This window comes from Platichthys flesus, chromosome 13 (assembly GCF_949316205.1).
Source record: "Platichthys flesus chromosome 13, fPlaFle2.1, whole genome shotgun sequence".
Lineage (NCBI taxonomy): Eukaryota > Metazoa > Chordata > Actinopteri > Pleuronectiformes > Pleuronectidae > Platichthys > Platichthys flesus.
In genome coordinates this window covers 17,276,918-17,565,275 of record NC_084957.1, presented here as the reverse complement: position 1 = coordinate 17,565,275, position 288,358 = coordinate 17,276,918, and the positions used below count along the sequence as shown (strand labels likewise).

The window sequence follows — 288,358 nt, the reverse complement described above, 5'->3', positions numbered from 1 at the left end:
AGAGGCAGGGAAGGAGGGAAGGCCGGGGATGAGGCGGGTGGGGGTCTCGAACAGTGGGTGGGTGTGCGAGTGGAGGAGAGAGAGGGAGCGAGGGAGAGGCAGAGGGTGAGGATAACTGATCTCAATAAGGCAGGTCACTTTTGTGCAGCAAGTTCAGAGATTCGGCGGGTCCTTGTCAGGAAGAGGTGGAGGGAGGCAAAGGGGAGGGGAGGCTATTTGGGAGAGTTGGGGGAGAGGTAACAGGATAGAGAGGGGGAGTCTTGTGCAGGCTGAGGCCCAAAGCTGAATTCAGTGGGGGTAGGCTGCTCCAGCTCCAACACTACTACAAAGCTGGACTCCTAGGGTTCATGAATAAGGCGAGGAAATGATCAGAAAAAAAAGGGAAAAGAACCCTGAGAGATGTTTAGACAGATGGCCCACTTAAAACGACGCAAGGACACAGAGAGAGAAAAGTGGTTTTAATGAAACTTCAGATTCGGCAAATAATTGATCTTTATCCCCCCCCCCCACCCTCCCCTCAAAATCCCAGCAGAAAGGTGCGAATAAATTTGATGTGTTACAAGTGCCTTTCCAGCAGACATTAAAAGATACTGGTTGCTTTAGATTGAATTAAATTGACATCACGAGAAGGGGCTGGAAGAGCGGGAGTGGGAAGGGGAAAAAAAGAGAGGCAGGGAATCAAATGGAAGACGCTCAGAAAAGAGCTGTGGCGCCAAAGAAAATAGATAGCAGGGGACTTCTCTCCTCCTCCAGTCGTTCTTAAAGGGCCACTGAGAGCCTTTGAGGAAGAACATGCTAGTCAGTATTTTTAGAAATTTCATTTGATGGGATTCTGGCAAACATTTCTGCTCTGGGCCTCAGATGTAATATCAAATGTTACTTGCTAGGGACAAGATGATGTTTTATGAATTTAGCGGCCATGAATTATTAATGTCCAAACTGCTATGAAATATCTCAAACGTGCAACTAATTATTTTAGGTGGGGAGATGGAAATCAAAGGTATTGCTTTTGTGATTCCTTCAAATTAATGCAGATTATTTGACCATATCAAACCTTCACACTTGAGTTCCCTCATAAGGGGGAAAGAAGCCAGAGGAGATTTCTGAGGTTCTCTGTGGCATCACACAGGCTTATTGAAGGTTGTTGAATAGAGGGGGCAAGTAAGGTATGAGGTGTAGCGCACGGCTAGAGTATGTATGTAAAAGAAAATTACCAGTGCTACAGTTTGGGCAGAAGGGACAGAAGGCCTCCTGGGGGGAGCTTCACCATATTAATGCTGCAGTGTAGGTACGCTGCCAACCCACTACCTATCCTTTATAATCATAATCCATTTCCACTGCTATTGTCCTCCATGGAAAAGGCTCTCTCCATGAGATCACCAAATGAGAGAGAGGGAGAAGAAGAAGAAGAAAGGGCAATAACAATGTGGAAATACTGTGTGTGTGTGTGTGTGTGTGTGTGTGTGCGTGTGTGTGTGTGTGTGTGTGTGTGTGTGTGCGTGTGGAGCTCTCACCAACTGAATGCCTATTAGAAAATCCCCCTGAAACCAACCCGCCTATCCCACCCACAGTCTCCCCTCGGCCTCACCCAAACCTGCCGAGGCCTAATCATACGCTTGGATTTCTCTGAGATGACATGACCATAGCATTGTGGCAGTATCAGTTAACCACTCCACTTCTGGAACACAGAATTAGATTTAGGGTTTGCGGTGAAAGCCAAAATAGCTCGATTCTGGGGCCGTGTTCCAGTCTCATCGCAATATTTTGCAGCGGTGTTTTATTAACCCCACTGACGCAACTCCCTGCGGTCTGTTTGCATTCATGTGTGTGTGTGTTTGCCCAAAGGCCCGTCTGCCCTGCTCCGGGTCTCATTACTGAGTGAGTGAGCAGTAGCTGTTCTGCTTGGTCGACGACGGGAGCAAAGAGGTGCACGCCTCAGAAAATGGGTTTTCTTGGTTATGATTAATCAGATTTTGTGTTTCTCGGTCAGAAAACTCAAATCCAAAGGTTGAGGACGGACTCTCGACATTCAGAATATCTGGAATCGCTCACACACCTTTAAAACCAACTGTAAATACACTTTGCTGGATTTTCTTTTCCATTCAACCTCGTCATAAAAAGGAGGAAGATGGAAATAAAATAGAAGAAGGAAGAGAGAAAATAAGAAGCAACATCTCGTGAATTCTACCAACCTGCATTTTGTGTTGGTGTGTGTATTTTCTATAGGAGGGGACAGTGCTCACTTATAACCGAGCACGCTGACCTTTCTAAGTGTCCTGTGATTATGATAGCCTGCCATTACTCCAAACACTCCAAGTGAACACACTGGACCGCTGTCACACACACTCATGCACCACTGTGGCATCAACTGCTCACCAGCATTGATTTTCACTTAAGTCTTACAGGTCCAGCATACACCTCTCACCCCCTACCATCCACAATATTTACCTAGTTGTCAACAGGGAATACCCCTTTGTGCGGCCGGTGTGGCGACAGAGAGGTGCACAATGTGCCTGAGAGGCCTCTCCTTTGACATCTGTGCTGGTTCTATTCAGCCGGGCACCGTGGGGGAGCCGCATATGAGATGCCCTCTTCATTTATGTGTTCCTGCGCCGTCTCCATCCACCTGCTTGTGCCTAACTGCTCTATTTCACCTGTTCTCGCGTGTGTCCACCTATTGTCACCTCCTCTCTGTGTGCTGGGTTTGCCGGCAGTAATAGCTGCCTTTCAAAATAAACTCCGGTCTCTTTAGGTGCAGCTTGGTTGTTAGTAAGTGTAACCTCAACCGCCTCAAGTCAACTAAATCCTCAGCAAACAGAGAAAATACTTTACGCATAGAAAGGCCAAACTAAGTGTGCGATTCTTGCAGAAGATACTTAGCATGTGGAAAAATAAAGATATCTGTATAGGCTGTGTCTCATTGCAGGGGCCACATCCTCCTGAGGCTGCATTTTAAAGACTGATTGAGTCACAGCGGTGCAACTAGACTATGGTTGTGTCCAAAATCATTCACTAATCACTCTATAGTCCACTTTAGAGGGATTAGTACTGTCTGGATGTTTGGTGACATTTTTACACCCTATACAGTGCACTCATTGTTTCCCACAATGCATTGTGAAAAGTAGTGTACAAGCGATGGTCACTAGTCAAGCAATATAAACCATCAAGCATCGCGCCTGCAGTGGAGAGATGAGAGGAGCCAACCAGCAGGAACAGCTTGACCTGTCGTACAAGTGTAAATACGAGCAGAGCAGCGTATCACAGCGTAAACTGCGGCAAATAGTTTATTTCTACTTTTAAAGATGATCATTCAACATTTTTTTACCGAAAAGTATAAATACATGTGTAAAATACGTGTAAAATGTATTATAGGACTTTCTACTGGTCGCCATTGGCTGTTGTTGTACGTCATAAAACTGTGACAATGATGTGATCACCGGCGCAGAGAAAATGTGCCAAGTAGTGTCTGAAAGCCTTTTTTCCGTTTGCTGATGGGCTCACCTTATAGTGCCCTTCAGATGACCCTATATAGGACAGTAGGGGTCAGTGATTGAGTTAGTGATTTCGGCCACAGCAACTATAATGTCAGAGGCTCCTCCAAATGCTGCCAATAAATGCATCTTTCCATCCCCGAGAAAACGAAAGCTCTAATGAGTGGATTCTTCAATGTGCTTCGATGCTGAACTCTTTTTCAATCCTGTAATGGGGCCTGTAAGCCACGACCCATCTGACGCTTGAGTATCACGCTTCAACTCAACCGAATGGGAAAGTCAAACTTTTGCTTTGTGTCCCACTGCAGCTCTGTTGCTGGGGGACAGCAGTGAGAGCAGGACAAGCTGTATAACTGAAATCCTCTGTAGAGGTCTATATGGCCCACATAACCGTCTCCTTCCTGGGCGTCCTCTGATGGAGGCAGCCCCTCAATTAAGATTTAGCTACAGATATAGATATAAATATAGATATAGCAGGCTCAAGTCATACCATTGGGCAAATAAATGGAGGTCTGGGGCCAGTCACTCTCCATAGGTATAAAGTGAAGGGCCCAAACCGTGTGCAAGAATCCAGGGGATCAAAGGTCAACCTGCAGGAGACGGGTAAGGGGACACACCAAATTGTGCAAATGTTATAATGCAACCACCACAGTACATGGCAACTGCATAAAAATCCCAGGAACAACTTTTGAGCAGAATGCTGGTGTCATCCAGTCGGAGTCAATCCATGGGGGGAAAAAGGGAAGCCAGAAAGATTTGATTTCCCTCCCTTCCATACTCTCCTTCACCTGTTTGAGCTCTCAGCATTGCGGGGCAGGTAATATTCAATATTATAGCAGCCGTCCTATCTGAATATTCATGGATGGCTCTTTTCCAAGTCCATTGGTGAAGGAGAAACACGGGTTACAGAGCAGATTAAAAGCAGGAGTCAAAGTCCTGTGGAGAGAGGATGGAGGTAGGTGTGTGTGTGTCTGTGTCTGTGTGTGTGTGTAGTAGGGGGGTATGGTGGGCAGATTTTAATGCACGGTCAGAAGCAAATCATTGATTTCAACACTAAGTGAAGGACAAGGAGTGCAGCGCTCGATTCCAAATCAATGACACAGTCCAAAATGTCTGCCTTGCTGAGTGCAAGGTTCCCAGATTAGTGTGCAAAATGCCGAGTGGCACAAATTTTGTCAGACACACACGTGATGAAACTGCAAGGTGCATGCCGGCAGGAAGACAGTCGGTCAGACCGAAGCTCTGACTGAACCAGACAGTCCTCTCCCCCGTGACGCACCGTATACCACGTTTGTTTTTCTCCCCATCGTTCTAAATGGAAAAAAGAGAAACGCTTGCATATGAAATCGCAGGGCATATGCAAAGGAGTACCACTTACGGGGATCCTATAGAGACAAAAGCAGTGGGTGTGATGGACTAATTAAGTAAGGCCTGTGTACTCAGACATCAATAGGTTCCATTAGACTGCACATGGCTTCTATAATGGCACATCCATGCCCAATCACAGAGGGAATACTTCTGATTCCACACCTGCACATATGCACACATTGAATCACATGCAATGGTGAAATTATCTAGAAATCTGCTTTTCTAGAACGAAGAAGATGAGATAAGATAAGATAAGATAAGATAAGATACAATAAGGTCCAATTATGTAAGATAAGGTACTATTCGATTAATTATGATAATGTACTAGAAGATACTAAAGGTAGAATAAGGTAAAGATAAGAAGGTATGAGATAAGATCAAATATTTGTGCCATCAACATTCTCAATTCAAGTCAATGTGACGACAATAAGAAAACATGTCCTCATATATTCTTACATTTTTCTTTTGTGCTCCACATTAAAGTAACTTTCGCTGCTTGATAACGTATTTAAATCAATAAAATTGACTGGTTAAAGAGATGATAAAAAAATGGGAGAGATGTTGCACAAAAAGAGGAAGAAAAGGGAAACCTCTGAGTGCTGTCGAGCTGGAGGTGCGAGCAGGAATTAAAATGTTTCATATTGAGCAATCCGAAATGAACTGGGCGAGGCTGGAGGAGAGAAAAGAAGAAGAAAATAATCAATGCATCTCTGGCTGTGGTGAAAGGGACGGCATCACGAATGGGATTTGCCAGTGGGGCACAGCAGCTGCCAAATAACCTAGAGCTAAAGAATTACAATAATACTGATGAAGTGTGTGAGGGCTTTTAGAGGCATTGCTGGAAAATTGCTCCGATGGAGGCATAACAATGGCGTCTGATTCGACTGCCCGCTCTGAAAAGCCACGACGACAGATGTAACCCTACATTTTGCAACCACTGAAACCAGTTGATACCTGGGTAAAAGTGAGTTCTACTTTTTCTCCTGTGTGATACTGCTAAATATTTTTTTTAACATCATTATCTGTAAACAGGGAACAGCGAGCCGATGATGATCACCTGTCAAGACCTGCTGTCCACCCTGCAAATGTTTTTATCATGCCAGAAAGCAGGAAGGTGGAAAAAAACAGAAAGCGACACTTCCTCCATTACAGTTTGAGCATGTAGCCGTAAGAAAAAAACAGTGGAGGAAGGAGGGAGTGATAAGATGGGGTGAATATAAAAAAAAGGATGCGAGGAACAAGCTCCCATCATCTATTTTTATGCTGCGTTTAATTTACATTTTCCTTTTTGCTGCCGATAAAAGCGGACAGGGAACACAAGGACGATGACACCCAGAGAGCTCCCTGGGTCAGAGGGCGGCAGTTAACCTGTCAGAAGCGGAGTACTGATTAGAATAAATCTACACACTCACCAGAGGTCAGCTCCGGCCTCGGCTTCAGAACGGAGCCACCAGTCTCGCTCAGCCTGCGCACGTGTGTGTGTGTGTGTGTGTGTGTGCGTGTCCACCGGCTATTCATGGTGCGTCTCCGTGTGTGTTACAGTGTGCACATGTGCTTGTCTGTGTCTGGGGGGAGAGATCTGAATGAAAGCATGAATGTCTGTTAGCGTGATGATGCATGTGAGGTTTTGCTTTATTTGTGCAGGTTCATGCATTGTTATATTTCAACCACGATATAAACAGGTGGAGACACTTTTCCTCTTTTAAAGCTGCAAAGTTAACATAGAAAGAATATCTCTGATTTTCCAGTCAAATCAATAATTCAAATGATCTTGATGATTTTAACAAAGTTTGGATGAATTTGTCAACTTTGGTATCGGATTTAATGACCATGTCTGACGCCTGATTTCTAAGAGAAGGTCCAGTTTAATGATTCAACGTTACGGCAGTATCTACTTTTTTAAATGTTCCAAAACACTATTTTTCTTTTTCTTTCAAATTGTTTGTGTTGTGTGGCTTGCTTGCCGAGGGGTGATAAAGTCATGCTCTATGCCATTTCCTTCAATTTCCTTCAAAACATATCCACAAAAATTAGGAATATCACTCCATCATAGCAGAAGTCACAATATTAGTCTACCAGCTATTTATCCTAAGTCCTTGCCGCCTCTAGAAACTGACATCTACAAAAATGTAAACCACTCGGCTGTTGTTCACATCTCCTCTTTAATGTGAGTGGAAGGGGCGGGCCTGCTCTGTGGGATGGGAATCTAACGCACATAAACACCAGACTTCATCTGTGGGGCTCAGAGGGCAGGACCCTGCGGCCCTCTTACAGAGGATGAAAGAGCCATCCCTGAATAAAAGAGTGAGGCTGCCAGTGTACACATACGCGCACGCTGCCAGATGCGTGCACAGACACAGAGTATCTCATATGAAGAGCTGGAGGCTATCACAGTGTGAGCTACCACGTGGGATGTTCCTGGGCCCACACCTATAGAGGGTGTAAAGCCTCTGCTGAACGTGCAGGGTGAAGTGAGGTTACCCGCTGCAGAACGGAGGGGCAGCGGGTCTGCACGTTCACAATTAAGCCGCAGCGCATCAAGCCCATTGTTGTTATCAAGGCATTTGCTTCAATTTCACTTTGTGAAAGCAGCGAGTAGAGGTTTTTCCATTTTGGGATTAAGAAAGCAACAGTCCAATGAGCCTCCTTTCTCTAATTGCCACGATTGCAAGCAACAAATGCTAATGAGTACACGGGTCATCCGCTGCATACAGACAAAACGTGAAACAAACATTCCTGTGTGCCTGGAATTTTCATTCATCACAGACTGCTAATAAGGGACTTTCACAAATTTGCATGTCATCTGTTTGCCGACCGCTGACAGTTCTGCTGTCAGTAGAGAAACTGTTATTGCCTCCAGTCTCCATATTTCAGATTGTCACAACCTGCTTTATTCATTTGTAAAGGTTGTAAATACTTCAGCTCTAGACACAGATTTATAGTTGTGTCTATTGGGCTCATTAAACGGTAAATGGAGCTGTTCTAGTCCTATCGACTGCTCTGAGCACTTTGCACTACAAGCCCCATTCTCCCATTCACACAGTGCTATGCTATGCTGCGCTTTTTCCATCACAAACCATTCACACGATGCCAGCAATGCCATCAGGTTCAGTATCTTGCTCAAGGGCACTTCGGAGGAGGCTGGGATGAAACCAGCAACCTTGTTGATTTTGGACGACCCTCTCTACTTATAAGCCACAACTTAGGCATATAAATCAAATGCTTGAAATAAATCATCCAGGGTGAAAACGACCTCTTGCACTGCTGCTATTCTATGAAGCCAGTCATTTGAAATGTTGAAATTACAACTTGGGGGGCAGAGAACTGAACAATGGAGCCATGAATAATCATCTCCACTGGTTTCCTCAAGGAAGCGACATGTGGTGGTGGAGTTGTAGACGAGGAGAACCCGAGCTCTCGTGCACGTGGCTGTCACAAACACCCTCTGCACAGACCTTAGCTTGATACCGTTGAACATGTTACTATTTATTGTGTTTACCACACTTTGCTCCCTGGAAGAAAATCAATGCTGCATTTAACTTGAATTCATGCAGTTTCAATAAATTCTGGTTATGACCACAACTTCACTGCCAATGAAACTCCTCAGGTCATGTAGTGTAATACACCTCGATGTGGTCAACGAGTATCTTCAACACAAACAATGTTTTTTTCCGTGACAACTGGAGTCGGAGGAGGAAAATAGATGTCGGCCGACCGTCTCTGTCTGCGCCCCATATATTGGAATATTCTTATTTTTAAATCCAGCCTGGAAAAACTTCCCTCGTCTCTCTCCAAACTTATTTTAGACGGCTCGGCTTCATAATCTTAGATCACAAGACAAATATCTACTGTCTGTCCCCAGCGTACAGGCAGAGATGGGAAAGAAAAGCTTTCATGTTTTCTGTTCCAGACACTTGGAATATTTTGCATATTAAAAGAACTATTAAATAACTCGGTATCCCGGACTGAATTCGATTGTGGTATAAACTCTGTGATGAATGGTTTTCTTCGCTAATTGTATTTTTGTTTTTCCCTTATTTTAGCTGCTCTCAATATTGACAACTGTTTTGTAATGTGCTTTGTTCCGGGCTTATTCGAGCCATTGTTAAATTTGAATAAAGAATAAATAAAACATGGTTTAATTAAATATAAAAAGTGCTTTTATATTATGCTATTGTCCTCTTTGAAGCTGGGGGCAATCCAATATCACTTTAAATTTAGATTTGAAAATAACTTTAGACATTGAAGAAAATACTCCTGATATGGTTATAGTATGTTTTAGAAAGTATTGGAAGAAACTTCAAAATAAAGGCATCCTATTTTAAATACTGAGCCCCTTAAATGCCCAGATCCCTTTTTTTCTTTAATTGCAAACTTGTTTTTGGAGCAGCAAACAAAAAAAACAAACATTGAGAAGTGTGGGCTTGAAAACAATGATGGCAATTTTAATAAAAGTAGGAGTAATATAAATCCTTATCATCATAAATCAGAATGAAAGGAAAGAGTCAGGATGACACACAATGTACCACATTTCTGTGATCTGTTTCTAGAATTTGTGATAGGCTAAAATGGTAATGAAATTCCTGAATGAGGCAGGTGCCTGTGCAGCCGCAGCAGCAGCCGCAGCAGCAGCACATAATGCCCACAGGTATCTCCCCTGTCTCTGTCTTTGTGTGAGTCAGTTAGAGAGATCAGTGGTGTCAGAACTATCAGGCCCCAGCCTCCACAGAAGAGGGGGAGTCAGGTCAGGGGAACTCTTTCTTCCTCTGACCTATTGTTCTTCCTCGGTTTGAAAACACACCGCAGCTCTTTCATCTGCGGCCCTGCACCCAGAGAAACAGGAAGTGTCTGCATCACAGACTCCATCCATCATCCGCAGCCAAAAGACCAGTCACATTTACAGGCTTTTGACTCTCATTGTTATCCCTCCAACATGACTGACTCACGCCATTACTCATGGCAGTATGAACACCGCCGGGATAACCTTCTTCTCCTACGCTGATTTCTTCACAACTCTGCCCTCTCCTTTGGTATTTCTGCATTTCTCTCCTTTTTTCCCCGCTGCTGTTAATTGGCTACCGTGGTTTGAGAGTAACATGTCATCTGATATGACTTACATCCTCCTTCTCGAGCCTGACTGGAGCAGCCCTGCTCAGACAGGCTTAATTCTCCTCATCACTCCTCCACCCAGCTCCAGGCCAACTCTAATAGCAATCAATGAAGTCCCAGACACAATACTTAATTCAATTTCCCTGGACCAGTTTTCTCATCAGGGCTCAGGGTCCTGTCCCCAGCTGATATGGGCCCCAGAACACGTCTGGAAGAGTGAGGATTTATCCCGGCCGTCAGCCACCCTTCTGTAATAGACACAGATAACCGGATTGTTGGAGGAGGAGGGAGGGCGGGGTGAGGTGAGGACCAGCTCACCTGCCTGCGTGCCCAAAGTGAGGCCCTGACTCCCAGCCGCGAGATACATCCCTCTCCCCTGTCCGCCACCCCTTCCCTCTCCCCCTCTATTAAAAAAGAAACCTAATCAAGAGACTTCTACCCCCACTTTGCTGTCTTCAATGAGATTTCAAAGACTTAAGGGAAAGGGGGAAAAAAAGGGAAGAAAGAGAGCTGGAAGTAGGTGGATGAGTGTGGTGCACGGCTGAGGGGGGCCGAGGGGAGATTAACATCTGTGTGGCTTCGGTTCACTTACCTGGGGTTCCCAGATGATTCCCCGGGTGCAAAACGGTGCGTATCCCAAACGGCAGAAAGTGAGAGGAGAGAGGATAAGAAGAGAGGCGGCACCCTCCTCTGGCTGTCTGACAGCTGGTGACCCATGGGGGCAGAGGTTTGAGGAGACGGGATCAAAGACAAACCGGGGAGGAGAGAGAAGCAGTATGTGAACAAATATAGGGGCAAAAGATATGGTCGATGATCTCTTTCTGTCTCCTTCGATCTCTGCCTCCTTTCCCTCCCCCCCTCTATTTCAGCTCTCCTGGACGGTAACCTGCTGTCCGCCCCAGTCATAGTAAATAATACAAGGTCGGAGTGAGGCCTAAGTGTGCAACAATCTCCTACATGCACTGGGACAACAGAGTAAACAATACAAACATCAGAGACACAACAGCCCTCAGGCTCTGCATTCTGGCTCTCACACAGGCCCTGTGAGGTGTGTGTGCGATTGTGTAGGTGCGTGCACTCAATAGTTTTTTCCTCCTTTTTTTTGCGTGTACATGCACGTTCAAATGTCATGTTCAGCAGTGTGAGAGGAGACAGACTCACATCTCCGGCACCATTCGGGATCCCCGGTGAGAAGACACCTGATGGCAGATGCTGCAGAGTCTGATGGCAACTGAGTTTTCCAAACACACCGAACCAGCACCTCTAACTAACTGGTCTCACAGAAATGAACGCACACATGCACACGCACACATCCAGGTGTCCATGCAAGCACATATGCTCACTGTGACACACTGAAACACGCACTCACAATCCTGCTCAGCATCATCACTCTGCAGCTTTTACGCAAAATGTGACACATTTTAGCCTCACTCCAGCGTGTGCGGAGACAAGCAAAACCAAATCCATCCCTTCACAACAAAGGAGACGGGCAGTAAAAACCGACAGAAACGCTGCTTTCCATTCCTAATGCATCGGACATGGTGGGGGAGATGTTATTTCGGAGGTCTTGAATGGCGTGCCGGCAGTTGTCATCTGTCGGCCGTACAGCGAGCTAAAGCCTCCATGGCAGCCAAGTCCAGACTGGTGTACAATGAGCTGGACGCCGGCCAAAATGTCTCTTCTCGAACATCACACATTTCAGATGGCCCTTTCAACTCGCACAGGGTGGCGGGAAGGCCGAGTCCACGGAAAGAAAGAAAGAAAGAAAGAAAGAGAGAAAGAAAGAAAGAGAGAAAGAAAGAAAGAAAGAAAGAAACGAGAGAGTTGATTTTCTTATGGGTATGAAATAAAAGTCAAGATTAAGGAAATTTGCAGAAACAATTTTTTTTTAAACTGTCCAGAACTGTCCCGAAAATGAAAACATCCGATAATTGTTTCTCGCGCCGCCTTTTTCATCATCCCCTCTCGAAACCCCCGAACTACAGCGAGAATTCATAAAATATGTAATGTAGCGCTGACCTTTGGCAGAGTTCAGCAGGTCCCCATCTGTGTGTGAGGAGCGGAGAGGAGCGCGGAGAGAGAGAAGAATGATGACCCCTTTAACAGCTTGCCTGCGACTACCTGCTGATCCAAAAACACTGGCCAGACATGAAGCCCCTGCATAGTCAAAGGATCAAACACGGCCGGAGAATACTGCTTATTTCAGAGAAACAGAAAGAGGGGGGCTCTGTGTGTCTGTGTGTGTGTGGGTGTGTGTGGGGGGGGGGGGGGGGGGGGGGTTAGCGGGTTCCAGTGGTACATCTTGTGCTACTTTGGCCGCTAGGGAGAGTAGGGGAGATAAAAAAACGAAGGGATGTGAGAGCGATGTAGACAGTGAGGAGGACAGGAAGAGGCACCACAGAAAGAAAAAAAGAAAAAAGAAAGACAGAACACAAGAGAATGATAATGGGCTAATGCCGCCATTAGGGGGTAACCCGTACCTCAACTGCTGGGGGAAGAAGGAAACTACAAAAACTGTGCTGTTTGAAGCCTAATCCCCCTTTTACATTCTTAATTAGGAAACAACAAGCCATAAGCCTCTTTGTTGTGCTGACCCACACGTACTAAATGCCTATTGTGTGTGGGTGTGTTAAGATCTGAGGAGGAAAAAATTCTCTGTGGTGTGCCTCGCCGTCGGAAGAACACAGCCGCCCCGAAACGTATCGCCGTATGAGGTCATTTAGTCGTTCAGGAAATGTGCTCTTCGAGTGGCTGAGAGGAATTCATGCACTTTGCAATCCTCTGCATTTGTGGGGAAATTATCCGACCGGCGTCGATATGACTGGAAGGAAAACGTGGACACACGATGGTCTCACACGTATTTCACCACCTCGCCCCGGAGATTTGCAGCAATTGTGCTTAAGCATGTAGCGGGAGAGTAAATCAATACATCCAAACTGGAGCTAATAGCAGATGTATACAGCTGTCTTTGTCGTTCACTGTGTCTGCTGAGAGACAGAATGTATAGTCTTACATCTTGGGAAAAATGCAATATGTAAAACATTCATAGATTTTCCTTCTATTGATACAGTTTGTGAATTTTGCATTCACTCTGCCTCATCTTCTCTCATTATGGGCCTTGTCTCACATGCTATAACCACTGCTAACACACACACACCTATAAATGTATGTGCTCTCACAAACATACACACACACACACACACACACACATGCACATAGAAGCAGCTGGGGAGCACAGTGGCGGGTGACGTGAAATGCCCACAATGGCTCCAGAGGGATTAATCCCCCCCAAAACACACACACACACACACACACACACACCCTCACCCCATTTTTTTTGTGTGTTGAAAGCAACCAGATAGAAACATGGCACAACAACAAAGTGGGTCCTTGCGGCCCCTGAAGAAATCTGTAAAACAGGACACTCCATTCATTGCTGTGGTTCGTATATATTAATAAAATGTTATTCTCACAGAATTTGCAGCTCCTGCAAATCCACACACATCCTTGATGTGACAGCTTTTCTTTGAATATATCGACCATCATGCAGAAAATTTGAAATGCCACTTACAGAGTTTTCGTTGAATTGGAGCATTTAACTCTGAACAGGCACCATTTGTACCATAAAGTGTGTAAGTAGGTGCTGCTGATCTACAATTTGATAAGAACTATGCGTCACAATGTCTTTTATGTAACTTTTTACCTCTGATGAATGTTGATTTTTACTTCAGAGCCTAAGACGTATCTATGCAGGTGAAAGTATTTTTTTATTCAGTATCGCACGAGAAGCATTATCAGCCAAATAAATGAAATACTTTCATTTCTTAAATGACTATATGTAAACAATACATTCCCTAAATTGAGTTTTAGAAACAGCCCCAGTATTAGTAACAGCTGCAATACCATACAAAAAAATCTGTATTAACCTTCCAATATTATATTGCATGTGATAAGAAAATACTCGTAGCATGTGCTGGGCAGAATGTTGATTTGTAGATAAATACGACCAAATCAGTGGAAGTTAATCTGGGTCCCAGTATCACCCAGGATGAGCTTGACCTCCTTTTCAATCCCATCTAGAGATATTTCTGTACTTTCTTAAGCCATATTTCTCCTTCCTCACAGCGAGAGGCTCGCTCTGCCTGACTCATATGGGACTAATGAAAGTCATACTTACATATACAGTACAGCACACACACACACTTGGAATCTGAATCACTTGTGAGGCCGTGGGGATGTCAAAAGAAGGATCCAGAAGTGTGAGTGAAGGCAGGTGAAGAACATGATGAACAGTGATTCCTCCTATCGCACAGAGCAATGAAAAACATGAATTATGCACAACGGAATAAAATCCACCCTCATCACCAGAGACTTAGCTTTTGCAGGGAAAGAGGCAATCGCACAAATTAATTTCATAATGTCCATTCAGTGTCGGCATTGTCCACGTTTTAATTTCCGGCTAATTTCCAGCTAACTGGCAAAATGATTTTCAATTAGTTAATTAAGTATGATCCAGCTGTGTGCCATATCTCCACACCGGGGGCTGTCTCCCTGTGGGTCGCTGGTATAAGCCTCTCTGCACTAATTATCACACTGACATTATCAGCCCGTACCTGGCGTTCTCCGTTACCTTAAGCACTGCACCAGTATGAGCTGCTACGATTGCATCCCATTAAAAGACAATGAGCTAAGTGTGTTCCGATGGAGGAGGCACGACGGGCCGCGGCAGGCGGCATGAGTGGATTTCAAACTTCTTCTTTGCCTCAACACTTTGGTAGAACTTGTAAAGGATTACGCTAACTTCAAGCATGTTGATGAAACTTAAATAAAACATCATATATGATATTCTTGATGTTTATTTATGGCCCTGGTTTTGGGTAAATTACGCAATAAATGTAAAGTATAAATAATCGAAAAACAAACATGGTCGCACTGAGACAATGATTATGTTTGCTATGATATTGTGATCCAAAGAGAAGCTATAAATAACCACAAAGAGATATCCTGTGTGCTGCAATAATAACGTCCTATAAATACAAACACCTATGCAACTCCAGCTCTGTAAACACAGACGAGTGGACAGGAATCTCAGAGGCTCCTCTTCTTCGTGGATCTGCGGGGCGCCCGCTGTATTTTTAGACTCATAGTGACGCCACTGTTTGAATGAAAATACCTAATTAAAAACACTTAGGGACCCGAGACAGTGTGCATACAGAGTGTCCAGCCCACCCGTGTCTACCTGACAACTGACAGCCCAATCTGATTAAAGGCGGACGATAGGAGGGGCCTCCGCCGGCCATCCGCGGCAGGCCAAAAGTGATCACCATGGCGATGGGTAATTACAGTTGTCAACGCATCCTCCATCCTGCTGGCACCGGTTTGATTGTGCCCGGCAACAATGATGGACAAGCTTAGCATGCACTATACCCGGCCGCCAATCACGTCCCCTCGCTGCCCCATTCAGCTGACATGCACAGGCCCCGTCACGGTATCCCAGACCACTTTTTATTGTTTCTCTCTCCCTCCTCTCTCTTTCTTCTCCTCCCAGCCTCCTCCCTCCGTCGCCTCCTCCGTTCTCCCGTCTCCCCTCTGCTCTCCCTCTCTCACGCGGACAGCTCAGAAGTGCAAGTGTTATTACATGAAACTCCTGCTGTAGCATTAATTGAAGGGAGATATGGTGGGACAGGAGCGGCGGGGGGTAGAGCATGTCCATTATCACTCCTGCTTTCAACAGGTCTCACATTTTGAAACTGCAAATTGCAAAAACTCGCAAGGGCAAAATGTTTGACATTATTTGATCTGCAACCATATGGTGTAAACAGGGAGGGGGGGGCACGGAAATAGATAAATAAGTAAACAAAAGGAGGCTGCAATGCGAGCGCCGCAATAGGAAACGCAGAGAGCAAACAAATCAAGAAAATAATTATCTTTAGGGTGTTATTAATGAGGGGTCTTGCTTGCGAGAGGGTATGTCAAGAGCCCCCCATCCCCCCTCCCTCCCTCTGACAAACTTCTCTTCCTGGTAGCCTCTCCTCTGCCATGCCCTTGCCTCCCACCCTATGGCCGACAGTGACAATAGCCATACTGTGGATGCTAAACAGCCTATTGTGACGTCTGGGAGGCAGAACTACAAGTTCACGTTGAGAAAAACATAGCCTTCCTGCTAGCACTGTGACGGTTGATTTAAGTTAGCCGTATTAATGAAGTCAAGTGTAACTGGACAGGGCCGACTCCAGCGGCCATATTCTCTCTTAATTACCTGGCTTTGTCTCGGCATGCTTGTCCTTAATCTGACCTAATGTGGCTAATAACTGAGCTTGAAAACAATCACAAACAGCAATTAGCGAGAGCAGCCAGCAAAATGATGAATACTCAGGATAATGCAGCAAAATTGTTTGGTGGCTTTCACGATGGAAAGGAAGAAAGAAAGAAAGAAATGCAATGTATTCATAGACACCAGTCAGTAAAGACTTATAGCAAAGGACCTTAATAATTTGCATTAAAATAAGAATGAAACAAAACAATAAAGGAAAAATCGCATCATGTTCGAAAAAGGATTCTTATCTTCCCACATTGTTACCAACCATTTCAGAGGACACAAACAGTTTCTAGCTTTATGTGAGCTTTATTTTAGCTTCTTTCCCTCCATCCTAACATAAATATGTCTTCAAGGAGGTCTTGTTTAAGCCTGTAAATTCCTTGAAAGTGGATGAAATTAGGATCTGCCTATTCCGGTTACAGTCCCGGCATGGTACTGACAAAAACAGATGAGTGTTTCTCCTGAGGGAGGGAATTGTGGGTATGGAACCAGTTAGCACTGGCTGTTATTGCAGCTGATCATAAAAGCCTACGTGCATGGGAATTCCATTATAAAAACTTGGAAATGTTTGTACCTATAAAAACATGTTAATGCAAAACAGTTAGGCGAGAGACTAAACTTAACCACAGTTAATAAGGTCATAAAGTAGGAACATTTAATGTCAGGCATTACTAAACGTGTGCTGCCGGGAAAAATAGGATTTTATTCAGACATAGTTAAAAAAGTATTTAGTCCGAAATTTACCTGTGAGGATTAGAGAAAATCTGAAATACATTTATATCATACAAACAGTTTGATAAAAAAATATGTAGTTTGTACATGTTGAATCTGTGATCTCATCCTTTTCTAAATTATATTTGCTCAAAGAAAACTACACCCTGACTGTGGGCCCACTGGACAGGAACCTCCTCTCCCTGGCCCCCGACGCTGCCTCCATCCACCAATGGGGCGCGGGCGAGCGGATTAGCAGGATTCCTGAGAGGAAGTTTAAACAAGAGGAAACATTAAGTTTGAAATAAAACACAGGAAGCAGGGTTAACTGCAACTCCTCCCAGTCAGTGCCAGTGGCAGGGCTACTTTTTGCCCAATTATCCTTGGTTAACGGGATTAATTACTCTAACTTCTCTTTCTTTTCTTACCCTCCGAGCAAACGGGCAATAAATCCTTCTCGGTGCTCCACAGTCTGAGAGGGCCGTTCTAATTAGCATAACAAGTTACCAAATCATTACGGCCTTAAAGTGCTTACAGAGAAAACAACATCAGAAGAGCACAGGATGCAGGGTGGGATTTAGGAGGGCTATTTAATTGAATAAAAATGTTTGGTGAGGTGGGAAGAGGGGGTAAACACAACAGTGGTGATGTGAGGGGAGGGCAGGGACTGACCCTGGTGTGTCTGATATACAAACACACACGCATTGAAAAACACACAAGGGACTCAGCTGTAATCGCACACAGACCATCAAACGTTGCAAGATTAACAAAACGATTTGGGTAACTATTGCAAAGCCCGCTCTAAACCGGCCTGTTTAGAGTTGCTGTAGTGTAAAGGGAATGTAAAGTAAATGTAGAGTGAATGTAAAGTGAATGTAAAGTGAATGTAAAGTGAATGTAAAGCGCTTTTGTCGACATGATGACAAACCAAATGGCTTTTTGAGCAATTTGGGATTCAGTATGTTTCCCAAGGACAGTTCGGCAGGCGGAATGGGGAAGACGGGTATCAAACCGCCGACCCAGTTAGTGGACAACCCGCTCAAAGACATGTTCAGCTCCGTTCGCAGACTGAAGGCACACTGCTCCGCGCCCACAGACTGCTAAAGAGCGATGGATCACCTTTTTATTCAAAATTGAATTAAAATTGAACGTATTGTGTGTCCGGATAACACCAAATTCTGCGCTGCACTTCCTCAAGCCACTTACAATACAGATTCCAAGTGTGAAGCCATTGAGATGAGCAATTCGCAAGATATGCACTCCACCTATAGACAAACGGAAAGAAAGACGGATATTTGTGAAAAGTTTTTCCTCCAATAGACTTCCCTTTATCAACTTGGAGAGGTCAGGTTGTACAGACTCATCAGTGGCCGGAGACTATGGCCACGTCTGTGAATCTGCAGCAGAAAAACAAAAACAAATCCACTCCAGTTCCGGGACTGTTTGCTCACCAGCCGCCACCTCGTGCCAGAACCCACACCGCAGAGTCTGAGGGCAAAGCAGCCGTTTTCAAGCCAACCTGTTTAGCATGAGTCCCACCCAGTCGTCTGCTTTCACTAACCTGTCTTGACAAGTACCCAGATTAACGTAATCTTATATCAGTGCAGAGGAGCAGAAGAGAGCAGATGGACCCCCTGTGCCCCCCTCCCCCCCCTCCGACACCACCTCCACCCAACACTAGCACACTCACACACACACACTCTGACACACACAGACACGAGCGAGCAAATGCAAACTCTCTCACTCACAAACACACACACACACACACATGCTCACACACACACATGTTACAGACTTATAGCTGCAGAGTGCTTAGCATGCAAAAGCTGGGCTCCAGCCACAGCAATTAATGTTCTCGCAGCAAATTGCCACAGCTTTGGATGATGCTGTTCGGGGAATGTTAGTGTATCTTCGTGCGCTGTGCCTCGGCGAACGCTGCTGGTGTGCCAGTGTGCCAGTGCCTTCATTATAACTTAAGAAAAATTCCCTCATTTGCAAATAAATAAATAAATAAACACACTAATGGGCCATAATTGAATAAGAGACTGAGAAAGAGATCGCAGGCTGGGGAATTGACTTTGGTATTTCTATCACTTGTCAGCTGCCATGTTGAAGTGAGCTTATCTTTTTACAGTTTCCATGGTAAATCTCAACAACTTTGCTCAGCCGAACAGATGGGCTTGCTAATTAGCAGCGCTCAGGCTGCAAGTTTGTTTATAAAGAGAGAAAGGGTTCCAGACATCCTGACACATTTTATTAACATATCATACCTTAAAGCTATGCTTCTTGATACCCACCAGGCTCTTTAGCTAAATGCACACACACGTGCGGAGACGTGCACTCTCACACATGCACACACACACACACACACACACACTCTTTCTTATATAAACATGCCCATGTGCATCGGTGCGCACACATACACTGAACACACCAGGGAAACAATAAAAGTCAGCCTTGCGAAACGGAACACCCTGTATGTGCGCTCATGAATATGCTAAATTAACCGTGTGTGTGTGCCTGTGTGCATGTCTTTACAGAAGTGCGACGGAGAGTGTGTGTGCGCCAAATAAATATGTGCGTATGGGAGAGATAGTGTGAGTTTACGAGGGTGTCATTGTGTGTATCATGCGTCCACGTCCTTGCGAGGGCGGCGGCATGCGTCTCTCTCCATCAGGCCCTCTCCTAAATCGACCCCCTGCCGTTTTGTCAGCTTTCACTACTGTGTGTCAGGACACCGGCACTCGATGATGTCCCGAGCAGACAGGGCCGCCGAGCTCCCGGTGGAGTGACGAGCATTCAGCGGCAGGATGGGATGGACCGCGGCTCCGTCGGCGCCAAATAGGCCTCCTGCCGGGTCCCACTTAGGACAGGGCCACATCTCGGCACCCTACCGCTACGCTGACGCAGTGAAATGTGAAAAACTGTGTCAGAGAACGACAATGACACAGGAAGAGTGGGTGATAGAGAGCGATGGAGTGGGAGGTAGAAAAGAATCCATCACCGAAGTCTGATGATACAGCTCATCTCACAGTTATAAATTTGTTCCCCCTTTTTTTTTTCGACACACACACGCCCACGGACGTACCGTGGCCCAGTGTTTTCGGCAGGCACACATTGCCATGGTGATCCTGGTTAAGAGGCTTACATTCGGCCCATGCTGATGGTTGCTGGGGGACACTCCCATTGCCATGGTGATGGCTACTGGGAGGACACTCGCATTGCCATGGTGATGATGGCAGGAGCCAGGCATGCCAACCAATGATATGATGGATAGATGCCATGCAGGAGGTGAAGAGGAGACGTGACTAGAATGCCCAGTTGTCATGTCCCCTGTCAAGGAGACTTTCCAAAAATTGTATTTTCACGTCACTGCAACAAACAGCAAAGAGACAATTTTATACTTTAACAATGGCTAACGATCATACTTTAATTTCTTAGGAAGCAGGAACAATAATACTATGATCTGTAAACACACATTGGGGGTAATCTAAAGAAAACAGTGCAGATTACAGATTTAAAGTAACAGATAATGAATTATGGATTGGAAACATGTGAAGAAGGAGCTTCAAAGTCAAAGCATGTGGAAAAGCAAAATGCATCAGAGAAAAAAAAAGATTCCGTCATTGATGTTACAAGGTTGGAGCCTATTTGTGTCAGCCTTTTCTTGTGAAATATGCATATGGCACCTAATTCTACATTCCATCAGTAACAATTACAACACATAGGCAAAGGCGATGGCAAATCTGGTGATTCAGCTCCAGCTAACAACTCAAGCCATTTTGCCTGCCTCCCAGTAGAGGGAGGCCAGGGCTGGGTTGAGGGCCAGTGAGGCAGGACTGGGAATCAGGGGACTGAGGCTGCCCGAAGGTATGGCCCGCCTCCAAATCTGAGTAAATGACCAAAGGTTGTTGTTTGTGAGAGAATAAAGATACACCGGTAGACTGAATAAATCCTGCACATTTTTAGACCTAATACACTCATCTCCTCTTCAAGATGGAAAGTGGCCATCCCTCCCCTAAAGACACCGACCGGCACCTGAGAGGTTGAACCGCGACAGCCCATATAAAAATTATCTCATCCAGCTTTGCCTCTAATACTCTAAACCCGATCAAACACATACACACACAAAAAGGCAGATCACCACATGTTGCTTGTGTTTTCTGTGTCAGGAGAGACTGCGAGTCTCTCAGCCAATAAGATACAGCACTGAGTGTTATCACTGACCCTCAGGCAATGGGACTTTAAAAACCCACACTGACTGGACAAACAGTGTGTGTTTGTGGCCTCTTGCGGGCTCCTGCAGCGTAGAGGGGGGGCCCCTGTACCTTTGGCCGCCTTCACTTCGCTTAAGTTGACAGTTCAGCTAAGATAAAAGATTTATTTTTCTCCCTGAGAAAGTAATACAATGCTCCAAAGAAAGAAGGTGTTTAAAACACGTTGGGGAGAGCGTCATGTCCACAAATCTGTCTCTGCGTGGGCAAGAGCACCCGCGGTCCCCAGGTGCTATCTCACCGGCCAGAGAAACACCTTTGTCCCTCTCGTACAGGAACAACTCAGTCGCACACACGCACATTAATAGAATTGAAAAATATGTTTGTTTTTTTTAGCATTATGTTATGCAATTTATCCACGTGCTGTAAACATGTAGCTGCAGCTTATCATGAAACTCAATAACCTGCTGAAACTATTTGCCTATTGCATTCTCTGGATGTAAGCAAACACCCTATAAACACACCATTGGATAAACAGCATATAAGCTTGGGTGTGTTAGACCTATTCAGCACAAATGCAGTAGTGATGATTTAAAATAAGTCCCTTGGAAATTCAGTCAAACACAAGATCCAGCTAGAAGAATCATTAAGAAGCAGACGATGATTAAAGGCATATATGACGGCTTAAAATAAAAATCATAGAATCTATTTCCAGTTTAGTTTATATCTCCTAATGATATCTTTAAGATGGCAGTGAAAACTGTGTATTTCTTCTATTAGATCTTCAATGTTTTGAATGCTTTGTGCTCAATGTTATGTTTTCGTTTGTTTTATCTCTCTGTTATGGAAAGTGTGGTTTTCACAGACTCTGAGTTTTAAGAGTTTTAGAGCCTCTATAACGGAGAAGTTTGAAAACTTTTGGAAGGGTAGAAGCAGAGACTTTTGGAAACCATGACAGAGTCCCTCACAACAGCTTGCTGATTGGGTCGTTTCAGTCTTGACGTATGGCCGTTGCGTGGATACTCAATGACAAGCGTTGCTGCCCCTGTGGTGAAATGTTTACACTGGCAGTGGCAGGCCTAGTGTAGGTGAGAGTTTACATTAAAAACCTTAGACTCTCCTTCCATATAACCTTATATTACCGTTATGATCACAGTAAATATTACATTTGTATCCACTGTTATTGACATTATCACAAGATTCTTAAGGACAAGTTGTACAAGTAGAAAAGTCTTTGTGAGGCTGCAGCGACGTGAAAGTTAGCTCCTCAACAACTTGTCCGACAATGACTACCTGAAAAGATAGAAAATGAGAAAACATGAGGGTCCGCCTTGCCGGGCAAATGTTTTATCTGACGAGGGCCGTGTGAGGCTAGGGAAATAAATGGAGGAGGCATAATGCTGTATTTGTAATTCTTTTGTGATTTTGTTTTTCGCCTTTCCACGCACAGAGCCTCGGGGAACCTTATGTGTGGTTTACACCTTGAAAGACAGCCCCGAACTGGCCCAGCCCCTGAGGAGACCAATAGAGAGCCGTGTTACCAAAGTCCCCGCAGAGACAACAAGCCATGTGAAGTGTGAAACCCCTCGCCAACACGCATTTAAGATTTCAGAGACGCACATCAGTAAGAATGGAAATATTCACGGCGAAAGAAGAGAACGGAGAGAGAGAGAGAAAGAATGGACAGACTGCTGTTTGACAAATATTGTGAGACGTGGTGAAGGGGTGGTGGTGTTTTCATTGCTGACATCAACATAAATTTTCCTGGCGCGGCTCTCCTTGCCCAGCGTGAGCCCAGCACTGGGAAACTGGAGAGGAAATTCTCTGAGCCGCTAGGGAGTGGAATCAAAGAGCCGTGGCTCCGAGACCTCTAACACACTGAACTCCTCGCTGACCCCACGACTCTCCTTTACTCTCCGGCTCACACACACAGTTACATGCAGAGGCACAAATCAAATACACACTCGCACACGCGGATCCACAAGGACAAGCAGTCAGATGGGCACTACCACATTCAAGATCATTTGGGATCAATGCTCATCACTTAAGCTCCTTTCAGACAAGCGCTGATTCCCCGCACTGTCTCCAGAGGAGGTGCATGTTTGAACGCAAATGTCCGAGTGAGAGCGCCGGGATTATCTGCAGGCTAGTAGGAAGTCCGCAGAAAGTCAGCAGAATCCGATGGGAGGGCACTGCAGGGGACTCCCGGCCGGGATCCGAAGCTTGTAACAGGCGACAGACACAAAAATGTGAACAACTATACTCAGTGAACTAAAAGGAAACAAATATCCCAACAGTCTCATACATGTAGAAGACACAGACAAAGATGTGTAGAGAGTTTGTGGTGAAAAGAGCCGACTCCAGTTTCGCAAAGAAATCACGTGATCACCGCAGCGGAATTATCAGGTTCCTTCCTGCGTCTGTGTGCTGCACCCTAACCCTGAATAATGGAGAGGATCTGCTGCTGTTGGGGAAGCGTCTGTGCAGAGAACCTCCCGCTGCGTTGTGCCTGTGTGAAAGGCAAACTGCGGGTAGAGTCCGTACCCAAGTCTTCGGACAGTACCCGCAGGTAATGTCTGAAAACGGCTTTTGTGTCTTCAGTGTTTGGGAAACAGTAGATGTAACTCTGTGCCTTTTGTCGTGACGGTTGAATGAGGTCAGGTAGAATTTGTGTGTAATTGTGTGCATGTGTGTGTGTCATACTGAGCGCGTCTGCACACACGCAAACACGTGCACCACAAGTTAACGATGATGTAATTAGCCCCGATATCCTTGAAATGTCGGGTCCCAGGAAGCGAGGGCTATGCTTCGTGTCTTGTGCGGCATTCGAGTGTGAATATGCGCATGTGTGAGCACACTATGCCCTCGGATTCGCTGGAGGCTGCACAATGAACTCGACGGCCGTTCAATTCTATGCCACAGCGAGTAGGATTTCCAGCCCAGCTCCTCCGAAAAGAAGCACCCACACAATGACGACCGCCGTAATTAGGAACTCTTCCACGCCGGCACACAAAAAAACGCACAATCTGACAATTTCAGCAGGTGTGGCAGGCAACTGGTGCAAACACCGAAGGCATCTATGGGTGTGTGTGTGTGTGTGTGTGTGAGCATGTGTGTGAATCTCATCCTTGGTCGCTGCATAGGTTCTACGCCCAGATGCAGTGACCATTCATAATTGGGCACCAGGTGAAAGAGGGTGCAGCTGGCCAGACTTGCATGAATGGTCTTCCTCCTGACCCCTGCATGTGTGTGTGTGTGTGTGGGGGGGGGGGGGGGGGGGGGGGAGCATGATGTGCGGACAAAGCGACTTTCAGATGCCACCACAAAAACACATCATCAATTTGAGAGGGAAGGGGAGAGAGGTGACGGGAAAGGGGTTTACAACGCTACTCAAGCATGGCAGCCCGTTCAGACGCTCCTTGTCTGTGTGTGTGTGGAACAGTCTCGCCCCACCACCCACTCAATGGGACACAGACGAGACTCCCAGGAGGTGAAGGGTGAACAGGGTTTCAGTCCCACTGTTCTACCCTGTAATAGAAGGGAAGGCAGTTAACATTTATCATTCTAGACACAGTGATTTTCATAGATTTTGAATTGTCGCTAATCTTGTCTGATAAACCAATGAAGTTCAAACGCTGGTGCTCGGGTTTCGTGTGTGTCCCCAATCAGAGAAGCCACGAGGTCCCCAATCGGAGCTCGGAACAGACGCTGGGGCCCACTGAGGTCTGTCGAAGTGTGCAGGCCGTTTTAATCCACTCTGCTGGAAGTCTCCTCTGTAGGCGTGCGCATGTGTGTGCATGCATGAACCTCTGGAGCGGTGGGCACGATAAGCCACAACAAGATAAAAGCCGGCTCGAACAATGATGTCATAGAGTTCCACGGATTTTTCCGGGAGGTCGGCAGAGTCAGACCTGAACGAAGGGACGGCCCTAAGCCTTCCCTCCGCTGTAACCACACGACTCCGGTGCGGCTGCGGGATTAGCCGGCACAATAGGTTTGACGCTCTCTCACTTATCCATCAACATCATATTTAGAGTTCCCCGAGCGTTGGCCCGCTCTCCCTGCCTCAGCGTATCTTTTTGATCCTCACTTCTCTGTATCTGTAAACACTTGTTCTCCCCTTCCATCAAGGAGGAAAGAGGAGAGTGACTAGAGGACTCCAAATAATGCAATTAAACACTGACCGCAGGGTTCAGCGCTGCTTATCAATACACCCAGCAGGGGAGCAAAGACCAGCTCAAACCAGGGCTTCAGCTGTCTGCTCTATGGAGACAGGCATTTTATTAGACCCCGGCTACAGCCTCAGCCTCTTCCAAAGCCTTCCTTTATCTGCACACGCAAAATCAGACTGCATGCAACGACAGGTCTTAAAACAAGTCAGGGATAAGGAAGAAAGGAAGGAAGGAAAGGAAAGACGGACACAGATTGAAAGAAAGAAAGGGGGGGAGGGAAGGAAGGAAGGAATATGCTGTATTGTGTTTTTATATTTTCTAATAAAATCATGTGCACCATAGCTTTATTAGAGTAAATAAGAAAGAAAGAAAGAAAGAAAGAAAGAAAGAAAGAAAGAAAGAAAGAAAGACAGAAAGACAGAAAGAAGGAAAGAAGGAAAGAGAAACAAAGCAAGTGTGCTAATTGAGGATGCTGGATTGGCTACATTATCCCAGTGTGCTGTGGGGGCCTGTCTGTGCTCAGTGGTGAGAACAGGTTGCTGTTCTCCCCTCTCTGCTCTGTCTTACCGTCGGCACAGTTGTCCTCCACGGGAGGCTTGTCTGAGGCAGAGCCAGATTGAGAGCCGGCACACCAGCACCGGAGCCCACAGAGCGCATGAACCAGGCCTCTGCCACGCCGCCCGCCTACCTCTGCCACCCCGCGGCCAGCCACTGACAAACGCTGGGCCTCTCCCTGGTTCCGTGGTTTTCCCCCAACCTGGACACAGGGCACCTAGTGGATAAACCCACTCATGCATAATACACGCTGGCCCCAGGGCCTGGTGTGCGATCTCTTCTTGCATGTGTCCTCTGCAGAACGAAATGTGACAGACTGCAGTGAGGAAGCGCGTGTGTGTGTCTGCCGGGGAAGGTGGCGCGAGCAGAGAGCGGCAAGGGTGCCAAACAGAGCGGTGCCGGGTAGCATGGGGCCTCTTGTGTGCAGTGCGCGTCCCTCAAGTTCCCCCTCATCTGCATAATGAATATTTGCACCAAGGAGGATGGTTAAACTGACACAAGGCCGGATCAGGAGGAGTGACTGTCGGATCCACTTGTGTGAGGAGCTGTGGGAAGACAGAGACAGAGGAGCAGCGGAGCCAAAATGGCAAACGTCGGCAAACGTTGGCAAGAAGCTGGACTTTCACACTCAAATATGCAAAGATAAAAAAAGAGCGGTTTTGAGCGATAGATTAAAAGGGGGGGATCAAAGTGCGACTGGATTGATGGCTGAGTCTAAACAAACAGAAGTGGAGAGTTTAGTGAATAGAGCCAAGCACTTAGGGAACATAAAAAGCAGCAAAGCCCTGGCGAGGTGGTCCGGCTGTTTCATTGCTCTGCAGGCTGAGGAATCAATGGGAGCAGGGAGAGAGGGCATTCCTGGATGACTGACTGACTGAGTGACACACACACAAGCGGTTTAATGGTGAAACCGCTTCTGCAGCACACCAACTTCAGCATCTTCATCATCGCCCTCATCACCATCATCCCTCCCCTGCGTCCTCGGACCATCATCTCCATCTTTTCCATGACGCATTGCCCATTTTCCCGTGGAGCCGTGGTGCGACCTGTATCACAGACCACTGTGGTTTACTCCAGGCCATCCCGTCCAGACCAGGGTGGGCCTCTGAGAGGGAAAACAAGCAGTGGTTTGACAGCAGTCCTCTTCTGTCTGCAGCTGGACAAATGGACTATTGAGACAGGTGGACGGCATACGCACCAGAGATACACACACTAATGGACTGGCAGTGTTATCCAAATACACAACTGCAAGGCAGTCTCATGACATCTTTTCACATGTGGCTAGAAAGACTCTAAAGTTACTTAAAACTCTGAAGAACACACAAAAACTATAGTTATGATCAGCTGAACACAAATCGCAGTTCCTATTAAGAGACGGTGAATTGAGTGGGACGTGCACACCTGGTTCACTGGAGAGGACACACAACGCGCAGAATCCACTGTATATCAGCCAAAGCAATTAGCCAAACAGGGGCTCACAGAGGTGGGCTTTGATCACAGGACTGTGAAATATTTATGAATAGATGTGATACATGAAATGAGCTCCGAGAATGAGTGTCCGTGGGGGTCCAAAGGAACCCCCCCCCCCCCCCCCCCCCCCTCAGAGGGACCTTCAGGGGAGGTTTGCTCAAACACACAAGAGGGTCAAAAGGGAACCATTCAAAATGAAGGGCAGGGGAGACTGAGCAGGCCTAAAATGGCGGCCTACATTTTTGGGCGGATTGTGGGATATGGGGGGATAATCCGCGGTTTGGAGCAGGAGCCGAGTCTGCCACGGTGCAGTACATCCGAGGGGACATTTTGCGGCTGATGCGCTCAGCTCCACTCGGTTCCACTCAGACATAGCGCAGGCGTTTTAACACACTCAAGCATGCGCTAATTAAAAATCCACACTCTGCATCATAGCTGCAGTGATCAATATTCCTGATTAACTCATCTATACATCACCGCAGCACACAGTGGACTCGCGGGGAAATGAACCACTTTCATTCGTAAGTGTTTCCTTTACGTACCATTTTTAACAAACAGGGGTTTATTTCTAATTCAAAGTCGTCATCAGTTTCTCCAGCTGTCGGTATCATTATCAAAGTCCTTACCATTCATGTCAAACTGATCTTGCGGAAGGTGTGGTGTAAATGATACATTCCACCTGTGATTAATGTTAAACCGGTTTCTAGATCGCTTCTCCTCGTCCTAATTAATTCACCCTGAGAGACTCGAACAAGGGAATGGTTTGATCCTCGAGCCCTGGTAATATTCAAACTGCCCCCTGGAATATTTTCACACTTGGCAGCATGGTGGGGACCTTGGGATTGTTAATGCAGCCAGGGAGTGAAAATTTGATAACATTCAGAAATCAAATGGGAACTGAGCTTGTTAATACTCCATGTCACATTTCATATAAGTAGAAAAAAATACAAATTCCAGCATGTTTATTCACACGTAGCTTGCTTGGAATTGTTAAACAAAGAATGTATTGTCTGCTAAATAAAACGTTTTGGCAGACTTTATTTAAAATTCTTCCTGCCAACTAAACCAAACTAATATTTTCCTGTTGTTTGACTTTTGATTGTAGAAATGCACACAGAGCGCAAATCCTCAAAAGCGCACATGCACATCTCTCTCACATACAAAAACGATAACATGTTTGTTTACGCCAAGACTTTGCAAGATCAAAAATAACTCATTTGAATGGAGGTTAAAACGCCAGATGCTAACGGGCTGCTGTCCGACAATCAGGGCCCAAGACAAAATAACTCAGCAGCAAATTAATCAACTTTATTGTGTGTTCCTTGGGCAGACACACAATAAGCAATCATGTAGCAGTCGAGGCCACATACAAGAGGTTTTTACCTGCTGAGAGCGAAACAAACACACCTTAAAATTACATCTACATCTACAGCGGATATTTTTAAAAGCTTGTTTGTCCTTCGTTTAAAACAGACGAAAAACAAAAGATGGTAAATCTAACATCCCTAAACGGAAAGCTTCACTTTGGTTTAGTGACTTAAGACATTGTTTGCATGTAAACAAGATGTTTGTTTTACAAGCTATCGGCATTAGATTGCAGGACAGGGTCTACAGACCAAATGAAGATATTCACTTTGTATTTGCCACTATTTTGACGTTTCAATATGGACTGTTTCTTTCTGGATATAACATGAAACAGTGTGTGGATGCTGTAAACTGTGTGGCCTATAGGCCCTCTCTCCTACTCCTTCTCCTGTTGTTAGTTCAGCCTGAGCTGGGGGCCCCAGCCCAGGCTTCCAGTGCCCCTGGCCAGACCAGCTGTCCTCTAAGCGAGCCCGGAGCGCTTCTTTGCTGTTTGTTGAGAGAGAGCAGAAAGAAGAACCTTGAACGTGACCCTCCGAAAGGCTTTTATTCTCCGCTCACCCAACACAGTTCACGCGAACTCCCCTCCTTTGTGTCCCCCTCTTTATTTAACCCTGAGTATTTGCTGAGTTTCTGCTAAAAATCCAATTAGGTTAATTTGAAACAGTCCTGGTGAGGGAACTTTATCCTTTTGGTGCAGAGATAACTAACCTAATTAAGACAAGACCTCTACCTCTCGCCTCTTTGAGCCTGGAAAATAAGGAAAGATAAAGAAAACTTGTCAGAGATTAGGGTTGTGATTAGATTGCTAAAGCAAACACTGGAGAGGGGGACTTCATCCTTAATCGCCCTTAAATTGTTCAGGGCTCTTTCAACACTAGATTTCCCCTTGTCGTCAGTAACACCGAGCAGAGCCCAGGTAAAGGTGACGTAATAACGCAGAATTATAAAGGTAATGTGAAACATTTTGGGGAGAGAAAGAGAAGTGTGTGGGGGTGGGGGGGGGTGTGATAAGACCACCTGTGAAAGTATAGACCATGATTGATAGTGTTTTTATAGAGACCCTTTAAAGGTGCTGGGACATGTGACGCAACATAGGGGCTGTCCTGTTCAGATGACACACACAAACACACACACACACACACACACACACACACACACACACACACTCACACACAGTAAACACAAACAACAGGCCTGCTGAGTTTAGTTTGCCTCTATCAGCTGGCTCTGGCCAACCACGCAGACCACCCCGACTCCTCAACTTCTCGCTCTCATATTGGGACAGGAAGGGGGAGGGCGGTGGCCAGGGAGGGGGGTAGTGTGTGTGTGGATGGATGGAGCATGGGTGGGGGTGGGTGGAGCTCGGCGCAGGGTTTTCAAGGGGGCCCTCCACCAAATTAAAACCCAATCAATGAGAATCTCCCTTGGCCACGGTCAAAGCCCCTTTGCAACTAAAGCCTGTTTTTTTTTTTTTAAACCCCCCCCCCCCCCCCCCCCCAGTCACCCGTTTATAGTCCAGCCTCGATTTCACCCCCCACCACCCCCCCACCCCACATAGCCGATGCAGTGCCCCCAGCACCCTCCCCCCCTGACCCACACTCATCCAGCACTGTCACGGTAGCACACTGACTTTAGGCGATGGCCTCTATATCTCTCTGCTCCACAGCAGCTCAGGATGACAACACACACAGTGGCAACTAATCCCAGAACAGAGTCCTGCACAAAAAACACCTGATTGAAATAATTTAAACTTTTTTAATAATATTTCTCAGACAGTATTGGGATGAGAAACGCCGCTGTGCAGACAGACAGCTCTTACTTTTTCTTTTCTTTGCAACCTGGATAATAATTCCCCGTGCAGTGAGACAGCAACAGGACAGTGGTGTCTTTTCACGGTTAAGATTTTACACTTTCATCTTCTAATTTCTCTCTTCTTCTTTTTTTTGCCTTCGGGGAAATGCATCTAAAAAAGAAGTCTACATTTCCTGCTCTGTTGATTTGAAGTGGATGTAAACAGCCTAAAATAAAACACAAAAGGAAAAATCTCAAAGCTCATTGTCTCTATTAAGATTCAAACCACACTGTCCTAATATTTACTGGCTGCACTGTACAATTCTGCACTGACAAGCGTGCTTTCAAACACACACACAAACACACACACACAAACACACACACATGCCACCTGCTGAAGTGGAGATGGAGTAAGTCCTTTCTGGCTGAAGCCGAACAGTGGGGAACAATTAAACCAGAGACATGCTTTTGATCACTTGGTCATGTGAACATGACAGGTGACCATATGGCTGATAGAATATAGTAGAGTGATCGACTATCAGGGCTTTAGACTCGCTGGACACCGCAACTACAAACGGAAAATGAACATAACTTAGAGATCCATTTTAATGACTTTTACTGAAAGCGTTCTTTACACCGCTGGATTTTTACATGTGCATCTGAGGTTATTTCTCACGCAGGGAAAACGTCCCTAATCTGTTTTCATACCCGTCTTGTTTCGCCGAACTGCCCCTTGTGTGAATTGTAGAAACCATCCGGACTAGTGTGTGCATGTGTGTGTAGACAAATACCTCCCCCCAAAAAATCCTCACACTGATGCAGACTGAAAACTCACCAGATCGTTAGACTTTTATGGCGGGATGGGCAGACAAGAGAGAGAGGAGACTGAGTAACAGTGTGCCACCGCAAACAATCGCTAACAGATGCAGGAGCTGTTGTTACCCGAGCGGCGAAGGGGGTGAGAGAATGGAAGGTGAGGTCACATACATATTTGTGGCAGGATGCAGCCGAATAGACCTACTGTGTAATGTGATGGGATTGGAGACCTTGGTACCGTGCATGCACATGCAAACAAGCACGCAACCCCCCCCCCCTTCACACTCACGGAGAGCTGGGAGAACAGTATAAGGCCCAGAGGCAGTTTCCATCTAGTAGCAGCAGGGGGAGCAGCTCCACTATTGTTCTGACTGGATCCAGGCCCAAGGCTCTGGGCTCAGGGAGTGTGTGTGTGTGCCCGAATAAAAGTGTTTGTGTTTGTGAAGGGGTGTGTGTGTGTGTGTGTGTGTACTTGTACGGATGGGCGTGCATGTTCAAGGGGATGAGACGAGATTGGCACAGGAATGAAATAGCACCACACCACACAGAGGCCGGTTGATATTGTTTCCTCGACCGCCCCTTCCTGTCTCTCTCTGTCACCTGGACATTTGTGTAAAAGGAGGCACAAGAGAAAAGTCAAAGTCAGAGGCTGCTTTTCTTAGAATGCAGTTTCCAGAACGGTAAAACATGTTATTGTTGAACACGGCAGACATTCTGAAAGTGGCCAAGAGAGGAACCGTAGATTGTAGGTAAATGAAGCAGGAAAAGACTTCTATCTTTTTTATCCTCACAACAAATCACATGAAAAGGCCAAAGCCAACAAAGATGATTTTCTGAGACTTAGCATTGTCTGTGCAGCAAACGCTTTCCTGCTACACAGAACTCCACCGTCATTTCAAATGGCTGGAAACACTTTATTTCTCCATTATGGTGCACTTGGCCAGTGTATTTCATTCTGAATGATTACTTTTTTTTATCCCAGGAGTAGCTCCTTGTAGGGCAGGTGCCAGCGAGCGTGCTCACAGATGCAATTACGGTATTGAGAGGAATAAACTACTCTGGCTTTCGTCAGTGTAGGGAAGGAATATGTCACCCAGTGCAAATGCATGTTTCTTTTCTGTGTGGATATAAATAGTCTTACGCAAGATTCACGCATGTGTGTGTGTCACAAGCATTATTACTCATGAAAATAGTTAATTGTATTCTATTCATTTCAATGCTTTAAGTGGACAAACATGGTAGCCATTTTTAATTTGGAGAGGGGCGCTTCTCACAAAGCCACAACACAAACTGGTGCAGCTTTATGCTGGATAGTTTGGTTCAATGTAAACAAGTGTGTGTCTATATTAAAGTGATGAGTGTAAAAATTCCCATTAAGCCGTACTGAATTTTGTAATCTAGTGAGTTAAGTTCCTGTAGATAGACACGTACTGTTATATAGATGTTTGTTACTGAGTAATGCTTTGAGCTCTATTGATAAAAGTCTGTTCATTCAACTGGAGGCATAAAAGTCAAATACATTTTAAAATCAAGTCAAATGACCTCAGAAGTAAATTTGTGTAGAGGCCGGCTGTGGTTTAGTAATTGGGATCAAATGATCTTTGAATACTTTTTGTATTGTTTTTTTACACAATATCAAACATTGGAGACAGAATTGGATTTGTAAAAACAATTAAAAATGGGACATGTTTACAGACCGAACACAATGTTGCAACTAGACAACTTCGTCCATCGTGTGTGTGTGTGTGTCTTTGTGATGTTAACAGAAGACCTGTGAAAGATACTATATCTACTGTGTTTGATTACGCTAATTCCTGTTTGCTTGTGTGTGTGTGTGTGTCTCTCGCACGGCCATCACCGGCCTGCGTGCTTGTGGTCTTTGTCCCCCCTTCACAGTTGTGTGAGGACACTCGTGGTTAGTGGCTGTTAACAGCACAAGTGTTAAAGTATCCAAATGTGGACAATTAAAGAGCCGCTCTGCCAGAAAAGACGGACGACTGCTGTTGGTGCAGAGAAGAGGGAGCTTTATTCAACAGCTCACACTTTCTTTTCTTATGCAATGTCTCGGGCTGAATGTGGAGTTTAACAGGCCACTTCACCTCAAGAGCTGCTGAACTGAAGACACGCACACACACACACACACACACTCATACATGTGTGCACACAGACACACATAAAAGCAGCACGTGCCTTACACATTTTTTCTCTTTATTTGAAAAGGAATATAACTTTTTTTTTAACTCAAATATGGTTCTTTAATAAATTATTCCCCTTTCACTCTCCATTCACTTGTTGAAGGAGAAAAGTTTGATCAAACGGCTTGAGTGAAGAATATATGGCAGATGACATCACGTGGCGTCGGACCGAAACACATACGGTCCCATCAATCTCCTCTTTCTTTTTCCAACCATCGCCTTCTCCTCCCTGCTGAACAACAGACCTGAGTCATTTGCCATTGGCCCGGTGCATGTGTGTCTGCGTGCGTGTCTCGTTACCTCCGACAGGACCCGTTCACCTTGTCCACCACGGCAGAGCCAAGCCAGGCTGACCTTGGCTTTTCCCATCAACGATTCATTCTGTCGCTCTGTCTATCTTCTCCTCAAAGCCTTCATCTCTCAACGTTGTCTCCCACTGCTCGGGTTTGTGCGCGCTCGTGTGAGTGTGTGTGCGTGCGGGAGCGTGTGTACTCTCCCATGGTTAGGGGGGAGTGTGCATGTGTCGGGTCCAGTGAAGGTGACACCTTATGCCTCGTGCCGAGATAATGAAGGCTTTAACTTTACAACTCAAGCATATCAGATTGCAGCACCGCAGTCCCTCAGACACGCGCCCACAACATGAGTGATCTGAATGGGTCGCCACCCTCCATTTCATGTGCACTGAGCGGTGTGCACTGTAAAATCTGCCAAGAGGCCTCATCATCATAACCATCGCTTGTTTCGACCTCAGGACCGGGTGTAGTGAGACATGTCGCGGTGCACACGCTTGCACGGGGACACACACACCCTGCGAGTCGGGCAGACGAGGCTTTGCATACTGTTTACCAACTGTTACGGCAGCCGGAGGCGGGAGGGGGGGGGGGGCACTGTGTGTGCATAACCTCAGAACATGTGAGAGTGAAGATGTCAAAAATCATTCAGCTACCTCACAACTGGGCTAATGTGGGGAGGGAGAAAAAAAAAACATCCCTCCTAAATTCCCTCACTGCCTCTCTCTTCTATTGCTTTCTCCTCAACTCACCTTTCCTCCCCCTTTCATTCAGGAAGGGTTCTTTCCATAATAAAAGGAACCTGTGGAACTAATCCTTGCAAATCTCCTGTGCTTTCTGTCCTATACCTCCAGGCAACACAGCACACTGAAATCCTCCATTTGCATGCCTAAACTGCACTAACTGTGAATAAACCCTTTTAGCTGCTAATGTAATAACATCTCCATTTCAGGAAAGGAGCAGGGGGTTAGCCAGCCCTCAGAGATTCAAGCAAACGCACCCCTCTCCCCTCCTCTCACCTACCCTCTCTCTTTTCCCCCTTCTCATCCTCCGCAGCACAATGGCCCCGGCATACAGATGCATCCAGCAGGCCCGCCTTATCAGCCACATCTAGTTAGGGTCAGCTTCGGAAATGGAAGTGGAGTCCGGATTACAAGCAGATAAGCAAGAACACACACACACACACACACACACAGTCGCAGAAGCAGACCACCAGCCTCACTCGGCTGAATCATTAGAAGCGACGCTGAACGGGATTTTAATTTTCATGTGTCTCTTTCTTCTGAATAACAGCCGCCGGAAGATAAGAGAACCAGTGATAGCTCCACTAATTATATCTGAATCATAATTAATCAAAAAGTGAGGTCTCGGCTCTTGTGATCTTTACCAGTCAGTAACTGTGTCCTTGTGTCAAAATTAAACACTGAATTTTGGGGATGGAGAAAATCCCCTTGTAGTGTTTGATGCCATTTTGCAGAATCAGATCGGCCAGTGCCACTCTGCATTTCTTTGAGACAGTCCCCCACAGATCCAAGTTCCTGTGTTTCATCTCCAAGTTAGGAGCATTAGCACTGATGGGCGGGACAGAGGCCACAAGATGGGCCCGATGCCCCACACGCTCTCAGAGTTACGTAGCATTATTTTTCCACAGTCATATCAAGATGAGGGTCAGAATACGTAACAAGCCCAGCGTTCCTCTGCCTCAGAGCAGGCAGCGAGAGATGCCAAGATATCACTTTAATTGTCCAATTACACGGAATATAGTTGTTCCAGCCCACCCTGAACTAGGCACTCCTCCCCAAATTCTGTTTTTCTTTCGGCTGTTGCAGTGATTCCTCGTTTTTTTTTCCTCCTCCCGTGAATTAGGGCTTGAACGGGAAACACTGCTCACGTTTCCCCCTCGGAGAGCTGGCGTTTACTACCTCACAGAGTTCACATGAATAATATTAACTTCAAAGAGAATTTCTTGGAAGCCATCTGATCAAGCTGTATCATACATCGCTGTGACATGCCTATAACGCATCCCTCCTCTCTCTATCTCGCTCTCCCCCCTCTCTCTCTCTCTTTCCTCTCATCCCTTTCTCCCACTCACACACGCACACTGTACACACTGACACGCCTAACTTACATTGGTATTCTCCTTGTGTAAGCGGGACGATCCAGTTACTTCAAAAGGAGCCGTTCCCATTACTACCACTACTACTACTACTTACTATACAGCACTGATAAGACCAAGGAGGCTGAATGCTGCCGCCGTGCACTCTGACTCAAATACACAAAGCAATATAAGCTATACGTTGAAACATCTATCACACAAATTGTTTGTAGCAAATGTATTCGGCTGACCCATTTTCTCTCCATTCATCCAGCTGAGCATTTTTACCTTTCTCATTCAAATTCGCTCGCAGGAGCCGCACAACAGCAGCCACTCTCCATCCACCTGTTCCTAAATATTGCAGTGCAACAATTACGTGCACGGCCCTACATATGCATACGTACTGTACACAAATCTGCACCAGGCTGAAACGCACATTGGCGGTGCATACGAGTGGAGTGATGGTGGAGAAAAATGATTATTCTTGATGTTTGATGACTAAATAAATAAACAGGCGCTACATGCAGAAGCGGGATGAGAAAGCACGGTGGGGGGAAAACAGCTTGCAGCTCTGCCACTCATCCCAACCGATCCACCAACCAACCAAATGCCAGGCGAGCCCCCCGAAAAAAGCACACATGAAAAAGATGAACTTATTGAGGTCTCTATTTCCATGGCAACACAGAATAGTTTTGATGATGTTCCTTCCCAGTCGGCAGGCAGGGCTTGGCCGAATCACGGCACAGATTGGTGCTCCGTGGCTTGTTACTAAGGGCGGGTTTAAAAAACGTGCAGAGAGGGAGAGAGAGAGAGAGAGAGAGAGAGAGAGAGAGAGAGAGAGAGAGAGAGAGAGAGGGAGGCGCAGATGGTTGGAAGAATTGCCACTTTGAAGAAAACCCCAACCCACACTCACAACTGGGTTCTGCAATATTGATTTGAATGGATGGAAGGGAAGAAAAACCTAGTGGCCTATGAATAAGTAAGTAATGGATAATGTGGGCTAAATCAAAAGGCATTCAAACTGAATAGGATATGTGTTCTCAATGATGCAGAGGTCCAGTGCGTCTCTCTCTCTACATGAGGGCACAGCAAACTATGGTTCTGAACAGTGCTGTCAAGCCTCCTCATGTCATGTCGCTAATATCCCGCAAGTAAAAAAAAACAGGGAATAGAGATGGAAGAGCAAAAGAGTAAAGATCAGTAATCTCCTCCAAATGACTCAATCTTATTTAAATGAAATAAGAGCCTCTTTGCCCCAAACCAGTAACCAATGTGGGTATCACAGAGCACGTGCCATTACTACCAGTTATTAGATCGCCGTAACGACTGCTGGCTATTTGGTTGGCCTTTTAAAAATCGTAATTAAAAATTTCTTCACAGCACTTGAGAGGCCCCGGTTCTCTTTTGGATAAACAACACACAATCATCGGGGGTTTTAATTTACCCAGCAGGAGGACTTGTGCTAAATACCGTCTATTTGAGAGAAACTTCTACATCTCTCCCACTCTCCTCCTCTATTTGTAATAATCTCGCTCCTCTCCTCCTTTCCCTGGGCGGAGAACGGCCTGTATATATGAGCTGCAGGAAGTGGCACGAGCAACGCAGGGCCCCGCCAGGCCGCGGCGGGCTGGGACTCATGTACAACATGACGACACTGCTGTTTAGACAGAGGCCGCCGAAGACGCCGGGGTTGATAGCACGGCATCGTTTACACGAGCACGCCGTCCCTCTGTTATCTCCCCTTCCCTCACCTTTTACCGATGCCCCCCCCCCCCCACACTCCCTCCTCCTCCCCCTTTTCACTTTGACCCCCACAACCCCGAATCCCCCTAGCACGCGGCGACATGGCAGACGGGCCGCCGCGCAGACAGGTGACCGTAAACAATTAATCAACATGGTGACACCTCTACATCTGCCCGGGCCCCGACATGGGGAGGGGAGCTGTCAGCTAGCAAAACAAAGCAGCCCCTCAACACACATATTAGCCTAACACACACACACACAAACACACACACACACACTCACTCACACACACACACAAAATCATGTTGGTGAGTGGCCCAGTAGCTCATATAAAATGTCACTTGCAAAACGTAGAGGCTTGTAGATATAAAATATTTACCTAACACACTGGAAACGCTGTGATATTACACCGAGCTTCTAACAACTGATTTCTGCCTCCACCACTTTTCCATGACAATGTCCTGATAGACGTGGAGTTGGAAAAATGTCTGTGATCCACTGGGTTTTCAGATCATCGTTTTCAACACCCTTTTTCATTCTAAAACCAGACACCAGTTATTGTCTTTTATTTTGAATTTCTACGATAGTCCATTAAAAGGTCTGCCCACCTATGTTACACTCTTTGTCTACACATAACAATGAAGGGGAGTGAAATTTGATTCAAGGAGTTTAATCTATTCAAACCAAATATGAATAAAATCTAAATTCCCTTCTAAAATATGGTTTACCCTTGTAATCTACAAAGGAAATACATATATGGTAGAAATTTATTTGGTTTAAATATCCAACACCGTCTCCTCAAAACGTTTGAAAAATAAAGATATTACAATAAATGCATGGACTCAGCAATTTGAGTTTATCCAGCAAGGATGCACTTGACTGATCTGCGACAATAAACCACCGTTATTTTTGTTCACTTCTGTTTTTCCATCTACTCAACAAATCAGCCTCTGTAATGTTCAGGTGGCACATACCAAAATGCTTTCATTTTTAACTGATCCAACATGTGGATGTGCTCTCGCTCTGAGGATGTTTTTCCTGACACACCACCATTGTCTTAATCCAGGCACCCTGCCCCCCATGCCCTGAAATCACCCTGCAGGCCCTAGAGCAGGGAGCTGAGTGGCATATTCATATGAATGAGTTGAGCAAACAGGTGATGAATGTCAGAGCCGCTGGTGGCCTATTGTCACCAGGGACAAGGACAATATGAGAGGGGAGATGGAGAGGTCAGCGCTGGGATGTCTGCTGCTAAAGTTTAAGCCATATGACTTGTGCCATCCATCAGCATTAGCACAATAAAATAGGGCAGCAGCTGCCCGGGCTGTGATGAATTTGCTTATGTGCACATGTGTAAGACTTCTCCTCACATTGACTTTACACACATCTGCATGTTTCCTGTCATGGCATTTAACGAGAGTCTTAAAAAGCACTTTGATGTTGTTTCTGACTCATATTTTGCCGGCAGTATAATTTGAGTCGGATCTTGTTGACACTAAGATGCAGAAGGGTAGAGTGTGCCTGTGCACAAACACTCCTGGGGATTCTAATAACAATGCTGGGGTCCCGGGGAGCCACAGAGCTGCTAGAGCTGTCAGGCCTTTTGTTTCAGGGGACCACTCATTACATTACAATCCCAAAGATAAGGATTCCTTCAGGGGGTACAGGAGGCCACGGAGGAAGAGGAATTGTTCCTCACTCCATGGGCACCTTTCTGCCTTTGCAAACCCACAACGCCGTGCTCCGAGGAGTGCGGAGTGAAGGCAAATGGCATGGCTCACCTGGTGAGGGGAGGAAAGGAGGAGAAAAGAAAAGGAGGAGATTGAGGAGGAGAGGAGAAAGGGCAAAAAAAGAAGTAGGGTTTAGATTAACCTGCCATTTCCATGAAGGTAATCATTAAGCTGCCAGTGGGAAGCGTGTGGGATGAGAGCCAAAAGAAAAACCCAAAGCTCCCATTTGATTTGGTTTGCTCTTGAGAGAAGGGCCATCGGTTGGAGGGGGAGGCGAAATGTACTGTGGGGGAGATGTTTATGATTGTTTGGGTGTGTGTGTGTGGGGGGGGGGGGTTGTTTGGTGCACAAGTTTGACTGCATCTCACACATCAAATTGGAGTAAAGTGTAACATGTGAATGTTGTGACAAACGAGACACACATGAAAGACAGCGGAAGCAGGTGAGAATTGGGAAGCGTGATGAAAGCTTCCCTGGGGAGTGTGTGTGTTTAAATATACTGTGTCTGTGCCTGTGTGCGGAATATTTTACGGAAAATATAAAGTAATAATTAAATAATAATTAAAGCACTGCTCATGTGATCGTTTTTAATAAGAAACCTCTGATATAACCCCTGTAACGCTTTCAGGCATACATACTCTCACATTTCCCATGGAGTCAAGGAATGAAAGGTTATCAGAATACGAAGAGCTAATCACCCGACCACACTCTGCTAATATCAACCAGGACTCAAAAAGAGACTCATCTATTCTGCTTATTCCCTTTGCCAGATACAATTTGATAGGAACATAATTTCTGCTTTTCGGTGTTCGGTGTTCAGCAGCACTTCCTTTGCCACTGAAGTGAGTCTTACAGCTTTGTACAGAGCTCATGTCATAAAGACGTAGATGAGATCATCTAAAGAGATGGACTTAGATAACAGAGGCCCGGATTAAGCGGCTTCAGGCTACATACTCATGCGTTTTCGTTCTGATATGGGGTTTTAAAACACAAAGGAGTGTTTAAGCTCTGTATCAGTAACAATCCAGGTCCATACTAACGCACCAGAAAAGGTGCTTTACACGACCAGTCGCATAAACCGGGCATGTGCACACTGGTGTCAACAGGAAACAGATTGTGGACTCTGCAGTTAGTTGCTTACTTACAGAAAATGCCTCAGATGGGAAACAACAATGGTGAAAAGTGGGAGCAGAAATTTATTGTCTTGGACCAATGACAAAGTGGAATCTTACATTTCAACAACGTTTTGCATCCACCGCTGGCAGCAGGGAGAAGTGTGGACGGCACATTGCAGAAGTGAGACACTGCTGTACTGCAATTGAAAATACTTTCTTTCTTTAGTCTTTTTGCCACATTTGCCTTTTACTAATTTCACTGTTAATAAATATATATTCAAGGTGGAATAAAGACACAACATTCCCGCCTTAAACAGGTTGTGTGACAAAAGCATTGGTTTGGAATAATAAAGGAGTTCTGATTTGGTTAGAAGTGAATGAAGTAAAAATGGGTTTTTGTCACACGCTTCAACTTTCAACTTTTTCCATATTTCGTATTCAGATGGAACTCAAACATATTAGCTGTTTTCCAATAATCAGCAACATATGAAATTAATTTGCTTAGAGCAAGTAAGCTTTGTGGAATGGGGGCCGAATATGAAAGAGTTGTTCCTCAGGTCGTGAGATTTTGTATGAATGTAAAACAAACGTGTGGTTGTGCATGTGTAAACTGGACAGGGGGCTACGTGTACCTTTGATAAGTGTGTGTTAATGAAACGGAAAGGTTGTATATTAAGGCATTTTCAGACATGACCTGTGGGTAGGGTCCAGCAAATTGGGTCTGTGCCGCAGAGAGAGGGAGGAAGTAACATATTTATTTTCCGCTGCAGAGATCACATTGTTTTCTTTACGACACACAGATACCCTCGTCCGCTCTTATCCACATATTCTCTTGACATCTCCGTCGGTGTCTTCCACATGCATAGCACTGCTCTTTTATCGAAAGTTATTTGTTTTCTTTTTGTCTGTTGTTTTTTAATTTTTACGTCTGTATCATATAAGAAGTTCATCATCCAATTCTCCAGATCTTCTACAGACATTGTACTCGGAGTCGGAGAAGAGACAGACTGCTGAAACTGTGAAAGGCTCCCACTTAGACTCTTGGAGTTCACACAAGTAACCCTTTCGTAGAAAACACTGTTTCTGCAGGGTGATGAGTATGAAAGCAGCTTTAGTCTTTGTTGTTCCCCCACATAGCACCATGCAGTTAATATGTTATATGTCTGCTTTGTGGTAAAACCTAGGCACTTTGGAGTAATCCTGGGCTCAGATGTAAAAATTAAGCAGAAGTTTGCCCTTGAACTTCCACGTTACTTCACTTTCAACCTCCGGGTCATATTTTAAATGGGATCATTTCAGAGTGAATTCAGAGCAGGTGCAGCAAAATGTGTTTGTTTATTTGAACTAAGTCAAAGCGCAAGGAAATGTGGTGAAACGACAACAGACCTGTGTTTTAAACACCGTCGCCATTAAGGTCTCAAAGACCGGACTATAATCAAAGAGGGTGAAGAAACCAGCTTAGTGATCCCACTCGCTCAGACAGGCCGACAAAACACTTTCATCCCCTCGCTGCCTCTTTCTCTCTTCGCTCTTTTAATGTTCCACAAATGCCACCAATACCGTGTTTTAAGCAAAGATTAAAAGATGACCATGGATTTATAGAAATCTTTGATACTTTGCATCTGTTTATAAGGTTCAGTGTGTGAGCTCTCTCTTGGCTGGGATAAAACAGACTACAAATGTGCTAGTTTTACGACTTGTAATACTTCCGTATCCACTCTCCCTAGAACGTTGATCCACCGAGGCACTGGATGGGAAATATTCTGACTCTAGATGCAAACATACAAAGGTTAAATTTTGCATCTGGTCATTTTGAATTTCCGAAGGTCCTTACTTGGGAACAAGGGCTGGGGAAAGGTGGGGGAGGGGGGGACGGTAGATAATGTCTCAAGCCTTATTCAGACCCAAGACTATACAAAGATCGACAACGTACTCTTCCCCCTGTTGTACAGATATGAAGCCAAACATTCCCAGATAAAGGTGTCTCCATCTTGTGCCTTTCATGTTATTCGGAGAAAGAGTGTGTGAAGCAGGTGTCCTGGTGTGGAGCCAGGATATCGAGGTCACACCAATACATGAGATGGACCAATCAGGAGCCAGTCTCAGTTTTCAATCATGTTGTTTCAACCTCTTGTCATACCGTCATACAACTGGGATTTTAACTTACCAACTTTTTTTTTGGAACAACAGAAAATACCTTACATAACATTTTTCTTTGGTCCATGACCTTTCTGCCCACATTAAGGAGTCAGACTTGATGAGATATACTGGAGGAAGGTACCAGGGGGTGATCCAGAGCATCTGGCTTCACTTTCAAGGAGCTGTCATGTTGTTCCTCTTTATATAAATTCAATGGGACATACCTGATATCACCATCCGTGATCAGTCCACAGCTGGACAGAAATTATGATTGGATCTCACTTTTAACGGTTCAGAAGAAGAAATGTACTTTCCTGTGTCAATTCTGCAGAAATTGAAAGAGGGACAAAGGAGGCGGGGTCTAATCAAATCACCCAAGATGTTTTAAGGACTCATACCATATGTCCAAACTAAAAACACACCTCTTCCGACTATACCTTGAATAAAAATAAAAATAAATATATAGACTAACAACTTTTTGAAACTAACAATTTAGTTGCACTAAAATGGCACTTACTTATAGAACTTGGTAGTTTTGCTTTATTTTGAAGAAATTGTTCTTTCTTGATTCTTGATGTCCTGGGCCTGTTTTGTGGCCAAAACCAGCTCTGGCAACTTGAGAACCAACTGAATGAGTGAGTATGAATGAGTATGTTCCTGTCGGATAGGCTCAGATTTAGCCTAAGAAAACATTTGCCTTCACATTGCTAAGAGAATGTATCCATTTGCATCCTAAGCCACCTCTGAATGGGTGATAATACCTCATGCATCTCAAGTGCATTCACACCTGTACTTAAAGCTGTGTACTTGGGACCATGACCCACGACGCATGTTAATACCCTGCATGAAAAGGAACCACGATCCGCTTGCAGCAGTGCCGGCCAGCCACGATTCTCTCTCCATGTTTGCTCCTCCTGTGTTATCATTTAAATTGTCCAATTATCCATAGAGAAATAATTGCTCCTCCTCCGTGCACAGTGACCGCCGTGTCTTGTGAGCAGGGCACCCGCGTGAGCAGGGCACCCGCGTGAATCCATGTTTGTGTGCAAATCGAAGTTTTCACCCTGACAAGCACAGCTTTAATTAAATTAAAACAAAGGTGTTAAAGCTGTTGATTGTCAGTCTGAACCGGTGACGGGCCCATAATACGATGCATATCAATGCAGTCATGAGTGACTGCAGGCCCCCAGGTGTCAGCCAAATGAGTGTGAATATTCAGCTTTTTCCCCTCCACTTAACTCTCATTTCACTCTGATGACATTTTATTAGCCCTCCCTTGGCAGTGCTGGCAGGTAAGCTGTATCCAAAGAAAACAGATTATTTGCACGGTTCATTGTATCAAACACACAAAAAAAAAACTGTGAACACAAAACAAAAACCGCCTGTGCTTGTTTGGACGCTTGCTTTTTTTTAGGTTTTTCACTCCCTACATATAAAGAAAATACACAGATCCCAATGTGATGGGTCTATAAAACATCCTTTTTATCATTGATAGCGGCGATGTTTTTTTTTGTGTTGTTTTTCGGCCTAAATGAGGACGCTTTTCCTCCCTCCGTCCCTCATGCAGCCGGCCGGGCTCGGCGCACGCTCTTCGTGTCAGGCCAGATCGGAACTCGCTTATGGCCGCTCCCTTCCTCGGGCCGACCTATTCTTTCCTCTGAGCTGCATGTATCGATTCAAACGAAAACAAGTTGCCAATCCAAATAAACACCATGTCAAGGAGTCATCCAAGCAGACAGAAATATCTGCCCAGCATGATACCATAGGGCAGAAAACCGCAGGGACACTGGTGCTCCTGACCTCACAGGGGGTCCGCAGGGGCTGGAGAGGTGTGTGTATGTGTGTGTGTGGACGTATGCGTACGCTCACATGTGCATGGGTGCACATATGAGCATCTAATCATGTGTGGGCTTGTGACTCTATTCGAGACATTTATCTGGTCAATAAGTGCTATCACTGTTATTCCAGCCTCGGCACTGTACTCTAAGCAATTGTGAAAAGGCTCTAATATAGATTCACTCCGGTAGAACGACCACTTATCAACTTCTCCCTGTAGCATAATATGAGGAGACTGATGGTCGATGGTCATGACTGCAGCGTGCTACAGGCATCTCTATTTGTGTAGTTGTTTGTGTTTTTATCCGGGGTTTGTACGTTTAGTTGTTAGCAGGTTTGCCCACAGCATTACTATTAAAAACTATTGCCATCACGCAGATGCAGATTACAGTATTTTCCCCTTTTTTCTTCAACAATAATTTATGACAAATAAATTATCTAGGTTGTCTTCCTTTTGTCTTTTATATTTCTAGAACTAGACAATCATAAGTAGGATTGTCAGGCCTTGGTGAAGGAAAATGCACGCCACTGAGTACCATTCTAATTTCTTAAATGAAATGTGAATCAGGGGTGTTCTGAGACCATGGACGTCTTCCGAGAGATAAAGCTTGACTAGGATGCAAACTCACCTAAATGTTCTTGCTTAGCTTCTAGGATAGGATTATATGATTTAATCCTATAGACGCTTTAACTTTACTATATTTTGTGAGTGGGTTAGTAAACAACTTTTCTTCATAATGCAAAAATACCAGGAAGGACAGACGGCTATACGTTTCCTACTAGGCTCATATGGAGTCATGACCTTTTGAAACAGTGTGTAACAAGATAATCCAAACCCAAAGGTCTACTTAGCTTTTTCAGAGCTTTGACTTTACATCATTCTGCTACATGAGATTACAGTTATTATTGGTCAGGGCAGACTGTTAGGGAAGATTCAAGCATCCATTGTTACAAGTAATTTCAGAGAACAGGATGTAGGAACCCCCTTTGGTGCGGCATAAAATAAAATTCTGAATGTCTATGCAGGCCTCAAAGTGGACCCTCCTCGAGGGCGACAATTTGACGCCAACAGCAGTCACTTCCTGTGCTTCCCATTTGAGTAATGATGATTTGGGGGTTAGGACACAGGGAAGCTCCCTAAAGGAACGTTAGGAACCTGTGACCTCTACTTGTGTCCCAACGTGGTCCCTCAGGGCCCCATGGAGCAGGAGGTCCACAATAATCGGTTGGACCCCACTGAGCGGGAGCATAGCCACAGCGCACCAGGGTCAGAAAGAAGGACAGGCAGAGCCAGCGGTCCACAGGGCAAAGGGGAATGTGCGGGGGGTGAGTGCCGAGGCTCTCGTGGTGTTTTTAAGGTCATGCTAATTGCGGAGATGTACAGCATGCCTTCGGTTAGCCCCGGCTCAGCCGAGGAGGAGGAGGTGAAGGATGGGGGTTGAGAAGGTGGTGCTACAGGTGTGGACCTTTAATTAAATACCACCGCAAAGGTTAATGCGCAGAACCAGGAACTGCAGACGCTGTTAAGTGGAGGACATTTAAACATAGCCGAGAATAAGCCCCACACTGGGAAAGTGTCTGTGTGAGCGTGTGCAGGTGTACGAGTATGTATGAGTGACGCCGGGGATGGAAGAGAAAGTGAAGACTTCAAAAAGAAGACGATTCAATTAATTTCTTGTTCCAGGTGCAAGAAATAGAGTTACAGGTATCGCCAGAGCGCTGCAAGCACAGAAATAGAACCAGGCTCATTCTGCGAGGAGCAACTAGTTGAAGAAGATATGGAGAGCAGTAAAATTAAAAAGCACGTAACTCCTCATCAGTGGTACGTGTGAGCTCTGGCATCTGCAAGGGTGTCACAATATATATACAAGGCTATATTAAGAGTCATCGTCACACCATGAATACCCTTAAAGACTTTGTGTGTGTGTGTGTGTGTGTGTGTGTGTGAGTCTGTGTGACCCTTGATAATTAGCACCATCTGCCACATTAGAACACCTCTGGAGAGACAGGTTATCATCACAGAGGCAAGACGGACAACTTGACGTGAATGTCCCCGCCAGCAGCTCAACATAGATGGATTGAGAACTGGAATAAATGAGAGAGGAAGCAAGAGGGAGCCGACCACTAATTCGCTTCATTATCTTCAATTATTTCCCTTTATTTATACAATTAAAATGTGTCTCACATGTGTAGCAGAGACACACAGACAGGCACATGCTGTAAGGGGTTCGCAGCTGTATGCGGAGCGCTCCGAAATTAAAATTACTCCGAAAAAGAAGATGTCTGACCCCTATTATAATTTTGGCTGTGAATCAGCTGCAGAATTAACCACACAAACATAGCCACACACATAATTCGTTCCTCAGAGTCATCCACAGGAAACGGCAGCCTGGAAAGAAGAGCTTAGGGACCATCTCAGCAGAATAAAAGATATTCACAAAGCCAACGAATACACACAGCACAAATCCACCAATTCAAAACGCGTCCTCCTCAGAGAGACCGGCCGCTCTTTTTGATCTCGCTCCTCAATTTAGAAAAAAAAACACACAACTTGTTGTCCCGATGCAGCAGCTTGGATGAAAAATTCCACGCACGTGAACAGATCTCTATGCGGCACGCCAGCCCCGCGGTGCATGATGGGCCGGGACGAGGCCGCGGACGGTGGCCAAACCAGTGGTTTTGGTTTCTCCAACTACCCAGACACGCTATTAGGCTTTCACTCAAAGCTCTAATTGGGTATTCATGTGGCGTTTTGTTTGTTTATCACCGTGTTACCACTGCACGTCGTGGTTCAGCACATCTCATTTTCATCCTCGACATGAAAGCGAGAGACAGTGGAATTTGTGCACTGTATTTCAGCCACAGACATAATCTCAGTTAACACAAGCCGGTCTCAGTTGTCCTTTCGCTTTGAATTACCACCCGCAGTGGTTTTGTTGTGCCAAACCCCCCCCCCTCCCCGACATCCCTCCCTCCATATTTTGTTCAATAATATATTCTGCCTTTAAAAAATTCCCTCATAATATATACCTTTCTGCATGCAGAGGAGTGAGAGGGAGGATGGCTCACCGGTCTTTTGGAATGAGTGGGTGGCAGCGGTTGGCTTGGTGTGTGGTGACGTGGTCAGAGTTTGAGCAGGATTTTTTAGACACTATGATCAACAAGGGACGTCTAGAGTCGTCAATATTCAATCGCTCCATTAAAACCCGCACTGGACATAACTACATCCATCTGTGTTCACATCAAATTTCTCCGTTGCTGAAGAAAACCTTGCCCACTGTTCTCCCTACAGGCGAGTGCACCAATGTGTCCCTGAAAACTAAACGCTGATTCAGGGACCCCTCGTTAAAAAATTTTACTCTCACAATATCTGTGTTGACATTCCATATCCCATGTCGCACAACCCCGTCCCCTTTACTTCTGTCAGTCTATTGCTGCTTCTTCAGCCCCACTGTTCCCCTTTTTGCCTCGGCCATGTTCTTCGGCTGTTTCCAGGGTTTTGAGTTCGGGGTATGTCTAAGCCGCTGTCCGGCTGAGCGCTGAATCTGGCCTCTTTCAGACTCACAGCTTGCCCTCGCCTCTATCCTCCTCCTCCTCCTCCTCCTCCTCCTCTTCCCGCCACCTCCTACTTCTCCTTAGCTTCCATGTTGTGGCAGCCACAAGAGGCTTTTGGGAGTGGGCCAATCCCTGCGACCACTGCCGCCATTTTCCCAGCCGCAGAACACAATGTCCATCGAACATTGTGTACGTTTCCAATCGTGACTTCCGCTGCACTCTACAAATGGATTCTTCTGGTTTGGGGTTTAGATCATCAATTCTGCAGCTGCAGCAGACAACATAATGGTGGAAATAAAAATGTTACTATGACAAATTTGTTACTATCCTCAGAATCTTTTTATATTACTTCCACCTAGAGGGTTGTGTTTCCACTGGAGTCCATTCGTTTGTCTGTTGGTTGGATTTTGCAAAATCTACTTAACAGATCACTACAAAACTTGTGTGCAAGGACAGGAGATGGGCCGAAAAGGGAACCTATTAAATTTTGGTGCTGATCCTGAAGGGATATATCCAGAAGTATATTCTTACTTTAACAAATTGGAAGAGGATTCTTATATTTTCCCAATTTCCCCCAAATAATGAATGGATCTTGATGAAAAAAGTGAGCAGCTGTCTGTGAGTGTGTGCATTTTGGTAGCAGATTTATACGTGGTTTCTTGAGGTGTACCTGCTCTACTGGGTGTCATTCTAGTTTAGATCTCAATTAAAGTAACTTTGAACAGGAAGGAGCCCACAGTTATATTCTGTCCTCAATCTTATAATGAATAAATGACCACACAACCCATTTCACACTGACAGTTAAACAATACAAAATACAATATGTTCTGTGTAATCTTCAAAGGAGTTATTGTATCGACTTGTTCTCTGATCTCAGCTGATTCAGGTGATAGACTTTTTACATGAGGAGGACGCTCCTGCTCGGTTTTCTATTGATCCCTGCCAAAAAAAATTACATCAGCACTGTTGACGATACACAGCTAAGTCACCCTCAGACACGCAGCTCTTTATGTTAATCTGATCACTATTTAGCAAGTATGAGATGAGTGCTGTCACATTAGCATAACATCCTGTCGCTCAATGCCTGCGCCGCTCTGTCAGCAAGCCTGCGCCGGGGAAATGAGGTTTCTATACAAATAAACTGGAAAAAGCCAATATGTTGTCTTGGGTAATGGAAGTGAAGTCACCAGGACGTGATTGGGGCTGATGGTGGCTGTACAAGGTGAACAAGTTCTATCAGAGACGGGGTTTCACACCTAAATTCCCATTTGTGATAAAAAAAAAAGAAAGAAAATGATTTAATGTAAATAAACACGTTGCCTCTGAATCCCTGTGAAGTTTTCTCTTCATTAAATGAAGGTGTGAGTAGCTTCACTGTGAGAAGAGGGGGCATCCGTCAAGATACCCTACAATAGCCCTAAATGAAGTGCTCGACAGCGAATGAAGTTTTAAAACTCATCACTGATGCAGCTTGTAAAAGCCGAGACCGGGATTCTTCCTCGCTATCATAACATTTTCAATTCCCTGCTGTTCGTTCTCACCGCTCCCCGCTTCCTCCCGTGCTCAAGGTGCCAAAACCTGTTCAAGCCCACGTCTCTCTCTGCGTAAACGTGCTGTCACGTCTGTAGAAAGCCTGAGGAACGGTAAGTCACCTATGTCTGAATGTCAGGAAGCCGGCGCGTTAGAAAGAGGGGTGGTGCCAGCAGTGTTCATATGGGCCCACTACATGTCTGAGCAGGGCTACGCTGACATTGACGAGCGCCTTGGAAAGAACCTTGTGTCACCGCGGTTTTTGAGATCTGAACTTCTGAGCAGAAACTGAACAGCTTTTAAGTGAAAAGCAGAAGCTATCCTGAACTCATTTTCATTCACTTAGCCAACCCGCTACACGTCGAGCTTTGCGGCGGCTGCTGCCTGTTTTGAAAGTCGCTGCGGTGACTTATTACCTGTTTGATTATCTTTATTTTTCTGTTATTGAATTTGCTGAAAGCACCCACACACACACACACACACACACACACGTGTGAACTGAACTGAACAGCGGGAGCAGGCAGATGCGCAACACAGCGTTGGGAGGAGGAGGAGGGATGCTCGATCTCACATATATCACAAAAGATGCTAGCACGACAAAAAAAAAAAAAATTGTCAACGATAAGTGTGAAAGCAATGTGTTTTACTACATCTAGAAAGAACTAGGGGAGCCTTTTAATGGTTACACACTCATCTCTTTTCCACACTGATCACAACTGCTGTTTCCTCCCAATTAACAGAGTTTTTATGGTGCAGAGGAGGCCTCTTGCCGTTTACTCCACACATGGATCGACTTAGTTCTCCAAGAAACTCGGCTGCCTTTCCACAGAGTCACACAAACATCCCACTGCAAGAATATCTGATGGGCCAGAGAGGGTCTGCTGGTCATCGTATAGCCCCTCCTGGCTGCTGTCATTGTTTATACATGCAGATTGGAGATGCAGCATTCAGCTGCTCTGTGCTGGCACCCTGGGCAGAATGGTATAATTAAGTGAATTGACTAAAAGGGATGCAATGAATATCCCAACACAGTGTCAGGTCAGGCCTGCTCACAAATTAAAGCCAGGGGCCAAAGAGGGTAAACATGAATTTATCTGAGGAGGGGAAGCAGAGGAATGTAATCAGCTCTATGTTTCACTAATTATATTTATTCTTGGAAGGTATGGAATAGTTTGATTGAAAAACAAAAATCGTGCCTCGGAAACCTTGTTCTCAAAATACACGTGTTGTGTTTCATGATGTTTCTAACAGAAAAATATAAATTACAGGGTAATTTACACCTTAATGTTTGCATTCAGATGCAATTCATTAGGAGAAACGTGTACGAGCATTGTGTAATCTCTCGCTTTCTTCTCACACTCTGCAATCTGTGCAGCAACATACATAAACACGACGATCATAATTTAGAAAACAAATAGCACTTACAGCCTCTCAGTTGCGCACACAAACACAAACACACGTATACCTGAGGAGCATGTGGTGGTGAAACTGGAAGCTAATTAAATGACATACAACAGCACACAGGGGAGGCATATTCAGGGAATCCTATCACCAACTTCATCAGAACAGCAGAGGGAGAAAGTACACACGCTTTATACGCCCCTTGTTATCAACTAGTTTGTTTTTCCACTAAGTGCTGCAACGGTAAAAAAGAGCTTCTTCTTCAAATCTATGTTTCCTCTGAAGAATTGATTCTTCATCGTATACGGCTATGACACATTAAGGAAGAAGAAAACATGGACAGGCAGGTTTGGGTAACATAAGTTATCTAATTAAATATCTATTTAAAATCACAGTTAAACACCCAATTGTAGTTGCGATATTTTAGTGGTAGAAAGACCCACAAGGCCATGACTAGAGTCCTGTTGCAAGTATAGATCAAATTTTAATTTCTAATAATTGAAGTAAAGTTAATATATATCTAGTTAATATTAACACGAAGACCTAATTATGAGAAATACACTCCTCATGGAACTTTATTCACACTAAAGAAAGATAAGAATGATCTTCGATGGCTTTTGAATTGAGCATAAAAAGCCCCAAACTGTGGTGTTTGGACCAAAAAGAAACAAAACCTCATACAAAGCATGAAAAACTGGTTTTAATGATCTTGCATTCCTAATAATTCTCAAATTAAATTCAGTGCATCCACTATATCAAATCAAACGTGGTTAAATCAATACACCAGGGCTGGCATGAAAAATGTGATTAGCCTGTAGATGTAGAGCGCATGCTAACCACACACAACCTCGCAGTCACTAACTGGATAGAATGGGCCAACGCTGCAGCACGTTGTGGAGTGGGACTGGTAATGACCCCTTTTGTGGACCTGAAGTGCCGCTCCATCTGTGGCTGCATGGAGACAATAGAGGAGCAACCCCAACCTGCTCTGAAAATCCTCACCCTGCAAGAAAACACATTTGCATTGCGCTCTCGCTGATGCCTTTGTGTTGTGATGTAAATACTCTTTTGCCATGACATGAATTGAAATCCAACAACAGGCAAATTGTCCAATTCCAGTGCTCCGACACTTTAGCATTAAAAACACGACATCTGCATTAGAAATGCTTCGGCATCCTCAAGAACCACTTGAAGCACTTGGAGGTTGCAGTCTATTGTCGAAGCCGATGCGATTCCCTATATTCAGCCTGGCCCTATAGTTCAGTGGGGAGGTGTTGAAATGTGACTTGATATATTGCGCATCTCCATCCCAGACTTGTGAGCCCCCATACTGTAAGTGTCCCATTAACAGTTCCTCCAGGAGATGGGTGCGATTGACTCTCAAAAGCGTTCCTTTGTGTTTCCAATGCACGGCACTATTGATAGCCTAGCCAGAGAGCGAGGCAATTAAAACAATCAGGCACTCGTATGAAATAAGGAAGTGGAAGAAATGGCGTGATAAAGAAAGCAAATGCAATATCGTCATCACAATCCCCCCCCCCCCCCCCCCCCCCCCAAAAAAAAAACACACAGAAATGCAATCAGACAGGATATGAAAAAAGAATGGATCTGTTTTTGAGCACGCACGCTCGGGTCTGACCAGAAGGCTGTTGTTTATAACGTTAGTCTGAGGAGGCTGGGAGCAGGTCTATTGTGCGTCAGGCGTGCCTCTTATTGGTGAACAGAGCCCCTGCATGTCAAGCAGAGGTGGGGCACTGTCCCTGGAGTCCACTATCACAGCAGGTTAACCTGGCACTGCTTTTCTAAGGACTGATTGCCAGGCCCCCCGCAGCTCGAGGTAAACCGACAATTTTCCATCAGCAGGGAATGTGGCTTTATTAGTAAAAGTAGGGAGGAGGAGGAGAGGGCGGTGTATTTTCCTTTTAGATAAGAAAATAGAATACCACTTATAAGAAGGCATCCAAAACTTGAACACAGGTTTCATGTTTCGAAGATATTACTTTACAAATAAGCTCCGGGAAATCTGTCCGAGTATAAAACTGTAAAAGACGCGTCTGCATCTTAATTTAATGGGACGCCGCGTGGATCTCACCATGCGCAGGCTTTCTGACAGGACGGAACAGATTTACCTGAATATAAAAAAAGAAGAAACCGCAGCCCTTCTATCAAATGAGACAGACGCTGCGAAACAGCAAATCGATATCATCCCAGTGTGAATTCGAAAAAGGCCAACTCCTCCAAAGAAATAATATTTCTAAACAAAACACGAGTAAATCTACAAACAAGCACAGACTAGCGGAAAGGAAAGCTGGAAAAAAAAACACAAGTTGGAGGGCAGGCATGCGGTGCCGTATGGTTTTCAAGGTCTCCATTTGTTTTTCCGTGTTCCACTGTCAGGTGCAGGGAGAGGGGCGAGCGGCGGAGAGAGAGCGGCGAGCCATAGAGGGTTAAAAGGCCATGGCTGGGATTATAGCACAAGTAAGGACCCCATACTGTGGCTTGACATGCCTACCAGCTTACAGTGCATTTTTCTCTGACAATGCAGGGTCACACACGGTCAGAAGGCATGAAATGTTTTCACACACATGTTGAAAGACAAGCGAAACGCTCACTGTTAAAGAGCCCAAAGGTTATTTGATAACATTATGTGTTTTAATTAGAAATTCGTGTTATAAGGTCAAAATCGAATTTCAAGGCCGTTTAAGTCACTCTGAGCTTGTGGCGTCTGACCTTTGAGGTCACGCTCCGCCATTGGCTGGAAAGTTTGTACCCTGAACGTGCACGACGCTCTGCGCTTTGATTCAGATAAATTTAAATCCCAGTCGTCCACTAGGTCATAAATAACCATGAATCATGGAACCATTGGCTGTTCGGGGCCTTTAAAATGTATTCTGAAAAAAACATATATGTACATAGCCCATTACTCTCCCTCCACCATTAATGAGAGGCCACTGTGCGTGAGGACATAGCGAGGGCCGGGTGGTAGTTACCGATCAGCATGGGAGCGAGCTAATCCCGCCGCTGATGAACTCATCTGTCTGTCCGTCCACTCCGCCCCAAACATGTGCTAACACGCCATAATCGTCATAATTCTGCTCGTGCCCCGGGCTCTGCCACCTCAGCCGCCTGATTAGGGCCAGAGTCCCAACGGTATCAGTGCTAAAGCTTTGGTAATTCCACCCTTAGCTTCACACCAGCCTGTCTATTGCTTTTCCATTAAATATGTTATATCTTAGGCGGCGCGGGAGGCATGTGTTGAGGCACAAGGAGCGGAGCGGGGCCAGTACTGTCGGTGGAACTCTTTGTGACAGGAACGAGGACGCGTCCCTGCGTGTCATCTACCGCGCTCCCCGATGCAGCGTTGGATTTTCTTTTATCAACAGCCAGCCACGACACTTTCCAAACATTTAACACTTGGGGGAATTTCTCATTCAATCTGAGTGCGTCGAAAACTGCAAACTGTTTACCCTCCTCCCGATCGTGCGTGTTTTCTTTCCCCCAGCCGTGAAAACCGTCTGTCATGAATACCACTCTTTTCATGTGATTCCCCGTCCTCCTGCTTCACCGTAAGCTGCTGTCAGCGGTGTGTCTGATTTATTTCTCAAGTGTTGGTGGGACAGAGGCTCCCGCATGGCACTCCTGGACCAGGAAGAGGGGGGGAGATCCAGAGGGGCAAGGCAAAGCCCCCCCCCCCCACCTCGACTCAGGAGACGCTAGGTGGGAAATAAACTTAGCCAACACTCCTGAAACGGGGCACCGCACACCCATCAACGCCTCCTTTGCAGGCGAGCGGAGGGAAGAAAGGGCGGGGGGGGTGTCAGTCTGCAGGAGAGCTGCACGTGAGGCGGTTTTTGGAGTCATGTTTATATTCATGTTCCGCGAGACAAATATGGATTCCTTCCCCCAGAAAAACATAGACAGAGCTGACATGGAGAAGAGTGAAAGCACGCTGACAAACGTGCGGCAACCTGACACTCCTTAGACGCCTTATCACGGTGTGCACGCATTGCAGACAGACACACACACCCACACCCACACACACCACTATCCATCTCTTGTTTTGACCTCCAGTCTCTGACCTTTCTCAGCTTCTGAAGTCAATCACAACTTCTGCTGTTACTGGAGTGACTTGTTTACACTTACACAACACCTAAAGAAACAGGATTCCTGTGAAAATATCACTTTTGAGAAAAGATGTGAGACTATGGCAACTTGTATCATCATGACCTTGATTTTCCAGAGGGCCCCTATTGACCTAGGTGGATTTGAAATGTGAATGGCAGGGATTAAATGGGAGGCGGCTGCAGGGAAAGCTCAAAACTATTGATATATATATATATATATGAATCAAAGCACTGGGCAGCTCAGCCAGTGACAGATTGATTCAATTCACTCAAAGAGAGAGAGAGAGAGAGCGCAGGTTCTTGCTTCCTGCTGCTGTGATCTGCTCCCGGGAGACCACATGTACCTTATATATAATATCTCTCTCTCAGGTTTTCCTGAGGTGCAATAATCATTTTCTATCTGTGCAATTTAAATATCATACATTTTGTTCACATTTTAGATATTCCTATCTTTTATAGTTCCTTGTGTTTCTATGGTTTCTACTTACTATTGCCTTTTCTGAGTGTTTATTCCACTGTTCCCTTTTTGCCGCCGTAACACGGTACATTTCCCCGTAGAGGGACTAATAAAGGACTATCTCAGGGATTCAATAAATTCCTTTTGAATGCTGGTGTTCATTTTACAGGGATACAAATTCGGACAGTGTTACACAGTGGTGAACACTGCCACAATCCGTTACTGACAAATAAATCAATCCCGTCAATGAGGAATATACAAAAACACCCAGAATGTAACAGGACCGGAGTGGACAGGGCATTGACATGTCAAGTGCTAAATGACTGCCTGTCAATACATTCACTGACCAGAAAGGTCTCTCACTGTCAAGGGACCGCGAGGTATAAGGGGAAGAGGAGACGAAGAAGCAAAAAAGAGAAAACTGAAGGTGAAAGTCAATCAAATTAGCTCCTTCCGGACCACTACACTCGAGAAGTGGAGGTAAGCAGGCAGAGGCTCTTCTGAGACAACTGACTATGTCTGTGGGGTGCAATCCCAGCGGCACCCCGCGGAGAGAGGCTGGCACTGGTAAGCCTCGAGGAAAACGCCCGACTCCTTCACGTTCACGATGAAATTAAACAATGTTCACTGTATGTTTAAGAAAAAAATGCAACCAATAGCCTATATCGGTGCTGGGACCAAATGCTGCTTCTGAGTGAAATGCTTTTAAAAAAAAAAGAAAAGAAAAGATAAGAAGTGAGCTGCTGATTTGCATGTGACAAAAGCAGCACCAGTGTGTTATTTGCTTGTCTCCTCCGGTGAATGGAACCCTCTGGAGGGAAGCAGACAGTGGAAATGCTGTTAAGATCAGAGTGATAATGACTTACTGAATAAGAGTCGGCATCGCGGGGACCGCAACTGGTTTGATCCCTGTCCTCTTTCATTTCTGTCTCATTAGATAAACCTGTGGAAGTCAGACAGCCTTTTGCCACCGATGTGATTTAAGACATTAAACATTCAACACAGTCGTGTCACAACACATCACAAATTAAATCATCTCAAATAAAAGGGGGGGGGGGGGGAGGGATTTACAAAAAAAAAATGAAAACTCCTGTCGCTGTTGCCTTTAAATTAAGCTCATGTCAAGATTTGAGAGAAACAGAAAGATACCTGAAGAGAACAGAAGCCCAGCAGACGACAGATGGGGGGCTTGTGTGTGTGTGTGTGTGTTTGTGTGTGTGTGTGTGTGTGTTTGTGGGGGAGTAGCAGGGGGCATATTCAACTCATTCCTGTGTCATGTCGTATAAATCTGTTTGAGTACGAGTTGTGACTTTTGTTTTCTGATCACTCATGAATTGAACGTGAGTGACAGCAAGTGGGGGGGGGGGGGGGGGGGCATGAACACTGGGCTCACCACTTCCTTCACTGGCATGAAAGTTGTAGTTTTTTTTTCTTCTTCTTAACGGTCCTTAGAAAACTTTTCTGATGTGTCACAATGAATGTTCAGACAAAGAGATCAACCTGATTTACAGAAGAAAAAAAAGGAATCACAGATTACATCTTCACATCTTTATACTGTTTTAGCGATGACCTTTTAGTTTGTTGTCACTGTCAGAGAAATTAAATCAAACGCTGTTCAGCGTGTGTTACTCGGATAACAAAAGAAATCCAACATTTGCTCATTTAATGGACTATTTTCTTTTAAAATCAAGATATCTCTTGAATGATCATGTTAGGCGGGTTGCCATGATCAATTTTTCACACAACGCCGACTGAGCCAAGCTGGTGTCAAAACGAAGCATGTGCACACGTCTTTTCCTACTTTAAACGTGTCTTTCTTACTTTGCACCATCTGATAATTCTCTTTTTTACTTTGTACTCATATTTTCTTGCTTTGAATTCATCTTTTCTTACTTTGCACTCAACTTTTCTTGCTTTCAAAGATTTATTTTACAACTTTAAGAAACATTTATGCAAAAGATTGGAAATTCCTTATAGTTTGTTCCATAGTGATATTTGAAATTATCCCTCAAGGGAGAAGTAATGGATTTGGAGCTTTATAATTTAGTTTTCAGTGACCTTCATGTTAAACTATATCAGTTTACTTTACAACATGTTGTTGAAGTTGACTTTGGGCCAGAAATGCATCTTTTTTATTCTCTTTATTCTCAGCAAAGTGACCAAGAGGTATGTTCCATTACTAGCCAGCATTCCCATAAAACAAGAAAACCAACACAACACCCACACACACACACTCCACCCGGTCACCTTTCCACACAGTGTCCCTCAGGGCAGCGCTCTGGTGTGTTTGAAGATCAAAGCGGCCGAGGTAAAACCGCATGTTTACAGGTGTTGGGAAATTGAAAATTTCCTTGGCTGAGTGTGGTTTTGAATGGAAAAGGAAGTCTGCGATCATGTGTGTGTGTGTGTGTGTGTGTGTGTGAGAGGGGGGAGCCATGACAGTCTGCTTTCCTACATGTATTCAAAATTGGACTCTCATCTCAACTTGTTCCAGTTTGCATGAACCACAGGTTTCCGAGCCATTTATACTTACAAAACTACTGATCACAAAAGGCCCGTATCAGCAGTGTGCGCCTGGTTTGTGTTGCATTGTGTTTGCAGATAATTGGCCTTTGGTTGTACAGCCGCTCCCGTCTCCCCGAGCCTTGGCGGCAGCAGAAAAGTTCCCTGAAAACACTTCACATTATTCATTGTGGTGAATAAACAGATATGGCAAGGTGTTGTTGTTTGGGAGCCACATTGAGAACCTTGCAGCAAAGGCAACACCAGGGTAGGATGCCGAGTTTGGGAGGGATTAGTTGAATTCTAACAATTTTGGGAGAGAGAGAGAGGGGGGGGGGGGACCACAACAATAAGCACGACCTCAGTTGAGCTCAAGTATGTCATTTACTCTGCACCTCTCCACTTTGTGTTTCTCTGTGTGCAGGAGAGGAACAGTCATGCCAGGCTTTCTGCATGAAAGGGAGAGTGTTTAGCTTTTGAGGCTATTTGTGCTTCTGACTCCGTGGTGTTTGTGTCCAATGGGAGGTGCCTGCGCCAGCTTCCTTAAAGGAGTAGGGGGTTTTGTTTGTTTCTGCGCCGTGCCAGGAGAAGTGACAGCCATTCCGGCTCTTTCACAGAAACACATTCATCTGTGTGAGAAAAGGCGGCCGCTGAACTGCAGATGAAAGGCCACGGGGGCTGCGTGGCACAGGAAGGCAGACTGTACATCGACTTCAGCACAAACACAACACACAAGCCATGTCACAGGGAGACAGGGCGAGGGAGGGAGGGAGGGGGGGGAGGAGAGAGAGAGAGAGAGAGAGAGAGACAGAACGACAGACAGACAGACAGACAGACAGACAGAAAGAAAGAAAGAAAGAAAGAAAGAAAGAAAGAAAGAAAGAAAGAAATAGTTGATATTACAAGGGACTTAGTGTTATAGTAGATTAGATTGGTTTCTAAGGATGTATTTAATGCAGCACTCATTATATGGACCACAATGGTCTGCATAAGGAGAAGGAAGGGGAAGAGGAACACCAAGAAGGGCCTCATGTCATAAACTGCCTGCTCCTTCCATTCACATCATAGAGGAGGCACATTAAACATTGTTATTACATAAAAGGTCAAAGTCACAAACTTAAATTCATATCAGAACATAAAAATGCTCAGATGTGATGTTACGTGAATACATAAAGCTTGAATCATTGTTTTTATTTTTCATTTGTTTGTTTTTGCTTTTGGTCATGATAGTTGTATATATTTTGTGTGTGTGTGTGTGTGTGTGTGTGTGTGTGTGTGCGTGTGTGTGTCTGTGTGTGCGTGCGTGTGTGTGACTATAATAACACACGGGCCGGCGGTCGGACGCGTTCATTTCATTAGAGCAGCTGAAATTCAATTAGAGGATCGAGCGTTTGTATAAAACAAAAAAATGTTTTCTTTCCAAACACGTCGGCTGATAAAACTCATGTTGTTTCTGTGGACGAGGCCCATTGAGGAAGTTTCACGTCGAGAAACGAATTTATTGCTAAATACGAAATTACAATGAAGTGAGTGGTTCAGCCCTGACACGTTTTCACTCAAGGGAAATGTGGGAATTCAGACGTTTGTATAAAGGCACAAACAGGAAGTTTGGCAAATAGAAAGTCGAATTGAAATAATAAGTACACATTCGTTCATGATTCACATACAAGTCATTTAAATTAGAACAAATAAACACTTTGAGGTGAACAAGGCAAAAGTTGACATGGTACTTTCTTTGCGACCATGTATTACATTATTATTATTACTATACAAGTTAGTATTGTTACTTCTATTAGTAGAATAAATAATAATACATAATTGTTGGAGTATCTTAGCTGATTTGGAAAGAATTTATTTTTGGCTTTTATAAACTTGTGTGTTTGTAAACAATTAATTGCAAATAGTCACAGCTCCTTGTTGGTATGAAGTATTTATCTGATAATTGATTTGTTTTCAATTAGAATAATGCTGGTTTGTTTTGGCCAACACCAGACATGTATTAGATTTGTGTTCTAATGTTAGTTTTTTTACTCTACAACTTTTTGATTATTGAAGCGCAATTCAAAGCCCAGTGTATATTTAATACAAGTTATATCTTGTGTGTGCGTGATGACGGTTCATACCTTAGAGTCAATTCTATTTGAGTTGAGGGGGATGTGTCACCGCAGGAAAAGCTGAAATAGGTGTAGCTCTCTCAGCAGGTTGTACATAAGGTAATAAGAAATATATAAATTAAAAAATAACAATATGTTCTCCTTTAAATAACACTTAGAAAAATAAAAAATTGACGCCGCTGTAATTGATTAATAATAAATGCAATAGAAACAATAAAGGCTTCTCAGCAGCTGCTGCTCTCGTTTTATTCTTCCAACGCTCCCACCTTAAGAAGATGGATGTTTTTACAATTTATTTCGAAATAACATCCTCAAAGATTTTTATTTTCGTTACGAGCCAAATTAAACAGTGCACATTTAGTGTATATTCTGGGCGTGTGTGTGTGGCGGAGACAGAGAGGGAAAGAAAGCTAGAGCTAAATAAATGCACCTGAAATGACGGGTCTGATGTGTGCGTGTTGCGGTTGCGCACCAACAAGTGCAGCCTGCAAGACGCGCGCACACAGACACACACACACACACACACACACGCACACACACACACACACACACACACACACACACTCGTGCGCCCGCTGTAGGGCATCGCTTGTGAAGGCACCAGAGCAGATTTTATTCCCTGGAGGCCCAGCAATCATCACCACCGCTGCCTGATTGTTTCACCCTCTCACTCCCAAACTCCAGCCATGAGCGCACAGAGAGGGATTTCAGCTCATTGCAGCGGAGCTTCATTTCAACAATGTTGTCCCAAATATCGACAGGCTGCCCCTGTCAACTGGTGTTGATCATAAAAGTGGCCTGTGGCAGCCCCCACCCCACTCCACTCTATCTCTCTCTCTCACACACACACATACAGACTGATGTAGGTTTACCCTAAATAACGCTGTATCTGCTGACACCTCCAGAAAGTGATTAAATTAGTAAATATTTGTCATTCAGTCAGTCTGCGCGTGCTAAACCCTCCGAACACACTATGATTATTGTTATAAGGTGATTTAGAAGACGTTTCAAACGGGAATCCATCACGAATCGATGTATGAAATAAAACTCGTGCTTCCCAGTGGATTCAGTCGCTGAGACAGAGTTAAATCCACCTGCTGAAAGGATGACAACGATCTGGACAATCAAATGTAGACTGTGCCAAATGAAGATTTAACTCCATAGTCTGAATAATATAGCTACAGTTCATTGTCTATAACGTGGTCTCTATGTCTTAAATCTAACAGCAACCTCACATCGGCCTCCAGTAGGTTTTCCCGCAATTAAAGATGTGGATACGCGCGGGTTTTACGCAGGACATAAGTTACGCACTGAACTTATCACTGCACCTCGGAGATTTCCTCCTGAACTTTGACATGATCTCAAATATAAAACTTAAAAAAAAACACCAAAACAAGGAGCTGCAGGCCGCAGAGCTCTGTGTCTTTACAGTACAGTCAACAATGTACAAGGGGCCGTGAGAGGTAAGGAGAAGGAGGAGAAAAAGTGCTTCCTTCTCCGCGGATCAATATCAGCGCAGCAGGAGCCGAACAGGAACCGGCATCGACGCACTGTGTGGAGCTGACCTTTCCCACTCCCCACAGGTCATACCTTCCTCCGCCGGAGAGGTCAGCGGGCCAGCTACTGAAGGGGCCATTAGGAGGCGATTTCCACAGCTGAATAAGCTGCATGTATAAACCAGCATTTTTCTCATCGACGTCTGAGGTGCATTCCCTTTTTATTTTTACCCGCTTTTGAATCGCTGATAATGTAAATATGCAAGATGCACCACGGGGGATGTTAGCCTACCAAATAATGAACGTGGATTTTGAAGGAAGAAAAAAATACATCATTTTTTAGTAAGATTCTAACTGGTTTTAATTGATCTCGTTTCTGGTTGTAATCAGCATCGTCTCCACCTTTTTTATTTACTACATAGTTCTGCGAGCCAAGTACTGTGAGCAGCTTGTATAACAGGAGGCAGCAGCTCCATAAGAACAGACTGAGTGAGTGCCACTTGCTGCTGCTGCTGGGGAGACTGGGCCTGCAGCGATATCCACCATCACTAACAAGTCCCACTACGTGTTTGCTGCAGGTTTCTGAACATCCATGGTGCTCACAAGACTATTAACAGCAACCTATTCACACACAGGCATGTTTGCAGTTAGCAGCCTCGCAGAACAACAAATAAACAGCTGCAAATATTATTTTTATATTTATTTATACATCTAGAGGTTATATTTTTCTTTTCGGTCGGCTCGGACCATTGTGAAGCTACGTTTGTGCTAGAAAATTTCAGTGAAATGAACGTGTTCCATTATCTTCACTCACAGCAACGTCAAATTCACACATATGTAGTGTCTGTGCTTAAAAAAAACCCTCTAAATGGATAGCAAGGCCATGGGAACATATGGCCAGGAGGTTTCATCCATATAGGTCTAAGCCAAGTCAAGTTCAAGTTCACGGCTGTCTCAGCCCAGCACTCTGCAGTAAAGTGTCCAGACCGAGGGGGGAGGGGGTTTACATTTACAGGCTGTGTTTTCAAATAAACTCAGTAACTGACCTGGGAAAATATAAAGTGCGAAGCTCTGATTTGTGGAGGAGGGACAAAAGGGTGTGTTTCCCTCTACGTGAACACCCCTGTATGCACCCAAGCCCCAAGTGTGAAAAATTAAAAGAAATTGCTTCAAGTTTGCCTTTTTCTTCTCATTTAAATTAAAACAAATAAAAAAATAAAATTCAAAAGCATGATTGTGACTATAGTTACAAATTAATTCCCTATTGTAATTTATTTTAATACACTTCTGACTGTGTTCACACCGTTCAAATGAATTCCCAAATCTCTGGTTTATTTACAGCGCCTCAGCAGCCACATTGTGCAGGGCCTGGGAGCAATGGAGGTAAAGCATCACAATGCTCTTAAACCTGACGAGAAGAATTAAGAGCATAGAGATTTTAATCAAGATTTGATGTCTAAATCAGAACTGAGATGTTATTTTTTGCATCTTGAGAAAATAGATTAAAGCCTCAAAAAACAAAGACACAACTCACTAAGAGCTGCAACCGGCCACACAAAGCAGGAAAAATCAAAGCAAATATTTAGCACTTGCAACAGCTTTTATTATATTTGTATGCAGTAAAATTCTTATCACAATAAGGAAGAAAACACCTCTTAAAACTTTCAACAAAAGCACATAACGAAACAACTGCCCATGTTTAGCTCATAATTGTACATATTTATAGTAAAGAAACATTCTTTATAAATACTGTTTCATCTGTAGCAAGTAAATACCATAATTTAATTACAAATGGATAAATATGGCAGCTGATATTTACAAAGGGAGGGATGTTTAGTTACAGAAAACCGAACGGCACAACGTTTATTTTCCTCACAATCTTCCAGATAGTATTTCACAATTCAAACTTGCAAAGCACGAAACATCACAAGTTAAGCCCAGCAAACTAAAACATACATTCACAAGCATAATATTGTGGTCTGTTTGAGTTAAATGTTAACTTTGGCACTCTTTCCAGTTTATAGGTGTTAAGTATAGTACAATCAATTTGCCTTAAGATCACAATATTCAACACTATAGTACAATTTAATCGTAATATGTGCACTAAAAGTCCAGTTAGAGAAATAGCTACCATTGAAGGAACATCTATACACCAAAGACTGACAAACTATCACAACCAATGGGAAAAGTGGGCTTTTAGTAATTATTTACAATATGAAATACACCTCGAATATTATACATATTTTTCCTCTGTTGGATATCATCGTCTCCCCTGGTGGATCAGAAGTAACAAAATAAAAAATAAACAAATGTTTGTGTGCCTCTCGTGTGCACAGGTCCCCCAAAATCTCCTGCTGGAGGTTCCAGTGCTGTGAAAAGCGAGTGTGTGTGTGTCGCCTGATTTCGCCCTTAGTCCTAAACATACCATTCACTGAAATTGGAGGATAGGCCACTGTGACTGGTGGAGTTGTGGACGGCGGAGGCTGGGGACATGGTGGTGTTGCTCTGGGTCTCGGTGGTGGGGGACACCAGGCCTGGAGGCGTGGAGGATTCATACCCAGAGCTGGCTGCTGGTGATGAGTCTGATGGAGGTGGGGACGCTTCGTGGACCTGAGGAAAATTAAAAGAACACAAATGAGCATTTCAAATCTGACATATGCATGGGAAAGATACAAATTATGTTAAGTTAGATGTGAGCTAATTATTCACACTCCACAAAAGTACCACTAACATTGGCACTTGGGTGTAAATAACAAATAAACACAGGGAATTCAACACACATTTCCTGAGAGTGGTCTTTACCTTCATGTGTTTTCTGAGGGAGCTGGGGTGTGTGTAGGACTTGTCACACATCTTGCAGAGATAAGGCTTGTCCGACGTGTGAACGTGCATGTGTTTCTTTCGGTCGCTGCTGTTTGCAAACCTTCTGTCACAGCCCTCAAACTCACACTGGAACGGCTTCTCTCCTGAAAAGGGGGGGGGGGGGCAAAAAAGAAAAAGACAGTGAGATATATTGCAGAGAAATGCCTCGGGCAGAGTGTGTAACAGTAAGGATCTGTGCGCATCATTCAGTGCGTAAAAATGAAATCCTAAAGTTTTGAGTGTGTAGAAATATGAATGTGTTCCTTAAAAAATATACAGTTTCAAAACACCTCGTACTTTAGTCACAATTGATTCGACCTATGCTAAGTTTGAAGCGTATTTAGTGAATGGGTTGGGGGTAGCTTCTACGTCTTATTTAGCCTAAATAATGCGCATAGTGATTTGGAGGGGGTGGGAAAGAGGGGGATCAGGCCGTCCTCAGTAGGCCTACAGAAGGCGTACCATTTGCTGGGAGACAATAAAAATCTAATTAGCACCTGAGCAACTCTGTGGCACGGCACCACAATGTATTCCCCAAGAAAATAAGTCCAAATGTGAAGGGCTGGTAATGGCCCCCGTCTAGCACCTCTATCTAAAGGGACGCATCGCAAAACAAAAGGCAATTCCTCCGACATGAGGGGCACCAGGGCTCGGCTAAAAATCGACAGTCACAACTACTCCACAAATATCAAGAACAAATCGATCATGAAATACGCGTGCATATGTGCCAGTGTGACACAATGCGTGTGCGTAAAACTGGAGATGCGATTTGAGCTCTTTGATAAAACGCGTACTATCGTGAACACGCTACCGTGAAGAAACTGATATGATTTACTACGAGCCCTGCAGCTCTACGGTGCACGCTACGCGTTGGCACACTCCCCTTTGACCCATTTTAAAGTTTACCCCCAAACACCAAACCCTCCACACATCGAGTTTATTTTATTCAGCTCCGTGCGTAAACGTTCCAATAAACAACATTTGCTAGAATGTGACTGTGCGTAAACTGAAGAAATAAATGGCACCACTTTAAACCAACTAACTCTCCAGACGTGCTCCCAAATCTACTCTGTTTCTACTTTCTTACTATCTACTTAAACAGCCTGAAATAGCCGCTGATAATCAGATCTTAATGTGTGTTTGTCTTGGCAATGCGCGTTTGTAGTCCTAATACCAACAGCACAATAATTACACACACACCCGCTTAAGTAACAGCAACAACAGAAGCCTTATCCATCCAAATAAAATTAGGAAAATATTCTAGTGCGTAATAATAATTACCTGTGTGTGTTCTCTTGTGGATCTTCAAGTTTTCCGAGCGTGCGAAGACCTTCCCACAGCCGGGGAAGGGGCATGGGAAAGGCTTCTCCCCGGTGTGCACCCGAATGTGGTTAACCAGTTTGTATTTCGCCTTGAACGGTTTGCTCTCCCGCGGGCAATCCTCCCAGAAGCAGACGTGGTTCGTCTGCTCCGGTCCGCCGACATGCTCCACGGAGACGTGCGTGACCAACTCGTGCATGGTGCTAAAAGTTTTGTTGCAGCACTTCTTCGGGTTGCTGAGCTGCTCGGGGTCGATCCACTTGCAGATGAGCTCCTGCTTGATGCATTGCTGCCTCATGTAGCGGAAAAAGGCACCGGGGTGGTGGTGGGCTGCCATGTTCATCCCCATGTTCATATTCATGGAGCCGTACTGGTTGTGGAGCTGCGCGGCCGAGTACGGGTCGGTCCTCGGGCTGGAGACCTGGTGGTACTGCTCGGAGCGTCCGAAAACTTCTCCGGGTAGTCCAAGCCTCATCTGCCCGTTCAGGACATTCGGGGAGCCGTGGGAGCCATGCTGCTCGTGGATCCCGGGGAACAGAATGTGGCCTTGAGAGTCTGTGTGGGAGTGATGGAGGGATCCTGCCGTGGGGCCAAAAATAGTGTGTTGGCTGCTCGCCGGAGAGGATTCTCCGAAGCCACGGCTGCGAAAGAGAAAGTCCCGGGTGGAGTTGAAAGGGGAGCTTGCATACGATGTGACATGGGCGGCGTGAGCCCCCAGAGCCGCAGCGGGGTAGCCTGGCGCCTGGGTGGTGAAGGCAGAGCTCTGTCCCGGGGAGAGATCATGGTTCAGCTTAAACGCGCCCATGTGTGCCGAGTCTACGAAGCTATTCTGTGCCAAACTCAAGTCTCTCTCCTGCATCTCGCTGGCTGAGTGATGCCTGGCAAATGAGCCCACTCCCAGTCCGGGGAACTGGTGACCAGCATCCAACAACATTATCTCAGAGAACGAATTGCTTTTTTTGTTTTTTAAATGTTAAAATCAGCTAGAGCGAATAAGTTACAGCGAATAACACAATCAAATTTGGATGCTGGTGCGCATCGATTCAACTTCCAACCTTGGAAACACCATATCAGGTGTGATTCAAATCGTCGCTCCGGTCATGAGGGAAGAAGAAAAATCTGCTGGTCTGTGTGGAACACTGGATTTAAATCTGGTGAAGTTGTGAGTGAAAAAATCCAAATGAGACGAAGTGAAGAGTTTCCGTGTCCCCTCCTCTGTACTGCGACAGTTGGCTGCGTTAGAAAAAAACGCACTGGAAGAAATAAATAATTATCTTACTAGGTGTCCTTTGCGCACACAGAGCGAAAGTAGCTGGAGCATCTCAGTGAAAATCGCTGCTTCGATTGGGTATGTGTTTATTTCTCTGGCTTGCCTGCCTTTAACGCGGAGGGTCCCTGTTTCTCCGTGGACTGGCTCTACCTCCTCTTCCGCCCCCTTTAACTGGAGCCCGTTCATCCAGTCCTCGCCGTCTCATTGGCCGCCGCGCCTCATCAATCCCAGGTGCCCGTCCAATAGCAGGTAGCGCCCAGGCGACTTAATAGCGCATCGCCATTTTCCACTAATAATTACCGCCTACTTTTAGAGAGAACATTTGGGGGGCATGGAGGCGAAAAAGGAACACGACTTGGCGAAGAGGAGCGAACGTGTTCTTGTTGTGTATGCTTCATAGGTATCATGTTGTTGAGTGTTAAATATAAAAAAAATGACATTACCGAGGGGCAAACATTAAGATCGAGGGGAAAAAATATGTGGCGTGTTACAAAACGTGTTGTTTATAAATCTGTTTACATTTGCAAACAACAATACGGAAATTTCACCTTTACGCTATACCCTGCTATTAGAAACAGACTATTTATACCATAACAATGATTACTGGACCATAAGGACACTATTAGGTTCAGTACGCATGTCAATACAACTGCAGAAAATAGTTTGATTTATGCGCAGGCACCTTCACCTAAAGCATCACACACTGTTTGGATATTAAATGATTTCATTAACCTAAAAGTCTTAATCATTGGAAAACTGAATGGAAACCGGAACTGTCTTAATATATGAATGCAAAAGGAAATCTCACTTTTACTATTTTATTGTTATGATTTTTAAATAAACTCTATGTGCATGTTGCCTTAACATCTGTTGTACATATTAGAACAAATACCATTCATTTTATGGTTTTAAATATCTTAATAATCTACAAATTTATTGCAAGATTTGAATCTAACTAAACTTAAACTAAACACAGCTGAAAAAAGCATGTGTGGCTCCAGATGGTGTTTTTTCTTTTTCTTTTTTTACTGGTTGTAAGAACCACAACTGAGCCTGTCGTGGTGCTCCACCAGTGGTTGCTGGTTCCTTTAATGGTTCCATATGTTGCTGGTTCTGCCTCCTCGGTGGTTCTCACATTCACCACACCAATTAAGTGACATGTCACGGTGGCGAGCTGCGCTTTAGATCCGAGTAAACCATTAGTGGTGGTGTGTTTTCCTGAACTCACGATGGTAAAGTGTTCAGCAATAAAATTCACGTCTTTATAGCTGATAAGGAGTGAGGGTGTAACGGAGCTTCTATATGAGAGTGGGCCCTCATAGGAAACAATGAATGCACAGCCACACTGTTAACTAACGTTTCCCTTGTGGGATTTCCTTTTTTTGGATCTAGATCTAGGATACAGACACACACACACATTACAAAAATTGAAGGAAAAATGTACTGGCAACTTTCCACTGCATGCACTCAATCTGCTATATCCAGGCGATAGACTGCACCACAGCTGCTGGTTCATAGCACTCGTCAAAGGAAGGAGGATATACTCACATTTTCACCAAAAATCCCCCACATCCCACAAGCTCTCCTGGTTCCAACACACAACCGTAACTCCCTGAGCTCTCCGGTGTTCTGTCAACCGCAGGAATAACGTTGAAGGCTTGAAGGACACGTTTGAAAAAAAAAAAAAAAACTTATTTTTGGGGGAAAATGTGTCTCTTAGCTCAGAGTGGGACAGGCTGCGCGTTGTGTGCCATTCTTCCAAGTCTGTTTCGACCCGCACCACAGGAAACACAGGAGCTGATCCAAGTTCAAAGTCACGTCTGCCGACCCCTATAAGAACTTCTTTATTTCACTGGAAGAACCACAGAACCTTCCCCGGGAAAAAGAAAAAAAAGCGAGAGAGAATTAAAGAGAGGGAGAGGGGAGGGAGAAAATCTATCGGGTATAGCGGCACATGGCTGAGGGTTCTCCCTTCTGCTTGCAGGGAAGAAAGGGGGTCTATTGAAAATCCCCCAAAGAGCAGTATTTCAACAGGTCTTAGAAGCAGCAGCTCGCAGACATGAAATATTAGCCAGGGCTTGATCCGGAGTTAGAGAAAAGTTTTTACGCAGCAAATTACATCAATAAAATCAATAATGCTGATCACACCAGGAAGCGTTGCTTGTGTTCTAATTTGGGGAAAGGGGACATAAAACATATTTCTTCCTCTGTTATCTGACAATATCAATATGTTGACACGCTGGAAAGTTACTTGTGTGCCTCCCGTGACCTTGTGTTTCATGGATGTTTGACCTCTGACCCGTTAAGACCACATATGTTGCCCTCTTGACTCCTTTTGGTAAAATAACCCTGTTTATGACAAAGCGCCTTTGTTTTAGAGTGAGGGAGAGAGAGGAAGAGAGGGAACAGAGAGAGAGAGAGAGAGAGAGAGAGCGAGATTTAAGACGTCCCCCTCTTCTTCTGAGGCAACGACAGCTTCAGGTCATTCGGGAAACCACAAGTCAATAGTTTAGTTCCATAGTTTTAAATACTGGAGCAGTTTCCCTCTATTACTTCATACATTTTAATAAATTAATGATGGAAATTGTATGTAATTGTAATATATATATACATATATATATATATATATGGGAAAAAATTCCCATGCATGTGGCGTTTAATTTATTCTGTGTGTATCAGGGGTCCTTAAACACATCACGAGGGATGCACCCGCGGCCCCTCTGTGTTTCTCGAACATTTATATTATTAATTCATAAAATACAACGGGACACACGTGGTTATACATGGAGAAGTTACCAAAAAAATGAAAAATGAAAAAAGAAATACAGATATGACATGGTAGCGTCTTTGGGGGAAGTAAAATGAGAAAAAAAGATGCTGTTAAGTAAAGTGACGAGATGTGAAAAAAGTTATGATTGAGTCAAATAATATATATTCAGCCCTTTCGCTTCAGTTGCTGCTGATCAAGTTGATCACATTCAGTTACAGCAGAGGAGCACGTGCAAGTTGGACATAACATGCCCCCCCCCCTCCCCCCCACACACTCTCTTACGACAGAAATCCATTATTTCTCTGATTGTTGATTGATAAATATATATTTTTTTTAAATACCAGCTGCTGTTCAAGTTGCAGAATCCTTGCACCAAAAACTGACAGGACTCGTAGTTCGAGGCCAGACGATCCCGAATCGATAGGAAAGGTGTGTGAATGAAGACATATCGATGACACATACGCGTCCTGCTGTCAACAGGCACCATTCAAATGGTTTGATCCGGCACAGGAGGGGAAGTTATGAGGAATCGGTGGCAAGGCAACATCACCAATATTCAAAATAAATAATGTTAAGTAATGTTTAGTTTATTGGCTTAAAAAACACAAAACAAAAAAACACAAAAACATCATGTGAGCCATTTACAGGATCTGCCAATAAATGTACTACAAATAGGAATACAATAAGAATCATGGATTAGGCTGTAACGAGCTTGTCTGAGTTCACTGTGGAGCGTTTATAACTCTCATAAAGGTCAACCTTAAATCTTTATATATGTAGGCCGGGCCTTAAATAGTTTTAATGGGAGTTTTTTATTGAGGCATTATGATTTTTTTCATTCCTGAATAACATTTTAAGACATTTTACTGGTTTTCCTACTTTTAGTAATATATAATGATTGGAATGACAGCATCCAAATCCCATTGAGAGCTGTGGTCAAATTATTGAAATGAAAATGCACAGAGAGTGAATCGTATACTGGTGACGATGATGAAGATTAATAACCTCTACAGGGGAAATTATCATATTAAATCTGTTTATCTGTTTTATTTCATTTATTATTAATTTTTTGCAGTTTTTTCTAATAAACATATTTGCAGCCTATAATTAAACTGCAATGCATTTCCACAGGTGCGTTCTCGTCAATGTTTATTTCCCTGATAAATCCCGTTGTCCTGTGTCTGGGGTGCATGTTTGTCCAAATGCGTTTTTACCCAAATAAATTGCAATTCATCAATGCAGCATTTCCGCGCGTAATCCATCCCCCCCCTCCCCGCCCCCCTTTTATTCCCATATGGCGACGTGGAATCACGCCGCAGACACTTGGACACAGCGAAGCAGAGGCGAACTGGGCTGTGCTCGTCACACAAACTGACATTTCGGCTCATCCACATGCGGCGGCAGCAGTAAACAGAAAGCCGCGCAAACACAACTGCTGGTAACTCTGTGAGTACAACTTTTTGGAGTCAACAGCGATAAAGGGAGTGAGGGGGCGGAACCCTGCTGAGCCCCTGCGCTGAACGACAGCCAATCGCTTCGTTCCCCTAACTGCCAGTCACCGAAATCCGTCCAATACCCGCAGTGCCATTTCTAAACTGTATTCCCCACTGTGTCCTCCAACTGTTGTATGTTCTGCCAATCGCTTGAGGACAGAGTGGGAAAAGGAGCAAGCAGAGTTAGAAGCCGGACAAAAGAACTTATAGAGCCCTTATATACATATTTTCCTAATGTTTTAGAGCGCGTGGTGAGGTGAAACACATTTGCGGAGAGCGCGGATGGACTTGTCAGTGTAGTTATGGAGCCCCCTTTAAGCAAGAGGAATCCAGCGATAAGATTAGCGGATTTGGCAGCGACTCAACCCCTTCCTCATCAGAATATGACAGGCTTCCCGGGGCTAGGGGGGCATCACCCTCTCTCCCACCATGCCCACCTCCACCCTGGGGAGCTGGGCAACGACCCCGGAGTGGCACTCACTCCATTTGGACCAGAGCACATGGCACAGACAAATGCTCTCAAACTTAGCCCATCTCAGCACATTCAGAGCCATCCCGAAGCCCAGACCGCGGCATCTTTCACTTCTGCTCAGACCACAGTTGGTTTCCCCGTGGCTCACCCCCACTCAGGCTACTCAAGCAGCAGGGACTTCATCCTCAGGAGAGAACTCTCAGCCTCTGCTATGCATGCACTTGGCGACCAGCATAGTTCCGCCTCCTCCCCTCATCACCATGGCATGTTCATCTCCCCAACAGGTGCTTATGGGCACGCGGAAAGTGGGGCCCATTCACTTTTTACTGGACTTCACGACCAAGCGTCCCAAGGTGTCCACCACCATGCCCTCAACGGGCAGATGCGCCTTGGTATACCGGGGGACATCTACGGCAGGCCAGAGCACTTCGGGCACAGGCCAGAGCACTATGGACCCTCTTCTCTCCACAGCTACAACTCCATGAACCTCAATGTGAACATCGCTTCTGCTCCTCACGGAGCGGCGGGGGCGTTTTTAAGATACATGCGGCAGCCCATCAAGCAAGAGTTGATCTGCAAATGGATTGACCAGGAGGTGAGTCAGAAGAAGCCCTGCTCCAAAACTTACAGCACCATGCACGAGCTGGTCAACCACGTCACGGTGGAGCATGTCGGGGGACCGGAGCAGAGCAGCCACGTCTGTTTTTGGGAAGAGTGTCCACGCGAGGGAAAGGCGTTCAAAGCGAAGTACAAACTGATCAACCACATCCGAGTTCACACGGGAGAGAAGCCGTTCCCGTGTCCTTTCCCGGGATGTGGAAAAGTGTTCGCCCGCTCGGAGAATTTAAAGATTCACAAGAGGACTCATACAGGTCAGTGCTTCAAATTGTGTCCATCGTGCTCACGGCAATCTGAAAATGTATCCCACTCGACTGCGTGGCATTGTAGCCTGTAAGAGGCGACCTTGTTTTACTATTCACATCCTAAACGGATGGACGGTGCGACCGTGCGTAACAGAGCGCACAAGCGAGCGGAAAAGTGTTTTTATTCAGTGACGCACACGCACAGTGAGTAAACGTGTTTTATTTCCTTTCTTTAACATACATCTTTTTTTTTTTACTCACAGAGACGCCTGCAGTAGGCGTGAGGGGATAAGGGCATATGATTTGCAAAACGTGCTTACGTACATACGGGGCAGCGCTCGAGCACGCGTAAAAGTAATTATCTTCAGGCGTAGGACGTTTACGCAGAAGCTCAGATTGTGCATCGTTCAGTCTATGGCTCGTGGTTCACGTTATTTTAACATAAAGTGGTTTGATTTAACCATGAGGGTCTGAACTACAGGCCATCTCCTCCTTTAGAGAAATATAGTATGGCGTGGCAATGTCCAATACAAATAATTGCATCTTGGTGAAAATCTGGTCAGGGAGCTTAAAGTTCAACACAATGTTTCCTAAACATTAAAGTGATCCTTTAGAATGATGTCTTAGTTGGTGTAGACACCTTGTGGGCCAAGTTAACTTAATGTTGGCGTCCTGTCACCAACATGGTTCAGGCCTCTACACTGCAGTGAATTACGGTAAATACCGAGGGAAATAAAATATTAATCTAACAAATTGTATAAACCACCAGAGAGTTCAGGTGACACCTTGGAGCTGATTGGGATTTAAAAAAGTCACACTGCTCATAAATCCAAAATGTTGCATGCATGCCCTATAGCGTGGGGACAAATCTAAAAAAAACATGTTTTTCATTTGTGTGTGTGTGTGTGTGTATGTGTGTGTGTGATGAGTTATAGCAAAGTCTGCCACACTACATAAATGACTCCTGGTGGTCTCCCCCTCACTCCCCCACATATGTAGCCAGAGGGCCCAAAGGCATGTTACACACATTTACACAAGTGGGTGTGCAGTGGTGGCTCCAACGTACATGTGTAGTGAATACGTTCTGCTGCTGAGGAGGAGGAGGCCCCAGTGGAGAAGTGCAGTTAATGGGGGAAGTGCCCACATGTCGTACTTATTTAAGGAGAACATGTTCAGAAGCCGTGCTCCATTGTGTTACAGGAGATGGAAAATTAATTCTAATCTTGTGGTGTGCGTAAAAATGTGAAATCGCTGCACGGAGACGTGTGGCGTTATTCCACATGGCACTGACTCTAATTGTTTCTCCATCTCTTCTTCTTCTTTCAAGGAGAGAAACCGTTCAAGTGCGAGTTCGAAGGCTGCGACCGAAAATTCGCCAACAGCAGCGACCGGAAGAAGCACTCCCACGTCCACACCAGCGACAAGCCCTACTACTGCAAAGTGCGCGGCTGCGACAAGTCCTACACGCACCCGAGCTCGCTGCGGAAGCACATGAAGGTGCACTGCAAGTCGCCGCCGCCCCCGTCCACCGGCGTCACCTACATCTCCTCCACGAACCCCCTCGGCGACCCCCTCTCGCCCCACTCCGACGCGCACAGGAACCGCTCCGCGAACCTCTCCCCTCAGGTCACCAACCTCAACGAGTGGTACGTGTGCCAGGGGAGCGGCGGGCACAACAACCTCCACACCCCCTCCAGCGACGTGCCAACGTCCGACTCGGACGACGAGGACTCTTTCAGACACACAGACCCGAGGACGATGCTCTGATGCCCCCGACCACGTGACTGTCAAACGCCATCCATAGAGTAAAGTGTGTTGATCCATGGTGACCGCGCGCAACGTTGGGATATTGATCTGTTATTCTTCCACTGTTGTATGATTTAAACGCAGCTAACACACACATGTGCTCGTTGGATGCAACGCAGGCCTGATCACAGGAGGAGGAAATGCCTCTGCTGTGACCCCTGACCTTTCAGAAAATTTAGATCGCAAGTGTCAAAATAACACATTTAAGTGATATTAGAAATGAAATCGAAAAGGTTTAAAATCACTGCCTCTTATTCGAAAGGACCAATTTTTCCAATTTCACAAAATATCTTTCAAAACATTTTTTTTTTTTGCAACAACCCCAGGATGCAGGGTTTAATTAACTGCATGTCTTAGGACTCAACTGGTGTGATGAAGTGTCAATTTCCATGTGACCTCCCATCATCACCTTGCAGTTTAATAACTGGGCTGCTATCAATCACTGTCACATCCCAGACATTTAAGGGAAATAAATGGTACCGCTCCTGTATCATCACAACTGGCAACTAAACCATTTAATGGACAGGATCTAGAGGGAAGAGTTGAGGCTTTTTATTTTGTATTTTCAAAATTTCATTTCATGTGATTTCTCTGAGATGTTGTACAAACTTTGATAAAGTGATAAGGAAAAAAAAAAGAAAGAAGAAGGAGGCAAATCTGTGTGTCTTAAGGGTTCTCATTTTATCTTTTCAGATTTATACAATTCATGTGTTTGGATGGAATTTTTGTAATATTTAAGAACTATTTAAGACTATATTTTATGCACAATACACAAGTGTAATGCTCGTTAAAGAGTACGAGTAAGTCCCTGGAGACCCTAAATGTCTACACTGACAGGCTTTGACCCTGTAGGATTTGTATATATGTAACTGTGCTGATGCTTGTGAATGTTGTGTAGTTTTAATTACAAAAAAAAATTGTTGTTTTGTACATTGTAATTTATTTGCTGGTATCAATGTTGTACTGGAATTACAGGAACACCAAAGAATAATAATATCAGTTTTGGTGATGCGTAGTACCCTGCTGATGCTGTTTTTTTTTATATATATCTTTTTTTTCAACATGTTTTTTTAATTTTTAATTGTGTTCTGTAAAAGACAAAAAAACATTTACTTGAATAGGCTGTGTAATGTGAAAAAGTCCTTTTCTCGCATGCCTTTTGTAGTGACCTGTCTTTCCCTCTGAGGTGCATGGTCCCGTTGGACATGATGGATAAAAAAAAGAGATGAATCAGCTATGACTGTGCAGACCCTTGATGTTCACATTTTAATTCACAATATACATTACTGCTTAAGAAATAATTAAAAATAACAGGAGGTATACAGTAAAATTAACAAGTGTCAAACTGTTATGGTTTTTATGAGTGAATTTGAAGGGATTTTGACATTTGCAACATATAAATGGAAAATTAATCCAGATAGACTGGTGTGATTGTGACTGTGAGAGTACCTTCTTCTTTTAATGTGAGCTGTAAATAAGGTTTAACAAAACATTAATGTCAGAGCCACCTCCGATGAAAACCGTAGAGGCGGCTCTGTTCACTTCTCCCTATAAAATCCCTCAGAATTGGGCCTAACGGGCCAAAGAGGCTGGTATAAACTAATCACTGAGCTAATGGGAAAACTTATAGCCCCCTGATGGCGCTGCCTCTGAAAGGCGCGACCGCACAAAGCAGCCGAGGCATGAATCATTCATGGGAAAAATAAAAGATAAAAAGATACGCGACAATACGCAGGGCCTTGTATGGAGTGTATAAAACAAGTTCCCCCTCTTATTTCCTCCATTAAAACGCGCAGGCTCACTTTCAAAGAGTTGCCTGTCCTGTCCATAGAATTAAAATTGACCAACGCGAGTCCTGCGCCACTTCAAAGGCTGCAGCTTTCTGCGGGGAGAGGCTCGGCCGCGTCACGGCGCGTTAGGATTTCTATGGCGATCGGGCAGTGAGACGCTCACATCCCAGTGTGTCCGCAGGAAAAAACACTAACTGCCACTAAATGAAGGAGACGCGCAGGATGCTGCCTCTCCGGAAGATGTGAGCAAACCCACCGGTGGCAGGTAGACGACGCACAAGCTCCTTGGAAGCCTCTGTGGTTGTATTCAAATTGAGAGAACAACAACAACAAAAATAAAGAAAAATGAAAATCCCAATTATGAGCTTGCATGCTGCTTCAATTAGGACACTTGACTTTGGTCAACCTGGAGGATGCTGAGACTATGTGGCCGTCAACAAACACACACTCTTAATCAGCTCTTGGAGCGAGAACAATCACAAATATTAACCTCATTTTACAACCAGGAGAAGGAACCACTCCAGCAGCATGAGCACGAGCTTTAATACGAAAAGAAATACAAGTGCAGGTTTGTCTGGCCGGGCTGTAAATATAAGGCCTTTATCACTTTTATAGCGGTCCTCTGAAAAGCACTTCATCTGCTTCTCCATTCAAGGAGTACGAGGAGCTGCGGGCCTCCTCTCCACCTTTGAACAGGACCTAAAGAGGAGCCTGCTCTTGTTCGCTCCTGTTTGGAAACAAGTGCTCAATGAATGTTGCAAAATAAACACGATGAAGAATAACCACAGACAGTTCCTTCGGCATTAAAGAGGAGGGGGACTTAATAAAAGGAGTGAAGCCGTCACCCTTCAGTGAGAAACGCTTTGAAGTAGAACTTATTATCTGAGAAATACTTTTTGGTTGTCCTAACGACGCTGCTGAATGGGAAAGGCGCTCCTTTGTCAGCGATTTGTTCTCCTTTAGTGGGATGCCCGTGGAAATCACTTACATGGGCCACCTTAACACACTGCCTGCAAATCAGTAACCGGCAGAGTCAGACATGCAGACGCCACTTTGGAGAGGACAAAGCCGAGAAGTCGCAGTGAAAACGCCGCAGCCTCTCAATTGCGCCCTTTAAAGGGGGTGAATGATAATTTCTCAGACGAGCGTAGGACCAAAACAAATGCTGTCTTGTCAGACTTTACAAGCATTATCCATCTCCTGAATGCAGATGGCACAATGCGCACGAAAAGTGGCCAGTGGAGTGATCACGTCGGTCACCTAAAGTTTGGAGTTCCTGTCAAAAGCTGTGTGCGTCACTGGATGCGAGCACCTGCGCCCGGAGCTGCACTGGAGCACCTCAGCAGCGGTGGAGTTGCTCTCACTTATTGTGGGGAGGTTCGAAAGAAGAGGGGGTGAAGAGTGCGTATTTTGGGATGGGTTACTCCATTTAATTTTAATTCGGATTCTCTTTAACAATTTAAACCAAACAGGGGTGGAGAAAAAACACTCCTCATATCAAGTACAGCAGAGCGGAAGCACCTTGTGATAGCTGCCACAAAACTCAAATTAAAGAACGAAATTAACCAACAAATTCAGAAGAATATTGCTCCTTAGCTTTATAAATAAAAAGTAAGAATTAACTGACTCCTAGATACATTTTTTGTAGATGGAGTTTTTAGTTCAGCTTGTGTTTTTACAGTAGAGCGAAATGCCTTTTATATATTGTTTCTTGATTAATAAAACTACAGCTCAATATGGAGAACCCTGCTTTCAAGCAGGGGACTGATTACAAATATTAAATATAGTCTTCGTTTTTTATTGTTTCCACTATTTATATATATTTTTTTAATCCGCGTATTATTTTGCTGCTGCTTTACACTTCACCCCCGAATCCACCGTGTAATGTTAAGTTAAGGAAAAACTGTATATAGCACTATATTATTGCGCACTGTCAAACTTTGCTCTGAAGACAAATTTCTAAATAACCACTGTACATTCAAATGAATTTGCCACACACACACACACTCACACACAGACACACACACACCTGTTTGTGTGGCTGAGTCTAAACTTAGTCACAGTTTGAAGCCTCCGTTGTTCTGGCTTCTTTTCTCACAAACACACCGGTTTTTACAGCCACGAAGCCCCTGTGCCATCCAGGCACTTTGCCCACTTTCCTCAGAGCCCCATGTACCTGCATCTACAAACTCAAGTTTCACGATCAAGTCAGAAAACACACGCGGTTCAGCTGCTACTGCTGCAGCAGCTTTCCCGAGACTCTCCAAGACTGCCTCCACTCGGAACTGCTGTTTTTTCTTCCAGTGGCAGCAGAGCGCTTGGACTCAGCTTTATTTCGACTCTGCACACAGGCAGTGCAGTGCAGCCTGCAGGGGACAAGTAAGTTAAAGGAGCGACTCTAAACTCTTGTATTTTTGGAGAACAACCATCAATCCCCTCCTGATTCGTGGACTGTGGAGGCTACTGAGGGGGACTGTGGAAAATCTCAGTCCGCTTTTACGCACGAGCAGTGGGGACGTGCGCGGTGGGAATGTCGCTCCTCTGCAGCCCAACTTCAGCAGCTGTGGTTTCACCTATTAGCCCCTATGTCTTTCCCAGAGGAGTGAGAGAGTTAAACATCTGACAATGCGCACGCCGGGGGGGTCACTCGACTGACCTATACTTGGTTTTAGTTTCATAGGAGTCTTCATTAAATCAATTACCCAGCGAGCACATGATTATTTTTATTTTTCTTCATAACTCAAACATGCTTTCCCTCTCGTCCCTGCGACACTTAGACCCGATGGTGTCTTGCAGGTTGTGGCGCTTCAGCAATTAAATGCAATTATAGCCTGCAGAGCACCGTGCGTCGTGGAGTAAAACGGTTCAACTTTGAGACTGGGTCGTCTCTAACATTCCAGGTGAGGTGGCTGAATAGGAAATGAGTTCCATTAGTCACAACAGCTCACCACTGTGCTCATGGAGGAAGTGTTTACATGTTTTGCTTTAATTTATTAACTTTACTACGTTTAATCAAAAATGAGTCAAGGCATGACTCAAATATTTATCTTTATCCTTTAAATTTGTGTTTATGTAAAATATAAAATAAAAAGTGGAATAAAATCCAAACGAAATATGGGAAATAAAAGGTTACACAGGACAAACAGGTGCCAACAGGTAGGCCTCTGTTAAACACAACAGAGGTCCCAACCTAAAATATATATTATACATTTTCACAAATGCAATCTGTTATTAAGCCTAGAATTTTTTTTTCTGCAAGATTATTTTTTATTGGTCTTTATGTTAAAAAGCCTTTTATTCTACTTTGCCCGCAACAACATTATGATCCCTGACAGAATAATAATTGTAAAATCCAAACTAACTTGTTAAGGGATCTGGTTATTTAACAGATTTTATGTTGTCATGTGTGTCCCTGCTACTTTATAGTCATGCACTGCTTCTCAGAGAAGCATGATACATCACTCAGAAGCTGACATAATATCTGGTGGCTCGGTAACATCTGTGGGGGTAGAGACTTGGTGCCGGTCCAAAAGCCCCATCCCAGGACTGGGAGCCACTCCAAGGCTGTAGGTGAGGAGAGCAAGGTCGTCCACGGACAACCGCATGAGCCAGGCCCTGCTATACCTGGTCCTTATATCGCCCACCGGCCAGAAAGTAGGAACTAAAGTGCAGATAAGCGAGAGCATGCTGCCCCAGTAGTCTCTTACTGAATGACAGGGCTTTTCCTAAAAGCCTCTAAATGCAGGATGTAGGCTTCAGCGTACTTGGAAAGTGGAGCTGAGCAGGTGGAGGGAGATGGGGAAGTATATGCTCTATCAGAGAGAAGCAGATGGACTTTGTAGTGTAGGAGATTTTGATGTGTGCCCAGGGATGATACTGCTTACAGGATACTTTAGACTGAACTAGAAGAAACAGCTTCACCTCTGGCACATGAAGAGCATCCTGGTTGAGACAGAATCTGTTTCAGTTAAGTTTCACATAAGTACTTTAATGTCAAGGGCTGTTTTAGAGATCCCAAAACGACTAGCTCCACAATGTAGTATATATTGAATTAGACGTATACTGGTCATAAAACTAACCAAGGACAAAATACCAAAGGAAGGCCTTTGTTGGTTTATTTATATATAACAGATTACTATCACCAACATAATCCAGGATTAAATACATATCAATGTATCTGCTTCCCTATAAACCTTTTTACTATATATGATTGATCAAAAATGATTTCAACAGCATAGTGCCAGTCCACCATTTTAATCTACCCAAACTCTGCTTCTTCTCTCTTGCCATAACTCCCTCCATTGTGGCCAACAGATTGGCATCAGTGCCAGATTGGTGCAGAACTATCACATCTGCAACATCAGAGGGTTTGACCCTGAATGCATCTGGTTTTATTGTGGAAAAGGTCAGCATTAAGTGTGAGGGCTAAATCGTCTATCACAGCCAGGGACTGCAAGAAGAGGAATAGGGTTGTGACCATAAGGAGAGAGGAGGCACGAGTGGAGTGAACTGGAGCGCCCCTCTAAAAGAAAGACAAGATTCCATTTGTGCCAAAAGCAGATAAGGGATCTACTCCTGCTCGGCCTCCTGCCTCCGGCCTCCTGACTGTCCTCACGTAGCTGAGCCACTGTATGTTCATCACGGACAAACTGGTGAAGTTGGTTACCAATCATCTTCAGCTTCCAGTCTCCCAGTAGGAGCTCTAATCCAATGTGATAAACCAGTGCACTATAGCAGTAAAGTATCCAGTGTGGAGGCAACGCTGCCTCCTCAACCATGTGGAGCACAGACCTCCCTCTGGTTTCATGGAGGTGCCTGCCGTGAAACCCAAACATCATAAGCCTCACGCCCATTCTCTTAAACAGATGTGGGGTTTGGCCGTGACAGATATGGCTCTGGACGAGCCGAAGAAAATGTGGTGTCTTGATGTTTCCAACTGACCAGGGATAAGCCCGAAAGGAAATATGGCTGGATAGGCAATAAGACAGAAGATATGGGGTCTCCATCTGACCGATGGCTTCAAAGAGCTCTGGTTTAGGTCTGCTTGGGCCCAGGATGAGGTTTAAGACATAAATGATTGAATACCAAGATGACCTATGCTATTAATAGCGACCAGGATGCACCTCTACATCCACTTCTCCATTCCTTACGTTCTATACCACAGAAGAGAGGTTTGGCATCAATTAGCATTGATTAAGAAACTGAAATGTTGATGTTGAATGAAAGAAATCTCCACCCGGCACTGTCCAGCAGCACACCTATTAGGCCGAGCTCTCTCACTTGCAGCGAAGATGCTGATGACAGCCATAATGTGTCTGCTTGTCCCACAGGACACTTAGCTCTGGACTTTCCCAATCACAAGACTAATTGTATAATTAGGCCAGCTCCGTCGGGGACGGGCACCTTTTGGCCCTTCGCAGACACTTGCCATGGTAAATGACAGTAGATCTCACAAACTATCAAAGCTTATCCATCTCAGTGACACTGAACCTTGAGAGATGGCAGCATTTTATTAACATGACTGATAGTTCACCACAAGATTGAAAACATAAGCGGTAACTCTCAGGAGACGCGTATGGTGATTACAAAGATCCCCTCCACTCCAATGATAGCATTACTTATTTTTGAGTGTATGATTTTAGATTTTATAGCAGGCGTTTGCAGTTTCCACTTGGGTTTTGAGAAGAGGAGCCAGAAGATGAGTATTCATGGCTGCACAGTGGTGAGTCTCTATCAGGAGGGAATTGGTCCTGAGGAGGAATACAAGGGGCCCCACCTCCGGATCAGAAACTCCTTATTTCCCTACCGCAGCCCCTCCTTCAGACTTCCAGCATCACCATGCACATCATTATCGTTGTCAAAAGTTGTGGCGCGGGGTTTATGAACTCTCGGTGATGGGGGGCTGTGGCGGTGGCAGGCGCTGCCCAAGGGGGAGCCGGGGAAGAGGGGTGACGCCTGGTGCCGGTGCTTCAATTCTGACCGGCCATGGCGAGGTTAGGCCACTTCAACATCCAGGAGGGCCCCATAGGTGCCCTCATTACGCGGGCCCCTGTAGCACCGAGCGGCGAGTGCATGGAGCGGAGAGGTGCGACTCCTTGCGCGCAAAGTCTGCCTCTCCCTCCTGGCCTCTGTCTGTCTGTCACAGCTCCTATAGGGAAGATTCCCAATATGAATTATAATACGCATAATAAGAAGAGCGCGGCTGCTGAAGAACAGAGAGGGTTTGGGGTAATGGCGCATTATTAGAGAATCAATTTCACAACGCGTCTGAGATGTCAAATAAACCGAGAGCAATGAACTGAGTCATCACTTTAATAGGACTTTTCTTTTATTTTCTTATTCCAACAAAACCGCGCCCGACAAGTTTAAAAACCACAAGTTTTACGCATGAAATCCTTTATAAGTCCGGCCCGCGCCATCACGTCCCATTGCATGTTTCATGATGCATTTCCTGGGAACTAACGAAGGAAGTTTCGGGACAGTTCCAAGCTGCACACTGTGACAGAGATTCAAAGGGCAAGTGGTGCTTCATTAACCGTATCCCCATTTACTTCAGATCCCCCCTGAGTCTCAGAGAGAGCGGATTAATGTCAATTACCTGTCATTTTGCAACACCTACAATATGTTGCGTGCGCTCTGGGTTCAATGAGTTTATCGGGAATATTTTCGTAATTATTCTAATTAGTTAATTGAAATTTGTCAATTTGTCGTTAGTTGTTGAAATGTATACCCGAAATGTGGTTTGTTCTAAGATGCTGGTTGTTGTGTGTATCTGTGTGTGTATTATCGGTCATTGTATATAAAAAAGCACAGATCTGATCTGCCTCAACCCTTTAAACTAAAGAGTATTTAAGTACGTTCAAAATCGAGTATAATTGTTTCTTGAATCCCGTTTAACTTTAACTTTTAACCAACAAAAATGTCACCACACGTCATTTATATATTTTGTCTCCATAAGGCACTCATCTCTGATACGAGCCAATATCTGTCACCAGCCAAGTGAAGGTGCTCCCTCTCATGAAAAGGCCTAAATTAATGGAGTGCTATATTTACGCACGATGGGCGCAACCAAAAAAAACAGCACAAGTGCACCGGACAAAGAAAAAACACTATAGCTCGAGGACCAATGAGGGGGTTTCTTTCACTTTTCAATCACTTTTAGTCGTGCCCGGGATTAGGAGAGGGCTCTTGACTCTCTCTTTCACACAAAACCAAGAGTGCTTGTCAGCAACTCGAAGGAGAAAAGGAAGAGAATAATACGTGAGTCCAGGGTTATCGTGTTTAATTGGATTAGATGGTGTCGTGTTGAAGTCCAGAGCATGACAAACAAGAGATAGAGAAGGCGAGACGACGGAGGATAAATAGGCTGCAGCCTTATCCAAATCTGACACCTCATCAAAGAAGCGCCATTATTCAAAACTGTTACATTTCATTTTGAATTTAGATTAAAGATCCATGTGTGTGTATGATTGTGATCAGAAAATAGTTCCTGTCTGGTTGCCCCTCCATAAAAAGGAATTGTAGCAGTGTGAGGGGGGGAGAGCTGTGGTACTTCAGAGGTTTGTATTGTCGGGATTGTGTTGTTGGCTGTGTGCTGCGCTCATCTGTGCGTCACGCAGCGGCAGCAATAACAAGGTGCGCGCAGCTGTGTGTGCAGGTGCGCGGCCTCCACCTGCTCGACGGCACAGAGAGGGGGGAGAGGGAAAGGGGGGAGGCAAGAGAGGGATGGAGGGAGGGAGAGAGGGAGGCTGGCGCAGATCAAAAGCTGCAGCTTTCGATTGTGCAGTCAAATAGGAAATTATCAGCATCGGTGTGTCGCTCAGGTTTGAACCCATGCGCAAAAGAAGACGAAGCATTTTAAGAACAATTCCACGTCAAACACTGATAGAAGTTTCAACTCCGAGAGCGTTATATTTAAGGTTTGGGAATATTTGAACTTTGAACTTAAGCTGTCAAACCTAAAGATGTTATTCATTAGAAAAAGGGCTCCAGCTAAAAAAAATATGAACGCCCCAAAGAGTTAAAGTTGGATTTTGCGTAATTTTGCTCGAAAACATTGTGGATCAATACACAAATAAAATGTTATAGGCACACTGGGACTTTGTCCAGGTAAACGTTAAGGAAAAAAACGAGAGAACAGGGATAACAGAGGCGCGGACGCGCGCGCACACAAATATATCTGAATGTATTTGCTCGTGCAATCTTCCACAGTGGATTGCATGAGAATTCCCCTTCGATAGAGACGCACGCCCGGTCATTGTCAGGGGAGTTCTGATCTCATCCATCGCCTGTTTGGCCGCTGACCTGCTCGTTTTATGGGCTGCTGTTCCCCTTTCTCTCCCCGCCCTCACACCGTCTGTTTCAGTCCCGTAAACTTCCCACCGGTCGGTCCTGTCTGCTGCGTCCAAGGACAACACACAGAGACCCGGCTCCAGCCTCCCAGCCTCGCCTATGCATTTAATCGAAGTGGGACGTTAACGAATATGTGACAGATATTTACACCTGAAGATGGGGACAATTAAACAAACACACTCTCTGCACCACATGATTGTGCTTTGCGCAGTAATCTGAAGATGCAAATAAAACATTCATGAGTGTGAGTCTGTGAGAAATAAAAAGTGCCAGATCTGAAGACAGATGGACGTAAAAAAAAAAAAGAGAAGTTGCAGATACTTTTTGGTCGCTGCGTAACGAGTCTCATTACCACGTCACCCTCCTCCTCCTCCTCCCCACCGACACCCTTCCGTCCCTCAGTCCTGCCAACGCGCAGACAAAGCGGCCGGGTTTTTTAGTGGTCTCTGCCGGGGCCGGTGGGTCTTTTGATCTGGGCCCGTTAAGGAGAGGGCAGTCTGGGGAGGGGAGGTGGGAGTCAGGAGGGAAGGTAGTTTGCTAACGTAAACTCATCCTGTTTTTTTTTTAGACATAACACTCAGCACATCTGAAGGAGACGCGCGTCAAGTCTTGAGTTCTTTTCATTTATGCGTAATTGTTGTTTTCTCATATTTACCCTCCAGGTGAAAACCACCCAGATAATCGAGGGATAAAAACGAACCTCGCAGAGCTCAACTCTGCAAGAAGAAGGAGAGCCCTCATATGGAGGCCTGCGTAACTTTGGTGCATGGGCTCAAATAAATGATACATTCACAAAGACGCCTCCTTCTCCATCACCTGCAGGACAGGCCCGTGTGCCAGGTGGGCTGCGGCTGTAAAACACACAAAGTATATCTGTATATATCAAACAACATAAAGTATATCTGTGTATGGTGTTGTGGAGGAAATGTACACATTTGTGATGCAGTGGTAAACAAAAACAAAAAAAAGCATTTAAACCAGCTTTAAACCAACAAATGTTTTAACATGCACAGTATATGTGGAAGAAAAAAAAAGATCCTGATTCATGCCACTCAACTCTGTCCCCCTCAGTCTGCCTTTTTTTTTTTTTTTGCAGACGGAGACACTGCAGACAAAAGGTCTCCCCAAATGAAGTTAGTAATGGTCCACATGTGCCAGATCACTCATGCAGCACAGACAGGCCGCGCTGAATTTCATATCATGCAAACGACCAGAGAGAGAGAGAGAGAGAGAGAGAGAGAGAGAGAAGAATAAAGGAGAAGAGGAGGTTGGACATGCGTCTGTCAGCGGAGAGGGAATAAAAAGGATATGGGTTGAAAACGAGTCGCTGGAATTTCAGAGGAATCAAATTGGAGGAATAATGGGCTGCAATTTTTGAAAGTAAATTCAGTCCCAGTTTTGTGCAGATTTTGATTTTAAATTGAATCCAAATTTGTTGCTTGTCTTTCATCAAACGTTCTAAAATTGCTTTCCGGATAATTCCAATATTTATTGTTAAATTATAAATTACAGCATGCCTATATCACAATTAAACAAGTATTATTAGTTTCACTTTAATTTGAATTATTTATATATTTAATTTAAGAGAAATAATTTAAAAGGAATGACGCATTTTGTTGTGAGCAGGATATATTCGATGTTTGTTATTCTAAATAAAAGAATTACAGTTTTCTTTACACTCTCTCAGGGGTATCGCCATATTGTGGCCTCCCTGAAAACGTCCTCGTTTATTTCAACTGCATTCCTAAATATTGAAACAGAGTTAATTAGCTACAACTAAATGTTTTATGTTGATCAGCTTCTGCAGCACTTTTAGCTAATAGCTCTACACTCCTCAAACTGTGCCGAAGCTCCAATAACGACGTGCATTATTGCTCCGGAATAATCTTTTTTTTTCTTCCTCCTTTGCTGCAATTAGTTTGTCATATATTGTCATTAGAAGTCTATTAAAACATCAAGTCATTATTTGGGGGGGGAATCCCCGGGCGGGTGGAATTAGAATAAAACCATCTCTGCCACGCGGGTCCCATTTAGATTAATGGAAAAATATGTAAAACATTTCGTTTTAATTTTCCTCTGACGGTGTTTTGCATACATGCATTTTCTCCGCCTGCGCGTGTCCCTCATAATTTATGAAAGCAATCTCGACCAGCACATTAGCGGGCTATGAAGTAACTGCTCGCAGCCTAATTGATTCCCGTCACAATTTTCGTGAGGTTATAATCGTGTTAATTGTAATTTACTCTCTCAGGGAATAAAACCGGAGAGATGTGTTTAAATAAAGGCGCCGGGCGGACTGGGGTGATTGTATCAGTTCCACACATAATAGAAATGTCATGTAGAATTACACAGCGGCGGCAGACAGGGATGCATTCCTCTAATCTACAGAGATGTCATCGAAATCTTCCTCTCGTTTCTCTCTCTCTCACTCTCTCTCTCTCTCTCTCTCTCTTTAAAAATGTTTCTGAAGTGCAAAGTGGTCGAGCTGCAAAGAAAGAGGAGAAAGAAACCAGCTCCGTGAAGACCAGAGTTTGTTTCACCTTTATCCAGAGAGGAGGAGGAGGGAAGTAGGGAGAGAGAGAGAGAGAGAGAGAGAGAGAGAGAGAGAGGCGTGGATGTGAGTGGAAATATCAAACAGCAGCAAGATTATTGGTTTTAACTTTAAACAAGAAAAATAATGCACGTGGCTCATTTGAACACCTGTACAGGATTGTTGTGTTCTGTTAAAAATCCAAACGGGCCAACTGATTTCCCTAATCATCCTGATTTCTCTCTCTCTGCCTCTGCAGGACGCCCCGAGCTGCTTCCTCGGCTTTGAGGTCTTCCTTCCTGTCTGTGGGGGGACACCTGTTGGTGCAGAGCAGCTTGGAAAAGCCAAGTTGTTCCCATCAGACTCGTCTCTGTCCCCGGTGCAGTCACCCGGTGAGCCTGTGTTCAGCCCTGAGCTGGGTTCGGAGGGAACATGGGGTCTTGGACTGATTTCCTGCAGCCTTACATGTGCTCTGACTCATTGGAGGGGATTTGATAAACATGTGAGGAGGTCAAATGTTTTGTAACTACAATCATCTCAGTGCCTCAGAAACCAATGCTGCCGTCACAAACAAAAAATACGATAGCTTTAATTGTAAAATATATTCCATTCAGAATCGTACTCATGTTTATTTGTTTGTGCAAAAACAATACAAACCAGCCAGTACTTTAAATTACTCATACAGGCATTGAAGTATTTGAAACCTGTCCGTTCATTACAGATTGCACCATGATGAAGCTACAACAAATGATAAATGAATTAAACAAAACACCCACATTAAAGTTCAATCAAAATCCACTCTTTCATTTAATGGGAAAACAACCAAAAACAGCAGATATGAGGATTTACACGTTACGATTTAAACATCCAGCACAGGCTACTCAGTCTGTGTATGTGACAAGTCAAAGAAACAATATTTTTACCATTCAAGTCCGACAAATTCAGGAGTATAACCCGATGACCGACGTCTGTGCTGCAGTGGCTCACAAAGTGGCTCCACCCAAAATAACGTCACACACGTCTGACAGGGTTTTTTCTCCACCGACCCCAGTGTGTAGATTTGGTGAAAATCAAACAAAAGGCGAAATCGTGACAGAAAAAAAAGAAAAAGTGAGCTGCCCGTGAGAGACATATGTGGCCTATTGCCAAAGAGACAGCTTACTGGTCTGGGGTTTGGACGGTTGCAGGAGTGGTTTCTGTCTTCTTTTTTTTTTGTGTGTGTCTGGCCTGGCCTGGCACAGATCACAGTCCTGCCCCAGACACAATAGATGATACAGTAGGGGAGAGAGAGAGAGAGAGAGAGAGAGAGAGGGAGAGAGAGAGAGATGAGTGGATGAGGTGGGTAGGGGAGGTATGGTGCCTTTCATTACCATGGTCACCAATGGCACTATTAACCATTCAACACCCCCCCAATTATCCTCCCATCCACAGTCAAGAGAGACAAAGCCCCGGTCCTGGTCTGCTGGAGCAACATGGCCACTAATCTGTCTCACTCCAACATCACACCCACCTCTCTGTCTCTGGAAGGTCACTTGTGCCCGACCGCACAGGGCCACGTCGCACTTTCATTCGATGACAGAGCAACAAACCGGTTCGGCTCATTTAATTGTTATGATCAACACCGATTAAACCGAAGCAAATGCCGATAAACAGGGGAATTCGCCGAGAAGCAATACCTGCAAATGCGAGTTCAACTTTTTTTTTGTGTTGGTGTGTGTTAAATGAGAGGCCGGGTGAAGAACACCGCCGCAGCGTGGGTATGTATGCAGTGTTTATTTTCCGTGCAGGTCATGGTGTGTCTGACACCGCACGCCTTCTCCATCAAGACCACAGGCTCGCTGCTTCCACAGAGCGAGCTGCATGTCTTTACTAAGGAGACTGACAGAAAAAAGCTAAATCGTGAGTTAACACACTTGCATCTGCGGCTCTTTTTTAGGGTTTTTTTTTTCCAGCGGGCAGGACTTTGATGTTTGTGAGTTAGGCCCTGGGCGGGGGGGCTGAGGCCTGACTGGAAGACTGGGGCCCGATGAATAGATCAACAACAGTGGCTTGTTGTGTTTGTTTACCCTTTCGCCCAGCTGCCCGGACCATGGAGATGCAAGAGCATTCATCATGACTTAGAAGAGATGGGAGGCCATGGGCGCGCATGCACACACACACACACACACAAAAACACACACACACACACACACACAAAGACACAGGCGAGCATCTTGATGGTGCACACACTGCCAAGAAAGTGCCCCGCACATGGGCAATAATCTTCAATGGTTGGTTTCCAAAGGTTTTCCGGTTGGTGCTCCCTACATGCAGAGTTTATATTCAGCAATACATTTCAGTATATAGTCATAAAGTAAATGGACCTCGGCAGTAAAAGTGAAACTTCACTGCAACTGCCAAAGCACACCAATGAATTGAATGGGACATATGTGGACAATTATTAAAAATCAACACCAAACATCCCCACTGTCCTTTTCTGTCAGGCGTCAAAGTCAAGTTGTTTGTGAAGCGCTACAATTTGTCGTAACATTTTTTTTTCAGTCCGCCTTGACCTCTGCGGCCCATGGTTTAGTGGTGTGTGGTTCCTCCCGCTTTTGGTCCCATCCCAATTTGGTGTTATTGCTCCGGCACCGCGCTGGAGAGGGTTATGATGTTCTGCGCCTGCTTCAGCGAGGGCATGTCAATCATGCTGCCGCGGAAGGTGAACGCACCCTGAACAGGTCGGCAACAGGGCCGAGAGCAGAGGGAGACATGTTAGAGACACTCACGGTTAATGCACCTGTAAATATTCTCTGATTAAGGATAATGGAAATTACAATTCATATTTCGAGTGAATATGAGAATTTATCATGTTTTTGAAATTGAGACTTTAATGGTTTCAAGATGTAACTAAGAAACGAGGATTACAAAAAAAGGATGCAGGAGAAATGTTAGAACGTGTTAGAACAAATTATAACATCTTTTGGAATAAAATACTATACTAACTCGAAAATACAGTCTATGGCTGGAGGTGGGAATTATGAAAAGCAAGCACCTGTCATGTTGTTAGACAAAGAGACTGACCCTGCTCACTGCTCAAACCATTACACACACACGCACACGCTCACACACGCACACGCTCACACACACACACGCTCACACACACACACACACACACACGCACACGCACACGCACACACACACACACACACACACACACACACACACACACACCATGGGATGGGTAGGATATGAATCCCTCGGGCGATGCTTAGTAGGAGCAGCCCTGGCAGGGAGAGGTGTGGGCAGATTGTGTATTACCTCAGCAGATAGCCCACAGAGCTCAACACATAGGATCCAACCATGCACTAAATTAGGAACAATAATATTGTACACTTAATTTGCTCAAACCCCCCCCCCCCCCCCCCTCATCCCCTGTGATGTGTCTGAGAGTCACCCAGGGGTGTACAGTATGTATTCTCTGGAACTACAGAGGTGTGTGAGGACACACAAAGGATCAGGCTGAGTCCCAGAACGGAGACAGAGAGACAGGGAGGACCCCCGGAATCAGAACACACAACCAGCACAAATACAGTATAATGCTGGAGATGCACATTTAAGAAAGTGTTGTTTACCAAAATAAAATCCCCTGGATATTCTTTATATGTGAATGGACTGTTTATCTTTTAACAGATTTCTGAGAAATGCACTGTTTTAATTACAGAAACATATAAATGAGGTTGAAGTATAATGACTTTTGGACTTGTCTGTACATTCTACAGTGGCAAAATGACGTTTAAGGCAAATAATAAAACCCCCTTTCAAGTCCCGTATGACATTTTCCTTCTCCTGGCTACTTAGGATCAAAATATGAATATAAAAGAGAATAAATGCATTTTTTATTTCCAAAATTCGATGATTTTCACTCTTTTGGCAAATATGTTAATTTTACCTTGCCCTCCTTTTGATGTTGGTCAAAAGCAGCAATGAGCTCTTTGGCCCATTGGACCCTCTCCTGACTGGGGGAGAACTCTTCCTGTACAGCCTGGATCTGCCCTGGGTGGATCACCTGCTTACCTGCACACAGAAACACAGAAAGGGGAATTTCGATTCCATTAAATACAGGAGACACTTGAACTTTTACTTGCTGCCAGGGATGAATTAATAACACAGTTTGCACCTTTGTAAACTGCTGCAACAAAGAGTGGTTTGGAAGTGAATGGAAAATATAAAACGTCTGAGATTGGGAATGGATTTCTGCCAAGAGGGCGGTGACCATACATAGAGGAGGAAGACAGAGGAATGGGGAAATTCAAGAAGACCAAACTGTATATTTGTGAATATGTGTGAGTCTGTTCAGTGAAGTGAATCAGAGACATGATGAAGGATATCAAGTGTCTCCTCTCTGGTCTCAGCCCTGCTGACGAGGAGAGATTCTGCTGAATGCCTAGTTAGACTTTAATATGTGACCGAGCAGCACACTGATGGAGAAGAGACCAGCCTAATTGTGACTGGACGCACTAAAGACACACACAAATAAACAAGACGCACACAATGAAACACAGGTCAGGTAAATCCTAGAGACAAGGACAAGGAGGTAAAACAAAACATTCATATCATGCTCATGTAAATAATAAAGATAATTTAAAGTAAAGTCAATATGAAGATCATTTGTTGTCTTCTCTATAAATCAAGTTTTATACTGCATATAATTGCCATGTATTGACAACATAGATATGTTTCAGCAGTTGCACACATTTCTTAACAGAAATTACATCTAGTCTGAAACTGAAGGCCAACACGGAGTTAAGGCTCTGACACAATCTTCAACCCCCTCCCACCCCTCTGCTCCCGTTCCCTCTCAGTTAAATGTGGGCGAACGCCACAGTCATAATCCCGTGTACATTTGCAGATCAAACTTGTAGTGATAAGTTAAGGTTATGAAATGTCTGGTGAGAACGACGGCTCAGCGGCAGCCAGCAGGAACTCAACACTTTAGGGCTTAGCACTGTCGCCGACAACAAATCCTTCAAGGTGGCTAAGCAGGCGGGCAGCACGGGCAAAAAGAAAAAAAGAATGTTGCCAGGGAGAGGGGAGGAGAAGAGGAGAGGTGAGGAGGGGAGAAGAGGAGGGGAAGATGAGGGGAGGCAAGACAGGAGAGGAAAGGGGAGGAGAGAATCCACTCCCTTCAACCAGCTCCGTTCACCCCAGTTAACCTCAGAAAAACACACACCACAGTTACACAATCAACACGCTGCAGGTGAATGCTCGAACAATAGCTGGGGAGAGAGTTTATTGAATTAAATGCACTTCATAACAAATAGATACCTTTGAGGGATGTTTGCATCAGACAAAATGGGTTCTAAAGCCACTTTGTGTTTGTGTTGGTGCACCATTGACGATGTGTGTTTGTGATTTTTTCCCCAAAAACGATCTATCCCTGTCAGGTCACAGTCAAGGTGAATGAAGGTGACGTAGCCGTGACATGTCATCGCTGAGCATCATTAAAAGGAGAAGCACGAGCAATTCTTTGTTGCTGAAGTAAAAATAGTCTGTTTGGATAATTTCACAGTAATGAAAAAACTATTATGAGGGTCATTTCAGCTATGGACCTGAATCTAAAGTGGATGGACGAATGCACTTGCACAAAGTTAACCTTCAGTGAAGTAAGGAGCTGTCAGAAGATTATATTCTGACAAAGACAATCTTATAGAGCCACGTTCTGTAGTGAGCAAGCTAATAGGTTTGTGAATGTTGGATCCAGACAAAGTGAAATTAATCCACTGTCTCAAAACAACATCCCAGAGTGGGTTACTGATGCAGCACAAGATATGGAAAGACACTGAAGGAGACGGCAATCGGCCTGTGATTAAACAACATAACAAACGCCGCACAGCTAGTCATTTCGGTGCGTGCGATTACTGCCAAGTTTGATTCCAGGGAGGAATTCTTTGCTAGCCACATGAGGCACTAACCAAAGGTGAGGATTTGTTTGAGCAAGATATTTTGGCTAAAACCAGCAGTGAACAGCATCATCATCACCTGACACCAGTCGCCTTGTCGAACAGAGAAGCAGCTCCAGCCGTGGCAGCAGGGAGGTTAGTGTGATATACTTGTTCAATAATTGAGTATGGCCCACGAAGGATGTTACTTGACCTGAAACAGCCCTTGATAGGGAAAAAGGTTGCCCCCCTGCTGTTACTGCACATTTTCTGTTGAACAAACAGCATGAGGACTCCCTAGGGCCACAGTGTGCGTGTGTGTCTGTTTGTTTTTGTGTGTGTGCATTCTCTTGTTTGCAGCATTGAAATTATATCAATATTGGAGTATTTCTCAAACTTTTTCTATGTGAATGTTGTGAATCTGTTTCACTGCGGTGTGTTTGTTGCATCCTGAGATGAATGAAGCAACGAGAGATTTTTCTCTGCCACCTGCTTTACCCAGTCTTTGTTTGTGTGTGTGTGTGTGTGTGTGTGTGAGGACAGGAAAATGACTGAGTGAAGAGACACAGACAGGGTGATTCAGGTGCCCTCAGTCACAACCCATTGGTTCTCTTAAAATGCATCACTCCTGCCCTCCAGCCAATCCTGGCCTGCCATGTGGTGCTGGCATCTCATTGGAGGATTGCTATTTAGCAAAGTGCTCTCAGGCGAATGATAGGCAGGGTCCCGGGGATGGTAAGTGAAATGCACTCCCTGAAAGCAGAGGATATTGTCAAACTATCTTAAATTTTGAGGGAGGCAAAATATATTTACTAGGATCCTTAAGTGCATAGTGCAAGGTAATTATAAAGGTTGCAGCACTATAAAATATCCAAAAATTACAATCCTCAGAGACAGATTAGATTTCAAGGATATCTCTGGGCGCCTTCACACTATCCTGTGAACCAGTAGGAAACCCCAGGTTTTTGTGTGCTCTGTACTCTGTGCTAATGGGTCCTGTATGCAGCTTAGGCAGTGACAAGGTCAATTACTGCACAGGTAGAAGCTTTGGGCAGCACCTTATTATTGCTTAAGCACACTCAGGCCAGTAATAGCTACCAAGATTATACTGTACAGAGTGCCCATAGCTTGTAAGCCACTAATCCAGAGCTTTGAATGGCACTTTCCATATCAAATCTGACCACTCATTTCATCGAGCGTCCGTCAGCGTCCATCCGCTTTTATACCCGTTACCACTTCTGAACATCACCTTGGGCTTTCTTCACTGAATACAAATCATTCTGATTCACACTAGTTTAAACAGATGTGAAGAATATATGTAAAGCATTTGCATAGATTTTGGGTTGAGGTGGACGCATTGCTTAGATGGTGAAGAATCTTGAATTTCATTGACTAATTATTTCATTAAAGAACTGCAGAAAAGACAGATGTTAAATTGCAATGACAAGTGCTGAGTCATTCTGATGTAAACACACAGTCAAGCAAGCCTGCAGCACCAGAGTGTAAAATGGCATATGAGGTCATGTGGAAAATCCGCTTGTGTGTGAGACGACAAGAAGCTGAGATGATGTGATGATATCAAGTGCAGGTTCGTACACGTGTGTTTCTAGAGCAGTGCAGCATATAGAGTTTCGACTTGACTTTAAGCCAACAACCTCTTTTACTTCATCTCAGTTTGAAACCTGACTAATGCTTAACGAAAGACAATTTTTTTGTAATGTTTCAGCACAATAAACAGAAAAATATTTAGTGAAGTGTAGTTATTTTTCTGGTTTGACATCCCCTGGATATTCTGAATTAATCAGTTTTCAAGGGATGAAAATATCAGAACAAATACATCTCATTTACTGAATGGATTTTTTGGGATATCCACCTGGAACAGCTGTCCTGCCCTCTGTGGTCTGTTCCATGCAGTCTGCAGGGCACGCATACACACATTCTTAAAGCGTTGCATGGCAACAGAGACACAGAGCGCTACCACATTCTGCTAATAACTCCCTGTAATTATACTTGTATGCACGTAGACAAAAGAAGGTAAGCACCTGAGTTCACAAAACAGACACAAAACCACTCACAACAAGAAACTAGGGAAATGTCAGACAAGCAAATTACTTCAGCACCAACAAAAGCACAGAAAAGATAAAGACAGGCAACCGCTTTTAAAACCACAAACACTAATACACTAATAATCATTTCAAGGTCAGATTTTCATTACGATGTGAAAAGCCAAACAATTTTCTACCATCCTCGCACATTTTAGGAAACATAAAAACTACTTTCTTATTCCCGAGAAAGAGCAGTAAGACACAGTATCCAGGGGAAGGGGAAGTAAAAACTTTCCTGTATGTTGATTGCAACAGAAAGTTGTCATTGTGCCAAAGGAGAGAGTGAAGAAGATGCAGCACAGAAATAAAGAACAAATGAGAACGATGTGAAGCAACTTCAGATTTCCCTTTGATTAGATTAGATAGTGGAAACTTCACCTGTGAAGCCCATGAGAGCGCCCTCTCTGGCCTGCTGCCTCAGCCCCTCCACATCTTTGTAGTCGATGTAGACCAGATCGATGGCCTGTAGCCCAAACGCTTTGGTGGTCACCACCACCTTCTGTCGGGCGTAAAGGAGCTCCCTGGCATCCTTAGTCCGTGTGGCACCTCAAGGAAAAGTATGGGGTTATTATGGGTCTAATACCGAAAAATGTCAACGTTTATTGCAAAAGTCTTAGGTGAAAAGTTTAATTGCGAATAGTGTCACTAAATAAAGACTTGACTCAAACATCCAAAATGAGACCCTAAATGCACAAGGTATTTTGTGGAATTTCAGAAGCTAAAAAATCGTTTAATCGTTTGTTTTACTGTCAATTGTGTAAAAATCTCAATATTAAAAATAACTAAAGTCCTCAAGTTAATGTTAAGGAGTAGAAAGCATAAGCTGGGGGCTGGAAGTACAATTGGAAGCACGTCAGTACCTCAACATTTTACTTAGCAAACAGTACTTGAGCAAATGTACTTAGTTACCTGATGTCCAGTAACTCCCAATGACAAGATGCATCCAAAGAAGCGTGGATCCTCTTTTTCACTTACACCACTTTTTTTTGTTTCATTTTAAAAACAGACCTAATGGGTTAATCTGACAAATTAATTTAAGAGATAGATAATGATATAAATACAACCAACAGCTTTACTTCTGCTAAACAGCAACAGGCTACATGTGATCAAAACCTCTAAAGTGTGCGGATTTATTAAATAATGGAGTTGGTAAAGGAAATTTCGCACTTTCGTCTCATTTATCATATTTATCTGTCAAAACTCTCAGATATTCTACATCCACAAATCCTCCCATATCTAAATACCATAATTTTATCCACTTTACCTGCAGTCGTGTAATCCTTTACCACTAAACATTTGGATTTTACACTTTGGACTGTTTTATTATATAATCCTGCATGCGGGAGAATAGCACAACTGAGTTCTAACAGAGGAAATGTTAATCTGGAGGTGTAACAGCTACCTATGCTGGCACAGAAGTCATCAGAGCCAAACACCACGCCGTCATGGTGGAGACCAGCCCTGGGAGCAAGTCGACGGATTTCCTCACACACCGCCTGGAGAGAGCATACGAATATTAGCATAATACAGGCCGACTAAAGTGACACAGATGCAAAGGGGGGGAGAAATGTTGGACATCTTGGCATAAATACTGTGGAGGGAATCTAATTATGCTCCAATATTCCGACCGTGGTTCAAACAGCCTGGTTTCCGTGTTTCCTTTGCAGGCACAGAAGCTTCCAACATGCACATCATCACACTCAATTCTCTCTAACAAATACGCCAATAAGTACATATCTGTCAAATCCATAACCTTCACCAGCTTCCTCTCCATGGAGACTGATTACTAATGTACTAGTCTACTAAATATACCACCTGCAGGCACATACATTATACATACATCAAAGCAAACGTACACAATGAGGAGCCGGAGATGCCTCTAACCCCTTAGCTGGCCCAAGACACTGCTATGAAAGGTTGGAAATGAAAACTCTGTACTTTTTAGTTGCTTTAGCAGTCATGTACTGAAAGCATGTCAGTTTGATCAGACCGTCCACATTCTACTAACATGTATTTACTGATGTAAATGTTATTTGGGCTTATTACTACCTCCGCGAGGGAGGTCATGTTTTCACCCCTGTCCGTCGGTTGGCTGGTTTGATTGTCAACAGACGCATTTCCACGGAACTTGGTGGAAGGATATGATATGGACCAAGAAAAGAGACATTCAGACTAGCAAATCGATGAATTTCTTTGAGAAGGGGGCGTTTTTCCAAGATTTCCCAGACACTAATTTACTGATCTTGCTGTTAAAAACGAATATTTAGAAGACTGATATCTATGAGTGTTTGCCATTAAGAGCAAATCCCAAATAAAAGTTCAGGTTAAGTGGGTTTAAATGTGGTTTCTTGAGGAGGTATGTTTTACTATACATATTGTTACATATCTGTATCTGTAATTGTTTTAGAACTATGTCCAAATAAGTCCACAAATTGGTGCAGATTGTAAAGGGACCATTTGGCCTGGGAGGACGTATTTGCTCAGCACAGTACCATTCAAGTCAGAGACTGTATTAGAGATCATTTTTATCATTTCATAACATTTTGTGTAAAAACATGAATATAAATGACGGCTTTTTTTTCTAAATGGAAAAAAACAAGACCATGCTAGGTTGTTTTTTATGTTTTTCAAAAGGGAGACGCTGAAATAAATCTGTGGTGAAAAAAACAAGCTCCATTGCAAAGATAAACTAATGACCACGATTACTAATAAATAATGAGCGTTACCTCAATAAATATATAAAATTTGGAATGCAACCGTCTGTGGTGAAGAGTGTGAAACAATAAGAACACGTCTCCTGCTTTCGCTGGCCTCCAAATTAATTTTGCCACTAGCTGTGCCACGGCGTTTTTTTTTCTGCTTCATGCTTGTAACCTGGGGTTCAGTCTGGGCAAAGATACAGGGTGTTCTCAAGAAAGCACACAGAGGCACCCCCTGTCATCACAACACACAGGCACACACTCACGAGCACAAACACAGCCACCGAATTAGAGTGGGGAGCTAAAAGACAAATCAAAAGAAGGACAGACAGCTTGTTTCTCCCCAAATGCCCAAAACCATGCCCTTTTTCCCCATGTAGCTGAAGGTCGTGCTGCACTATAACAGGAGCTGCTTTGATGCTTGCCAAAATATCATTAAGAACTTTTCCACTATGATGATATTAAAACAGCTCTAATTAAAAAATGTCAGCATGTCTGGAAAGGGATGGAGACAGACACACACACACAGACACACACACACAGACACACACACACACACACACACACACACGCAGACAGAGAGGAAACAAAAAAGGCTCATTTTGAGGGACTGTCCGAAAGCTTTGAATGCCTTTCATATTGGACACGTGGAGGGCTCCGCTCACCGGCGCCGTCTTTAATCTAAAGTGAACAATGGAGGAACATGCAAAACATCTTATGCAGGCAGTTTTTCGGGGGAGAGTTGTTTGTAATTTACCTTAAAATTGAGCAGGCCCACAGCGGTTTCCACAAAGGTGACCAGGCGAATGGGTTCTGTCAGTGCGTGTCCTTTCAAGTTGTGCTGAAACCTGTCAACAAACTTAACACACAAGGAGAGTCTCACGCACAGCTCATTAACAACACCCACTGTTTCTGCGAATGGAAAACAATAAAGCCCCCCAAATAATCACAATGAATTAATTTGCTCTCTGGACTTTTTTAAATTATAGTCATCACGTTCATCAGATGTTTTGTTGGAGCACATTATCTGTGGCACTGGGAAAAATATGTGACCAGCTTGGATCCATTTGTGAGGATGTTGACATTGTTCTTCAGGACAGCATGGTGTATCGCACTAGAAACTGAGAGACTGTGTCAAGGTGAATTCAAAACTAAAAGAAAATATATTCAGCCATAACGATTGTAAATGATGTGACAGAGTCTTCAAAATCCACCGTGGGGTAAGACAGACGGAGGGAGTAAAAAAAGGAAATCTTATCGTTTCAAAAACTTCCTTTTGATACAAATCTTGACACCTTTATTACCTACACTGTTCCCATCGCAGTCCTTATTCAGAGACATATCCACGAGGGTTCAAATGGCAGAAAAAGCAAGCAGAGGAGAGCGGCAACAAAAGCCAGTGAAATGAAATATTTTACATTATCACCAGGGTTTCCCCTGTCGTCTGAAGTCTTCTGCTCTACCTTCTTTCAGAGGCTTCGCTCGACTACAGCGCGTGTTCCCCCGAGAGAGTGTGCACACATGTAAATGTGCACATGCACAAACGGGCGCATGCATACACACAGCAAAGTGAAGAAGAAACAAAAAAAGGGGGGGGGGGGAAGAAACAAGATTTGGGATGTCTGTGAGTGTGTTGTACTCCCACATTATTCTGTTTTACGTCCCCCCTCCATAGCAGGGAAGAGCGAGACTGGAGCAACAATCAGAGTGTGATGTGACACTTTGCTGAGGCCTTTATTCTGCACGACTCCTGCTAATATGCAAGCTCACCTAAGTAGGCCTTTAAAACCAAGTTCGATTCTTTGAAGACCAAAGCATTCCAAATTTTTCCAACAGACCAGTTCACAGCTAGCCCTGGACTGCCAGTGGGGTAGCCCAAATTCCTAAATCTATCATCTGGAAACACACAAAAGCCCCCTCCGTCAGATATTTCCTTTCAAAGCCAGTCAAAAAAAGAAAAAAAAAGAAAAGAGGACTTAGTTAGAGGACTAACTCCATGTGCCCGCTTCCTCTCCTTTCTCTCGCTCCCTCTTTGACAGTCAAGGAAAAAGACAGATATAAATAACCTCAGGTACAGCTCGGCTATTTTCCTAAACGAGGAGCAAAATAACCCCTGTGCTCGCACTCACCACTCTTGTTCTCGAAACTGAAAGAGTGGGCCTCCATTGAAGGATTTCAAAAAATAGGGGCAATTTTAATCATCTCTCCATTCAATCTCAGTTGGATAAATCATATCTGGGAGATTTGCATAAATACAAACCATCAAAGACTTTTCATCTTCAAAGAGGTTTTCAAGACCCAATAGGCTTTGTACTGTAATCATCTGAGGTCACAACCCTGTGGGAGCAAGGCTGCTATGGCAACATAAAAACTAACGCTGGGGGCTTAGCATAATACCCCCCCCCCCCCTTCTCTTCTTCGCAAACACGGGAAAAGGGTGGGAGCAGGGGTCCGAGATGGAGTGTGAAAAGAGAGTGTAGATAAACCTATTTCTGCGACAGAGGAAACTAGGTAGATATGGCCCATTGTGGGGGAGACCTAGCTGCTATTACACACAGAGATTACCAGCGCTAGAGGCCGCGCCGCCCAAAGTCACAAGCCCCAACCAGGCTGCAGCGAGCCGAGTGGGCTGTTTGGACTGGGCTGAAGGAAAACAAATGACAGCTCAATGCGGCACCACCGACGAGAGAGCCTCCGAGCCCCTTTGATTACATGTTTCTGTCCCTCTGCTGTATTCTCCTATTCAGCTATTATACACTTTGAGGGCCTGATTTACGCTGCATAAGAGCTACTACAGTCCTCCATCATTGTTGTTCCGGAGCATACAGCAACCATTAGCTGCCAATGGCTCTCACATCTAGGACCCTTTAATTTGTTATTCACTGGTGAATTGGAAAAAGAAAAGAGAAAAAAAAGGAGAAATAACACCTCTTCTTGCCATTCAAAGCCACGCTACAAACAAGCCCTCTGACAATTTTCGACACCCAATCATGAAAAGAGAAGGAGGGAGAGATGGAGCCGGAGAAAGGAGGCTATAGTGGGACAAGTTTCAATTAATTTTCTTCAAAAGGGGGCCAGATTAAATGTTTCCGGCCTGCTGAAGTGTTCATTTCACAGAGGGGAAGCGGAGAAAGGGATGAGGGGAGGGGACAGGAGGAGGAGTAGAGGAGGAGGAGCAGGACAGGGTGCGATTCTTTTTGGTCCCAGTGCACACCAAATAGTGTGGTGGGTGAAGAATGCACATGGCTCCGAATCTGTGTGAGAATTGTCCCCAGACAAAGGAGGGAGTTACGCCTGTTATAGCCCAATAAGGCCTGTCAGTCACACAAGGGCTGGGGGAGAGGCGGAAGGCAGAGCTAAAGATTTCCACACAAAGGGAAACAAGCAAGTCCATCTTTCAGCGACAAATCAGTCTGGAGGTTCCTGTGCTAATATCAATAAAAAGAGAGAAAAATAAACAAGTGAGGGATTTACTGCACTGCCTTACAAGAGTGAGGGGAAAAAAATCAGACACATGTTTACAACGCTGACACAAATAGACACACGGAAAAGCATATGCAAAGCAGAAACAGCAAAAGCCTGGTAGTAGAGGGGGGGGGGGGCAAATGAGCGACATGAAAGAATCGAGGTCCAGACCAGAGCTGCAAACTTGACTTTGTTTCAGGGGAACACATGCACCTGCTAATACCAATGCTTTGTACTGTTTCTCACTACAAAGAATTGGTATTAATTTTCACAATAGTAAGTTACTTTTTTTTTAAATATGCTATGCAGAACAAAATGTGGCTTTTTTTCAAGTGAGGAAGAGGAGAAACGACTGAGGTCAGGGGAAGAATTAGCGAACACCTGTCAGCAATTACAAGTGGAAGAAAGAAAGGGCAGCAGGAAATAGACGTGTTCTAATTAAAACCGTAGTTAAAAACTTCCTGCTTCTCCAGCCAATACCATGTTTGACTAAATACAATTCAAATATAGAGTGGGGACCAAAAGTCTGAGACCATATCTCATGCAGATTCTATATTTATACTGTTATTTTCTGTCTTTGTCGCAATATATATAATTCTGTAATCCTTTTTGAATCAGAAAAATATATAATATAATGTTTTCAGACAGAAACCGTAAAAGAAGGCAGACAACAACCTGGTTCCTCCTGGTGAGTGACCCATATGGAGCTGATCAGAAAGGCCTGTATTAATGATGTCACTGTCTCCTGACCTTTCGGGACCTGACATCCGTACAGCGCCCCTTTATAGGAAGCCAGAGGGATGGCCGAGCCCAGACAAATACCTCTTAACTAGGGCACAGGCCCAGTTAAGTATGGACAAATTGCAAATATTAATTAACAAGAACAAGAAAATGAGAAGAGTATCAGAGTGAACTCATAATAACCATTGCAAAGTTGCAAAAACTTCTGACATGAATGTGTTTGTGATAGCTGATCATTCTCATACACTAGATCCTCAGTAACAGGGAAGATAGACTTAATTTTTCACACTTTGCAAAATGTGTTAGGAGTTGGAATACATTTGATGTAATCCAAGCTTGGAGCATATTTATATTGATTGACCCTACCTTGACTTTTTTTTTCAAACAATTCTTAGGCAAAAATGCAACACTGTACACGCCGGTCTCCAGTAGGTTCAGCAGTGGCAGAGGGCACCTTTGTGTTGTTACAGAAAGCTATCGGGCTTCTGAGGCTAATCTGAAGAAATGTCATCCGTTTTCTTGAGCTGCAGCCAAGAAAAACACTCTGTCCGTCCCCGAGTCCTGCCACAGGGATCGATTCCCACTTTTACTGGGAAATGGAAAAGCTTGTTATGATTGCTTTGAAGATTCCTGTGGTGTCCTCTTACTCCACGAGTTTGTGTAAGAGCACCACTGTGTTGCTTTAAAAGACATCCAGAGGCCAAAGAGACTTGGGTATTTTTTTTAGTTTAGTTTTCTGTTCTCATGTATATTGTTTGTTTTTTGTTGTTGTTGGTTTGTGTGGTGCATTGAAATGACTCCAGGAAATGGTCAAAATGTGTAACTTACCCACTGCACCTCCTGTGTGTCCTCCACTTTTGGTAACATGATGGCAGGAGGGAGAACCTCACCCTGCAGAATGACACGCAGGTCATCTTCAGCTAAGCCACTGGACACCGAGTTCACCCTCACACATTTCTCCGTCCGCCCCAGATCCAGTTCCACCAACATCCTGGGGATGGTCTCTCTGGCCTCTGTCTGCAATAAAACACAAACAAAAATTGTGATGATTGAATGAGATGCATTTCGTCAGATTGCAGTTTGGAGTAACTAATACAGATGATCATTCATTTAAATTGTGTGACGTCGTAAGATTTAAAATACACTTTGAAAGCAAGTGTAGGTTTCGTCCAGGGGGTGACGACTAAAATCAGCAAAATATAATATAAAAATGCTTGATAAGGAGAAAATATTATCATGAGGGGGTGAAAACTGCTTATTAGGCCTAGCTGAAGGCCAACTGTCATCACAATGTTGAGCTTCGCATTGAGGTGAACACATGTAAGTCTGTTCAGCCAGGGATTTGCTTTTTGAAAGGGAATTTCAACATAACTCAGGCTTTAAAGATGGATGCTTTTGACCAGATTGGAAAGAAGAGGAAAGCTGACATAACATAACGGAAATAGCATGTTATAGTGGTCAAGGAAAAGTTCCCTAAAAAAACAACTGAAAAAAGGAATCAGTAATCATATACAGAGGAGTTAACCAAGATAAACCTAGGGCTTTATTTCACAACTGATTAAGTAAAACAGGATATCACTCTGTTGTCTTACATGGATATCGTCCCAGTTAAATGCCAAAGACCTAAAGTGGATGATCCGACAAAACACAACACAAGGGATCTGACACCTAATTCTGACTGAGACTATAAAACAGAAAAACATTCATGTATCAGCTTTTAAATTCTGTGATTAAGTTGTGGATGATAAGCTTTTACCTTCACCTTCACTTCTTTCCTTTGGTTTGCCAACAGGATTAAGCTAAGAAAACTGAACTAATTTACATAAAATGATCTGCAGGGGTTAGGCATGACCTAGAAGAATCAATAAAATGTTGAAGTCTATCAGGATGAACGGAGGGGTGGGACCAGGAACCAGGCGAGATAGGGTGCTTCCTGAGCACCTTTCTAGTTAAATTTAATTTCACATGATTTTCTTTTTATTTCTTTTTTTACACATTGCTTTGGGCCTTTACTCTTTAAGAGCGTGTCACTTTCTGTTAAAACATCACATCATAAAAATAAACACTGCACAAAAACGATATGATTAAAGTGGATACTGAGAATCAGTCCATCCACACATAATATGGCCCAAATCAACAAAACAGAGGCTGCACACTCTCAACACAGGCCTCGTATGAGATGAACAGGCAAAGTGATGGGAAAAAAAATATCAAAGAGAAGCCTATAGTCCCAATTTCTGTCAGTAACACAGTAGCACACGCCTCTATATTCAAACCAGATGCTGAGCAACAGGAATGGAGAGAAAGACGGATGAAATGGGTGGAGAGGTTTAGCTGGTGAGAAGAGAGAGGTGCTCAGGAAAAAATGTGGTCTGAGTTAAGCAGCATGAGGAAATGGTAGCTTATGAGTTGTCAGGTCTGATCAGAGGCTGGAGCCTTTGAGTTCATGTGTGTTTAGAGATGCTCAGATTTTATTTCTCCTTCATGCTACAGAAAGAAAAGAAAATATCTTGAAAGAAAAATAGTCTCAAAGTGACTAGGTTACTGTATGCACCATAAAATGAAACGTGGATAGCAGTGTGCATACCACCACCAATAGTCCCCTTATAGACTCATAGACTTCAGTCCCCTAAATATGCCTGATGAATTACTCTTTTGGAAAACAGTGAAAGATTTTAAGAAACCGACTTTATTACAATGTTAAAGAAAATGAAAAAAAGAAATCCAGGAAAACACCCCTGCTCTGGATCAGGGGTGGATGTTTGAGCAAATGGAGCATCATGCAACCTGGTGAAACAGCATCTGAGAGGAAAGTCTCTACTGACTTATCATTAGTAGACCGATCAGTGGAGTACCGTGTGTGTGTGTGTGTGTGCATGAGAGGGAAACTGTAGACAGATATTACATGGACAGCCCATACATCACAATATCTTGTAAAAACCGAAACCGACCCGGGTTCAGTTGTATTAGATCTTATGAGGACCCGTGCGAGGGTCACAGAACAGCTTCTGAGACAAACCAGCCCTTGCGCTGATCTCCTGGTATGCAGAACTGTACTTCGTATTACGAACACCCCTTCAGTATCAATAAAATATGGTATCAGAGTACATATCAAAGATTTGCTGGGATTTAATAGGGGTCACGAGCGGGCTGGGCTGCCGCGTGTCATCTGCGTCTCCCTCTTCCCTCCTCGACTCAGACAAGAGGGATTGTCACAGCATATGATGAGTGCACTGTGATCTTTGACTCGTACTCAAGTTTTTCCTGAAACCTCTCTGTTGCTCTCTATTACTGTCACTCTCATAAGCCGAGACAGACCCGTGACTGTATCTCGGTAACTTAAAACGGAGGGAGCGATTTACGCGGCCATAATTCACTATTCATAAGCCTGCTACTTGGCGGATAATATTCTGTCTGTCCCTCTGCAGTTCATGGTGAGCGGAGAAAATTGATATGAGGCTCCTTCGTGTAGCAGGAACTAAATAAACTGTGAGCCAAATTATCAAAAAGTACAGGTTTATCAAATTCACAGATCACATAGTCTGGAGATCCTGGAGTCTCTGGCTCCAACCTCAGCCTGATAGCAACGTGATAGGCAACGTGCATTTATAAAATATATTATTGTAACCAGACACCGTGATAGCAGGGATCGTCTCCAGCGCTTCTCTCCTTCTACAACTGTATTTCTGAAACCAAGACACCAGGAATGGCTGTGGAGATGGCTAGGTCACTGTGCACTATTCCTTCTTTTATCTCTCCATCCATCTAAAGTGAGAGACATTATTCAAGACACCTTGACCCCTATGGGCTCCGCCACTCCGAGCTTGAATAAAGCCCTTTGAAAAAACGATATTTTACATTAATGGACAGCCATCCAACAAGTTGCTTCAAAGCTCCCTCCCCAATCACACGGTGTCCCACGGAGAGCTCGCCCCGACGTCAGCTCCATCTCCTCTTTGATTTCCTCCATCATCCTCATCATTAGAAGCTGACACACAGGCAGGCAGGTGGGCGAGCAGTGGGCCAGGCACGCACGGCTGTTGAACGCATAGATGCACACATGAAGCTTTTCAAGTGTAGAGAGGCTGACCTTCCAGGAGAGCGAGGGCAGCTCCTTAACACACAGCCTGAGTCTGGACGCTCAGGATCCTACAGATTGCTGTGTATGCGTGACCCAGCATGGCTGCTGGCTTGTAGACACCACATCAGACTGGAGCTTCCAAATGTGTGTACAGGCTACAGAGGTATCACCTTCCTCTGCAGCATCGGATCACGAAAGCCCCGCCGACGTGCTGCTTGAAACAAGCCACGTCAAACATCGCCTCTGGACCGACTGAGTGGAGACTCACACTCTGTCCCTTTATCCAATTTAGAATTAGACCTCAGTCCAGCAGCAGTTATACCTCATTTTATACAGAAAACCCCAGTATATTGCCAATAAGAAGACCCCTCGTCAGGCTGCCTTTGCTTGTTACCTCTGCCAAGAGTTCACCCCTGTCCCTTGGTTTGTTTGTTGGTTGGTTGGTTTGACAGCAGGATACAGCAAAAAAACTATAACGGACTTCCACAAAAGTTTTTGGAAAGACAGAACATGGGCCAAGAAATAACACATTCAATTTTGGTGATCCAGGAATTTTTATCATTTTGTTTAACATTGCAAAAGTTAGGGCGTTTCATTAAGTTTCCACTGGTTTTGCTAGGGAATTATTCATGCATCTTAATGAAGAAATATCTTGCATTTCAAGGGGACTGATATCTCTGAGTGTGTACAATTTGGAGCAGTGTAATGGATTTTGAGTTGACTGTTGTGTCAGAGGTTTACAGTATGCACTTCTTCTAGCTTACACTGTACTGAATAAGCTGGCATTTTGTCACCCCATGTGTGATTTTAGACAGCATGCCTGTGTGATGGAATCAGAGTGAGGTGTGTCACGCCAGCAGCTGGGTCTTTCCCATTGTTCTGACCCTCTCTTTAGATAGAAATTAATTTGGATGTGTCGACCATCACTGCCAGGATAAAAGCATAATGAGAATATCCTCTATTTAGTATCCACAGTTCTATACTAATGAGGGCAAAAAGACTTGTTATATGTTTTAGAAAAGGCACAAGAGGGCATAGATTATTTTTTTCTAGTTTAATTTATAAGAATAACAACTCAGTAGGGTAATGCTGTGTGTTTCATTCTCATGGTATTATATATATATATAGTAGAGCAAAGTGTGGAAAAATCATACGTGACAATGAGCATAGTTTTTTTTCCAATTTTATCTTTAACCTTTTGAGAGCTGGCGTTTTGCACCCTGCTGTGCAACTTGCCGTGCCAATGAGCCAATGACTGTTGCAGGCGAAGGCTGCCTGTCTGAAGTGTGACTGTGTATTTGTTCATTTGTCTTTGTCAGTATGTGTGTCAGGGTGGGTGTACAACGTGCGTGAGTGTGTGTGCGTTTGCAACATTCAAGTCTTCGTGGATGGGTTTTTGACAAGTGACATGCTGCACTCCAGAAAGCTGGAGTGAGATGACTGACTAATTCAGGCTATGTTGATAACTGAGATGTAACAGAAGGAGATTCAGGCGTTTCCCTCCGTCATTTGGGAGCAATCTGTGTTATCTACTATCCTGTCAAGCCAGACAACAAGACATAACTAGCAGGATGGAGGAGGAGGAATTTGTCAAAACTTTCAGAACCAATTGCTGAGCTAGAAGACAGCTAGCTATTACACTTAATTAGCCATGAATGAATCTCATTAGAGCTCTTTAGTTTCAATTCATCACAAGCTGTATTGCCACGTCCTCTCCCATTTCATAGGGAAAATGGAGGAGATAATGCTTATCGTTCAGCATTTTTAAGATGCGATAAAACTATATTAATCCACATACCGAAGAAATTCAGTTGTTACAGCAGCAGGCAGGTCAGAATGAACTAGACAGAAGAATAAAAAGATTGTAAAAAGGCAACAGAATAAAAATGTAATAAAAAATACTGAGTATGCATATCATAGACACCTTAACTGGTTTGTAAAGAAATGTTTAGTGTGTACATAAAACACAAATGTGCATAAAGTATTTATTTTGTTAGAAAAAGCTCAAATACTATAAGCAGAGTGACAAGACTAGTGCAGTATTGTTGAAGTAGTGCCAATGAAACCGAAGATGAGAAATGCCTTGACAGTGCATTGGAAAGATCCAAAACTTGACACTGTGAGTGGAGGCCTGAGCATGCTGTCTTAATCACTGCTTGAAAAACAACAACACAATGGGTGTTTTTTATCATCAGTTAAATTTGAAATGAATTAATATCCTGCTGAACAAAAGATAAGGCTTTGCTGCTTTTTCCCCCTCATGCGCCAACATCTGCTCCTTTCCTCTCTTCCTCCTCCCATTCTTTCATGTTTTCCTCTCCTCGTCAGCTTCTCCATCATCACTCCTCTTCCTAGGGTTCGTATCCAAGTGTCGGGTGTGTTGCACAGCCCACGTAGCACAGAGCAGTGCGGGCTGCTGCTATGCCAGTAAAAACACAAGAGTGTAACTGGATAATGAGAGCAGGAGAGAGGACCTCTCTGTTCTCTATGTCTCAGCATTTTCGGATTCTCTCGCTTGGCCACAGCCCTCACCCTTAACCTACGGTATCTGGAGCTGCTGCGAGAATGTGTGTTTCAAAAGGAAATCAGAAGACCAGAGAAGGCAGAAAATATAGTCTGTGAAATCTGAGATTTATATTCAATCTAAAAAGACACACAGGATACATAATTCTTAAACTTTCACTCCTTTGAATCCCTGCACTCTCCATGTGCTCTAACACAAGACCTCTCCATTCGGTAGCAGTGAATGATAACCGCAGGCCTGTCATCATTCTCCTGTGCGCCGCGATCTCTTAATTGCCTTTGGTCTCCTCCCAAAGAGCTCCATTCCATACCGGACACTTAAAGCAAAAGTATGCCACGATGTTACCTCCAAATAACATTTTTAAATTCATCATGCTCTTACACCGATTTGTCCTATTCGGCGAATAGCGCCTTTTTCATTCCCACATTGAGGCATCTTCTGGCAATCTAGGTTTAGCGGATGCGATCTCCGAGAGCTGTTTACAGGAATATGTCGCACACCACCAACCAAGGGTCTAGCCATACGAAGATGCTAGATTTGTAATCTCAGTACAGACATCTGCTGTGGATTTAGATGTTTTCGTTCAACCAGATTAATGGAACGCTGACATGAATGGACAGCATGAATGCTGGTTTGTTCTGAGATGCTTATTTCGACTTTGTTGCCTAATTGATTGGCTTCGTTAACTGTACATGTGCTATTTGTTTCTGTTGGTACACTGCTTCCATGACCCTTAACTATTTAACAAATTTACGACGCCAGCCCCCAGTAATAACGTGTGGCTGCAAAGGCCACTGCTGCTGAACGACAAAAGTTACACAGAGTAGTGCTCTAAACACACCCACACACATCCACTGTGACAGACAGCTGAGTTTGGAATGGAAGGTCTTTCTGATCTGCCTGGAACAGGGTCTATTTTCTGGCTGAGCAGCTCACATCCCATTTGTGAGTCTTGGCAGCCCAACTGGGAGTTTCTCTCAAGTCTCCGGGGTCCTCTGAGGTGTTGAGCACAAGTCCACACGCACGCACACACACACACTAACATATATAGGGCTCTAAATACATGCACACACTGACACACACTAAATACAAATGTTCAGTATTCATAATTCAACTGGCTATCATTATTTCCCAAGAGTTCATTCTGTCAAGAGTTTAGTCATTTGAATCCTGTTAAATGGAGAGCAGATCTTTCAGTGTCCTCTGAAATAACACAGTGAATACTGAACTGAGGTCATGTATCAGTTGACAGTTGGCTGCATAATTTATGTTAAGTTGAAAATCTTCGGTGTCAGACATAGTTCATGCATGGACCACAGCTCATACATTGACTACGCTACATCCTAAAGTTAATAGAGCGTAATAATGTAATCCACTCTACAATAGGTTCTCTATTCTTCCCTCAGTTGCTCTGGCTGCAACCAGACAGGTGTATCTGGGGACCTTTGGTAAAAAAAGTGCCACCAAGGAAGGGGAGGGGGGGGGTTGAAAGTTTAGGGTGAAATAATGAATTAACCAAAACGACTTATACAAGTCACAATACATTTTTAGATGAAACAACAAACTAATATATTAATGTGAAATGCAGCTAAATTGACCAGATGATAGTGAGGAATCACCTTTCACAAGAAGTTAAAGTTTATTGCATGAGATATGTGGTACCTGTACCTTATAATCCACTTCAATAACCCTTTAATGATTACCACCTTTGTGACGTTTTGAAGGTTTATTTTGTGTTGATGTAGGTACCAGCTACCCAACTGTCTTGTTTATGTATAAATGGAGGAATCTGTGTCTGGCTGAATTTCCGTTTTCTCAACAACCACTCACCCGATTGACTTCAAACTTGGCAGGTGTATTGCTGTGCACTGTCTACAAATCAATCTCTAATCTCTCCTCATATTTCTGTAATATTTCCTAAGACAAACTATCCTAGAAAGTAATTTCCCACAAATTGCATCAACAAAAACATTGTCAAATCAAGTATTTCAATGGCTGTAATCGCACCAATGTGCTCATAAACCTGTAATAAATACAGAGTGACTGGTTTCTGGATTCCACATGAACTATAAGAGCTACTGGGGGTGTTGATCAGTTAAAGACAGGCTATCTTAGATGTATAAACTTCTCTGGATCTGTAATGTACGGACAGTGAACCCAGGAAACTGGTGTGTCATACTTGAGTGATGCACAGTGGGCTGTCAACTGAAACAAGTTGTGTATGGGCACGCCGTCTTACGTGCGTACGTTTGTGTGTGAATGCCTACATGTGTCTACATGTGCAGGTTTGAGTGTGTGTGCATGTTGTGTTCTACATGTCTTGTGTGCTTGTGTGCATTTGCAGGCTCGTGCTGGTGTGCGAAAGGTGCTCCCCGTCGTGTAGGCCGCTCCACCATGCCATCTGGAGAGGAAATCGAGTGTGAAGTACAGTATAGTTTGGGACCAAGCTCCGTGGCAGTGGCTCAGCATTTAGTTCATTAGTTCCAAACTTCCAGGGATTAGAAGAGAATCTCTATGGCAGGGAGGCAGGGGGGAGTCAGGGAGGGTGGAGGGACCCATGTGGGGAAAAGAGAGAGCAAGAGAGACAGAGACACCAGGAGGAATACTGGACCATAGGGCACTAAGAGACAGAGAGAGTACATGAGAGAGAGAGATAAACAATCTTAACCCTGAAGACCCTGGAGAGGGGAGACGAGTGAGAGAGAGAGACAATGAAAGAACAAGGCGGCAAGAGAGAGAGTAGGAGAGAGAGGACAGGTGTAGCCGTCAGTTCCGCTCTGGGGTTTCAACCTGCCCTCCCTCCTCCTCCACCCCACTGATCATACAGATATGATGATATGTGTAAAAGTGTTAGAGCAGTCAGCCTTGTCTTCCCTCCCCTCTCTCCTCACCCTTCTCTCCCCTCTGGGTCCATGGTGACAGTTAGCGAGCTCTGGGTGGCTCCTACCCTTTACTCCTTTTCTTATCTCCCTGCCTCTAAAGCAGCCAGCATTACTGCCAAGATTGAACGTAGACATTTTTCGAGTCAAAGCGGCAGGCAATTAAAGCGGGCACTACCAGATTTCAATTTTCAACAGGAGGGGGTGGACTGACCTTCATTGGGTACCTTTTTGTCATGAATATCCTTCCCTGTTCTAAGGTGAAGGTTAGAGATAATGAAAAGAATACATTAATGAACACATTACAGGAGGGTGGTTTGGGGCAGTAGCCCTACTTAAGGCCTAACCCATTGTTACCTTAACCAAAACAGTGGTTCAGGGTGGTATTTAGTTAGCTATGTCTACTGCCATTCTCTTACCATGCATGAGACATGAATTAAGGGTTCTTTACTGAGGTCTTGCCTGTCTTGATAAACGCACAGTGCCAGTAGTGTGGTTGTCATAGTGAATATAATTGCAGCTTCTGTATATAAAAGAAATGGTCTGAGCAAACACATTGTAATCTATATGTTTTCTCTGTATCGGATGGTGGTACTCTTACAGGAGCCATATGTATTGATCTCATTAATGCCTTTGACCATGTGGATCACCACGTCATTTCAGAAAAACATCACGCTGTTAGCCTTGCAACATGGATTGTGGTTTAGTCTGTATCTTGAAATGAATGCTGGTGTATTATGGTTTGTGAAAAGGTGTGCCTCAAGGTTCTGCTTTGGGACAACTTCTGTTTTCATTGTTCAACTAAAATATTTCTGTTTATCAAGTTCAATCAAGCTTACTAATAAACTGATGAACATATATGGGATGGACTTTTGACATGTTTAAATACTGACTTATTTGTTCTTAGATTGTTTGAATATCTGTATTTATTTTGATAGTCTCGCTCTTGCTTGTTTACTAAACCAAAAAAAATTTAATACAAAATATAAGTACTGTATATTCATTAACATAAATGAAAAAAAAGCACTGGACCCTGGGTGGCCAAGATTGGAAAAGCACAGAAATAGGAGGCAGGCTAAAAGCAAACATGGAGAGGCGAAGATTCGAAAATTTTTAAGATTTTTTACTTTGTTTCTTTTTCAGTTCCGTGTTGTGGCACTCAATGGAATCTTCTGTGACCTCCTATGGTCTATTTAATTGGTGCTATATTCTTAACTGGCATCACTTCAGGGATTTTATGATCTGAACTCTAGCTGAAGAAGGACTAAAAATGTCTCAACACATTCATCGTTTTAGCCAAATGATAGTCCCCATGTCTTTCTCCCTCTGCCCAATAAAACTCGGTCTGCACATTTTACACCATGTCTACACAGGCTGGGTAGTAAAAGTTGTCCATTAGCAGTGCAGCTTCAGTATCCACCAGTGTCTGCCACCACTGTGAAAAGCCAAATACACAAAAACTGCATGCAAAATTTAACAAAATAAATAAAGCAAAAAAATATGCTTTATGGTAATCCATAAAAAGGAAAAAGCAAATGCACAGCTGATGCCGCTTTATACCAGCCTTTCCTCTCCTTTAAACAGTTTGAGTTGATAAACAAGAGTTGAGTCTTGCTATTTACATTTCCATTCCCTTAGTCCACATTAAGTGTATCTTACCAGGGACACACAAATTCATGCTGCATGACTACAAATACAAAATACTTCCTAAATATAACCTTTTAGTTAATATGGACAAGTTAAACTTGACCATTTAATGCCAAGAGCGTTCACAATTCTTTAATGAATTTCTCTTATGTAGAGTGCATTCAGAAAAAGCCATTGGGGGATAAGGGCCTTGGTAAGAGAGGTGACCACAGTGGTTGAGCTCCAAAACTTCTGTGTGCAGATGGTGGAACAAGTGGAACAACAGTCACGGTCGGATAAAACCAAGATTGAACAGTTTAGCTTCATGAAATCTGGAGGAAGACAGGCACCACTCAATACCATTCCAACTTTGAAGCATGGAGTTGGCAGCATCATGCTGTGGGGTGTTGTTTCAGGGGGGACAGGGAAACTGGTGAGTATTGAGGGAAAGATGAGTATGATGGAGATATGCTTAATGATAACCTGGTCCAGAGCACTCAGGATCTCAGACTGGGCCAAAGGTTTTCCTCTAAATAGGAAAAAGACCCAAAGGTGACAAACAAATCAATGCAGGAGTCTTTGTGGGCCAGCCACTCGAACCCAAGCAAAAATCTCAGAAGACCCTGACTGGCTGTCCAACAAAGGAGCTCGAAATGAGTTGGAAAGACAAATTGTAGAAAATACTCATAATCTGGTCTGCAAGGCTTGTTGCAACATATCAAAGAAGATCTGAGGCTGTAATCTCTGTCAAAAGTGCTTCAACCTAGTACTGAATAAAAGGGGTCAAAATACTTTCCTTTTTATAAATGTGCAGAAGAAACAACCAAATACTTTGTTTTTGCTGTGCTTTCTTATGGAACATAACAATTGCAGAAGTGAATACTAAAAACTTTCCAAATGTAATTAATAGGACAAAAAAATCTAATAATATAAATTATTATGCAGAATTGCTTTCAAATCACAACAATCAGTATCCAAAATGGTGGATGCTTAATGGTTTTCCTGGCAACCTTCCATCTCAAAAACACTATCACACACTGTTTATCCAACAGGAAGAATTTTCATCTTAAGGGAAGGTATAACTACACAACAACCCCCACAGATTTCCATTTGCCACAGTGGAGGAAGAAGCTGAGAGTGTGGGAAGTGAAGAAAGGATACCAGTGGGAAAGGTGCATTTTGTTATTGAGAAAAAAACAAATTTTGATATTACACAGTACGACCAAGCAAACACATAATGGGTTACAGGATTTTGGCACATTGGGTTGACTATGGTGTGAATGAGTGGCTTAAATCTGTTCTGATGCCATGGTTTGCACCATGTAGTAACAATGCAGCTGGCTCAGAGCATTAATGAGACTAATGGGAGAAGTAATGTTATTATACCACAGAAAAATAATATTCTTTACAAAAACATAATATATTGGTATTTTTTTAGGTATAAGTATTTTGATTACTTGTGTAATTGAGTGGAAAAGGGAATAGCCAACTAAAGGAAATTATTTAGCATGTTAAGGGAACCAGAACTTTACCACATTTGTTAATAATTACTAAAAGACAATTGTTTCTTGCAAATAGAAATAGATTTGGCCCCTGGTAAATTAGTGAACAATAGTGGATAGGAGGAGGCAACTTTTGTTGAAAGTAAGATATGATCCTGTCAAAGGCTGACAGCTAAGGAGTCTAGCGTTTGAATTCTTATGGAGCCTGAATGGCTGCTTCAGTGCTGCATTCCTCTCCACATTCCCCCTCTAAAAACCTAATAAAGACGGAAGCTCTGACTTCCACCAACTCCATCACGGGGTCACAGTTTTTAGCCTGTCAGTCACCCAGGGCATCATGGTATTGTCTTTGTCCACTACAGGAACAGCCTCCAGCCATTTCAATCATCTTTATTATCATGACTTAAAAACCTTTGTTAGTTAACTTTTTACCCTGGCCTTTATCCCACTCACCAATCACAATTTCATGGGCAGTTCAGGAGGGCCAATGGGGAGGTCGTGTGGGCGGGAGGAGAATGCTTTTAACCTGCTGCATCTGGTGCTTTCCCGCTGCTCGCCCAGTGGGACATGGTCACCTTGTTTTAAAGAACCCTGATAGGGGGAACCACTGCCTTTGTGCCATCATAATGGGGTGAAATGTGCTTGTTTTAAACATGTCACTTAGGTAGTTTTCCTTTCAGTGATTAAGACCAAGCACCTGTCTGAAGGAGGGAGATGGAATTATATTCATTCAGGATCGCACAGCTGTCCGTGTGTTTGTCAGCGCCCCTGGTCAAACTAAGCTGCTCTTCGCTGATAAATGTGCATCTGTGTGTTTGTGTACCTTTTTGCTGAGGGCTACACCATCCTCACAGTCCAGGACGACACAGTCGACATCCAACGAGGCCAGCTTCCTCAATTTTCGCTCATCATTGCCAGGGCAGTAGAGAACGGCCCTGCGGGGTATGTAGCGCAGCGAGGAGCCTGCAGAGTGATGCTGATGACGCCATGATTCGGGATAGAACTGCCAGGCTGCAGGCAGGAGCCAACCACGCTCCCTGAAAACACATATAAACATATAAACACACGTGCTTGTCTGACCACACATTTAAACAACACTTAGGCAGAGGTAAATATGAAGTCCATATTTAAGTGCATATGCAGGTCATTAGTAGTCTCAGTATCAACATAAAGGGCAAAGAATAATTAAAGGTTGTTGCTGTATTCATCTTCATAATATTCAACAGTGTCTCTGAAGATCCAGCATAGGAGGCCACATCCTCCAGACTTGAGTGAAAGTCTGGAAACATTTCATTTTGGTAGCTCTGTTTACCCTTCAGCTATTCATTGAAGTGTATGAGAGACGTTGACCTGCGCTTTGAGAACAAACTCACCCAAACATTGAGCCACTCATATGCTAATGCAGCCACACTGCTGAATATCTAGGCAGGGCAGAAAGTGAATGAGGAGGGGTGTCGGTGGTGGCTGAGGCCGACTCATCGTAAAAGTAAAAAAACTAAATTTGTTTTTAATTTTATGCCAGATTACATACCTTTATTCGTTTATTTCCTATTGATACTACTACTAGGAGGTGGAACTATATGCAAACATATGTGGTAGAAAATTCTTTACTTTTAGACATTTACAAGATGGATTAAATGCATCCATAAAAGATGGACATCGTCTTCAGGATTCAAATAGTCAGAGCTCTTTTATTGAATTATATTAATATACAATATGTCCTCCAGTCACACATAAAATAAATTGCATACAGTAAAGCTTTGTCAATGCAGTTTTTAAGAAGTGATTGCACAGCATATATTATTGAAATAGTTAACTAATGATTAAATAAGTACAACCTTGATAATTAAAAACATTCGCCTATGAACTAAAATCGCAATAGAACTTAGAGGACGCTGTTTTTGCTCTTCAGTCCATGCTTCTTAAAAGATCTGAAAATAAAGTGCAACAAATGCCGCTTCATTTTTCAAGCAACACTCGAGGTCCTGCAGAAAAATGCAGGCAAAACTGCTCATCATCACATGTCCAACCTGTACGGTGCTCACACAACATCGCAAAACACACAGTAAAGTCGGATTGTGTACACTCAACCATCCACACACTTGCACATCAACAATCACAATCATTGCACACACATCTCAATTATTTGTTCCATCAATCTGGCTTCTGAAACAACTGTCCTTCAAGGGACCATATTGAACGAAAAGAGAGAAGGTGGTGGGGGATTATTTCTTCTATTACAAGAGTGGGGGCAAATTATTTTCTCTTCTTGTCTTTTGCTCTTTAAAAAGGAGCTGAAGTCACTTCAATGGCCACTTAATCCTGTCAACTACGCTTCTACAAGCCCTCCGGTCTAAGACCTATCTAAACTGAGATGCTGCGGTTGCGAGCAGGCAGTTCAAACCAATTCAGGTTGCTTCGAGCAATTCAGGGCTACCAGGTACATGGGAGTCTGTCTGAGCCAGGGACCGTATTCACAAAAGGCTTGGGGAGAAATATGGCAAAGGTGGGAGGGATAACTATGGCGCACCACCATGCAATTTGTGGACTATACTGAAAAAATGCAGAGCTCACGATCACTTAAGGGTCTATAATGTGCAGGGTCCAAGTTGATAGACAAGAAATAAAAACTAAAAACAAGAAAGGAAAATAGTAGGTAGGAAGATGCTGAGTGGTCGGGGGCAAGAGGGGGCTGTTGAGATCTAAATTAAATCAGTCTATTCTGTGCATACTGCTCACGGGGGGATGTTGAAAAGCCACATTAAGTGCCCACTTAAAAGGAACAAATTATAATATAGCTGAAGTACAAAAAGATGGTGACAGTAATTTAAGAGAAGGTTTCATTAAGAAGGAAAAAAAACTGAAACGGGGAGAGGGAGTGGTACCTTGATGTTGGCTATAGACTGTACACTAGACGCAGAGGTCAATCACAGAGGCCAAAATCAGCATTTATTCCCTTTAATTCCACCATTCTACCTCATCATTTTAAAAGGCCTGATCTAAAAGTAAACTGAGCCTTTAAGAAGAAATGAGGCAGGTCAACTGGGTCACACGCTCTAAAATGAAATTATATCTCAATAATTAAATAAGAAGGAGTAGCAATTCTTACTGAGGCCCTATGGCAGATACATGATTCACTGAGACTAAATCAATATGAATACATCTATAAAATGGCATTGTTAAAGTAAACCATATCCACACCCGCATTTTACAGGGAGTGGAGCTTTTATGTTGGCATATGTAATATTTCCCATCCACACTAACATACCTACAAACGCATGGCATGACACCATTAACATACATTGGTTATATCTGTGGTGTAGTGAATATAAACAGGAAGCAGATTGTGTATCCTGCAGTTGGTTGCTTAGTTAGAAAGAAATGCTATGAACCAGAAAGAACAATGGTGAAAACTGGGGATTTGTTTTGTTGGACCTAAAATGAGTTGGAACTTTAAGTGTTAACAAGATCATCAGATGCATCACTTGCACATACTAGAATTCTGCATTTGGGGAAATTGTATTTAAGCGACCCTGTCTGGTTGACATTTCCCCAATAATACTACCTAATCATGTTCTATATAATTAACAGTCCCTAAACTACCATATGCGGCAATGTTACAAATTTCTTTCCCTCTTTTTATTTTATTTTTCTTTAAATGAAAGGTTATGATAACATGGGGATGTGTGGGTATATTGGCAGCTATAAAGTGGTGGGACCTAGCCACAGTGACAACGTTTACTGGTCTGAGATCAGAGGGAAGTGTGTTTTAGTGGGTTTATATGGTGGTGAACGGGGATGGTTCTCATTAGTGGAGGCGAGGCAGCAGACCCAGGCCGAATTGGCACTGAGAGGGAGAGGATGAGGGTAGGCGACTGGAATGTGGTAAGAGGGTGGTGAGCTTTACGTTAGACGAGACATGCATTTTCCTCAGTGTCAATTCAGATCCAACAGTGATGTTATCGTTAACAACACATTTCCTTGAACTTCACATCTAATCTCCATCACAACTATGACTGATGTGCATGTTCGCTATATTCAGCTTCTTCTTTTTCACAATGTCGACCTCCCTATCTCCGAAATCCCCTGTCATGTAATCCACACAGGATTACAGATAATTCTCCAGGTTACTGGTGATAGCATGTCACCAATAAATGCCAAACTATTTTTTCACAGAAAACACACAAATCTTAAGTCTTGAGCGTGTCCTCTTTTAAATAGCACTACTCACATTTGAGGTTTATCCCGGAGATAAGCGATAACTGTTTTCTGGGAATTTGCTATTGGCTATAAGTGGTGATAAAGGGTGGGAGCTTCGGAACATCAGATATAAATCCGAGGATAATAATTGTCATATAAATCTTCCTCTGGTTGAGTTATAAGTAAACAAGTGATTTCATTCAAGCCACGCCAAATTGCACAAACTTAAATATGCTTGATTTTTTTCATCTAGATCCATGAATTATTCTCAGGAAAATTCGTGAAAATGTCAAAAAAACAACTAAAACCACTCAAAATGTTTATGAATGAGATTTTGCCACTTATCTGCCCATTTTTCCAGATAAGAGACATAATTTAATAGGTTAATTCTGGGCCTATGTACAATCCTTTCAGTAAGTTTCATGGAAAACTGTGAATTGGTGTAATGATATGTTCTTGCCACTATATGTTTAGTGGTGTTCCTGTGGGCCGGGCAAACTAAATGCCAAAGACTATGCTTCTGCAGCAGCTGCATACAATATATTATGTTTTGATAAATAATTAATTTGAAATAAGGTGACTTATTGTGGACTGGGAGTAAATACTGTATAACAAATAGCCTGTAGTAATTGCTTCATTATCATGAAGTGATGATCACTGTTTCCTGTGACTCCACTGGCCTCCACCTGGTAGCATAATAGCCTAAATCAGGTGGTAATATTCATCCTACCACATGAATTACAGCAGATATCCACTCGAAAACAGGCCCCGACGACAACCTCCCTCTCAATATGTAGATTTCCACAATTATCTCCAACATGGTGGTGCAGGCACAAGCTGTGTCTAAAATGCACAAAATTAAAGATCTGTGTTTCTGCCCTGTGATAATCAGCTACTTCTAAATATGCAAACCACATTCTGAGGTCTGCGGTGCTCCAGATTCAAGATTTAATCTGGTGAAAATAAAGATGAATAAAGAGTAGTTGGGAAATCAATATTGTTGAAGCATTGACAGGCCCTTTGTCTGCAGAAAGCTGTCCGCGGGTGGGAAATAAAACGGTCAAGAAGTCATTAATATTTACCTAGCCTCATGTCCACCTGCCTGTCTGACACATCTTTTTGTTTCTCCGAATGAAAGAGAGCTGAAGCATTCCCCACACATGGTCTCCCTCGCAGCATGATGCTGTATGTGTATGTTTTGCTTCTTTTTCCCCTCACTGCCTCAGGTCTGAGGACACAATTGGATGGCAGAAAAATCCTGAAAAATTAAGCAGAGACACCTGAGACAGCGAAAGGAAAGAATCAAACACTTGTCTTCTACTTTTTTTCTTCTCTGCCCCCTGCTTTCATTGCATGCCCTCCAGCAAACTAGAGGTTGGGATGCGCAATCCATTCCCCTGTAGATAAGATCAGGAGGGGGCTGCAGAGTTTACTGGTTTGCTGGTCTCTCTTTTAGGGAGGCACAGGACAGACAATAGCATACTGGACTTAATAATATTTTGTTGATGATGACTGTACTAAGGCACCAATCAAACAACTGATATAAAGACCCCAAACCAGCCGTTCAACTTGTTCAGGGGAGTGAAGGAAGCAGCACTATATTACTCTCAGACAGTAGCAACAGGAACACTGCTCTTCATGCGCTCCTTCGTCATAATAAAAATGCAATCAGAGATCATTATTTACTGTTTCATGTTAAGATCAAGCATGTTTTCTCATCCTTACTTCCTAGGATTTTATCACCACTGGCCCAACATCCTCTCTCTCGCTTTTAAAAGTCGATTTCAGTGATGTTGTGTCTCTCCCTATCAACAAAACCCCTTACTCATCCTCCTATCCATGTCTTCCCCTCTTTTCTGTTCTCATTAGTTTGGCTTTTATGCCTTAATCTACACAATGAGGATGAAGTCATGGCGGTTATCTTCAGCAGCCAATGTCTTTCTACCTGTAATCCTCCCCAAAGTCCACGGCTCACAAATCGGCACACAATGCCTTTATGCAAGGCCTCTGCCGTAATGCCCATTGATGACTGCAGACTTCTTTTCTTTCTTTTTTTTCTGCCCTCATGCCTCCGCATTAAAACTATTTAAATCCCACTCTTCTTTAGAAGAAAAGAGATGTCTTTATCCCGGTCTCAGGACAGGGCAACGTCAAATTGTAAAAGGACATAAGAGTGTATAAGCTGAGTTCGCTGATGGGAAGTTGTCACTCCAGCTAACTCTCTGCGTTTGTCACAGACAACTCGATAAATCCTATCAATTCATTAAAAAAAAATCTTTAATTAATTTGAAGTACATAGATAAATCATAGATTTCACAGTCAAATGTGTAAAAAATTATAGTTTACATGAGCTCTCTAAAACAATGAATTTATCTTTAAAAGTTAATTGAGAGGGGAACTTAAAAAGGTCAAACAAGTCGCTTCTTTCGAGGAGGGCATAAGGGGGTTAGCTTTTAACTTAGCATTTTTATTGACTCTGGCAAAACAAAATGAGCGGGCTCTGTAGGATTGTGCACTCTGCATTGGCCATTCAGGGCTTCAGAGCCCCATTGTAGTACTTTGAAGAGAATGAAAGGAAACCCCACTGGTGGAAATGCAGTGGAACAGCCCCACAACAGGCCACAACTGTTCCCTTATGCATGAAAGGCAGGGACATAAAAGACAAGATGGACTTCTGAGGTAGGGCCAAAAACAAAGGCAACAAAAGTGCTGATCACGAGGGGATGACACGACTCGTCTTGGCAGAAGGAGCAGGGAGAAAAAGGGCAGGAGACAATAGCACTCCCGGCCAAATGACATGTTGAAGAATTGAAAAATCCACACTAGAAGTGTCTTCTCAATTCACTAAACCTACAAGAGCCGGGTGACTGTCGGCTGGACCCTGGTCAGCCTGAGGGGGGTCCGACAATAACAGCCCACAGCTTTTCTCTCTCTCTCTTAACTTTCATTCCTAAATCGTTCTCTGTTTTGGCAAACAACTTGGCAAGGGCAAAGATGGACTGGGGTGATGGCTTTAGTCCGCACACACCAAACCAAATCAAAGCATGGTGGGTTCCGCTCCCGCAGCTTCCGTTTTGATCTGTTGGCTGTCTGCATGTCTGATCTGTTTCTGTTTATGGCCTAAGCACAATTATGCTACTGCATAACCTCCATGGAAACAGTCAGACGAACAAAAACATGTTTTCTCTTATTCAAAAAAGCATCTTTGTTTTCAGTGACACAGTGAATGCTGCTATTTGAGCCAATGTTTCAAAAGTCTTACATTATAACATTTTGTTAACATGAACACTTCCTGCCCGTTTCCACCCTGTTGGCTTCTAGGCTGGGAACGGTTGTGTGATTCTGATTTCCTGATGTAGATATGAGTCAAAACATACAGAGCTATATTTGCGTGTTCGCAAGTCTGTTATACATTTAATCAATGGTTAGTTTTAATGTCAAATCTATTCATCCATGCACCCAGGGGACAAATTGGTGTAAAAAGGCAGCAATTTAAGAAATCAGCTTTATTCTGCTTAAGTGAATAGATAATTATCCCACACAAATAAGTCATGCACTCTATAAGGAGAAAGTTGTCCTTTCTTGTGAATAAGGACCTACACATATATTTAAAGTAAGGGCCTGGACTAGTTGATAAGTCACAGGCTCAACTGTGCACTCCACAGGTAAAGGGCCTCCTCCTCGATAGCCTGAGGCCTATCCCACAATTCTTCACACATACCCACAGGCCCTTTAACTGGCCATCACCCTGTCTGATTAATGGATCGATGTGGTAATTGATTAGTGAAGAGGAGGTGGGAATGAGAACATAGGTCAAACGTCAATAATGTCCCCGCGACAAAAGGTGGAAGACGTAAAATGTACCAGTGATAGCCTCCAGCCAGACCTCTACCCATCAAAGCCTTGGCAGGACTTACATAAAGGCCCCGGCCCATTCTCTTGCTCGCCCTGCCCTCCCTCCCCAATGCTCCTTTTCTCTTGGTAATGCTGTCTGTTAAAGTGACAGGAACCATTCTGGGAGCTGCTTGTCAGCTCACCTTCATAAAACAAGCCGTAAAGCAGCAAATAACAGGCTTATATGGCTTCATTATACCGGCTATGCAGGATCACAGCTCTAGGCTGGAGGGTGAGGGGGGTCTTGCTGGTAGCGGCGATGTGGGGAGAATGTTGGCAGGACAGCCTGGTTCTCGTGATGGTTTGTTGTCCCGGCGGCTGTCACCATGTCCATGTTTGCTCAGGATAGAGGACCACTTGACCCCCTTCAACTCTGTATTCGCCGAAATCCAAAGCAGGACAAACAAAGTATGACTCACTTTGGAGATGTTGTCACAGTTCAGTCTAATGAGACTTCATTAACTATGGAGTCCTGCCACACACTTCTAAAGATTAAACATTTTAAAGGGCTTTTATACTTAACAAGATGTTAGACTTCAAATATTTAAATTTGAGGCCTCTAACGAATATCATCCGTAATCAAGAACAAACCACAATGGTGTATCTGAATGGTTAAAAAAAAAAAACGAGGAGGAACAGGGCCAGATGGAGCATACATCTGCGATAGTAAACCTTTGGCCGTGGCAGCGCCGGACGTGAGAAAGATTCTCATTTATTTCATGCAAATATCTTTGGGCCATTTCACAACCTGACAGTGGGGGTTGCAAGGTGGCCATTACCTCAGATTGTGTCTCCAAAACATTTCCCCTGATTTCAGAGTCAGCCACGGGTTTCTGGCAAAGACGTCCGCAGGAGCCGCAGCAGAAGCAGCAGCATTAAGGCACAATGAAGGTCCCTTTTCTTTCAATGCAACTCATGGCGTTTCCCCATAGACGTGTTTGAAAAGGAAATGCTGTTTTTTTTCCAGGGTAACACCTTGGATGTCGTTTTCAAAGAGCAACATCACTGCACATACATATATGATGTGTGATTATTATCATGTATAGAAAATGACTAAGGCTCCATTAAGGTTCAAAGCTTCAACAAGAACTATAAATAGGCTGCCGATATTAGCAAGTCAAATATATGCAGCATGATGCTTGCAGAACATCTGGTAGGCAAGCTTACACTATGTTCACCAAAGTAACTGTCCCTTTATGTGCTTATCTGCCATGTGCCCAGTCCCAGTTGTGTCGAGATCAGTCACTTATCTCTTTAGCAAGGCTGTGAGGCAGCAGTACAAGCGCCATCGCTGTGATCATTGTATAGTTAATTGTCACCTCCATCAACATTAGCACTCTCTAACATGCTTACCAGAGGGGGTAAAGGGGGGGGAACTGACTGCACGCTCTATTCTGAAGCTGACACTTGTTCTCTGAGGGGCGGTATTCGGTGTCAGGATTACAGTGCACGGGAGAAAGGAGGCGGAGGGGAGGTGGGGAGTATTCCCTACAACTCATGTCACCGGGTCTCTCTGTAATGGCAGCAAAGGGAGAAAAAGAGAAGGAATAGAGACAGGGTGCCAGGGAGGATTGATGGGTGTTTACTTTTTTCAAGCAGTCTCTCAACCAATGACAGCGCAAAGAGACTTGCATTGACTGGGACTATGCTCCTTTCACAGTATGTCAAGGGCCAACTGAACAACCCACACCGATTATGGCTGTTGATACGCACTCTGACCATATAGTCGCACTTATCACTTATGTAAGCCTTTTTGGATATAAACTTCACATCAAACAAGACAAAATGTTTGGAAGGGTTCAGTGCAAAGACAGTGACACACACATAATATATACTACACACATTTGGCAAAAGGCCAAAAGGATTTAAATGTGTCGCCACCAAACCATATGGAATAACACATCCCCGCCTAAACTAACAAACACTCCAGCACGCACACATACATATTCTGGCCTGCACACAGACGCACACATCAAGACTGTAAAACAGCATTGCCATCTTGAGCCCTCTGGATCACCGGGGGCCATCTGACTCTGTGGAGCCTTGAATGCATTAAGACGAGCAAGGTGGCAGCACTTTCCATCTCAGCTAGCACAGTTACATAACCCTCCATGATATGAATTCATTAACAGATTTAGTTCTGCAGGTGAGAACACTTCTCCTCACTGCTTACGAATGATACCACCTCACGTTTATTTAATAGATAGTGATGCTGCAGGATGTCAAACCCACTTCAGTTGAGGTAAAACAACTGCAGATACACAGGCAAAGCAGGACTGTCAACACTACCACAAATTAAAAAAGCATGCTTTCATTTTTGCATTCATCCACTCTGCTAAGATTTTGAGTTGAAGCAAAGGAGATGACATTTAGTTGACCCCACAGGTGTCAAGGGTCATCTCATGGGGGAAGAAACTGGACAGAAGAGGTGGAGAATAATGAAAGGGGTCGAGCTGTGAAAGGATAGTGCCCTGGTTAAGTTTGAGGGGAAACAAGTGAGAATAGAAATGCATGGTTAAAGCACCAACAAATGGTCACATAACATACGTGGGACAATCTGATGGGGTGTGCCTAGAAGCCCCCTGGATATGAATAAGACTGGGACATGAGATCAGTCGGTTAGATCAGACTATTAGGAAATTTGGCGAACGGTGTGATATGTGCTGTGTCTGGTCTGTTGCCCCCACTCACACACCCATCCGAGCCCAGACACAAACATGCCCCCGTGCCCCTCCTCGGACCTCAGAAAAAAGTCTGACAGATGGGTGTACTAGAAAGATCCACTCGGGAGACGAAAGCATACTAAGGCACTGTCTGTCCACTGTTTGAATTTGGAAGAAAACTACAACGAGAGCAAAACAGGACGGAGAAAAAAGGGACATCTGTGACATTTGTCTTATTTCCCCTCTTGTGGGACATGATGTGTCACGAGCGAGCAGAGTCTTTTGGATCATATTCCATTAAATTAATGAACCCCACACACAAACAACATTCACACTCCAGCCCATGCCTCCTCATCCCTTCCCTGTAAGTTGTCTGTGCCCCCAAGTGGTTGAATGGCATAACTGCATCTGCTTTACAAATGTATGTTTAAAACTTGTGAAACAACTATGCCTCAGTAGACAAGGCCATTGGAAACGCATTTACTGTAAAATTTACTTTTAAACTCAAACCTCTAGTACCATAATGTGATTAACAAAAATTCTGAGAGGAAGTTATTGTAAATGAAGGGGGCTTTGTGATGGTGTACAACAAAATTCTTATATTGATATATATATATATATATATCAACTTAAGTTTAGTTAAAAAAATACGTTTGCGATCAAACCAGTAAGCCCAGAAGAAGTTGAACCCTCCATGGAGGACAAAACAACAAGCGAAGAATAATCGGTAACTTCAGGTTATTAACTAGTTTAATTAAATTTTATTTAATGAGATAACTTGAATTTTTTTCTGCTGTCTTGGGTGGACTTAAACTTTGCATTTTTACTAACGTTAGCTTACTGTAAACCACTGGCTGCGTGCTAAATTCCTCACCAACATGCCGTGCTTGATAGTGCTGGTGAAAGACTGAAAAGCTTGAAGTGCCAGCGATGGGTATTTGCAAGCGGAGAGGGTGAGTTATTTGTGGGCGAGTCGATTATCTAAAATAAATAACAAAATATTACAAATAGATAAACAATAAATATTTTTACACAACTAAAATTACATTTCTGTTATTGTAGAAAGAGTAGAGTACCAATAAGGTAATGTTGGGTGCCATTATCTGGTACCTGGTACCATAGCAGCACAAATGTGAATTGCACCCAACCCTATTGTGAATGGAGGAGCACCTGAATGCAAGACGATCAACTATATTGATTGTAGTGAGTTGCAAGATGGCAAAATAATTCACAAGTAGGCTGATAATCACTTTTCTTGCAATTGTTGGTTGTAAATACCATCTTAACAATCGAAGAACAAAGATATAGTTAAACCACAATTTGTACGATTTAGAAGAGAACAGTTAGAGTATTTAGAGAGGAATTTTAAATAATAAAGCTGATGCACCCTGTAGTGTTTTAATGACAGACGCTTCATTCTTTTAACCAACAGGGATGCCTTTTGCCCTCGACTTCTGCCTAGCCCCAAGCCTTTAATTAAGACTGGCCTAAGCCCGATTGATCCTGACACACCAGGAAGTTTCTTGAATATCTGACCATGGAAGTATTATATAGGCCCAACCCCCATAGCAGCCAACAGCTCCTTCCCACATGCCACATAAAAAGGTTTGTAAGCTGAAAGCCCATGGGACCTTGTATGATTGAGTTATACCTAAACATTTTGCACATTCTGGGTTGTCATCTTGTCCACAGAAATAAGAGTTTTTTTTAAATAACTATAAATATTACGACAAATATGTAAAGTCTATACTGTATGTTTTCCCTTACCTTTTAACTTACTAGTCATGTAGTTGGTTGTGTCCAAGTATCAAACCTCACATCAAACTTTGTTGTTGCACTGTTAAAAGCTACATGGCATGAAAAATGCCCAAAAAAAGAGTCATTGAATCTCAGGACTAAGCAACTAATTGATAAAACCACCTATTTAAAAGATGGTAGTTCTAACATTTCATATGACAGTTGCATTACATTAAAACTGTATGTTATTTGAGGATGTCTATGCTTTACTGAAGAGTGTCAAACAAGTTGTTTCAGGCACTTTGGAGTTTTCTGTATGAGAAGTCTCCCTTTGTTGCATACATTAACCTTTGCGTAGCAGAACTTTTTTGAATTTTTTTTAATGAAAATTTGCATAAAAGGTATATGACACACTAAAGGAAAGGAGAAACCAAAACACATGATATGTGTACTTTAAATCAAAAACACGTCACCTGCAGCAAAGGTAGTGATGCAAAAACAAAGATAGGATGTTTGGATTGTCAGAGCTCTGTGCTGCAGGTGCTCTGCACCACATGGAGAGAATTCTTGTATTGGCTTTCACCGCAAACAAAGCCACTCTTCGCTTTGTGGTGTTTTGGGATAAACCGGGACCACAATTGTTCGATAATGTTACACAATGTTAAACATACAGCAAGCAACGTATAACTCAATGTTTTAGTAAGATTTAAAAAAAAAAGGCTAAAAAAATCGTAATCTAGATTGGCAGATGCCTCTTTTTCAACATCTGAAATTGCTAAGCAATGTCAAATGAATACAAATCTTAGACTCTCCACTGCAAAACAGAGGTTCAACATGACAACCTGAAGGCTTTGAACATGTCAAAAGAAAGAAGTGATTTCCTGAAGCAGAGAGGAGAGTGGTTTAATACCCTGACCCGCTGGAGGAGAAATCCTGCCGACCAGCCAAGCTTAACGCTGCAGGTGTGGACAAAATGAAAAGGCAAAATTTGTACGTTTTATAAATTTATTGAAACCATGCAGTGTCGATGTACTGACCCATGGGCCAGATAGCGTTTCTTGTTGGAGTTCAAGTTCAAAAACTCTTTCAGATAAAGGGACGTTGCAAATTGAGGGGCATAATTCAAGCTTTGTTGGAAAATAATAAATAAAAATAATAAAGGAACTCTCTGATTATTTCAAATATCTCCACTTAGTCATATCAGCAGAGCACACAATTATCCCCTAGGAAAATAAAAACCTGTTCACCACTGATGTCAGTAAGTTAATGACCCTTCACCTAACCAGGGATTACTGTGATGTTTACAGGAAAGCAATTAACAGTAATTTTACAACTCTATGATTATGAAAATTGTTTATGTTTTTTTTTGCAGTCTCCAACCTGATATAATTTCTTATTATACAAACTTGCACATCAAAGAATACAATCAAAGAAACTATCAACTCTTCTATTTCTCTACACAAGCAGCTGATGCAGCAAAACTAATGGTGGTGTTTTTCGCAGATGAAAAATCCAGAAATATAAACACAGACACAGACACGTGGTGGAAAGTGACAGGGAAAGTACAAGACCCTACATTGGCCTATAATGGGTGTGGTTGAGGTGGGGCGGGCAACGAGTGCCCCTTCCTTCCTATTCTGGGAGGATCATGGAAATTAAACTCATAGTCACATTTTCAACTTGTCTGGCACAAACTCATTTCAGGACCAGCCTGAAATAATAAAAAAAACATCAATATACTTGCCTGTCAGTCGAGATGTTTGAGAGCAAGCAATTCTTACCTTCTCAACAACAAACTACTGAACGTTACAGAAGATGCTACAGAAGGTGTACGTAAAGTCCCTTTTAAGCCAGGTGTTTTAAAGCACAGGTTTGACTTTATTTGTGTCTCTTCACAAATAAATGCCAGCATGGATTTTGCTAACACTAGATCCAGAAGATGTCATCGCTATCACCTCTGCAATTTGTGTGAAGTGTGTGTGTGTGTGCAGAGTCAGATGCGAGTTGAATTGGGGGGGGGGGGGGAAACTCACCCACTGACCTGAGCAGTAGCATTTACACTATTCTCAGTGGTCATGAACACAACAGAATTGCAATGTCGAGGTCAAACATCAGAAGTACAGTCGTTAACTGGCCCATTACTGAAATGCAGACAGCACCAGTGGGCAACGGCTACAGGAAGTCATTAGGAAGTTTCCATTTGGAGTTAGAAAAAGGTTTCCTGAACAGAATGCACGATTGGGTGTTGGCGTATTGCTGGTGGAAATGTCTGCTGATTGACATAGGGCATGATGGTTGACATTCTACAGAGCGTTTTGACTGCAAAGCCTACTTTTTGATGTTTTAAAAATGTTCATATGGACATTTTTATTAAACCATACAATCCTTGATCCTGAATCAATAGGTAAAGATCTCCAGAGCCTTTTGAATAGATATTTAGGACTCAAATGGCTGAGTTTTTCTCTATACTTAAGCTGCTGGCCACTTGCTTTGTCTCTCTGTGGAGGGCCTGTAGTAAAGCTTCAAAAGACTCCTTATCACTGTCACGTTTTCTCAGTAATGGAGAACGGATGCACAGGCTTACACTAGGTTAGACCAACACAAGGAGACGAGTGAAGAAATGCTTTGAATGTTGCCTTGTAAAGGGAAGAGCTCCTGTATAGGCCTCCTGACCTTCCCACTCCACTTCCTTCCCCAAGAAGTTAAGGAATGCTGTGTCAGGATTTATAAAGGAACGTGCATTTTCCTTTCCCCTAAGTTAATTCCTAAGCGATATTTTCAGTCATAATTTTGGGAAATTTGTCTGTGATAAAAACTGATAAAACTAGGTTAATATTTGCAGACCTTGAATATGGAATTTCTTAGCAACAACCTTTCAATTTTCTTTTGTAAACGTTTCTCTTTATATTTGTGTAGTTTTTCAACTACCATCGCTGCTTATAATATTCTAAATTATAATGTTATATCCCTAGTCTTGTTTAACAATGTCTTATACCACTTGCATCCCTTTTGAAGTAAACAGTTTGCAAATCAACCTTTCATCAGTTTTTTGGAAATATTACGGCGCTACACTGCTCTACAAAGAAGTGACACTGTGTGGACTAGAGACAAAATCATTAAATAGGACATTTATATAATCAATTATTCCTCCAATGTCTTTTTACACAACTCTACTGTTCTCTATCCTCCATCTTTGGTATGGCTAACTCAGACTACCACAAGGTTCCAACTTTGACTGTGGCTTCATCCTGTATTTTCCAATTATCACCTTTTAAAGGCCAGCTGGGTGCATACCAAACCATCAGGGGGCAATACCATTTGCATTGCTCTGAGACAAAGTCATGCCCAAGTGCTTTCACTCTAAAGTTCATAGCAGACAAGTCTAAAATGACCTTAGCCTGACGAATTATATCAAATTGAAAAATGTTTACAAATGTATAAAAGAGAACCAGGTTGTTTTTGCGGTAAGTTGACGGAGAACATTCCCGAGCTTTAAGGGAAGAAGTTTGTTTTATCGACATGGCAAGTAGTTTGCTAGACTTTCTCATTTGAGACTGATCGATGTGACCGTCCTTTGAGTGCTCGCTCTGTTTACAGTTTCAGCTCATTATGCAGATTTTATTCTTCCTTTTCATTAACTTGATTTTTAAGCAGCTCCAGGAATATATTACATCTATTTCGTTTAGGTCAATTTTGTTTGCCCATTGAAATTCCCCAAAATCACAGAGCATTGAATTGACCATTGCATACATGTGTGTGTTTGTGCATGTTTGTGCGTGTCGTTTGGGGTTGGGTTGGGTGGTGTAACTGTTCCATTTACTTTGCACATTAATGAGCACCGGCTCTCTGCCTGCCTTTAGGCTCTCCTTCTTAATGCTAGAGCTGTTCACTAGTGTAAACCTGTGTTTGATTTCTCCCCTCCTCTCCCTCTCGGCCTGCATATAGCAGCATTTAGCTGTGAATTAATTTTCATGTTTGGATATACCCTGCTGAGGTGTGATGGCGGTGGGGCATAATCAAAATCTGCAACACTACATATGGGTAGATAGGCCTTGTGGGTATTTTCACAGTGCAGATCTGTAGCTGGGCGGGGGGAAATTAAAAGCAGAGAGAGGGGTCAACGGCCAGCAGAGAAAACCGAAGTCAGCAATAGGACAATGGGACATTTAACACAAAAGAATAAATCGGTTGTCTTCTAGAAGAGCACGGGGAAGAGGATACCTTTTGCAGTGTGTCGTGCAGCTGTGTGTGTGTGTGTGTGTGTGTGTGTGTGTGTGATAATGCGCATGTCTATGGCCAAGGGACAAGACACGCACCCACAGCCACAGCTCAAACACCAGCAGCCCCTAACATGGTGTGTCTAATGCTCCTATTTAGTGTTTGGGGTGCAGCGGCGCGTGGCCTGAGGTTTCTGGGAGGGGAGCATCGATAGCACCTAGCCTGACAGCTGTGCCCCAAACTGGAGACAAAAGCCGGAGGAAGTACCGCATCATCGAAGACGGGACTAAAAGGCATGGCAGTTTGCTTGTGGTCCGGCCTATTCTGCCATCTGACTCAGTGCATGGTCCCCTTTTCACGGAGGATGTAGCCCGATAGCAAACACAAGCTTAAACGGGGAGGAAATCTGGAAACAAATTCCACTCTAGAGGACATGTGGTACATCGAGATCAAAAGCAGAAACATAAACTACGAATTCATAACAGTCTTAATTCTAAACAAACAAAAAACAGAAAGAACATGGGCCACCTTTTGTGCTGCAGTCTTTTCAATGGAGTTTATTTGTAATCCTTTGATAGGTGGGAGTCTCTTTGTCAATCGGTGTACATCAAAGATAAACCAACTTATCATGCTGTTTGTGTTTGTGTGTCTATGTGTGCGTGTCTGTATTCCAGTCTTAACGTCCCAGTAAGGCATAATTTGAATCTATTGATTTAATAGGCTTTGGTAGCAGGCTGTGGGATAAATGCAATGTTCCAGTTATAAGTAGGGGACACACCTCCAGTCCATAAAACGAATGTTTGTGATGAAAAGCTAAGAGGATGGTCTGCATTTCTGTGAAGAGCAACTTTTACTACAGCTGCCGCATTTTCCAAAAGCACAAATTATTTGTCTATATTGCATGAAGACACAGAGGCACGGACATCTGGAGAGCACACGAGAAAATACAGCAACAGCAAGTGACAAAATTCTCAGGTTAGGAGAGGATTAAGTAAAAATATAAATTCAATCTGAAAGCATTTAGCACCCAGGGTCAATTTTCATCAACACAAACCCTTTATTAACATACTCAGAGGCGCCTCCATTCATGGGCCGGGCTAATGGAAGCAAAAGAGATAATAATTACTTGTTTGTTGCCACATCAGCTGTTAGGTGATAATTAGGCCTAGGCGAGAATATTAACAGTTTTATAAGCTTTCTTTGATCTGAACACATGTTCCCACGTAGATGAATCCGGCATTAATTATTGCTTAATATTAAAGGCTAATCAAAACTCTGCAGAACTGGATCCGCTCTGTCAATACACAGTTCCCCTGCACCAGTGACTGAACACAAATACCACTTTGATTGTGAGCTTAATATAGTACATCAGAATGCAGATTTTCTCATGGAATAACATATTCTAGACATAAAATATTGAATAATAAAAAGATCATGACTGATGCTTACAATTTCTTTTGTTTCATGAATGTGGTGGATCGGAGTATTCATGTGAATACATATTCACCATGTGCTTTACTTGGAGCCTAGAGAGACTCATGAAACATGAGAAAATGTGAACTTCACACTCACGAAAGGGTGGTGCAGCCGATCCCTGGCATCCATATCAATGACTATCCTTGTTATAATGTGGAAAACTAAATATTTACAATTACATCCTGATAGCAAAATAGGAAAACTATCCGTGCCTCGCATAATGGAACTTCCTTTATTACGCCCCTGTGTCCTCACAGACAAATACACACATGCATGGACGTCAGGGGATTGAAATGGCTCAAAAATATCCAGAGGCTTAAAATGGACCTGTGTATGTGTGTGTGTGTGTATGTGTGTGTGTGTGTGTGTGTGTTTGTGTGTGTGTGTGTGTGTGTGTGTGTGTGTGTGTGCGTGTGTGAGTGAGTAGAACAGTGTCAACACTGAAACAAAAGTGTGTAACAGTGGGTATTTCACAACTGAGACCTGCAAAAAGGCCTTTTAAAACAACATGATAAAATAATATTTAATTATTCCGATGAATCTAAATTCCCGTGGTTGAATTTGGACTATAGTCACAATAACAAACATGCAGTGTGTCCCGGGAGCATCATTTTATCTGCATCACAAGGTAAATAATTATCAGAGGGATAAAAATGTCACATGAGGGGCTCAGTCCGTCTGAATTTAGCCTTTATAAGGTGCCATGTTAGTGAAGATTAAAGCCAATTGGTTGAGATTACTAGGTGACTGACTGGTCACTAACTTCCGATTATAAACTTTAAGTTACCATTTTATTAGGTACACTTGTATTATCAAATGTAATGCAAGTTCCCTGCAACAGATAATAGATTATTGCCCAAGTCCTACATTAAAATCAATTGAGAAGGTTTTGCTAACAACAATCAACAATCAACAAACAAGCAACATAATCTTCTTGACGGAGGTAAAGCGTAACATTTTTAAATGCTATAGTGATTAAATAAGCAGACCTCAAGCAGCGGCCTTATGACCACTGAGCTCTTGAGATAAGATGCAACACACTGTAAGACTATCTAATGGACTGTGTAATGTTATGTAACCAAGACACCATTTTCTCAATGAAACTTGAGAAAAACAAAATATTTTATCTGATCTGTTCACAAGCGACCAGATGTTCCTCCCCTGTTTCTTTCTCACCCTTTCCATTTTCTTCTTTCTGTAAAAGGACTTGACCACATTAATAAAGTTTATTAAAACACTTTTACCCAACTCATGTAGCTACAGTAGGAGCATAAATTACTCTCAATTAACGCTATGGACAGCTGGGACAAGGCAACCCAGTTTATGTTCCCATTTTTGCTCCGCAAATTATTACATAGTTGCAAAAGGCAGACTAGTCTGTAGTGAGAGTTGCTGTGTCCTTAGAGGGCATTAGTGCAGGCTTTATCTTGTTGTGCCAGACAGTTCAGTAGTAAGCACCCTGGCAAAGGCTCTCGTAGTAAACTCTGATGGAGCAGCACAGCAGAGTCGCAGCGTTGCAGCCGTCCTGGCATAGAGATATGGGTCATTCTAGGCTGTCCTCTCGCTCACCCCATCGCCAGAGCCCAAAACCTGATGAGATTAGCCGGCCAGCCAGGCGCTCAGTGGTGGCAAAACACAAACACCACTGATTACGTGAACATTAAAGTCAGATCCCCTCACACTTCAGCTCGGATTCCCTTGTGCAGGGTCACAAGCGGGTTAGTGTAATGACTGCGCTGCAGCTCCCGACTTATACGGCAGTACTACCTCTATCCTGGCACACGCCGCGAACCCGGACAGATAGTAAACAAACACACTATCACTGTGATTAGAGCTGACGTCATCTGAGGCGCCGCGCTATGAGTGAATGGGACAGCGATACAGCTGGCATCCTGCAATCCTCCAAACAGCTTTCAACTGAGAGAATGTGTCCGCTTGGCCCATTCATTGTTGACGTGACCGAGATGTGACACTAAACAGGTTGACGTTTCCTTCCAGTGGCTAGTTTTTGGGGCAAGTCAGCAAATGCAGTGCCTCGCACACTGCCATTTGTGTTAAATCACTGCTAGAAATGGGATTAGGCAGTATTGAATGCCAGGGTAATCACTCATTCAGCAGCAGCCAGGGGAAAAGGCCTCCTTAAGGAAAATGGGTGGGTTTTATGTAGCTGAGAGCTTTGATTACTGCTCCATCTTAAAACCGCATCCGATGAGTAAAGACATGCACTGGTCCTCCCCCACATTTACTGGGTGAGTCGCCCTCCTGGGTTCCTGTAAATAAGTGACGTCACAGCGCTTAATGATGCCCAGACTAGACGCAAGCAAGGCCCTAAAATCAACAGAGTATCAGCTTCATCACTTCTGAGCATGCATGCCAACAAAAAAAAAATCGTTTTGCACATTTCATCCCATTTCTCGGTTGGGTTGCTAATGATGCAGAGTATTAACAGGATCAAAAGTTCTCTCTTATTCAATGAGGCCAGTAAAGTCACTCTGGGTAACAATTAAGAAAAACAAATAACATTGTCTTTATCTGTGGTTTAACAGATCTGCCACTAGCGAAGATGTTCAAAAAAAATTTACACTTTCTCTAGGTTTTCCTCCTTTTCTCCCTGACACAGACTGGTAGTGACAGTTGTTTCCAGTTGCTACATATAAAAGGGCCCATCATAAAGCCTGGCTAGAGGAAACAGGATAAGCGCTTGAGCCAAGGCAGTAAAAAGCTCTCTGGGAACTTGAAAGCCACACAAATGAAGTCTGCATCTGCCATCTGGAAACAATAAACAAACAAAACCCAGCAGCCAAACAAACACCACGATATGCAGAGGGAGAGAGAGAGAGAGAGAGAGAGAGAGAGAGAGAGAGAGAGAGAGAGAGAGAGAGAGAGAGAGAAGAGAGAAATGGAAGCAGTGATTGAGAGTGTGAATGAGTGATAGGGAGAGGAGGGTGTCAATGTTACAAACGTGTGCAGCATGCATCATTAGCAGACACTGATGGGGAGACAGACACAGAGACAACCCTTTCTATAAAATCCTCCTTTGATGCTCGGGGAGATGGGCCCTGCTTTTGAACGTGTGTGGTACCACTGAAACCTGGTTCTAATGAAGTGTAGTGCTAACAGGAGGCTGCCTGTCTAGCAACTTGTGCCAGTGACGGGATGAGAAGTTATACGCCACTTCCGAATATGGCAAAACACCAGAAGCAGCCGAGCCAACTGTTCTCTGCAAGCCCAGACGAAGCATGAATGGGATCTGTCGTCAATTTTTAGAGAGAGATCACATCACAGTTGTTCTGTTTCGCAGTCCCGGGTTGTGTGTGTTAATTATCAAATGGTGGCCCAATATGGACTAGTCAATGACAAGTTCCCTTTTATGTACAGAAGCTGCAAAACACTGGTGTCAGTGGAGAAACATTTCAAGCTTATGGGATATTTCGCATTATGATTCACAAGAAGTACATTTTTACCTTTTTACCTTGGTCAAAAACCTCAGACATTTAATTTACAGTGATATGAAGATGATAAATCGATATCTGAGCACCATTTAAGAACACATATTCAATATATATAAATAACTTGACTCATCTACAAGCATTAAATGTAACAGAAGACAAGCAGACTCACTTAAGATATGTTAATTTAAGTTTACTGTTACAACAAAACTGCATTTTGCCCCGAATAATGCTTAGTTTGACTACTTATACAAAAATCACGTATTACTAATACTGCATACTTTCCTCAATGACAAGATGCAGCACAATCTGGCTACGGGTACACAGTTGATGTTTGGAACCATCGCATGAGGAAGACGCTTGAGATGAAGCTTTAGTTGTTTGTAGAACAAGCATCTGGAGCTGCACTCAAAGACCTCATCACAAGGCACACTGTCAACACTGACACCGAGGGGTTCAACAAAGAACTGCAGCCACGTGGCCACAGCATGGACCTGTGTACTTATAGAAAGTCCAACCCTTAGCTGTACATACACAGAAAAGCAAAGGGTGGCATATACACACACAGGCATATAGACAACACACATACACAGACACACACAAGACACCCACCCACACACAACCCCCCCTGCTGAGCCTGGTTAACAAACACTCTGCTATAAAAGCAGGACTCTTACTCATTAGGATGCTGTGTATCAGACAGGAAATGCTGGGTAAATTACACCTCATCGGCCTGGAACTAGCCGACCATCACCATGGCAATGAGCCAACCTCGGTGCCGTGAGAAGACCAATACGCCACCGGAGCAGCCGAGGAAAAAGGGAACAGGACAACGCATACTTTACTGTAGTGACTGATGAAAAACCTTGAATGACCAATGACACTCCTGCAGGTTCCTGAGGAGTAAACTGAACCTAAATCTTTATCTATTTAAAAAGGTAGAGAGCCCCTCTGGCCTTTTGACAGAGGTGCTGACTTGAAACCTGGAAGCAATATCCTGCCCTGCCCCCAACACGCAAACACACACATCTGACTGCGACTTAATTAATGCTACATAGGCTAAACTGTACCAGACCAACATACTCACTATTTATTCGAAATTGTAAGTTATTCATACACAGTAGGTGCTGCAATACGGTTCAATAAATAGATCAATGTGTGCTGTAACTCGTCACGACTATCACAGTAACATTGGGTGTCTCTCCAGGGAGGTCTTTGCGAAATATTTGAATTTTTCTTGACAGATTTTCACTGAATAAACACATTATGGTTACCATGTGTAAATTTGAGGAGGAGTATTGGACAATAACGCTGCCGAAACTCACCACCACATCAAGAATGGCACAACATGTATTAATCTTCAAAAGGATCATTTCACCGCAGCACTGTGCAAAAGCCGAAAACACAAGTTTCCCACTTTTGTTATCATTAAAAACAGAGGATATTTCCCCAGGTCCTCATTCGATCCGACCACCGCGCTCAAACTCTAAACCACACAAACCACCCGTTGGCCGAGTTCACCCCGCGTTTCGAGAACAAAATTCTTTGGTTGCATTGTTCACACATTCCTCCCATGGCCGTGTTTATACAGATGCGATTCCATGTGCGCTCAGGGGTCCTAAGAAGTCCCACTCTGAAGCTGAAGATGTGTTGTTGATCAAAGGCTTCAGAACTAGAGCGCAGACACTTGTTTTTTTTTTTTTTTCTTCTTCTATGGGGATACTGGGTAACATAACCATCTGTTGGCCGTATGGATTCACCTTGGTCGGCACTGAAACAAGTGTAGGCCTCTCTCTCTCTCTCTGTCTCTCTCTCTCTGCTGCCACCCCACACTGCTCCCTCAGCCACGTTTACTCAGCTGGTCCCCACGCCAGTTAGCGGCGTTTTGTTTTCACACAGCAACATGTGTTAACTTAATGCTCTGTAACAGATTTCAAAGTCAGGATTAGCTGGGTCAACAACAGGTAACGGAGCGATTTATTGATTCATTGGATCTAAAAAAAGGCAATGTGCTCTGTTGGCACTGGTAGAGACATCTACAGGCATGAGGATGCTTCACGCAGAACATGACTCTTCTTCTTTACACTCTGTAAGCAAAGAAACTGAAAACATATTAAAAAGAAAACATAATTATTTAAAGAATCTGAGGTGTATGTTGGCTCCAAAAACAGGAATGAAAATAAGTTATAGGCTTACATGTGATTTGAGCGGAGTAACCTTGCCCCATAATCTAGGCTAATTAGTAATTAATGAGATTCATTAGTAAGTGCCGTGCTGTTGTTTTGAGCCGAGTGAACTTGCTCAGCAACCTAGTTCTCAGCAATAAAGGATATTTGGGGGGGAAAAATGCTGTTTTTCACATTTATCGTTTTAATATTTAATGTTTTTCCCCTTGTAAAATAAAAGATGCAACATCATCTGTAATTTGACATACCACGAAAATACCAGTCAACCCGGGAATTGCATTACACCTAAGCTTTTACACATTTAAAGAAGAACCTTTAACTTCTTACCCCACCAAGAAGAAAATTACTTAGAATGTCCCCGAACAAAACACTCATGCAATTTGAAAACCTCAAGAATTCACATAGAGTTGAAAAACACAAACACTCTTGAGAAACCAGAGAAAGTATAAATTCAATCTATATAATACAATAACAGCTCTCTTGTAGGAAAAGTACAACTAGTGTTGGTGCCCAAATGTAAACGTAACCATTTGGAGAAGATAACCATAATATATATAGAGTTCTAAGAATAAAAACATTTGCACCAGACATGTTAGTGAAGCCTTATTAAGCCAATGTTAATACAAATTCTGTTGTGTCATAGGTGGTCCCTAGTTGGTGCAAGTGGAGGAGAGTAACTGCAGCATCCAAAAGTCAATTAGTGATTGGTGATGCTCTGGTTCTGCAGCGACAGCAAACAGACACAATATAACTCGTCCTTGTGTGTGTGTGTGTGTGTGTGTGTGTGTGTGTGTTTTAAATCCAGAACCTATGCCAGTGTGTGTTTATAACGATGATATAGCCAAATCCATGCTGTGGTAGAACATGACAACGAAGGTGAGAAAACCAGTATAACACCCACCCCATTTGCTGGTGTTGTTTGACACCAGCAAATACCTTGACCAATTAGATGCGTTTGAGTGTGAGACTAGATGTCCGAACAGGGCAAAAGAGGAAGACACACTTTTAAAAGTGGCTCACATGTGTGTTTGAAAGCACCAAAATCTTTGCTACCAAGACAGAATGGTCAATAACATGCCCACAATAAGACAAGATAAATCATTCAAAAGCTCAAGGAAGGCATCTTGAGCTTAAGGTCTGTGGTTAGAAGCCGGCTCAACCTCCCATAGCTGCAGAATTTGGTTACAGAGTCCGAATGGTTGTTTTCTTGCTTGATTGGATTATGGCCACACACCTCAAGCTCGGCTTCCACCACCAATCAACAAGGAAATGAGGTGTCAACACACTTGTGTTTATTCAACACTCATTTATTTTTCTAACAGTAGCCGAAGCCAGTTTGAGGACAGATGACACCAGATGAGTGAAGGGATTCTCTTTAAAAACACTGCTTCTTTCTAACAGAATTACAATCAAGAAATGTGTGTGCAAAAGCTAATTACATTTGTCGACCCTGTTTTATTTAATTTAAGTGCATTACAAAAAAATTTGTATTAGAGGACAGTTTTAAATGCAAATTAAGCAATTCACTGTGAAATAACTATTGCACTTTTAATGACACTTTATACTAATATTAAGAGTGTTTAAAATTACAACTGTATATTAAAAGTCTGCATTGTCTTGGCTCTAATCTCTTTTACAACTGAGACGAGAGGGCTTTTAAAATGTCAGGCTGTGCGTCCATATGACCAAGCTAAAGGAACTAGTAATGGGAAGACACCAGGACGTCTGTAATGCTTCAAGTCAGCATGAAGTGCCATCAAAATAAAATTCTGCACAGTGGCTGCTGCTTTAAAACAACTGGAGCAATTGAAAATCCCCCCTCCCAATTTATGCCAAATGCCACTTTATAAACATTCTAGCTTGACTGCCAAGTGTCTGCACTGCTTTATGCCCCTTCTTTTAATTGAAAGCGTTATAGGGGTGCATTACACTCGGGGGCTTTATAAGCTGTGCTATAAAGCCCTAGCAGGCCCGGAGAGGGGAAACTGCCCATTAACTTATAAGGTCCAGGCCTTGGCTCTCTTAATTGACAACCTCTAGGCTACTTTCATCACTTGTCGACTTCATAGCGGCAGTCAATGCTTCCTCCAGGATGCTGTTGCATCTTTGACACGAGGGTGTTTGTGACAAAGAGCAGTCTGCCGCCAATGCCAGGGCGAGGGCTCTAGGCTGTCCATAAAACTAGCACACACATTCCTCTCAGAGCTCCAGCCATCTGAGAGCGCTGCATTTAACCATGAAGGCACTGCCTCCCGAAACACCGGCCAAAAATTAATAAGACTCTCATTTTAATGGCAGATTTTTATATGATTATGCTGTAAACAAGTTCACACATTACATATAATTCAATTATTTTTCATAATATTGGGGATTTCACTTAATAAGTTTACCGAAAAATACAAAAAGAAAAGAGTGAGATGTTAAGTTGGAAGAGGGATTACTGAGGATGAGAGAATGGTTTGTTTCTAAACTATTCAAAATATCACCACAAGCACAAACAGACACACTCAAACACACCCACACTGGCGTGACAGTCACTTCACACTCTAATTTGGCAGGATCGTCAGCTTTGTGCCTCTGGAAATTCATGTGCCTTGAATTAGTGCCACATGTCACAGTGTTGTTGACCAGTACAGACACATTACTTGAATATTAAGTTAGAGCATTCGGACTGTTTGAAGTTTCTAATTATACTTCCTCTGAGACTTGCGTGACAATTAACTGAAAAGGTAGAAGAGCATGAGGCAACTTGACTGCGAACCATCTGTCATTGAATTTCATGACCTAAACCTGCAGAAATGCACACAAGGCTAATACGCATGCAAGTATTAACATGTTTTACTGTTCTTAAAAAGGTAACACCAACAATTCAGTATTGTAATCACATCCTGTTAGGGGACTTTTTATTTTTTTATTTTAATGGTTTAAATCGTAACATCAAAGCTACATCCTGACTGTTGGTCCTTAGTGAGTCAATCTGACCTTTGCCTCAAGTCTCTTATGTAATGTTGATATGTTTGTTTTACTTGTTACGTTTTGTTGAATTTTGGCTTGGGCCTAAATACCACAAATAAGCCGCACCAATATCCTCTGTTCTGTATCATTACATGAACTGTTCACACAAATTATATGCATATATATTGATGCATGGGGGCTGCAGTCCAGAAACAGACAATGTCGATAGGAAAGATTGTGTCTAAAATACTGCATGCCCAGTTTACATTTCATGTGCACAGTGACAAGGAGTGAGTGGCCAACATAAGAGAATGCCACTACTTTCTCAAATATGATTGTAGTAAAAAAAATGAAAGACAATAATTGTAAAATAAAATAAAAAATATATAAAACTTAAATTTTAAGTTGCTACACCTATAAATAACAAGGATATAATGGGCAATTATTTACAATAACTACTTTGCTTAGTTAAGTCAATTTCTGCTCCAGAGGTGGATCCAAAATGAAGCAAAACAATTTCAAGAACCAACAACAAACTGCAAAATGACTCTAGATGTGAATAAGACACAATATAACTCCTCCTTGTGTGTGTGTGTGTGTGTGTGTGTGTGTGTGTGTGTTAAATCCAGAACCTATGCCAGTGTGTGTTTATAACGACGATAAAGCCAAATCCATGCTGTGGTAGAACATGACAAGGAAGGTGAGAAACCAGTATAACACTCATCCCATTTAATCATTTCCACTATGAATACTGACAAAACAAGCAAATACAAAAATTACTTTTCCTGAAGAAGACCACACATTTTTTTATTGGATACTAAAAACCTATAAAAATGCTTGTATTGAGTAAACCGTCGGCCATACGGTGTCATGAGTTCCATCAGTAACATCGAGATAATGCTGTCAGAAAATAAAAATAAAGCACAGCCTGGTGCAGTGTCTTCATGGACTCTCTGCATCACATTGGCGTTGCCAGGCAACCACAACTACAACAGGAGATGCTCTACACTGAAGTACTGAGCGGATGGAAAGAAAATAGTAACAGGTCATAAAAACCCCAAAACCACAAACTGCAATGAGGATTGAACACTTTTCATACTTTAGTATGTTACCCACTTTATACTGGGTTATACTGAGATTGATAATATACAAAAAATTATAACAAATATTAATAACTTTATTCATTATTAGAATAATGACCTGCCGTAATAAAACATTCTGTGCTATTTTGTATTTTATTCTTAACAATATTATGCCTGTACATCTATTGAACGATGTATGGACTCAGTGCTGTTTGATAAATATAAATATATAAAAATGTATATGCTGCCATTATCAACAACCCCCAATAAGGGGAATCTGTTGTTCTTTTTAATGTAAAGAGGGCCTTGGAGCATATATGCATATCCAATAATCTCTATGGTGGCTCAGTGATTGCTGTTTTAAATATGTTCTCTATAAAAAATAACTTGATACTGATCCTGCCTTTAATTTGTGTTTGGCAATAAACCATCTGCTAAATAAACAATTTAAAAACAAAAGAATGGGAACATTTTCTAGGAGCAGTGTGGTTGAGATGTGATGCTGCCTTTAGTTTGACTCACAGGGCTACATCAGAATAGGCCTGAAGCCTGGGAAGTATTTGATCCCAGTAAACCATGTCCTCAGGTCTTAAACACAGTAAACACAACCATGACTGTGTCTTGTCCTCTCAACATGAACTTACATGACAGGTTGTGTGTTTTCAAACAGGTGACAGTGTATCCAAGTGAAACGTTGGGGATATATTAGAGTATGACAGCATCACAAGGGGCTGGATCTGGTTCAGAGCCACAGCAGCGATTCTACGTGTACAAACACATTTATTGTTCATAAAGTCATTCAACACACAACCACAGTCTGTCTGTCACCTTCAGGCAAACACAACACACACAACACACACAACACACAGCAGTTGTATGAGGGACATTTAATCAACGGACGGACGTGAAACATCGCGAGGCTTCACGTCGGCAGCTTTACTGCCAACGACGCAGCACGTTGGGAGAAGGAGAAGCGACAGAAACCCAAACTTACCTCGGGAAAAGCCGCTTCACAGCTCTGCTCAAGTGCGCCGCCATGTTTGCTCGGTGACGCGCCAGAGGAGCGAGCAGCTGATTGGTTGTGTGAGTGGTTCCCCCGTTGCAGGACGAGTCGTGCGATTGGCCGCCAAGCGGAAAAGGGCGGGCTCTGCGGGGCAGGACGAGCACATGGGAAAGTAAACAGAAGAAGAGAGTGATGAGGAGAGGAGAGATTGGAGAAGAGAGAATCTAACCACTTTAATTTATAATACAGTGGAATTCACTGTAAAATATAATTAAAAATAAGTAATTCACATGATATAAAATACAGCACAAGGGTTAATTCAGACATTCTGTGCTGTTGTTTACATCCTTGACAGGCTTAGATGTGTATTTGTTGTGTCACAGATGGTGTCCCTCTACAACCACTCTGGTGTCCTTCTGCTCCACGAGACAGAAGGGACGGAGACAGGCTGAGGCTCGCGACGGACGAGCAACGGGGGGAATCAAAAGGAAAGAGAGAAGAGAGATTTGAGCACCAGGCACGTCACCCCAGGGGCTCCCTCTCACAGCAGTGGTGAATTACTACCACTACCATCAGCCAGGTCCAAGTGTGGTGCACAAATGACACGCAATATTTGCCGTGATTAAGTCAGCAGGGGATTTGCTCCAAATGTCAGCATTCAGAGGACAGCCATCGGGGTGCGGGTGTATTTAAATGTGCATGTGCTGCTGGACCTGACTGTACTTTATGAGGTGTTGTGGAATCAAAGGTGTTTGCTGGATGGCCTTGAGGTAAAGAACAGGAAAAGTCCATGATGATCATGTGTTGTTACTGCAACAGTGGGACATTTCCTGTCTTGACACTGACATTTGAACCACAGTAAAGCAAATCAAACAGAGGATGTTTTTAATGAATAAGTAATTCATAATTCATTCATTTTTCCCACGTCTTCCTAGAACAATAAGTGCTTGTTCATGGCAAATTATGTAAAGTATCCCAACCTTGGGATCACAAAATAAGTCACATAATGACATATATTTGTTATTTTAACGGATAAATATTTTTTAAACAATATTAAATTGAACCTATCTGAGAAGGAAACTGCTCACATCTCCTTGACATATGCAACCTATAACATAACTTTTAAGGGCCACAGGCCACAAAGGCGGGCACCGCAGACGTACCTATTCAGTATTATTTACTGTCCAGGTCTTTTTTATTGGACAACTGATATTCCTAAAAGATGTGTTTCCCTCTATTTCAAAGGCTATACACAAAAAAGCATATATCATCATAAGTAAGAGAGACATGAATGATCCTTTTAGTGCACAACATATGAAATGACCTAGACATATAAACAGTTCACCGGTTTGAAGACAATAACTACACGAGACAGAAGGTACGGAGACAGTGTGGTTGATGCTTCTACACTTCTTCCATGTTCAGGTTAAAATGCAATTAAGTCGAGAAATTCCATCCACGGGTTACTTGGAAACTACTGTGTTCCCTCCCCCTCCGTCCATCGAACGCGATTGTTGTCTACTAATCCAGTTTTGATAGCATTTGGCACACTTTCTTTGGATCACAGCAAGATGCTCCACTTCCATTCTGGTCTCCCCTAGGAACCTCTGAGCCCGAGAAAGCAGCCGACACCAGGTCGCGCCAGAGCAGGGGGGTTCTCTGTGTCCTCATAAAGCACAGAAAATTATTTTTTGATTCAAGTCGCCCCCTGCCACATGCACACACACGGATACACACAAACGCACAAGATCATCACTCTGGTAGTTAATTCTAGATATATGCTGAATATGTGTTTATTCTTGTCAATCTGTTATGTTGTTAAATGTTGCAGTCACCTAATGACCCCCCTGTAAGGCAATAGAATATAAAATATTATGTCAAAGGGAAACGCATTTTGCCATTGTCCCCCCCTCTGTACTGCCTGATCCAAATGGACAATGCATCACTAGGCCTTGATGCCTCAGAAGTCTGGGTTCATTAAAATCTTGAACGAGTGCCAAAGCTGTAGTCGTAGATAAAAGGAATATGAAAGGATAACGAAATTTATGGATGGCAAGTCACCACCTCACCCTGGCATTTATAATAAACAAATGGTTTCTGTTTCCAATTTAAATTTCTCATTATACTGTGACTTTTGGAAAATGTGTTTTGATTTACCAACATTTTATCTGAAAAACGGTATAATTGATTAGATTTACATGGCTCTGATTTTAATGCTGATCGCCTGCCTTCCTGAACAGCCCCCACCCACAGCCTGACACTCACCAAAAAAAGAAGAATGATCTGAACGGCTCCTGAGGCACATTAACATCATATAAAACAAACCTACATATCAAACATTTTTATTCTGATAAAATAATTGGCTTTAACCAGCATAGAATCCAATTCATCCCTTTGAAAGAAACTTCTGTGAGGGCACCCCCCCCCCCCCAAAAAAAAAGAAACTGGTGAGATAGACTTCACAGCCCGAGTGAGATGGACATCAATGCAGTGTGCCAGCAATGGCTATATTAACCCATGGCTAAATCCCATCACACAAATGTCAGTGTATCCGTTATGAAACCATGACATTTAGATCCAAGGTCTCCATTGTGGTTTTAGAGGGAGCTGATGTTTGTCCATTCTTTGCATTCATCAAACTTGCACACAGGCAACTGTACTCTCAGCATAGAAAGGTTAAAGATCATAAGGGTTTATCTATCTAATTTTGTTGCATAATACATTATGTGTACAACATTTTTTTATTAATATCTCATAAATATCACACAATTTATGTGATATGAATAATGCCCTGAGTCGAAAATATAATGACATTATTGTACTTCTGTTTATAAAAACAATCTGTTTTTAATTTAGCGAAAGAATAATTGATATTCTGAAATATTACAGTTTTATTTCCCGAGCTATTGAACATAATTAAAGATTCTGGCCAGATGTAACAAATCATTTTTAATTTCTTGGAAAAAAAAATAATTATAATTATAATTAATAAAGCTTATTTTATAATGATATTTTACTATTTCATTTTGCAAAAAGAAAGAATCCTGTGTTTTATTATTTTAAGGGGGGGCTGCACTACCTCTAATATGATGCGGCTGAACGCTGACAACGTCTGACTAACTCCTTACTTCCCCTGTATTACCTCCCCAAACATCACCACTATCACCCCAACGCACCAGGACAGGCCCAATCTGACACTTCCCCACCGCTCACGAGTCGTGTGCAATGAAGAGCAAAATCCACATTCAGGAATGGGACAATGTGTCACGAAGCCCTCATGTTAAGGGTGCAACACCTATGAGCCACTTGGCTGAGGATCACGAGATGTTTAATTATTGCCTCCTTACATTAGCTTGGATTTCCCCCCTCAGGCATCAGTTTTTGGGCTGAGGCTGTGGGGCGCTGGGGAGGAGGGGGGCTCTGTGACTGGTGGAGATGGCGAAGAGGAATAAAACCCCTTCATTACCAGATCTCTCTCTCTCTCTCTCACTCTCTACTGCACTTTCTCCCACCACAACAGCAGTCCAGACCAGGAATTACAAATGATATCATGACAATTTTTCACGCTCTTCAAACCAGTGATGTTTTACCGACTCATTTGCTATGATACCTTGTTTCGGATCCAGCTGTGAATCAGGGACGTGTCATGGGGCTAGAAGCCCACCGCCTGCTGGGCCTGGCCAATGACCTGGAAGGCAATAGGGGATGCCAGTGCCTGCAGCATGTGCTGCACTGACAAAGCAGCAGGGCACCGTCAAAAACCCTCTCATACAAACTTTGCAGATCACTCCGTTTTTAACAGATGAGTAAGCACTGCTGCGGACTTTTTTTCTCCGCCCCAACACAAGGTTTATGGATTTCTCTTCGCAAGCCTGTGTCTCCGGTTGACGCAGAGCAAAACCCTCGCCCACAAGGGCACTAGTGCGATGGTGGATCTGGGGTGGAGGGATGGAGATAGCATGTGGCAGGGTCACTGCGCAGGTTAAGCAACAATTCAGTTGAGTGCCTGTAAAGGAAGTGGAGTATGGTTGGAAACGACCAGCACACCAGCTAAAGAGGCCACACAATCCAGATTAAACTTTGGCCTTGGAAATTACAACATCGCTTTAGCTGACTCTACTTGTGTATGTTTACAGACTTTAACATGAGCACATTTATTAGAATATTCTTTATCTCTTATGCAATATCTGATCTGATCTGGAAACAGTTTCTTCGAAGACACATCAGTCCCGGACGATAAAGTGTAATCCAATAAGACAAAGAAGCTTAATCCAATAATTAATTTTTTGCATTCTTCGAGAGGAATTCAATGAGGTGAAGGTTGTTTGGGTTTCCAGATGAGAGCCCTCACGCAATCCTGTGCCCGAGAGTGTCAGGAGGCATTAACCTTTGCAGCCCGAAGCTGGTGGACAAAACCTGACTGTGCCCCCTGACCCAGTCCACCACCCGGTTACTGACCCAGCAATCATGAGAGTAACGGAAAGGAGCTGTGCTAGAAAGTGAGAAAAATAAGATGAACGTGAATTTACAACGTGAGGAAAGCAGGGAGCAAAAGTCTGAGCAGCTGAGATTTCTGCATGTTACCCAAATCACAGGAAATGGTTTTAAGGGCTTTTTTCCTGTTCGGTTCACTCTGATTGCCCCTCTCTCACTTCATTTAACTGAATTAATGAGCAGGTCCAGCCTGACCTCAGAATATTAACGTCTGTTATTCTGTTGAGGGACTGAGCTTTTGTTGTTCAGTGATTGCGGGGAAACTTTTTTACAATAAATAAACATTTCTGTGACAATTCAATGGAGAATGAATGAAACATGAGCCCAAAGTTTAGGATGGAAAAAATTAAATCGATGAATCCGATGTGAGTGGTTTGCTGCATGCGAGTTTATGAATGAACGTCCCCGCAGTGCTCCTCAGTGCACACTGACGCTGGAACAAGCACAGTGGGATGGTGGCCTCGTAACACCACGCTGGCGGACGGAGGAACACCTACATCAGAGGGGACCTAAAGCTGTGTACACACGGTTCACCTCAGGACAGACCTGCTTACAGCTCCGTGTCAATGGCGAGCTCCCTCTGTGCACTCTGTCGAATGCACCTCTGTGATGGTACAGAAGACAGTGTTCTCATAGCACGCTGCAGGCTATCGTATAGGATACAGTATCACAGCACTAACAGCTGTTTTAAAAATCTAGCCGTCTCGTTCTAACACCGAAGCTCAGTGGCGAGAATCTAATTTCCATATGTTGCCCATCCCGTCGGATTTATGTAAAGACGTGGGTTCATTCATTATTCATGTTGGTTGTGGAGTTATTACCAATTTCCCCATCAGGCCTGCCACTGACACCATAAACATTAGGAAATCACAGTTCACCCGCGGCCGCCGCTGTGAAGAGTGGTCACATTGGACCAGTTAGCACGAGTAGGCAGCACTGGAGGCGAGCGCTAAATGCTGTACAAGTGACCCGTGACTTTTTAATACAAGCAAAGTGGCGACAATACGACAAGTGACAAGAAAGAAAAATGACTGAGGAACTGAACAGTACTCAGGCGTGTTCTGCTTAAAGACTTCGAGTGGAGTGCCAGAGCAGCAGCCAAGACCTCGGCCTTAATGCAGTCCAGGTACAAAGTGTGCGGTTGTTACGTCGACACCCAAGTGGCGATCAGCCGGTTCCACTTGCAGATGTCCTACTTTAATTCTTTTGCAGCGAACATGTGAATTTCACACCACAGCAAACTTAGCGGCGAGCTAATTTCTCACAGGCGTATTCATAACCGAGGTCGCCCTTCGTCCCCCTCTTTTCTCTCCCCCCAGCGATGGTCAGCCTGTAAATCCAGGATGTGTTGGCACCTTTATGATATAAATACTCACACACCCTGGGCATAAGAAAGCTGTCAACAGAACATTTGTTTTCCATTTTTCACCACCCAAAGCACTTCGAGCTGACGGGGGGAAATAGGGAGACAAGGCGTTAAGAACGCACTGCAACACTAACTATTTTGCCCCTTGGTGAATTTGGGTGATTAAACAGATGGGGCCTGAATCGGGTTTATTTAGTGCAACAGGATTGCCCCGAAATTTCCATCCAACAAGCTCTCACCTCCGCACATGCTTGGTTGTGGTTGGCACATGCATGTTAAAGGCATAAACGCACACGTGGCGGGTTCACACAGGCTTGATCAGATATGCGTGCTGACACGTACACAAAGCAGCTGCTATCGCTGTTCTTCCTTCATGCCCATTCATCACCAAACTATTTTTCCTGATTGAAAAACACAAGTGCATGTCAAGTGAACTGAGAGACAAGAGATGTCAGAGGTGCGTGATTTGACCCACGCATGGAAGTAAGCTGTTATGAGCCCCCCCCCCGCCCCATCCACCGTACCGTAAATAGATCAAAGCACATCTGTTTCTGTGTCCAGCAGCCACACATCTATAATTGCGAACTGGCCTTAATGGCTTAGAGCGACCCGTCAGATGCTAAGCAGTTTGGACACAGGAGATGCTAAAGCATATGAGCGGAGCGCTACCATCCCTAATCACTGGACGGGGAATTCTCTGGAGCCACTGTGGCGGCTGTCTGGTCTCTAGTGGACTGAAATAGATATAACAACTTCAGCCAAGGGACGCGGGCCCCAAGGGGCCGGAGCTGACCACACAGCTGAGATTGAGGAGCAGGGGTGGACCAGTGGTCAGTCAGGGATACCACTGGGATCAGAGATATGTGAAAGAGTTGGCTGAAGCCTTGGAGGAATGTTGTGGCTGGATTCATTCAAGGGGAACAAGAAAATGGAGTTTATCAGTGCAGCGGTCACCTAACCTCGCTTAAAAGGTCCTGTTTTTGGCAAAAGAAAGAAAGCCAGAACAGTTAATAGTTTTAAATGAGGTCTCGGAGAGTCCGAGCCGGTCTTGGCTGAATGGAGTTGAGCACTGAGTGACGAGAGAAGCCTCAACTTGGCCAGTTGTCACAGTGTGACACTGATTCGGCCTAATGAGCGTTGCGCTGTCACCACACATCTGCCTCTCATTCACTTGTAGAATCTGGCAGACTCAGAACCTGCTGGAGTCACTGCAAGATGCTGGAACTCCAGACACCGCCACCTCAGTGCGTCAGCCGCGGTTGGCAGGAGACTTAAGAGGAACTTAACGAACTAACTTGTTCTCGAATCACAGAAACAAACACAACAACAAACAAGCACATTGAGAGTCATGACTTGTCGTCCACTTAGAGCGACAAAGCCTGACCAGAACGGCTGTGGTTGACAAGCAGGAAAGAGAGTTTGAATGACTGAGGCACAACAGGAATCGTCATTTAAAAAATATTTTTAATAGAAAACAAAACAATAATGTTTGTCCCAGGAAACGTCTTCTCAAACTGCTGTAAATAATGTGTTTAAAAACGGTTTTAGACTTTCTAAAGTATTTTTCATTTACTGACATTTGTTTGCAAACAAATTATTTAATATTTATAGCCAACACATATTGTGTTTTAAATCATGATCACTTCATACCCATCCAAGTGATTCAATTAAATGTGTGGATAATTATGAGTCTTACATCTGATGGGTCATTTCTAACTCAAATAACAGCCCATAGCTTCTTAACATCTTTTGCAATCACAGATGCCTCATTTTTGACTCACTTTATATAATTCAATACATGCTCTGTTACAGTAATGAAACTGGAGTGTATGAGGTGGATATGAGATCAGAAGAGACAAGAAGACATTGAGAAAGGCTGTATGTCCTTTAAGGTGATAATGGCGATTAGCTCGTGGTGTCTCTGATCCGCAGAGGACAGCAGTGCTCCCATCTGTCCTGACTCTTGAAGGCGTCTGTGTGGACCCGAGGCAGCTACACATAAATTCCTCGTGGGCACCCTTCTGGAAAATAGCACAAAGGTTTACTAAACATCATTGTGGCGGTGGCACCAATTATTGTTAATATACATCAAATAGCCGCGGCCGAGTCCAAGAAACAGACTGATCACTCCAATGACGGCAACTGTCAGTCTGCTCCCCAATGAAGAGAGCTGCTGAAATGATTAGTCCATGCCCTGTGAATAAAACAATAATGCAACAGCCGAGATGACATTCAAAATATGCACGTCGCCTCAGATGACCTGAAAACCGGCCACGGCACGGAGCGCCGAACGAGGCCACGTCTTCAAACGCAGCCTGAGTCAGTGGCCACAGATGAATACAGGCTTTGTTTAAGTGCAGTATGTACATATCAGGGAAACATCGACAAAGAGGAACAGCGGGCAAACACAGCGGTTTGAGGGACCTCTTTTGTTTGACCTCATGTCCATTGGTTTTGATCTTTGCACGCTGTGGTCATGAAAGGACAGGGTAACAATTTAATGCACTTTAATTCTGAGAACAGAGTTTAACGTTTACTATATTCTCTTTATAAATATATACCTTCCCTAAGACATATGTTCTAAACAGCGGAAAGAGAAACCTGAGTCCTGCACATACAGTGACAATTTAACAAAAGGCTCAGGGACAAAACAAAAAGGGAGACAAAAGCCACAAGAAGAGTGTCAGAGGTCAAAGGTTAGAACTCGGAGAATAAAGGACTACTTTATTGTAAATCTGCATTTTTTTTTGAAGGACTGTGAACGTGATTCATTCCAGCAGGAAAGCGACACACCACATGACGACGAAAGGACAGTTTCCCTCCCGTCAACTGGTCTCAGAAGCCGTAACAGCAAAAATATTCACGCTGCTTTAAAGTTCCTGAACCAGACTAAATGCCCGGCAGCCACAGGGGCGCTGTGCTGACGTCTGACCTCTGGTTCACCTGTGGAGGGCAGCGGGGGGGCCAGGTTGACCAGACGATTGAATATTTATCATTTTATTTTCAATAGGAACACAATCTAAGCTGATAAACCTGATGAAACTGCAACATGGGATTTTTTCTCAGTATGAGTTTGATAATCAGCCCTGTGTCCATTATTCTGTTGTCAACAACTGAAAAAGCATGGATTCAAATTTGTTCATTTATGTAGTAAATTGCACACATAGTTGCAGTATGATCATTTTGATTTCACATAAAAGATTCGCAGCCACTATTTCTGTTTGGATGTTTTGTAAATCAAGTAAAAGAGCTTCACTATAAGAGTGATGTTTCTAAATATTGTCTTAGAAAAAAATGTGATTTAAATGGTTTAGTTGCTGTCTTGAGGCTAAACCCTGAATTTGTCTTTTCCTTCTCATAACTCTTCTTAAGGACAAGCTAAATTACTTTTTTAAGTCGTAACACTTATAAATGAGATATTTTGTCAAAAGATGGCTTTTCATATCAACTGTTCAACTGTCGTACACTACCATTAAAAGACAGTAATATCAGGTTTTGTCCTTGCATTAGAGTAACCTTAAATGCTCTCAGTCCAGAACTGGGTGCATCAAATCCTGTCACTGTGCTGCTTTTGTCTGAAGTTACAGATCTGTCCAGTTTGAAAAATGATGCTCCCGACGCCAACGATCAAACCACTCAAACTCCCTGAACTCTCTTATCGACCAATCAGAGCTCACCATCTGTGTGTGTGTGTGTGTGATGAGCTCATTACGCTGATGAGTTTATGTACCATGAGGGTTTCTTAGATGCAGGAGAGGGATGGGAGTCACGGCATGGTGATGGGTGTGAAGTCATGAAGGGTTCAAAAGGACACCGGGCCCAGTGAGCCGGTGTGTGTATTTCACAACCAGCCCCTGCAGACAGGGAGGATAATGAGACCATAATGAAAAGACGGAGAGTGTAGATGTGCTTTAAGGCTCCTGTGACAGCAGATAGCGATGTGTCTTCACACCAGCCACGGCCAGCGAAACACCACATCCTCTCCTCATGTCACTGCTCGGGTCTCATCCTCCCATACCAACCAGATGAGGCACGCAGGGTGGAGCCCGTGCACTTGCCTCAGTGGAGCAAGGGGGTTTAAAGGTGTTGGCTGAAAAACAACAAGTAGCTCATCACTAATAAAGGTGACAAGCGTGAAGCAAAGTGTGAACGGAGAGTCTTCACGCGAGCCTGGTGGAGCCGGGGACAGGCCGTGAGCAGGGGCAGGCAGCGGCTGATGCATGGTGGGGGAAGATGGTGATGATGAGAACAGACACGAGCCACATGAGGCCCCCTGACAATGCAGGAGTCCCCCTGCGGTATCTCCAGCAGTGTACTTGTGCACACACACACACACACACACAGATGCATGCATGCAGACTATTTCATTCTAACAACACTTATTTGTATCACAAAAAAACTGCAAATTAAAACTGGAACATGAAATTTAAAATGTTCCATGAACACAAATATTTTGGGCAAATTACTTTCTTTATCATTGCTGGATTATTTTCTGTTTGCGATTTGTAGTCATTGCACACCCTCTAGTGGTGTTATGTGTTATAACAGTTTACTCCAAGAGCCTTGCAACTGTAAATAGAAATTATGATTTATATGCATATATATATAAATAACGAATATAATATGTAACACTCAGTAGAATTCATTCCTCACCCAAGGCCCAACAGTCTCTTTAATGTGTAATATTACTATATTTATCATCATATTATGTTCAATATCATCTACAATATTACTTCCATGTTACTTATGCCTATTCTATTGGTTCCCCGCATACACTTAATATTTCAATGTTCACACATTTCTTGTACTTAACACTCTTTTGTTTTCTTCTATTTTTCTTGTATTGTATATTGTACCCTTACTGCAGTCTTAAAGCAAACTGGCACAAATCTTATCGTATCTTAACTTATCTTATCTTTCTCATTATCATATCTTATCTTCCTTGCATCCTTCCACACATTTTGTATTAAGAATTTATGATACAAAAATTACTTTGTAGTCCAGTAATTTTTGCATAATCCTCCTAACAAACAAGACACAAGATTACAGAAGATATTGCTGCTTCTAAAAACTCATAACCATCAGTTCTCTTACTGCGGAATGGGTCGACACCAGCACAGTGGAGCTGGCTTCATGATCTAAACGGTGTGGGGGAAGTTTCATACACAATTCATTTTGGCAGCAAACAACATCTCAAATTTGGTGAGGCACTATTTGTGGAGCCACGCTGGCTCGTCCACACATGTTGCGGACACCAGAAGTCATTCCCAGTTTGCCTCACCGACACACCGCTGGTCAGCCCCCCTGCGCCACAAGGGTGCCTTTAAAACGATATGCCTTCTGGGGTGTTCTTTTATGGGCTGCTGTTCCACCATTGAAGATGGTATAATTCTCTTCAAATCAGTTTGTCCCCCCCCTCCCTGCTCACAACCCCCCCGCCCGCCCACCCCTGCCTCAACAACCAGAAAAAGGTCACATTTCTGAGAAGTGACTTCCATGCATGTTCCATGCTGGGTCGTCACTTTCAATTTCCTAAGACCTTTCATGTCACACACCCATCAACCCAGAAAACTACAAACACACTATTGCACAAACCCATGTGCACCATTCCAACGTTGCTGGTGTGATGTACAGTGTAATGAAGAAAAAAGACGTTTTCTTAATGTTTTGACTTTTACAACAGAATAGTACCCACAGATTAAATCACTACACGCTGAAGCATTTGTAGGGAGGGGGCAGAGGAGGGTATGCATGAGCAGAAGTGATCATCTCCTTCTTTTCACGTCCCCCCGCGCTCCCGCAGTATTTGACGCCGACAGACCCCCCCAGGACACCCAGTGAGCGCTCAACAAACAACTGTCTTTTCCTTTTCCAGCGCGCTGCTCGGATGGTACGAGATGTTTAACTCTGTGCACAAAATTAATGGAGCATGAAATGCAGGCCTGAAGTGCAGCAGGCTCCTAACCTGCAGGTGACACTGTCTCCATGAAGGACTTATTGTGACCCGGGCGAGCTGTATTATAACCACATTTGACTGGTGACAATTAGTGACCTTTTGACTATCCAGCAGCCATCCATTTCAATTACACCAACCTGGAAGGCTTTGGTGGGCAATCGTGATGAGACACTGTGGCCAGTCGGCTTCTTCTCTACCTTCACTGTTAGCCGGGCAAAACAAACTGTAGCGCTGCTCTCAAACCTTTTTTTCATTTAACATTTCGTGATCATTTTTTTGTGATAATAATTAACAGAAAACAGCACATAGCTCTTATTTTATTTATCCTCTTTGAAGGAAATCATGGATATTTTTTGTCCACAATAGGTTGCACTAAAATTGTCAATAAGTTGTGAACATGCTCTAGAGGAGAACCTTAAAAAATTATAAATGCATTGGTAAATAAATATTTATTTGTAAGGCAAAGTAATCCCTGGATAAATGTATACAAATGAGGAAAAAAGACAAGATATCACGAGATAAAGCAGCTCAGATATCTGTTTACAAGGGACGTAGAGATAAATTATAACAGGAAGTGGACTATACTGTTTATACCGGTCCCATTCACCCATTCACACTGCTCCTCTTTTCTATCATACATTCACACTCTGTCTGATGGAACAGCCATTAGGATCAATTTAGGATTCAGTGTGATGCCGACTGTAGGACCTGGGGATCCGACCACCGACCCACTTTACCTCCCGAGCCACAGCCGCCCCACATGTGGGTTCTAGGGGACATAATATTTGTAATTTATGATTTTTCCTGTGTTAGTACACAGTAAGTTTATCACCACTTAAAACACTATTAAATGCTCAGTATGGAAGATTTAGGTGACAGGGATCTATTGGCAAATATTTAATATAAAATAATACTAGTGATGTTTTCTCTAGAATATATAAATTGTTGTTTTCTTTACCCTAGTATACAACCTTTATATTTAAATACTTTATATTTACTTCAGGACCAGGTCCCCTCTACGGAGGCCGCCATGTTTTTTTCAGTAGCCGTGACAAACTAAACCTCTTTTGACTGATAACTGAAGGTTTCCAGAGGTTATCGTTCTTGTTTGGAAGGGGATGTGGAGTGAGGGGTGTTCAGCTGCAATGTGTATCTTAACCACTAGATGTCACTAAATTGTACACATTGAACCTTTAAACAGAACACATAGCAATTATATCAAAATTAAGGTGCACGTCAAACAGTAAATAGGTTCGTTTGAAAATCCATGGATCTAAGAAGAAATCCTCTGGATGAACTCAAATAAACAATATTTAATCCTATGGAGCTGTATATAGACATCAGTGCTGAAACTCTTAATCCAAACATACAATGTAATTCCATGGTAGACATTCACTGACAACCCAGTTACATAGAACCCTCAGATGTAAAAAGCCAAGATCTTATCAATGCAACTGACCATTTAGTTTGTACAACGCCTGGAAGTGTTTTAAGTTTTTTATTATTATTATCATTACTTTTATTATTATTATTGACAAGATTTCTGTAGCTGCTGTAGTTGTCACTGTGTGTGTCTGTGCACACTGGGAGTCAACATAACCTACTGTTTATCTTTGTGTTTCTTCTTGTGTTACCAACTGAATCTGCCACACTTTTGCAGTTTAGTTCCTTTTATTTTGTCATATCTATTATGTAAGCATCCTGTTTGTACACTGTGATAAAAACATGTGGGCAAACAAGGAGGGTGTGAGAGTTCCTAGCAGAGCATTTTATTTAGTGTCTTTTGTTAGTTTCCATTAAACACACATAGTTACCCCCTGATTCTTCTCTCTTCTGTCCCTGTCTGTAGCAAATGTCAAAATCCAGTTAGTACCTGGTATTTACAGAATATACTCAGGCTGAAGTTCAAGTTTGTAACATGCAAAGCAAGTTGAGTTGTGTTTTGTTTGCTGAAGCGAACCTGCAGCATTTTCCCTCGCCTGTGGCACACTCGTATTGCCACACTTTAACCACCGTGACTTTTCTCAGAATCTAACGCAACGTTTATACATTTTTCAGTTGCGATCGTTCATGTTTCTTTGATGCCTGAGATATAGTGTATGTAGATGTGACAAACTGTTTGATTGTGATTCATTCACACATCATAGCATTTCGAGAGCTTTTTTTTTTTATCAAGAGCCAGCTTCCTCCTGTATCTTCCATCATCAGCTCCATCTCAGGCCTGCCAGCCTTCACCTCAGCTACACAGGGCACAAACTTGAGAAACCTCAGAGGCAGGAGCGTAATATCAAACCTCAACGTATCACCATCTCCAGAACACGCTGCAGACACCAAGTTGTGCAACAGCATGTTCTGTTTTATTAGACTGTTCCTGCTCTGACATTACATTATTACGGAAGCGTATTGCATTCACTTGACGAAAAAAAAAGCTCTGTTTTTCTGAGATAATTGTTATCTAGTATTTCGGTGAAGTTACATTTTGCATGGACGTTTCGCACAGAGCCATTGTTCAGCGGGTAACATGTTACTGTTGCACACTTAGACAGGCTTTTGTTTGCCAAAGTTTCTTGTATTAGCGCCATGATGTAAAGAGACGCTTAAAACTGTCAGACTCTCCTTCTGTATAAATAAAAGTGAACTACAAAAGACTAACAAACTTCATAAAATTCATGGTATGTACTATACATAATCATGTGGTGCAGTATTTATAAAATGTTATTATATTGTTATGGTCTAAATTTCTGAAATAATTATCTCTGAAAAAGAGGGCATTTTAGTGAATGCATAGGCGGACGTACATTACTGACACAAAAGCAACTAGTATAAAGGTAGTGTGAAACCACCAGCGGACTTATATGTCAGATCATCTCAATTGTGAGTAGTAATTATAATTGACTTAAAACGTAGAGTAGTCGTATCTTAGTCATAATCACATTTTGACATAGAGTTTTTGTAGGGTTTTTGGACATCAACACAAGACGTTGATGTCGCAACTGTTTGACGTCACCATGCTCTGTAACATGCAGAAGTGAATCTTCTATTAGCAAGTCATGTAGACCGTTGTTGTAAGGTTTGCACTTACAGTTTCATCACTGGTGGCACCACAAGGTTAAAGATTCATATTTAAAGTGCAGATATGGTTTCTGCTTAAGATATTGTGTTGTAAAGAAAGAAGCATTTGGCTGTTAGCTGGGGTGTGTGTATGATTTTGTGTGTGTGTGTGTGTGTGTCTGTGTGTGCGTGTGTGCGTGTGTGTATGTGTGTGTGCGTGTGTGTGTGTGTGTTTGTGTAAGTGTGTGAGTCACTTGTTCTTTCATGTCTGCAACTTTATCAAATTTTACGAATGACAGTGTAACGTGATAACCAAAATGAAAAGATGAACATATTTGTGCATGACTGATAGGCCTGTTCATTTTTTAATGAAATCTTACCTGAATCAATAACCGATTTCTATATAGTAGCTTTCATACCATATATACAGTATATAAAGATGGACGATGCATCCCCACTTCAAATATCCCGGATACAAAGGCTGTCAGATTGCACATTTGGAGCCAGAGTCTGATTGCAGTCGTCTTCATGGTGTGGAGCCTCAGTATCAAGGATAAATGCACTCCACCAATACGTTAGTCTCAGCCGCCAATCATGATGCTCCACCCAGTTGTTATAATCTTAGAAACTTACTGGAAAAACACAAACCATCTAAACTGAGCAATTTGCAGATACATGTATTTGACATGTACTGAATGTTTTTCGTTTGGACCATCTACTAACATGTTGGAGTCTGGGTTTTATATTCATCCAGCCAGCAGGTGGCGATCAAGACACTTTGGCTCCACTTTTAGGGAGCTGCTATGTAGGTCATCTTTATATAAAGTGCTCTTTAACATCCTTCGACAAGGTAATGATGAGGCAGTGCAAAGAGATAAGAGATGTAAGAATCCAAATGTTACCAAAGGGTGAAACAATACAAATGTAGAGTAGGAAAAAGACAATAAAACAATCCAGAATATTTTTTTAAAACACATACACTGTATTTTTTATATTTTCTGTATTTTTTTTCAATATTATACTACATGTTAAATGTATGGGTGTTATTTGTGCATTAGTGTCAAACTCAACAATCCCCAAAGCATCCTGTTAAGCACAGTGCATGAATTGAGTGCAGGGGTTAGAGTAGGACAACCTTTGGCAGAGGTATGATGTCAGAAAGGAGAGGTGGGATTTGAACACTTCACACAACTTCTTCAGAGGGATTTAAAGTCTCAGTGTTCACTTTGCAACCAGAAGACACTGCAGCAGCATTCACAGTAAACGCACCTCTTCCTGTAAGTATGATGCTCTTACTCCTTTGTATACACACACTATACACACTGTCCTGCTTCAAATGATTGAGTTACAGTGTGGTCCTCTCCCCAGGCTGACAGGTGGGATGGCTGCTGATAACATCACCCAGATCTCTGCCTCCAACTCCCTGAACCGGAGCGGCTGCGACGTGTTTGTGTACCAGAGAGCAGCGGTGGTCCTTTTCCCCATTTTCTACTCTGTGGTTTTCCTGATCAGCGTGTGCGGCAACAGCCTGGTTCTCTATGTGATCTGCCAGAGGAAGCACAAGTTCAACTCCACCTCCATCTACCTGGTCAACCTCGCGCTCTCCGACACCCTCTTCACACTGGCGCTGCCAGGCAGGATCACTTACTACATCCGTCACTTTGACTGGCCCTTCGGGGACTTTCTCTGCCGACTGACCACGCTTCTCTTCTTCGCAAACACCTATGCAGGTAATATCAATGCAACCACGTCTTTAAATCATGTTTAGACATTTATTTTTCCATTCTGAGCAGCAGGATAGACGAGAATAGAGGCTGAGGATATAGAGCAAAAAAAACAACAACTTTAAAATACTTTTATAAATTTATCTGAATGGGACCTCCACCTTCTTTGAGCCCATTTGGCTTCAATGATCTTTGGTTTCTATCTGTGAAATCAATCATTTGCTTTGTCAGGCTGTTCTGTATCTGATAAGTAAGTAAGTAAGTAAGTAAGTAAGTAAGTAAAATGTATTTATAGAGCACATTTAAATACAGCATAACTGACCAAAGTGCTGTACAATGACAAAAAAAGGCAAATAATACAATATAACAATACAAATTAACCTTAAGTACTAAAAACCAATACAAAGTGCAATAACATTCAATAACATTCAATAACAGGAGGCGAACAGTTAGGGGGAAAGGAAGGCCAGGGATTATACATAAGCCTACATCCATTATTCTTCTTCCAGGCATTGGTTTCATGACCTGCATCAGCTTGGACAGGTATCTGGCCATGGTGCATCCTCACCAGCTGCAGTGTTTACGCAGCGCGAGGGTGGTCCGCAGGGTCTGCTGCCTGGTCTGGGCTCTGGTCTCTCTGCAGACAGCTCCCCTGATGTTCCGCAGCATGCTGCGCGAGCACCAGGGGAGACGAACCTGCATGGAGTACTTCACCTTCGAAGGCTCCAGCTCCACTCCTTATCTCCTGCTCCTGGCCTGCGCCGTCTCCTTCTGCTGCCCCCTCGCCGTCATCCTGGGCTGCTACGCCAAGATCAACCTGAAGCTTCGAGCGGCGGCCAGGCAGAGCACGGTGACCGGCCGATCAAGGAGGAACCACAGCGCCAACACCATCATCCTCGTCATCCTCCTCACCTTCATCACGTGCTTCAGCCCGTACCACCTCAACGTCATGCAGTTCATGTCCAGAACGATCAACCACCAGCCATCCTGTGAGGAACTGAGGGCCTTTAAGATGTCCTTACAGGTAGGAAAAATAGTTTTTATTTGACTTTACACATCCTTCATCAGTTTTTCTTCCTCACAATCAGTCCTCTCCCTTTAGATGACGGTTTCACTGATGAATCTCAACTGCTGCTTGGATCCAGTCATCTACTTCTTTGCCATCAAGACCTACAAGAAGCGGGTGATGAGTCTCTTTAAGGACTATCTTTATACTTCCGGTGCCTCCACAAAAATGACTGCTGAAAACAGCAGCAGCAACACCTGAACGAAACCACAGCCGGGTGCTATAGAGATGTGCCAACAAACAGTGTCAGAGAGAAGATTCTCGTTTACTCTGCTACTCTCGCTTTCACACTTTGGAAATAACAGTTACGCATGTAAATATGTGTAGTAGAAAGAAACAGAAGAGAAAAAACAAAACGTTTGAGCCAAATGATGTTTGTATGAGAATTCTGTTTGAAATGTATCGTTAGATATCGATTGCTTTTTCCTTTTTATATGATCTTATTCTTGTTTTTCTTACTCAGTTGTAATATAGGGCAGCAAAAAAAAGTTTTGATAAGCAAAGTTTGTGTGATAAAGGGCTCTTTTCTTGTGCATGTGTTTTCCTAACCATGATTAATACGTTTACTTTTTTTCTCTTTATAAAAACGTTGTGGTCATTAATGCACAGCAGCTGCTTTCACTTCCTTTATGAAGAAAAACTAATACGTGAAGTGGAGTGTGTAATTGAATATAAATTTACTTTATAAACTGCACACTTGTGAACGCAATCTGCTCTCCTACAATCAAGAACTTTATAAGAACAAGATTTCAACTGTTTACATTCTGCGAGAAGTTTGCCAGAATGAGAACACGTTGTGCGTCTCTTTTTCTACAGCCACATCTGAAGTGTGTGTGGGAGTGCGTCGATAAATACCAACACCACTTCCTCACCCACCTTTCCTGCTCCCTCTCACAGGCCTCATTCCTCCTGGCTCCCGCGCCTTGTGGTAGAGCTGCTGCTAAAAGTGTGTGTGTGTGTGTGTGTGTGTGGTTGAGCAGGTGCAGGTGCAGGTTGTCTGTTTATAGTGCAGATTACAGCATTTAAATTTAACTTCTATCGTTTCCTGAGTTTCTGGAAATGCTGCCCTATGATCTTGCAGAAGCAGAAAGGATTGTGCATATATATAGTGTCATGAAGTCGCGTTAAACTGGTCTGAGTGATAACTGGTGTGCGTTGACAATTCATTTGCCAAGAGCCTGATCACAGAGACGAGTGAACCCAAGGTCCCTAAATGTCACTTATTAAGTCAATAAGAGATAATACTATAGGAGAGCTGATGAAGTCTACTACTACTACTACCACTAGCTGTAAAGGACCCCTGATTAACTTCACGTATAAGTTTCATCTTAAAAAAAGATCTGCTTGATAGTTTATTGTGTCTAATCTAGTTTAGCGTTGCTCTGTATTTTTCAAATTCAATTCTGTGTTAATTTGTGTCTTCGTGGCTGCAGGTATAGAAAGTATGGATTTGAGTCTCCACCAAGGAGGTTACATTTTAAACCCAGTCTGTTTGTACATTGATTGGTTTGCATGTTGAATTGTAAATATGGAGCTGAGGAAGATTACGCAAAAGTTACTGGACGGATTACAAGGTTACTTGGTGGAGGGACGTGTAAGATTTAGGTGAAAGGGATATATTGCCAGAAATACAAACATAAAATAATCCTAGGGATGTTTTTACTAGTGTGTGATCATCATCTCTTTTCTTAAGCCTTAAATCAACTCTTAATATTTACATCAGAAGCGGGTCCTCTCTACGGAGGCCGCCATGTTTTTTACAGCAGCCCAGACTGGACAAACTAAAACACTTTTTCAGTTTTTATGACAATTGTAGCCACAGGTTCTCTCTGATGTTTGGAAGGGAAGGGTGAGGTGAGGGGTGTTCAGCTGCAACAGGCAACTCCCACACTGAATGTCACTAAATCTTGCAAACTGAACATTGCATTTCCTCAATTTCTCAATTCAAGGATCTTGATGAAAAGAATCAAGCACATTTATGTACTGATATTTACGAGTGATTGCAATTTGATGCAATATAAGTATCAAAGATCTGTCATATAAGAGAAATGAACGCTTCTTGTGGTGCTGTTACTTTTACCTTCGGTAAACCAATCTATCTGATAATAATCACTTGTTAACACAACACCTCTAGCCACTACTTCTACTGTATGTGCAATAAACTGTTCCTTCTTTTTTATATCTAACTTCATACATTTTAAATATTGGATTGACTCTTTAGCATATTTAAAATTACACAAAATTTAGTTTCAGATGATAAACATGTACTTCTCCTTTAGCTGTTGTATCTGATAGAATTACATTGTTGTCGGTTGCAGGTGTGGCTGCAGGTCAAAAAGACAAATAAGTTGAGGCTTTAGAGTATGTCTTCAGAAATGTCTTGAATTAAAAGAGAATTTTCCTCTGAAAGAAAAGTGAAGACATTGCTGCCATTAAGTGACTCAACGGCGTTGCAGCACAAGTCTTCATGTTCACTAAACAGGTTTCAAATACAAACCTTTGACCTCGTCTCCTCCTCTGTTTACCCCTCTCTGGGTGATCCTCGACAGCTGCAGTACCCCTCTCTGACCAGAAGAGAGAACTGTTCGTCTGGGAGGAGGTGGTTTTATATGATAATCATTAAAAAAGTTATTGAGGAAAGATGATGAATGGTATTTCAAATCCACTTACTATTAAACCTTTAATTTTACTTAAGGGCTCAAGAACCATTTAAAACTCATTTGGCTTAAATCCATGAACTTCTTATGAAGTGGCTTGAGCAGCACTAAATGGAATAACGGCCACATGCCAGTGATTACAACACACCCACTGCTTTACGTGCAGCCAGTTCCTACTGACCCGCTGTGAGAGGTCACTGCAGTCACTTGAACTCAAACAGTTACACTGCAACTATTTGGGGATCACACACCAACACAATGGATGTTGTAATCAAAGCATGATCATGATTTTAAAGTGCATCTACAGGGCTTCACATCTGTTTTGCACAAGGCACAGTTCATCCAACACAGCCAAATACCTAAAGCTCAACAAGACAAAACCACATTTTCTTATTTATTATAAAAAGTTGTTCATATAATTTATGGTTGTTTAAAGTGATGTTTGATTTAGTTTGTAATTGGCTCTTCTGTGTCATAAAAAACCGTTATAAAAAAGTGCAGCAGAAATTAAAGTTGGCTATTAGATGTACATTTTTCCGACACAACATGTTTTTTCTAGAGATAAAGAGCAGCCGCAGAAGTTTCCTGTAGCTCTTATGCAATCTAATCCAAACTGCTTATTGAAAAACAACAGAGAGGGCAGCAATCTTGTAGTAAACTTATACTTGTACCATGTTTAGCAGCAGTTGGATCACTTTTAATATTAAACTACATCCATGATATACAGCTGACATACAGGGTAAAGTCTTGACGTGTGTTTTTGACTTGAAGACCTGTAGACTACATTATGGTATTGTTTTCTCTCTATATCCCGGAGTCTTACATTTGAAATATCAACTTCATTTTACATATTTTGTTATTGTTACAACATGGCTAACCAAATTGGGAAATAGATAATAAATGTAAACTCAAAGCCACGAAAGAGAACTTTTAGCCTAAATGCATTGGGGGCATCATCATAACACTACTTCAGAGTATCTTACATTCATCCACCTCCCAGATAAAAAATAAGTGAAATCAGCGATATGATAACAGACCCCACAATAGAGCAGATCCTTTTTGAAGATTTTATCTCAAAGCCTTCTCTGAACAGGATGTACCAACATTTGTGTCAAACGTTTTTTCTGAGAAATGACGGGTTTTTTTCAACTAACCAACCCTCAGTCTTTAGTTCCTGCATTATAATCGTTATCGAGACTGGGGTCATTGTGTTTTGACACCCCCTACGTCTCCATACGAGATCAGACCAGTCAGCTGTCCCTGGACTCGCCTAAAACGAGACTCGTAACCAGAGCAGACGAGTGGAACAGCTCACCACTCCATATTCCATCTGCCCCCACTCTATCACCCATCATTGATAAAAATCTATTTCCTTTACCTTCTATTCAAGTTGAAAACTTTTTTATCCCAGCAGAGTTTATTACATTTTATTCAATTTCCTTTTATTTTGACCATCGGTATTTTTATGTATTGCGCGGTGCTGTTTTCTTGTTGTTCCTCTTACTTTGTAAAACAACCAAGTTGTTGTAAATGGGCTATATAAATAAAATTGACATTATTATTACTGTTATAATTTCTTCTCTGTTGAATTGAGACCCACATATCTAACAGCAGAGTGCAAAGTTATTATAGGTGCCACTTGTTTTCAAAAAATGTCGGGGGGTATTCAGCCCCATTGTGTGCTATGAATAGCCGTTGCAGAATACCATGCTGCTGTCTGTCAGCGATGGGTGTGATCTGGCCGTCTGAGGCCCGGTGAGTCAGACCCACAAGGCCAGGGCATGGGGAAGTTACACTGCTTCCTCTGCTTGTTTTCAACAAAGGAAGGTTATGGTCATAAAAAAAAACACAAAAACAGACTATGAATTTATTTGTATTTGGCAGCAAATAAAATTACAAACACAAGATCCGGCTCTTTATCGCTGTCTTGCCCCTTGAGAGGGAAATATAGTCAATACTGAGCATATGGATCAATCAAAATAGGATTGAAATCTAATACTGTCCAGATAGATTTTAATAAATATCATCCTGCTTGTGTTGACACAGAGTGTGTACTGCAGCTGGAGTGATTCAAAGGTGTGAAAACCACAGAGTTGGTACAGAAAACCCCAGCTGTGTAACAAACCCTGATTTGAGTATTAATAATATTGATTTATTTCTTTAAGTTAATATGAGAAAACATAAACAAGTTGTTTCTTTCTCCTTTCATGTAGCATCAAAGCTTGACATACTACATTTAAACTTGTCTCTGATGTCTAACTCCAAAGCGAATTTGTTTCTTTTGGGTCTGAACTGAAACCACGTCTCAAACCATGACCTCTATTGTATCTCTGATGTTTTTTGACACCCAATCACAGAATTACCGGTGATTTTGTTCAAAAATATCATAAAAATCATGCTTCCTTCACCAGGGCAACATCTGCCACACACGTGACATTCATCACAAACTCAAGCGAGAGCTTTGTTTTCAGTAAAATCTGTCACTTCTGCTGCTCTCGTCTTTCAGAACGTCATTCTTCAGCTTGAAATGTCAAAACAAAGGTGTTTCTGGAGTGAAGGGGAAGTTCCGAGTTTGGGCTGTCACTCATTTGTCTTTGTCTCGAGGGAGATTTCCCGATTAGTTTTGAATTTGAGTCATGTCAATTTATGCAAAAAAATAGATACGGAGGCCTTGTAGTCAAAATAAGTCTCTTTATAAAGAAAACAAGTTGCAGCCACATCCTGCCGTGGGTAAACACATGGAACAGCAGGTTGCATTGGGCAAAGATATTCTTCCCCCTTTATAGGTCGCACATGCCTCGAAAGGCCAATATTACTAATGAAAATGCGTTGGACACCCTCCAGATTGTGGTTTGCTGAGAGATAGAGAGTTGTAAAGGTTAAAGCAGAGGGCGGGGATGTAGAGACACAAGCATCTGTATGTGAAGGGAGAGAGAGAGAGAGATAAAGAGAGGGAGAGAGAGCTACAACAGGATATTTTGTCACTATGGTTACTGGCAGCATATACGGATCTTGATTTCTGTGTGTCATGTCCTCACTCCTCGTGGCGTGGTGGGGGTGAGTGTCAGGGCAGCTCTAACAGTTGAGACAAACTTTGTTCCATGTTGTCTGGATCCGTTTGAGCAGCGTCCATCCAAGAGGTGAGTTTGTAAAAATATATATGTGTGTGTGTGTGTGTGTGTGTGTGTGTGTGTGTGTATGTGTGTGTGTTTTGTCTCTGACCTGTAACAAGAAGACAACTTTTTAGTTTAGTCATTTAGCTGGTGGTGGGTTGATCCGCTGTACTCTGCAGAATTCTTGAAATCTAGTTTGCAAAAAGAGTGGGAAATAAAACTGTATCTAATCTCATCATCACAACGTTGCAAACGGTATCTACTGTAGTTTGAAATTAATAAAGAGGGTAAAATAATCGGGCAATTTCTGTGCTAAAATACTTATTTATGCCAGAATGAAAGCAACACACCGAAATGAAACCCACAATTTGAGGCAAACCACCTGAAATGAGTCCCATAAGAAAAGAAAAATGTTATTGAGTTTCAAACCTTATCAATTTCAACCTGCTAAATGTAAGTCCATTACATAGTTTTATTGCGATGTTGCATGTTTGCCCTGAATTTGCCCGGAACTGGTTTTTCTCTGCTGCATAAGGAGATAGCCACATGGGGAGCGGGCTTTACTTTTGGCTCAAACAATGTGACTTTCCGACTGCCAGCCATTCTGAAGCAGGGCACCCTTGGGAAGCAGACTTCCTCATTTGCAAGGCCATCTTTCAACACGGCATGTTTTTTTCACAGTTAAAATGTGAGAGTGCATGTTGCAGCTGCATTCAGAATCAGTAAAGCTGCGTGTTATTGTTCACAGACTTCCTTCATCTCACTTTTGGGTTCACAAACACATTTCTGTCCTGTGGGCGTGCATCAGTGGACGACGTGTTAGTAGTTCAGGGGACGGTTGCATTTCCGTTCAAACAACAACTCTTCTTCCCTTTCATCTTCTTGTATCGTCTTTGATCTAATTATATTTAGAAATATTTTGATATTATTGTTCTTTTTACATCAAGTTACATAATAAAAAAAAAAGCTTCATGTGATGAGGGGAAAAAGAGCAACTTTAAAGCTGTTGTTAAACTGAAATTTATTTATTATTCATTTTAACAATGTCATTACTGACAGCAAATCTTAATTAGTGAAAAGCATGCAAGTGGAATTTGGTCCCTGTCAGGCTTTGCTACAAATATCCACAAGGTGGCTCTATACACCACAAAAACAACTTCTATGTCTACGGCACACATTCGACTTACTTAAATGATAATAATATCAATCATGATAATAACATAATAATAATAACAATAATAATAATAATAATCAAAATAAACAGTGTTTATTAAATACTAGAGCTAAATGAAAAGTATATGTAATTTGTCAAAATTAATTTCTATTACTATAGGTCACATTGATACTATCATAAACATCTTTTTTGTAGAAACTATCAAAGCTTGCTACTGTAAAACAAGCACACTAAAGGACTTATTTTTGAGGCACTAGCTGTTTAAGTCGCAGTGGTGATGCAAAATACCGTAACTTCCTTATTGAAAGCGAGTCTCGAACCTGCTCTTGTGATCTTGGTTGAAGAAAAGAGTTTCGTTTAAGCATTGACTGAGCGTTTAATGGGGTTTTACACGTCTGAGTTTCCTTTAACTTGATGCTTAAAATGAAACAGAAATCCAGTGTAAAATCCCTGAGTTTCACCAAAGCATCAACTCACTTTATTTTCACTTTTGCAGCTGCTGTTTCCTACAATATCCAAAATGGGTTCCACTGCTGTGCCTGTGATCTTGACCTCCTCGCCCGCCAACAACAGCTCCACCTGCAATACCCTGTATGACCACCGGGACTACGCCAGGGTCTTCATACCCATTCTGTATTGTACTGTATTCATCGTGGGCCTGCTCGGGAACTGCCTCGCCCTTCACGTCATCCGTCCCAACATGAAGAAAATGAACTCCACCACCTTATACTCCCTCAACCTGGTCATGTCCGACATCATCTTCACCCTGTCGCTGCCCTTCAGGATCGTCTACTATGCTCTGGGCTTCCACTGGCCCATGGGCGAGTCGCTGTGCAAGATCTCAGGCTTCATCTTCTACATCAACACCTACGCAGGGGTCAACTTCATGACCTGCCTCAGCGTGGATCGTTTCATCGCCGTGGTCCTGCCTCTGCGCTTCGCCCGGCTCAGGAAAGTCAGCAACGTGCGCTACATCTGTCTTGCCGTTTGGCTGCTGGTCCTGGGGCAGACCCTCCCCCTCCTCGGAATGCCCATGACCAACGAAGAAGCCGACGGCCACATCACCTGCATGGAATACCCCAACTTTGAGAAGGTCGAGCACATTGCCACTATACTGATTGGTGCTGTCTTCTTGGGTTACGTCATCCCTGTGATCACCATCCTTGTGTGTTACGCCGTCTTATGCTCCAAACTCCACCTAACAGCCAAGAACAACTACTTGACAGAAAGGTCGGGCCGAAGTCGCAAGGTCATCGGCGTGATCTGCTGCGTGTCTCTGGTGTTTGTCGTCTGCTTCAGCCCCTATCACATCAACATCCTGCAGTACATGATCCGCAAGCTGGTGTCGGGCACCGACTGCGCCGATCTCACAGCCTTCCAGGTGTCGCTGCACATCACCGTGTGTCTGATGAACCTCAACTCCTGCTTGGATCCATTTATCTACTTCTTCGCCTGCAAGGGCTACAAGAGGAAACTGAGGAAGCTGCTGAGGCTGCAGGTCAGCAGGTCCTTCTCCAGCGTGGTGAGGACGTCACCCGAGGGCTCCTCCAAGGATATTATCGATGGCAACAAGATCCAACTCAACTGCTCCACAACGGGCACAGCCAGCGACAGGCTCACAGAGAGGAGGATATACGTTAGCGAGCAAAATGACGAATAAGATTTGAGAAATGTTTGCCTCTCAGTGGGACTGTTCCAATCAGGTCTCACACAAACTGATCAGAACATTTATATGGACTCAACCATGTCATCATAGACCCAAAGCCGCCAGGAAATCTGCTGTATTGGATCAGATTAGTTTACAGAATGGAAGACCATGAACATCTCAAGGAAAAGAAAACTGTTTTTGAAAAATAAAATAAGGCGTCCTGTCAGTAAACCGACGAGGCTGAGCATGTTGAAAGTGAACACTGAAGTGAGAAGGAGCTGAAAGAGACGTTGATGAACATGTGCAACATTTTTTTTGAAATCTAGGATTTAATATTTGCGGTCAGACCTCACAACGGATCCATCCTCATCTGTTATTTTATTTTTTCAGGAAGTGAGTCGTAAAGATGGAAGTGAAATCACATTCACACACGTTGAGATTCAGTTCAGTTGTAAATTCTCAGGAAAACCGTTCAACTGTAGGTTTATCATCTCACTATCGGCAGAGTCACATCATCATTTCAGCTGCTTTAGAATTAGTTTGCTGAGGCTAAAATGGACGTGAACACAAACACGATAGTTTACCAAGAAATGAAAATTCACTCATTCTCTACTCAGCCCTCGGCAGAGATAATTATAGTAGATAGTGAATTAGGGGTGGGTGAAGTGTTTGAGTCCACAAAACCCTTCAGTTTCAGGGGTAAACAGCCTTGCAGCCGAATCAATACAACTGAAGTAACTTGCGAGTACTTCTTCAAAAGTAAAAAAATACAGAAAAAAACAAAAAATGCCTCCGTACACTTCCCTGTGGTGTCATCCAAGTAAGCCTCGTCATTTACACTTTGTTTTTAGCCATAATGTCCTGTGATATCCTTCTGATTACTTTTGCAGTTCTCGCGAGATCTTGTAATAGGGTCTTGACTGCCCCCTGGTGGCTATATGCAGTATAGGTCATTAACCCTGCCTCCTCCCTTTTAACAAATGTGACTGGACCAAGCTATAATGTTAAAGTAGATGTAAAATAAATTGTTCTCAAAGATAGTTTCCATCACTTGTCATGGTAGCTCTTATCACACTGATGTATGTCCAAGTGTTCCTGTTCTGGTGAGGATTGTGTAGCTCACTCACCTGAATGACGTGGTGAGAGGTGAGGGCCACACACAACATGTCAAATAGACGTGTCGTCTGTGTTGACTTTAGGTACATGACCCTGATTAAGATGCAGAAATGCCAAGGTGGCTTGTTTAGAAGCTTTACTCTTGTTGTACTGGGACCTTTCACTCCCATGCATCCCACATAGCAGCGTTGTTTTGGACCGGACTTGGCCCATACTGTCAAAAGGCATAATTTCATATGACCCACATACTGTTTCAACCAAAGGTGCCAAAGGTGGCCCGGATTTGTTTTATGCTTGTTTTATGGAACGCTTTTGCGAAAAAAAAGGCCCACATTTGTTTGGAGATATTCACACTGGTGCAACAGGGCTGTCCCATTCCGACGGCTGATTCAAATGCCGCTGACAAATAAAGAGTCCAACAGAAACGAATGGTCCAACTGGTGGATTCCTCCCTGCCCAAATGATTCCAGGATTCATTGTGCTTCAATGACCAGCTGCCATCACAGTTGCCTCTTTGGCAACTGTGATGGCAAACCCCAAAAAAACCTGACAGTATAGAGTTTAGACTATGAAGGGCCATGAAGGCCTCCTCCTCCTCCTCCTCCTCACCCCGGGTCATTATAAGGTTATTCACTTCAATGTTTCAAAATTGAACTCATTGTAAGTGAAACTGTTAATAACTGTTTTTTTTCTGAATTTGTTCAAATGTTTGAGCCTATTAAAATAACATCTGAAATAAAATAATATTTAAAAATGAGTGAGTGTTAAGGGCGGAGTATATGTGTGTCGTTGTGCAATTTTATTTGTATTTTTCTAATTATTTCATTGTGATTAAAAAAAACTGAAGAAATGTAAGCAACCAAAGCTATAGCCTACACTATATATATGACAAATACACATTTTCATTTAAGCTCATGTGATTTTACTTACTTTCTAAATGTTGGCTTTATTTATTTTTTTACCAGTTAAACATTTTGGACAGAATAGACTTAAAGCCGAGCAATGGAAAGTGGCTGAGAGCCCTAAGCGGGAGATCTCCATTCTGAATTCATCTGGAACTTTTGAAATGAGCAAAAAGCACATTATATTTTATACCTTGAAGCATGTGTAGACTAGATCTTTAACTTTGAATTTAATAGCAGGATATAATCATTTGATGTCATATTCTATAACAGTGTATCCTATAAATGTGTGAACTGAATCATTAAGACTTTTTACTTTACAACTAAGAAGAATGTAAGGTTTGAGCAAATGTTTTTACAATGGATTAAAATTTCATAGAATTATATGCAGTGAAATCGATCGATCCATGAATAAGAATAGACATTTGGCACTTAGTCAGTTTTGTAGTATCCACCATCGACCTCTAGAGGACAGTGTAAAGCAGGATAATGAGGTAAAGGTTAAGGAAGTAAAAACGTCTTTGACAGACATCAAGCCCCTAATCTCAAAAATGACAGACGTAAAAAAACAGGAGCAGCTACTTATTTTCCTTTATAACGTTGTCAGTTGGACAACAGACAAAATGTAAATACTCAAAAAAATCCAGTCGAAGATAACAAAAGTCTGAATTTTACCCAATATTGTCTTGATATAATGTTCTTAACACATATATTATATCTTCTAATCATTGTATACAGGCTATTGTTTATCATGGAGTGGTGAACTCACTGAGGCAACCACCTGACAAGTAACAAGGAGATGAAACATCACAGACTGTTGTCATAACAACATCTTGCAATGAGCACAAAGTACCATCTGCTGTGAGATTTTTAAGACACATCGGGAGGATGAGCCGATAGATAATTATTTCCCGGCAATAAGAATCCAACTGGATGAGCAGCTTCCGTACGAACACTGTTGTGACAATCGGGGGGGTACAAATCACGTAGCAATCATGGAGAGAGGTGTCAGAGAGAAGGGCAAATCTGAATCAACTGTACAAAACAGACGTCACCTTTTAAAGAGGTCAATCAGACGGTGGCGAGCCGTCAGAAGGCACGAGCAGGAAATTACACGAGTCGTGGCAAAGTATGATGTACTTCCTGTTTGGAATGATCTATAATCGGAATGAGAACTAGCAGTTGGGCGATCAGGGCGAAGAAGTTTTGATTGCACAATGTTCTCTGAGCCAAACGTCCTAATTCACGGCTCTAACCAGCTCGCACACACACATTAATCACACACGTTCATCTGTATTCACTCCAGGTCCGGGCTGACCTTGAGCATTTCACCTGAGGTATGCGCTTTGCATCCATTAAGTCGACGTGGTGTAAAACCATCTCACAGCATCAGCGTGAAGTGTCTATTACCACCATCTTATTTCCTGTTTATATGGCAACTGCCTCAACATCCTGTTTTTAATTACTTCTCTCCAGCAGCAGATGCTTCTCACAGCAACCTGCTGTGGATTACTCCCCTGAGAACTAATGTGCTGTGACAGACCCCACTTTTCCAATCAATAACTCGCCCTAAATCTGCCATCTCTCTGCCTGCCAAACACACTCCCACTTCTAATGGCACATCATTTTCTTTAAGGGGGTGTAATTGCAGACTGTGGAAAGCTGTAGCCCTTTTGTGTTCCAGCTACGTAGCTACTGTAAAGGAATCTGAAGTGCAGACGCCACTGCAGCCCACGGCCGACACAGGAAGTGATGGGGGCTTTCACACCGTGCTCGGTCTCACCACGGTTTCCATCACATCTCCTTTTGAGAAATGAGCATTCACTTCCCTGTTTTGTGCAGTTAGAGCAAAGTGCTCAGATAAATTGCGGCGCTGCTTCGTGAACCTGTTGGTGCAAGTCTGATAAGGTGTTTGTGTGATTTCTGTGGTAAGTTCAGTTTTTTATTGTTCAGGGATGGTGGCCTGATCAGTGTGGCCTTCAACATGGAGAAAAAAAGGCGATATCTTAAAGCTATTTACTATCTGTGTGTATCGATGCTGGGTTTTTGTACAAATTGATGTAAACCAACTCGTTATTTTATTCTCACATTCATATCCACATTCACACATATACGTTGATTTCATTAGTCGACTAAACGAAGCGTTTTAAATGCAACCACAAAAATCTCAGATCTTGAATGAAAAGGAGCAGATAGAACAATAATCTTGTATAATCTATAAAAAGACTGATTGGTAAAGCAAATAACTCAATATAATTAAAATATGAATACGATAATGATCGCCGTGATGATGATCATGTACAAAAGTGAAAGACAGAAAGTACAGTTTCAGAGGGGAGGACATGTATTTTTAAATGTGAACCACAGAAGTCACATGATTTCTCATCAAGCGCAGAGAAAGTTTCTCGCATGTAAGGATCTCACTTCCACATCTATACCAGTAACTCTGATCTTTTTTATATGCATGTAACTCATACAATAACATATATTTATTTGTTCTATTTCTTTTTTAAGAATGATCTATTTGCCCTAGTCTACCTGTGTTTCACTTTTAAGGATATATGTTTTCAAAGTTCTGTTTTAAGCTTTAAAACACAGATACATAACTTCTAGTTATTTCAACCACACTGTTCCTTCTTGAAACCCAGTTATTCTCAAATCAGTTTCTTTCAAATACAAGAACAGTGTTTATTGTACTTTTGCTGAAAATAAATCCCAATATTAAATACCTTTTTAATGTTTTTGTTTTTTTCAAGATTTCAATCGTGTATGGACACATGAGTGAATATTTCCAAATCATGTTCAAAAGTAAGTTGTAATATACATTTTTTTTCTTCAAATTTGTTGTAATTTGATATCAATATATCAGTCAAAAGATTTATTCAATGAAGACATCTTTAACTTTTTAATGAAATATTCGGAGAGCAAATGTTAAGTTATAGAATTACTTATTACAGACTTGATTGTCTGTTTAAAACATCAAATTAAAAATTGTTAAGCGGAAACACACAGTGATATTTTACTATAACAAACATTCATGAAAACCATTTTCTTCCTGCTGACTTGTGTAAGTTTCAGTATGAAGCTGGATCTGAACAGCTCCAACATGTCTGTGGGGTCCAGTGCTGAGAGGCCTGAGCAGGGGCCGGTGGAGTACCGCCTGGTCGGTCTCATCTTCTACTGCTTCATCTTCATCGTCGGAGTCATCGTCAATATCACCGCCCTGTGGGTCTTCTCTCTCACCACCAAGAGGAGGAACTCGGTCACTGTCTACATGATAAACGTGGCGATGGTGGACCTCACCTTCATCCTGCTGCTTCCCTTCAGGATGGTCTACAACCACCAGGACTACTGGCCCTTCGGAGATATTTTCTGCCGGGTCATGGCCGCTCTCACCATCTTCTACCCCTGCATCGCTCTTTGGCTGTTTGCTCTGATCAGCGCTGACCGCTACATGGCTATCGTGCAGCCAAGGCATGGCAAGGAGCTGAGGAACGTCCCCAAGGCCGTGGTGGCGTGTTTGGGGGTGTGGCTCATGACCTTGGGCTGCACCGTCCCCCTGCTCTTCTCCGAGCACGACCCCGATCAAATCTCCAACTTCACCACCTGCGTGAAGATGCAGGACATTGTCTACTTACGCCACGACAATGCTGTCAACTTTGTGCGACTCATCTTCTTCTTCCTGGTTCCCATCTGTATAATGCTAGGCTGCTACGTCGTCATCGTGGACAATCTGATCCACGGCCGCACCTCCAAGCTCAAACCTAAAGTGAAGCAGAAGTCCATCCGGATCATCATCACGCTCATTATCCAGGTGTTGGTGTGCTTCGTGCCTTTCCACGTGTGTTTACTGCTCCGTTTCATAGGGACGGGCCAGGATGGCGGGTTCAGCACGTGGGCGGTGTTCACCACATTCCTGATGAACATGAGCACCGTGTTGGACATTATTCTGTATTACATCGTCTCCAAACAGTTCCAGGACCGAGTGATCAGTGTGATCCTGTACAGGAACTATCTGCGCAGTGTGAGACGGAAGAGCCGGCACACGATGAGCAACGTGACCAGTGCCATGACATGAAGCGGCCGTCGAACACCGCACATATATGGGCTCTGTGGATTCCCGCAGCCAAATGTAACACTGCGTGTATCGCCCCAGTATAGTTCATTATCCAAAGGATCAAAACTTGCAATTAATTTCCGAGGTGTGATTTACACTCACAGTATGGGAGTGCTGCTGTTGTGGCAAAAACATCTGTGTTCGGAGCTGATTGACTCACCCATGAGACTTGAGATTTTTTTTCTTGTGCAGCTCTGCTCTGGCACACGCAGCGTCGGAGCGAGTGGCTCAGGTGTAACAAATGCAAGCGGAAATAAAGGCGGTGATGGTTTAGATAATAGCCCCCACACAGTATCTCAGTGTTTGGTCTGACTCTGTGAATAGATACTGAAACCCTCCTCAGCCTCCTCACTATGTCGCCTGACAACCACCAAGGGTCTGACAGCCTCCACAGCAGCCTACAGGAAACAATGGTGGGTTTCTTGTGTGATCTCTTCCTGTTTGGTCTGTACACCATGTTTTTTTATATATATCTTCAGTGTTGCATCATGGCCATGGAGTAAATATAACATGTAAAATCTATAATTGCAACACATACATATTTAAAGTTGCTGAATTTATTGACCAGGTGATGGCAGCATGGCACAGCGAGATCCCATCTCTCTGCCAGAGCAGGATTGACGAGGAGAGGGGCTGGATCCTTCTGTGTCTTGTGCAGAGTTACTTCTCCCTTTTTGGTTTCTGCATGTTGTTACATCTCAAACGTCTTCACGAGAGCAAATCTTTCGTTTGTCTCTCGATGCCGTCGACGCCTAAAAGAGAAGTTAACTACATCCGTAACGGCTCCCTCCACCAGGACTGAAGTGTGTTTATGGTGCACTGCGAATCATATTGATTAGATGCTAAATGATTCAGTCCCTTGAAGTGCATTTACAGTAACATCCTCAAGAGATGTCAGTGAGGTTATCTGCTAGATTTAGAGCAACCTCCACCTTAAGAGAGAAAACTCCGTTCTGCACCGGGATGCTTTCATGTCGGGTCTGCAGGAGTTAGAAGCAAGATCCTGAAATATCCGTTTATCTAGCTACTAAGGTACAATCAGCTTTATGAATGTGGACTGTGCATCTCGCCCTTGATTTGTGTATTGATAATGACCCTTTAAGAAGTGCAGTTCTGAATTTGGTGCCATTTGGACCCGTGATTTGTTCAATACTAATAAAGAAAAAGGATAAACAGCTGACCAGCACTCTGCAGGAGTTTGGTTTCTCAAATGACAGAAGGGCTAACATGTACTGGTCTTGATGTCTTGTCTGTGTAAAAAAAAAACATCTCAGGAGCTAAGAATTGATTTGGAGTTGCCAATTTCTAAAATAATCAACTTAGTGTGTCTTTCACAGCAACACAGTCCTAACTGGATTAGACAGTGAGTCAGTGGAGCTGAGTAACTACGTAGTGTCTCAGACAATTAGGAAGCCGCCGTGTCGGTGGTGTTTCTTAAAGTGAGTCTGGTTTTATGCGTGTTAAATTCTCACGTCTTTACAAGCAGTTAAATTCCCACTGAGATATGTCAGTGTGCCACAGCGGTAAAAGGACAAACTGCACTGAGAGTCCATATGTTTCCTGATTGGTTCACCCAATGTTCATATGCAAGAAAGGACCAGGGCACACAGAGGAAGTAGATTTACATCGCGTTTAACGGGACGAGGCAGACTCCGACGTTTCCATCTCACACGGAATTCTGGGAAGTGCAGTTCATCACGCGATGATAGCTTTATTGGCCGGCGGACTCCGAGTGGATTGATGACCGGGGGGGTCAAAGGTCAAATGAAACATCAGAGGGTCATCTATCTGTCCCACCTGTTAGACATCAAAGAAAAACCAGCCGCGCCGCTCACAGCAACTGGCATTTAAAACAATTAAGTTTCCTGTCAAGTCCCTGTGATGAATTATCCGGAAGCTTTACCAGCTGTAATTCTAAATCTTCCCAACAAGTGCCTTTGTTGTAGAGAAATTAATGAAAACAAGATTGTCTTTCATAGGAGCTGATCTAACAGCGCGGCAGCCAGCTGCTCTTCTTTGGGAATAAAAAACAGTCAGCATTAAGCACAGCTCAGACAAAATACTCTCTTTTTTTTTTCTCCCCTACCACTCGTGTGGAAAACAAATCAGGCGGCGAGCACAGTGGCCATCTGTTTTGTTATTTGATATGTGTGAATACATGTTGTAATGACTTTGTTTGTGAATCACTCTGCGCGGCAGAACACACGAGAGCTCTCGAAGTGCTGGAGTGTTCAAAGCTAATCATATAATTGGACACAATAGTCGATGACAAATGGAGACGCTCGGAGCCAGCCAGCTGGGGAAGTGAATATGTAATCATTGTAAAATCATATCATTTTTGCATATTTGAAGACAGCTTAATAGAGTTTGCATGTCAGTACACTATCAAATAATGATGACAGTGTGTCGCTGCATTTGCTTTCCTGATTTGTTGGACTATTACTTTCCTATTAAACGCGATTCTGAAGAGTTTGTTTCTTCTATGTTCATATAATGCAAATATATGTATGTATACACACTATATGATATGGGTGCGTGTTAGTGTGTGTGTGTGTAGTTTGGCAAAAGTGAATGACTGTGTGCATCATTGATCGAATACTACAATGGTAAAGGATTTGGACTCATTTTTAAAGTGGATAGCCACAAGTTATATATAAACAGTTAAAATCAATAGTTATAAGTACAGGCCAAATGGTGGAAAAGGTAAAAGTTTTAGATAAATGGTTTGAAATCGTTACCCAGTGAATGAATGGATAAAACAGTTAATTAAAAGTGATTAAGAATTAATGGTTGAAGGCTAATGGTATTAAAAAAACAAATGAACAGTTGAATGAAATGTCCTGCCTAAGCCACATCTGGGGGGGGGGGGGGGGGGGGGGGTAAACACTGACTGATCAACATTGTATGAAAAAGATGTATGAAGAAAAAGAAAGTGACATAATTAATCATATAATTTATAGTTTCCTCGGCAAAGGTTGGTATGTTTTCATCTAATTTTGTTTGTCAACAGGATTACGCAAAAACCACTGGACAGATTATCACGCTAATGTGGAAAGATGAGATTTGAGTCAGGGAAGGACATGTGCAGATCCAGATCCAGGAAAGACAAACTCACTTTCTTTGTTATTTGTCTGAATTTCTTAAGAAATGATACAGAGCTCTTGATGAAATATTTCTCTTGATGAGATAAGGCATATTTAGGGAGTTTAGTAAGGTTTGGAGTTAAATGCAGTTTTAATTTAAGGAGACTGGGATGGACTGGTATTTCCCAGGGCCAATGAAGGTCCTTAGAGAAGGATCCCTCACTTGAGACGCTTTTAGGTCTCTGGATTATTTCCCCATTAAAAGGATTTAAAATTTTCCTCACTCTACTGTTTATAATAATATAATCTATAAGGCAAATTGTGAATATGGGCTAAACAGATCAAATTTATTGATTTATTGAAATTAATCCAGTTTGATATTTAATGACATTAACATAATTAGTGTTGGGTCAATGGAGGGATACCAGTTAAGTTGTCAGACCATGAGCTCTAGTCCAAAGTCCACAAGGCAAGCAATCTAAGTCTCCTTACCCTGTCTAGTGCCCATGAGCAAGGCACCTTACTCCCCCAACATCTGCTCCCCAACGCCGTACATGGTCGCTCACTGCTCTGTGTGTCCTGCACCAGATGGGTCAAAAGCAGAGGTTAAATTTCCCTACCTGCATGAGTGTGCCTTTGCATGTCTGTGCATGTGTTTGGGGCTAATAAATGCATCTTATCTCTTATCTCTATCTGTTACTACAACTACTGAATGTAAATAATGGTTTAAGTCACGCTGATATTTTGGATGTAACCTAATTTAGCACACATGCTAAAATCTCAAAAACACACACCTGCCGCTCAAATCGGTGTTTCGACGGCAGAAACAGAAAAAAGTCGGCGTTTGGTCGGAGGCTCGGTTCCCTGCACTTCTACTACACCTTGAGTCTTCATGTTGTTCCAATTAGAGCGCACGAGGAGATGAAAGAGAGCCCATAATGTTATATAGATACTGTACACATCCAGCCTCGCCTGGGCCTCTTTGTCTACTGTACGGCATTAGCAGCGAGCAGCTGCCTGCGTTTACATCATTTGGCGTTTCTCTCTGGGCTCTTTTAAATGCGCCGAATCACTCCCCTGGTAAACTTTACAATAGGATGTTGAGGGATACTCCTGGACTGCCATAGGAAATGAGAGGCACATGTGTGTGCATGTAGTGGCGGGCTCCCCCCCTGCGATGCTCAGCTTTAGGGCTGCACAACGAGACTAATGGGTTCCTTTTGTGGACAGAACGAGGTAGAGCACATGTTCTATTGTTCTTATCTGCGGTAGATGCATGGTGATATCTTATATGTCGCCGGGGCTGTGTGCGGTATCCCCCCTGTACCCAGTTTTGTCCGGGATGGCTTCACAGAGGTATAATCTGCTCCTCTGCTAGTGGCCATCTACTCCCGCGTTGTCCTTTGTCTCCATTAAAAGGAGATAATCTACTGCGAGAGATTCAAATGCTACTAAACTGACTCCAATTGACCGAGCAGTTAGCAGAGAACAGGAGAGGAAGAGGAAATGTATGGCCTTGATTACAGCTGTGTGTCTATTTCAGCAGATTGTTCTGTTTGCCGATTGGCGCGCACAGTCAACCGCCATTAGCGGGTATAAATAATGTAAGACCCTCATCTCCCTCTCTGTGTTTTTATTTCCAGCTCTCTTACTCAGCTAAGTGGCTGCATGGAAACCTTGGCCTCCTCCTTGTAGGGGTTCTCCATAGATTAATATAAGATTTATTTTTTGACTCTGTGAAGCCAGCGCGTTGTTGATAAGTGTTCCCACTCGATGCATGCGGGGATGTTTTTAATTGTATCATGTGAAGTGGCCAAGGAGCTCCGCTGGGGACTGTGTCAGGTTGTGTTAATATTTAATCCGCTCTCACTTCGGCTTCCTCATGATCCACGGGATCCGAAGAGCGGCGTTAGGAAAAGCAACGTTACGAGACAGATAAAGAGACACGAGTAAAGACATGGTAGCTCCAGGCCTCTGTCTCGCTCAGGATGTGGCGCGGCGAGGAGATGCTCTCCTCAGATTCCACGTGTGCCTCTCCCCTCTCTGCCAAGGCCCAGTGCGCCCCGGACAATGAGTGGCTTTGCGACGGCTAATACTAAAGCACCGTCTGCAGAGAGGTGACTGACAAATCGAATGTAAAAGCGGGTATTAAGAGTGAAGACGCAGAGTTAGCCCGTGTCTGGATGCGAGACAGGGAGGGAAAGAGAGAGAGAGAGAGAGAGAGAGAGAAGGAGGAGGGACGGAGGGAAGAGCGAGCGGGGGGCTTCCACTTCCTCTGTGTGCACATCACGTCTCCTCTCCCTGAGCTCAATTACAGGATTGATACTCGGAGAGGAAACTTCATCATGTCGTACAGATGTCTTCACTGGGAGGAAGAGGGAGACGAGCCGTCCTGTCATTTAACGTGACGTGGCCTGCGTTCATTCCAAATAAACAAAATGAGAAACAGTCCGACTTTGGATTTCATTAGGGCCCGCTGATCAACGTGGAGCGCCGGTTTCAAAAGCAGGCGAGTCCACAGCGAAACCCCCCCCCCCCCCCCCCCCCCCCCCGCAGAGGGAAGGGCCGGAGGTGGTCACGCCCGCTGGACGCCGAATTTTAACCATTCTGCTGAGTGAATTAATCTGAAACAATAACTTGTAAACAATAATACTGTTTCAGTGAGCCGTTCAGCTCCATCACAGTAAACATCTTTTATAACCCAGACAGCTCCATAAAGTGCTTTAGGCATCATTGGGCACAACCGTCATTAGTCAGTGCCTGTGTGTAAATCTGAATAAAAGCACTGCGCTGGAGATGCTGCACAGACACCGGCCCCGTATCTCTTCGACAGGGTTTCATTTCAAACGTGACACAGGCAGAGAACACACTCCACAACAATGGCCATGTTTTGCTTTAATTTGATTAGGTTTTGTCTCAGCAAATGCCAAGTCCTGTTTTGCCTCAAGAACATATCTCTTAATCACGTTCCATCCAGGCTGTGTCTTTCATCTAAATCTCACAGCCATGGCTCACACCCAACTTTATTTCGCTGAAAGGTAGAAAAAAAAACAAGCACACACAGGCAGCGGAACACACAGGCAGCAGCAGCACACACACACACACACACACACACACACACACACCAGCACACACACATATCCAACAAGGGAATACAATGACAAAAGCCTAGCTCTCATCTCTGTCACATAAAGTGATGTTTTGTGTTTAGGTGTGTGCAACTGAGGTGTGAGTATGTGGGTGTGTGTGTGTTTGTGTGTGTGTGGCTGTGTGTGGTTGTTATTGTGGCTGTGTGTGTGTGTGTGTGTGTATGTGTGTGTGTGGGTGTGTGTGTGTGTGCGTTTGCGTGTGCGTGTCTGTCTGCAGGGCTCAGATCCATGTTGTTTGGTTTGCTTCTCCATTAAGAGAGCTGTAAAGGAGAGGGAACAGATGGCTGCTGGCCCGCTCTGTCCTGCATCCTCTCACAACTGCCACACTTCCTGTGCGTCCATTAATCTTCTCTCACTACTCCTGCAGCACAACTTTATTAAAACAACTCAGGAGAGAGCGAACAACAAGCCTGCGCAGCTGTCAGGAGCCAAAGACAGAGCCATTCGTCCACAGTGGAACAGCCTCGGCTTTTTTCGCGACGCATCTGTAAAGCAGCCCGAGAAGGAGCCGCTCGGCTTTGAAGCGGCGCTCGGCAAAGCGCTCGCTGCAGTGGAGACGCAATAAATGCTCATTAGGACGCAGCTGGAACTGCTGCTGCTGCAGAGTTCATAGGTACAGTTTGTCAAACATGTGAGGCTCTAGATCCCCGGCCAGACTACTGTTTCCTCAGAACATGTGGGGACGCTGTGTAATAGAACGGTCTGGCCCGATTGACGCTTTGAGCGCAAACAACCTCATAAAAAATAAACCTAGGAACAATTTGTCAAATAAGCTGCTAAAGCCACTAAAGCCGTACGACTACATTTTCATTGGAAAACAGTGAATTCAAACTAAAACGCTCTCTGTCCACACATGCGTTTATCGGCTACGTATTAGTTTTAATCTCCGCCCATACTCACCAGCCTGAAAACACTGACCACTCGCGTACACTGGGCATGCGTGCCCTGGTGTAAACAGGAAGCATTTGCTCGTAAGTTGCAAAATTGTTTCTAGATTGCTTGAATAATAGCACGTCTCCTACCGGCGTAAATTGTTGTATCATTACAAAAACAGCGGTAAGCGAAGACTACATGGGGCAACAATGCTCCCGATTGAATCTGTTTTCACGCATGCACTGAACTCGCGCAGTGAACACAGCAGGGGATCCTACGAGTTGGGGGGGTTGATGACGTTTCTAACGTGCGTTCGACGCAAATTTTTTTCCTTTCAAAATCGCGTGAACTAATACCTGAGGAATCACGTGAAGGCTACACCGGGACAGAAAAGACCCAATCAGTGAGCGGTAGTGAGTGTCTATGTCTTCTGTTTCTGCCCGTCCAGACAATAACACAGCACTGGAGTTGTCATACTAAAACGAGTCCAGCAGTGTTTTGCTATGTCTCAAATGAAAACGTAATGGCGCGGACGAAGCCTAAGATTCTTATAAGTATTTTGTAATTGAACAGATTTGTGATTGTTTGTCCTCAAGATTGAATTAAGTCGTAATTAGTGAACTAAGGGAATTAAGGGAAGATCAGTGACACAAGATAAAGTCAGAGATAAATACCTGATGCTGCTGAATCATCGCTAGAAGTCCTGCCTGATTGTTCTCACAGGATGAAATCTATTGCTATTTAGGGAGCTTGTGCAAATTTACATGGGGCAAGCCATGGTGACAAATATTCCCGGGGATGTGGCTCCATTTGGCCCCTGCTCTGTGTCCATAGCAGTCAGCGGGTAAATTGAAAAATCAATTCCAATTTAAATTATTGGAATAAAGAACTCCAGGAGCCAGAGATAAAAAAAAAAAAGGGGGGGAAAAAGAAAAAACCTTCTTCTTCCTCTAGATCCGCTTTAATTGGAAAGTCATTTCTTCAGGGTATTCTAATGGTTCTGAGGGAAGATTGCAAAATAAAGTTGATGAGCTGAAGTGAGGAGGAGGGGGGGGGGGGGGTTAATAGCGCACGCTTGTGTTTGTGTGTGTTTGTCTGACCCTGTGTGTTTGCATTGCTCTGCCACACTGTGCTCGTTCGTCCCCTCCCTCGTGACAGAGGCGCCAAATGAAGACTAATCCAATGGGCTCACACACACTCAGACACACACTCCCTCACGCCTGTGGTCACTCGTCTCATCCATCTGCTATCTGGGGGAGTGTCGGGGGGGGGCTCACGGGTCAAACTAAATTAACCATCCCTCGCTCACAATTGTAAAAATGTAATTGACTTAATATAACCAACCCTGGTGATTTGGATACTCCGGCTGTGAGTAATTTTGCGAGAGCTTACAGACGCCACCTCAGATGTGAAGCAGCTTCAAAGTCGAATGTTGCCCTGGCTGTATCACGCTTGAAGTGAGCTGTGAGGGGGCAGCAAATAAAAAAAATAATTGCAGTAAAATTATTTTAGGTGTTATTATTCTGGTGTTTACTGTGATATTGCTCAAATTAATTGTCATTTTAAATAATGAATGGTTTAAAATTATCGTAAAAAATGTCACTTGGGAGGTGGTGAGGAGCAAAAAACCAGAGCAAAAAGACGGTGAATATTGGACTCTGATTCATGAGGTGAACCTGTAATCAATGTTGCCCTAAACATGTACATATCCAACTGCCCCTTCCATCAACACCATAAATAAAGATTTCTCCAGAAAAGATAAATCTGTAGAAATCCACTTGCTTTGCTGGTGGTGAACAGAGTGGGACATTTAGCAGCTTAAGAAACAGACATTTCCCTCAGGAGGTGGTGGAGACCAAACTAGGAGCTAAAATACAATTAATATTGGATGTTTGGATTCATCAGATGTCCAAAAACACAACTCCAGTAGATGTTGCCCTTTTTCTATCAGACATGTAATTATCCAACTGCCCCCATGTGGCCATATCCCGCCCAACCAAAAATCGATGCCTTCCATGTCATGTGCAATGATATAAGCCAAAAAATAAACCAAAAATATAGTTGCCAGAATACAATACTTAAATAATACATAAATCTATATTTTTACATATATATGAATAACCCTAATGCCCAGCGTGTGTGCATATATTTCTGCACAGACCCTTATCACCTCCATCGTCCCTGCTGCTACACTATTATCACCTCGGTGTTGAGTGCAAGCTTTGAATTAGCATGTTCCCTCCCACAGGGATCAGCGTTACCAGCATATACCTCCATTAAATAGAAAATAATAATCACTTTAAACTTATTTCTTGTATCACATCAACAGTGACACAATCAATCTACCTTTGTTCGGGCCGCTCTCATTCCAACCTGATGGCAGACCTTTCTGTGCTGCCCGGTTGACATTAAAGCAACACTGTGCGGAGACATTTCCATTCAAGAAACTTGTTGACATAGTTATCAGACATCAAAGAGCCTTGTGTCATTTTGAAAAGGCCTCGCACGAGTAATGGAGATGTTAAAGGGCGTGTTGGCCCCAAATATCACAAAAGGATGAGAGGATATGACTGAGAGACTGGAAGAGAGAACATGATGGAAAAAAAAAAGAGAAAACACTGTGATACATTCTCTGGAGAGAAAGAGAGAGAGAGAGAGAGAGGGGGGAATCGCTCAGCTCCATTTCCGCCTAAGAAGCGCAAAGTTAAAAGGTGGCCCCTGTACAAATGAAACTCAATTTCACGCCACATTATCCCTCCCTGTTCTCTTTCCTGGCTTTCATTTTCATTAAGACCAGAGACAATCATAAATTAATAATTACTGCCGAATGTCTAAGCGCAGGCCGCAGTCCTATAGCCCTCCCCTCGCCTCTGTGGTCTTCCATGTTCACGCTTGCAAAATGTTAATTTAGGTAATGTGGCCTGGCCCTTGTCAGATAAAACTGTTTTGTAGTTTCGCTAATACATAATGGTCTATCTGATTAGGTGACATTAGTCCTATCTTTCAGACTATCAGCCGGCACCTTCCTAATGTCTCTCTGCAGACTCGGGGCACCACGGACTTATCAAGACATGCAGAATTACTGCTTTGCACTAAATGGCCGTTGCCTGGTCGTGATGATGAGCAGAGAATTAGCAGGGTCGGGGTTAACACTGCAGTCGGGGCGATGCTGGCGTATAAATACAACTTCACTTCTCTCTTGTGAAACTTTTTACCCTTAAAGTGTAAAAAAAAAATCTGCAGACAGTGTCGGGAGCAGTTTTCTTCAGCTGGTCAAGCAAACACTAAACAGCAACAAAGTGAGCAATGTGACATTAGGCAGAGAATGAGAGGAGAGACGGGATCATGCAGAATAATCACATCTGGATGATGTCTTCATGAGCACATCTCCGCGTCATGCCAAGTAAAGAAAGCACACGGCTGCTGACGCTTTGAATATGCAATCAGGGCTGCACTTTCCACACCGCAGCAAATGCAACAACACAGCTATAATGCACATTTGGTATTTAAAGTCTTTGTGCCTCATGGTCATATTTGTACTGAATTGAATTTATTACAAAATGTGCAGTGATATGAAACATGTAGCTGCGGGGCCTCTCCTCTCGAATGCCGGGCGCAAAAAAAAAGGCATCAGATAGAGAAATAAACAGAATATCGGAGTAATGGCTGTGAACAGCTCACGTCTCACGAGCTCATTGGCGGCGAGCAGAGTGAGCCTTTCACTGCGGTGAAAGAGGAGGAACGCTTGAGTCATTAAACGGATAAAGTGGACGAGATGTCAGAGTTGGATTTCAAGGAGGAGCAGCAGCAGTCGGAGTGAGCGTGAACCCGACGGGCAGCGTGGCTCCGTGATTGATCGCCCGGTGTGTCATATTGTTCTTTCAAGGTTGATTGAAACTTTAACCTAATTTCCCTTAATACGAAGAAGAAGAAAAAAAAGCTTGAAATATTTCAGGCCTTGGGTTTTTACAATGCAGCATTGAATTATGCAGCAATCAGTCAATTATTCATCTCGGTGGCTGTTTTGTGGCCGTGCTTTAAAAAGCATGCAAAATGGGAATGGGCCGAGCATGCTGTGTCAACACATTTCCCTCAGAATTGCTTACTAGAGAAATTTGTCTCTCAATGTCCATTTCATATTTTTATGTGTTTCCAGATCTGTACCTGTTACTGCTCTGAAATGATCCCTGCACATGCCTATTGTGTATTTAGAGCAGAAATAAATAATGTTAACTCAACAGCCATTATTAATAATCGTTATGAGAAAAGAATAAGTTTATATTTGTAAGCTCCACAATAAAAGACAGTGTCACATTTGAAAAAGAAGAAAATGAAAAATGCAACTCCCTCAATGCCTGGGTGTATTTTCTCTTAAAACAAACATGATGATGCGTCACCCTGCATTGTGCACAACTGGTTAAAATGCAAGTGTTTATTTTATGGTGATATATTGTGAATTAGTGTCACACACTTGAAAGTACACATGAAATTATTAATTTACATTGAGCTTGGTCACCCGCTCATTTACACATTTCCCCCCCACCAGGATTAGCCAATGCATTTAAACGTGACACACACACACACACACTCACGCACTGAAGGAAAAAACTCAAAGAAGAAGTTCTCCTTTCAAGACACATACAATTTTTTTTTTTAAACTTCAATATAAATGGAAGAACAATATGCTCATTTGTTTTTCTACAGTACAATATACCTGTAATGTTTAAATTTTTTAAGCCATATATAAAACACAGAAATTTGTTAAAAGACTGAGGGCTGATATTAAAGGTGTCAAAAAAACGCACACGCTGAAAACACAACAATTATTTTGAGTTGCAAAGAAAAGCAGTTGTTTCCATCACTCGCCTACATTTTCATCTTCAACTGACGCCTACGTGTCAGTGGCATAGAATAGATACAAAGATGGACGACGCCTCCCACTATCATGAAATAAAGCTACAGTATCCAACATTCGTTTAGAATATGAAGGAAGTTATTTGCAGCTAGTCCGCGAAGTAGAAATCGAGGGGGCGGAGCCGTGGTGTTGACTTCCTGCAGATGTGTGCGCTCAACCAATCAGGAGTCATCTTGCTGCCACTTACTTTTGTGGCATCAAAGAAGTTACTGGAAAATTTACAACGAACTTGAGAGTATAGGCGGGGTTTGATGACGTATACTTATACCAGCCACCAGGGGGCTTCAGTTTTGGGGAGCTGTCATGTCGTCCATCTTTATACACGATCCGGAGTCAGTGGCTGTGCGTGAAATGTTACAATAAATCCAGTGTCACATGGGACGTCCACCTTCAAACCACAGTGTCATCGACATAGAAGTGTATTCAAGACCTCAGGCGACATTAACTCACAGTTTATCATCAACATGTTAACTTTTATTTGAATTTGAAATACAATGAAGAGATGATTCGAGAAAGCTATATAAGTTATCAGTGACAACAGACCTAGACACTCCATTGAGAAACAAAAAGAACAAACACATCGTGAACATGGGACACTCCTCCTCCTCTTCCTCCTCTTCCTCTCCTGATTGTAACACATAAGGTCTAAACTGGTTTGCAGTTAAACGACTGACATCAGCTCATGTCTAGAGAATATACACAGGCGGTTCAGCACGGAAATTCAGAAGTCTCCAGGGAAAGTAACGAGAAAAATCAAAACTTATCGCGAGTTCTTCTTCTCGTCAGGATGTCAGCCGCGCACTCTAAAAAAAGTTAGAGTGCCTCTGTGTCGGCTCAACGGCGATCTGAGCGCTGTGGTCACTAAATGGCGTCGAGATTGGAAACATTTGTGTCGTGACCGTTTGTTTGCTGAAGCCGACACGTGGTCATAATTAGTCTGGATCTTTTTTTTCCTTTTTTTTTTCTGTAAAAGTATCGAGAGGCGCTGACGTTTGAGTGAGTCTCATGACAAATGTACAGTAAATTCCAAGAAATATTACCTCTGTTACAAAGAATACAGTACTATCGACAGCAAAAGTCTTTTGGAAAGTGAAATGTCGGATAGTTATGTTTTTTCAAAATCCTGCGGGCTCGAGTGAGTCAACCCTAGTATTTGTTCAGCACAATATAGGATTTATTAAATATCATAATTCCAGGACAAACATTTACATGCCTGCATGCTTTCTCACCAAAATGGCAGCTATAGGAAAGAATGATGGCTCAGAAATAGAACAAAACAAAACTGTAGGTTTATATAAATGGTGGTATTGTTTGCCTAATAGCTCTACTGCATACACAATACCTCTTAACGTTATATACACATACCTCATCAGTCCGCTGGGGCTCGATAGAGTGAGTTGTTCCTATCATTATCATCCGATCATGTATATACAACAATGGTAAAAAGGAAACTTGATTGTATTGTCATCTAATTTAGAAAACATTGAAATCAAAACATCAGTCTTCTCTTTTGATGAACACGTGGACAGATTCACACTTCTTCTTCTTTTTTTTTTTTTCTCGCCCTCTCCGCGAGGTTCATCTCCACGCGTTGGGCGTCTCAAAATTCAATTTGAAATACAAAAAACAAACCTTCAGTCGAATTTTCGTTTTCGAAGCTTTCCCGCTGGCTGAGATACAGTATAAAAATCTTCAGTGCTGTGAATTTACGAGTTATTACCAACAGTGTACCATGGGTACATTTTTTACTGTGCTCAATATATATGTTATCCTTCACGTTAGGCCAACCCGTCAAAACCTGCTTTATCAAACTATTTTGCGCCGGCCTCTGGTGGTGGAAAAAAAAGACTTATTCTACATTCAGACACAACCTCCTCCAGCATTCGGGTGAACACAGCATTTCCATTGAACTCCTACAAGCAGCTTGACTTCTTTCCACTATTAAATCAGCCTGGATAAGGGCCGTCGAGAATCTTCATGGGTTTTTCTTTTCTTTCTCTCTCTCTCTCTTTTTTTTTTCATGAAATCTTTTTTTTTGTTTCCTCCAGCTCCTCGCGGCCTTATCAGTACATCACGGTGGTTTTCAGGAACAGCCTTCCATCTGCAACAGAGGACACACAGGAGCCAGGGATTAGCCGACAGCGAAACATCCTGCTGACGAAAACGCACCATTCAGGATGTGATTGTTGATGAAACGTAACTTTGAAATGTTGCCCTCCAGTCTTTCTATTTCAGCAGCGTTACCGCGGCTTCATAAACCAATTTAGGGATGAGATAAAGTTAGAGGCCGTGACAAATACGATTAAATATCACGTACGCCCATTTTCTTACTTACAAGATACACAGATTAGAAAAGGAAAAAAAAAGTGTGCGTTATTTAATATTGTAATTCAAAGTTGCTTCGCCGTTGTACTTAAGATCACATTCAGTGCATTAGGCAGGACATACACATATAATAACAGGGTCACATGCATATTTCATGACCCACAAAACACACAGTGTAAAAGCAGCCATGATAGGTATCCGCTCCGTGTGCTGCCCGTGTTTGAGACATCTCTACTGATACGCTTGTTCGAACATATTACCGCGCTGACGATGTAAAGCGCTCTCTAAGTGACATTTCCTGCATGGAAATAGTGTTTATTGAAAACAGCAGACATTCCTCCGCCGCGTTATCTCCAGACACCTCCAACCTAACGAGCTTTGTCCATTTGCAGCGAAACGCTCTTGTCTGAGTGTTCGCCCGAGCGAGCAGCGCTGCTCCGACGCTGAGCTGGTAAAAGCATCTGTTAGGCACAGCTCAGGAGCATGTGTGACGTTTATTACCTTCGCGTTTCCTCTGCCGGAGAACGCTACAGTTAAAGCCTCCGAGGAAGCGCACCTCTCTGTGGCAGCGCGCCTAAATAATTCAACGCTAAAGAGAAACACACAGACGCACAAAGACATTGAGCAGGCGAGGAAAGTTGTCGGACATGACACGCGCCGCGCAGGACATCGAGGAGGAGACGCCGGAGTCCTGTTCTGCAGAGATGTTGGAGAACACACCTGGTTTTCACTCCGAGGCCGTTACACACAGGAGCAACAGGATTCCCATTCTATCAACTTTCTTTTTTGTTGATGATCTTTTGCTTTATCACTATCTCATCAATTAGTCCTTCTCTACTCCTTAGCCGGTGCTTAATGCTTTGTGCACAGAGAGTGGAGACAACAAAGGCTTGGTCATGTTATGTGTGTGTGAGGAGGGGTGGGGGGGTGGGGTGGAGGGGGCTGCACAAACACACAGGCTAATTACCCAGCACTGCCGTGGGTCTCGGAGGCATTGCACTCTGGCTGCCTCTATTCAAGCAGCAACCACTGAGTTCTGTGTAAAAGTCATTACGGCGTGAACGCACGGTGCTCTAGCGCAGAGCCGGGATACACAACCTGACAAACACACACGCGCACACACACACACACACACACACAAGCGTGCGCGCCTCTCTGGGCACGAGCAGAAGAAACATCACACGCTCACCTCACACCCTGTCTGCCTGCCCATCCTCACAGCTATAGGGGGTGTTAATGAAAACAAAGACTGTCTGATTATTTGAGGGGCTGATGACAGCTAATGCGTTGTCGAGAGGACGCTGGATATTTGCGGCGTTTCACTCCTGATAGATGAAATCATCGCGAAGGACGGGGGATAAGAGACGAGGGTCTGACGAGCGACTCCTCGATCCATTTTCACATTTGCGCAAACGTCGACACGTCTGCACACAAATAGCAAAACCGGTGACGTCTTGATCTGCGCCGTTTTACGAAAGAGCGTCTCATTGTCATCAAACTTTAGCATTTTTATATAAAAATCGAGATGAAAAGTTCATTAAAGAGAATAAATATTTCATTAGGTGCTAAATAAAACAAAGGGAATTTTTTGGCTTCTCTCAGCATAAAATTCCTTTGAAAGATTAATTAATACATGGAAATTATGCAAATTATGCCCATGCAAATATTTTATGAAGACAATTAAGGGATCCATTAATTACAGCCTTTTTTGCTTCAGTGACATTCATTCATTTAATTTTAATTTCACTTTAACTGTTTTGATGTTTAATCTTGCAACAAAGAACTTTATCTCTGTGCACAGGGTCGTGTAAACTTGCCGAACACATCGAGTGGGAAGCGGCAGGGAACCGGCGGAGATACCGGGGGAAGATATTGGCGTGTGCACCGTTGCCAGGCAGTACTGGCGAGGTACAGTCCCAGTAGCTCGCCTGCCTGTGAAAAGAGCCACGTTCCCACTTGGACCCGATTCAAAACACTGCAAAAGCAATTAATAAACACAGACTGTGTTAATATCGCAGAATTAGAGAAGTGTGACAAAAGACAAATAGAAATAATTAGTTCTCTAAAATTATGCCCTCATTATTATTTCCCCCCCCCCCCCCACACTCTCTCTCTCGCCGTTCGCCTCCCTGAGTCTGGAGTTGAGAATATACCCACACATTTCTCTCGGCTTTCATGCGAGTGATAGGCTTGTTTTTTTTTTTTCCCCCTCCTGCTCGTGCAATTCATCAACATCATTTTTTGCCATTCGAGGTTAATTATACAGCGAGGCTTGCAGAGTAGAGCAGAGGAGACATGGGTGGCAGACAAATGCGTCTGTAATTGAAGAAAAAACACAAAGTGCAGCGTGTTGTTCAGTTTCCTCCTTCATTCTGCTATTCCATGCAGTGATCCCAGGGACTGAGAGAGCCCCGAATAAATGATCTGCCCCGGGGCTCACTGGTGCAAGCAGGGATCAAATATAAAAAGAGAAACACCAATTCTGCTCCATTCCTACTCAAACTTTACATTCAAACGGGACAACGGCTGCAGTGTTTCCGGAGTGTAAAGCGTTAACACATTCAACTTGATACAATTAGAGTACAAAGAGCCGGCTCTTCATCATCTAAGTGTAAAACGCTCTGGTTAAATATACTAATTTGGTATGAAATAAGGGGCTATAATTACGCTGGATCTAGAAGTTATCTTTGTATTTAAATTATGACATATGGATTTCCTTTTTTTGGACATCAAACTCCTCTCAGATCCCCGCAGTGACTGAATGACATTTAATTAGGGAGGAGCCATCATTTCACTAAGTAGGTTTTTCTTTCTTTTTTACAAAAAAAAAAAACCCAGTTCAAGTAGACTAATCAAACATTAAAGAATTCAAGGGACCCAACTTATTCTTGCATAAAAGGACGAATATTTTTTTTCTCTCCCACTTTTTATGCAGCAATTTACACGGAGCATTCTCCGCCAAGATAAATCGGGACCTCTCTCGCCGATAAGAGACGGTGGTGAGCGGACGCGGCCGAGGCGTATTAAAGGAAGACGTTGGAGCAATAATGAGGATATTCAACCTCTGCGAGGTGTCGTGTATCTGGGTAAACACAGATAGCAGACAGTCTACCGAGGTTATCACTACAGCGCCCTTCCCCAAACACATACTGCACCCCCAAGGCTAACAAACAAACAAACCATTAAAAATGTACAAGGCTTATTCATAAAATGGATTGATTTGCCCCGTTTATTACTATCAAAGGGGGGATTCCACTGCTTTTTGTGGTTTTATGACTCATTAATGCTTCCCGGGCTGTAAACAAACCACTTCTTTCATTCTTTCTTTGTCTCCAGCCTTCTTCCTCTAGTTGTTTCACTGTTTTACTCACTGTAAATTGTGCATCGCTTTTCCTTTTTTTGTGTATAAAAGTATATCTGTTTCCTGAAGGAATCTCCGCCTCTGAGAAGTCAAGTAAAAGAATAATATTATTTCTACAGAAAACCAATGATCTTGACCCAGTGCCGTGGCCCAGATGGTGAGCTGTATGCCCGAACAGCAGGCACAGAAACTGAAGCAGTGTGTGTCTATGTGTCCATGTGAGTGTGTGTCTGAGTGTGTGAGAGAGAGAGGGGGGGGGGGGGGGGGGGATGAGAAGAGAGAGAGAGCGAGCGAGCGAGAGCGAGAGCCAGAGAAAGAGAGAGAGAGAGATTTATTGTCTCATCTGAGCCCCTGTACCTTGTATTGTCCTTTCAGCATCTGTTCTTCCACTGCTGCGGTCACTCTCCATCTCAGGGGTCAGAGAGTCTGAGAGAAGAGAGGGATCACCGCCGTTAAACATCCCTGACATCCACCTATCACAACGCATCGTTCATTCAAAACAAGACGCTCCGAGCTACGTCTCCTTCCCACGTGTGCGTTGGATGGAGAGCGCCATTATTACCAGTGGTGATAAAAACGACCCTCGTATCTGTACAGACTTCGGGATAATGATCTCTTAAAACTAGTGAACCTTGCATTCTGTTGTTTGATTAAATAAAAGTACAGATGTGTTGGTGGTTAAATGAGTCGATAGGAAAACTGTTTGGATATTGTCATATTGGGATTTTGTAACTGGCCTGATTACTCCACTCTGTGCTGTCTAATGTTGATGAACTACAGTGAAATAAGTAAATAATACATGTAGAACAATATTACATGCACACCTAACTAATATGTTGAAAATAAAACACAATATGACGGCAGGACATTTAGTTTGAAAAAAACGTGTTATTTGAAGGTTTCCCAGTAACAGTAAAGATCTCATCTTGTTTTCTATGTAAATCCTGAACTATGCAACAATCCCGTGCTGTTAGATTCAAATCATGAATTGAATTACTCTCTACCTCTAACTGTTAAATGAAAGCTTGTAAATATGTATGTTATGACGACACTCTGCACCCGACATAGCAATATCTTACTAAGTAGATGGTAATATGTGCAGATTACAGCTTGAATCAAGAATCAGCTAATCGATTATAAGTAAAATGACTTAGGTAGCAGCTTTACTGAACATGAATTAATTGTTTCCACGTCAATCAACTTCTGGTTTGTGCTTTTAAAATGTAAAGGTTTCTTTTTTTAACTTTTTTTATAAGTAATTTGCAACTAAATATCTTCAGATTTTTTCAGTGTGACAAAACAAGATGTCACGTTCTTTTCACAGATTGAAGACACAGACTAACTGATAAGTGAATTAATCGAGAACATATTCAGCAGATAAATTGATTATAAATCATCATTATTAGTTTTAGCCTTTGAACACAGGCTGAGCATTTTAGATATGCATGAATCAACATTAATCTAATTACCTCTGACATAAATATGAAGTAAATAAGATATGGTTAAAGATGTGAGCTAATTTATTAACACCATTCATAAAATGATTCTGTTTTTGAGGATAAAGTCCTCTGAGGAATCCGAAATGTTCCTTCAGGTAACGTTGATCTCCTGAACAATCATACTAGCTGAACCCATTTTGCTCTTTGTCCTCATCTGTCACACTGAAAACCCACAAGACGTTTTAGATGGGGAAGAAATAGCAAGTGTCTCACTGTGGAGCGTCTGACCGTTGAGTGAACGCATGCTGTCAGAGGGCGACGGCTGCTTCAGGGTCTGCTCGGCCACCTCTCTCCTCTTGGACTCGTACTCCAGAGCTTCATGGAGTTTCCTCTTGGCCTTCTTCTCCTTCTTGAGACGCTTCTGGATGATCGCTGACATGAGAAAAGACCACAGTTGTGATAACTGAAGTCTGGGGCAGATTCGAGGACACTTCTTTTGACTGAAATCTGATTATTTCAGATATAATCACCTCATTAAAAAAATAAGAAAATCTCATACTGATATATAAAAAATGCTTAATATTTTATCATATATAAAGATCTTCCCCTTAACGGAGAATCAGAGCAAATACTGGCTGCGGCTTCGCAAACCGCTGGAGGGAATTAAAGCAAATTGAAAAATTTATTGGGATATTTTTCATGAATTTTTCTCATTAAACATAAACGGCACAGTTAGCGTATGAATCTGATGCATTTAACATGAGAGCCGGAGTGAGTTTCTCTAAGTGTGATGTGTATTTCCAATTATGTTAACTGACTATTAGAAAGCTAACCCGGCGCTAAGCAGATTATGTGCAACCGAAGAAATAGACGACGACTCGTGTCAAAGTTTCAATAAAGTCAACATTAAACAAGCAGGGCCGTGTGCGTGCACTCAACAACTATCACGTCTGCATGTGCAAAGGCCTATGAAGTCTGCGAAAAATACACACGAGTTAACGCCTGCCCACACACACACACACACACACACACACGAGTTGGATTCAGCGCCAGGCGGTACCTCTGTTCTTCTGCTCCATGGCGAGCTGCTTCTCCAGAGTCTCCCTGAGCTCCCGCTCTCTGAACAGCTCCATCTTCAGCTCCGTCTTCTCCAGCTGCACCTGCTTCTCCTGAGCCCGTGCGTTGTCAATTGCCACTTTGAGCAAGCCCTGTGCACACACATGAACACACACACAGATACACACACACACATGAATATATACACACACACCCAAAGTGATGCAGAGGAGATGGGAGTGCAGGGTAAGAGAGGGTGATGTGGGCTATTTAAGGGCATGAACGATGAAGTGACAGCAAACCACAGTGAGGGAGAATCACAGTCGTGGAGCAGGACAGGAGGCAGAGCTGACCGCTGCTACATGGTTCCTGTCATCTTCCTTTATTACCGGTTTTACCAGTGAACATGTCTTTTAGCTCACACAGTTTTTTTGTGATAATAACTTCTTAAATAATGAGAAATTAATGCATTGATGTAGGAGTGCTGGAAATGTTTGGAGCCTTGTGGTCAACGCTTTGCTTTGTTACCTCCGCCAAGGAGGTTACTTTTCTGTGTTAGTTGGTTTGTATGTTTGTTTGTGCACAAGAAGACACAAAAAAGACTCAATAGATTTTGATGACACTTGGTGGAAGGATGTGGTTTTGGCCACATAAGAGCCCATTCGAATTTAGCTCAGATCTGGATCGCAGGTGAATTTATTTCCACTTTTTTAAACATTTTGACATTTGCCTTGATTTCTCAGAGAATATTCCATGGATCTTGATGAAGGGAATCATCCGTAGGGAGTGTGTGAAGTTGATGCATGATTGATTGAATTTAAGGGGACCGTTGGGCCTTGGCAGAGGTGTGTGTTCTACTGAGCGCCATTTCTGTTTTTTGGTTGGTTTGTCTGCTGGATTACACAAAATGGATTTCAACAGAGGTGAACGATAGGGGATGGGCCAAGAAAGAACCCCTTTGAATGTTGGCACAGATCTGGACAAAGCAGATGTATCTCCTTCTTCAACATTGCAAGTTAGAGCACTTTGATCTGTAATTTATTGATCTAAGTGATTAAAACTCTAAACAAAATTAGGGGATTGATATCTTCGACTTTTTGGAATGTGGTGCAGATCCAAGTAAAAAACTGGTTCTAATGGGTTTTTATGCTTTTCACTAAGGGGACTGTTGAGGTATGTGTTCTGCTCAGAGCAATTCTTCTAGGGAAGTAAAAGGAAACACAGTTAGGCACCTTCAAATTAAAACGGGAAATAGATGAAATAGCGCTCAGACAAAGCTCCAGTCTGTTAGGTCCAGTGTAAAAGGTTTATATGGGCTAAGTCAGCTTCTTCACCCTCCATTTTAGCTCCTTATATGTCTTACTGAGCTCCTTCACTGCTGACAACTGTAACTGGATGAGTATAACAACACAGTAACTGTCTCTGTGGCATTTTTCATGCTCCTCACAGAGGCAGGAATGAATAATATGAATGACAAGTATCTCATCATGTATCAATTACATCACTGCCATACCAAATACCCTCCTGACAGTCCTAAACAAGCTCCCACTGTCCTGAAGGATGTGTGAGCTTTACAGTACCACGGCCGTTTTCATCGCAATTATTCCCCATCCACACGCAATCACATCAAATGCGCCGGGCTATATCTTACTAATTGTTGATTCTTTTGACCCCAATTTATTCTAAGTTGCTTTATCTTAATTTTCTGCTTGGTTTCATTTTGTTGATTTCTATATAAATATTCAAGGCAAAGATCATTATCAGAAATGACTCGGTGGAGGGGTGGGAGCTCGTGACTGGTTTACTTGTGACTTTCTAATTACCACACGGAGCCAAAGGAAAAGCAGGACCCCGATGCCAGCGGTCCAAGTGCAATGAGAAGGGCAGCAGTGTACACACATCATTACACTCAGACAGAAGGCAAATACATTCATCTTTCTGACAGAGGGCGTTTGTGATGGAGCCTTTAAGTGGCAATCTTGATATATTTCTCTTGAATAAATGTCTGTTAAGTCGCTATCATGTCGCTGAAAGAGGTAACACAGTGGTGATTCAGCCTATGGCTTGCTGATGAAAATACTGCAACAGTTATATATTTGCAGGGGAGTAATGGAACAAGAAGGAGCAGCCACAGTGAGACGTTAGAGGACGAGCTGCAGGCGACAGGCTGCACACCTCCAGCATCTCAGCGAGGAAAGCGCCTCCTTTAACTGTGTCCTGCTGTTTGCAGAGAATCACATCACAGTTGCTCAGAATGATGGAAAAAGCCAATTATTGCTCGACCTCTTTATCAAAATGACATTAATTTGTTTTACTGTCCTCAGAATGATGTGAGCTGTAGTAGTGATCTGCATGCGCTGTCACCACAAGTGAATCCAGAAATCACCAAATCACCAAAGACTGAAATATTTGAGATTTTCATTTAATGACAGTCTGTGTAGACGGGTATTATTGGGGTATGTATGAATATAAATTTGTGAATTTATCCTCACACGCTTGTTTAGTATCTTAATTGTTTTTACAATGCAATTTCTTCTGAAGTTAAAAAGCTCTTATTAGACCATCATAACAATGACTTTAACCTACACAATTAAAGTGTAAAAAAGGAGACAAACTATGGTGGTGGTCATTGCATATACAGAACCGTGGTAACTTCTTTATTTTTAATTGGTTCCTTATTAACTGAATTCAAAATAATCTATGGACTACAAAATGACACATATGGGTGTAATTCTGGCTCTGGCACATCTATGATGACGGTGTGGTTAAGGTTTGGCAACTACAACGACTTTAAAGTTTGACCAAAAAGTTAATCTAGCTTTTTCTGGAGCTTTCAATCACAATCAAAAGAAATTAAGGAGACAAATGGGTCAAACGTAGACCTTACATTGAAATGTCTATTTCCGAGGTCAAAAATGTATCACATCTTACAATGTATGTGAAATTGTCCAGACCTCCTTGAGGTGGATGGAACTCTGAATACATGAGGTTGAAGGGGAATCTGTTCAACTGTCTGCTCCACCAGAAGTTGATGCAGTGAATTTCGAAGGAGGGTGTGTCTTTATGTGTGAACTCGGCGACTCATTCACTTGACAATACCTGTATGTTTGTGAGTAGGGTCTCTATTGATGACAACCCATCTGGGAAGAGGAATGGTGAGGGGAAGCCAGGAGGTAGAGCCTGTCCGGCCAACGACAACCTCTCGTAGCTGTCTCTTGCTGTGGGGGTGCACAACAGGTTGTCCTCTGCAGAGAAAAGAGGAAGCATTGACAATTATTCAAAACAATTGGTATTTATGCAAATATAAATGAGCAAAGCAGAATATGTGAGCAGTATTCTGTCGTGCTGACACATATTGACCCACCAACTGGGTCTGTATTGATCTCCAGCAGCCGATCCCTGCCCTCTCTTTTATTTTTAACCATGGTGCACAAGCAGGCTCTAAATGTGGGGTTAAACAATATCAACCAGGAGATAAATCCAGCTTCATTTAAGAGATGTCATGTGGACTCCAAAATCAGAAGCAGGCCTGCAGTTTCGACCCCCAGAGGCTCGGGCTTCCTTTGTGTACGCACGCACGAGTGCCTGTCAAACCTTAGATGACATCATACTCCATTCATCACCGGCAGAGGGGTAGGGCCCTGCCATCTGCTGTCCAGCCTCCTCTCCAGGCCTCAGAGGAGGGAAGAGGAGCAGGAGAGGGAGGGAGGGAAAGCAGGAGGCGAGCCCGGCAGACGCAGATCCAGCCTGGTCAAACTAAAACAGTGTGTCAGACACTGGCGTTTGTTGTCCCATCAGATCCGACACATGTTTTTGTCCAGTGAGCGTTTATCAAGCCAACAATTTGGTAAGTGCTACCATCTTGCGCCGAGACAGTTTATTAAACACATCCAGTGTAAAAAGGTCTCGGTAGGAAGTCTGCACCATCAGCTGCTTAATTGTTAATTTAATGAAAGTAGGGGAAAGTTTTATTTGTAATGTGGAACCCTGGCTGTGTTGTGCACAGCCCCTCTCTGCTCTCATCCACTATTCATTTCTGTTTATGTGGCAGGCAGAGTCTTGTACATACAGCGAGTGGAGCTGAGCAGCCCTGCCTCTCCCTCCCATCAATATTCACCGACGCCAGCCAAGTGCTGGGAACAGCTGGTCTTACATTAATTAGTTTAAAGTATTTATTTCACCCATCCTCGGAGCAGATTGAGCAAAAACATTGGAGATTATTTCAAGCATCTGCAAATGCCCTGGAAACATCTCTGCGCCAAAAGTCGAGTGTTAGGATTCACAGTTTAGTTTTGTAATTTGGAGAATGTTTTTTTTCCCTCTCTCTCTCTCTGCGAGGGGAAGACGGTGAAATATGCACCGCTGGTCCGTGGAGAGCGTAAACAACCTTTCTCCTCTTTCAGATGGAGTTCACTCCTGTTGATTAATTAGAATGGATGGTTGCCTAATGGATTAAAATTTGTTTATAATTTGACTTCATAAAAATAATGAATTGCCTACTTTTAAGAAGCCACTCCGGTGGTAATTTGTTTTGTTTGGTGCAGTCCTGTCGGCGTTCTGAGGTGGGCGTCTGGGTGGAGACGTGAAACGCACTCTCCTCACACAGTGGCAAAGCATGAAAGTCCCATTTTATCTCAATAACATAACTAATCAAAGATCAAAAGCATTACAGTTGGCTCCAGCTCAGGTTGATATAGACGTATTGCGTGCATTATATGCATGCATCACCCACCTCCAATAAAATCACCATAACAACTAGAGACGTTAGTAGACCTCGGGGAAAGGTCTGCTGTTGTAGCTTTGTAATTGATTTGTACTGTAGGCACTTTGTCCCTTATTTAGTGTTGGCATTAATCATAAATCATTGCTTTAACAAACTCCGGCTTCCCACTCAGCAGGCCTCCCCTGCAACACAATGTTGGATCACACAGAATATTTGATGGCTTTGTTGCAGGGGAAACAACCTGTCATGCTCGGGGAAAAGCAAACAGCGTGTTTTGTTCGACAGACTCCAACTACCGTACAGCACCACTTGTCAGATAACATTTCCACCAGGAGCCGTGCATAAAAAGTGGCACTTTCATGGGGGGGGGAAAAAAGAAAAAAGCAATGGGAAGCTAATAAGTGACTAATTCAATCAATATAATCAAAGCTGGCTTAATGAAACTCAAACGCAAATTGTAGCAAACACGACGCAGATCTGTGGTTTCTGTGCTTCTAATGTTATCCCCCTCCTGCTATTTCTCCCGGTGCCTGGCTGCAAATCCTGGCATGTGTTTGCATGTTTATTTCTCACCATCGCTCCAGAATCATTGACTTCAACTTAATTACAGCGACAGGCGTTGGAGTGATGGGGGCCAGTGGAATGGAGTGCTCTGTTTCCAGGTGATATTTCTCCACTAGCAGGGCTGCCAGCAGCAGCTGTGACAGCCTCTTGTGCTTACCGTACGGTAAAGGTACAGTTAAGGCCCTGACTATGAAATACTGCGTGGAAAAACACTCGCAGGTCACCCCTGTCACAAATAACATTTCATGCACAACTGTTTCGGCGGATAATAGGAGCCACAAATAAAAATGGGACGCTGTAAATACAATGCATTCTGAATGAAATGCCATAATTTAAAACAAAGTCCCCCTCCTCCCGCCGTCCTCCTCCTCCACCCTGCTCTCAATAGCTGCAGAGGGAGTCCTTGACAGTGTGCTAGCGATGATGAATCACCTATCCAGTTAATTTTCTCACTCCTCATGTGTTGTGCTGCTAAAACAGGGGCCCAGGAATTGACTTGACAAACTATGAATGTAAAAAATATCACTTGGAGGGATCTGGGCTTATCTCCAATTTACATGTTATTAGATTTGTGTTGCGAGCGGCACTTGGACCTAGCAAAGCTGAGGCAAAAAAGATGGGGCACATGATAAGCAGAGATAAAACATGTCTAAAACCCACTTGAAAGCCTTTGAAATATTTGATGGAAAGTCGCGGGGAGTGGAGAGAGAGGAGCGGAGGAAACTGGCCTGATTTAAAATGTGACAGACACACATTGCAATCTGCGGTAAATCTAGAAGAAACCTTGGGAAATTTAGCTGCGATCTCTGGATAAATAGCTGTAATTGACCTTGGGAGTTGAAAATGTGCCATATGTTTCTGGTTCCTGTGTTTGAAACTGGGTCCCTCAGGACGTTTCAGCAGAGTCCTCACACGAAGGCGGCGTGAGCGGGAGGAGAGGAAGATACAGGAAGACACACACCAAAAAGGAGAGAGGGAGAAGGGGACGAGGTGGATGCCGGGACGGAGAGATAGATGGCTGAAGACAGAAGATGGATGGATAGATAGGTGAGGCAGAGTCTGAGGAAAGAGGAGGCCGGGGGAAAAAATGGGTGTGTGGAGAATGAAGGGGCGACAGGGAGGAAGAGAGATAGGAGAGGGGGAAAGAGAGAGGGAGGGAGTGCAGAGGTACATTTGGCCAGCCAGTCAGTGTGATATATTGACAGGTGAAGCCTTTGTCCTTGCAAACCTGTGTTCCTCCCAGCAGGAGCACTGAATGCTAAACCCGGCGGTTGTCAGCGCCGCCAACACAAAGCAATGCACTGCTTCTCGCTGCACAATTACATTTGATTTGACCTGCCAGGGCTGCGGAGAAACCAGCCTCCTTCAAATGGAGTAGTTATGACCTCTCGGACGGCCATTAGCAGCCGACGCAGCATTATTCCACCTGCACTTAAAAGCACCGGATTTGGAAAAAAATCTTGTCAAGGGAAATATCTGTCTTCTGGTACAAACGCAGCGATGCAGAGCTGGGCAAAAAAAAAAAAAAAAAAAAAAAGTAGTTGCATGCAATTTGAGTACTTTAAAAAAACATGAGGCAGTCTGGCTTATCTTGCAAATGATGTCTGCACTCTGAGGGGTGTTTGAGGCGAATACATTCTGCTTTAACCGTCTGATACTTTTAAACAGGATGTCAGGGGCTTATTTTAATAAATGGATATATTGTATATTTCTTGTTTTTAAATTAAAATCACTGCCCCGTTGTGACAGCGGCTGTCCATGTGATAAGAAAATTATTCACGATACCTGGACGAGAAAATTGTACACGATAGTATATAATCAAACTACTGGAGGGTAAGATTGACTTGCAGGCACACTTTCCCTCAAAGTACGGAAAAACCGAGTGGAAACACCGAGGGGAACGTGTGTGATGATCCATACAAGGCGAATTCCTTTGGAGTGACTATCGCTTGCATATGTTGTGTGTATGTGTGGGTAATGTTCTGTACACACGCTGCAGACAGAGGAAACACACAAGCAAGCAGATGTATGCAAACAAAGGAAACCTTCGAACACACGCACGCCCATTACACACACATGGATGGCGCACGCACTAATGTGCCCTCATCACATTTAAGCTAATTTCCTTTTCATCACGGAGAGAGGAAAATGAGTGTTTGCCCCATCCCTGCTGGGGGACAAAGTCAAGAGCCCCGGTCGGTTTGGGCTAGATTAACAGGTAACATTTGGCTCCCACTCTCTTATCACAGCATGAAAATCAAACCGCATGTTTTCCTCTATCGCTCTCTTCTCTCTCCCCTCACTAATGTTCCCTTCACTTAGAGATGAAATCGCTTGATGCACAAACCCATTTGGAGAGAGGAGAGAAGGTGAGCGGGATAATCAGGCTGGCCACTGGGCCGTGTTTCCTAAATGCTCTCCAAAACATTACTGTGCACAGGCATAAAATTAGCGGCGGGACCTTAAAATGTTGACATTTAGCATGACTTTTTGGAGAGTGACACCCTCATATTTTCTTGTAGGATATCATTAAATTTCAACTGCCCTATGGCTGTGCCTTTCCATTAATAACCAATTCAGGGTGTCACTTCTCCCACTCTCGCGCACACTCCCTCTCTCGCCACCTTTTTAAAGTAATGAGTCCATTGCTTTGCCTTAATAAATTGAATCGTATTCTCAAGGCCGTATGAAGACAGAGCCACAGATGGACAGGCTGTGTGGAAGGGAATAACCATAAATCCTTTACTGTCAGAACGGCGGTCTGAGGTGACAAAAGCCAATCACAATGCTCAATTGGGATCTGGCTGAGTTAAGAGAAGACACAGTGAAAAGGCTGATTCTCTCTGTTGAGAGAATAAAAGCCTGCTAATGATTAAAGTGAAGAATCTAATCATGCTTCTAGATTAAAATACCGACACCTGCTTGCCCATTGTATTCTCCTTTCTACATTATATATATAACACCACCAACAGTCAAGAAAATGATCGAGTACAAATGGCTCCTTCTTGTGCACAGATTATGATATTATGGTTCAAACGGTTGAAAATGGATGACATTTTTTAAATGGACAAAGAGAAAAAATGCGAGTGAGAGAGAGAGCGAGAGAAATGGAAACAGAGAGAGCAGGAGGCTTGGGACCAGAATCCATGTTGACTTCCATTCAGGAGGAAGATATCTTGTCTTTTTATGCGGCCCATGTCATATTTATTGCATAAAGGTCAGAGTGTTCATTTGTTCAAAGTCAGCGTTTTCCCTCTCTCCTCTCCTCCATGTAATAAATGCAGGGGCTATGTCATTATCGGACCTCTGAGGATTACAGGCTTGGCTGACTGTGATGACTGCATAAAAGCACACAGGACTTTTTGTTTCTGCCAGCGCACCTTCAAATGAGCTCTTAAAGTGAACAGCGGCGGAGACAAAATGGCATTTTGTAGAGAGCCGATCGCAGTCGGGGCACTCCAAACAGAGCGGCACGCGGCGGGCGGAAGGTGAGAGATCACGGCGCTAAATCCGCGACCTTAGTTTTTTTCCAGCTTAACGAGGAGGGTAAGGTTCAGGATGGAGGGTAAAAAACCGAGGGAGTGACAGCCGGGGAGACTTCAATAGATCTCTCTAATTCATCTATTGACGACGAGCCCAACTCGGGGAAGGACATTCAAGCGAGTCACTTTGAAGGTGTTTGGATTGTCTTTGCATATTGACTCGTCTACCAGGTCCATCTATTGACAGACGAATCCCAGAGATTAAATTGGACTCAACTATTGATGGGCTGTTTTGCCTGAATCATTCCCATTTCAGAGGGGGATCATTTGTACTGTATACCCCGCTAATCTCTCTGACCCACTAATCATCCCGCCATTTATTTCTCACTCTTTGTTTAGTTCTCCTTTGTTTAGCATTTATTAATTCATTAGAGCAACTTCTCATGCAGCTTAACTTAGACAGTGACTGGGGAGCCCTGTTTCCGCCCGATAGCAGCGTGCATTCCCGCAAAACGTGGCGCCGAATGTGCGCCCGACATCACAATGCACACGCCAATTACATATTGATAATTAAGCATTGGAACAAACAAACAGAGAGGAAATCCCCTCGTAATCACCAGGTTTTAATGGAACAAGCATTAGCTCGGTGTGGTTGTGGCCAGATAGCCCTGCTGTTAGATCATAGCTTCCCCGGCGTTTTGCGAGGGGAGGGACGGGGACGTGCATCGGTGTCATTGCCTGGCATCGCAATCCTACGGGGGGAGACGCCGTGCCGTTCTGCTGACTGCTGAACGGGCGGCGTCGCAGCCTGGCGCTAATCCAGACTGGATATACTGAGCTGCTTTTAAACGGAGATGAAAGAACAAAAGAGGAAACGGGAAATGTAAACTTTAAAAGGCCTGGCTTAGGAGCACTCACTGCGTGGCCGCCTGGTGTAGACGCTCCAAAATGGATGCAAATCCATTAGCGGACCCGGTTTCACAGTTATAAAAATACTTAAGGGGTTTAAATAGGAGCAACGTGTTAAACGTGTGGAAATCTGTTTTGATAACATTATTCATAACGCAGCCTTTGCGCTGTGTGAATTAATAACACTTCATTTACAGACGGAAGAAAGCTGGCATGGTATTTCCAGTTAAAGAGATTAATTTTTAAACACCTAATTGACAAGCTGGGGTTAGGCAGGATAAGCAACAGACTATACGGCTGCAGCTGCAAAGTCAAGGTGACTGGAAGACTCAGAGAAAGGCTTTCAGAACGCAGAATAGAGCGAGCGGAGAGGGAGGGAGTGAAGAGAATTAGTCCTCAAGCACTTTTCCCCCCCGCCCCTATTCTTCCTCTCTTTATTAGGAATGATTTACTTTCGCAGTGAAAGGATATAAAAGCTCAAGTATAGCGGCGTAATTATCGCAGAGTGAAAATTTAAAGGTTTGACTCACAATGTCCTCAAGTCAGCGAGCAGACTGCCAGATGATAAGAGTGACTGTGTTCGACACTCGGCATCCAATTGGTTGTGTTTTATGGGCTTTGCCAAGGAAGAGCACACAAACAGCACTCGGCTCCGCAAGTCTGTAAACATGATGGACTGTGGCAAACTACCAGGGCTGGTGTTTACCTTGGCAGAGCCTGGCCCTGGCATGTCGGTAGCATCACTTAATTACTGTTTACATGTAAATATTAAATTATACAAACAACCCCACAGAATGTCTCCAAAAAAACAAAAAAAAAAAAAAACGAGTACAGAATTACACACAGCCAGGGTCAACCTTATCTGTCCGCAACAGTTGCCACTGCGAAGATGTGAATTGTTTTGAATCGCAAATTTCCCGCATTGTACATAATCTTCATAATTGTTAAATGCTGTTGTCCAAGGGCGTTTGGGTAAATATGCTCCGGGAATCTGCATAATAGCAGATGCTCAGATATGTAAAGCGCACCTTGTGTTCTCAGGGAGAGGGGGAGCGAGAAGGAGAGAGAAAAAAAAAAAGAAGAAAGAAGGTTATTGTTCCAAACAGTTTTATCAGGAGTGCGGGGCTGTGATCATTAAGACCACCGTCGTGAGGACCAATAGATGACTGCTTTGATTACAGACCTGTTTCCTCAGCGGCCACAGCACTAGATACAGCAGAGCACCGGTGCCTACTGTGCATCTCTGGTATGGCTGAGTAAAGCACTTGTTCATTCGCACTGAAGGGTAACATGAAACAGGCCTCAGCTCTTCTGATGGACAGGGAGATTTCACCTTCGCCAGTGAATGATAATGCATTATTAAATTTGCCTCTCTGCTCACTAGATACACTTAGCTGACCACAGCATATTTATCTCCCCATCCGAGGCTCACGTCTTGGCAGGAGAAAGCATTCTGTCACTTTTGAGGCATTTCAAAGATTAAAAAGAACCTCTCTCTTTTCAACGTCCCTAAAAGCATCCCCCCCCCTTTGCCTCAGTGAAATGTGATTAGCAGGAGATGGTGTCACGCAATGGAACATTCATGAGGGGGAGAACAAATATCCAAATGAACTCCCGTGTCCTCGAGGAATAGCCCCTCTCTGCACCATCAGCAATCTCGCTCACATGGGCCTGGTGGGGGGGGGGGGGGGGGAGGGGGGAGAGAATTTGATTGATCCTCTATTGAATTATTTTTTTGCACTCTTTCATTTCAACAGGACGCACTGACAAGTTGTTTGATCATAAAGCATTATTGTCTGCCAAGTCACATTTCAGGGTTGTGATGGCTAATGATCTTGCCTCCTGACTTGGGGAAAAGTCAGGTAGTCAGCATGTGTTTGAAGCTCGCAACGCCAAGGACGTCGCGAGGACCGAGCAAAACACTATGCATTAAAGTCAGAAAGATGAAGAGAGGTGCGCTTACACGGAACGTATCGAACTTTTAATGATACTGCGCAGAGATACCATCAATGTCAGGGAAATATTTACAACGCGAAGAAGAGCACAGGGCTGCAGCGGAAAGTTTCGCCTGACCCAAAGTCCCCCTGACTTCCTTTTTATCGTTGCAAATGCTTATGCACAAAAAGGAAAAAGAACAAAGACCTCAAAGGCTAGAAATCACTTTTTCATCTTTTTTTTTAAAAAACTATAGCCCCTCTGTCTACATGAGACCAGCAGCGTGCACGGGCCCCTGCCCAAAGCCGCTGTATGGTAATTGAGTGTGACACCGGTACCTGCTCCACTTCATCATCAGACTGTAAACTGGGACTACAGACGATGCACGGGGCGCAGCAGCTCTGTGAGCACATCAGCCGGACACGGAGGCAGCATCCTGACAAAGAAAAGGCGTGGCAAATCGGCTTTGTCCATTGTGGTCACGCCGGCTGCTCGGTGCATCAGCGATCGCTCAGACGATAGCAGGTATGAAAGGATGCAACTCCTGGTGACATAATACACCGCAGGCTTCCATTTGTGCTGGGGAGGACATTACGAGTGCATCTCCTGTTGTGTCAACAAGGATATATAACGTTTACAGGGGAAGTGCCAATATCATATTACCGGTGATTCACCTGCTTTTAAAATATGGTTTACAGAATCAGTTTACACGCTGTAGATGCCTCCGACTCTCCGCTCAGGCGTTTTAGCTCAGTGTAAAAGAGATGTGGCGTGTTTAACTGCAGTGGGAAGTGGGGAAATTTGTTATTGGCCAAATGCTTCAACTGCCACATGGTATTTAAAGAAAAACTCGTACACTTCAACGTACATGCATATGGCTTGCGTTTCAAACACCTTTTCCCCAAGGAGGAAAAAAAAAATGATGTCAAAGTGTTTGATGTCCAAAGTGAGTTTACAGCCAAAGGCTTCCGTACGTTTCAAATTTCCCCTTGTTTGTCAGCTACCTGCTGTTTCACGAGACAGAGGCTTGTCGGAAGCTATCGCCACAGACTTTCTGTTTGAAGCAATTCAATTAGTCACATGTGAGATAACACTTAGCTTTCTACTAAGCTTTCTTTTTTTTTCTTCCTCCTCACACATCGTCTAATCTCCCTTTTTTCTCAGGCACAAATTTTGACAAAAAAATAATCAAGTTCAAACAAACAGCCCTAAAAAGAAAAACCTACCATCTGGGTTTTCTCTGCACTGGGTGACACAACTTTGGAAACTGTCTTTTTTAGACAACAACAAACAGCCTTTGTCCTTCATCACCAGAGATTACATGAAAAAGATGAGACGTGTTCGTAGGATGTGAGTGATGTGACATTATAGTGGCTGTCTCGGAGGCGTCTGGCCATTTCAAATCGCCACCATACGAGCGGGGGGCACAGCAAAATCCTTCCTCTGCACCTAGCGTGCTCACTCCCCTCTTGCATTGCGAGAGATTAATTTAATGCTCTGCCAAGATCATAAAGATCAAACAAGTGGAGAGATATCATTAAACCATTGGAATGTTATCTCATTTATCCAAACAAACTGATGCGATGAACAAGCCTAATTAAAAAACTCACCATAAACAAAGCTGCGGATGGTGAGGCCTCTCCCCTCCTTTAACAATGGAGCACATTTATTTTATTAATCTAATGCATCATGTATCATATCATTACAGTTCAATATATCTATCATTAATTTTATTCCCTTCACTTAAAGCTTTTATTGGAATTACTTTGGTTATTAGTTGGTTCTAATGTATTGGTTACCTCTGAATCTGGCTGCTACAATCTCTCTTATCTCGCTGCATAAACCTGTGCATGTTATTCAAATTGCCTCATTTATTATGATAGCTTCCTCATGTAAATTGTGCTGACTGCTCGCCCTTGCACAGTCCTCATTAGACTAATGAAAACCTTCAAACGAAAAAACTAAACAACCTGCCAAATAAAGGTCTGGGGTTATTATGAAAATTACAACTGTGGGAGCCGGGAGAAGCTCTCTTCATTAATTCATGCTCAGCAAATTGGTAACTAATTTAGTTGCACTCCTCTGCATTAATGGGTTATTTTATAAAAATGTTTTCCACAGCCTGAGACCTCTGGTGCACACGCTGGAGAGCTCGGAATCCTAATCAAGTCCGGTGACATATTAGGAATTGACAATCTCAGAGATAATACAGTGTGTGTTTGTCAGGAGGCGCGTGCGGGTCAACCGTCGAGGATTGGTGTGGATTGCCTGGTCATTTGCTTTCCCCTCTAATATTGCGCAGGAATTACAGTCCATTTGTGTTGATTATGTGAGTTTAGAGGAGGCACTTCAGTTAAGATGTAAGATCTCCGCTGCCGAGGAAACATTCAGTTGATTTAGTGTGTGGATACTTGGTTAAATCTTCTTTCTCTCTGCTTGTGTTTGCCTCAATCCCCCCCCCCCCCCCCCCACATCCAAACATACTTACCCGCACGCACACACATGCACACGTGCACGTAGACAGACAGTTTGTGACCCATAAATTCAGCTCATGATCCTGCTAATTATTACTATTCACTGCTTCACACCCTTTGAGTGAAGGTCTAACACTGATCTCCACGTCAGCCGTGCCAACAGGGAACATACAGCCCAATGATTTCCATAGTGGTTTTAATATCATTATCAGCCTGGCCCCACCCTGCATCACCCAGTACAGCGCAGCGCAGCTCTGCTAAAACCAACAGAGAATACTAAATTCTATTATTTGCTTCATTTTGTATTTAATCCGCCACGCTTAGTAGATTTCTATCAGTTTCTTTCATTTTCCTTTTCTTTTTTTCCTCTTCTTCGCCAAGCAAAACTATAATTAAATAAGCCCGGCAATTAATAATAAAAAAATTTACCCGGGACAATGAGAACATTGGGATTCTAACCTCCAGATCACAGTTGGTGGGGAGTTGCACATGTGAGCACCACATGTGACGGCTCATTATTTACCCCGTCTATGTAAATAATAATGTTTTTGTTGTACATTCAAAACAGGTCAAATACGGATTAATTCTAAATGCATATATAAAAAAATGGATATCAAAATACTATAACATGAAACTTCTTTCTATTTCTAAGAGTTAGTAGCTCTGTCTCTTATACTTTCCCTTTGCCCCTGTTTGTTTTTTAAACGTTAGAACATTTCAGGAGATCTACATCTGTTTAGTGTGACTGCTGTGAACAGCAGGGCTCATGGGTGCATGAGAACATAACATCTGAGTGACAGTTTATTGAAATTGGTGCAGGCAACATGGAGACTTGTTCATAAGACTCCTCTATATCTTTAGATTCTATGGTGATGAAATGTTATCATAGGATGATGTAACGTAGAACAGACATATGCTGTAAATATACCATATCACAGTTGTAAGGTTTTCCCTTCTTAATTGAATACTCATTTGAAAAAAAAACTGAAATAGCAAGCTACATACAGACATAAGAACTTACTGTACTCATCACAAAAACCAATGGACTCTGCCATTGGTGACACCTAAACTAAATATACCCTCCTGCCTAACCCTTAGAACAGATGAAGAATGCAGTCGCTTGGATCGGACTTATTCAAAAATGGGAAACATTTAAAAGAATGAACTAAAGCTCCAAATTAGTTGTCTATACCTTATATACTATATGTATTTTTAAATTGAAGTTAACGCACCTTTGTCAGCATGCATCCTCTTTGCTTCGTGGCTCATGTCGTGGGCCAGGTCTCCCTCTTTCGGTCCAGGCGGGATGTTGGGGGACAGGCCGAGCAGGGCTTGGTTCATGGACAGGCCATTGTGGTGTGCAGCTGGAGTGATGAGACACAATGAATTAATATTGAAGGCGCATTTATTCTCTGTCTTTGTAAATTAGACAAAACAACGTGTGCACAGTATTTTTGGAGGTTTGCCGGCGTCACTAACTGTAGTATGAAGACGCACGTATCCTATCTGAGGAGCTTTCTGTGTGGGCTGGGGAGCTGGACACACTGCTGCTGCGGTGGGACGACGGGTGACTGCCCGGCCTCCTGTTGTCTTCTAAGGAGGGAGCAGGGGAGGGACTGTCCGGCACACGTTCTTGCAGCCCCTGCATCCACAGAAAACACCAGAAACACCCAAGATAAATATGCAGGTATAGGCTGAATCAGAAGCAGGAGACGTCTAAACCATCTATGAAACATCGCTGAGTACTGCTTTAAAATTTACCTTTATAACAGAGGTGACCATTCTGGAGGGCAGGCCCTGGCCCTGTGCTGCAGCCGCCATGTTTGCGATGGTGCTGAGGTGGTTCATCTGGCTCATCGCCATGGTGACAGAGGCTGGGGGCAGGCTGACTGGGATCAGGGGGTGTGGCATCATCATGAAGGGGAGTTCCAGGCCTGAGACACATGAAAAGGTTGTTGGTTACTCAACGATGCGTGTCATGAGTGAGATATTCACAGGGGAAACTTCAGCCGCTCTGTCGGAAAACTGTTAATCCAGTAATCAGACATTTCCTTCCACTGAGATATCCCTTTAAAATTGGCCTCCAATAACACTAAATCTTCACACCCGCGATCCATCAGGAACAAAAAATTGAATGATCTAAATTAATTGCTTCTTGGGTATCCTTCCATGTTAACATAATACACATAAATGTTTTACAATTTATGTTAATATTAGATTCTACTGCAATAATAATAAAGAAAGAATGGGGATGGTAACCACAGTATACCCACAGTCATTCAAAGACCAAAGTTTACACAGCAGTAAAGTTGCATCAATTATTCTATGATGAATAAAAAGGGCACATTATGGAAATTGTCTCAATATTTACATATAAAAAATATCACCGTAAAAACAAAGGCAATCTTGAAAGCCATTACCCAAATGACTGGTTAAATGTGCTAATGACAAACAAGTACCGTCAGACTACACTGTGGCAATGACTTTAGGCTAATTATAGCGGTCTGTATTCCAGACCGGAGAGATAGAAGGCGTGAGCGAAGCCGGAGAGAGTCACTTTTAGCTCGCTCACAATTACGGGATTTTCATTTCTCTCCCCTTTTCATATGCACACAAATTATTCCATTACAACATCAGACATATCGTACAAATGTTTTAAATTATTCAATTGCTGTGTGGCAATGGGACACCTAATTGGGAAAACTGAAGACATTAGCAGTCTGAAAATGTAAAGAATGTCTAATAAAGATACCGTCGGGGGGGTTCGCAGTTAGTCAGACTGTGGCCCTGCACTGTGCTTCTGAATGGCTTAATGAAAACAAGCCAACTTTCAAAGGACACGGGCACAGACAGAAGGTCAAAGCTAGGTGTCTGTACCCCCCCCCACCACCACCACCACCACCACCACCACAACGGAGGCAACCATGCTCCTTCCACCCTCCGCTCTATGGGGACTTTGAACTGGCAGGATCAAAAGTGACTGGGAACAGTTTGGTCTCATTCCTCCACCGCTCAAACGCTTCCCTCAAACGCTTTAAAGAAAACCTCATAGACACTATTGGATCTGATTGAGCCTCTGTTGATTTTTCACTCCTTTTTTTCCTTTCTTTTTCTTGGCAGCAGGATTCAAGGTAAAAAGCTGCATGAAAGAAAGAAGAGGAGGAGGAGGAGGAGGGGTGGTGGTGGTGGGGGGAAGAAGCTGCACTACAGAAAGCTGATCCACAAAACAACTCCACTCTTCTTTTCCCGACAAAACATCAGTAGCCAAAGGGCAAGGAGATCGGCATGGCCAAGCCTCTAAAGAGAAGGACACCGGTTGAAAATGAAAGGACATGAGAAGTACTCCTCTCTGTCATTCCCCTCCTTCCAAAAGAAGCATGGATTTCCATAAGAAAGATGGCATGCAGTTTCTCAGCGGCGAGTATACCCAAACAATATGAAGCAAGGGGAGATTAAAGAAAGGCGGAAGCCAAGCAGCACCTTCTATCAGCGCCTCTGCCGTAGCTCAGACTGAATCAATTACTACTCAGCAGGCTAAGCTCAATTAAAAAACACCACAGAGGGCCTGATTGTGGTGGTATTTACTATAGGACAACATGAAGAGGTCTAGGGTACCTATCAGCCTTCAAGGCCACTCAAGGGCCCGAGTGAAGAGACTTACTCTCTCTTTGAGATGGATACATTATACCCATTCAATCAAATACATCGCCTCGCATAAAGACGCATGCACCTCATTGGCCAAATGTTCTCCAAATCCATAAAGTATGAAAAGAGTTGGAGAATCACCTAAAAAAAAATCTACTCGGTGTAAATGACATTCCTCTACTGTTCGGTTCTCTCCGCCGTAGCTTGTGCTCGTGGCCACGTGGATTTCAGCGATGTGTCGCCACCTGAAAGGCGGCCCGGCGGGGGGGGGGGGGGACACTGGACCTCTGTTCCTTCCAGTGGGTATTAGTCTCGCTTTCACTGCCTGTCCAGCCCCTTTCATGTCGCCCCATCCTAAAGCGCTGTTTCTCCCATAAAGGCCCATTCAGGCCGCTGTAGGGTAACGTGCCACAGACTGACGAGGGTCCAGCAAATCCCTTTATTTGTCGCTGAAAGAGCCCAGGTGAGAAGGATATTGGTTTATTCATCCGACCTGGCATTTTTTGCAAGACAATCAAGTGTTTTTCGTTTCATTCATATGCAAGTTCCTGCCGTTTGCTCGATTCGTTCTTGTTAAATGAAGGGATTAAGAATAGCTGCAGTAAACATTCCTGAAGAATTTAAACTTGACAATAATACTCAAGAACAAGAAGGTCATGTTTTCACCACAGTAGGTTAATTGGTTGGTTGGTTGGTTAGTCAGTAAGCAGGAATACACAAAAACTACAGGATGAATAACCATGGAACTTGGTGAAAGGATGTGGTGTGGGTCAGAGACGAACCTGTTAAATTATGGTGCAGATACGGATCAGGGGGCAGATCCAGGAATCTTTTAGGATCTTGATGAAAGAAAGAAATCAAAATATTAAGGTGACATGCAATGTAATGGGAATCTGGATCGATGAAATACAAATGCTATTTTTCACAAACAAACTATTGAGTCTCCTGCGCCGTCAAAGTTTCCCTGTTACTTTTGCAAATTCACATCAAACAAACATTCGTCAAACTCATTAATCGCTTGGATATTGTGCAGATATTCCAGCGGGCAAACAGTCAGAAACATATTTGTCAGTTTCTGTTTATCTCCGACACAGAAGTTCAGACCTGATGAGAGGTGAATTCCCACGGGCGCCTCCCTCCCCCCCCCGCCCCCCCCTCCGCTCCTGAAGGGCATAAACAATACATTCAGAGTAATTTACCTGAAGTAAGCCTGAGGGACCTGCAAAGGTGAACTCCTATTTACCATCATTAAAACTACAAATCACTTAATACCAATATAAACAGCTCAGCTATTATGTTGTGCAGTGCTCGGGAGTTCGCGCATGGGTAAGCAAAGATCTGGATCGCGGAGGACGAATTGAATGAATTAAAACAGCCCTTGGTAACAAGATGATTAAAAAGCTGTTACATCAGGACCAGACTGCGTCGGCTGACGATAGGTCCAACACTTAAAAGAATCACACCGGGATAAAAGAGAAAGATTGAGCGCTGAATGTTTTAAAATGATTAAAGAGAGGGCAGTCATTTATTTTGATGACAGAAATGATAACCTGCAGTGATTTGTGCTGCAGTTAATCTTCATCTAAACAGGATTTCAGCCTTTTGTGGCCATCTAACCCTACAGAGGAAAATAAGGGAATAAAAGGAAGTAAGCCATTGTCACTGAAAATGCTATGGCGGCAGCAGCCAGCCCCCTTACCCTTAACTCTGTTGTGGACAGATTTCCCCTGACAAAAATTAAACTAGCTCCTACTTGGCACTTTATTATCTCCTCAACTGAATGATTTATTGTTTGTGGAGCGAAAAGAACCAAAGAGAGGAGGAAGATTACATTTCCAGCCAAAGCTCAGGCCTGATCTCGTTTTTTACTCCCTCTGTCCAGGAAAAAAAGCTCCCGACAAACAATAATGTCAGCTGTAATTGATCGGAGGTCGCCGCCTGGGCCTGCAGTAAAAGCGCACTATTTAAGCGACAATCGGCCCCACGCTCTTCAGATGCTGGCTAATGAAGCTGTCTGTCTGGGCTATTTACCTTCTCTTAAATGGAAAAGGAGAGATGCACTGTAAGAGACAGGGCTGGAGAGGATCTGCCTCTCGCTGCCGTGAAATAGGACCTGCACATCGCCTCAGGAATGTATAATTGGCTGGCGCAGGCAAAGCCGTGGATCCAGTGCTAATTAAATGACTTGTTTAAAGCCTATCTGTCTTTGTTTGGGAGGCTCTGGGCTTCAGAACAATGCATTGTAAATGCTGTTGTCAAACAAACATTCCTGGTTATCCTTTGATTTGAATTGAACAAGACAAAAGGCTGATTTGCTCAGTGCTAAGCCTTTTGGTTTTCATGGTGTCGAGATCATTTTTGTTTCCTCTTCTGATCTGTCAAACCGAACAGGGCCTTTCCAGCCGAGCAGCTAAAATGGACCGACTCACAGCACAATGCATAGGGAGACGGCGGCTGCAAAACAATCTCGGTTGTCCTCCTAATTGCGCTTGTAAAATGCCCCCATGTCGTGTATGCATTTCTCTGACAAAGGTGAGGCGGCGGCGCGCGCACACATGGAGTCTTTGTTGTGGTCGTATCAAGGGTTTGCACACCGGTCCCAGAAGGAAATGAATGGCTCGTGAAAAAGTGTCTGTCATGCGGCAAGACATTTAGAGGTCTCTCCTCGGCACTAATCAGCTATTCATCTTTACCATAACTGTTAATCTCCAAAATCAGAAGCCCTGCCTGTGCGAGCTGGGGGGAGCCTTCTAGCCGTTAGATCAAACACGAGACTCAGCCTCCATAAATATGGCTGTCTGGCATCGTGGTGCCACTTTATGCAACACAAGTGCAGGCTTACATATACACAAAAACACAACTGGTCTCACATTCATACACACACAAACAAGGGAAAAACACACACACACACACAGATGGCAGGTTCAGTCAAGGCTGGAGAGTCCTGTTTCTCATTAAAATGGGGGGGGGGAGAGGAAGGTATCGAGCTTTGATGTAGCCACCCACAGCCCCTCAGTGTCATTGAATGAAACTTTGAAGCCTTTTGTGTTTACGCAGTTAATGTTGATAATAAAGCAAACATCTTGCCTTTGTTAAATACCTGCTGAACACTCACGTGCACACACAGGCACATAAAAAGGATACATCACGCCGCAACAGGGCGAAGTACACGTGAAAACATATGGACGCACGCTCAGACAGTGATGCAGTATAGATAATTGTGCATAGGTACGTACTCACATGCCACATGGAGCCGGCCAGACGTAGAACACACATGCAAACAATATGCGTTGCATCGCTAGAACACGCAATGATTGGATGCATTTCAAGCTCGCGCACATCAACAAACAAAATGCGTTTTTAGTGTGCCAGGATGCAGAGATAGACTTCTCAGGGATTCAGGTGGGCAAAGATTGCCTGCCAAGATGCCTAATGTAAGGTAATGTAAGAGAAACCATGATAAGAAAACATTTCTGGTTTGATGAGGTAACATAATTGCTTTCCTACCCCAAACCACTGGAGTGTAACATGTGGCAGAAATTATCAAGCAGGCAGACAGAGGTGTTTGTCCTTTAAGTGTGTAAAATCTAAGGCAGGCAACTTTTATGGGATAATTTAAATCCCCGGCTCTAATGGCAGGCATTCCTTATGAAATTGAAAGATCAATCATCTCTGTGACAGATCTGTTGTAAAAAAAAAAAGAAGAAAAAAAAAGAAGGAAGAATAAATGCTAAACACGTTTTTCGCCACCCCCCCCCCCGCCCGCACCGGCCCCACTTTTAGCTGTCTATTTGTCTCTTTGCTGAAAATGTTAACGAACAGGGCAATAATCAAGCCATATGCTTGCATGTGGCAAATCTCATTACAGTAAATGACCTTTACCAACCAATGCCAACATCCTTGTGCTTGATAACAGTGAGCGTATAGAGCGGGGGAGAGACAATGGCGGGTTTTAGTTAATGCAATCATGCACATGGCTGGGGGTGGCCAGTGCAGCCAGGCCTTCAGGACACATTAACCAAACGGCCTGCGCTCCTGTAATTTGGGTCAGAACCAGGCTCACTTTACATTTGTCACACATCACTCTTGATAAATACACAACATCGGCACGAGGGAGCGGCAACATCCGATCTGCCGAGGAAAATAAGCTGTGGCGGAGAAAAGCGCCGCGAAACAGAGGAGGGGAGCAGGAGGAGAGAAGAGATATTACCAGCAGCTGTTACTACTGCGGCTGCAATATATTCAAGCCCAATCAATAAAGCTCCTGCAGACAGTGACACCCAAGCAGACAGAGGAATCATTTTCATCTGATACTTAGCAAAGGCTCCCCTTTTAAAAAGATTGCTTTCAGTCAATGACAACCAGTTGTCATTTGACTAAGGCTCCTGGAATGAAATATATTGACGAGCGTTATCAATCACGGCCCACTCAGTCGTCATATCACTTTGGTGGACGGTGACGGTAACCGGGGGGGTTGTTTGGGGGGGGATCAGTTTGCATGTGGTCATCAGATCATCCGTTTTAATTACAAAATTAGCATCACTAGCTCCTGCGCTCTCACTTCCTCCGTTACAATCCCCTCTGTGAGAGGAAATCGGTAATGCAGTGTATGGTTCATGGTTGCAGTGATAATGAGTTCAAGGTGTGTGATGTATCTGACTGTAAAGTGAATTCTACATCACAGCGGCCCAGGAAGAGGTCGTTAGTTTGGATCTAATTACTACGGTGGCCATGAGAGCTCAACGCACACCACAATCTCAGAAAACACGTGCAATTTGAAATAGCCCTGGAAAATACGCACAACACAATTAAATACTGTTTTGAGTATTTTGTTAAGTTGTGAGTAATTGTGGCATGTTTTCTTTTTGCAGTGCGTGTGTTGTCCTATTGATCCGGATGTTTCCTCCATTTGCATGTTTTTGGAAATTGCAGTGTAACAATTCAAATTCTTAAATTGATATTTTTTTATGAATTTGAACTAATTTCTTAAGTTTACACCGTTTAACCAGAAAGACTTTTTCCTCTGTTTGTCAGCACTGGCTAGATTGTGAAATTCCTCAACATTTGTTTGAACTTGCTCGCTCTTCTCTGTCTTTATCTTGGTCCCAGAGGAGCGGCGGTGTGATGACGAAGATGTCTGGGCCCAGCACACGGCTGATGGCTCTATTTGGATAAGGGAACCCAGGTCATAATAGAGAGGCAACAACCTTTCTCTTCGTTTCAGGTAACAGACAGAGTGCTTCCGTGGAACAGAACCAGATAATTCTATCACACCAATACGGGACATTTTCAAAGGGTAATCACAGTCAAAGAGATTGCCATTTTCCTGTTGTCATCACTGTATATTGTCATTACTGTTATTGTCTACACAGTAATATTGTTGCTCTATGCTAATGCGTCCTCTTTAGACATATTCACAGTCAAATGAGAGCACATGATACCGAGACTCTAATGCCGCACCACCTTAGCGGCATATGCCTAAACTGCACCACAATCTATGCAATTACACAGTGTGCATATTTTTCACATTACTGCAACCTGCGAAAGCTCATCATCACTGAAAGGTTGAATGTCATTCATTACACGTATCACATTTACACCAAGTGACATTGTCTTTTCAAATTGTGTTGATCTCTTCTCTTTCAAAGGTCAGCCCCTTCCCTGGCTAAATTCAACCTGACAGAGAATAGTGAGGAGGGGACAGCCCAACGCATGCATCACCCCGGCATCAAAGCGCTCCAAATTAATCCATCCAATTAATGAAGAATGAGGCCTAATGTTGATGAGGGATGACAACTCGACTGGTCAGTTGTTTTTGTATAGCTCCTGCGACTAACCGCCCGAGACAATCAAACAAATATTTCTGTGACACGGGGTTTCGTCTCGTGAGTCTCCTCCTGCTCGTGTCTCCTCCTCCCTCTGATCTGGAAACTGTGCTGCCACTCAAACATGATAGAACTTGATTCGGATCATTACGGAAATGATGTTTAATCAATTCCCCCAGTTATTGTAATCTATTTCTGCAGTTGTCTGCGTTTGTGTGTTTTGTGGCTACATCGGTGCGCCTTCGCATTTTACCAATCATGCATATTCAAGTGTTACGCTGATGCTTAACAGAGGACGCTACCAGAATTAGAACGAGGACATTAGACTTCATTAACAAGAGAAATCATTATCAGGTTTTATCTTTTGAAATGTCTATTAAAATGTGTGTGTGTCCTTCTTCACTTTATCTGTCACCTGGCTCCCAAGAGCCTGGCAGCCTAATAGAGAGATGGTGAGGGGCTAAATCCCAAGAGAGAGCCAGAGACCCATCAAGCTCTTCAGTCAGGCTGGAAGGCTGTCTGTCTGCTCGGCCGCTCTCTGTCTTGCTCGGGGTGTCTGACACCGCGATTTGGTCCAGTTCGGAATAACGAGAAATCAAAACAAAGCACACTGAAACGGCGTAAATCAGACGAGACAATAATCTGTTACAGCGACAGAGGTGTTATGATATGTTCGTGAAACGAATTCCATTCAGCCTATGGCTACAATCTAGTCTCTCTCAAGAGCTCCGTCTGACAAAGGCTCCCACAAGAGAGCTAGAGAGGAAGATGGATGAAGTTGCCCCTAGACACTCATATCAGGTCAGTATGTGCTTTATCCCCTAATGGTTAAGGTTAGGATTGAGTAGGGGGTGATACTAGATCTGAGCCCGAGGGCCATTGTTCTGTCTAGAGGAGCAAGAAGTAGCCACCATCCTCCATCATGGCCCACATTTTGTTGCGCTGGGCCACCAGCACTAGTGCAGCTAGCAGGTTGGAGAGTGCAGCTACAGCCAGTTGGATGTGTCCTTCCACCCAGAGAGCTTTATTATTAGAAAGGACATAAACAGACTAATTAAATCGCAGCAGTGGAGCTGGGCTGACAGCTGGCGCAGAGAGTGTGACCAAACAGATCCCTATCAAAGTGCAGAAGCAGTCGCTCTATATGTGTCCTGCTTTTGTGCCTGTTACTGTCTGCGTCTACTGACATGCGTCCCCCCACGTCCTGGAAGTATACATACGTGCAGGCCTCTTAATTTCACCCATTTTAAGTCCTGTGTTTATTCTATAATTGATGACTATCTTTTTTTTTCCTCCACTGTTATTTCATACAAAAACACTGTCGTCTTAATGTCATATTTATCGGTCTAGCGCAAAGCACATTTACTCACAGATATGATCCAAAATGGTACAAATGCTATCCAGCAGAGCGGTAAACACTCCAGTAATTAGTGCATGGTCTCCAGGCTGACTCCACTCGGCTCTGCAGCATGGCCAAGTGCGGACCCCATATAGAGAGGAGCCTAGTTCTGCATTGATCTCGGAAAATTAAGGCTAACTGTCCCAGATTGCGGCGTCTTGATGTACCTTCTGGATGAGCAATGTACTCTGCTTGTATTGTTTGTAGGGTAAACAGGGTGATTTGGACTCCCTGTGCTTTAAAATGAATACATTGTGAATAATTAATGGCGCCCCTCACAGCGTTGTTATCTGTGTGACCGCCAATGCAAAACCACTGATGATGAGAAAATATGGTTTTAACCAGTCAATAATGGTGAGTGCAACACGAGCGGCCTAATCAATGAGGCTGCAACGTTTGCAAACAAGGACTTGAATTATAACGCCAATAATTGATCCCCTCCATTTTCCCCTTCTCTCCTTTGTGTGATGTCACTGTTTATTGATTGCATCCTGCCCGTGAGGGATGATGGGAACTTTCAGAGTTGGTTTTTGCTATGACTTTAACCCCCCCAACCCCTCTCCGCCTCCCCTCCACCTTTCCCTGCTTTCTCCAAGCCTCCCCAACTACCCCCCCCCCCCCACGACACTCAAACACACACACACATACACACACACACGCATAAACACCACCCCTCCTTCCTCTATTTGAAATTTGCAAGCTGTAGCACCAGCTTAACCAAAAAGGATTAAGTCCCATACCCAACTGAGAACACAGATAATGCTCAGTAATTGGTAAAAAATGAAGATGAATGGGACAGCTAGATAAGGACCAATTAGCTGCTGGGAGTGTACAGCTGTGGTCTCCTCACAGAGCACTCTCAGGGGCCAGGGCCCCCTCTTTCTCGCTCTCACGCGAGCACGCATGCAAACACACACACAAACCCACGCACAGGCAAAGATGCAAGCATGAGGGTGGGGCTTGCAGAAATTAGCCTGATGACCCTGGGAAGGGAGCATGATGCTTCCCCATCATCTCACCCAGAACCTCTTCCTCTCAACTCTCAGTCAGGCAACACTCCAGGTACCTGTCACCACCCGTCCAGCTTCAGCGGAGCATGTGGCTCCCCCGCTCCCTGTCGGGCCCAGGCAGCCTGGACTGAAGCCACGGATGCGAGACAAAGGGCTTTCAGGTTGTGAAACAGTGCTGCAGAGTGTAACTGCTTATACGGCTTCGTTACAGGTTGAGCAAATATTTGAAAAGTTTGCAGTCAGTGTTCTGTCCTCTTTTCCTGCCTTGCTGTCAGTCGCCGCGTTGTTTGGCCGGCATGTCACGGCATCATCTGGCTGCAGACAATGGAATTCCCATATCTAATTACAAACGAGATTTCAGCTCCATTAGACGTGTGTGGCGAGGAGTCAGATGAGTGGCAGGGCAGCACCCAGTGGCCAAAGAGAGGCAGAGGGTGAAACACAGAGAAGTAAGTGAGACAGAGTCGGAGGAAACAAGCACAAGGGTGAATGTTGCATTATCCTTTCTTCCCACTCCTTCTTCTGAGGGTCGGAGAAACACTTTATTTTCCCTCCGCAGCTGAAAAAAGCAATTCCTTCTCTTGAAATTGGCAGGTGTTTGTTAGTGGGCAGCTGACAATATTTTCTTTCCCAGTAATGAAGGTTGTGGCTGGGGTCAGTGCACTGGGAGGGAATGGCGGGGCTGTTTATCCCCCTCAAGGCCCTGCGCCACACGTGTTTTGCTTGGTCTGTGATCTGTAATTGTGGCATTTCCTGAGAGACGAGGGAACAATCCACATTGTGCTTTGAGAGGGCTCTGTCTGCCCGACTAAAGAGCGTGAGGGAGGGAATCAAAGAAACACACACACAACTCTCACTCTGTCTCTTTTTAAATGTGTATGTCACCACGTCTTCATCGTTTTGTATCTGTGTCTCACCACACCGGTTTCCCTCCTCTCCTCTCACTCGGCATGTTTGGTTATTTTGGCTTAGGGTGGAAACGGCTTTTTGTTCCCCCCCCCCCCCTCGTATAATTAATAACATTGATGCAAACAGGAAGGTCTAATTGTGCTGAATATTTAATGCGGGGGAGAAACATTAGTCCCGTTCGGTTCACATCAACACAAAGACAGTGACGGGCAAATCCAACTCTACAAACAGAACAGAGTGTCCTTCACTGGCTGTCTCGCTTTAAGCTCTTTGCAAAACAAGATATTCTTCAGACAAACACTGAGACGGAGCACCTGTGTGTGAGCCCGAGGAGGATCTTACTTATTTTTTTTTTTACCGATGAGTTTATTATGTAGCTGCTCCTTCTGATAAAACGGATCTATGTCCTTTGTGGTGTTATCAGAGATACACACATGATCACATCAATTCCTGTCATGGCGGGTAACATCATGTGTGTGAGTAAACACATCCGTTTGCTGTGAGTCGTGGCTGAAGCCGATTATAAAAGTCCAGTCCATTTCCTGAGAGCAGCTGTGGCCTGAGTGTGTTAAAAAAAGAAAAACAGCATGAAGTCATACCCCAGCTCTGAACAGTCAGTACCGACAACATCCCGGCGAGGCCACAGCCAAATACAGGCCTCTTCTTTCTGCCCACTCTGAGCTATATCAGTCCAGCGATTTAGAAGTTCAGATTGCTGCTGGATAATAAGCCCGAGAGCTGGACATATTAGGCATTCACAGTCCAAAATAGTTTGAGCAAACAAGCCAGAGTGAGACACTTCTGGAATGTAATCATGCTTTTTTTTTTCTTTTAAGTCAGTCAGCGAAATTGCAAAAACACTTCCATTAAAAAATAAACACGCGGGTGGAAGCCCCGGGCCGGATGAAGAAGACGGCACGCTGCGAGCCGTGTTTCATGGCCCCTGCAGTGCAGAGCGGGCCCATATTTCTTCGGCGTATTATCAGGATGACTCCTGGTGGCCACCCTGTCACAGGAGAGTGCTTGATATAAACAAGAGATTGCTGCGACAACCAGTAATCAATATTAGGATGGTTTCAGTACCAAACATCATTTGTCTCGGCGACCCATTCCTTTGACCAAACGAAGCATTAATTCAAATCATAAATCTGGGCTGATTTAAATCCGAGGAGAGTGAGGGAGAGAGAGAGGCCCCTGTCGGACTGCCTGCCCCTAATGATTTATTTTCTACATTTCTGCGAGCGAGAGATTTGTCCATACTCACTGACAGGTCACCTTCAAACGCCAGTGGCAGACTGTTCATCACCATGCAGACGAGCATCTCATCGCTGCGAGTAAATATTAAAGGAAAAGAATCCAATTGATTGTGGATGGGGCCGAGAGGCGTCACTGCCATATATTTCACTCAGAGAGCTAATGCTGTGGCCCGTGCACCCATACCTAGAGCTGCTCCCCCTCGCCAGAATTATGATTCTACGGGGAGCCCGAGTGGCTGGCTGTGGGCTCAAGGTTACAATTTAAATTGTAAAAAGATAAAACAGATTCTTATTAGCTCCATTGCCATAGCCTTGCAGTTGGTGCTCACATTTATCTTTATTTCCGTGACCTCGCACGCTCATATTCTCTTTTTTACACACTCCATTCTCTCAGAGTGATGACCTCACACTTTATGCATTTTGCATTGTTAAATCTGCTTAGAAACACATCCTGTTTTCATCCCGCACGCCAGGAGCGCCGCGGTGTCAAGTATTGCTGTTGAAATGTATTCAGCCGTCGAGCCATTTATTACTGTAAGTGAATCAAAACCTCCATTTAGCAACCAAAGCTACGGGGATTACATTCGGGTCTATAATTTGGAATGGGCTCATGAATCTGCACCAACATACATTATCATTCTCTTTAATACACTAAGTGGTTCTGTGTGATATTACGAAAATCCTTCTGCATTTTAGGGCTAATAATTAATTGAAATGGCACATACTGAAAAACCAGGGCTCTCACAGCAATTCAATTAGGCCTTGTTAAAAGCTGATAGCTTTGGGAAACTGTGCTCACAGTTTCACTTTGCTATTTAGAATGTTTTCTTTCTTCTTTTTTTTTCGTCCTTTCAACACAAACGTGTAACGTAACTAGAGGAAGCAGGACTTACCTTAACAAAGTTAATATTGACAGTGAATGTAAACTTAACAAAAAACAATATTTCCCCGTTTGAAAGAAAACAGCAGCAGAGAGGACACGGTGTCGGGAAAATATTTGATTTAGGATGAGCTATATTGTGTGTATAGGATCAGTTATGACCCGTGGCAAATTGGTTTTTGGTTCTGTATATTTGTGTGACTGTTAACAAAGCAGCATCGCAACAACTAATTGCAGGTTTCAATTAAATCTGGTACAAAGTTGGGCAACGAGTGTAAAAGCTTTTGGTTTTAATCTGAGGTAAATATCTGTCCGTTGGAAAACACTGTTTGTCACATGACTGTCGAAACAATGTAGGTTTATAAACTTTATATATATTTATACAGAGAAGGGTGAGAAAGGACAAAACCTGAATACATTGTCAGTGAATGGTTTGATGCATGAGTGGGGTCATACTGTTTATTAGTAAAAAGATATTTGCAAGGGATCAGACTCACTCCCCTTGAACACACGTTTATTATTTAAAAAGAAAAAAGTGGAAAATATTATTCTGTTCAAATATCGCTGAAATATATTTTTTACATTTTTTTATTTCTTTTATTTAAATTTAAATGGTCATAACGCAAAACTCTGACTCACTGTAAATTCGGTCATCTGCACATTTTTTGGACAAGATGTACGATCTCTTGAAGAATCCAGGATGGGATCAGCCCATCTGATTTTTAATGTACATACTGATGTATGTGCAGAATGAGATGCATATTTAAGGTTAGTCATTTAATATGTGCGGGAGCCCTGAAAAATGTATTCATAGGTCAGTTTCGTGGAGGCGTGGTCTGAGCACATAAACTGTCACAACGCCTTAAATCACGGCCTGCCGCTGAAGCTAAAGCTAGTTTGACAAGTCCAAGCCATCCTGCGTAACGTGATGTTATTCTGCCCTTAACGAAACGTGATGAATTTAATTGGTCATAACTCAGAGATCATGAGCCTCACTCGAAACGCATTCGTCTAAATACAGATTCAGGATTTGTTTTAAATCATGTCAGTTATCAGTCATCTAAATATGCATTTGGACAATAATCAATCATAGAGTAAATATCTATAATTCTAATTTAGAAAATAGTACATCCATGATTGTATGACAATGGAAAAGCCTTGAATTCTCTTACTGTGTCCAAATGATGATAAGAATGTGAGTCTTAATGTGTGTGTGTGTGTCTGTGTCTTTGCCCGTGGACACTCACACAGCGTGCATTTGTCGTCCGTTAACGTGAATATATGTGTGCTTTCTGTTTGTGACAGTGTGTCTGTGAAGGGCGTCCTCACCGACGCCGGAGCTGAGGTCTCCATTCTCGTCGGCCCCGTGGTGGTTGGCGTTGCCGTGGTAGCCACTCATCGCCTCCAGCTTGATCTTCTTGACCTTCATGGCCTCGGCGATGGCTGCGTTGGCAGCTGCTGCCGCCGCCGCTGTCAGGCCTGGAGAGAGAGAGGAGAGGAGACGGAGCGCTTACAGAACGCTACATGTCTACTGGGGCCGGGCCACTGCCACCTGGCAAATAAAAAAACTAAATGGAAGAAAAAAAGAGCTTCGAGAGAATAATAAAAAAAAAAAAAAATGAATAATTTTATAAAGTATGCAGAGTGAGCGGCGGTGAGACCACGGCTTGGTTTTACCTCCTCTGACAGGGGTGATCTTCACAGCAGGTTATCATCCGTGTGTGTGTGTGGAAATATGATTTTTATAAATGTGTCACCCTTTTCCTCTGTTTTGATGTATTTGTATCTTGATTGGAATAGATGCAGTCAAGGTAATAGTGCATGATGTAAGCATTTTGTGTGTACAGCCTATTATAAACAGCGATATAAAGTAGAGGCGTAGTGATACGATGTGACACGGCAGGGTTCAAGGGCGATAAAATCAAACCAGGAGGCGAGAGAGGGTCGACACGTGAAACAAATACACAGCGAGACCCGCATCTTTAAAAAATGCTGCACAGCAAAGTGGGTTTTCAGTGACACATTCAAACATATTCATCGGCTCAAATCACCCTTAAATAATGCCGGTTCCATTTCTTCACAGCTATATTCTGAAGTGCTTCATAATAAGAGGCCTCTTGTGAGCGTCAAGGCCACGCAGAATGGAACAACTATGATGCCCGGATTCAAGTATTTTATTCTTTCAAACTTGTAAGGGGCTTTGAGTTTATTCACTACTTAGAGAGTGTGTGTAAAATGAGTTGAGGAATATGATTTATGTTCAAAAGGGAAATAAAAGATGGATGTTTGAAATTATGTTTCATCCCAGTACATTATCCAAAACACGTTTAGGACATTTGAAGGAGGATATTAATGAGGAACTGTGCTGTGGGGGCAAGATTGGACATATGGACAACAACAAAACCTCTAATAAATAAAATACCATATTGGGATTTCAGGACTTCAATAGTGTTTAGATTTTTTTTAACTGATTATAAAACCTGATTAATAATCCTCAAAACCTAAAATATTAAAGATATTTCTTCTGAACGTGTTATTTCTGTATTCTTGGATTAACCCCAAAAAAATGTTTGGAACATAAAAAAAATGAAATATTGATATCACTTTCTGACTTCCTATCAACAAGTCAAATATTGTTGAGTTTAAATCACAATCATTTTTTTTTAATGACCATTGACATCCCATTTAAAATAACCATTCACTTTCCACTGCCGCCCCTGAATATACGCTGCAGTAGCTATATTTTACATGGTTGTCCACCTTGATCAACATGGACTCCACATGATTGATATAGCAAGTCCGAGATTATAGACATACATATGCTGAGCACACTGCAGAGATCATAAACCATTGGTTTGTCATTGTGCTAGTTCCGGGGTTCTGGTGTATCGAACGTGACTGAAATCTTTATTCATGAGGCTGGTCTCAAACAGCAGGGACAGATAGCGCTTAAAGCTCCTGTAGGCTCGCTGTGTCTCAGGAGAGCGCCGCGACTCGTCGTGCCAATCCCCGCAACAAAAATCAAAGATGCATGGAAAGAAAGAAAAAAAAGAGAAGAGATGTACCTATTAGTGGAATCACTCGCATCCACAACACACAGTATACAGTATCACCTGCCCTTTTACAGAGGCTGCTCACACTTGATATGCAGGTTTGCCTTACGTTTGATGCGGAACAAGGCAACGTCTGCGTTTATCATCACTAAGCTGTCACGTCTTCGTGATGGGACTCAAGAGCAGCTATTAGCCATGCAGTTGTGGGGAGACACAGGTACAAGGAGAGGTAGAAATCAAACATGTGGCTTTAATAGATACATGCGCGCACGAGCACGAGCCGGCGCTGACAAAACCACGCACACACGCAGGAACACACCGGCCTGGGCACCCTCTCCTCTCATCCCCAGCTGATAGGCAGATGGCGAGAGTCACTCTGAGCCACTGACATGGAGGTGCATATAATTTAAAGCCTTGTTTGCATCTTAAAATACATCAGTACCATATTGACGTACAGTATACATCATGTCAACGAGGGGCCTCTCGTTTGCAATGGGCCCTGGCTGCTGTTCCATATGCATAGGCCCGAGCAGGGGGAGAGAAAAAAAAAAGAAAAAAAAGAAAAGAAGCATTGCCTCATAAGAAGGTGCTACTTTTCCACATAATGAATGTGGCCTCTGCCCAGTCTGAAGGTCAGCCTTCATTTGTGTATAATGGGCAAGAGTCAACTGTTTTCCAAATGAGACGTATGCAGAACAGACTGCCGAGTAAATATTGAAATCACCTCTGGGCTGTTTGTGTGATAAATTCCCCCCACAAATCAGGTGCCGCTCAAAGTGCTGCAGTGGTGCTCCCCCCCCCCCCCCCCCGACGCTCTCTAACTTTGGCTGTGAGAGCCCTGTTGTTTATTGCACTGCAGCCTGTCTGCCCACAACGTGTGTTTTTTTCCTTCTCGACCTGGACTGATTAAAAAAAATAAGTACAAAAATCCCCCCAAATTTTTTTTTTTTCAAATGTGAATTAAGAAAATAAAAGCTGTTGTGTGATAGTGATACCGATGAAACCATCTCAACCCGCGCTTGACGAAGTGAGGCACAAATTGATATCTTTGTACTGATAATTATTTCATTTCGTCCGGATCAATTGTCATATCCACATAGCACACACCTCGATACAGTGGACCCTAATGAGAAAGCCTGGGAGATGTTGGCGCCCGGCAACAAGTCTATTAAGCCACAAGAAGGCTGAACGTCAACAGCACCAATCCCGCTCAGCGCTAATCTGCATTCATTACTATGCAAACAAAACAATCCAGCCTCATATATTCTTTCAAAGTCACCTTTGGATTTCCAACACTTTTCTCGTATGGAGCCGGAATCCTCCTGAGCACAAAACAAACAGCGCATCGCGGCCGCGTGTAGAGAGCCGACGCCAGTCAGAGGAGAAAACCAGGGAACATTTCGACAAACGGAGAATAGCATGGCACTGTCACATGGGGAGCACAAAACAGCAAATAACAGAGACAAGGTCTGATGGTAGCCCTTGGAGCAGCTGTCATATTAAATAATAATGAAGGATCTATTAATATGCAAAGGAAGCAGCAGCCGACTGGCTTAACGCTGTCATGCCTCTGCATATTGTCAGGATCTTCATCATTAATTAACATGCGAGCTGCCCCATACCTGCGCCAATGTCAGAACATTCTTACAACAAAACAGCCCAATGCCTGTGCCCTCCGCAACTAACTCGTATAATTAAATTAAAATCAGATTAACTTCACATCAGTACACAAAAGACTGACTTTTATGACTTTCTCTCGCGGCGATTCAAAAAAAAGGAGAACCGGAGCTTATCTGTTGTGTTTCCTGCTCCGTCTCTGTTTGGGACTCGCACCACGGGCAACAATGAAAACACACTTTATTTATCAGGCGGGCAGGATAAGCAGGGAGGAGACACTCCATGTCAATGAGCATGGCCGCCCTCGTTTACCGCATGGGGCGGTGGCGGCGCAGCGATGACAAACCGGGGTTGGGGGACAACGTGACTCTTAGGTTACGCTGCACCACTTGTACTGTGCCATCCACATCATGACAAATTTAGTATCAATTACAGAGCGCGCTAACCTTATGACAAGCGGCCCGACTGATGGAGGAGGGGTGAAGGCACAAAGAACAGGGCGCTAAATTACCAGGTGCCTACTGGATCTATTTTAGAGCAGATTGAAGTGGCACCAGATTAGATGATCCACTCCGGGAGCTGACGTGCTAATTGTGCATTAAAAGAACATAAATATTACAATATGTCTCCGCCTACTATAAAGCAGCAGGCACCGCTATCCCCACACACACATGCATGTACAGTAAAGCAGAGGAGAAAATGTTGTTTTGATCAGTAAAGTACAGGATGCTCCCCGGTAGGATGTAGGTGACATTCATTTCTCTAATGGTAAATGCAGTACTCCTGCGTTATTCAAAAGGTTGAAGCCATATCCAGGACATAAATGAATTATATTGAAGCTGCTGCTTAAGTAGTGGCCAGAGTGTGAGTGGAGGCCCCTCTCCACTTTAAAGTAGATGTCATCTCGCTGTGGTGTCAGTCCACAGCAAATAATCCGATTTGAGGGCCAATCTGCCTGTAATGCATCAGCGACTGGAAAGGCTCCAGCTCCCCCCCCCCCCCCCCCCCCCACCGACCCCAAGGCATGAACGCAAAGCATGCGCGCTGCATTCAGACACTCGCCCATGTACACGCGTGTGCCTCTCACACACATATGAGGGTATTTCCTTAAATGGAAGCCTGAGCATATTAAGATGTCCTCCCCTAAGTGGAACCGGTGTCAAGGGCAAAGATACATATGTTAACAATGTGTTTCACATAGGCTCCTCTGGTCCTGTTCGAGCAGTGTGATGGGGAACACGTCTTCACACTGTGTTGAATATGGTCCTTGGCTTAAATCTGGTTTATGTCCTTGTGTAATATCTAAAGGAATATTTGCTTGTGGTTTTGAAATCACCAAAAGATAAAATCCCGGGGTCTTCAGGTGATCAGACACTAATTTAGTTTTTACTTTTTTTGCAATTTGGAGCTAGTCAACCACTCGTGAGTGATAAGAGGTTAGGTGAGAATGGACTTGTCTCTGCAGCCCATGTCAAACTGTGCCGTGGCTTTTTGGGGGGGGGCGGGCGTCTCTGAGTCACACCCACATTCCCGCCTGTGTGAAAAATGAACTAACACGACATGACATGATAACTATTGAAGACAGTTTCTCAATGTTGGGCTTTTTATCATCAATCAGTACATTTGGACATGACAGGGCGATCAATTAGTTTTCCCACTTCCGTGCCATAACTCCTGTGTGGTCATTCATACTTAATTATGAATCTGTCAAAATCGGTAACTTCCTTGACGTTTAATGCTTAATGCCATCATCAAAACAATAAATGGTTTAATTATAACACGGGAAATTGATGGATAAATTCTGTCTCTGCACAGTTCGGGGGCTTAAGGCAGTTATGGGAAGACCTAAAAAAAAAAAAAAACCTCAATTACTTTATCTCTGCCCCCTGAATACCCTGACTAAATGTCAAGATCATAGAGTCCCTCTGGGCTTAAAGGGGATGATATCAAAGGGCTTTTCTGTTGCTTTATGTTCCACTAAATAACACTGGCTCCTTCTCAACTCTGTCCTCCTCTGTGTTTCACTCAGGCCTTTAAGTTCGCCTCCTGTGCTGCGGCGCGGATTCCCAGTGACCTCACCCAATTCCCAGAGTTCAAAGCTCCAGCCTGTGAACCTCCATTGTACTGAATCACAGGGACGGACCGATTCCGGGTTTAAAATTGAATTTTTCAAACACCTCGCCAGGCGCTGCTTTGCCAAGTGATAGAAAAAATAACGATGGAGGCGAGATAATGACTCGTCTGTTAAAACACACCAGAGATCACCGTGGAAAATCCAGCTGCGGTGTTTTTTATCTCTTTGTAGAGCTAAAAGTGGAACATTTAACAGTTTGTTTAATACACTGCGCAGTGTAGAGCGAGTGAGCATTCGAAGAGGTTCTGTTTGACAGTCCAATATCATTAAGTACATATCAAAAAGGAGAGCAAAACATGCAAATGAGAGCACTTACAGCCACCAACATCAAAGCAGTCACAATGAAGCCAGCCACAAATAGAACAAAAGCCTTAGTTGCAATAAGACTCGGCCCCAGGCTAAGTTAGGGCACGACTGGTTGTTGTTGATTCTTGTGGCGATAAGCCTGCTTTAGCATCACCACTGCCTATGTACATATACCAGTGGAGTGGATTTAATCGCACTAATTAGATGGCACTTAAGGCAATATGCAACATCTACTGGAATAATCTGAGAGAAAAGATCTCCACTCCAATTTATTCTCCCCCGTTTGGTCTGCGGGGGGGGGGGAGCGGAGGATCTGCTTTTGGTAAACGAGTGAGCTGCTGGTGTCTGGTGGTTGGGTGCATGTGTCACTTTGCACTGGTTGCCATTTCGAGGATAAGCTGCAGGGAGGCCACTACTCGTAGGGAGGTTTTGGGTGTGTGCTTGTGTGTGTGTGTGTGTGTGTGTGTGTGTGTGTGTGTGTGTGTGTGTGTGATACAGACAGAAAGAAGGAGATAGAAGACACTCAGACAGAGGGAATCAGAGTGAATCAGAGCGACAGGGCGCTCCACAGACTTAACACTAAACCGCACCTGTGGGTGGCATCATGCCGGGGGACATGAGGCCGGGGACCGAGTGGGGCATGATGTGGGGGTTCTCTGATGATGTCAAACTCTGGGTCCTCTTCGGAGGCCGGCCAGGTCTGGAGCTAAAAGAGAGAGAGGAGGAGAAAGAAGGAGAACGCGGGTGAGACACTGGCAGAGGGAGGAGGGGTTGTTGGGTGGTGTCTGCGGCGGTGGTGGGGGGGTGGTGGTGGTGGGGGGAGGGGGGTGTTAACATTTGGAGCACTCCAGAATGCAATTCCATTCCAAAGAGCTAACATGTACTGTAAATAAATTTCTTTTCAAGGACAGTTGCTTTCTGCAGCTCAACATAATAGACTTCCACAACTAATTAGATTACACGGTGAATTCATTTCCTTTATTGAAGATCAACCACTTTTTGATGCATAATTCATAACTTGTACCTCGTTACCTGTTCCTCCGTATTAATATCCCCACACTATTTGAATTGCCTCGTTTGCATATGCTAAAATCCAGAGCGCGGCCCTCGGCCTGGAAATTACATGTTAACTTGTTATAATTATTGCAGTCAGGCCACTATTGATTTATGAGACTTTTAAAAACCAAATATGTGTAGTTCTGGTAATGAATGATATTTTAAGGTTCTTCAGGAAATTAAAAGGCAATGGGCGCCTTAGGAAATGTTCTGCTTGCTTGATTTAATGCGTGCCTTAGCTGGAAGGTGGTGTGACAGAGTGATTCAGACCTGTTGGACGGTTCTGATGGGGGAGTTTTATTACACCAAACGAGGGGCACAGATCCCAGCGTGATAAATGACTGTGCCACCTCAGTGTGGAGGAGAAAAGGCCTGCGAAGCAGATACACCCCTGACTTTCCACACATCTTACTCCTACACTTATTAATACAGCTTTCGAGTTGCAATCAATACCTACTTTGCTGGCTTATAGTTACAACGAAAAGCCCACGGGGTGAAGGAAAAAAAAAGAGAAGAAATGCAATGAGCATGTAATGAGGGGGCCACGATCCTTCGGAGGTACATTCTTTATGAACAAGGAGCTGGATGTCGCAGCTGAAGATGAATTATGGTGACTTGACACAGGTGACACATTGGCTTCATACATTATTTCGCATACAATAGTCCATTTCAAGCTTAACCAGGACACTAAGTTCCCTCCGATGTGAACTTCAAGTCGTGAGGCTCCATCCATCTTTAAAACACCAAAGGGTTTCCGTGCTGTAATTATGGGAGGAAACACGAACAAATACGTTTTAGGCAAAAAAAAAGGAAGAAAAAAGAACGGGGCCTGAAATCAAATGCGAGAGATATTTTTTTCCGCTCTAATAGGATTGCATTCAAGTAACTTATAATTCAGTTACAGCTTGAAAGGGTGTGTGAACATTATCGCACATTAATGTCACTGTCAAGTTTGTTATAAGGTGCGATTTTTTATTTTGGTCTCGGACAAATTCTGTCTGAAAAAATATCTGTTACTGGAAGTTTTAAAGCTTTTGCCAGGTAACATAAAAGATAATAGTAAATAACAGATAAGTTCTCACTATATGAGCATTTAGTTTTTTCAACAAATTTTTAACATGATCATACACTGGTTAGTTCTAAAACAAGCTCATATCCAGCATTTTTTTTTGCAAAAACATCAATAAATGTAACCTATTAAATAAGCTGATTCCCTTAAACAATAATTACTCATTCTGGACGTTATCAAGCAGTACAGTGCATGAGACTGTTTGTTACACTACATTTCCCTACATTTCCCAAAGGCGGTATCTACAGGGGGCGAGGCAGTGTTTTAGCTCGGATACCGAACCGCCTTAGTAGCGGAATTTATTCAGCCGTGTCTTGTGAGGTTTATTTACCTCAGTTCTGCTAATAGAGTGCAGCCGCTCTATCTGTCTGAATGTGCTGACTCCCTCATATGTACCAGCTCTGGAGGTTTTAGGACTAAAAGCAAACCTTCACTCAGCTGTGTCCCTTCGGATGAGGGGAAAACACACAAGTGATAGAAAGAAGTAATGCGGGGTGGGAGGGGGGGAGCGACGAGACCGAAGGAAGTGAGATGAGGGAGAGAGAGAGAGAGAGAGAGAGAGAGAGAGAGAGAGAGAGAGAGAGAGAGAGAGAGGGGCAGAAAGAGAAAGACTGCCCGCTCAACCCACAAACGTCTTGAAATGTAATTCCTATTTCTATAGAAGCACCTCTTTGATCTTATGAGGGAGAGATCGCAGACAGTTTTGCTGTCATCACTTTCACTTGTACTCCGGCTGAATTATTTATGAAAGACCTCAATGGAGGGTGTGTGATGGGTAAAAAGGTTTTTTTTACCAACAATGCTAAAAGCGCAAAAAGAGGATCAGATCATGTCAGAGGATGTGAACCCAGGTGCAGAGACCCAGAGGGCGAAGTTCACGTGGGCTGCAGGGGAAAGTGTCTGTGTGTTTAAAGGGGATCGTGTTCCTGCTACTCTCTGCACACAAATAACGCTGCAGCCATGAAAAGTCAGACGGCCGGAAAAACAGCTTTTGACTGAGGAGCCTCCAAGCAACAGGAAAGCCTCTCAGAAATGAATGTTGTTTCCTCCGTCTCTTATAACTGAGGTGTTTTTAAATTTAGGATATGGCGTAGAGGACTTGCCAAGGTGATCATCATCATTTTTCAAAGTTGTGTATTTCATGCACTTTGGCAGAATCCGCCCAAACCATGTGTAATTTACTTCCTTGCAACGCCACAGCTGAGGCACGATGCTAACGCCCCCAAACAGCTCCGCGATGGTCAGAGCCATCCGGGCTAATAAGCTGGGTCCAGAGAGGAACTCAACCTGGCCTCAAACAAAAGAGCCAGGCTATTTATCAAGCAGCAGATGCTGATTCCCTAAATAGCCTGGCACAGAAACTGCTCCAAACTAGGCCATTATTGCGAGAAAAAAAAAAAAGCAAAGAAGAAAGATCGCACAACTGGATTTATGATTGGAATTTCTTGTTCTTTTCATTTCTCATCCGGAGTTTGTTTTTTCTTAATTTCCTCCCTCGTTTTCTCTCCTCTGTGTTTCAAATGTCTCCAAAAATAAGAGGCTTCGAGGTTTTTTAAATCCGACTTATTCGGACAATATTATTTCTGCATTGGAGGTCAATCATGAAAGACTCTTATTCCCCCGCTTTATTTATATTTGTCCAACAGATATTCAGGGCCCTGATATCTCTGGCTTCAATTAAGGAAACAAAACAGGTCCCAGCAGCTTTGGGCTGGGGGCCACAAATATGTTACACATCTATTCTCTCTTTCTTGTTTTGCTGCCATGGTGAAAAGAAAATAGTGGTGAACTTTCCCTGAACCAGACTTCCTTTAATGGCCCCGGCCGTGTGTTGACCCAGCAGAGTCGGCTGGAACCTGATACTATCCAACACACTACGCTACACAGGCAATCAGATTACACGGGGCCCAACAATACACTACACACGAGTCCAGTTTCAGTGCTACAACGCAATAAAAGCCCAATAATTAAATTCACGTTCTCACCCCCGTTTACAGGAAGCCGACACATGAGGCGATAGGTAGACGAGGTATAATATCGCAGGAGATCTCAGGGAGCTTTCAGATCCCGCTGCGAAATTCTGACATCTCACTATCACGCTCTTTTCTGTCGACGGAAGCAGTGACTGAGATCTTATTACCCAGAGCAGAGTTAATGCAGTGATTATGATCTGTTATAAATCAATTGAAGCCACAAATGTAATGTTTAGCCCCGGCGAGCGCACTCCCTTAGTGGATTTAGTTACACACAAAAAAAAATCATCCGCTCCTCCCATCTTCGGATATCTTTAGGAATTCAACCCGATTGCATCAACGCCGATTCCAGTTTGCAGGAGGGAGGAAAGAAGAAAAAAGAGCCTAATATTATTTCCTGCCGCTTGTGATTGAGCCATTAACCTTTTATCTCTGGCTTTTGTTTGACGTCTCTAAAAGGTAAGGATGAAGATATTTATTCCATTTCCGCCCAGTCGGCCAAAACAAGCGAGTGAATCATTCCGTCTGGGGCTTCTGTAAACAAAAGGCCTCTCCAGGTCTCTGCCAATCAGGCCTTATAAAATATTAACCCAATGTCATTGCCCTTTTAGAATCTCTCACCTAGAATTCCCTAATTGTTCCTTTTCTTTATCTCTCCACTGCAGAGAGTAAATAAATTAACAAAATAGCTTTTATCGCCCTGAGTAACCTTTTAACTGAAGGATTATCTGGGGTTTATTTTTCATTTCTCTCACAGCGATAGCGGAGCATGCCCCATTGATTGGTTTGCTGGGGTGGTGACCAGCCATGAAAACAAGGTCTTATTGATAAAACAAAGCAGCTCCTTACCTTTTAAGTGCCAGGTCAGGCAGAAATTCAGAGGCCTCAGACCATCAGGGGCTTCACTTTATGCTGAGTTTATAGCTTTTTTTTTATTTTGGTTTAATCAAACGGTTTAACAATATGCACACAAATCCCCCTGAGAGGTTAACTATGTCTGTTGCAGGACAGGGTTTAACACAGTGCTTTCCTACCTGTTTAAATCCCTGCAGATGAGATAACAGATTGGTTTGAGAGAGAGACGTGAAATTTTAAACTTTCAACAATGTTTGTTTTCTATGCCTTGAGGTTAAAAACTGAGACAACTGACATCCATTATTTTCCCCATATTGGAATAGTGCTGATAACATCCATAGCTGATTTGAATGGGAGCACAGTCCTGTGTCTCCCTACGTCTGTCTCATCACTCAATGTTCATGCAAAGTATGTTTTATTAATTATTCACATCTTTCATTTTCAATTTATCTTTCCCAACCTTTCAAAATATTTAGGAAAACTCTGCAAATAATAAATGATTTGTTTAAGTAACTTTCAATGAAAAACCTGAGTTATTCTCTTCTTCAAGCTTCTTTCAAATGCGCGTATTTGTCTTTGTTTTTTATCAGGTCGGACATCTGCAGAAGTCTAATTGGAGGTTACAACATAAATAAACTTTAAAATCTGTTATTATTTCACTTTTTTCTGACAGTTTATAGACCAAACAATTGCTTAATTATTTAAAAAAAAATAACTGTTTAGTTAATTTATAGTGAAAATAATCCCAAAATGGAACCCCACATCGTAAAAACGGTAATAATCATAATTTGGCTAAACTAAATCCCTGAAAGTGACGGGTAAATACGTTTCCTTCAACGAAAAAGAAGGAAAAAAGATGATTTATTTTCCCTGCTGACCTTGACAGTCTATTGGTTGTGATGATCATGATCTGGGAGTCACACTGTGATACATGGGAATGTATTCGCTCATCCATCTTCCCCGTGCATCCATCTATCCTCGCCCTCATCTCGTATCTGTATTTGCATTGAACTATTCTTGGATTATCTCAATCAGCTTCCCCTTGCACCTGTCAAACACAGGTAGCCATATCGCACTTATCTGATCTAGATAGCTGGATTACAGCGAGTTTGTGAGTGTGAGGGAAGTAACAAAAACACACACGTACACACGCACGCACTTTTATTTATTAGGGCTAGGAACAGCTGCATCCGCCCGCAAACTGTGAACCTTTGTTACGGAACAATATATCACAGATCAAATGGTGTGAAATCAAAGCCGGGAGAGAGTTAGCATCAATCCCACTAAAACCCCTTTTAAAGTGCTGTCTGTGCTCTGATCCCTGTGTGGACTAATGTGCGGGGTGGAGATCAGTAGTGGAGTTGGGAGAGTGGGTGCCTTCCCCCGGTGTCTTCGTCTGGGCTCCGGCCTGATTAGAGCCACGCTGGGCGAGACCAGCGCGGCGCCTCGTGGCACTGAGGAACTTCCCCGCTCCTTCCTCCTGCCCCCAAAAGCCTGCATGTGTCATCCAACCACAGCCGCTCTTTAAAGACAAAACCACTGTTACAGTAGCACCAAAGAGCTTAGTCTCGTAATCACACTCTATTAGAGCCATTTGAAGCCCCTCAGCTGTGAAATAGAATCTTAAAAAGATCTAAAACACGATAAATTGCTGATTATTCCCACGCATCATTAATGTTAAAAGCTGATTTCATAATTGTACGTCCCATAACTACAGAGTCTCCGATTGTTTAGTATCACATCAACAGCCTCTGATAATGAGTAAGCAGACTTTCTACATCGCGGGAACTGATGAGGAAAGCCTAATTGGTTGACTTTGCCATGCCTAATGGATGATTCTCTTAATTAAAAAGATACTGTACCAAATGTTAGGAATCAGATAGCGCTTAAAGTAAATGCAGTTAATCAAATGTATGAGAACGAGCAGTTCCAGGAAAGCCTAAATGAGATTGGTAGATATGATTTTGCTCCAATATTTATTAATTGCGAGTGCCTTTGGTTAGTGAAAACAGAACAGGTCTTATCTTCAAACTGCGAGGAAATTTCATCTAACCGCTCTCACTGATCTCTCTTTTTCATGAACTGCGATGCATATGAAACAAGTCTTCAAAACAAGGCTTTAAAAACTTACCCAGTCAGGGTGCCTTTGAGGATATTTAATTAAAATCTAATCCTGCATTCATTAAGGCTCACATAAATTAAGCTGTCATTCATAAGATTTATGGATTCTCATTTGCATATTGCATACAATTCATCAATTACTCAAGTATGAAAGGAGCGCATTTCCCTTGGAGCTGCCTGCTAGCCTGCCAACATTTGAAATGAGAGAAAGAGCACGACTGTCAGGCATTCACTGCAAACTTTTCCCCACAATGTCTGTGCACTGATTAATCTCATTTTCTAGGCATCCCTTACAAGATTGTACACAGTCCAGCTGCACTTTTCAATTATTTCTCCTGTCCTCTCAAGTAACTTTGAAAGCAGGATGGTATAAATGTGGACTGGGGGCTACTTTAGTCTTTATGTATATAACATGTCTTTTTCACGGGATAATCATAAATTAGAGAGAGGGGTTTTAGTGATCCTAATGGAAAGGAAATGTAGTAATTTTATTGCAAATCCCATCAGGCAAATATTCTGCATGCTATAATAGCATATTTCCTGTCACATTTAGAGAGGAATACATCCAGCAGGCATTCTGACAGAGGGGGGAGATGATAGAGGGGGAGGGGGATGGATGAGAGGGAGGGAGAACGAGAGAGAGAGAGGAGGAGAAGAGTGGCAGAGAGAAAACAAAAGAGATGTGGACCATCATAGTGCTAAACACATAAAAAAAAGAAAAAAACTCCCTTTCTGGACGTGAGGCTATGGGAAACACAGTATGGAGTAAGTGCTTAAAGCAAGCGGAGCGTGAACGCATCTAAGATAAAAGGTCAGGCAAAAACAAACAGACCACTCGTCAGGACGAACGGAATTAATTGACTCATTAATATGCATGGCTAATAAAGCTCAAAATCCTAAAACAAAAATCATTGTCAACCATTCCCTTTTAATGGCTCTTATTTTCAGCTTGAGAAGAGCCGGTCTACAGGGTGTATCAATCTGAGGAGGGGTGGAGTTCCTCCAGCGCACAGACTCGGGGTAACCTCGGTGTTGTATGCCCATGTCCTCCCCAGCAGACAAAGGCAGAGTTGTTCTGGTGGAGGGATTAATTGAGAATTAATCCCAGTTTCTGGCAGTGGAACAGACCGGCAGTTAGAAGTGAAAGTCATCCTGAAGGGTAGTTAATTGGTTCCCCATAGCAAAAGCTTTGGAGAACAGAAATCAAGCTGCATTTTCATTAATCCTCCCCATTGTTTTGTGAAATTGTTGTGGAGAGTGACTTCAGATAGAGTCAATAGTTAAGGCTTTTAATTTGCTTTTAATTCCACCAGTGGGGTGACAATTAACAAACCCCAAAGAACAATAGCTGTGAAAATGATGCGTTCGATTGACTCTAAATGACTCCGAAATCAAAAACCGATAAGCAATTAATATACTGTACTCTACAAATGGTAAGTACCTCCAACACGCTCCATCTCCCCGTCTCTCCCTCCACCTCTCTCTCTCTCTCTCTCTCTCTCCATATATCACTCTCTCACCACTAAAGCTTTTGAACTTAGGGAATAGCACCACCAGATTGTCGGATGTGATTAATTTCAGGTCTAAATGGACACAACAGACAGAAAAGGGGTGATGTAATCATAACACGAGGAGACACGGTGACTAACGGCAGAGACGGAGGAGGAAGGGAGAGCAGGGAGAGGGAGGGAGAGAGAGAGAATGAGAGAGAGAGAGAGAGAGAGAGAGAGAGAGAGAGAGAGAGAGAGGGAAGCAGAAGATGGAGAAAGAGACACAGAGAGCGACTCTCACAAACACACTCCCAGTTCAAGCTAAACAGGAAGACCGTGGTGATTAGCATTAATTGCACTGAGGATTGGAATCCTGTGTGAAACATTAAACAAAAATTATCTGGTGTTTATTCGCTTTTTTTTCTCCTCCCGATTCTCTTCTCTCTTTTTTTTCGAAAATAATTAATGAAAAGTAAATACTTGGAGTCCGAAAATGATCTGGGGAGGAATAGAAATGTTTACATAATCGGGAATAGTGTTCCTGTCTCTCCCTCTCTCTCTCTCTCTCCCTGTCTGGGAGTGTGTACAAGGAGAGGTTAGGGCCGGAGCCTGCATGTTCCTCACTGTTCCCCCATCAGAAGTAACAGGGTCTGTTCCCTCGAGTGTCGACCACTGCCGAGAGTGTTTGCATACTTAGACACAAGCAGCCCTGTTTATGCAGCCCCACTCTTGGCCGCTCAAGTTCACTCCGATGCGGGCCCTGATCAATTTGGCCAGCTGTGCTTTAAATGCTGTTTACAACAATAACATTGCGGCAAACGCAGAGCAGGGTTTAGCGTGCGAGAGTGTACACACACACTTCCCATGGAGCGAGAGGAAGCGTGAGAGAGAGAGAGAGAGAGAGAGAGAGAGAGAGAAAACTTCAGAGGGAGCCCCCGGTCTGCACATTCCCAGACGGGCATTTGTACTGAGTTAAAGACGAATCAAAGCCCGACTGCTCTGCAAGAGACGGAAGAATTGGATTCTGTCTGTGTACATCTCTGTGATCCTTCCGGAAGAATCTCTGGCTGCTGCAAGCAAAGAGAGGGAAGGGAGGGGAGGGGGGGGGGGGGGGGGCCTTACAAGAACTCAAAACTAGTGTCCCAAACTGAAGTGGGCCAAATTGAAGGTGGCACGTAGCAGTTACAGCCTTTATTCCTGACGAGTGACTGGCAAAGAAATGAAAGAAATATAAACGTCAGGCTCGCTGGAACACCCCCCCCCCCACACACACCATACACACACACACAAAGGAGACGACTGCTTTCGACAGGCATGCCGCGTGTTTCACAAATAACTCTCTTTGGGGCGAAGATGCGACGTTCCCCGAGACTTCAGATTCCTCTTAAAGGCTTCATAAGAGAGAGAGAAAAAAAAACTCCATTTAAGTCTGGCAGGAGAGCAAATAGGCCTACTCAGCAGATAGCGGTGAGGCTGCTGGTGTCTTCTCGCTTGATGATATAATTCTTAATGTACAGCCTGACTAGACATAAATCTTACCCAAGCATCACCTCACCTGAATCCCTTTTCTCCCTCTCCTGCTCTCTCTCCCCCTCATGATGAATTGTTTGCTACATCTCGGAGACTAAAACCCTTCAACCTCTTCAAACCCGGGTTTCTAATAACGCGTAGGTGCTGGGGAGAGGTGACAGCATGATGAATATCACAACGGACAGCTCCAATATGGGACAATTTTACCAGATCGATATCTCACTGCAATATCAGAGAAAAGGAGCTGATATTAGTCTACACAGTGTATTACAGATGGGGTACATTTCTTCACTCTGCACTCCCAGTGAACCTAGGCTATATTTCATCCTTGTCGGCAATGGTTTACACACTCACAAACGCTCTGGAAACTAATCATAGCGTGGTAGCCACGCCAGATGCATCTGCTTAAAATTATCCATATGTGTGACGCATCCGTGGCCCCCTCGCTCAACACGGCGATGGACTTGCAAATAAACTGTGAATCACATTAGAGGATGTTACAGACCATTATTTCTGGTGAGAACAAATGTTTTGTCACATCGTAATAGAGAGACATCGGGTCTCATGTGGGAGATGCGACTCTTCGCAGGCGTACGGAGGCACAAAACTGGTTTCCCGTGTTTATAAATCAAGAAGTACACAGAGAGTAAAATGTCATGGAGCCGAATTTTGCAGTAAGTAAGAATATTAGAGTATTTCATCTTTAAGTAACTATTTCCTATATAGTTTAATATCAATGTAAGTAAATTATGACAGACTGGAACGTTTTGAGACCACAAGGTCTAGTGAGGTTAGGAGAATTAAACAAAGAAACAGTCATTGTAATATTTGACATGTTCACATAAGAAACATCATCTAACCTTTGAATACCAAGTAAAGATTTGACTGGGATAAAACCAAACTTGTAATCTTGTGTGATCATTCCACTTTGTAATATGTGATTAAGCTCACATGCACCTCTGGGGCTTGGCGTTATTGTTGGATTTTTATAATGTATTTGAATCATGGGTAATATGCCTGATTATATTAGGTGTAGTGTTTGAATCATGGGTTGTGGTTACTTTGGATGGTAGGATGCACATGAGTTATACATAGATATTTGCAAATATATACGATTTCTGCTGATTAATGAGAAAATACCTCATAACTCATTCCTAAATATTTCCTCTATGGTTTTACAACTTTTTGCACTTAAAAACTCTTCGATATGTTCAAATGCCTGATATAAATACTGCGCATAGGCAAATCCATGCAGATGAGTCACTGGAGGTTTAATCTGGTGGATTGCGGTTCCGGGGATTCATCGCAGTGCAAACATTTGTTGAGCCCCAGATGAATAAATCAATCACAAACATTCTCTGATAAATTAACTGACACTCTTCTGTTTGTCAGGCTCGGCGCTAAACACTGTGGTCAAGTAATGTGTGCCAGAAGAAATGGAATGAGACACCTTTTACTTCCGAGGGAGACGGATGCATATAGGAAGAGAGGAAGAGAGAGAGGGGGAGAGGGAGAGAGAGAGGAGGAATGACAGAGAGACTGAGGGAGGGAGTGCAGACGTTGCTAATGCTTAATATCTTCCCTCTCCAGGGGGCCGCGACTTTGGGGATTGCGGTGCAACAGTCATTCCCATGCTCTGCAGTGACAATATTAATGATTCCGGGACGAGGGGGGAGCAGGGGGGGGGGGGGGGGGGGGGACGCTTCGCGGCAGGAAGAACAGAAAACGCTGAACCGTCTCCTCCTCTCAAATGGCGTTTAAAGTAAAGGAAAGTATTCTTGGGTCGATATCCAGCCACAATGAAGCAGCCGGGCGTATAGCTGTTGTTCTCTTTAAGCAGCTCGGGCCCAAAAGTACAAGAAAAAGAAATACATCATATTCAATTAAAGTTCTTTTTTTCTCCCCCCGCCGCTACTGAACAAATCAGCCCACAGCTGGGACTCTGGGTCTAGTTCACAAAGTCCTTTTGATCATTTCCGTGGCAGTGAGAGAGTTTGGAGTCCCACGGAGTACGGAACCAGGCTGATCTTATTATGATAATTGGAATACATCAACTTCAGATGGCGCTAATGGAGTGAGATTTCAGTGATCAAGAGCACATATTCAACTGTGGAAGCAAGTTCACTTTTCAGAAGGAGGCATCATGCAACGCTCTGGTTGTGTTCCCAGTAGGCAGCAGCCGAGACCGCCAGCACAACTAAAGAGTCTCTCGCTTTTTGGCTTTGGTGTTGGAGGATACGCTGCACTTAGAAGTTCAGCGCCGAAAAGAGGAGCGCGGCCGCGGCGGAGTCACATCTATTTCCCCATGAGTGAGTAATTGGTTACCATGACCATTAATCAGTTAATCTTCCCTTTTTTACCCCCTTCTTTTCAACGGAGAAATATCAGAGGTTCAATAATTAAAAACGTGTCAGGTGAGAGTCCAACGCGCTTCCTCACACTGTATGTTCTCACATTCCCTGCTTTGTTCATCTTATTAACCTCCTCTCCACTCGCCGCGCCTTTAAATGAAATCTTTAGCCCCTTACATGTGAAATTAAAACTGCCCTCCCTTGAGCGCTTTTAATTATTCTTCTTGAGGAGAAACTTCCACTTACACTTTTGTCAGAGCGGCCCTCTCTCTCTTCCCAGTCGCCCTTTTCCTCACTCCCACTCACTGCCCAGGTCTGTCATGCGCTTCACTCCTCCCCCCAGTCCGCTGCTCACTTCTCTTTTTTCCCCCCCTCTCTTTCTTTTTCCTCTTCTTCTGCGGGTCTGTTTAATTCTCACCTTGCTCTGCCCTTGTCATCAAGCCGCTGAAGCACAAAGCCAGGAGCAAGGGAGTGTTTACTCATTTCCCCACTACATTACCCCTCCTATTAATCACTGCATGGAAACTTCTGGACACTGAAACATCTCTGCAGTCGCTGCCCCCGCTGCCCCCGCCTGATAACAGGGGCCAACTTTAAATAACTGGCATTCTGGCAATGATCTTGGAATTTCTTTAATTTACGAGCCACTTGTTTGTCCACGTCGAACAAATAGTTCGACATGTCTACAAGAAATCTGTCTGGAATTATAAATCTGAGGAAAAGAAAGAGAATGAAAGTTCTCGGTAAGCACAAAGTTGATGTAAACATTGGTTGACATTGAAATGCACGGTGCGTTTTGTTGTGCACACAGGACGGGCAGAGGTTAGCGTCTTTAATTAATCGCTTTTAATTGCATGTAAATTGTGCAGATTAGGGAAATAATAAAAAGCAGTTTTTAAGAAGGAGGAGCAGCCTCTTGTTACTCATCGCTTACTTTTTCAAAGAAGAAAAATTGAGGTTGCAAAAAGTAAGTTTTATCTCCAGCTGCTATTTAACATTTCTTTAGTGAGATTATGTTTTTTTTTATTATTATTATTATACTGCATCTCTGAAAAGCAGGGATATAAAAAAAAGAGATAGAATTCCTGCTACATTCCCAGTCCTACACGTCCACGGCGCCCTGTGAGCGAGGCGACGCCGCCGCGAAGGATTCTTATGAAATTCAATTAACACGCCGACAGCTTTCGTTGTCTCTCCTGCCCTAATTCCCACATTCTCGCTGAAATGACTGCATTCCCGGCGATTATGCTAACCACTTGGAGTGCACCATAAATTCACAGGTCTGGGAAAGGCTGTAACGAGAGCTCCTTAAATATGGGAAGGAGACGTTTGAGAAGATGGATCGCCGTGGGCTGGCGGTCGACCGGTAGTGGGCAGGGGGAACCTGTTTGTGGAACACATGCGACGAGCTGCTATACCGCTCCTAATGAGGCTATGGACATACGCAGCATTATCATTAATGATTGAGCCCCCCCCCTTCTCCTGCTCTTTCTCTGTGTTCTCGGCCCCCCTCGTCTTTTTTTTTCCTGCCCCAGCCCCCTGTCCTTTTGCAATTATTGTTTTACTGGATAGCCCAGGGCTGCGGGGCTGCATGTGTCTCGGCTATATATGGGAAAGTGAAAGAACCCAAAACATTTGAAATTCAAATAAATGAGTAATGTAAATAGTTTTTTTGAGAGAGTTTACCCAGTGAACAATGGCCCCTTATGAGACACAAGTGTGACAGAGGGAGAGAGAGAGAGAGAGAGAACGGGAACACTGGTGCAGGGGATCAGAGTGGCGGGGGCTGGAGGGATGATCCAACACAATGTGGCCCTTCTCCTAAAGCAACTTGTTATCAGGCGCTACGCAGAGCCCCCCATTCAATCTGCATTTAAATACATTTCAGTCCACTCACTCATTTGCATTCATTTCTCCCATTATATTTGAAAATGGCCAAACGTCTAGCCAGCACAATGTGAGAGCCTATCACCGGCCAGGGGAAGCCCACACCTGATGCCAATATAGCCTGCTTGGATCTATTCAGTGCCGTGGCCTGATCTGACAACTCCAGCTCTTCCCCGTCCAGGGGACTTTTCAATTGGATCTGCTTGTGGTGACAAAATTGTTTTGCTCATTGAGTTTTTTTCTTCTTCTTCTTCTTCTCCTCCGGCCCCTCCTCCCTCCTTTCCCTCTCCCTCGCTCTGTGAGTATGGGTGTCTATTTGGGAGCCATGGGAAAAGGAGAGGCAAATGATTCTCAGTGGCTTCTGATTTCCACTATTTGTTCAGCATTAGGCCCACTTATCTCTGAAAGAAAAAGCAACATGTGGAGAGAAAGTGACAGGCAGAAACTCGGCCTCGCTAACAGGCCTATTGTGTGCTGAAGATCTGCATTCAAACACGAGGGGCCCTCAAACTCTTTCTCTCTCTCCCTCCCGCCCTCCCTCTCTCTCCCTCTCTCTCCAGCCATAAAACTTGCACATACTTGTGCACAGCCCTCTGTCGCAGTCAATTACTGATGCTAATCTGTACGGCAATGGAGAGTAAATATTTCATTACTTTTCCAAATAAACAGTTGGTCTGAGCCCGTGAAGTGTCATCTATGCCGTGAAAGGAGCGGTGACGTTCACATTGAATTACACTCCTGAAAAAAAACGGCCCGGGCTCCTGAAGTGGAGTTTTTGTGCTGAGAGCACACTACGAAAATCATTCGATTTTGGTCGCAACATCTTGAGATGAAAAGCTGGGTGGAGAGCCCAGCATTTACACAACGGCACCTTTTATTTGGCCCAGAAACATTCTGTGAGTGCCACCCCCCCCCCCCCCTTCCTCTCCTCTCCGTCCAAGCCCCACTCTCTCTCTCTCTCTCTCGCTTTATTTTCATGCTTTAGAGAAAAGTTCATCAGAGTGTGTGTCTGCGAGACTCGACGGCGTCCGCGACACCGCCCTCCCCGCAACATACAAACTAAGTAGTGTTGTGTGAGATTAGTGGATGAAATAATGTGAGAAGCGGCCAGGGCAGGAGGGTAGGGTGGTGTGTGTGTGGGGGGGGGGGACTGGCGGGGGGTTGACAGAGAGATCCCAGAGTCTACTGCTCATTAATCACTGCAGCGTCTTTGACCTTTCATTTGCCAAGGGCGCAAAGAGAGGAGGAGGAGGGTGGCCAACGCTGTCGCCGCTGCTGCTGCTGCTGCTGCTGCTGCTAACGCCAGGAATGAGGGAAGGTGAGCTGGTGAGTGGAGAGGAAGAGGCTAAAGAAGTAAAAACGCGACCAGGAGACGTCGCGGTGCTGCAGAGATTCGCTCAAGTCCAGAAGAAGATGCCACAACACATTCTTAATGAAGAGTGAAATTAATCAGCTTCACGGGTTGTTAGATGAATCAGGCGTTTCCCAGCCCCTAGGTGGTATCAGCTGCTCTGCTCCGCTCACCAGGCCTGATAAAGACCGATAGGCCCCTTGCCCATTTACACATGTTATTAAAAGAATTACAAAGATGTCTGCTCTGCTCCCTCCCTTCACACCCAGCCTGGGCTTTGGGAGCCGGGTGCTGGAAATGGCGAGGGGGTGTGACATTAGTGTCAGGCGTATTTTTAGCGTCTGGCTCCTTCAGCGCTCGGTTACCAGGTGGGATATTGTAAGTGAAGGCAGCGGTGGTGATAAAAGCTCGACACACCACAGCTATCGAGGAGAAAGTGCGTGTCGTCACGTGTGGAGAGCGAGAAGAGAGGAGAACGAGTGACGGAGAGAGAGAAGGGGTCCACCTGTAGAAGCTGGGTGGTGACCCCGCTGTGGAGCCTCGTGCTGATTGATATGTTAAATGATGCCTGTTGTACATCATTATATCTCTATTGTTGATTGTAACTCGGAAACACACTCCTGTAATTAGATAATGAAGTCTCAATGTTTCACAACGAGAGCGCTATAAAAAATTACTCTAAATAATTAAGCTGTGAGAGAAAATAAATGATAACACGGGCTAATCAAGGGAAAGCAATGCCACTTACGGAAGAATACGGAAAATGAGTGATACAACTGTAGCATAGTTTAGCATCAAATATGGTGGGCAGTTATTAATATACATTTAAGCTTATTTTTAACCCTAATTGATGTTCAAGGTTAATCTAATCAGACCAATTGTACCTCTGAAGAGCCTGCTCCAATTTAATTGGCTATTTTTATTGCCTCAGTGAGATTTTAATTGAAACCAAAAGGGATCTAACAACAACTGTGACATGTTGATGTCTGGGGGATAGTTATAAATATGTGACAAAATATGTGCATTATTAATGTGATTTCTTAATGCATTATTGTAATGTGTCCCAAGGAACACGGAGATATAACTCGAAGCAGCAAAGGGTGCGGGAGAAGAAAAAAAAATCATCTCATCCCGAAAATGTCAACTGACTCCGGGCAAAACTGGAGATTGAAGTCGTTAAGATCGCAAAGAGATATTCGAATTTGGCGAAAGAAAAGTTGATGGCTACATAAAGGGCTGGGCGATATATGGCTAACAGGAACATCGAGATAAAAATGTTCGGTCCGTATCGATAATCACGATAAATGTCACATTATTATTTCTTTGAACTCTAATCAAATTTGTGCAGAGAATAAAAAAAAGCACTTGATGAACAGCAACACGTTGTGTTATAACGCTTTACTGTGAATACACAATGTATAAACATCATGATAAATTGTACTTTTTCTATTAATAAAAATGATAATGTGATAATTACTTTACTGCTTTTTTGCCCAGTGCTTCAGTTATGCACTTTGAGACAAACAGAGAGTAGAGTAGAGACACAGATCTACTCCATAATGCATAGAGACAGTTGAAAAAACTGGTCTTCATCAACGTTTAAGTGTTAACTCAGCTGCCAATGTGTTTTAAGCCCTTTTTAGGGCTAAAGGAGAATATTTGATTCGGTAATGGTGTTACCACCTAGAGTAGAAAAGCGATGAGGCCATTAAAAAAAATCCCATTGATTCAAAAAGAGGAGATAACATTGTGTCTGACACAAACGTGAACATTAGCATGAGCCTCCTGGATCAAATTCTGCACGGCAGCAGTAGCCATTGATGATATCGATCAGAACTGTGGCTACTATGAAAACACCGTGGGTATTAGCATCAGTTGGCTCTTTGAAAACGGTCTCCCCCTCCTCACAGAAATTTTGCCTTTACATCTGTATGACTCCCCCCCCCCCCCCCCCCCCCCCATTTGGCAGAAATGTGGTATTAGAAGTAAAAGCCTTCTTAATTGTACTCCTGCTTCCTGCCGACAGATCCACTGAGAATTTAGAGGAAAGCAGGACTCAGCGCTGGTGGAGTGTTGTTATTTGTCCTCTAAGGGACGACACTTACTCTTTACCAGGGCTTTAAATATCAGAACTATTTCCAGACCCGAAATGACAGAGGTTAAGATAACGGGGAGATACAGAATGGCGGGGGGTGGGGGGGAGTAAAGGGGGACTAAGAGAGAGAAAAGGTGGAAACAAACACTTGCTCCGTCCTCCTGCGGATGAACAGAGTCACAAGGGGGCCCATGGTCCCATAGTAAGAGTGGAAACCACCACCAACTCAAGCCTGACATCTGTATAAAAACAAAAAATAATCTGCTGTCAGCAGAATGTTCAATGACTCCTATCACCCGGGTGCTGATAAAGACTCTGGCTGCCGTAAGGACCGGGCTGTTGTGCGAGGGGCTCAGTGGATCGGAATGCATGCTAATTGCCATCAGAAATATGTGGTGAGCCTTCCAATTTCTGGCATTGCTCCGCACCTTGGCGAAGGACATGCCAGACGGAGCTCCGGCAAAACAAAGATTAATGAAGAGTGTTGAATCGCTGTAATGCCATGTCAACAGTACCATACATTTCATTACAGAGGTCACCGGGGTGCTCCGTGTTAATGCCATGCGAGAAAAAAAGAAAGGTTCACGGCACAAGTCTCGGCCGTTCCAGCAGGCTGAAAACAGGAGATAAATATTTTACTTGTTGGCCGATATTATACTCTTGATGTGATTACATGCACCCATTGACAGTAGCCAAATGCACCTCTACTCAGCCAGAGATATAAAAGAAAGTGTGGTGAATGGAAAAAATAAAGTCCACCACACCACCATGGTGACAGCGGAAGAATATATTCAGTGTGTCAGTATAATCCAGTGTGTCAGTAAAACCTGATGTTCTAAACAGGAGCAAACCTCCCCTCTTAAATAATTGATATTTTCTGATTAAATGTGGCAGTTTGGAGATAATGAATTCTTTATAGTGTGCCTTGAGCAACTCAACAGCTTTGCCCCTCATGACAGCTTTATGGGGCGTCTTTTTGCCCAAATTTTGAAAGTTTAACCTATGTAGATCAATGTGCTTCCTTAAAAGAGTTTAATAAATTAAAGTGCAGGGGGCTTTTTTTTTTCCTCAGCGAGCAGAAAAAGCTGATGAGACAGGTTTAGTTTAATCTCAGGCAATAGAAGTCATTAACCATTCTCCCAGGAATTAAAATATAGCTTGCCCTTTTCTTCTCTCACTTATCATTAGCATCACTTTAATCTCCCCGCGTTTCACACTGCTATTTTAATCATTACTTACTGCCTTTTGACAACTGAAGAACATGGCTTCTCCCCGCTCAGGCAATATCCTGATTTTAGCTGACAAAATGTAGGACATCATTTAAAAATATCTAAATTTCCTCTTCCTTTTTTTATTCTCCTAACTTCCACTCCTCAGACCCCTGAATGTCCGTCTATTTATATCAAAGAAGGCACAAAAGACAAGAGGAGATTGAAGGGACGACATTCAAAATGTAATTTGAATTTCCATGCAAGGGTAAAAGTACAGTTTATTTGTGTCTATTCTGTTATTTTACTGAATGGTGAACTGCTTTATGTGGGTCATGTAGGGTATTGGGGGTATATTTGTCTGCCCTTGAATCAATGAGCATTTAAACAAGAGAAACCACATATCTCCAGAGCAGATTATGAATAAAGTATTATGACCAGTCTCTCAATGACAATGACAGATGTAGGGCAAGCGATTCCTTCAACTTTTGTTTCTTTATTGTTACTGGTAACAGTCACATTGAACAATGGGAGTGGATCTGGAGCATGATTAATTTGGAAATGATGGAAAAAAATGATACAATGGCCTACAGCTGATGGTGTGTTACACTTCCAAATGTGGTTGTGTGTGAAATTTGGAGTTTGGGGAATTCACGATCCAAAGTCATTTGATTTTTTAAAAACATTATGCATTATATTACCATGTTATAAAACTATTTTTGTGACACGGTGAACACACCCGACATAATTTCCTGGTAATACACAAATACAAGGTTGATAAAGCTGCGTGTGAATGCAAATATACATTTTTTGCGTCACTACATTTCATTTCACTGATTCGACAGTAATCCATCTAAGCTAGTGTAGCTCTCCCCTAAAATACATGAAATTGAACTAATCTGCTTTTCCCTCGGTGACTCGGTACTTCGCTGCCTTTTCTAAAACTGTGCCAAGATTAAAAGGCATTACCAAAGAACAGAAACCTCAAGTCCTTTAGATTAGTGTTCAATTACTTAATCCTTTAATACAATTTGAGTTTTGTGCAAAACAACAAAGTACCTCAAATGCACATCATTACTGGTGTCAGAAGCAACAAGCAGATTAAGTACAGTACGACTGTAACGGGGGGGGGGGGAGGCGGGGGGTTATCGGATTCGGTGCACTTACGATCCTTTCCACATGTGGGAAAACTGATATAACAACCATTTAGTGAAAATATATGGAGGGCCCATTGTCCTAATGAGCCACACAAGCATATGCAGGGCTTGAGACTTTGCTGCAACTTGAGGACGGGATCCAAGAATGCTCCTCTCTCTCTGGAGGGGGGGGGGGGAATAAAGGCTTTGTTTTCCTTTTCCTCGTCGCTGGGTGCACACAAACGCAAGAACCAGCACCTCCCGCCTTTCCTCTCCTCGAGTCCCGAGCCGCCCTCCCTCCCGTCTATCTCTCTCTCTCTCTCTCTCCTGCCTCAATTTAAAAATCAACAACTGAGCTTGTTCTCTAAACGGTTGGAAGCGGTTTATGAACATTTCAACAATCAAATCCCCTCCTCCGACATCAAAAAGGAGCTCGATTCATTTATGATCTCTCTCCAAGTTCAAGGGGCTAAGTTAAAGTGATACTTCAAAGGGCCGTGTAATCAAAGACACGCAGCTGTTAAAACAATCTTTTGTGAGTACATTGTCTTCGAACCCGACTCTTCACAAAATCCCCAAATGAAGGGAAGCAGAATCAAATAAGTTGCGTTAAATCATTCCGAGTGGGAGGCTTTGGTGTCATGCTAGAATAAATGCAACACTAAAGATTTATTACTATTTACAGCAGCCGAAGCAGTACAATAAGCCCGGTATCCTGCCGCAGGAAAAACTACCAGCGTCCTCTTAAATATGCCAAGGGCTCGGGGCTCTGTAAAATAGGCCCCAGACAAAAGTGAGGCATTTTGACAAATTAAGCACCTAGTTATGAAGGCTACATCATTGTATTTGATGTTGTATCCTTGCCTCCCTTTTCTGCAAGGCTCTGTGCAAGCAGTATAATGTCCTATCAGTCTTTCCACTGTGCCCCGCTTGCACTGTGTCATTTGATTTCCTCCACAAGGGCAAGTTGCAGCTGTATTAACAAGTCCCTATCACCACTTGATGGCATTGAATTTTTAATACGAGACCACCCGAAAGGAGTTAGGTGGAACAAGGGGGGGTGGAAAAAAGGAGGAGAGGAAAAAAAGGGAGCTTTGCCAGTCCACTGGCTTGGCTTAATTTTTTAATATGCGTTAGCACCTTGCTTTAATCCGACTCTAATGTACATAGTCAGGAGTTACTGGTGAGATAGAGAAAGGGGCTGTCAATCAAGGCTTGGTCAAATTATAGCCAGACTCCATTAGGTTTAAAATAGAGCGATGAGGTCTAGCATGAGTCAATCAGATCATTTAAGGATGGCTGTGAGGGTTATTATGGACCACTTGTTATGGAACCTGCTCTTACCTTTAGAACCATCGCTGTCAAGTGAACGATCACTGAAATGCACCTGTTGTTTAAGTAAGAATTTGAAAAAATGTCCTGAATACCGGATTTAAAATGTATTCCATGCAATCATTGTGCAGGAATATTACATATTACATTACAATGGGAGTTGTCTTCAGTTTATGAAGACCTGGAACATATTGATTAATAAATATAAGAAAAAAACATTGGAATGATATGTTTGAGGAAGTAAAAATACTAATTAGAATAGATTAAAAACATAAAAAAATAAAAACATGGATTCTATTAGATCAGAGAATTAAGTGTGGGTGCATTTTGGTAACAGACAAGACAACTAACCTGCACATCAGAATATCCACACAGGAAGGGAGCAGGACGCCACATGGAAGAAAGAGAAGACAAAAGTGTAGAAGTCAGAATAACAATGAAAAAAATCCTATTTCTAAGAATAAAGAGTTTAACTTTATTAACTTTAGTTACTAAGTGAACGAGAGCAGCCATAATGCGTTTCATCTCCAGAATAAACACTTTCACTTTGCGGCTCGCTTTTTGGGCATAACTCCTAAGACGAGCGTAATTGCCAAGTAAGACAAAGCAGATGCATCTGTTCCACGAGGCGTCCACCAAATTTTTTGGAGGGAGAATCTGTAAGTGAATAACAGGCCAACTGACAATATGTGTAAAATGAGAATAGTGTTGTGAAACATTTTCATTTGGACTGTTTGTAAACATGACACAAGCTGCACGGCTGCCAGGCAGCTCCTAACAGCCGCGTTTCCAACTAACAGAAAAGTGGGGGGGGGGAAGACAAATTGCCAAAACTGACATTATCATTTCCGTATATGTCACAAGGCAAGTAGATCTATGTCAAAGCACCGAGAAGAAAGTGTGTGAACCTGTTTGTGAATGTGTGTGTGTGTGTGTGTGCGCATATGCACGTCCTTGTGTGTGTGTGCGTGTCCTTCTGTATGTAAGTGAGCGAGCCTGTGTGTGTCTGACCTGCTCCATCTGGAGGATTCGAGCACTCGGGGGCTGTCACACAATAGGGAGACGAAAGCCCGCTGAAGGATAACAAATGACTTCATGGCAAAACAGCCATTGAAATTCTTTCAGTATGTGGCATTAAAAACAACTGAACAAATAGAGATAAGAAGGTGGGTAGGATTTGAAATGAGATTTTTTTTTTTTTGCGCTCTCCCCTCTCCCTTCCTCTCCTCCCTCAGCTTAAAAGCTAAACAAAACAAATGGAGCTTATTACTGCAGATTACCTTACACTGGACAGATTCACCGCATGAGGCCCAGTGTAAACAATGTCTTTCCCTCCGTGTACTAACTATGTGCCATTTATAACAGTGCGCAATCGTATCCAGGGTGCCCACAGATAAAGCAAAATATATCCTGGCAGGCAGTTTAAAAATATAATTGTTTAAGGGAGTGTTTCCATGTGCGTTACCATAGCAAACACTGATAAACCAATTAGTCCGTTATATTACTGCTTATATTACCTCTGCATAAACAGCGACTGGCAGGAAGACTGACTGGGAGCCTATGAGCCAAGGGAAGAGCTGAGACCTCCATCCTTCCCTCAGTGTGACACAGGAGGTGTCAGGTCTCTTCGCTAACACCACAACACCTGCAGAATCTTTTCTGTTTTCAATTCACTCATTTTTTCTAATATATAAGCAATCCATTATATACTGTATTATAATGTCCATTTAGCTTTTATCAATTGAGTACGCATTTCCACCCAATGTTATCTAAATATTAGGAGATATTAGCTGGTGCCGCTATATATTTCATCCGGTGACTTTAACGAAAGTCAACCTCAAAAGAATGAAAACAATATACAAATATCCTATTTCTGCTCACATGTACATTGTGAGTCTTCTTCAATTTCACTTCGTCGCAGTTTTAGCGTTTATCAACACACAAAATCAACCCAAACTAAAAACGTATTCCGCATATTCCCCCCAATTTTCCTAACGTGAAAATTGAAAGTGCACATGAAACAGTCGTATGAAGACACCTGATGACTTATGTTCTGCACCAACTAGGTTATCACTGGATGAACAGATTGACAATGGCGAGAAAGAAAAATGGATTTCCTTTACGTTTCTCCAGTTAAATAGCTATTATCTCCAGCGGGTGTAAATGGTCAAAGGAGTGGAGTTTAAAAGGCAGTATGATTCATGTTAGGTACAAGGGGCAACAAACACGCCGCCATTGCACAGAAACAACCTGCTCAGAATTTATCATGCGACCTAGTCAGCCTAACAATCAGGCGTTAAAGAGAACAAAAGCCCATTCCAAATAAATTCCCACTGTATTTGTGCTGGGATTTGATTTACTGGCCTGTGGGGAGGCACCATTTGGTAGCACAAGAAGAGGCGGGGAGAGGTAGGTGGTGTCTGAGAGGAGAGTGTGTGAGTGTGTGTGAGTGTGAGTGTGTGTGTTTGAGGGGGCTGGGCACCAGGGGATGGTGGGTAGGGGGGTGCTCATGTGCCAGAAGTGTTTATTGTGTCATGGTGATTTATTGAGTGAGCTTCATTTCACTGAATGTTCTCAGATATTTATTTCCCTAAAGGCCCCACAAAGATATGAACAGGCCTGCATCCACATATGTCATCATTGCCCATTTTACAGCGTCAGGAGATTTCTCTCAAACTAAGAGTGGGGAAGAAAAAGAGAGCGGGAGAGAAACAGCTAGTGGCGATCAGGGCACCTCTCCATCAAAGCCCCGTAAACAATGGTACCTCAGCAACACGGGGGAAAAAATGGCATTTTGGAATATGGCTGACGACTTCTCAGGGTTCATCCTTCCTCCTTACGCCTCTCTTTCCTGCCAAATACATACTTACAGAGCATACATAATTTAAATCTTGACTCTGAGGGCCCACTCAGCAACAACGGTTCAGTGTTATGGCACTCCTCTAAGGTTAGAGCTCTTTGTTACAATTTCTAGCTCCTTAAGCGAAATGTCATCGAATAAATCGAGGACAAAAGCATCCTCGAAAATATCTATAATCAAAAGATCCTTGGACGACATAAATTGGGAGTTGTTTATAAGTTTCTATCATGTCAATTGTGCACATCTGGAAAGTGTTGCTCCGCGGAAATAATTCAGTGAATCATCAGCATATTAGTATTTATTTGTTATAAAGCTTAGTGACGATCTTTACTATTAATGGTAGCCTAATTCAAAGATATATTGTAGATTTGAAAAGTAAATATGTGTTATTAAAGAAGATGTGTTTATCAAGTAAATACTATTAAATATCAGGTTAAGCAGTGCAATGAGAACATGATCATTTAAAAGTCTTAAATATTTAGTTCTATCCTCTCTCTTCCAAAATCAAAAAGCCAGTTTTTTTAACCACATTAATGAATGTCAGAAGTTACATGTTTTTCTACTTGAATGTACTTTTACCTGACTTTTTTGTGCGCATGAGGCCAAGGAGTGTTACGGCAAAGTGCTATCTGCTTGATTCTTATTCTGTGGGGGTAGAGAGTGGGTGAGGCAGCCAGATGGTAGGAGTCTTTGATTCTCCAGATGGCTGTTCTGTGTGGTGCTCAGTGACACTGGGCAGGCTCATTGACATGCTGCCTTCCTCCCTCCCTCCCTCCGTCTCCTCGCCTCCTCTTCCTTCTTCTCCTCCTCCAACATAGTCACTGTTACGAAGATGGATACCAGCCCCCTGGCCTCTCGCTGCAGATCTTGAGAGGATGGGACGGGATTTTCCACTTAGCCCACCAAAGAAAATGTCAATGTTTGGAATCATATTGATGACACCCATTTGCCACTGACAAATCTACCTAGAGTGCCAATGGGTGGCGACTGCTATTGAAACTGGAATTGAGGGATGAGCGAGGGCTGACCTGATGTCAGTCGTCTACAGGGTTTTAAATCTCTTCAATCTCATTTTTTTCCTCTCTGTTTATTTCAAAACGTAAGAGTCTGTAAATGGGATTATTAATTCTGTGTGGCAATCAAACAATCTGTAAGAAACTGCTAGTTTGTTTAAAAATACAAGATAGGTGATCACATTTCTAGTATTATTATTATTATAAGGTGGTTTTGTCAGTATATATAAATTATTATATGAGGCGTTGACTGCTGACATAGAGGAAATTGTCATCTTGACCCTCATCATTATTTTTATGGGAGAGGAAAAAACACAGCCGAGCCACACTCACTGCTGGAAATGAATCTATATTCATGCACATCTAAATTAGCCAATTAAGCAAATCTTGGCCTAATTTGAATTGGACCAGTTAAGACCGTGTTTCTGCAGATCAGCCAAGCTCTGGCATTAAACGCTCCCTGCTTTTATTCCCTGACCCCTGGTACACCTCTCCTTTTGGGGTCATATCATCATTACCATAGTGCAAGCTCAGAGGCTGTGTTTCCGTGTGCCTTAATTAATGTGTGTTTATAGGAGGCCACAGGAGTGAGTGCACTTAATGAAACATTGCTACGGTGGGCTCCGGGGTCCAGGAGAGACAGCTTCTCTATTGTGTTGCTTATTCTTACAGGCTGTAAACACTTAATTGATCTGAGGAGCATATTTCACTGCGCATTCTAGGGAAATCGTTTTCGAATTGGGACTGTTCATGATTACGTTTTAACTTCTCTTTTAGGGAGTTGGGGGTAAAAAATAACTCGATCTGGTGTCTGTTTACTCCCGCAAAGCCAGGATGAATTAATGATACTCCAAACGCAAAGTGAGAGCTTAACGGAGAGCGGAATGAGAGAGAGAGAGAGAGTGTGAGCGTCTTTCTGACTGTGTCGGTATGATGATACCACTGAAAATGATCTCTGATTGTTGTGATGTCACGTCTGGGAGTTGAGGTGTGTGTGTGTGTGTGGGGGGGGGGGGGGGGGGGGGTATTGGTGCTATAAAAAGACCTGGAGGTCCCTCTCCTGCGGTGGATTGCTTTCCTCCATCAAAGAGTGATCCTGCGTGTGTGTGTGTGTATGTGTATGTGTGTGTTTGTGTGTGTGTGTGTGTGCATGCATGTGTGTCTGCGTGTGCACTGGGGCCGATGACAGGGGCCATGGCCTCCACACCCGGGGGACCGCCAATGAGAAAGAAGCATTTCCTCTAACATTCCATGGGTCACAAAAACAATTTGCCCAGAGAAAAGTGGCTAAACAGCCACTATGCTACTCGGTCGAGCTGTGTGGGGGGGAAGCACAAACTAACAGCAGAGTTTTTCTTCCTCTTTTTCAACTTCAAGGGGAAGAAACCGAGTGCAACATATTACAATTGAGCAGGCAAAACACGGCAGCGTTTAAAAATATTACTCTGCTTGCTCAACGGCGTCGCGTAATTAACAAGTTTGCTGCGTGTGTTCTGAAACCGGTTTGCATTGCGACAAACAAATTCATTTTTCACGCTTCAATTGCTTTGTGATTACTGTTAATAAAGAACACAGAACGATTCCCTACTCCATTACCGTGTACACACACCAGCTCTGCTGCAACAATGCGACTACGTGACTGAACCCTCTGAAGTGTCCCCCCCCCCCTGTCCCAGCCATTCCCATTCTAAATATGTCCGCTCCAGTTGCGCCACGTTATCTAAACACAAACATAGATGATCAGCAGACACACACACACACACATACACACACTTGATTATCTGTTGCCCTTTAATCAGCACAGAGGCTGGAACCCCCGGAGAACGCTCATGATGACATAACATCAGGTCAAGTGAAAGCCGGAGTAGGAATGCCAGCCTGAGCCCACCACAAATAAGCCACGGCTGATGGAGACACTCAGCTCGATTGCTGGTGAAGCGCTTGGATCACTTTCTCCCACAGCCCACGTGGCGCCCACTTCTGGGACAGGTACAGAGAACACAGCGGACATTCCTCAAAATACCCCACGATCTAGGACAAGTGAAAAACAGACAGTGACAAGTGGCTGGCGCGGTGTTACTAGGACAGTAATCTGAGGACAGGAGAAATAAATATATAAATAAATAAATAACCTTTGTCAAACGACCCTGAGGCTCGCCCGTGATAAACTGCCGCGGTTCGGGACGCGGCGCTGTTTAGGGAAGCGGCGCGGCCCGGCTTATCCTCTTCACTCATGCAGATAAAAGTTGGGCGAGGGTGTGAAGTGGAGTTTCTCTCTCGCTGGCTGAGTACGAAAATGTGTTTAGCGGCGGCCTTAAGAGAAGTTGATTGGGGGTGGAGGATTCTCCCTGAGCACAGTGCTTCTCCCTGGGAGAGGGAGGCCAGGTAGTTAATAGGGGTCAGCGCCAGGGCTGAAGTGTAAATTGGCAGGGGTGCATCAATTAGAGGGTGGCAGAGGCTAGGATAAGGAGAGGAGAGGAGAGCTAGATGGAGCAGGAGACAAGCATATAATCTTTATCGCCACTGCGAGATGCTGTACGCGGTCTGTGCACAGGAAAGGAGAGAGAGAGAGGGCGAGAGAGAAAGCTAAAATACTTCACAAATTAATGAGACAAAGCACTGGCTTTCTATACGTGTCCAGAATGAGATTTGTGTAATCGCTCTGTTGCATGTCAAACTCGGCATGTCAGACCGGATATATTATACATCGTCCCTTTTCTCTGAAGAAATACAAATAAGCTTTTGTCCGCTCCTTAAGGATTTGCCTCCGTGTGCATTAAAAGAATGGAAGCAACCAGTCATGCACCTGAACATGGGAGCACCTCAACATACTGTATATGTAGAATGTCACAGGAACCCATGGATTGCTCAAGTGGGCTCTTCTCTCCCGTACATGGCATCTGAATGGATCCTTCAGTGTGCCTGTACAGTACGTGTGCGTGCCGGTGTGCCCCCTCGTCTGCCGCTGACGCGTGTCCTTGTGTGCTTGTGCGGGAGTTATTCAAAAGGAGAAATATTGGATTATGTTGTGTTCACCTATCCAAGTGATCCAAGTGATTTGAACATCGAGCATTGGAGCAGACGGGCACTACGGAGCTTACATTTGCAATCTTATACCGTTTAAGTGTATATTGGAAAAAAGACAATCTCGCTTATTGAACACATTCACCCTGGAGGGCAAACTGCTACGGTAATGAACACCACACTCTCAGAGAATTACAGTGTCCTTTATCCTGCTGTAGTGGAGGATGAAAAAGGATCTGGCCGGCGCCGTACACACACACAGACACACACACGACACGCACGCACACAGAACGAGGACAGCGAAAAAACGAGGGGGGAAAAGTAGAAGAGAGGGAAAGAGAACAAACACGCATTTCAAGACCCCCATAAACCTGTAAACAAAATCCGTGGAGCAGATAAATTATAAACGCCACAATGCAATTAAAGCCAAATTCAATTTGAGCACACACTGTCCATCTGTCACGGTGAAACAAAAGCCGAGAAGCTCCATTATTACCAAATCCCTGCTCCCGTTAATTTGCTTGCTGGGAGATTTTTGAGTTTCTAGGAGCGCGGGCCGCACTTAAATGCCAGGGTTGCTCACTCAGGGTCCGTCCTCTGGAAACAGCCTCCAGATGCTCCCAATCAGCCCTCATCAAACTGCCACCTCTTTTCCTCTAATAAGAATACATTTTTCTGTCTTTTTTCCCCCCCTCTGATCCTAATGAGGTTTTTTTTGTCCAGCAACAGAACAAGGACACCTCTGGAGAGAGAGAGAGAGAGAGACATAATTTTTGCTAATGTCACTAAAGAAAACAAATAAAACACACGTGGAAAATCGAAACATCTGAATAAGAATGCTTTTTAAAAAAAAATTGCTCTTTTGATCGCATCAGCATGTCTTACAGAGGGATCTCTTAAAGCTCCTCGAACAGGTGAGGAAAATAACAGGCGATACAGTCACAGTGAGCATCTAAGATCTTTAGTCAGGCTCTGGTGATTCATTGTGTATGCTTCCTTGGTCTTGGTAAAATAGAAGCGCTCCTCTTCCTAATCCTGTTTGGCCACTTTAGAATGGTAGATAGAGATCTGTGCCCCAGAATGTGACAGTGGGGTTCAAGGGACTGAGCTTTTGCTTCTTTAAGCCAGCGGGGGGGGGAGAGAGAGAAAAAAAGGAAAACTAGCATCTTCAAAGGTGGAGGAGTGTGTCAATTTAAAATCAGAAATGTATCTGGCATCTTTATGCATCTTGAACTACAATACATCTTGGCTGATTAAAGCACATCAAAGGCGGCGCATTCATTCCTCAGAGCAATGAGGGGAGATTTTTAATTGCAAAATGTTAAACCTCACAATTAAAAGGCTTTGTGCTACTCAGAACCAACCCAAACACAACCATTAAGGACAGCATACAAATTAGCCCCGGCCCGGGTTAAATTCGCGGGATGAGGACGGCACTAACAAGTGTGCAGGGCAAATGATAATCTTCCATCAGGAAGCGTCTCAAGGCGCCGTCCTCGCTATTAGAGCGAGGCTGCGGGCTGGAGACGGGCTTTTTTCACGATCTCCACTTTCTCCGTGACACTTCCCACATGCTGAGGTGCACGCCTGCAAACGAGGGGCAAACTAAATAAAGGGGGTTTATGAGCATTGTCACTTTCCTTGGATAAACAGCTCGACATAAAAACAAGCATGTATGAAAAAACTATGCACATGCATTAATGTGATTTGCCAACATGGATGTGAGCATGCAAACAGATGCACCGCGGCTACACAGGCCCCGGCAGCATTGAGGTGTCAGCGTGTCACAAAGGGCTGTGGCTGCCATGATAAGAGGCTGACGACGATCCTGTACAGCTATGAAGGCTGGAAATAGCCAACCAATCCAAACAGTTGTCGGGGGGCCGGCACGTTGTCAGCCTGTGGATTTACGGTGAAGCCCAGAGAATGAAGTCACCTGCACTGGTAGGTAGTTTCCTGAACCTTTCCGCGACATTGTTTTCCTTCAAAATACTGGAGGATTAATAAGGAAAAATAAACACCTGGGCAGGGTGTGACAGTGTGTGAATAGATAAAGCCTGCACACATGCAATGAGCATGCACAGACACACACACACACACACACACACGCGCCTCCCTGTAACAAGCACAGAGCCCCCTTTTACAACCCTTCAGAGTAACAACCGTGTCTAATTAAAATTCACATTTCAACCAAAAATGGAAAACAAGCCATCTTCGAAACAATCCCGTCCGTCCTCGCCCTGGTCATGAATTTCAGATAAACACTGCGATACACCGAGAGTAGTGCCACATTAATTAAAAGCCTTGATAGACGCGCCTTCCATCTAGCAGACCTATCAGGAATGAAATTTGTATCGGCGGCAGAAAGAGCAGTTGAGGGGTCCCTCAGGGGGATTAATGAAACAGACTTTCACAGAGGAGTCATCACAGCCCTGGGTTGAGGGGAGGAGGCAGGGAAGAAAGGGCCAGCAGCAGGATGTCATGTGTGGGACCGTCGCGTCACTGACCTCTCATTTCATACTTTAATAAAGTCGCACCCAGGTGTCCTTGATGCTTTCCAGTCGCCTGGGGCTCTGGGAAAAGCTAAACAGGAGGCAACACAATTCTGAACGCTCAGCCCTCCCTTTCTGCGTGTCCCTCTGTGGTTTTGTGTTATACATCCATGGGCACGCACACACAAGCACTCCACTAAGCGCCCGCAATCATACGTTGCAGACACCCGATGTGCGTTGCGTTATCTGGGTGGTACAGATTTGGGGCCTTTTTAATCAAGATGAAACTGCGCTTTGGTTGAGAAACGAGGGGTTGCTTCCTCATCGGAGCGTTCGGCTCGAGCGTCCAGCTTGTGCAATGCAAAGTCAACCGTGTTACATCGAATTCTGCAGAACGAGCCTCAAATGCTGTTTGAGTGCGGCGCTCCCCGTGTCACTTCGGCTTCATGATTTACTATCATGTGCAGTTGGTTACAGGAAATTGGAACAGCGCTGACTTGCTTTTTGAATTGTGGTCGAGACAGTTTTCCGCCGAAAACAGAAGCAGATTATCTCATTGGGACGGCTGCAGATTTAGAGATGTACAATATGCAATATATTATCACCACGCAGTCAGCGCAGACAGCTGCTATCTGTCATAAAACCCTGGCTATTGTTGGCTGCACTACACAGCAACATGTGACCTAATCTAGATGAGCAGCCACTGAGCAAATACAGGGAATGGTGTCATTTTTAATAAAGCGGTTTTATGGACTCCAGTCAACAGAGCCAGAGGAACAGGCTGAAACTTCCTTGTGCAAATGATATGGCAGCAGGAGTTTCATAACTTCCTGTGCTCAGACAGGCCTGTGGCAAGTCTCCTAACAGAGCAGCAGTCAGACAGAGAGAGAGAGAGAGAGAGAGAGAGAGAGAGAGAGAGAGAGAGAGAGAGAGAGAGAGAGAGAAAAAAAAAATAACCACAGCCTTATCAAGATTTTACAGAGACATTTCTTTAATTAGTTTTAATATTTCTTGTTTAGATAATGTCAGCCAATTGACAATTCGGTCCCAAACGGAACAGGAGGGGAACTCTGCACTTCTCTGATACAGAGGAAATGGCTGATTGAAGAGATTGCTCACTTGGTTTGATTTAAATACATATGCATATTTTGGACAGGAATCAAATACCTTGGCGTGCAACAAAAAACTTTCAGTGCCGATCTTATCGCGGGGGCGTCTCAAACGGTATCGCGCTTCACTATTTGTTAAATTCACGGGGCAGATTGTTGGAGGGAGAAAGCTATCTCCGCAACATTAATTGTGCAAACACTCTCACAACGGCTTCACGCTTTTCCTGGTGTTACGTGCTCTGTTTGCTGCCCGAGAGGCAAAGTGGACATAAAGAGTTCTCGCCGGTGACGGAGCGGTGATGGAAAAATAATTAGCGTTGCCGAGGAAAAAGAGAAAGAGAAAAAAAAAAAGAGAAGTTTCCTCTCGCAGAGATCTCAGACAAACACGCCGGGCCTCAACCCCAAAACAATGTTGATGAAAGCATGTAAACATCTGGAGCAATGAGACGTCTGCCTTTGAAACAAAGATGCCTATTTATGTTTCCTCAAAGATTGCGAGGGCAGATAGGCGGACTCTGTGCATGAGGGAACATTTAGAGTGCCCAAGGTTTGTGGAGTGTGATACTGTGGCCTACCTGCATATCCCCCCCCCCCCCCCACCCCCCACCTGCGTCTCTTGTAATCTTTTGTTTTTTCAATATCCCCACTCCCACATTAACACATTCTCAGGCTTTTGTGCTCAGGTCGCCTCTCTCCCTAACCACCTATCTCTGCGCCTCCCCTCCTCTCCCTCGCACACACCTTTTCTCTTCACCGGCCAGCAGGTGTTGAGTGGTTGTGTTTATTCCCCCCCCTTCCTCCCTCTCACCATTCCCTCTCACCTCTTCCCTCTTTCTTTCTTTCTGTTTGTGTCTCTCTCTCTCCCTGGCAGCTGGTAGGAGGAGGGAGGAGGATATAACAGCTGCACATGAGGGCGGGAGGAGAAGAAAAAAAAGAAAAAAAAAACGCACACAAGGCAAACAGCTCCAATCCCCTCAGGGTTGTCAACTCCGATCCCCCCCAACCTCTGGCGGCTTTTTTTACCAGGCAAACAGAGGAAAAACTGTTGCAGTCGGAAGACACCGGGGTCCCCGTTCCGTCGGCCCTACCTGGAGACCTCAGCCGCACCGAGCAGGGTTAACGCTCCCTGGGGCCTCGGTACGCAGCGGGCTATAACCCTGCATGGAAAGTATCCACTTGCTATCCACTTGCTCCATTTAATCATTATGAGTTTGAAAAACATGCCACTTCCACATGCAAATAGTGCTTGAATCACTTGCATCTATGAGAGAGAAACACAAAACAAGGAACACAATCAGTGTGCATTTTTTACGCTTTCTATCTCTCTCTCTCTCTCTCTCTCTCTCTCTCTTTTTACCATACCTCGCTGAGCTATACAAGTCTGAGCTGTGAGATTGTGTGTCGTTTCCACAAAAAGCATCAAAATACATGAGATCAGTCCTCGGGCTTTGTGTTGGGCCCTGGCAAGGTTAGGCCAGCCTCATTCCAAATTTCCTGAGGGGGAACGGAGAGAAAAACGATTCCATGCAGATAAATCACTCGCACAGATCAAAAGACAAATCAGTGGCAAAGACAAAAGATGCTGACTTGCAGAGAACAATAGAGACAGGGAGACGTGGGTATCAGAGGAGCCGGCCCTAAGATCCGTGGCCCCACTCAATCAAACCTGCTAACCAGGGTTTGCATACTAGGTCAAACAAACTCTGCCTCTGCAAGACAGCAAGTGTATTTAAAATGATGTGGTCGGGCTCCGAGTGTTTAGTTCTGTAAAAAGTTGGAATGTTGAGAGTTTGTAAAGTCGCCGTCTCGGTTTGATTTACTCCGAGAGTGGGAGACGCCATGTTTTGAAAAGAAAAATGGGAGGCGAGAGAAAGACAGGGGGTAAACTATTTGATATAGAGCGTCGGTGTGTGTTTGTGTGTGGGAAGTTGTGCGAGTCGCACACCTGTGTGGTTTGATGTATGCGCTCTATACTTCTGCATCTAAGACAAGAAGTCCCGTCCCATGCAGCCCTTCACGCTTCGCAGCCCACGGCCGTCTATTAACTTCTTCAATACGAGCAATAAATAAATATATGGACTCCACAACTCTTTATCAGAATTGAGGTGTCGGAGAGAGAAAAGACTCCTTTGAGAGAAAAGACTCCGAAGCCCCCCCTCACCAATATTAACTTTGATCAGACTGCTTCACCTCTACAGCTCTGTTTGGAGAAAAAAATAACAATCCTGGAAAAGGGAAGGGTCGAATGCAAAACACCTTATGACTTACCATTACAGCGTGTTTTATAATGTATGGGACCGAATTACGTTCAAAAACAGTTCACCACGCACCAGCGACAGTCATTATTTGATCCCCTCCTCCGAGATCCGCACACGATAACGCATCATTTTAGATTAAAAGGGATATGAAAGAGAAATGTAAAATAGATTTCAAGTGGGTGGAACTGATGCATTCGAGATGAATAAAATGATGTTAAATTGAACATGTGGAGCTCCGGCACAGTCACAACTGACATGTGCTTAAGAGGATGGCTTAAAGAACCGAGCAGCGGGTCCAGGTAGGCTGTAATAGCAGCCCTCCGGAAAATCTGCTGAACCCGTCAAAAAAAAATGTCACACAAGTCTCGACATCGGGCTTTATTCGAATATGGAGGGGGATAAGGAGGCCGATGGGGTCAGAGGATTTACCTAATAGATTTGGGTAGAGGGTCAGAGCCACATTCAGGTGTCGTGAGGAAGATTAGCGTGGAAACATAACCGTTCACCCGAGCCTGGCGGAGCCCTCGGCGAAACTGACCCGCGTTCCGCACTCCGCGCTCGCTATCTCCAGTCCAAACAAGTGAGATTTGATACCGCTGGTCTGGCCTGGAACAGAGGGAAAAAACAAGCCCACTGCCACAACAAAGACAGGAAATTCAGCATAGATTCCTACTTCTCTCTTTTCTCCTGCCTCTCTATACCTAACAATGCTGGTAATGGAGAGAGAACAGTGCCCGGAGCTGGCAGAGACACCTGCGACATATTTTTCTCCCGCCGCCCCCTCCCTGCCGCCAACACCCCGTCCACCCTCCCGCTACTCCCACCCCCTCGACATTAAAGTCCTTCACAGAAATCAGAATTTAATAAATCACCCCAGAGCCTGACAGAGTTTATCTCCGGGGGTCGCCTCCACTGTGCTGAGACTCACAGACAGACAAAGCCTGGCCCGATAAGATGTGAAATTAAATACAGTTAGCAGTTTGAGACAAAGGAGGGAGAGTGTCACACCGAGCTTTGTACAGCGTAAATGGCTGCTGGTCGGGGCACACACACACACACACACACACACACACACACGGGGCGTATGCACACACTCGCACATGCAAACGCCACAGAGACAGTGGGGTGATTCATTTCAGGTTTCCTCTCACATTTAGCCTCATTTGCATCATCCACTGTCAACATATCGCCTCACCCAGATACGTTCAAGAGCTTTCATTAGACGTCCAGGGGATGACATCCTTTTTACCCCGGTGCACCATTATTAATCACCAGCTCTTCTCCTGTGTGGACTCATCTCCATCACGGATCAAACGCTATCTTCCTGTGTTTCCTTTCACTCAGCAGACATCCCTGACACCAGCCATCACTACAGCTAAAGGAGACTTATGGGAGTGTGTTGGGGCTCAGACGACCTTATGAATGCGCCACATAAGCATTTAGTACTGAGAGGATATAAATGTGAGGATTTGTTCGACACTGGTAGGATCTGTCAGAGCAAACCTCCGGCAGCCTGGCACACACACACACTGCGCAGCATACCAACTGGAGGGCTCTGCGAAACAATTAGCAGCACTTTAAAGAATGAAGTGCGCATTATAAAATCGCTGCCTGGCGTTATAAGGAACCGGTGATTGCAAATGCTTTCATACCAGCATACAGTAATATTATTTTCAATTAGTTGCGGTCTCCAATTCACATCAGGATATGGCCGACCTCAGCTGTTCAAAGCAGAGTTTTTCCCCTGCTCGGTAGTTAAGAGAAAGCACAGTCAGGTTCTAAGGAGGAAGCTGTGCGGGTTGTTTAATAGGCTTAGCCTGGTTGTCGGACCTGACCTTTCCCTTCAACAAAACTGAGGCCGACGGGCCCGGGCCTGCTCTGGGAACACAATGACCTGCGGGTGAAGCCTAATCTTCTCCAACTCCATTCTCGCTGCTGACCAGACGGCCTTCGTCCACAGACTCGCTGTTGCTCCAACTGATGTCTTCCTGCTGAGACAACAGTGCCAGGGAACTGTCAACAGGCCCGGCCCAGCGGGGGCCTGGACTGGGCCTCTCACACTGAGCCCTTAGGGGTCCACAGGCACCAACACTCAGCTCCGGCAAGTGTAAGTGCTGCTCTGCAGAATCTGGAGAATGACAGGAATGCTGGGTGCCATCATGCACCCTGATAACGTTCTACATCTAAGAGCATGATGAGCCGTCTTTATTCAGCCCGTCTATGGATGTGATTGATAAAACGGGCTGCTGGGCGTTGGGGGCCTGTCATTACAGCGCAGCAGTTTGTCATTTTGAATAATCTGATCCCGAACCTCTCACATAACTCAACTATCAACTACAACTTGTACAACAATGACCATTTGCAACGTCCTCAGAGGTTAGGTCAGCCTGGAGGAGCCAGGGATTCGAACCACCACCTTCAGGCTCTTCCAGGCTGCATTTCAAAGTGCCCCTGGTGCTGCACCAAATCTATGAGAAATGCATTTTAGTTTTTTTGCACTTTTATCCCACAAACAACTGTTTTTTAAGATGCAGTTCAGACAGGGGAAGACACCCTGAGCGATGACAACAACAATGACGACGACTTACAAGACACAGACCTTGACTGCTGGTTCAGTGGAGGCGAGGAGCAGAGGGAGGAGGAGGAGGATTTTAGCAAGTAAGAGCCAGAGATAAAGATGGACCTGCTTGACAATGCAGCAGTTACAGGGTCACTTAACCCTTTATTTCCTAAGCCTCTGAGGCAGATAGACACATGAAATAAAAACAGTTTGAGAGCTTACACTTTTGGCTTATAATGTAATTTGCGCTAATGTTAATCAATAACTTAAGAATAATGAAAGAAAAGGTTCAGCCGCTGTTTTTATCATGTTTTAAATGCATGTTTTTATCTGTTTCAGACAACAAAGTGAACATGAAGGTTTTCAAAAAACCCTTTGAGGCTGTCTTTAAACAATCTTTAGGTCTTGGGAGGATATTTAAAGGGGGCCTGAGTCTTAATGGGTTCACCGAGTGCTACTAATGGAAGCACAGCAGACTTGTGACCTTATAGCCAAAGGCCCACTTCATCTAAGGCTCTGAGAGTCTTTGGTTTGCTCTCTATAATTATGCACCATGACAGGCTTTTGAGAGAGCAGCTGAAATAATATTAATCGACATAACGTGTAGCAACAGGAAAAGCAAATAGCACATATTTGTAAAGAGGATTCTATCAAACGTGCCGTAGGTATATTCGGCCGCTAGGGGTCTCAATCGAAAGACATAGTTTGATGACATCGTGAAGCAGTGTGGAATCATGGGAGTTGTTGTATTTACCACCATAGCTGATAAAAAATCTACCTTGAGCAAATCAGGCGTAAATCATGTAGCCTTCGCTGACCCCGTTCCGGAAGAAATCAACCAGCATTAGCCTCAGCTGCTGATGTAGAACGCAACATGGACACTCAATTAAAATTGCATGTGTTGAGCGCCTTTTTTGAATGTAGCCTTAAGCGGATAGGACACATTAATAAGACAAGAAAAATGAAACATCCCGTTACCTTGAATAAAATAATTTCTCTGGGTTTGAACGTTGTTGGAAACATTTTTGGTGTAGTCGTTATTAGAAATTTTAATGAAGAACTGTTACATATTATATCTTTAAATGTCTTTGGTCTTGGGGTTTGAAGGAAACACACACACACACACACAGCTGTGGCAGGACTCTGTGAGATTATATGTTAGAAATCAAGCAATGCTTCAGGGTCCTGCTACACCCAACACTGCCATACTTTAACTTTGTAAGTGTTGGATGTATGCAGGTGCGTACAAGGCAGTTCATTCTTTCCTCAAACATGTTTGGTTTTATTTCCCTACATTCAAATGTTGGGCTGTACAAGGTTGTTTTTTCTTCTCCAATGCGAGCAAACTACACAAAGACACGTTTGATCTCTGAAATCCGATCTGTATTTCTAGCATTGTCTCCAGTTCCTACCGTGGCATCTTAAAGGTCAGGAGTGAAAGGCCATTTGATAACTACAGAAAGACCTTTTGGCTTTATTACACTGCCTTTCATCTCCTTTCCTGCGGAGGTTAAAACAAAGCATCGCATCCTTTGAAAAGGAGAGGATAAAATAGATCGCTTTGGAGCCTCAAGCCTTTTTGTCACTGGGGGAAGTCTGGCATCCAGTGTACAAGGAAAAGTCTAGTGGGATATGTTTCTGAGAGCGACGAGTCTTCTCAAGCACAATTAGCATATGTCCTCTCAACCTTCTACCAAACCTCTCAATGAGACCCTGAAATCCTATTGAGATATTATTACCACTCAAACGGGGCATTACACCAAACATCCAAAGCAGACACGCACACACATGCACGCACACACACACACACACACACACACACAATCAAAGCTCAATGACACCCACTTCCCACTGAATATTGCTTTCTTTTTAATGGTAACCTTGGGAGACGGGCTGCACCAGCGCGACACTTAACAGCCACTAGTCTGAGAAAAATGTTTTTGATATGCTCGTGTCATTTAATCATCCACATTCTGCCGAGGCTGTGCAGGACAATTTTGCAGGATATTAACTCCCAACTAAACCCTGGCTTGTATCATTTGTGGGGCCAGTCAAGCAGGAGTCCCAGGAGGAGCGGAGACTTTCCCCTCACAGTCGTAGTAATCTAAGCTTGACTGGAGCGCACGCAGACTGTCTCTCTCTCACACACACACACACACTCACACTCACACACACACACACACACACACACACACACACACACACAGACACACAGCTAATAGACAGGTAGAGTGAACCATAAAGGAATAGAGGTATCAGGAAATGTACGGTGCACAGGAAGCTCTTTACTGACAGTCAGTGTGATTTGGCTGATCAAGTAACAACAATAATAGAGCTGATGAAGTACAGTAAAATAAAACAGTAAAAAAGGCAATATATATATGTATATATATATGTTATCACAGATGGCAAAATTACCTCCTTTTCTTTTTATTTCCAGACAACAGTTAGAGATTGAAGAGTATTCGTAAAAATGTCACTTTAACATGATCCATTTGGACAGCTCACATTGCTTAATGGGGTAGGAAATTCATTTTTTCTGCTGTGGAACAGACATAGTGGATGATGTGATTCTATGCAAAATATATGAAGCCATTACTAGAAAAATGCATGAGTTTCAATAGTTGGAGGGGGGTGTGGGGGGGGGGGGGGGGGGGAGAAGAAGAAGAAAAAAAAGTATCTCATTGCAGGGAGGGTATCCCTATTCTTTACCACGGACCATCACATACACACACACAATGCAACAGACAGCAAAGGCAACTGATGAAAACCATTTTTGTTCCGTCACAAAGAACTAGGTCACCCTCTCATAATTGTCAATCATGCAATAAATCTCTCTGTGGCACAAATGAATACGGCATTGGAAATGAGACAAAGCTTATTGGCATGCTATGTCAGCTTGACTCAATTCATCCCCCTTTTCACACAGGACCATTCATATGTGAAGTTGTGCAAGGGTCTCTCTCTCTTTCACACTCTCCCTCTCTTTCTCTCTCTATCTCTCTCTCTCACACTCAAAAACGCACTCTCTCTCTCACTCGCTCTCTATCCCTCTCTCACCGAGCATCAAACTCACGCTTGCACACAAGCAGAGACTCACACACTCTTAACGTGAAAGTTACACGGGATTAATGTATTTGGACAGAACATTTCAGCCAAGGGCTACTTTATTATCATAAGCATGTTTATTTCCATAGAGAACATGTCTCAGTGTATTCTCTCCACTAGGGTGGATTTGCTAGGGACATACACAAGTCGCTGTTACAACACATTGCTTTCAAGGCATTAGCACATGCATGGTCAGAGTCCGACAACTGGAGATCGCAGTTTGAAGGGTTTTTCTTCTTTTTTTTTTTGCATCCAACAACACGATCTACGGTTTCCTTAAGTGGAAGAAACCGGCGTTTCGTTTCTGAACTTAACCGCACTGACTCCTGACCGCTCCGCTCACCCACCAGCGAACCAGGTGCACAGAGGTAGGCTCCGAGCCGTCCGATTGGCCGCGAGCATTGACTTGACACAGCACTATACAGCTCCATCCACCAGAGGTTTGAGTCACGTCTCCGAGGACCCAACTGTCACTCTTTAAGAGGAGGGTAATAATAGCCGGGCGCCACAGCAAGTGGTGGCACAGGCGAATTTAAAGAAACATCAGGGAGACAGTGACATTTGAGTCTACGAGGAGAGAAACCCAAGCGCTGCAACCAATAAAGCCTCCCACTGATATTCTCACTAGGCTTAGAGGGGGAGAGACAGAGGCAGAGAGACAGCACGGAAGGCAAAGAGAGATGTCAGTGTTAGATGAAAATGTGTTGACCTGGTGATATTGATACCCCACTCATAACCTCTACAGGTGTGCGGTGCCGTCAGGAAGCAGCCCTGGGTGTGGCGGCTATCTCCATGGATAAAAGCCAGAATTGCAGACCTTATCATTTTACAGTACAACGAATGAGCCGCCTGCTCCTCTTAGAACTGCTGACAACCGGAATCACTCTGACAAATCAAGCTACTGTACAAAATAATATAGTCACACACAGCACAGGAGATCAAATTTAAAAAAAGTATGTACCCCTATATTTAAAATATTGACCGTGGGGATAACGCATTTCTTGATTTTCTAATTTTAGAAAGTCATCTGACAATCACCTCAGGATTAACGAGTGGGTTTTGATTGAGCAGGTTGAGCAAGGTTATAGTGACTTTTTTTTTAACCGGCGTTTGAACGACAGATCTGGAACAATCTGCCGATCAGTGTCAAACGCTGTGTTGCCAGAACTCGTCATCAAGATATGACCTATAAATGGAATAAGAGAAGAGTGTGGCTGGGGTAATTTGGCTGGAAGTGGGGTTAGAAGGTACAGAGCTTACACAAATTTGCCAGCAGGAGGAAAAACTATTAACTTCCGGCATCGGTGATTATTCACTCATTCAGATTTTATTTCTCATATATTTTTATATTTTAATTCCCGGAATTGTACACCTGACCGTCTGAAACTCGGAAAAAAGACATTAGAGATAACATCCACGTCTCGTCTGCAGGAGCTCACTTTACGCACAGTGTTAGTTTTTAATTCAACGCAACAAACCGACTGCGAAAAAAGTGTTTCTGGCGTCTCCGTGAATTTAGACTTCACATAAATAGCTGTGGGGCCGTTTTCTTAGTTTTCTTCTTTTTTCCCCCCCCTCCATCAGAAGGTATTGACTGAACGGCTGCTTTGTACCACCACAGAATATGCTGCTAGTCTCAAGTGTCATTAGCTTCAGGGCTTTTCCAGCTAGCGTCAGGTAAAGATTAGATAACAATCAGCCCCTTTAATAGATACTGTTGGAGGCACTGGAGCCGTTCCTGCGCTGTGCCATTCATCTGAAGCTAACAACAGAAGAAGAGACGAGTGGAAACCGATGTCATTTCCTCCCTGGTTTTCTTCTCTGTGATGTACCGCTGAGCCGGGGCTGTTGTTAAATCACATGTAACTATTGACTCAATGGAGACGATGTACAGCGCGTCTGTCTGTGAATGTGTGCGAGGAGGTTCAACTGTGATTTGTAACTAAATACGAATATAACGCAATCGATTGGAGACATTTGAAATTAATTGGATAGGCTAAATTTGAGTACTTTAAGTTTTTTATTTTACCACACTGCCATTTGCGACCACTAATTCACAACATTGTCCTATTAAACTTGAGACTTGAGAAGAAGTCTTTTGACCCGTTTTAAATTCTCAGGTGTAACCACATACAGTAACGTTGGGTACATTAAAAAAAAAAGGCTATACTATGTATGTGGTGGGCTGCCTCGCTGAAATTCCAAAAGTACAAAGGACTTTCTGTTGGTTGACATTCCTTTCTTAATATACTTCAATTATTAAGGAGGAGTCCTGCGTATTGAGTGGAGAGCTCCAAAAACATCGACGCTGGAGAAATAACATCTGCATGTTTACTCAGGAGAAGATTCATCCCCGATAGCCCCCGCGAAAACGAAGCGGCAGACAAAAAACAAGTGGAGGAAATTTGTGGAATCCCATCTGAGATTGCTTCCCTGATGGATTCCTTTTCCTGTCAGCTCAGACGAGAAATGAAGGCAGGGAAAATTAACTCCTGATACAGCCACGCTGAATTAGACAGAGAGGGGAGAGGGGGGAGAGGGAAAAAAAAAAAAAAACCTTCAGACTTTTTAAGGATTCCAGCCTTGTCATTTTCAATTTTCTGCTCTTTGGACATGCTTGTATTCAGATTCCCCAACATCTATTCGCCATATCAATCCTAATTAGACAATCTGGGCCCACGAAGGATGGGAGCGGAGTTATTTGCATAATTTAATCATAAATACTCAGTGATACATATTTCCAAATGCATTTGTACAATTATCTTTTCATCCTTGGGGCAAAAGTATTAATATGATTAGGCAATAATTCTTTAAAAAAGGGGGGAAATAGGAAACTAGCAAGTGTGCACTCTTTTTTAAACTCCAGCTTTGGGCTATATGAAAAATTAATTAATTTCTGAAGAAAATCAATTTCTCTATGTGACCATATTAGACAGAGCCAGGCAAGGATCCTGCATTCCTTCCACAATCAGGAAATCTCATCTGCTCCCTCTAACTTCTGTCAGTAGCATTTAACATCCTGGTGCGAGCGTCACTGACTTTTGCTACGCTCCCTAAATGTGCTGTAATGTGAAGGAGCCCGTGAGTAGAGACAGGCTGTGGAGCGTTGGCTGGGGAGCGGAAATCAGAGTGACCCACAATCCATCGCTGCCCTGCCAGGCAATCAGCGTCCAGGGTGAAATCATAAGGTAAAAATCACTGTTAACAAATGTGGTTTAATATGCGGGATAAGTCCTATTGACGGATGTATTTTAAACAGCTTAAGTCTGTTGTCTATAAAAAAAAATCAAAGCTAATTATCCAGCATGGGGGGGGGGAGAAATAGGTCATTTTAATTCACTGATCAGTGAGGAAAAGACCTGACGTCGATTTTCATCCATTTCATTTTGGTGCAGGGTTTAATTGGTGATTCAAGCTGCTGCTGTCGATCCAGTACAGGCATGCAAATAAGACAGGGGCTCGGACAACTAATGCATCCGACAAATTAACAATACAGGCTATGCAAATAGCCTCTAAATCCACAAATGGCATTAGACAGTGTCAGACAAAGCCTCTTTAACAAGTGAAATCTGTACTTTATCATAAGCTACAGGAAAATACGATCTTGAAAGTCTCAGGGAAAATTGATGTAAGGTTTGCCAGTGGAGCTGGTGTGTGGATTTTGTTTTCTTTTATTTAAAAAATGTTTTAATTTGCACCCGTTCCAGCCGAGTGAATGTCAAGTCAATAAAGCAATTCAGATTTTCAAGGAGACTATTTGTTTGCAAAAAAAAAAAAGAAGAAGAAGAAAAAAAAACAAAAAAACACTTTGCAGCCATCTGCCAACTGCACAGTTGACTTGAGCACATGTACTGTACCTAATCAAATTTAGCAGAGCCCCACTGACGGATTAAAAATGTGGAAACATTTTTAAAAAAAAGCGAGAGAACTTTAAATGTTTGTTTTTTCACTTCAATAAAGAAACAACACACAATATGAGGGGGCTAATTTGACTTTCAAGAAGAACTACTTGAATAGATTTGGATTTTAAACAGCTTTGTATACCATTATCTCTCTCTCCTCCTCTCCCTCTCCCTCTCTAATCAGGCATCTGTCACTCTGTTTTTGAAGTTATTATCGCCCCAGCTCCCTCTTGGATGTGGTTGCTGGGTGACGGGTATCGTAGCACCCACTCTGACTGGGAATGATTTGAATGGAATCCAGAAATCTCCCCTGAGTACCTGTAAACACATCCGTGCCTTGTAGAAAACAAATATATTATAAGGGAGCTCAGCGGAGGAGAGGAGGGAGAGAGAGAGAGACAAGCTGGCACCCTCGGTGGCAGCTCACACTGAGCGCTAAACAAAACAATTACCGTCATTTGCAAATATGTGTGTTTAGGCATAAACACTCTTGAAGTAAGAACAAGAGGGGTGATAGCTCTCGTAACACTCGCTGTCATATCAGTATCAATTAGATATATTTATTAAAAGAGGAGGAAAAAGTCGTTTTGGGCTGTGACCTGTCACTCGTAACGTTTCAGAGTCAGATCTGTTTGACTGAACCGAGCCGGGGAAAATCTATTTAAGAAGGGCATGTAAGTGAAAAGCCGTCCCATTCCCAGTGGTGGGACATTGTCTGGGGCGTGTGGTTAACCTTCAGGGGTAGACAATGATTGTCAATTAACTGCTGCATTTCTGCGCCCCAGCATCGGATAGCCTGCCTCCACAAAGCGGACCAATGAGAGATATGCGATATCTCTGCACCCCCCCCCCCCCCCCCCCCTCCCGTGTTATAATAACCTTTCAGAGAGTTCAAGTGTCACAGAGCAATAAGAACCTTTTCCATCCCACCGCAGGGAAAATGAAAAGGAAAACAAGTAGCTGGAACAGAGGGCTCCTGGAGGGCCAGAGTCATAATGTAGGGGAGATTACTGAGCCTGGATCAGTGTGGGAGCAGGAGCGAACACTGCTAATCTGGCACAAGAGTCCTTATGAAAATGAAGGGGTCAAGCAATTTGAATTGATTGTTACTTTTAATTTTAAAATTATCAGTAATTACAAAAATATGCTTCTGTTGTCAGGGTAAAATGCAAACTATTGAAAGACCCAATATAAAAGTGTGTACAAGTCATTTTTCTCATCGTGGATTATTATTGACCAACAACTAAGGGTAAGAGATGCAGCGTGGCTCTGTGATGCCTTTCACATTCACACTGCCTGCAAAATGAGAGTTGTGTTGTTTTAGCACAATAGATGGTGGGAGGGTAGAAAACAGCGTGTGAAATAGTAAGACCCATTGTACAGGAGTATTATCCACCTCATTGTTACCACTCTGCCCCGGTGCAAAGAGAGCACTGACACTGTGGTAACAGAGTGAGATGAAAAGCTAAAGTATCTCAGGCAGCCGGCTGTTGTTGTGTAACCAGAGCGGGTTTAGCCGGGCGAGCTCGGACGCTTGTTATCTTTACAGTAAGTCTTCGGCACCGAACGGAACAACGACTCTGGAGAGGCGACTTGTTTTCACCTGCAGGGTACAACCGGGCCCTGTTTGCTCAGAGCTGATCGTTCTGTCAGCAGCAATTCAATGACAAGACAGAGTGAAGCACACGCACGCACACACACACACACACACACACACACACACACACCAGCAAATAAAATCAACTTATTCTAAGTAACAGAAGCCTTTTATCCAGCGGATGCCTCACTGTTCCATGATGTAATTCTCCAAATGGGGCAGGCAGGCGAGCAGGCCAGGTCTGAGTGATTGATTTCAGCCCAGCACCAGGAGAACCTGGCTGCTTTCAGAGACAATTACAGTCCTGTCCATGTGCCCGTAATAGCCCAGCACTTTAGCGTCATTAAAGCGACGCGAGGCACTGCATTATCCTTTAACCCCCATCGCCGGCCATCCCCCCATTGACAACCCGGAGAGTTCAACCACATACTTTGTCACCTGGAGCCCCCACGCCGGGCTCTCGCGGAGGATCACCTCACAATACGTTTCTATCTATCCACCTCGATGCTTTATGTAAATGCTGCTCCGGCAACTAAGTGCACAGGTGAGCTGTTGAGACGATGGATGCCACTGGAGTGGAAATATGGAGCATAAAGGATAACGAGTGCAGACAAGAGGGAGTGTGTTTACTGACAGCAACCACTACAGGATAATTCAATTTAAAATACAGGAAATACATGAGAAAAAAAATACCACCCATAAATAGATTTAAAATGTCCCATTCTGATGACATCTCTCTCGATGTTTGATTACTTGATCTAGCATTTTTTTACCATGTGATTCTGGAGGATGGGAGTGTGTCCAACCTCATCATATATACGAATATTAACGGAACAAAATTGAATTGCAGAGTGTCTCTGTATTAGTGCTTTTATTTGTTGCCCTTGTGATACTTAAATGTGCATCTAAAAGTTTAAATCATTTTCCAAGAGTGTGTGTGTGCTTTAAAATAAAGAAATAACAAAAATAAACTGAGACTGATAAGTGTCTCAAAGTGTTTATTGTTATTCCAAACTGATATGGAGCCTTTTTTTCCATCAGATTTGCATTTCCAGCTCATTTCTGGGTGGGTAGATCAATATGGAATCAATCATGGTGACAGGTAAGATGGTAAATTTGACCAGGCTGAACCATCCTGTGAGACTAGGCGATACATCACAGATCCAGCAGCAGCAGAACAGTAAAAATAGCTTTTAATCAAATATTGATCCCCACTTAAATCACTCCATAATAAAGCATATGAAGTGAAAAATATTTCTCTCTGGCAACATGAGGTTATACGCTAATTTCTGTTTGTGTGTAGATGTTCATCTCAATTACTGTGTATTAATTTGTGTTATAGCTATCGAGGCATATTCTCCTTTTCTTGCTGCACATGTTCTTTCTTTTGTGTGAGTGTGATATAACTTCTTTAAGACATGTAGCTATCGTGGCAATGATTAGTACACAAATATAAGGTGTCATCTAATTCTATTTAAAATAATCTGAGTTGGTTTCCTCTCTCAAAGAAAAAATGTAACTTACTTCAAGTGAAACCATATCAACTCGGTGCCAAAGAGAGATACAACCTTTTATTTCAGTTATTTTAAACTAAATTTCAGGTGTCGCCTTGAATTAAAGAGTAATTGCAGTAAAGTGTGGCTCGTTAAAAACACGACAAGGCTCCCTGTTCCTCAGGGTGCCTTCGCGGTGGCAGCTCTACACCTGAACTTTATTCCACAGCATTGTGAAACTCAGCAGAGGTGTAGCCTACATTATCGATTCATTTGTTCGCAGGCAGGCAGGCTATCCATCATGGCACAGCTTTGCCCCGCACGTGTTTAAAAAAAAAAAACTTTCGCTAAACTTTTCCCCCTGGTGCGGCGCGCTGGCTCCTGCTTCTCCTCCAGCAGAGAACCGAACCCGCTCGTTCCCTTAATGCTCGGATGCAGTCTGACACATCCGCACGTGCACCCACTGTACCGATCGATTGATAGGTTCATGGTGTCGCTGGAACCACTTGTTTTAAAGCAGGGAGAAAAAATGTCTCCCATTCTCTGGCTGCTGCGCCTTTACGCACGGCTCTCCGCGAAAAGAGATGCAACCCCAAACCCGAAATGAAACCGCCGCGCGCGGCTCTCGCACTCACCTCGCGTTGGTGCAGTCGTTGTACAGGGTCTCGAAGTCCTTCCTGGAGATGAGTTTGCAGCGGTTCACCCCTGGCTGGATGGCGCCGAGCCCTCGGAGGATGCGGACCTGCTCCACATTGCACACCACCGGCGTGATCTCCAGCCGCTTCAGCTTGGTGTAGACGGTGTGCAGTCCCCCGACCAGGTGCTTCAGGAACAGGTCGAACGCCTGCGGAAGGCAGATGAGCTCGCAGCCGTCCACGGTGAACGAGGCCACCTTGGCACCGCGCAACTCGACCATCTTGCACTCGTTGTTTTGCGGTATGTTCTCAACGGGCGACGGGGTCGAGTACACGGGCTTGCCGGGGGGGAGCGCCGCGTTCGGGTTCGGGATGCCCGGGATGCCCGGGATGCCCGGGCTGCCGGCGGCGAGCAGCTCTGATCTGAACAGGTTCTGCCCGGGTCCGGACGGAGGTGCCAGGGATGGAGACGGCGATGAAGTTGTCGACGGCGGGGACGCGGTGGTGGAGGGAGTCGAGATCGGAGGCGGCGGCACCAGAGGAGTTGGTGGGATCAGAGCAGCCGGTACGGCCATGGTCACCTACAGGAGGGGGAAGATAGTAGCCGAAGTTCAAAGTATAAAAACCCACCCTGCCGAGACACCCCGAAATGAAAGAATCCACGAGAGTTACGCTCCTCGGATAAGTTAGGGGGGGGAAGTAGAAAAAGAGCTGCGCAGAAAAAGGCGTGCTGAGTGAGGGGCTTTGGGGGGGCCGAGCGGCGGGACAATGATCAAAGATAGGAGGAGGAATGACAGGAGGAAAATGAGCTGAAAAGTGCAGCTCCGCTCTGTGGATGAGTTGTTGTTGTCACACGGTACAGAGAGGGAGGAGCTAGGGGACAGTGGGAGCCTTTGAAGAGCAGATCACTGGCTGAAATGTTCCAGGTCTGCTCGAGATGTGGCATCGTTGATTCCACACGTCAGGGATCCGGTTGGATCGGATCAGAACCTGGCTAAAGGAAATTCTGCACGTTTCTCCCCTCCCCACCCCTGCACCTGTAATACCAGTCGGGTTGTTTCTGCTCCATACACCTGCTGTCCAACACATCCGCACACACTGTGCCTCCAAGCACCACCGTGTTAAGAGGAATCTTTTTTCACTTTTCATTCAGGAATTAAGATTTGTATAACTTCTATTTTCTGATTGTTATTGTGAATTATTGTCCGAGATCTGGAAGAGGGGAAATGTGCCTCACTGAATTAGTCCTCTCTCTGGTACTTGTATTTGCACAAACAGCATGTCCATAGAATGTTGTAATAATAATAACAATAATAATAATAAACATATAGCTCCTTTCAAAAAAAAGATGCAGGTTGCTTTACGGGTTAAAAATGAAAATATTTAAGGGAAACAACTGTTGGAAACAATAAGACACAAGTTAAAAGCAATCTGAAGATCACACTGCAATAGAGCACAGATGGAGAAATGACAAATGTCACAAGTGAGAAAAAGAGTAAAAATAAGATTTAATAAAACATTATAAAATGATTAAAATAAACGGTGAGATCAGAACTAGGAGAACGTTCACCTTCAAACATGTGTCTTTAAGAGAGATTTGAGAGAGGATAAGGAGTTTGCCGGATGCATCTCCTCGGGGTGACTGTTCATATGTTGTGTAACAAGCATAACACAACACAAGCCAATGGTTTAGATTGCAGCGTATATTGCACATGAGTACAAATGAAAGTTTGAGAGTGTGGCGGCCCTCCCTGAGCAGACCTGTCCCTGCAGCAGCCTGATAGGAGGAGTGTGACTCACCTCACCTGGTCTGGCTGATCTGTATGAGCTTGCAGGATTCAGCCCGTCTTTCTTCTCCCTCACTGTTCCACGGTATTTGAGTGTATTTGTAATTTGATTCCTGCAAATTCTCTTCATTTCATTTCTTTGAATATACCTATTTTTAGTTCAAATTCATGTGTGGTTCTTCCTTCTTTGTGGAGCCTTGAGCCAGGCTGTGACAACTGCAATCGCTGATCTCCAGCAGAAATAGTGATATCTTCACATCAGTTATATCGAACTACATGTGCAGTGCTTCATCTCAGCAGTTGTCTTCTTACTTTCGGTTTCAAATGCAATACTCAAACTATAAAAGCACTCAGAAGAGCATAAATCTCACAGTCCTCACAGTCTCCTTAAATTCAATCAAGCCGCACCAAATGAAAAAAAAAACAATGGATATACAAGTCCCCTAAATATGGCTAATCTTTTCTTCTAGATCCATGAAATATTCCCTGGGAAGTTGGTAAGAATGTCAAAAACACCCAGTGTCACAGTGTAAAGAATTGGTTCTTCCCTGATCCATAACACATCCTTCCACCAAGTTTTGTGGTCATCCATCCAGTGGTTTTTGTGTAATGCTGCTAAATAAAAAACAAATCAATCCGGATTTAACTATTATTTATAGTTTAGGAATAACAAATGAGCAGGTGAACATGTCATACACTTTGTCCTCAATATTCTTAGTGAATTACAATTTGCTGTTGTTAAAGAAACAAAATAAAATGTTCATTTAGCCAGAGCCAATTACATTGAAGAATTTGAGATGGTGTGAGAAACCTGGCAAATACCTAAAAAGTAAAAAAAAAAAAGATGACAAATCTACTTTTTGACACAGACAATAAAGATGCTACTGTCAACTTTAAACATGGTTCACATACTTCAGAACAGCAGCTTGTTTAAGGGTTGTACCGTTTTACGAGCCTGAGGACTGAACCAGGCTCAGCCCAGCTGGAACGTGAACTCTCCAACTTTCCATCAATCTCAATCTTCGGACAGTACGGGGAAGGGGGATGAAAGCGGAGAGGGAGGAAGCGCACCAGTGAGCCGAAGGGTCAAGTTCATGTACAGTATAACAGCAGCTTCGCACATGTCTTCAACCCCTGTGCTGTATCACCGTGCCTTTTCTTCCAGATCCAACAGTTGGTGTCACACTACAGGTAAAGATGCAGTGGAGTTATCCCCAAGTCAAACAGGTCATAAAAGCATGGAATCCTATTAAAGTCAGGTTATAGGTTTGTGTTTTGTTTGATTTTTAATTATGATTGTGGCAGAAAACCAGAAGTGCAATAACACAACTCTGAACGCATGGAGCTTGTGTCACAATTTGCAGAAATTAAAGCAAAGTTTCATGAGTTTCCGTTCATCGACTTTGTAGCGCCTGCGTTTCCTCATATGTCCAATCAGCCGGCCGATCTGGAGACACCTATATGAAGCAGTGTCGCCTTCTCCCTCATATTCTCTGTCTTTTCTGTTGTCCTGTTGTGTCAGATCAGCTTTAAGATAAGCAGTGTGCCATTTCAAAATTATCATTCAGGGAAAGAGGTAGCGTGTAGTGTAAAATCAATAGCTGCTTAAAATTCATTGCCAGGCAATCCATTTGCCCTTTATGTTGCTAACCTTTCACTTAAATATGCACCATATTAAGATTTCATTATATACAATGAATGTCACAACAGTTTGCCCACTATTTCTCTTGTTTGCATGGGTTAACTGCAAATCATTGTGCTTGTAATGTCTGAGAGATGATTTTCATTAAGGTTACGTTGGGGGAAAAGAGGGAAATACATGAGCATTAGGAGCCTAATAGGTATTAAAAGGCACCACAGGATATGTATGATGTTTTAGATACAAAGGCCTTTCAACAGACTGGGTGGGCTGCATGTGTTTGACCCCGGTTATGAAAACATGGTACCACACAAAAATGTAAGTCTGTATATTGGTGCAGTAATTTACACAAGAATACGTGTTGATATAATTCAACAAAAAAAAGCAGTACATGTAAAAGTCATGTATGGGAACCTATCTGAAAAGGAAATAGTTTACTCGGAAAACTGGACTTGCGAGAAAAATGTGTCACATCTTTCCTTCGGGCAAAGTGGAACAAAAGTAGCGGCAGTTTAAAAATGTCCTTTGCAATAGTTGGAAATTAGCAGCGTGAATGAAGTTTGCAGCGTGACTGAACTAAGTCGCTGAACAATTAGGAGTTTTCCCTCAAAGTACACAGAAGTACAGTACACGCCGGCAAGATTGCGGTAAACAAATGACTATGTCAAAATGTAATCACCCCAGATGATGTATGGCGTCAGGAAAGTGTTTGAAAACGTACAGATATGGGACAAGACTTGTGTATGATCAATGACACAGTATATTGTTTGATGTAATAATTTATTCACCCCATAAAGCCTTGATAAAACAATGTTGAAAAGCAATTTAAATTGAATTCATTTAAATGTCAATTCTCATGGTTAGGATTTTTCTATAATTGGCTATTTAATTAAAATAATTTTCATAGTCATTAATACAGCCAGCAACTTGTAGCGCGCTGACGTGTTTTAATTACATGGTATTAACAAAATTGATATGCTTTAGAAAGCATGGTGAATAAGAAATAATTAGACCAATCATACATCATCCTCTTATGGACATTAAGTGTATCACAATATAATTGATGAACTTAAAAAACGAGAGAGATAAATAACTTTAATTGTACAGACTTGGTGTACAGAGCTGGGAACAAAGAATCATACTCACGATGTATTATATTTCAGAGGCAATTCATTATCTGTAACATCACTTAGCTCCGTGTGTCCAGCACTCTCCTCTAACCTATGATTACATGACATTTGAAAGCAGTGATACCGTGTAGTCTTTTAAAAATGTCCTCTTACCTAGTCTGCATAAATCTTCAAACTGATTTTTTTTCCCTGCATCGGCAAATAAGGGGGGGGGGGGGAGCGGCCGCCTCAGACATAGGAATAATTTAGATGCTCGGAATTAAGCACTTATTGATCTTGAATATTTGTTCCTCGAAGGTTACACTGCTTTGACCCCATCTATCCTTAGACACCGTCCAACACAAACATGCCACTTGGGGTAACGGGGTTGTGTCAGGGAGCACTCACACTGACGGTGGAGGGGGTGTGATGATATTCTGCACCGGCCACATTGTGAATTAAAGTGCAGGCGCGCTCTTGCTGTTCACTTACCAAGACTTCAGTGATGAATTTCTGCAATCTTTCTATCAGAGCTACCGATTTTGAAGTCAGAATGGGATCCTGTGACAGTCCACATTAGCAGTTGAAACGACGAGTCACAGCTTTTTTCACTGTAAATTGAAAAATTCGGATAGAGATTATAGATTTGGACTTTTGGTGCCAAACCAGGCATCTGAATGACCACCCTGTAATCTGAAAAAGTTTGATGGGTGTCTTTGATCATTTTCTGATACAATATTCACACGATGATTCAAACACAAGTAGATAAGTAAACAATGAATGCTACGACACTAAGTAGGAGCCAAACAGTCATACACAAGGTTGTTTCATTCTTGTAGTAGAAATATAAAGGAAAAAAACGTCCTTATATGATTTATTTGTCTTTAAACATAGTTAAAGACTCACCGTGTAGCACTGGCTCCCCACATATGGAGAGTCCACGAGCAGTGGGTTCAGGTTCGGTTCGGACCAGGCCCTTCGCTGTGCATCTTCAGCCACTCTCCCCATTTCAAGCTTGAAATGTCCTGTCAAAAATATCTACAAAAAAAAGCAGTTAGAAATAGATTACTAGCTCCTCCCTTTAAGCCGCATCCACACAAAATATGAATGGTACTTCCCCAACCCAGGCCACGCTCAGATATTAAATACCTGCATCAAGGCTAATGCCCTTGCTCGCCATGTGAAAAAAACTTGAATGGATTTGCTATCACTAAACCCTTCCATTAGATTTCTTGAGAATCTGTTAAGTAGTTCATAATAATAATAATCTTTAGTTTCAGCTCTAGTCAATATAAAGTGAGAGTCACTTTAAGCCTGTAAAGCATATTGAAAACAGCACAAGGTAACCATGTAACCAAAAATACAACAAGAATGACATGCAATAGAACGCATACCTCTGCCAAGGGATACCAGTCATTCATAAAAACTCGGAAATATCAGTCCTCTAAATATATCTAATTGTGTGTGAAATTATTCCATTGGAAATCGGTGGAAATATATAAAAAGCCCCATCTCTCAATGTTAAAGAACGTGACCCTAACCCTTCCAAAAAATCCTGTGTCCGCCCCTTTGTCCAGATCCGCGCTAACTATCAATGGCTTCTATCTTGGCCCATGTTCAATCCTTCCACCAAGTTTCATGGAAATCTGCTCTGTAGTTTTTGTGTGCCATACTGCTGACAAACAAACCAACCAACAAATAAATTGAAAGCGGAGGAGAACCTAACCTAACTCATGGCCGGATTTAACAATGGAAAACAAAAACCAACTTTACAAAAGTTGTTGAAATTGTCCGATATGAAATCTACGTCAGCCATATCGAATTCTTTGTGATGGATCTACATTTCTTCCAGTGCAAAGGCCGTGATAGAATAAGTTCACTATGAACAAACCCTTTTTTCTACACTTTTACAGTTACTCAAAGTTAACTTACAGGCAATGCACCGTAAACATGGGTAAAGCACTTGAACAATCTTCTGCCTCTTGATACAAGAGTAAAAGGACTTGGATTCAGATAACCTAATGAAATGCTCCTTCACACAGAGTTTGTCAAATAACAGCTTTATGGTAATATAACTGCTCAAAAGAGGAGAAAATGGAGTTCACTCCCTTTTCAAAGAGCCCCCATCACCGATAGTCCCACAATTACAGTAGTCACGGCCCACATCCTGCGGTACTTCATTTGATGCCACGCAGCTTCCAATATAACTGGGGAGCACGAAACAGAGAGATTTGTGGATATCTAAATTGCAAAAGCAGAAACCTGTATAAACAGCGGTAATTACCGGGCCATTGACAGTCTCTCAGTGTTGTGCTCATTCTGCCACAGCCGCAGTGATTAAAATGAATCCTCATCGACTTCTCCATTAAAGCGCTGGCAGGAGCGATCCCGTGACCTTTCCCCATTGATTGAACATAACAATCACAATTCAATTGTAATGCAAAGAGAACATTTGTTATAATGTACATGAGATGCATGAGCCATTTCCTGGGAGCGGGGAAGGGTAATCAATGGAGTGACTCTTGGCGTGATGCAAGGAGAATGAGGCTGTGTTCAGAGGGCCTAATTCATACAGCCTGCAGTGTATGATGGAAGGCAATGATATGCATGTAAACACTCTGATTTCTCTCTGCTCATCATTCGATAGGATAACAACAAATGCTCATTTCTGCGTCCGCTAGGCTGCCCCGTGCACTCTGCCGTGATTGGCAGTGATGTACGTGCGCAAACAGCCCGGTACACTTCCGATTCAATCTGAGATCGGAGTTTCATTCGCGTATCATGCCGCGCGTTATCTTCAAGAAAACGGCGACTGCAATCTTTCAAGGGACGCGACGTAATGTAACATCATGTGACTTCAGGGACAACAGACCGTTATCGCGACACTCGTAGAATCACTAAGCAGAAGACCGAGAACCCACATAAACCTACACACTGCTCAATGTTTAACGCGGCGATACTGTACGTTCTCCTGACAGTCAGGCAAGGACGAGCTTGTAAAACCGTAATTACTAATGATTAGCCAAACTCGGGCGAGTGAAACCGCAACTTACACGATCCATGCGCCAGAGTAAAGGAGAATAAAGCATGATAGGCATAACAACCCATCCCCATTCGGTGCCATTTTAAAAGCTGCACTCGATGGTGTCTTTCAAAAACTGTCTTATGAAGAGTGTATGCGAATGATGTCCTTAAGGGATTTCTTTTTAGAATCAGGAGATTATAGTTTACACGGACATTAAACAGATTAAACCAGGCAGCTCTCTAAAGGCAGTTTATCTAATGGAGAAAATGTGGTATGCTAATTGAGAAATTCCGATGGTAAAATTATATTTAAACCCCTCTCTCTCTCTCTCACTCACTCAGCCTCCCTCTCTGCTGGAGGATTTCAGTTTGGCTTGATGAAATCAAATGGCTAATCACAGCCATAAGCTGCGAGACGTTAGCTGAGGGAAACAGTGTTTGCCGTGCTAAAAGGTAATTGTCTCGGAAAACTTCATCGATGACAGATTCAATTCCATTTGGTAAATGTTTAATAAATGCTGTACAAACAGGCAGGCCTATCTCGCTGTTCTTAGAAAACAAAGGGAAACTTTAATTGCTTTAATCATCCCGAGCTTTGACGTTGTTATTGGCCTTAAAAATAGCAGTTAACAGAAACTGTCCTGCTGAGGAAATTGAACCACATTTGGAAAACGATCCGCAATTAAGATAGGGGCATCCCGGGCAGCTAGGTCCAGGAGGATTGTTGTGACTAGGAAAAACATTCCAAGTCATACAAAGCTATTCAATTAACAGAAGGACCCAAGAAAAACAACCTCCCTATTATGTATCACTTACTTTAATCAGATTGAAAGCGATTGTATTCCTTTTTGAAAATCCCAGAACACAAACACGTTAATTAACAGATAGGAGGGTGGAAAGATGTATTTTTCATTAGAGGGTGAAATAATGTTCCCCTTTAACATCAAGGAA

General features: G+C 43.5%; 7 protein-coding genes and 1 long non-coding RNA gene across 14 annotated transcripts; 5 read left to right on the top strand and 3 right to left on the bottom strand.

Annotated features, from left to right (window-relative positions):
* Window positions 1–63,283: 63,283 nt before the first annotated feature.
* zic2a (zic family member 2 (odd-paired homolog, Drosophila), a) lies at window positions 63,284–67,325 on the bottom strand. Its single transcript, XM_062401834.1, has 3 exons — window positions 65,847–67,325; window positions 64,506–64,669; window positions 63,284–64,313 (listed from the first exon to the last, which is right to left on the bottom strand). Exons 1-3 carry the CDS (start codon window positions 66,817–66,819, stop codon window positions 64,119–64,121), a joined length of 1,332 nt encoding a protein of 443 aa, XP_062257818.1. The 5' UTR covers window positions 66,820–67,325; the 3' UTR covers window positions 63,284–64,118.
* A 4,288-nt stretch (window positions 67,326–71,613) lies between these two features.
* On the top strand, window positions 71,614–75,957 carry zic5 (zic family member 5 (odd-paired homolog, Drosophila)). The gene is made up of 2 exons (XM_062401857.1): window positions 71,614–72,762; window positions 74,081–75,957. The coding sequence occupies exons 1-2, from the start codon at window positions 71,721–71,723 to the stop codon at window positions 74,518–74,520; spliced, it is 1,482 nt and encodes a 493-aa protein (XP_062257841.1). The 5' UTR covers window positions 71,614–71,720; the 3' UTR covers window positions 74,521–75,957.
* Window positions 75,958–87,835: 11,878 nt separating this feature from the next.
* Window positions 87,836–143,678, bottom strand: clybl (citrate lyase beta like). The gene is made up of 8 exons (XM_062402938.1): window positions 143,629–143,678; window positions 115,598–115,811; window positions 102,991–103,179; window positions 98,714–98,815; window positions 96,660–96,753; window positions 95,636–95,803; window positions 91,163–91,287; window positions 87,836–89,943 (listed from the first exon to the last, which is right to left on the bottom strand). The coding sequence occupies exons 1-8, from the start codon at window positions 143,670–143,672 to the stop codon at window positions 89,848–89,850; spliced, it is 1,032 nt and encodes a 343-aa protein (XP_062258922.1). The 5' UTR covers window positions 143,673–143,678; the 3' UTR covers window positions 87,836–89,847.
* Window positions 143,679–159,584: 15,906 nt separating this feature from the next.
* si:ch211-184m13.4 (uncharacterized protein LOC798560 homolog) lies at window positions 159,585–161,912 on the top strand. Its single transcript, XM_062402880.1, has 3 exons — window positions 159,585–160,234; window positions 160,738–161,252; window positions 161,331–161,912. Exons 1-3 carry the CDS (start codon window positions 159,841–159,843, stop codon window positions 161,493–161,495), a joined length of 1,074 nt encoding a protein of 357 aa, XP_062258864.1. The 5' UTR covers window positions 159,585–159,840; the 3' UTR covers window positions 161,496–161,912.
* A 5,063-nt stretch (window positions 161,913–166,975) lies between these two features.
* On the top strand, window positions 166,976–172,089 carry gpr183a (G protein-coupled receptor 183a). Its single transcript, XM_062403356.1, has 2 exons — window positions 166,976–167,091; window positions 168,735–172,089. Exon 2 carries the CDS (start codon window positions 168,759–168,761, stop codon window positions 169,896–169,898), a length of 1,140 nt encoding a protein of 379 aa, XP_062259340.1. The 5' UTR covers window positions 166,976–167,091; window positions 168,735–168,758; the 3' UTR covers window positions 169,899–172,089.
* Window positions 172,090–173,741: 1,652 nt separating this feature from the next.
* Window positions 173,742–178,490, top strand: gpr18 (G protein-coupled receptor 18). 2 transcript variants are annotated; one of them, XM_062403273.1, is made up of 3 exons: window positions 173,742–173,832; window positions 174,661–174,712; window positions 174,983–178,490. In XM_062403273.1, the coding sequence occupies exon 3, from the start codon at window positions 174,984–174,986 to the stop codon at window positions 175,980–175,982; it is 999 nt and encodes a 332-aa protein (XP_062259257.1). In that variant the 5' UTR covers window positions 173,742–173,832; window positions 174,661–174,712; window position 174,983; the 3' UTR covers window positions 175,983–178,490. The 2 variants fall into 2 exon arrangements, with proteins under 2 accessions (XP_062259257.1, XP_062259256.1); XM_062403272.1 differs by having other exon boundaries at window positions 174,977–178,490.
* A 9,037-nt stretch (window positions 178,491–187,527) lies between these two features.
* Window positions 187,528–281,040, bottom strand: dachd (dachshund d). Of its 6 annotated transcripts, none has more exons than XM_062403086.1 (12): window positions 279,849–281,040; window positions 232,934–233,049; window positions 226,563–226,712; window positions 214,737–214,793; window positions 212,071–212,243; window positions 211,789–211,951; window positions 211,542–211,673; window positions 199,322–199,467; window positions 196,227–196,374; window positions 195,455–195,598; window positions 194,085–194,153; window positions 187,528–190,142 (listed from the first exon to the last, which is right to left on the bottom strand). In XM_062403086.1, exons 1-12 carry the CDS (start codon window positions 280,421–280,423, stop codon window positions 190,105–190,107), a joined length of 1,911 nt encoding a protein of 636 aa, XP_062259070.1. In that variant the 5' UTR covers window positions 280,424–281,040; the 3' UTR covers window positions 187,528–190,104. The 6 variants fall into 6 exon arrangements, with proteins under 6 accessions (XP_062259070.1, XP_062259069.1, XP_062259074.1 ...); XM_062403085.1 differs by having other exon boundaries at window positions 195,440–195,598; window positions 279,849–281,038; XM_062403090.1 differs by lacking the exon at window positions 214,737–214,793.
* On the top strand, window positions 190,092–194,846 carry LOC133967560 (uncharacterized). The gene is made up of 3 exons (XR_009924044.1): window positions 190,092–190,237; window positions 192,168–192,274; window positions 194,103–194,846. It is a non-coding gene; the product is annotated as an uncharacterized LOC133967560 (long non-coding RNA).
* Window positions 281,041–288,358: the final 7,318 nt, after the last annotated feature.

Bases quoted from the DNA above. Each gene is read 5' to 3' on its own strand.
- zic2a (XM_062401834.1), bottom strand. From the start codon at position 66,819: ATGTTGTTGGATGCTGGTCACCAGTTCCCCGGACTGGGAGTGGGCTCA. The intron at 64,670-65,846 runs GTAATTATTATT...CCCCCTTTTCAG, and splicing joins CCACAAGAGAACACACACAG to GAGAGAAGCCGTTCCAGTGT. The intron at 64,314-64,505 runs GTAAAGACCACT...AATTTTCCTCAG, and splicing joins CCCTCAGAAAACACATGAAG to GTCCACGAAGCGTCCCCACC.
- zic5 (XM_062401857.1), top strand. From the start codon at position 71,721: ATGGAGCCCCCTTTAAGCAAGAGGAATCCAGCGATAAGATTAGCGGAT. The intron at 72,763-74,080 runs GTCAGTGCTTCA...TCTTCTTTCAAG, and splicing joins TCACAAGAGGACTCATACAG to GAGAGAAACCGTTCAAGTGC.
- clybl (XM_062402938.1), bottom strand. From the start codon at position 143,672: ATGGCGGCGCACTTGAGCAGAGCTGTGAAGCGGCTTTTCCCGAG. The intron at 98,816-102,990 runs GTAAGTTACACA...TTGTGTGTTAAG, and splicing joins ACACACAGGAGGTGCAGTGG to TTTGTTGACAGGTTTCAGCA. The intron at 91,288-95,635 runs GTGAAGTTTCCA...TTCTGTGTGCAG, and splicing joins CGCTCTCATGGGCTTCACAG to GTAAGCAGGTGATCCACCCA.
- si:ch211-184m13.4 (XM_062402880.1), top strand. From the start codon at position 159,841: ATGATTGAGTTACAGTGTGGTCCTCTCCCCAGGCTGACAGGTGGGATG. The intron at 160,235-160,737 runs GTAATATCAATG...TTCTTCTTCCAG, and splicing joins CTTCGCAAACACCTATGCAG to GCATTGGTTTCATGACCTGC. The intron at 161,253-161,330 runs GTAGGAAAAATA...CTCTCCCTTTAG, and splicing joins CCTTTAAGATGTCCTTACAG to ATGACGGTTTCACTGATGAA.
- gpr183a (XM_062403356.1), top strand. From the start codon at position 168,759: ATGGGTTCCACTGCTGTGCCTGTGATCTTGACCTCCTCGCCCGCCAAC.
- gpr18 (XM_062403273.1), top strand. From the start codon at position 174,984: ATGAAGCTGGATCTGAACAGCTCCAACATGTCTGTGGGGTCCAGTGCT.
- dachd (XM_062403085.1), bottom strand. From the start codon at position 280,423: ATGGCCGTACCGGCTGCTCTGATCCCACCAACTCCTCTGGTGCCGCCG. The intron at 233,050-279,848 runs GTGAGTGCGAGA...TCTCTCTTTTAG, and splicing joins AACGACTGCACCAACGCGAG to CTCCAGACCTGGCCGGCCTC. The intron at 226,713-232,933 runs GTGCGGTTTAGT...CTCTCTCTCCAG, and splicing joins CGGCATGATGCCACCCACAG to GCCTGACAGCGGCGGCGGCA.